The sequence below is a fragment of the Jaculus jaculus genome, chromosome 2, assembly GCF_020740685.1.
Source record: "Jaculus jaculus isolate mJacJac1 chromosome 2, mJacJac1.mat.Y.cur, whole genome shotgun sequence".
In the NCBI taxonomy this organism is placed as follows: domain Eukaryota; kingdom Metazoa; phylum Chordata; class Mammalia; order Rodentia; family Dipodidae; genus Jaculus; species Jaculus jaculus.
This window is the reverse complement of record NC_059103.1, coordinates 181,892,226-182,180,583: the sequence shown is the minus strand read 5'-3', so window position 1 is coordinate 182,180,583 and position 288,358 is coordinate 181,892,226. Positions and strand designations below refer to the sequence as shown.

General features: G+C 36.0%; 1 non-coding gene across 1 annotated transcript; it reads right to left on the bottom strand.

Annotated features, from left to right (window-relative positions):
* Positions 1 to 173,594: 173,594 nt before the first annotated feature.
* On the bottom strand, positions 173,595 to 173,701 carry LOC123458948. Its single transcript, XR_006635881.1, has one exon. It is a non-coding gene; the product is annotated as a U6 spliceosomal RNA (small nuclear RNA).
* Positions 173,702 to 288,358: the final 114,657 nt, after the last annotated feature.

The window sequence follows — 288,358 nt, the reverse complement described above, 5'->3', positions numbered from 1 at the left end:
GCCCACTAAGAGAAGGAAGAAAAAGATAACTAATATAAAACTTAGAGAAGAAAGAGAGAAAGGGGAGGGTATAGAAGATTAAGTTCAGTCTTCATCATACCAGTGTCTTGTGGCTCAGGTGTTCCCTCTAAGGGCCTGGTGAAGGCTCAGCCATTTGGTCTGCCTTTTAGGAAGTAGAATTTTATGGTACTATTGCCATTTCAGACTAGATTTGTGTCCCCCACTCCCTCCTATGCCCTTCCCTTCCTCTCTACCCACCCTATTGTCTAGTCCTCAAGATGCTTGCTAGGTATGTCAGCATCTTGGGTATTATCAGATTATGTGCTGTAGATTAGTGAGACTATATGGTGATTATCTTTCTGTGATTGGGTAAGTTCACTGAGAATGATCTGTTCCAGGTTAAACCATTTTTCTTCAAATTTCATTGTGCCAATTTTTCTTTCTGCTGTGTAGAATTCTATCATGTAGATATACCACATTTTAGTTATCCATTATTCTACTGATGGACATCTGGGTTGATTCCAGCTCTTAGCTATTATGAATTGAGCTGCTATTAACATGTGTGAGCAAATATCTCTGGACGGAGGTTTAAAGGTTTTAGGATATATACCCAGTAAGGGAATCACTAGGTCTGTTGGTAGCTCTATACTCAGCTTTTTTAGGAGTCTCCATATTGCTTTCCAAAGCGGTTGTATAATCCTACATTACCACCAACAGTAGATGACGGTTCCTATTTCTCCACATCCTTGCCAGCATTTATTTTCATTTAATTTTTTGATGTTTGCTATCCTTACAGGGAAAGGTGGAATATCACAGTTGTATTAATTTGCATTTCCCTGATGATTAGGGATGATGAACATTTTCTAAAGTGTGTGTTTGCCATTTGTATTTCTTTCTCTGTGAACTGCCTGTCCAGCTTTTTGCTACATTTTGTGAGGGTGCGTTTGACTTTTTATTAGTTAGATTTTTGAGTTCTTTGTAGATTCTAGAGATTAGTCTTCTGTCAGTTGGATATTCAACGAATGTAGTTGTTGTTGTTTTTTTTCCCCATTCTATGGGTAATCTATTGGCTTTGCTTATTGTATACTTGTCTGTAAAGAAACACTTCAGCTTCATAAAAAACCTCCCCCAGAAGAAGAATCCAGGACCAGATGGCTTCTCAGCTGAATTCTATCAAATACATTCTTTTTTGGTTTCAGCACTCAATTTTATACTCCTAGTTGGGGAAATGGAGAATTCTGTTGCAACCTTAGACATACAAATGAAGGGATTTTTAAAAGGTCAGTAACTGCCGATAATACCCAATTAATCTCTTAAAATTTAGTCAATGTTATTTAATAAGGAAAATAATCAAGAGGTATGGCTATGACAATCTGACATTTTGTTTTTATATTAATGTTATTTTGCAAATATATTAACACAAAACATTGTTTTATTTATTGAAAATTAAGCAGCCTATAAAATTGAGATTTTTATGCTTGTCTAAATCTCTGTTTTCAAAAGCCATTTTGTTTCTGTGCTTGGGTTACTTTGTTTAGCATAATTCTTTCCAATTCCATGCATTTGAGGGAAGAAGGTAGAAGAGGGAGAGAGAAGAGAGGAAAAGGAAAACAAAATCCTGCTTGGAGCTGAAGAGATTGCTTAGTGGTTAAGGCACTTGCTTGTAAATCCTAAGGACCCAGGTCTGTTCCCCCAGCATCCATGTAAAGCCAGATACACAAGGTGGCACATGTGTCTGGAATTCCTTTGCAGTGGACAGCGGCCCTAGGATGCTCATTTTTTCATATTGTCTGTCTCTCTTCTCTTGGTCTCTCTCTGCATGCAAATAAATATATATATATATATAAAACCTCCATCTGAAAAATACCATCATGAAAACTAATGCTTTGTACTCAAATAAATTTTAAAACATAAAAATAAATTCATTTTCTGTGCATCATGTATCTAGGAAGTAGCAAAGTTATAGACCCATTTTAACTTTGAAGTAGTAAAGAAAGAATGAGACATCACACTGCTCATAGCAGGAGTAAGATTTAGAAGTTATGGTAATTAAAATATATAATTGTTAAGTGCTTAATAAAAAGATATAATTCTTTAAAATTCCATCTCCACCTAAAAATACAAGCAAGATTCTATCTCATTTTAGATGATATTTCATTGGGTAACCAGCATGCATTTTACACTGACAATGCTTGGTTCATACACATTCTATTCCTCACACAACTTCAATATCACCAACCTTCCCAATTTTCTAATAAGATTAATATCTGTAGTTAGTATTACATTAAATACTCTATAAAAATCTTCCCAACTTAGAGGGCTTCATAGATATATTAAGGTTTTTCAGATTTCAGATTGATAGATTATATACAATTGTAAGCGGCCATAAATTTTCCTAGAGACGTTCTGTAGTCTAGAGAGCAGGTCGAAACTGTGGGTACTTGGTTCAAAAGCTGGAAGCCTTAGAGATAAGAGAATGTTGATGAAATGATGACCATTTTTGACGGGAGTTTTGGAAAATCCCTGAGCAGACACTAAAATGCTTTGCATTGAAAGCCTGAAAGATTCTAACATTTTTGAGTCTTGACAAAAACATAAGTAAATATTACATATTAGGTCTTATGATTTCTAATTTTAAGAATCATATGAACATCAATCAAAAAGTCAATTTACATACTTATAATGAGATACAGGATGTTGTCAGATATTTTCTTTGATTTCGTTACATGGCATCACTAATTTTTATTACAAAATTTACTGTTTCATATTAGAGTCAGATAGATAGTTTGCAGTTTTCATTAATGAAATAAGTAAGTATTCTGGTAGATTCAGTTAGCCAATGCAGAATAAATATAATAGTCACTACTCTTACTTGAATATATATAATTTGATACAGTTCTGAAGATATTACCAGCAGATTATAAATTCTTTCCCCCACATTATCTGTTCAGACTGAAGGATAACTGTGATCCAGTGACCTTCCTCCCAGGATAAGTTCAGTAAATCGATTTAAAGATCTGTTCCATAGAAGCCATAAAGCCTTCTCAAAATGTATTCATGGTTATGAATAATTTATTAATATAAAATTTTCACACAAAAGCCAAAAGCTCATATTTTCTAATTTTACCTTTGCTATAAAATAATCTTAAAAATTAGTTCCTTTTTGGATCATCTATTTCATAGCACAGATTTTACATTATTTAAAATTCTCTTAGAAATGTATATATTCTTTACAAAGTAACACAAAATTAAAACTATGAAAACAGAATTGAGATGACATAATTACACTTCAATACTTAGGTCATAAGTTTAATTAAATTGGAAGTTAGAAAATGGTTGAAAGTAAAGTAATGCCTAATGTATATTTTAAAACATGACTGATGTAGACTAAGTCTTGGGTTGTTTTATGTGATAAAGTAAAATTTTGTCTAAAATAAATAAATACACATGGACATCTATATATATTTACCTTGTGTTTCTTAGAGATTTCTACCAAACTGTAATATGAAAAATAAATTTGTAGTAAAATTGTTTGATCTTCCCTCTTTCACTGTTGTTGCCACATCTGTTATTTGTGATTTACAACATCATACCTTTTGGGTGATGGGATAAGTTATATGACTTTTTTTCTTCTTGTTCATTTGTTTTTTCTTAAAACACACAGGCAGTAAAATAATATATTTATGCTAAATTTGCTAGGTGCTTTATTTAATTAAGGGACTCATTTGGTGATAAATTATGCCAACACATTGTAAGGTATTATTGACAACTATTGCATTGTGGAAGTAATTGAAACAGCCTCATTGTGATATTATGGTACAGTGATGAACCATTATTGAATGAATAAGGAACAGAAATTCCAGAAGAGTGATATTGATACATTTATATTTTTAAGAAGTCTAGCAGAAGTCACTGGAGTTAATTTTAAATTCAAACAAAATGAAGATGGACTACATGTGCTACCAGCTTACCAACGCCTACACATTTGTGGTCATACCATGAAGAAGTAGAATTACCATAGAGGAGTAATATATTTTGTGGTTACTGAGATCTCATGAATTTAGGAACAAACCACTTCTTTGAAATAATTACCCTTTTCATAAATAATGTTGTAAAATGAAAAACACTCTGAAAAAAGCCATTGAAAGTAACACTACATTAACCTCCTTTCACTTTTGGAAGAAGTGTTCATAAATAATTTATATTCATATTAAATATAAAACTATATTAATGCATTAATGAGTGTATCTATAAAATTAACTTACTGCTGATTCATTGTGTGTTTTATTTGAACATGATTAAACTAATATTTTGAATTAAAAATGTTGCTATAAATTGTAGCACAATGTATAAAAATCGTAGGAGGGAAGTGGAAGTGTATACTTTCAGACAGACAAAACCACTTCACCTATAATCATAGTATAACGTCATATAACAAAAAATGCACAATGATTGCATTTGTTAAAGTAACTTATTTCTGTTACTACATGGAAAAATCATCTGGCATTTTTCTGTACTAATTTTCAAGGCCTTAGTAGGGAAAAATGGTAGCAGTAAATTTATGTAAGAATGTCAGTTTTCTTTTCACTGAGGTATATTTATATTTTGTCTCTCCCTCTGAGCTATTAACTATAAAGGTAAAAGTAAATGTCAGATAATTGCATAAATGATTCATGAAAGCTTGTGATATATAGTACATAGTTTAGTTCAAAATTTTCCCTATGCTAAAGATATGGCTTCGTGGTTAAGGCACTTGCCTGCAAAGCCTAAGGACCCAGGTTCCATTTCTTAGAAGCCATGTAAGCCAGATGCACAAGGTGGTATATGTTTTTAGAGTTTGTTTGCTGTGGCCAGAGACCCTAGTGTAACCATATTCTCTCTCTCTCTCTCTCTCTCTTTCTTCCTTTTTTCATAAATAAAATAAAAATGAAATATTTTTAAAATATTTTTTAAATTCATACATAATTTTAATAATGGGAAAGGTAATAGTAAAACAAAGGAGAAAAACTTGGTTTTACTGATTAAATATTGAATATCTATATTACATATATGTATATGTAAAATTTACAAGTAAAATATATGTGCATATGCAAATACATACATGTCCATTTGTGATCATGCATATTTAATTATATTTTATAATGTAATTCTCTTTACAAAAGTGAGATAACTAGAAATTACTAAAGTACAAGAATGGAACAATTTAATTTTTAGCAATATTATAACTGCTTACTGTAATTATTTTGTTGACATTAGTATCTGACTACTCATAATTTTTCCATTACTGGTTTTCATTTCATTGTTTCATTTTATTTCACTTCCACTTCTAATCATTCACCTTAGTTTCTACTCTAGAATTATTCACAGGCTTACTTTTGTAATTCATCAGCTGTAAGAAAACTACATTAAATATGTTACAGAAGCATTTACAAAAGATACATCGAATCAATTCCTAGTTATAAAATAAATGGTGTCATATAAGATGCTTCACTTTGTTTTATCATATTTATCATCATCATCGTCATCAATATTATTACTATTATTTTGAGACATATTCTTTTCTTATGGACCAAAAATCAAAGATGACCTTGAATGCACAATTCTACTACCTCAGTCTCTTGAAGACTAGAATACTAAGACACATCTGGCTAGATTTCATCGACTTTTGCATTCTCAGTGACTTAAAGACAGGGAGATATCTATGAAGCAATAATTATGACTTTTGGTTTTGAAGACTACACATTTGATTGACATTCAGAAGGGAAACACCTAGATATGATTGTGGACAGCAACATTATTAGTCTGTGTCTCTTTAGATATATATACCTCAGACGCATATAGTATGATATTGGGGTGCTGTCCTAAGAGAAGACTGGATTTGTATGAATTGGTACTTCTGTGAATGGCAGAAAGAAGGAAGACAAATTTTGACCGAATAAATAATAGATCACTACTTTAATGAAATACATTTTATCTTATAATATATTTGAGTCCCAAATTTTATTGCCTTATATTATTGCCTAGGCATGGGGTATATAGACCAACAATGATATTGTTGCAGATGTTGTGGGCTAGGGGTTCTCTCAGTTCTTTCTTCTTGAAGGAATTAATTCAGTCGGGAGACAGAGTAGAAGTTTATTCAGCAAAATGGACACACAACTAAGCAAACCCTCAAAAGACAGACTGGAGCTGGCTTCCCGAAGGCAGGAAAATGGTTGCAGCAAAAAGGGTTCTGTGTAATGGCTTTTAAAGACGTTTCTGGAGCTGAATCGATTGCTCAGTGGTTGAGGCACTTGCCTGCAAAACCCAAGTAGCTCAGTTCAGTTTCCCAGTACCCATGTAAAGCAAGATGCAAAAAGTGGTACATGCATCTGGAGTTCTCACACTTTTTAATACACTGTGATTTTTCCATCCATCCTCTGTTGTATATGTTGAGTAAAGTGACACCTATAATGTTATGATTTACCTGAAATTTTAAGTTTATATGAAAAATCTCAAGAACAAGTTCAGGTATGTGCATAGTGAACACAAAACAATCTTTGAACAAATAATCTCATTAGCACTAAATTATTAATCAACAAAGAAAGTATAATAGATATGTGGAAATCAAGTAGTTCATAATTTTTAAACATATTTCTCAAGACTGCAATGGATAGATTTCTGTTGACAAAATAAAAACAAAATTTAGGGATTACTAGTTTTAGGAAAGAGGGCCTGATTAAATGGTCTGAGCACGCAATTGCATAGCAACTGTTACGCTATGAACTATAATTTATTTTTGTGGTGGCATTTACTATATTCCCTTAAGTAGGGAGAAAAATAGCACACCAACTAAACACCGTTGATCATATTTATAATCTTCCATTAGTTTGTCTTTTTTCTTGGTAATACTGCAGTTGACAGATGCTACTATTGTCAGCTCATTTGAGCTATCTGATTCTCATGCTGGATAGGTTTAATTATATTCTAGAAGATTATGCAGCATTAGGGAAGACAAATATTAATGGTACATTAAAAACATCTTAAAGTGCTTCCTCAAGATAAAGTTATTTTCAAATGTATTCTATTGAATTATAGTCAGATAATTTAAACTCTTTTTCTCTAATTTTACAGAGTCAATTACATTTTGGATAATTTTGAGACTGTGTTTATATTTTATTTCTATTTAAAATTTTAACATAAATTTGATTTTAGCTCTTACAAAAATTAAATTTTTTAAGGGGTGGCATTGATGCTATGATACATGTTTATAATGCTTCATATTTATATGTTTAAACACATATATGTCTTTAACATTAATCATATCCCTCTACTTTTGCTAGTCTGCAATAACCACTATTATGTCCTCAATTTGGTTAAGACTAATCAACCTATTTATTTTCTATGGAGGAGGCTGATCATGTTATATGTTTTTTCTCAGTCTTGCTTTTATACATAACATAATTATTTTTTTGTTTCCTGGGTGTTATCACAAGTCCTTTGTGGAGGTTGAATAATATTCCTGTCTGCATATGTACATTTCAGTTCTCAATGCATCAATTTATGATCATTTAGGTTTTTAATTTTTTAATATCTGTATATTATAAAAATATTTCAATAATCATTAAAGTTCAGATATCTCTTTGTTACACCATTTTCATTGGTTTTGCATGTACACCTATGTTTTATTATCTTTTCCTGGAGAGATGCAAACAGATATATTTGTTCACCCCAGACAGGCACAGATGGCAGCAAATTAGAATTACCCCAACATGCAACTTGATGAAGCAACAATTTCCATGGCCATATTTATAGTGCACACACAAGTAATAACTTAAAGGAGCATGAAAAAATGCATAAGCTACTGCATTTCCATGAAGCCCAGCCCAATACAACTCAGGGGTGACTCCTCAAGGCATCTCCACTGCATGTGTAATATGTTACAGTAACTGCTTACATATCTTTGGGGTGGGGGTCTCATAAATCTTGAAAAGTTTCAATGAATTCCTGAGACTTGTGAGTTGCATCCATCTGAGCACTGACGAGACTTTAGTTCAGTTTGGAACTTCCTTCCCAGCCTCACTCCAAAGGGGAGACTTTCAACTGAGGAAAAATCTGGTAAAATACTACCTTGGAATAAGTTTTAGATATACTAGTTTTACCAAATGAAGATTCATACTACATTTTTTGTGGTGACTTACATTTATCACAGTATGTAAGGGTTCCCTTTTCTTCATATGTGCAACAGACCCAAAGTTGACTCTTCTTTTTAATATACATTTGGAATGAAGTGGTGGTTTATTTGTGGTTTTAAATTGCACTTTATTGATGATTAATGATATTGAGCAATGTTTTTTATATAGTGTGAATTTAAGTCTATGGTTGACTTTTGAATGAGGGTTTTTGATTTATTGCTATTTTTGGTTTTTATTTGTATGATTTTATTATATATTCTGATATTATCTTTTCTTCTATGATTTTCTATATAAAATTATCAAATATTTTTTCACATTCTGGAGATTGTCTCTTTACACTTTTGTCATTTCCTTTTGGGGAACAGAATTTTAATTAGACATAATCTTATTTGTCTTATTTATTTATTTATTTGAGAGAAAGAGACAGATAGAATGGACACACCAAGGCCTCCAGCCACTGCAAATAAACTCCAGATGCATGTACTACCTTGGCCATCTAGCTTACATGGGTTCTGGGGAATTGAACGTGGGTCATTTTGTTTTGCAGGCAAGTGCCTCGATTGTTAAGTCATCCCTCCCGACTATTTTTTAAAATATTTTATTTTTATTTATTTTTTTGAGAGGGAAAGAGGCAGATAGAAAGAGAGAGAATGGTCACAAAAGGGCTTGCAGCCATAGCAAACAAACTGTAGATTCATGTGCCACTTTGTGCATCTTTTTTACGTGGGTATTAGAGAATCATACCTAGGTCCTTAGGCTTCACAGGCAAGTGCCTTAACTGCTACGCCACTTCTCCAACCCTAATTTGTCTTTTTTCTGACTTCACTTTTAGAATTTTATCTAAAAAATACATATATTGATATTTTCAGTTATTTTTTTGTTTTCATCATTGGCAGTGAGTGAAGCAAGGACGAGGTGGCAAGCAGATGCAAGTGAGACTGGAGCCTGTCAGGGATGGCAGGTGGAGCCTGCAAGCCCTCTGCGTACAAACCATCTCACCACAACCAAGCATGGTTTCTTTACTATCACCATGGCCACAATGGAAATCAAACATCCTGATATTTCTTTCCCTGGCTTTCCTGGTTGGCCCTTGATTCTCACCTCATTCGCAAGCATGCAATAAATCAGATTCCAATCGGGTCCGCATATAACCCTGTGCAGGGCCTCTTCATCTCACTCCCTGGATAGAGTGATCGGTCTGGTCACTAGGTACACAGCCCTTGAGATAACTATGCTTAGGCCTCCAAATGTTCCCTGCCTCTGAGACCCGCTGGAGCCTCACTTGGCATCAGCCCTACTTTCCCCATGCACAGTCTCACTCCTGCCTTGGATAGGGACTTGCAGACTGTGTCTTCTGCTCCCATAGGGGCTTATGTCTTCCAGCTTCAGTGACCATTAGCCTTGCATTTCAGTGAACCATCTTGGATGATTTTCCCCTGCCTAAGAATTAAGAGTCACAAAGTCTGACAGCAACAGCTGGGGCGGTGTCCCTCCACTACTCAGAGTCCAGGGTTTCCAGTTTTCCCTTGTTGTGTTGCCATGTCAACAGTGTTCACGTGTCTATTAAGTGCTTGATTGACCTCATCCTTCTTCACAGTAGGGAGACAAAAACTCAGAAGAACTGGCCATCGAGTAGTTCAATGTTCTATTTAATTGTTCAATTTTAGATCTCAGTCTACTCTCGGGTAGTTTTTTGATAATTGTGAAATAAGAGGTTACATTTCATGATTGTACTGTGAATATTCAGTTTTTCTGCCATCACTTAATGAAGATACTTCCTAGTCCACATCACATGTTCTTAATATCTTTGTTGTAAACAATTAGATGTATGCATTTATTTTGGCTTTTTGTAGCTATTATGATTTTATTTGCAAACATGTTTTTATGCAAATATAATGTTTTCAAAATATTTTCAAAATTACCTTCTATGTAACTTTAACTATTTTCAATAAAATTCCATTGAATTTTCCACACTGATGCATACAGCTTCAAATAAGTGTATCATTATTGCAAGAATCAGTTGTGCATGTGATTGAAATTCAAAAGACTAATACTGGGCAGGAGAGATGGCTTAGCAGTTAAAGCACTTGTCTGTGAAACCTAAGAAGCCAGTTTCAATTCTCCAGGTCCATGTAAGTCAGATGGACAAAGTGGCACATGTACATATGGAATTTTAAATTTTATTTTATTTTATTTTTTGCAGACTAGAGGCCCTGGCATGCCTTCTCTCTCTCTCTCTCTCTCTCACTCGGTCTCAAATAAAAATAAGTTTTTAAAATATTAATATTAATATTTTAAAAAGTGAAAATTTATGTAAATATACTATTTGCCAGAAAATTTATTCTTAAAATTGTACTACCTTAACATTGTTGTTTTTAATACTAAGTAGGCACAGTACCAAAGAATCTGAGGACATCACCTCATTAATCTCAGAAATTGTCTTATGACCTTGGTGACACATGTTTTGCTTTCCATTTCACAGATGGAGAAGCTAGGCTAGAGAAAGGTTAATTCATTTGTGTAAGCTGACATATTGGTCAATTGCTAAGTTGATAGAATTTAGCAAAATATTTTTTGTTGACTACCATATCAACAGTAACATTTCTACAACACTGAGAGCCAAAGTAACTCCAAAATACATACAAGTATATATATATATATATATATATATATATATATATATATATATATATATATAATATTTCATGAAGACTTGATCTCAGACATATTTAGGCCTGGGGCTATTTCTCAGCATGCTATATCTAATATTACTGTTTTAAATATTGTCTTTTTTATTATTACTTAGTATTGGACTTAGTGAATACACTCTGTTTGGTAGCATTATTAGGCTCATCTAAGACCTACTCCCTCCCCTTGACCCCTCCTTGTTAAGGTATATGGGTCATGCATTCTGGAATTAGCCCACAGTTATGGGTAGGAGAAATGTCTCTGCGTGTCATGACCCAGCATGTGGCTCTGACATTCTTTCAGCCCCCTCTTCTGCAAAATTTCCCTGAGCCATGTTGGGTTCATTTTTGGTCTGCTTCAGTGATGAGGTGCTGGGGGCCTCTGGGTCTCTGTATCTCTGATTTGGTGGTAGTTGATTTCTCTCTGTGTTGTTCTCCTTCACCCTTGTGCTGGTACCCAGTTCACCAATAAAACAGCACACTTGCTTGTTTTGCCAATTGTTCTTGGTTTCAGCTAGGGCCCTTTTGAGGTATGGTGGGGTGGCTCTCTCCTTAGGATCTACATCTATCTGAAAAACAGAAACAGATTCTCCAATGGAGAGTAAGTTAGCAACAGAAAAACGAGATAACACTTTCTTTTTTTATAGAGAATTTAGTAGGTGTAGGCCCTCTTGTAGCCCATGATTGATGGTAGCTTCATAATGGAGAGTGGTCTTATGTTTGGATATGGTTCTGACTTGTTTCCCAGCTCCAGCTATGAGTCCAGTACCACTGAGGGGATCAGTTAGCCGAATGGAGAGCAGTTGGTTCCCCTCCATGGCTATGTGCCACTATTGCACTTGTGTGGGCATCACAACAAGTTATTTGCTGCTAAGTAGGCTAGACCATGAGTTGCTTGGACAGATATTGGTCATTTCCCCCAGTCGCCCATGTAGCATCTTCTGGCACTTGACACACTGACTGTCTGGGGACTGACTGTTTTCCAGCTTCCAGCCATGCCATTCCATTTTATGTGTCAACCACAAAAGGTGTCTTCAGCAGTAGGGTCTTATCACTAATCTTTGGTGGGTCATCAAGTACTCCGACAGAAATCTGTATTTCTTTTAGGAAATGTTGTAGGTATCTCTGATCAAAAGCTCATTGTGGATGATAGCCACATGCTGGTACTGGGAGTTACAGGTCAGTACCCACTAAGAAAAGGAATAAAAAGATAACTAATATAAAAGAGTTAGAGAGAAGAGAGAGAGGGAAGGAGGGAAGGAGGTAGGCAGAGAAGCTGTAGAAGATTAAGGTCAGTCTTAAATATTGTCTTTATATATATATATATTTTTTTATTTCAGAGAGAGAGATAGCGAGAGATAAAACGTGTATGCCAGGGTCTCTTGCCACTGTAAACAAACTCCAGACACATGTGTCACCAGGGGCATCTCGCTTACATGGGTTCTGGGGAACTGAACCTGAGTCCTTAAGCTTTACAAGCAAGTACCTTAGCTGCTAAGGCATCTTCCTACCCCTAATATTGCTGTTTTTATGTTCCCTTTTAATAACAAACACAATAACAATAGTAACAAAAGATAGCACAAGGAAGGTAGGGAGAATATGAGAGAAAGAAAGGGAAGGAGAGAGAAAAAGAGGGAGAAAAATAGTGAGTGAGGCAGCAAATATAAAGGTAACATAAGAACCATAATAAAAAAAAAATAAAGTCTGAGCTGTTGCCTTGCTTGATCTAAACTCTTTCATGAGTAGAAAGAGAATAAAGTTACCAGAGTCTCACAAATTATTACATTTTCTTAAAAAAAATAAAATTTGAATTGATTGGGGAGGTTGTGGAAATAGCTAAGAGGTTAAAGTTACTTGCAGACAAAGACAGACAGCCTGGGCTCAAAGATGATATCTGAAGTAGAACAAAGGAGTGTATAATCCATGGAAAATGAGTTTAAAAGCTAAGATGCATTTAAGAAAAAATAAATTAAAATAAATGGCAAACAATTGTAATTAGTGTATTAAAATTATCTTCATGTTGCTAGGACAAAACACACAACCAAAGAAACTAGTGGGAGGAAAAGTTTGTACTGTGGATTATAATCTTCACAGGAAGCTTTGTGATGGCAGAGGCAAGATGGTGGAACAGATGCTGGATATCACCTCCTTGCCAACAGCAGGTGGGAAACAGCAGCAGGAGAGGGAATGAGTGCTAGCAAAGAGGAGCTGCCTATGACATCCTTTTTTCAGCTCCCAAAGACACAGCTCCTCCAGAAAGCTCCACCCAAATTGGCATTAGCTGGAGACCAAACATACAAAACACATGATTTTATAAGGGGTATCTGATTCAAACAGCCACAAAAAGTAATGTCAAGAAAATAGTATTGAAATTTTATTGTCTAATAGCAATAATGTCGTTGTCTGGACTTAGTACTATTGCATTGAATATTAGAATGAATCTTTTCTATTTTTTAATATTTTTTTTTTATTTTTATTTATCTGAGAGAGAGAAATAGTCAGGAAGAAAGAGACAGACAGAATGGGTGCACCAGGTCCTTTTGATCAGTGTAAACAAACACCAGATGCATTAACCCCTTGTACATCTGGCTTAGTAGGTCCTAAAGAATTAAGAATTAAACTTGGGTCCTTTGGCTTTGCAGGTAAGCCTTAACCGCTAAGTCATTTCTCCTGCCCCTCTTTTCTATTTTTAATTTTATTTATTTTTGCTCAAAGCATCTATCATGTAGAGGAATAGCAGTTACAGTGACAAGGAGAAAAGAAGTGGGGAAATCATGCATTCTTTTGTGATGTCTTTATATTTAGTTTGCATATTAGGGTAATGCTGGAAACTGTCTCTTCTATTTAATGAAGAGTGTAAAGAAGTTCTGTTTTTTAATGTTTAATGTGATTCAAGAGTGAAATGGCCTTCATGATATGGATTCTATATATGTCATAAATTATTTTTGTTTAAGCCTGTTGTGATTTATGGGGCTGGAGATATTGCTAAGCAATGGGTTTCATGTGAAAACATGAGGGCCTGAGGGGGCTCAAGACTGCCCCAATTCAAATTTGCAGATCCCACCTAAAAATAGCTGGGTGAGCTGGGCTTGGTGGCACATGCCTTTACTCCCAGCACTTGGGAGACAAAGGTAGGAGGATTGCTGTGAGTTCGAGGCCACCCTGGGACTACATAGTGAGTTCTAGGTCAGCCTGGGCTAGAGTGAGACCCTACCTCAAAAAAACCAAACAAAACAAAAGGCTGGGTGAGAGGGCTGAAACAATGTCAGAGCCACACATTGGGTCATAATACACAAAGACATTGCCTCCTACCCATAGCTGATGGCTAACCCCACAATACAAGACCCACATTTCCCAACTAGGAGGTTACCTGTAGAGGGCAGAGGCCAGGGAGGAGGCTAACAATGGTACCAACTTGACTGTATTCACTGAGTATAAAACTAATAAATAAATGAATAAATAAAACCAGGATAAAAAAAATAGCTGGGAATGACTGTAGCCCCAGTCCAGCAGGGGAACAGTGATGCTAAAAGAGCAGTATGAAAAGCAACAGAGCAGAAGAACCAGTGCTTCACTGAAGGCCCTTCACAATAAGCCTTTCACAGGAGAGCATATGAGATGTCACAAAAGCACAGACACATGCATACACCACACATAGCAAATACACACCCCACAAACATGCCACATCACACACACATACACATGCATGCACACATACATGCATAGGTACATAAGCAACAACAAATTAAAAATAAATAAAATAATAAATAACATGATGCGTGGGTGTATTTTGAAATCAGTGTTGTCCCTTTGTTGGTGTTACTGCGTTGTGTTTAGTGAACTTCCTGACTTAATTCATTCAGTTTACATTGTTTGACTGTGTGGAAAGTCAAGTTTCCACTTGGATATCCTAGTAGTTAGCTACTGATTGAGCAGAGACATAAATCAATCAACTACAACCAATAAAGTTTTGTCTGTGCTGAAGGTTTTTATGCACAAAGGGGAACATTTCTCTTTGGTGACTTCACTTATGACTTCAGGAAAAGACATATTCCAAAAGATAACTTTATAGGGCCTGGAGACATGGCTCACTGGCATATCCTGAGTTTGGATCCTAAAGCACATGTAAAACACCAGACGAGTGTTGACAGTCATGAGCCATGAGCCATCCTGTCTCCGATAAGACAGTAGGCAGAGGGCTGGAGAGATGGCTTAGCGGTTAAGTGCTTGCCTGTGAAGCCTAAGGACCCGGTTCGAGGATCGGGTCCCCAGGTCCCACGTTAGCCAGATGCACAAGGGGGCACACGCGTCTGGAGTTTGTTTGCAGTGGTTGGAGGCCCTGGTGTGCCCATTCTCTCCCTCTCCCTCTATCTGTCTTTCTCTCTGTGTCTGTCACTCTCAAATGAATAAATAAATAAATAAATAATTTTTAAAAAAGATAGTAGGCAGAGTCTGACATTCAGCATTGTCCATCTTCTCACCTCCACAAGCTTCTTGTGGCATGTTCACACCCACACTCACACAAGTACATGCACACACCCGTGAATGCACTCACTCACGCACACACACACGGAAATAGAGAGAGTTTTATGTCAGTTATGCTATTGAACCTAGTTGTCATGTTCAGACAGATTCATGTGAATCTGCATAAGGTATGTGTGTTAGCATGAAATGTGTAAACATTCACACAGGTAATACTTAGGTACAGAGGAGAAAAGAGAGACTAATAATAAGAAAAGAGAGAGAGATGATAATATATTGACTATATTACTTTGGGATCTGAATTTTACTTTTTAAACTATAAAACATTATTAATTATAAAATCAGTAGTTACCATATACATGTTTTCATTCAAATAAAAATAAATGAAGCCCAGTATGGTGGTGCACGCTTTAATCCCAGCACTCGGGAGGCAGAGGTAGGAGGATTGCCGTGCGGTCGAGGCCACCCTGAGACTCCATAGTGAATTTCAGGTCAGCCTGGGCTAGAATTAAACCCTACCTCAAAAAAAACAAAAAAATAAATAAATAACTAAATAAATAAGAGAGAATGGAGTGTTGGTGGAGATAGCCACATAAATATGTATGTGTCAGAGAAATAAATTCTTCCTTAACATTAGTATTCTGGAGGAAAATAACAGAGTGAATGGGGAGCTGGAGAGATTGCTCAGCAGTTAAGGCTCTTGCCTTCAAAGCCAAAGGACACAGGTTCAATTCCCCAGCACCCACATAGGCCAAATTCACAGGGTGGCTCAGGCTTGTGTAGTTCTTTTGCAGTAGTTGGAGGCCCTGGTGTACCCATTCTCTCTCTCGCTTCCCCCACCCCCCCCAAATAAAAAGTTTAAAACAGAAAAAAAAAAGAATGCATGTAAATCACAGTAGATCACGTGGATCTAAGGTTTTTGAGAAACTGAAGTTTATGATAGAGATAGACAGAGGTTACACGTTAGATGATACATTGATAATAGGTGGTAAAGTGCAGAGTAATTTTAAGGAGAAATACGTCCATATAAGCAAGTGGAACATGTTGACCTCTGTACCAGGGAAATGCACTTGCAGGCAGAAATCATAAAAGGCCTTAACATTTACCACAGAACATAAGCTTATTGCTATAAATACAGCTCAAAACACTCTCAGGAAGGCAACTCAGCCCTTACAGAAGATATGGAAAGATTGAGACCATGAAATCTTTTGTTAAAGGTTCAAGTATTAGTTCTAAAAAGTTATTGCGAGAACATTTAGGAATAGTATTGATGCAGGATTTTAGGGTTTATGGGAGTATCCCAAACTTGTGATCCCCAATTTTGGGCTCAGTCTTAATTTTTAGAAAAAACCTGATAAAAATGAACTCGGGAAGGATAAATTATGAATTATTGAGTTCAGTTAGGGTGAAATCAAAAATTGTGTGGTTTATTTAGGGGAAATTGGGATCTAGGAAGAATTTGAGAGCCAAGACACAGCAAGCAAGAGGAAGACAAGAAACACACATTGGTGTGGAAAATCCAGTATAGTCCATAAAATTCACTTAAGACAAACTGAGGGTTTTTAGGGAAACACTGGAGTGGTACCAAGAGCTCTTGGAAGACAGAACCTAGAAGCTTGTATAGGAGATTTGGAAGAAACATGCAGCACTGAACCAACCCATGGAAGAAAGCTAAGAGTAAGTGGTAATGGTGTGAGAACAGAAGAGAGAGTATGCCAGGCAAAGAGAAATGGGCAGTAAAGAGAGTTATATCTATGGCTAGCCAGAATTCAGAGAAACTATATGGGCCCAGAGTTTAGAGGAAATACCCAGAAGATAAATTTACAATGTAAGAGATATACACATGTGGCAGATTCAGAGATCAGAAAAAAATCATACATGTAATTAAAGTGACAAGTAACCCCAAAGTTAAAAGCAAAGGCAAACAGAAAAACTACCCAGATCAAGAAACAGTACTCTGCTCCCAGCCACAACACACACCCAGCTTTGTTGAAAAGGGGAGGAATCTAGACTCATGTGCATGCCTACCATCCACAGAGAAGAGTAAGGAGGTACAGAGAGGGCAAAAAGAGAAAAAAAGAAAAGAGAAAAAGAAGGGGAGCTGTGCTGGAAACAACATGGACCAGCCTGTATAGTAGATTGAAAATGGATTCTTACAGTCACATTCAGGTATATAAGGGGAAGACCCAACTGGTTTGTATACTTAAAGGGTATATCTCAGAGGCCACTCACCTAAGTAGTGCAGACTATGGGCAACAGGGGTTACTGTAGTTTTTGTAGATGAATCTGAATCAGATAAAACTTGCATTCTTGCCAAGCCAAGGTGGCAACATTTGGTTTTCTTTTCCAACTTCTGTCCCTAACTGAAATGGCCTAAAAGAAGCTATCTCTTTCCCAAGTCTCCTACAATATTAGAAAAAATAAGTGCAAAATTAAGATGTGTGAGGGGTGCAGTTAGGTGAGAAGACATGGCCTAGTAATTCTGGTAGTTTTTCAGGTTTTATGAATAAAATGGAGGCCATAAATGAAAAGTAATCGTACTCATGGGATATAATGGCAGAAAACCTGAGTAGATTTCTGTGGCAAAAGGCAGAAGATGCTTGCCCTCAACGTTATGGTATTTCCATTTGATTTTCAGAGGGAAGGATGGTTTCCTTTACATAACTAATTATTTTTAATTTTTCTACTATTTTAAAATTTTGAGGATAGCTTGTGGTTAGTAGGTTGTTAGGTGCTCAATAGAGATTGGTAAACAAACCAATTGTAACCTTTTTGTATGTTATTATATATGGGAGCATGACATGTGTGAGGATTGAGATTAACAAAGTCCTTAAGAAAACTAATACTGAGGTAGAGTTTCTGATTTTTAAATTTTATTTATTAATTCAAAGTAAAGAGAGTATTGTCAGGTTCAATGATTTTGGAGGATTTAATAGTAATTCCAAAATTCCCAGTTGGGGAAATTATGTGATAGATCAGTTACTGGCAGCAGTATATAAAGTGGAAAAAGAAGAAAAAGATAGCATGGATCTTTGAGATCTTGTGCATGTAGTAAATAAAGTGTTATAATGAGAATGAAAAAAAAATTGCGCACTTGAAATATAGTGAAAAACTGACTGTGTACTATGTACACTGAGGGAAATTTCATGTGTTTATAAAACTGCAGTAACGAACCTCAAAATCTTTTGGGGTTATAGTCACTTAACCATACTGGGAAACTTACATCTATATTCATAAGGTATTGAACATTTAATGTATTTTATTTATTTATTTGCAAGCAGAGAGAGATAAAGAGAAGTGAGAGAGATAGACAGATTTCATGCCAGGGCTTCCAGTCACTGCAAATGAACTCCAGATTCATGAGCCATCTTGTGTATCTGGCTTTATATGGGCACTAGTGAATCAATCTCAGAGTATTAGGTTGTGCAAGCAAGTGTTGTAATTGCTACATCATCTCTCCAGCTCTTAAATCATGATTTTTAATAGACTAAAGATTTATCTGAATTAAAATGCTCTTTCATAACATTTATTTTACTCTAATTGCAAATTTTAGTAAGATTTGGTGATACATTGGGTGTTTTTTGTGAACTGAATTTCTACTGCGGTCATTCAGCAGACTTTCAGATGATTCTTCTCAAAATGAAAACTCAGATTTAGAATATATTACCCAGTTTTAAAAGGCATCCAGCTGTTGCAGACGAACTCCAGACACATGTGCCACTTTGTGCATCTGGCTTACATGGGTCCTGGAGAATGAAACCTAGGTCCTTTGGCTTTATTCAGGTTCCCTGAGATGAACTTCCAGACCAGGCACAGTTATGGAGGAAGGGATTTATTGAAGCCTACAGATCAAGGGGAAGTTCCAAAAATGGCAGAAGAAGCTGGCCTGCCTTCAAAGGACCAAGCAGAGAGAGAGAAGTAAAAGCCTAAAGGTCAAAAGCCACAGCACGCTTCAGGAACTCCAGCTAGGCACACTTTGCATATCTTTAGACTAAAATCTGAAACCCACCATCACACCTTAAGATCACCCAGTGACATTGCCTCCAGCTAGGTGGCTACAGATGCAAACTACAAACAAATAAACAACTGAATATATTAGGGGCCATGTATTCAAACCACCACACTGACTAAGCCATCTCTCCAGCCCCTCAAACAGAATTTTTAATGAAGTGCTTTAATTTACTTTAAATTTGTAACTATTGAAAACATCAATCTTTATAGGTGACTGGTGATAATATTAATGATTCAATAAATAGAATTTATCACATGCTTATTATTTTATAATGGAAGAAAATAAATCTATGAAAGCAGTATTATCTGGGTTTCATTACAGATTTACAGATTAAATCTTTACACATTAAAATATTGAGTCTTAAAATATGTGCAATTGATTTAAAGATATATTAAATAAAAAATAAAGAAAAAAATACAAACTCTTGCCTAAGGCTATCTGAGATTTGATAAGTTCGGATCATATCTACAAAATACATGACTCCAATCATCCATCTCTCTAAGTTTCACATTTAAATTTTTAACAAGATATGTATTCCATTCACTATAAACTGATATAAATATATTACTAACATTGCAAAGTAGTGAAAAAATTTTAATCTTATACAAATAGGGTTAGACACTAAGTGGTATGTCTTCTACCCATGAAGTTATTTATCTAATTTTTTTAATAATTATATTATAATGTATAGTTTTCAGTGTTTAAGCTCTTGTGAATCACTTTTGTTTGACTTTCAGTTCTTTTTTTTTAATTAATTTATTTCTTTGTAAGCAGAGAGAAAGAGATTGAGAGAAGAGAAGGATAGAGAGAGAGAATGGGCACTCCAGATCCTCCAGCCACTGCAGATGAACTCCAGATGCATATACCCCTAGTGCATCTGGCTTACGTGGGTCCTAGGGAATTGAACCTGGGTCCTTGGGCTTTTTAGGCAAACATCTTAACTGCTAAACCATCTCTTCAGACCAACTTTCCAGGTTTTGTAAATAAAAACCTTTATTGCTTTGTCTAAAATGCAGCTACATGCCCCCCAAAAAGTCAGTGGCAAGAGGCTTATCTTCACATTGTAGAAATAACACAACCATAATTATAATTCACTGGGAATGCATATTGCTTTATGGCTCCATGTTTACATACTACATTGCCAGTTAAGCATTCATTAAATACTTTCTGAGTGAACTGAAAAGGGATAGATTGCAAGCTTCCATTCCCGGGAGCACGACTCACAGGCTTCTGTTTTGGTGCACCCTACTGACCATTTCTTCTGTAATGTTTTCTTGATGACAGCATATTTTGCTTTTCTGGGGTGGGAATGTTTACTTATCCTTTCACTATAGAAATCAATGTGAAGTCTTCTCAAAAAACAACAAATGGAGCTGTCATTTGATCCTGCTATATTATTCTTAGATATAATTCTGAAAGAATCAAAATCAGCATATATTAATTATTATCACAACTATGTTTATCAAAATATTTTATTTCTTATTTATTATGCAGATTCATGATATAACAATATGAAAACTGTATACAGTGAGTAAAAAATTTGAAATAGGGTATTTACCATTTCCATATATTTAAATATTTTATTTATTTGATAGGGAAAGAGAGACACAGAGACAGAGAGAGAGAGAGAGAGAGACAATGGTCATGTCAGGCCACCCACAGACTACAAATGAACTCCAGATGTATTCATTACCTTTTGCATCTGGGTTTACGTAGGAACCTGGGAATCAACCTGGTTCTTTTGGCTTTTCTAGCAAGCATCCTGAATGATAAACCATCTCTATAGCTCAATTTCTATATATTTGAACATTCAATTAAAATACTTTCAATTGTGGGCTGGAGAGATGGCTTAGCGGTTAAGCACTTGCCTGTGAAGCCTAAGGACCCTGGTTCGAGGCTCGGTTCCCCAGGTCCCACGTTAGCCAGATGCACAAGGGGGCGCACGTGTCTGGAGTTTGTTTGCAGTGGCTGGAAGCCCTGACACGCCCATTCTCTCTCTCTCCCTCTATCTGTCTTTCTTTCTGTGTCTGTCGCACTCAAATAAATAAATTTTTTAAAAAATACTTTCAATTGTGTTTTTGCAGCCTATATTTTTAGGGCCTTTGTCAAATATCAAGTAGCTGTAGTTACTTGACCCAAAGCCCGGGTCCTTGATTCTGTTCCATACTACTGTTTTCATGCCAGTACCATGATGTTTTTATTATTATGCCTTTGTAATATAGCTTTAGATCAGGTATGGTGATGCCTCCAGCGGTGTTTCTTTTGCTGAGGATATGCCTGGATATCCAAAGCCTTCTGCTTTTCCATGTGTATTTTGAGAAATTTTTTTTCAAATTTTTATTACCAGCTACCATGATTATAAAAACTATCCCATGGTAATACCCAACTGCCCCCCCCCCACTTTTGTCTTTGAAACTCCATACTCCATCATATCTCCTCCCCATCTCAATCAGTTTCTCTTTTATTTTGATGTCATAATCTTTTCCTCCTCTTATGATGGTCTTGTGTAGGTAGTGTCAGGCACTGTGAGGTCATGGATATCCAGGTGATTTTGTGTCTGGGGGAGCACATTGTAAGGAGATCATTTTTTCTATCTCTGTGAAGAACAATGTTGGGATTTTGATTGGAATTGCATTAAATCTGTATATTGCCTTTGGAATGATCCCCATATTCACAGTGTTAATTCTGCCTATCCAGGATCATGAGAGATGGTTCTATTTACTCAAGTCCTCCTCAATTTGTTTTTTGAGTATTTTTATGTTTTCATTATACAGATCTTTCAATTCCTGGTATAATGTTATTCCAAGGTATTCTATTTTTGTGTTGTTGTTGTTGCTAATGAAAATGGGACAATATCACTTATTTCTTTTTCTTTATCTTTGTCTTTTGCATATAGAAAGGCTACTGATTTTTGTGCATTGATTTTGTATCCTGCTACTTTGCTGAAGGAGTTTATCACCTTTATGAATTTTGGGATAGAGGTTCTCAGCCCTCTTACATATAGAGTCATGTCATCTGTGACTAGTACTAATTTAACTTCTTCCTTTCCAAATTGTATCCATTTTATTTCTTTCTCCTGTCTTATTGCTTGACCTAGGACTTCCAGTACTATATTGAAGAGCAGAGGTAAGAGCAGACACCCCTGTCTTATTCATGATCTCTATGGGAATTCCTTTGGTCTCTCTCCTTTAAGTATTATTTGGGTTTTGTATGAAGCCTTTATTGTGTTAAGATATAAACCAAACATGCCAATTCTGTCCAATGTTTTGATCATGAAGTGATGTATTTTATCAAAGGCCTTTTTTGCATCTATTGAAAATCAAGTCAGCATCTTCAACAAATGGTGCTGGACAAACTGGATAACCACATGAAGGAAGTTGGAACTTGATCCACACATTTTACCATGCACAAAAATCAAGTCCAAATGCATCACAAAGACCTCAATATAATACCAGAAATTCAGCTACCACTGGAAGAAAATGTAGGAGAAACATTCCATGATATAGGAATGGGAAAAGACTTCCTTAACAAAACCCTGGTAGCACAGGATCTTAAACAATCATTCAACCAATGGGATCTTATGAAGCTGAAAAGTTTCTTCACAGACAAACATACAATAAGCAGAGCCTATAGAATATCCACAGAATGGGAGAAAATATTTGCTGAACATCCAACTGACAGAGGCCTAATCTCTAGAATCTACAAAAAACTCAAAAACCTAAACAATAAAAAGTCAAACAACATACTCACAAAATGGGGCAAAGAACTGGACAGGCAGTTCACAGAGAAAGAAATACCAATGGCAAACACATACTTAAGAAAATGTTCATCATCCCTAATCATCAGGGAAATGCAAATTAAAACAACTATGAGATTCCACCTTACCCCAGTAAGGATAGAAAACAGCAAAAACTCAAATAAAAATAAATGCTGGTGAGGATATGTAGTAATAGGAACCCTTATCCAATGTTGTTGGGAATGTAAGATGATACAATCATTTTGGAAAGCAATATGGAGACTCCTAAAAAAGCTGACTCTAGAGTTACCAACAAACCAAGTTATTCCCTTACTGGGAATGTATCCTAAAATCTCCACACCTCAGTTCAGAGAGATTTACTCAACCATGTTTATAACTACTCAATTCATCATAGCTAAGAACTGGAATCAACCCAGATAATGTCCATAATTAGATGAATGGATAACTAAGATCTGGTATATCTACATGATGGAGTTCTACACAGCAGTAAGGAAAAATGACACAATGAAATTTGAATAATAATGGTCTAAGCTGGAACATATCATTCTCAATGAACTCACCTAATCACAGAAAGTTAATCACCACATAGTCTCATTCATCTTCAGCTCCTAACCTGAATCTACATAAGTTGCTGACATACCTAGCAAGCATCTCAAGGACCAGACAATAGGGAAGGTGGGGAGGGAGAGGAGGGTAAGCGAGGATGTGGGGGACGCAAAATAGACCAAAATGGCAATGGTACCTCAAAACTCTACATCCTAAAGGACAGACAAAATGATTGAACCTTTACCAGGACTTAGAGGAACACCTGATTCACAAGGCCCTGGATAGGGTATGATGAAAATTGACCTTTATCTCCTCCTGCTTATGTTTCTCTCTCTCTCTCTCTCTCTCTCTCTCTCTCTCTCTATATATATATATATATATATATATATATATATATATAATCTTTTAAATTACATATCTTTTTCTTCCTTCTCTTCTTGGGCACTGACCTGTAACTACAAGTACCAGCAGGTGGATGTCATCAACAATGAACTTTTGATCAGAGAGACCTACCAGGTGCCCCCCACCCAAGGAAAAGACAGATTTCTGTCAGAGCGCTTGATGGCACACCATAGGTTAGTGCTAAGACCCCACTGCTGAAGACACCATACGCTGTTTTCATGCAACATGGAGTGACATGGCCGGAAGCTGGAAGAGAGTCAGTCTCCAGACAGTTAGTGCATCTAGTGCTGGAAAGTACTACAAGAGTGACTGGGAGAAAAATGACCAATATCTGTCCAAGCTTCATATGGTCTAACCTACTTAGCAGCAAACAACCTGATGTGATGCTAACATAAGTGCAATAGTGGCACACAGCCATGGTGGGAAACCAACTGCTCTCAATTTGGTTAACTGATCTGCTCAGTGGAACAGAACCCATAGCTGGAGCTGGGAAACAAGTCAGAACCATATCCAAAATGAGCCTGCTCCCCATTATCAATCTCCCACCAATCATGGGCTACAAGTGGGCCTACACCTATTAAACTCTCTCTAAAAAAAAATAGTTATCACATTCATTTGGTGATAACTTTACTCTCTGTTGGAGAATCTGCTTCTCTTTTTCAGATACATGCAGATCCTAAGGAAAGAACCACCCCATCATACCTCAAAAAGACCCAGTTGAAACAATGAACATTTGGGAAAGCTTGCAAGAATGTTCTTTACTTGGTGAACCAGGAACCAGCACAATGGTGAAGGAGATATACACAGAGAATAATCAACTGCTACCAAAACAGATAGCCAGAGACACAAGACTCCCAAGTTCTCAAGATTAAGCAGACCCAAAATAAACCCAACATGGCTTAGGGAAATTTGCTGAAGGGGGTGGAAAGAATGCCAGAGACACACATTGGGTCATGATATGCAGACTTTTCCTCCTACCCCAAACTGAAGGCTAGCTCCAAAATGTACAACCCATGTACCCCAACAAGGATGGTCCCTGTGGAGGGGGGAGGACAGGAAGGAGACTAACAATGGTACCAACTTGACTGTATTCATTAAGTACAAAAATTTTAAAAAAATACCATTGAAGAATTCACAAATGATGTTTAGATTTGTAATTGCAACTGAAATCCCCATAAATCTTGCTTATTCAAGTAATACTGGGATCTCTCTCATCCTAGTTAGAATGGCTATGACAGTACGCAAAAAATAAATACTGGAGAAGACTCCACAAAAATGAATCTTATACTTTACTGGTAGGAGTACAAATTACTTACTGGTGGGGGCACAAATGCACACAGCCGCTATAGAAATCAGTACAGAGGTTCCTCAGAAATAAAACTAGAACTACCATATGACCCTGCTCTCCTAAATAACTGCTGGATATATGCTCCAAAGCATTTAATTTAATGCACCTCAGAGATACTTGAACATGCATATGCACTGCAATGCTATTTTTAATTGCCAATTAATAGATTCCACTTTGGTGGCATTAACAATGGAATGTATTGAGAAAATGTGGCATATATGCACAATATAGTTTTAATCAGCAGTAAAGATAACTAAAATGGTATTGTTTGCTAGAACATGGATTCAATTGGACATCATCAAAGTAAACAAAAATAAGAGCAAGTAGAAGAGTGTATAGAGGTTGAACATTATCAATGTCCACAATTAAGTTAAAAGTAATATTTTTTTTAGTGAAACCTAGGGCTGTGAGCAATAAATATGCACAGAACAACAACCAGAATACTAAAAACAGGCTCAACCATGCTAGAGGAGATCAGATAATGATTATCCTTCTGAGAGTTAGGACTTTGTAGTCTTCAAAAAATACACTGTATCTTCTTCACTTGGCTGGTAGGTGACCAATTCTATATGTACAAAGAATTGTGAGTTGGCGACCTCAATATTTGTGAATTTTTTGGTTTGTAAATTATATAACAATAGGTGATGAATATCAAAATAAGATGTGTGGTAACAATTATTACCACATATATGTATATTCATATACATTGACCTATCTTTTCATTGTAGGCAGTCAGAGTAACAAGATGATATTATTTTACAATAGACTTGCATTAATTTTTATCAAAAATGCGAAGATTGTTGATATAAATTGACAGGAGAAAGAGACATACTCACTGGATACTGATAGGATTCTGGAGCCGCCCACAGCTACTTGAAGATTTTTGACATGGAGTTATGAGACTTGTCAGCTTGATGTCTCAAGTACAGGCCTGTTTTTATGTCTTCATCTACACAGTGCTGCATACAAGGGTTTTAACAGGATCCTTCTAAAAGGAGACAAGGGAGTTAGTTTGTAAATATCAAATTATGAATACAAACAGCTCATTTTCCTGGCATTATTTTCCTAAAAGTGGTGAAGGAATACATCTGCATAATTTTCCTTTAACTCTGAAAAGGTCATTGTATTTTTATAGTCCTCCAAAGATTTTAACTGAAATATTTAAGACTGTTCAACTGAGTAAAATGTATACTGAAAGAAAATATATTTCTGATCTAAATGACTTTGTCTTAGAAAGGTTTGATAGGGAGTTTGGGTTAAAAATGTATAACATGGAATCAAAGAAAAAAAATTATTAATGATCTTCTCACATCCTAAAGTATGCACTGTGCATTTTTTCATTCATATTACAGATTCTGTGCATAATCTCTCCTTTTCCTCACATTTTCTTTATAAACCATTTTTCTGGTATTCATTTGCCCTATGCTGATTTTATAGTTGGTGACAACAAGAAAGGACAGCTGACTAAGGCAGCAACCAATGATAATATGCATAATCAACACGGCACCATCACGGCTGACCAACTCACAGAAAATGGTGACAACAAGCTTATCTATAAGTTGGCCATAGTTTGTGTTATTACTACTACATTATTTTGCTATTTGGGTAAGTGAAACATACAAGCATAATTACAGAAACTTACTATATGAAAGTCTTATACACATGTAAAAGAATTAAAATGTCCTATAAATAAACTTAAAAAATGTTTATTTTTATTTATTTGAGAGCATCAGAAAGAGAAAGAGGCAGAGAGAGAGAGAAAGAATAGGCACTCCAGGGCCTCCAGCCACTGCAAATGAACTCCAGCTGAGTGTGCCCCTTGTGCATCTGGCTAATGTGAGTCCTGGGGAATCGAGCCTCGAACTGTGGTCCTTAGGCAAACGCTTAACCACTAAGCCATCTCACCATCCCTAAATAAACTTTTAAAGAGAAAATTAAATGAAACATAGTGGTGCAAGTATAGAATCAATTATTTTCTCAAATTTGCTTAGTGGATTTTATTTTATTGAAGATTCTAAAATGGAATTATGAATTATTAATAATATATTTGCTACTACTTATCAAGTAGGGGAACCACAACAACAAAATCTCATACAATGCTTGGCCATTAGAAAGAAAGCAATTCACAAAATGAAACTTTTAAGCAAGACCGCAGTGGAATAAAACTAGAAATTACAGCAACAAAAGCTTCAGTAACTACATACATATTCCCTTGAATGGACAATGGTTCATTGAATAAGGGAGGAAATTTAAAAAGTTCCAAGAAATTAACAAGATGATAATTTAACCTATAAGATATTCTGAGATAAAATGAAGACAGTTGTAAGAAGAAAGCTTATAGACAAAACTGTGCACTTTAAAATTTGTGAGAGATTTCAAATAAGAAACTCTAACATAAGGTACTAGAAAAAAGGCCACATTTTTATCTCAAAGGAATAAAAAGATAAATCAAGAGGATGAATATTAATTTATTATTTTATTTTACACATTAATTTACTAATGAGTTGATGTAGTGGTTTGATTCAAGTGTCCTCCATAAACATATTTGTTCTGAATGCTGGGCCCCCAGCTGATAGCAATTTGAAAAATGGAGCCCTGAAGGTGATGTAGTGTTGAGGGGGCAATTATAAGTGTTACAGCCAACTTCCCCTTGTGAGTGTTTGGCACACTCTCTTGTTGCTAATATCTATCTGATGTTGGCTAGGAAGTGGTCCCATCATTTTCCCCTTTCATCATGGAGCTTCCTCTCAAATCTGTTAGCTAAAATAAAATACTTCCAAAAGCCGGTCATGGTGGTGCATGCCTTTAATCCAGGCACTTGGGAGGTAAAGGTAGGAGGATCCCTGTGAGTTCGAGGCTACCCTAAGACTACATAGTGAATTCCAGGTCAGCCTGGACTAGAGTGAAACTCCGCCTCAAAACAAACAAACAAACAAATAAAATTAAGTCCATCCTACACAAGCTACCCCAGATTGGGTGTTTCTTGCCAGCAATGTGAAGCTAATTGAAACAGTTAATATTTACAGTAAAGCACAAATGATTTACTTTTCCACAAAGAGAGTTTAGGTAAATATATAGGTACATATTTAAGTATATAATATATACACATAATATATGTTACATATTTAATATATATATGCATATTCTAGGGCTAAGGAGCTGGTGACACTCAGTGGATATAGCGCATAGTTTCATTTTCATCAGTAAAGTTCAATAATAATTACAAATGGTAATAATGATTGCATATTTTATGATCTAAAATATTGTATGTTCTTGGCATGCATACTTTGCATCCACGTTTCTTCAGAAGGATTTTTTGAAGAGATCACAAAAGTGTTTCTGAGGAGATTGTCACATAGGAAGTGCTTCAGGATACCCTGAGAAATAAAGCAAATAGGATATGATGGAAGAAGAATGATAGAGGAGAGGTTGTAATGAAATGCTCAGCATTACCTGTGGAGAACTCTAATATGATCACTGTCTCCTTAGAAAGTATGTGGAGCTTTTATAACTCACACAGATAGGTAAATGGAGGCCTTTGATGGTTAGCGAAGTGGTTTGCTTCAGTGAATAAAATTTCAGTAAATTTGAGAATGAAACAAGATAGGTACTTGTTTCATACTGGCCATCTATCTCTGTAGATTTTCTGACAGTCATACAGGTGTGTAGAGCCCTATCTGAAGCTTTAATAAAAGAAGGAATAGCATTTAGGTGCTGAATCTGACACTTGAAGGGAACATTTTTGGGAGGAAAGAGTTGTTCCAGAAGAAACTGTGGTTCAGAGGAAACCCAGGATGAATACCAGTGTGTGTTTTTCCTACCGCTTATGTGAAGGGAAGTTGGCTTGCATATGGGCAGAGAGACTCTCTCAAATTTGTAAGACGATTAAAAAGTGGTGAAGGAGATAGACACTGAGGACACTCAACACCTACGAAACCAGAGATCCAGAGGCTCCTAAGAGCCCATCACAGAAGTAGACTTAAACTGTACTGAACATGGCTCAGGGAATTTTGCAGAAGAGTGTATGGAAAGATTGTTAGAGCCACAAGTTGTGACATTATGCTCAGAGATGTTGACTCACACCCATGACAGATTACTGGCCCCACAATGCATGAACCATAATTCCCACGAGGATGTCATACATCCCCAATGAGGAGGGTCCCTTTGGAAAAGGGGCAGGAATGAGGGAAAGGATGGTACCAATGTGTGCTGTTTACATATTAAATATATCCATACCTGATAAAAGAAACCCTAAAAAATAAAATGAAACTTTTATAAAATAAAATGTGGGGAAAGATGGTGAATATCATTGTCTCAGAATTCTAGTCTAATCAGAGTAATGATAATTTATTTTCTAAAGAAAGTAAGAGATGTCAGTAATGCAACTTTTTAGGCTAAATGCATTGTATGGCAATTTGAGAAAATTCCCAGACTAGAAGCACTGGTTTAACAATTCTCAGAAAAGTGTTCTTAGACATTTCAAGACACTGAAAGAAGAAAAATCATCTAAAAGTAAAAGCTTGCATAAAAATACCAAGAATGTAGAACAAAGAATAATGTAATTCTTTAATACCTCCTAGATGTCACAAAATGAGCCTGAGGTATGAAAAGCATGCTGGTGTAGAAAAAAATTAACGAATACAGTTTCAGTAATAATGCATCAAAATGCCAAGTATACTTGGCTCAGAACTAGTACAGAAAACAGCAGCAAAATACGTGAAAGTGCAATTGCTTAAAGATTCACATTCTTTTGAAAAATTTAATAACCAAATGCGGGATCTTACTAAATCAACTAGATCTCATATGGCAAAAGAAAGACAATTCAAAAATAGAGGAGGAGGAGGAAGAAGAAGAAAAAGAAAAGTGGATTCTACATCCACCAAAACTGAGAGTAAAATAATAGCATTTTTAGATGAATTAAACACAAACAATAATGAACATTCTTTGGCCTGGAGGAATAGAGTGAAATTTTCCCCTGTTTGCTCAAATGCATGTCTGTTAGCATGAACACTGCAATAAACACCTGAGGTAGAGAGTACAGTAAATGCTGAGGAAGATACAGAGAAAAGGTACCACTTACAAAGTGTTGGACACAATGTAAATTAGTAATGTCATTTTTATAAACAGTGTGGAGGTTATGCTGAGAAATAAAAGCATGGCTCCACATGATATACCAATCTATGGGGCATAGACCAAAAACAATGCAGCCAATGCATTAAAGTTATATCTCCATCCCCATGCTCATTACAACATTATTCATGATAGCAAAGATGTAGAGTCAAATTAATTGTGTTTCATTGGATGAATGGGGTATGCATGATAGCATATCATTCAACCTTTAAAAGGAAAGAAATTCATCCATTAACATCAACATATGAACCAACAGCCCATAATGATAAGTAAAACATACCAATATGTTTTAAAACTTGTATAAAATAAATGCATGCAATTTTCACAGGAAAATTACATGGGAATATATGAACAAGAGAAATTCAATATAAGTAACATTAATAAAAAATAAGTATGCTTATTAATTGTGAACTAGAATGAATGAAATCTGGAGTTGTGAGGCTTGTGGTAATTATGTACAATTTTAGTTGAGTTATTCACATTCCACATTATAGATAACTTATGTGAATCTATTCATATTTCCCTGTCAAAGGTGTAGTTATTATTATTTTTCATCCTAAAATTTTTATGTTCAAAATTTTTAAACAGTATCTTAAACATTATAATTTTATTTTTTTATCTTTCTTATATATTTGCAAGCAGAGAGAGAGAGAAAAGAGAAACAGAGAATAATCATGCAAGGGCCTCCAGCCACTGCATGCACCCCCTTGTGCATCTGGCTAACAAGGGCCTTGGGAAACTGAACTTGGATTCTTTGACTTTTCCTTCACAGCTAAGCCATCCCTCCAGCCCTTTTATCTGATTTTTAATAAATCCATTAAAGCACTAGATGAAAACAATAATGTTCACAGTTGCAGCTATTATCAAAGTAACAAATACGACAAGACAATGAACATGGTGTTTCTCTTTTCTGCATACAATGATTAGTTGATAATAACAAGAAGAATGAATAAGTTTTAGGTAAGATACTTACCATCAAAATAACTAGGAAATATTAATAAGATCTTGAGTTCTCCAGAAGTGTGGTTGTTTCTATGGAGAGGTTTCCTGCTGTGGCTCTTTGCCTTCAGGCTGGGCTCCAGCTACACTTACATTGCTGTTTTTCCAGTGAAAAGAGTGGGAGATGCAGCTATGGAAAAGCGATTTTCAAGTTAATCACTTTATTTTCGATAAAACACCAGTTGGGCTGTAAAATAGTGTAATGCAGTTTTAGAAAATTGAATTGCTTTAAAAATTGTTTTTAGGAATGGTGCAGCCTTCTTTTCCTTTAGCAATCCTCCACAGCTATGTTTGAGAAAATTCATGGTAGTGAGACTCAAAACCCTACAGGATGTAACCATGGGCATCATGGCATGATCTTTATGGAATTGTGCTCCGAGCAATTGTTGAGTAAACTGCATTTACTTCACTGCTTTATAAATATGCTTATCCTTTATCACTAAGACCTGATGCTGTGACATATGCACATAAAACTTTGCAGATACACTGAGAGATTTGAAATCAAAGAGATGTGTTTTAACTAAATAAGACCAAATACTATCAACTGCTTTACAGTTACTTGATAGAAGAATTATGCATATGATTAGTAAACTAGGACAACAAGGAAAACTTTGGGTAGTGAGTGAATATTAATCTTATTTTTCTAGTTTTCTATTTTTTTTTAATTTTTTTATTTATTTATTTGAGAGCGACAGACACAGAGAGAAAGACAGATAGAGGGAGAGAGAGAGAATGGGCGCGCCAGGGCCTCCAGCCTCTGCAAACGAACTCCAGACGCGTGCGCCCCCTTGTGCATCTGGCTAACGTGGGACCTGGGGAACCGAGCCTCGAACTGGGGTCCTTAGGCTTCACAGGCAAGCGCTTAACTGCTAAGCCATCTCTCCAGCCCTCTAGTTTTCTATTTTATGTCAAATATACTGAAATAAGAGAGTAATATAGTGCCTAGAGTCAAAATTTGAAAAACTGAGGACAGAGCTTAAATGTTCCTTTGTTTTTACTTTAGAGATAATAAAAAATAGAGTTCTATATAAATATTTATTGTGTAGACTAAAAATCATTTAAAACAGTATGCTCATGTGAAGGGGTGCCTCCAATGAATTCAGGACTTTATGAAAACTTGTAACTTGGATCCCCAGGTGTGGATGGAACAGGTGTCACTGTGGGCATTTCCTAAATTGTTACCCTCAGTGGATTTGAATTCCAGCTGAAAGGTGTGCCAAGTGCATGAGCTCTACCTAGGGTCCCTGGAGTGTGAGGCTTTGGGGAGGTGGTTGTTTTTTTTTTTATCTCTGTGTTGATCTGTGAAAACGTTCACTTCTTTCACCATTATAAAACTACCCCTAAATCTGCAACTTCAATCACTTCCATTCCTTCTATAAACTGTGCCTGGTTTGGAAGTTCATCTTAGCACTATGGAACTTTCTACTGAAAGCAGTTATAGTCAGAAATATTCTTTAAGATATGTTGCCATCTATGTAGGGTTTATATCTCCACAATCAACCATGAAAAGGTAATGGGGTCTCATGGGAGTTAGGGAAAAAAACCATAAATGATATACCCTGAGTTCATGTCTGCTTTCACTGAAGAAATGAGATAAAATAAGATTGAAAAATGATAGTATATTAAACTATTACATTTATTCAAGGGAAGTCAATGGAAAGTGCAGAGAGCTCCTGACATGTGGAAAGCAGGGGGGAAAGGGGTCCCACAAGGGAATAGGAGTGGAGGTACCACCCACCCATCTTTGCCAGGTAGGGATGAGGGGTGGCTTATGGGAACAGGAACCTGAAAGTTCAGGGGTGATGAAAAGCCAAGAAAGAGATTTTACCAACCTGGTAATTATCTATGGATAACCTGACTGTGTTGGGCTTTACCTCCAGGCTCAGGTTAGCCTCAAGGAGGCTCATTGGTCTGGGTTAGGAGCTGGATGGAGAAGAGACAGACATGACACCATGTTTATGGCCAAACTAACCAGCCATACTTCCAGGATTAGATTTAAACCTAAATTTTAGGAAAGAGGAGCTCCTTCCCACAGAGAGACTCATGTTGTTTGTGGAAAAACAGATTAGGCAAGAGCCAGACTGTGCTCTGAGCAGAGACTTGCAAAGGCCCAAAGACAGGCCTGCTGCTCACCTTCAGGTCTCCGTCACCCTGACTGACTCACCACTAAATGAAACTTGAGTTAATTCATTCTCAAGTAGTGGATATGAGCACATTTCAGAATTTGGATGGAATTATTAGATTTGGAGTCAAAGATTTTGGTTTTGTGCAGATTTCTACTAAACTTAGGGTGGATACATAACAACCATCAAAAAGGAAGAAAGAACAAAATCAATAATAGTAAGTAGCAATATTTTGTATATTTCAAAATTGCTAGATTTTAAATTTTCTCATTGTAACGAAATGATATATGGGTTGACATATCTTATATGGTATAATTTGGATGTAGTTTTAACAGGCTAGAAGCTTGATCTCCAGTGTGATTGTGGTAGTGTTTAAGTTATGAAGTATTTTAAAATGGGAGAAGGGTAGAAGGTGATGCAGTCACTGGGAATGCCACTCCCAGAATGATTAATGCTGTTCTTTCTATTATCTATCTATCTATCTATCTATCTATCTATCTATCTATCTATCTATCGGTGTATAAATATATCACATATATGAGGCTAAAAATAATATCAAATCCTATGGTGATATATATATATATATTATTTGTCATTTAAAAATTAACTGAATTTTTAAAGAATTACATGGGTACTGTTTTCTTGGTGAACCGGGTGCCAGCACAAGGGTGAAGGAGAACAACACAGAGAAAAATCAACTGTTACCAAATCAGAGATCCAGAGACCCAGAGGCCTCCAACACCTCATCACTGAAGCAGACCAAAAATGAACCCAACATGGCTCAGGGAAATTTTGCAGAAGAGGGGCTGGAAAGAATGTCAGATCCACATGTTGGGTCATGATACACAGAGACATTTATCTTACGCATAACTGTGGGCTAACTCCAGAATGTATGACCCATATACCTCAACAAGGAGGGGCCAAAGGAAGGAAATAGGACATGGATGAGCCTAACAATGGTATCAAATTGACTGTATTCACTGAGTACAAAACCAATTAATAAAAAATAAATAAAATTAATTAATTAAAAATTTAAAAAAATACATGACAGAATTTTATTAGCTTCTTGCCAATGTGAGAGAATCTCTCTGCTATAGATTAGGAGACTGGCCCTCAGAAACATGCATACAACCTTCCCTTCCCTGGTAGAACGAGGACTCGTATTTGATGAAGTCATAATAAAGATGGCTTTGTCACCCAATACCTCCTCAAGTTGTTGTTTCTTCCCCAGTTTCATGTACTTACCACGTGTGGGAGGGCTCTTCCAAAATCAGTGTTCCTCCTGGGAACTGCCAATCAGGTCCCTCCCTATACTCCTGAACCTGCTGATGGTGCTAGTTCTAATTGTGTATCTCCTTCCTATGAATGGGCCTGAAACACATATGTAAGCTCCTACTCTTCCCTTCCCTTCCCTCCCCTCCCCTCCCTTCCCTTCCCTTCCCTCCCCTCCCCTCCCCTCCCCTCCCTTCCCCTCCCCTCCCCTCCCCTCCCCTTCCCTTCCCTTCCCTTCCCTTCCTTTCCCTTTCCTTCCCCAGAGTTTTCCTCCCAGGATAGAGATTTTTTCTAATGTTGGGGAACTTTTTTTTTTTTTTCCAAATGTTCTTTTGGCTTTCCTGCTTGGCTTTCCCTTGTGTCTTAACTCTCTCAAAAAGAAATATTATGATTTATCTTTTTCTAAGTTTGTATTTTAAATTATTTGATAACATAGACAAGAGCTTGAGAATTGAGTTGTGGAAATTCTAATGCCATTCAGATCTCTCCTACATCAACTAAATGACAATCTGGCATAAGGTAGCTATTACAGGCATAATCATTTAAGTAGAATTAAAATTATTTTTTATAACATAATATACCTGTAAGATCCAAGGGAAATATATATAAGTTTATAAAAAGCATATAAAATTTAATTTCTGTCATAAGCATAAAGCAGAATCAGCTATATTATGTAATGTCTGATAAAGTCCTGGTATAATTTGGATGTAGCTTTAATAGGCTTGAAGCATGGCCTCTAGTATGACTGTGGTAGTGTTGAGGTTAGGAAATGTAATAAAGTGGGAAGAAAATAGAAGGTGGCTTAGTCACTGGAACTGTCATCCTCAGAAGGATTAATGGTGTTGTCTCATGACTTCAGTTTGCTCCTGTGATGTTGAGTATGCAAAGCCACACAGGAGTTTCTCAGACCGCTTGTCTCCCCCTGGAATCTCTTCTGACATTGTATTTCTGTCATTATGATATTACCTGTTCTCAAATCCTCCCCAAAGTCCAAGAATGTGGAGCTTCCTAACACTGACCATTCCGTCTCTAAAGTAGTGAGCTGAACAAGCCTCCTGTAGCAGACAGCTTCAGGTTCACTGAGATGAACTTTCAGGCCAGACACAGTTATGGAGGAAGGGATATTTATTGAACCCTACAGATACAGGGGAAGTTCCATAAATGGCAGAAGAAGCTGGCCTGTCCTCACAGGATCAGGCGGAGAGAGAGAAGTACAAGCCTAAAAATCAAAAGCCAAAAGCCACACAGCACAGCACACTTCAGGAACTCCAGCTAAGCACACTTTACATACCTTTAGATTGAAATCTGAAACCCACCACCACAACTTAAGATCCACCCAGTGATACTGCCATCCAGCCAGGTGGCTACATATGTAAACTACAAACAAACAACTGAATATATTGGGGGCAATCTATTCTATTTAAACCACCACACCTCCCTTTTGGTGAATTATTAAATTATCAATGACTTTGTTATAAAAAGAGAAAACTGAACAAAGTCAGCTGCTATTTATAGTAGCAACACAAGATAGATTATCTTGGGATAAACAAAGTGAAATTTGTAAAAAAAAAAAAAAAAGTGAGGTAAAACATTATAGGAACAAAATGTGAACTGCTCTGTAACAACATAAATGTAGTTTAAAACATTTTTGTACTTTATATGCATTATTGGTCTTAAAATTGAATAATTTTATTAATTTTGTACTATCCATATGAAATGTAATTATTAAAGTTTGTTCATATAGCATGCATATATGTGCATGTGTGTGTGTATGCAGTATATAAGTGTGTTGGTATGATGTGTGTATGGGCACATACTTGTCGGAGAATGTGCACAGAAAACAGAGGACAACCTTTGGGTGCTTGTCCTTCCTGCTGCCTTCATTTTGGAAATGATTTCTCATATCATTTGCCACTGCAGTTACCAGTCTTCTTGTGCCCTGAGGTTCATGATTCTCCTGGATACCCCTGCCATTACACAGATGCATTGTGATCATAGATATATGAGGCATTTTGCAAGCTTTATGTGGGTGCTGAACAGTATTGAAGTTGGTTGAACAGAATGGCAAAGCATGTAACTTTAATCACTGAGCCATTTCCATAGCCTATGAAATTAGACTTACACAATTCAATTATAAGTTTCATGTTTAAATATTGATCTTCAAATAGAACAAGGTGAATGCAAGAATAACAATTGAAATAATATATGTCATATGTAATTCAATATATTGCAGTAATGATAAATAATATGGCCCCAAAGTAATAACAGTGATGTTAAATAAGGTAGCATAATGATGGCTATTTTGTCAATTAAACCACAGTACTTTCTACCAAGGGTATAGAGATTGATGAATTTTTATTATCATACCTGGGCTAAAAACAATTTGAAAGAAAGTTCATGGAAGAAATTCCTCAAATTAAAGAGGAAATCCTTATTAAAAAGAAAAGATATCCAAAAAGCTAATATAAAAATCATAAAGATAGTAAAAAGGCTCAAAATAGATGATTTGGGATATTTTCTGAGCTACAGAATGATGTTTGAATAAAAAAAAGAAAAATGTGCTCTCTATAACAAATGATGAGTAATGACAGTTAACTTTAATTACATGTATGGTGATAAAATGTTAAATCTTAATTGAAAAGTCTAAACAGGAAACAACCACTGTTAGGAAAAATCAGGTTACCTTCAATCAACTTCAATTCATTAAGACTAATGTCTCTTTTATGTATTTAGTATCTAAAAGATTACCTTCTTTTGCTCAAAATTCAACCTGGATGTAATAATTAATGTGAGAATTAATGAAGTGGGAAGGACTATCCAGACAAAACCCTCTTCAAATGACAGTCTGCTGCTCTCACAACTCACAACCTACAACTCCATGGTGAATACCAGCGACCCCAATCAGGTGGGTCCTCATTGAAATAGAGGCAGCGAGGACAGAAATGGTGCTACCCGTGACGCTGGCCTGTAACTCCCAGTACCAGCATGTGGTTGTCATATACAATGCTGTTGATCAGAGAGACCTATAAGGTTTCCCAAAGGAAGACAGAGTACTTCATGACCAACCGAAGGTTAATGATAAGACTCTACTGCTGAAGACACCATACGCTATTGGTGGGGAACATGGCGTGACCTGGATGGAATCTGGAAGAGAGTCAGTCCCCAGGATGTTAGTTTATCTAGTGCCAGAAAGTGCTACATAAATAACTGGGTGAAAATGACCAAAATCGGTTCAAACAACTCATGGTCTAAACTACTCAGCAGCAAACAACCTTACACAATGCCCACCCAAGTGCAATAGTGACTCACAGCCATGGTGGGTAACCAGATGCTCTTGAATTGGCTAACAAATCTGCTCAGTGGAATGGAAGCCATAGCTGGAGCTGGGAAACAAATCAGAACCATATCCAAAACATGAGTCTCCTCTCCAAGACCAAACTTCTACCAATCTTGGGCTAATTAAAGGGCCTATTAAATTCTCTATAACATAATAATGGCTATCCCTTTTCTTTGGTGCTGACTTCACTCTCTGTTGGAGAATTTGCTTCTCTTTTTCAGATGGACATAGAACCTGAGGAGAGATTCAGCCCATCACACCTCACCAGGGCCCCAGCTGAAACCATAGAGTATTGGGGGAAATGAGCAAGAGTGCTGCTTTTTTGGTGAACCTGGTATCAGCACAAGGGTGAAGGAGATAGTCACAAGGAACACCCAACGCCTACCAAACCAGATATCCAGAGACACAGAGGCTCCCAAGACCTCATCACTAAAGTAGACCTAAAACAAACCCAACGTGGCTCAGGGAAATTCACTGAAGACAAGGCAGAAAGATTGTTAGGGCCTCAAATTGGGACATTATGCACAGAGACCATGCCTGTTCCCATAATTGATGTCTACACCTACAATTCCCAATGTATATCCTCCAATGACGATGGTCCCTTTGGAGGGAGAAGGCTAATAATGGTACCAACATGGCTGCATACACACTGTGTACATAACTAAAAAAAATATATAAATAAATATAATGACAAAGTGCAATTCCTCTGGTCACTGGAAATTCTGTGCCTTTATTTTTCGCAGGAATAGGACTATATCCTTGAGTAAGAGAATTTTCAAGAACATAATTTCCTTCACCAAAGAATAGTTTATGGAACACTATTCAGTAAGAATTTTGACTGATCTAATTAAAGCTATAATTGTCCAGTCATACTTCTTAAATGGTGTGTCTTATCAACCTTTCAGATAGATGTCTTTACAGTATGGAAAGTTATGGCCAGGTCTGGGTTAAGCACAATTGTAGTCATTATGACAGTAATGACAAATTATCTTTTGCAAGAATTATTTAATGTAACATGTGAAAAGAAAGAGAACTAAACAAAAGAATAAGATGGCCTTAATGAATAAAGGATACAATTTCACTTATAAAAATGGAAGCAATAGAGAACAAATTTTAAAATCTAAGTAGGTAGTATAAAATTGTAGGTATAATTAGCTTTTCTTGTCATTAGTGGTTATTACATTCCCATTTCTTTTATAATTGTAAGTGGTATGCCCCATTCTTTAAGAGTTCTCAACATACTTAGGAAAAGCAATATATGCAAAAATCACAGGAAATTAACTTTGAAATAATAGATTATCATAATAATGAGATACTAAGTTTCTTTGGTAAAAGTTGTTAGCATATAGTGTAGGCTTAAATATCAATATGACAGAGTTTTGATGTGCTCAAAAATGAGATTCATTATGGGCTATATAAGCACTTTGCTATCTTCCCATGATATGTTTTGCCAATATCAAAACCTGGAAAGGGATTTTAATAGTTTTTGACATTTCTGTGTTATTCACGCTCTAATGATTTTGTTAAATCCAGCTTAGGATAAAATCATCCTGGGCATACTTAATATAAAATGGATTTCAGCTGATATTTGGATTCAGTGCAAAGCAATATTACTCTGTTAGAAATACTATTGTGCTCAAATGGCCACTTAAATAGATTGTGTAATATCATTAAGATGACTTGTAAAATCATCACCTTCAATACTCTCAAATTTACTGCCAAATTTGTTGTAATTTTTTTTTAGAAAAAAAAGTTCTCTTTTTTTACTTTTGTATTTTTTAAATACTTGTATAGTACAGAAGCAATTATAGTTATGCAAGGAACAATAAAATTTTGAATAGATAAGACAAAATACTATTGTAATTATTCAATACATTTCCAAGGACTTAAAGCTACCAAATATGTGTGAAATTGTCATCTTTCTCCAAATACTATAAAATATATAATGTATTTGAATATGTATTATATATGTGTGTGTATCATATTTAATATAGGAAACAGAACATATCTAAGAAAGAAAATTCTTTTTTTCTTATATACAAAGTTGTAATGAAAATTTTAAAATTAACAGAAGATTTTCCATTGATAATTTTAAGATAGATTTCATATATGAAGATGGTTATGATGATATAGTCAGCAAGAGACACATTTTTTATTACCTGCATATTATTTAAGAAACAGCATTTGAAAAATATTCTTCTGATGTTTGACTCAGTGAATTTCAAAAAAGTTTTGTAGATAAAAATGGTGAATATGAGCGAGATTTTATAAATCAGAAATTAATTATGTAATTTTAAAACAAATTAAAGCTCTACATTATGTCTCTTATGAGAGCCTCAAGTAAAGCACCCAGTATAAACCAACACCACACAATGGAAGACTGCGTAGAACACGAAGATTTTATACATTTCTTAAATTTAAATGTTTAGAATGGCTGACAGACAAGTTTTCAACATGTGCAGATTACAAAGTCATTTGTACCTGAAAAAGTTGTGTGGACAAAAAGAAACAGGAGATAGAAAAAAGATAAGTATTCGGGGTTTATAGACTGAGGGGTCTGTATCAAAATATTTAAACATAGTATTGGAGAGGTGAAATTATGTTAATGTGTTTATTGCATTGTGTGGTGAATATGTGGACAAGCCTTTATACACTGAAGAAAAATATATCAAAGCTGCAGAATCACATTTTTTTTCTGGGCTGATGAGATGGCTCAGTGGCTAAAGGCTCTTTCTTGCAAAGCCTCCTGGCCTGGCTTATCTTGAGTTTGATTCCCCTGTACCCACATAAAGCCAGATTCACAAAGTTGTAATTGTGCCTGGAGTTCATTTGCAGTAGTAAGAGGCCCTAGTGTATCCATTAATTCATAATTTTTCTCTTTTCATAATTTTTGTCTCTTTCCCTCTCTCAGAAATAAATAAGACATTTTAAAAGCTTTTTTCTTGGGAAGGATGGTAATTTAAGCATGTAAAGACTGAAACACATTATATGTAATCAACATTGGCCTAACCTGTATTTTAGTGGAAATACAGATATAGGAACAAGTATGTTAGAATATATAGAAACTGTCAAATGATCTCAATGGTGAGAAATATTTAAGTAAATAAATCAAAGTCATACATGAGGTTATAACATAAATTTAAGTAGACTAACTTACTGGGAGAGATAGCTTTAGGGATGAGTATTAACATTTATAAAACAATTATTTTTACCTGTCATTCTATTGAAAGAATTTACTAAGTGTTGTAATAAGAGAAATCACAGATATTGTTCCAATTTGCATTAAATTTTCCATGAGGGATGATTACTAGTAAGAATATTATATAATTGACAGAATTACAGCTTCTGGTATAAGTACCATATGTACAGAAGTTCATTTACTCTTTAGAGTAAATTGGAAAAAAAAAAAAACGTAAAACTGATGCTTTTTGTTGTTATTATTGCTGTTGTTGCTGTTGTTGTTTCGAGGTAGAGTTTCATGCTAGCTCAGGCTGACCTGAAATTCACTATGTAGTCTCAGGGTGACCCTGGACTCAAGGCTATCCACCTACCTCTGCCCCCTCCCAAGTGCTGGGATTAAAGGTGTGAGCCACCACACCTTACAGTAATTGTACAGTTTTAAGCAAGATATTATATTAGAGGCTTTCTCAGCAATCAAAATTCTCTTACCAAATATTGGCATTTTATTGATTTTATTTTAAATAACTGTATTATGATGAAATAGTCTTATATTTCACATTTAAGCTAAGTATAGCAGTCTGTCTCCTTTAATCTATTGTTATATAAAGTTGTCATTAAAATATATGGCTTAGTTTTTTATTGCTTTTTATATATTTTAAACTCTATTTATTTATGTATTTTTTTAAATTTTTAATTTTTTTATTTATTTGAGAGCGACAGACATAGAGAGAAAGACAGATAGAGGAAGAGAGAGAGAATGGGCGCGCCAGGGCTTCCAGCCTCTGCAAACGAACTCCAGACGCGTGCGCCCCCTTGTGCATCTGGCTAACGTGGGACCTGGGGAACCGAGCCTCGAACCGGGGTCCTTAGGCTTCACAGGCAAGCGCTTAACTGCTAAGCCATCTCTCCAGCCCTACTTATGTATTTTTAATTTCACATAGAGTGAGAGAGTGAGAGAGACAGAAAGAGAGAATTGGCTTGCCAGGGCCTTAGCAACTGAAATGGAACTCCAGAAACTTCTGCCACCTAATGGGCCTGTACCCGCATAAAAATTCACTTTTTAAAAATATGAACTTGGGGCTGGAGAGATGGCTTAGCGGTTAAGCGCTTGCCTGTGAAGCCTAAGGACCCCGGTTCGAGGCTCGGTTCCCCAGGTCCCACGTTAGCCAGATGCACAAGGGGGCGCACGCGTCTGGAGTTCGTTTGCAGAGGCTGGAAGCCCTGGCGCGCCCATTCTCTCTTTCTCCCTCTATCTGTCTTTCTCTCTGTGTCTGTCGCTCTCAAATAAATAAATAAAAAAAAAAAAAATATGAACTTGATCCTACCCTCTCCAGTGTTTCCTGTAAGGGTCTGCTGAAAGTTCAACAAGGAGGGGCCCATGGGTAGGGGTAGGTCATGGATGAGCCTAATAATGGTACCAAACTGCCTGTATTTGCAGAATAGAAAACTAATTTTTAAAAAAGTAAACTATTGCAATGACAAAAGGTGTGTCCATACTTTCATTTTCTCTCTTAAATAAAAGTAATTACAAAACATTTTAAATAAATTTAATTACTTAATTTAAAATAAATAAATTAAACAAAAAGAGAAAACAAAACCAGTGGTAAAAGCTTATTTTTAGCTCTTATCTTCTTTCTGAATGATAAAACATGTGGTTTCTCTCATTTTATTTATTCTTGGTGATTGTAGAATGAAATTCAATTTATTATTTTATGATATAACCCCAGTAGATATTCTAACACAGCTATCCCAATGTCCTATAATTCTTTTGTAGGGAGCTACTTTTAATTCACTATGCTTTGATTTTCCCTCATTCTAAAAACTTACAAAATGAATATTTACTTTGTATACGTTTTTAAATTGCACCTATATTCTAGATAAAAAGCACATATATTATCTTTAAATTTGTAGGCTGATGTTATTCTCTCTTATCTACTTATGTTTTATGCACTTATCCTTTATTATTATTTATCAATGTGCACATTCTAGAAAAGTATAGGTATTCATGAACTTTAAGTATAAAGCTTAATAAAATGTCTCTGTGTGCACCTGCCTGCAAGTGCACATCTCAGCCATAATAATCTCTAATAATATCTTTCTTGGAAAAGGAAAGGAAAATGGTGAGTGATAATACATAGAATGTTTGATAAACATAACTGCTGTGTATTAAACATTAAACATCCTCAGGTGTCTGGCATTTCCTTCTGCACTTCTCAAGGCCCAGCATACTTCAAAAATGTCAGGGAAAGTTTTCCTGGTCCATTGCACCTAAATATTTTACTATTTGTCAATATTTCTATACTCGACACTCAAAAATATTACCTTTATTTAAACATACATAATCTATATGCTTTTATCTAAAGTGTGTATGTTCCTCCAACACTATAAATTCTATGTGAGTATCAGTCATACCTAGCACTGCTCATGACACTACATCATCAAAAATGGGTGAGATTTAAAAGCATGAATAAGTCAATTAACAACACCTTTTTAATTTTTTTGTTTATTTTTATTTATTTATTTGAGAATGACAGACTGAGTGAAAGAGAGAAAGAGAATGGGCATGCCAGGGCCACCAGCCACTACAAACGAATTCCAGGCACGTGAGCCCACTTGTGCATCTGGCTAATGTGGGTCCTGGGGAATCGAGCCTGGAACCGGAGTTCTTAGGCTTCACAGGCAAGCACTTAATCGCTAAGCCATCTCTCCAGCCCAACAACAGCTTTAAAACTCATGAACTGCAGTATCATTGACTGGGACAGTGCAGGAGCAGATACCTTCTATTATATTCTACATTGACGAAGCTTGGAAAAAACCTCTCACAGATTTTATCTTGTCATCTTTGTAATAATACAAAGTTATTATGCCTAGAATTTTCAGTATGAAAGCTCAGATTCAGTGTGTATGGATGGGCATGACCTAAGTATAATGTAAAACAAAATGTAATTGACTTCATAGAAGCTATCATTAGCAAGAGTATTCAACAAAATCAGTACAGGACAGAATTTATGGTGTCATTCAGCAAATGAGTGCTTACCATGGAGTAGGATCTGTGATAACCTAATTCTTAAAGATCTTTTAACAGGAATATCATTTTGTTGTCTCACAAATATCACAGATCTACATATAGCTTGTGGTTGACTATAAATATAGTAGGTGTGCAAATTTATAATTTCCAAAAGTCAATAGTAAGATGAATTTTATATTTCTTTCTTAAATATTAAAGTTCATAGTGTTTAAAATACCAATTTATTTTATGTTCGTCTATTATAACAGCAGTATGGATGTATGCCACATAGTATGTAATTCACTCATTAAGCACAAATTATTTAAATATTTAGAAATCTATAGGTTTATAAAACTTAACAAAGTATAATTTTAATTTATAGCCCCAAAGGAGAAATTCAAAACCCATTAGCAATAATGCTCCATCATCTCCTTATTAACTCAATAATAACCATTCAACTGCAATCTGTGGTTATATGGGATTATATATTCTGTGAATTTACACAAAATTAAGTGATACAATAAATAATATGTAGTCACAGGTACATTTAACTTAGCATATGGTTTCATATTGTCACATATATTAGGTCCTCATTGATTTTACAGTCATGTATTTTACTATATGGAAAGTGTACATTTAGTTAACCAATCTCTAGCTCATATATGTTCTGATCATTTCAATTTGGTACATATATATTCACATGAGGGTTTGTGCAAAATATGGTTTTTAATTTCTTTTCAGCTATGTGTAATCCTAAGAATAACATTAATCAGTCATGTTTATTTATTTTTAATTTTTTTTTAATTAATTAATTTATTTATTTGAGAGCAACAGACACAGAGAGAAAGACAGGTAGAGGGAGAGAGAGAGAATGGGTGCGCCAGGGCTTCCAGCCTCTGCAAATGAACTCCAGACGCATGCGCCCCCTTGTGCATCTGGCTAACGTGGGACCTGGGGAACCGAGCCTCGAACCGGGGTCCTTAGGCTTCACAGGCAAGCGCTTAACTGCTAAGCCATCTCTCCAGCCACTTTTTAAATATGTTTTGTGCTTAAAATTTATTTACTTATTTGAGAGAAAGAGAAGCAGAGAGGGAAAGAATGGCAGTGCCAGAGCCTCCAGCTGCAAACGAATGCTCCACCTTGTGCATCTGGCTTATGTAGGTCCTGGGGAATCAAACCTGGGTTGTTTGGCTTTGTAGGCAAGCTACTTAACCACTAAGACATTTTTCCAGCCTGCATTTAATATTTTTAGGAAATAAAACCTTATAAACAACTTCATCATTTCAAATTCCTAATAACTTCATAGGGTGCTATGATTTCTAATTCTCCTCAGTGTTTGGCACCACATGTTTAATTCGTCCATTTCTTTTTACTAATATTTATTTATTTATTTTTATTTATTATTGTATGTCAGGGAGCAGAAAAGGGTTTCTTGCCTTTACTAACCAATTAAGTCTGGCTTTAAGTGAATGGATGGGGAACTAAAGAAAAATATGAAAGCCTTTCCAAGAAAGTGTCATTAACCACTTGGCCATCTCTCTACCCCTGTTTCTCTCATTAAAACCATTTAATTGTTATGAAATGGTATTTAGCTGAGGGTTTTGTTTGCTTTCTAATAATATTTGTTGATGATGAGTATCTTCTACTTTCATTGAATATTTGTAAATATTCTGGATACACACATTCACCTCTCTCTTTTTCTCCACACACACACAAACACATGCAAACAGAAACACACATTTTATGTATATAAATATAATTTCCCTTTGGCACAAATTTAACTGAGTCATGGTTTTATGAGGTGTAAGAATTATTTATTCATACAGGTACTAATGATTTATGAAACATGAATTATTAATATTTACCTAACCTGTAAGATGTCTGCAATTTTTAACATATTTTATAGAAAAGTTTGTGAATTTGTATGGATATATGTGTTGTATTCGAGGAGCTGTTGGTTAAACCAAGGTCCCAAGTATGTATTATTTTTCTCTTCTAAGTCTTATTATTGTAGTTAACAAATCCATATCACTATTAGCTTTTAAGTCTAGAAATCATCATCTTCCTTAGGAGATAGAGTTGTTCAAGCATTGTTTATTGAAAAATGACTACTCAGTAAATATCTGTGAACCCTTGTGGAAGACTAGATGATAGAAAGACAAGATTTACTTTTGGGTTCTAAATTTCTATTAATTCATAAACCCAATTTGTTTTGCTTCTGAATTAAGTGATTAGATAAGGATAATAAAACATCTAATGAGGAGATTGTATAAAAGTCAGAACATATATTAATTATGTTGAGGAAAATGAAGGAAAGAAACTGATAGTTTGATTGTATAGTTTACATGGCTTCAGAAACTCAGGCATTTTTGATTAAACATCATTCTTGTCCTGTACTAGGCAGATCCCTGCTTCATGGGCATGTCACTAGGGGCATATCTTATTGTCCAGCCTTAAGGTATGTTTGGGGATAGATCTAAAATATAGCCCCAAAATGTGAAGTGAGCAGTTTAAGCTCTAATAGCTTTTACTTGCTTGTGGTGCTGGCTATTTCTCTCTGCTTGGATCTATGAAAGGGAACCAGCTTCTTCCACCACTGATATTGTTCCCATGGATTTTAAAACCTAAAATAATCCTCTTCTTTCCATAAACTGTATTTGATTGGATGTTCATCCCAACAATTAGGAAGCAACGGCAACAGAAACAAGAAAATGTAAGACACTCTTGAATAATATTTAAGAAACCAGTAGGTTTAAACAAGCCATATTAATTTTTACATAAACTATAGAGTTCAAATAGCACAATTAACAATTATACAGATCAGCATTCATTTACTCCTGTACTAAGCCCAAATGTAATTAAAAGGAACAAAGTAGGGGTTAGAGAGAAGGCTTAGCAATCAAGGCACTTGACTGGGAAGCCTAAGGACCCAAGTTCAATTCCTCAGTATCCACATAAGCCAGATGCGCAAGGTGGTACATGCATCTGGAGTTCATTTGCAGTGGCTAGAGGCCCTGGAGTGCCCATTCAGTCTCTCTCTCTCTCTCTCTCTCTCTCTCTCTCTCTCTCTCTCTCTCTCTCCCTTCCTGAATAAGGAAACACCAATAAATTACTATATAATAGAGCTGGGAAAAAAAATGGTTCCATAGTTAAGACCCTTGCTTTCAATGCCTAAGCACCTAGGTCCAATACCCAGTATGTACATAAAGCCAGATGCACAAAGTAGTGCATGCATATGGAGTTTATTTGCAGCAGCTAGAAACTCTGACATGCTCATTCTCTCTCTCTTTCTCTCTCTCTCTCTCTCTCTCTCTCCTTGTAAAGAAATAATAAAAGTATATTAAAATACATAAGTTGGCCTAGAGAGATGACTTAGCAGTGAAGGTGCTTGCGTGTGAAACATAAGGACCCATGCTTGACTCCCCAGATCCACATAAGCCAGACGCACAAAGGAGAGGCAAGCACAAGGTCTCACATGCCCTCGGGGTAGCCCAAGCATCTGGAGTTCAATTGTACGATTGCAGTGGCTAAGGCCCTGGCACGCCAATTCTCTAAAATAAAAGAAAATAATAAATAAATAAATAAATCATGATATTACACTAATAAGCAGTTAAAAATGAAGTAAAATATCCTATGATGGCTGTGCCTTGAAATTGTCCTATTACATATAGGAATATAACACCCAAAAGCATTATTAACAAAACCAATTAGACCTTCAGAGTGCCAGTGTAAAGAGCTGTATTGACAGTCCACAAGACATTGAAAGTGGTGAATTTTATTCAGAAACAAAATTTAGTTTATATAGTAAATAAAGATATACTCAAGGTAATAAATATGCCATAGAAATAAGAGAATATTTATTTATGGAAATATGCTAAGCAAGAACAAGTGAGAAATTGTGTCCTTGAAGACATGACCTACTCCAGTCAACTACCAGACTTATAGCAACCTAACAGTGGACAACACATTAAGAAAGATACAGGATCATTCTCCGACCTGGAAACAGTAGGCCAAGACAATCAGAGAAAATAATTATCATCTTATCTCTGATAGGGAATTGAGATCTAGAATATAAACAACAGGAAAAACACACACACAAAAAGGAAGAAAATTGACCAAAAAATGTATTAATGAAATGGACATGCATATCTGAAAGGAAAAGGTATAAAAGACTAAAATAGTTTAGAATGTGTTCAACAACCTTAGCTGTCAGAAAAGTGAAAACAAAACAGCTTTGAGATTCCATATCATCTGAGACAGAGTGGATAATATTTTTTTTTTAATTTTAATGTTTTAAAAAAGTTAAATTATTTTTATTTATTTCAGAGCAATAGAAAGAGAGAGAGAGAGAATGGGCATGCCAAAGCCTCCAGCCTCCAACCACAGACTCCAGACGCTTGTACTACCTTGTATATCTGGTTTACATAGATCCTGGGATCAAAACTGGGTTCTTTGACTTTGCAGGCAAGTGCCTTTACTCCTAAGCCATCTCTCCAGCCCAGGATGAATATTTTTTAATTATATTTTGTTGAAAACTTCCATAATTGTAAACAATATCTCATGGTAATTCCCTCCCTCCCCCCATTTTCCCCCTTGAAACTCCACTCTCCATCAGCACTATGGAAATCAGTGTGGAAGTTTCTTAGAAAGCTAATAATTGAATAACTACATGACCCAGGTATACTGCTCCTGAGCATATACTAGAGGACTTGATATCATGCTGCTGTATTCACAATAAATAGGGAATTAAATCAGCCTAGATCATCAATTGACAACTGGATAATGAATATGTAGCATATATACAATGGAATGTTACTCAGAAGTAAAGAAAACATGAAGTTAAGAAATTTGCAGGAAAATGGATGGGTGTGGTCAACATACTAAGGTAATTTCATCCCAGGAAGACAAAAATTGCATGTTCCCTTCCATATGAGGGTCTTACCTTTTAATGTTTGTATAAGTGTAAATAAGGGGGTGTGATTAAGATAGGAAACCACACTAGAGAAGAAAAGGAGAGATGTGGGGTGGGGGTGAAATGAAAATTGGGACTACAACAGATGCCAGGGTGGATGGAGGGGCACAGCAGGGATAAAAAGGAATCAGAGAGAAGTGTGGAGAATGGAAACAGTAAAAACAATATTTGTCCAAAAATGGCATAAAGAAACTATATTCCTTATACCCCATACAAAAAAAATCAATTAAAAAAAATCTCAACTGGTAAGTAGCACAGCAATAGAGTGATTGATCATCCAGCAGGTAAAAGGCCCTGTGTTTGTTGCTCAGTACATCAAAAAAAAAAATGATATGAGTACAAAATGCATAAGTGCAATGTAAAAAATTATATTTTTTTCCAATTTTCCAAAGGGTGTCCAATATGATGGCCACATTATGTGATGTAGAAAACAGTATTTTCTGTAAGTGCTGAAGGGGTCCATATGTATAGGAAAATAAATCACCCAACCAATAGGAGCATAAAACTGATGAAACACTACCTGACTTCCCAGAAACCCTGAGAACAGAGTGTAGTTTTGTTACATTATTGAATCATTTAAAGCTCTCAGCTCAGTCTTGACAACTTTGTCAACAGAACAAATATCCAATCTTTCTAAGCCACTGTTAAATCAACCTTATATCTAGCATCTGGGATCTCTAACTGCCAACTTATTCTCAATTTTGTATATTTATTTTACATGTGGGTACCCTTAATTTGACAAAATGACCATTTAAACTTTCTTCCAATTTGCTCATAGTCATGACACATTTGTTTTTGTATATTAGAGTGAACATACATTATTAAATTCATGTAGTGAATCCACACTCTTAAATTAATACCATCTTGGAAGTGTTTAGAACCTTTAAGAAAATTGATAACATGCTCTATAACTTTTTATGTTTAAATATTCCAATTATATGGATTAAAATTTTATACAAATAAATCTCATTCCACACAGATTTGATTTGTTACTTCAAACTGGAGATTCTTCTGCATCAGTGCAGTATGCAGCTCATTGACTTTAAAGGAAATTTTTTTCCCCACACATTTATAAATGTAAGATCTGGGCAGTATGGTTTTCTGAGAAGTGTTTGATGTCATTGACCTTACTGATTCTGCCCAAAGATATGGAATGTGAAAGAAGAACTAGTGAACAATTTAAATGTTTCTTTTTAAACGTGTTTTGGGATAACTATCTGAGTGCAGTTCCTCAATAACAACAAAAAGCCAAGTGTACAAAGTGCTATATAAGTTTGGAGTCCATTTGCAGCAGCTGGAGGCCCTGGCAGGCCCATTCTTTCTGTCTACCTCTTTTCTATCTCTCTTTACTTTCAAATAAATGAATAAATGAAATATTTTAAATAAGAATTCTATTTATTTAAATAATGTACCTGGTCATGTAAATACTGTAATGGCTTTCTGATTCTGCAAATGATAACTACTTTAGTTAACTTAGGTCTTTGAGGTACAAAATTTAACTTTTCATATATAATGTCATAAACTTGTCCATAATACATTTAAGGCTCACACATGTTATAGGATTTTTCAGAATCGTATTTCTTTTTAAACATGCATGCCATTCTGATATATGTATAGAAACGATTTTTATCAGTTTGTATATTGATTGACAATACTGCTTTTATTCCTCCTTTTCTCTGTTGTGAATGATATTTTAAAATATATTGGTGTACAAATATTTCTTTTCAATTTCTTACTCAAAAGAGTAGGGGGAATTATACCTGAAATTGGAATGATAAATTATTTGTCTATTTTGTTAATTTTTTAAAGAATGTTTTTTTCCACTGTAGCCACATCACTGTATATATCATAAGAAATTCAGAAAGGTTACCATTTATCCACACTCCCATTTAGTCTTGTTACTGTGCTTCCAACACTTCCTAACATACACAAAAATAGTATACAGTGGATTTATTTGATTAAGAATTCATAGTTTATATACATAGGAACAATCAAAATTTGCAGATAATTTCTACTATGAATTTTTCAAAATATCGCACACAGATTCGTGAGTTCAGCCTTTTAGTCCTAATTGACATTTCAGTTAAATGCCATAACATGTAAGAGCATACTACCTGAATGTATAAGCACACTGCCCATTTCAAAAACTGGCTAGAAGAGTATATAAATATGTAAGTACATAGGGGAGAACAGAAGTAGATGTACTTTTTTCACAAAGCATAATTATGCAATCTCTCAATGGAGGTATCCACCCCAACATTATATAACTCATCAAAACATAAAAAGAATATATTAAAGTTCTTATTCATATTGATTTTTCTTACTTTGTAATTCACATTTTTCTGAGGTAAATAAAAGACACAAGACACACATGTTGTGAGAAATAGCATGAGTAGATTATATAATAAAGTGGTTAAATATGCCATTAAATTTTTGCAGACAAGTAGCTTCCAATTTCTTTCAAATGTGAGACTTTACAGTGCTTTATTCTGTAGCCCAAGGCAAAGAATATATTAATAGATAGAGACTCAAAGAAGGAATAAGAAATATATTTTCACCCTACAGCCTTTTGTGACTCCTACTTCCATATGAATCCTGATCCATAAATAAGATATATAACTTTTCAAAATCCATTGGAATTTTATATACTGAGCATCTTCTTTTCTTCAGCATATAAATAATACTTAGGAAAGGTATCTCCAGTAGATATGCTTTTCCTTAAGAAGTACCAACTTGAGCCAGGTGTGGTGGCTCATGCCTTTAATCCCAGCACTCAGGAGGCAGAGGTGGGAGGATCACCGCAGTGAGTTCGAAGCCACCCTGAGACTCCATAGTGAATTCCAGTCAGCCTGGGTAGAGTGAAACCCTACCTCAAAAAACAAAAACAAAAAAGAAGGACCAACTTATATTAAAATTATTGAAATGATAAAATATTAGGATAAATAGTAAACATAGTAGTTTTCTTTGTGCTAAAATTTCTTGGAAGATTTTCAAGCATTATTTGAAAGAAGTATTGCATATTTTACCTATATGTTCATTGAATTAGTTGTATTTAAAGTAGATGACATTTAATATCTGTAAAAGTATGGTTGATGACTTTTTCTAATAGTAGAAAAACATTTCCACAAATTATAACAATACAACAATATTTTTTTTAAATTTGTGAAATATTCCAATGTTTATGTCACCTATAAAGGAAAATCTGAGATCACTTGAGCCACATCCAACTCCGCTTTACATCTTAGGGGTTAATATTCTTGGAGGAAAATAGTTCTTCCTTGAGACCTATCAAACTCAAACTTTACTTAATGAACAGTTGTTAATGTTTAGGTAATGGGTAATTAATTGTTAAGATATCTTAAGGCCACTTGCATTTAGCTAAATGTGTTTTTCCCTAAGTAATTTTTCATTATGAAAAACATCTGTAGCAGGCCATCACTCAATCTGTGCATACTTCAATGGCTAGAAATTTGGCTGTGGCATTTTGAAATCTCAAGTCACCCTTCCTCACATGTCACAGCTAAAACTCTCTTTGAATAATAAATTTCTAAATTTTAACAAAGTTTAATTCACAAAGCACTAGGTGATATTTTTATCCTACCTGGACTAGTAACAGCTTTATGCTTACACATTTATTCAATAATAAATTTACTTGACTTTTTTAAACTTACTGATATATTCTGTCCTTGTACTAAGTTTCAACAAGGCTTTCTTGAAAGGTACAGATTAGGGCTGGAGAGATGGCTTAGCGGTTAAACGCTTGCCTGTGAAGCCTAAGGACCCCGGTTCCAGGCTCGGTTCCCCAGGTCCCACGTTAGCCAGATGCACAAGGGGGCGCACGCGTCTGGAGTTCGTTTGCAGAGGCTGGAAGCCCTGGCGCGCCCATTCTCTCTCTCTCCCTCTATCTGTCTTTCTCTCTGTGTCTGTCGCTCTCAAATAAATAAATAAAAAAAATTAAAAAAAAGAAAGGTACAGATTATATTTTATAGACTAAAATGGATTTTAATAACAAGTTTTTGATTCTACTATTTAATTCTCAATGTTAGAGCTTCAGTATATAGTATTTCAAGAGTTTTCTATGGTAATTGTATTATTAAGGTAAACTTGAAATGGGCATCCTGGAGAGTAGACAAAATAGGAAATTGATTTAAAAGGTTGCATTGAAAATAAGTTATGAAAAGAAAAAAAAGGCAGCAGTTAAATTTATTTTATACTCTCCTAAAACATACTCTCCAGAATAACCTATAAATTATATGGTTAAAGATTAAGCAATATAAATAGATGCTTTTGAGTTAAAGTATGTAATTATCCCCTAGAATAGGGATTTACTTATTACTATTATATTCTATTTATGTAAGATATATAATTATTTACATAGATATGTGTATCAATAAGTGGATAATTTAGCTGGATATATGCAATTTTAGCAGTGTACTCTGTCTTATTTATATTTTTTTACTTTTTATTTATTTGAGATAGAAAGAGGCAGAGAGGGAGAGAGTGAATGAAAGAGGAAGAGAGAGAGAATGGACATGCCAGGAACGTCAGCCACTGCAGACAAACTCCAGAGGCATGTGCCACCTTGTACATCTGGCTTACATGGGTCCTGGAGAATTGAACCTTGGCCATTTGGCTTAGAAAGCAAGTGTCTTAACCACTAAGCCATTTTCCAGCCCCAGTGTACACTGCCTTTGATGGGAATTTACATTTGGCATTATTTGAGATTTTATTCTTATTGGTATTTTTTTACATTCAAGAAAAAAGCAGTAAAATTTGTTTGCTGTATAGTTGAATCAATTGTCACTGGAGTAATATTTATGGCCATATGTGTATATATATATATATATATATATATATATATATATATATATATATATATATATATATATTGCCAGTATAAATATGGATTATCATATTTTAGATTACTTTACTATTTTGCAATAAGTAATTCATAAACACAGTTTCCATGTTAAAATATATCATGTTCTATCTAATCTTTAATAATACTAGGTTATCCTGACCATTCTAATCTACAATGAAACCTTGTTAATCAAATAATTACATAATGGATGTGAATATATCTAAGTTCTTGTATATGAATTTTACTAAAATTTTAATGAGCTGCAAAGTTATATGATATTATAAAGCTTTGAAGTTATATAACAAGCTAATAAAATTTGAGTCTCCTTATAGTGAATACTTAAGCAGCAAGTTATAAATTGAGAGTTTATATTCTTATAATATATATATTAGTAGTTTAATACACCCTAGTGAGGAAATTAAGAACACAACAGAAAATAATTTAATGAATAAAATAGGGAAGAAATTTTTCTTTATCTATGTTACATTTCAAACTACCATTTTGCCTTTATAATATGTAATTTTATTAGTAACCATAGAATTTCCTATTATTTACTTTTATTTAATTGTGTTGTATTAGAAATCAAATTAAACTACTGCTTACAAATTTGTTTAATAACTATTCTAGCACTTTGCTAGTACAAAAGGAACTTAAAATGCCAAAATTACTTGGGGACACATTCTGGAGCATGCATTCTTTGAACCCAAACCAACCATAAAATTGTACTTATTATGCAGCTGAAATGCTTCAGACTAAGTATGAGCATGCAGAGGTTGCAGTCACTAATGACTTGTCTGCTTTAGTAGGGGAAATATTGCAGCATTCATTTCCTATCTTTTACTTCAGGGGTTTAATATTCTGTCTGGGACAGAATTTATTTTCAAAATATGACACCATCAAAATATTTCCCAGGCAACATCCTCCCTTCCTTTTGAACTCAGAACTTCCTGGCTCTGTAACTACTTGTGATGATGAAGTAATTGTGACGCTGGCACAGAAGGAGGCCTGCAATTTTCATCTGCTTGTCAGAACTCTAGCAGATTATTCTCTCTCATTAGATTTCCTTTAGCATAACAAATACAAACTTGTGAGAAGAGACCACCTATAAACACGTTGGCAGAGAATTCAGACCTATCTAGTCAGGCACATAGCACGGAAGAAAACATCAGGGGAGTAAGTCCTGTAGAGCTAATTGTTTCAACTCTCAAGCATGCATGTCTTCCAAGCCTGAGTATTCTTCAGCAGAGAGACGTCATAACTACCAAGGCATTCAGAGATTTGAGTCCAATCAGATTTTCAACATTACATCTTTTGTGATTTTATGCCATTATATTTTGGAGTGAGTCTTATGGTGTAATAGTTACCAAACTTACTACTCAAAGAACACACATATTGAATGAGGAATTTGGATCAACAGTATAGCAATCTATAAGACACATATTTTATATAAAATAGAAATCTAGATAACTCCTTAGTGCTATAAATAACAATGCTGCTTTTTCCACTTCTGGCAGGAACTGTTTATGTGAAAGTGAGTGTAAAATAATTTACATAAATTGTCTGGATTTTCTTCTGGATTCCATCTACAAAATCTACATCCTTAGTGGATAATATTTTTTAAGAATCTACAAGTGTAAAAAGTTAGTTAATTTTAAAGGAGTGTTTGTTGTTTCCCAAAGTTCTATCTACTTAATGCTTTATGGGAACAAAGAAGAACAATGAACAGTAAATTCAGAATTGTAGGATTTTGCTCTAGTCCACGCTGACCTGGAATTCACTGTGCAGCTGCAGTTATCAGTTATACTCCTACCTCTGCATCCCCAGTGCTGGGATTAAAAGCATGTTCCAACATGCCTGGTAAGATAATATATAATATAATATTATATATATATATATGATGTAATATAATATTTAACTTTCGCTCTCCATTTCTACATCTCTTTCCTGTCCAGTCGTTATCAGTTTCTCTATATCCCCTCTATTCTTTCCCTATATCTGCTCTATCCCTTCCCTATTTTCCTTTCTCTTTCTCTTCAACCACACTTTTTTTTTTTTCTCTCACCTGATGTGGAACTCTCTCTCAGTTTCCCATTGAGACACTATGTTTCAAAGAAGAAGTGATCTTTTTAAAGAGTTTTCAGTAATAAGTATATGTTGTAATCATATAAAAACAAGGTGGAAGAATATAATTCTTTTTGACAAAATTAGCATCACTATAGACTTAATCTATCTCATAGGAAGCCAAACTAATGTTGTATAACTGAACCCTTGTAGTTTAAGTACGACCCTGACACAAAACTCCCAACTCCCCTCAATTGTCTTTTCTTAAATCTTCTTCTCCTATTAATGCCTCTCTTCTTCATTATTAATGTCCATTCCACTTTGATAGTGCTAACATAATAACACAGATGGTAAATATGAAGACTGATTCACTTGAAATCATGGTTTTGGAGGACCAAAGTTGAAGGTCTGCATTTGATGATAGACACCTCACTAATGTGATCAGTCCCCTTACTGGGGGCCTCTACCCCAAGATGAATCATTCCTAGGTACAAAGAAGCACATTCAATGTCACTCCAGGGTGCATGAGTTTGCTCAGCATAAATGTTAGACTAACAAACACAGAAAGTCACCATTTCACACACATGAAAGCTAGGGGCCCATGGCTTCAAGTTTTAGCAGCCAGACACTTACTTATAGTTCTAGATACTCAGATTGTACACTTACTGCTCTGGAATGTAACAATGAAACCTGAAGTTTTGACATTTGTGGAAAGGATGTGGTATTCTATAAAAATAGCTATTTTTTATTTTATATATTTATTTGACACAGAGAGAAAGGGGCAAGCACAGAGAGGGAGAGCTTGGAAGTGACAGAGCCTCCAGCTATTGCAAATGAACTCAAGACATATGCTCCACTTTTTGCACCTGGCTTATGTGGGCCCAAGGAAATCAAACGTATGTCCTTTGGCTTCACAGGCAAGTACCTTAACTGCTCAGCTATTCCTCCAGCACAAAAATTTCTATATTGAAATATAGTTTTGTAAATTTCAGTGGTAAGGTTGTTTGAGATAACTATGGTACATAGCTTTTATACTGAGTAATGTAGCTCAATTAAAGTTAAAATCCTTCTTCCATCTTAGTTTAGTTTAGTGCTGAGGTAAGCAAAATTTGAAACTTAAAATGAAAATAAGAATTGGCAACTATTTTTGAAAATTTCTTTACTGAGCACGAAACTTATGGGAAGGTCAGAAATATCCTTCATAAAAGTCACTGAATGAAATATATGTTCAGGTGAAATTTCCTCTGCAAACAACAAGCAATGTATCATTAAAGTGCTCTGTAAGGACATTCTTTCACATTTGAAAGTCTATTCCAAGGCCAATGTCATACAGTAGCAGTTATGGACTCATGATTAACAGTAAAACTGAGTCCCAGTGAGTTTCCTAAATGACTATAATATTAAAACTGCTATCTTCTGGGCAGTTTGAATATGTTTTAACTAGGAACACTATTATTCCAAGAAATATGAACTAGTCCTCACTCTTTCACTGCCTTTTATTTTATTTTATTTTGAGGCAAGTCCAACACACTGGCCTTCTTTATGCAAGAGAGCATGCATGTATGAGTGTGTGTGAAAGAGAGAGAGAAAGAGAGAAAATTGGCTTTCCAGGACCACTAGCCACTGTAATTGAACTCCAGACATGTGTGCCACCTTGCACGCATTTGCAAACTTGACTGCTTGCATCACCTTGAACATCTGGCTCACATGGGATCTGAAGAATTGAACATGGGTCCTTAGGTTTCACAGGCAAATGCCTTTACCACTAAGAAATTTCTTTAGCTACTTTGTTGATAGACACAGCAAATACTAATTCATATAGTAAAACTTAACTAGACTTTACTACCTTAATGCTATTCAGTGTAGATTATAACTCTGAAGGAATCACATTTTTTAGTATTAGGATGAATAAAGGTTTTAAAAATGAATAGAATGATTTTAGAATTTTTTCACCAAGACAACTTGCCACAGTTTACACAATATAGCATTTACTTTCTTAGTGTTAGTACAAAACATCCCACCAGAAACAGTTTATAGGAAGAAAGGGTTTATTTCAAGCTCATAGCTTCAAAGGGAAGCTTCATCATGGTGGAGGAAGTTTGATTCAATTAATCATAACCATTAATCATAATCCAGAGAAGGGCAGGAGCAGCAACACTGTGCTAGCTCTGAAAAACCAGTGAGCTTGAATAATAGACCATAAGTCCCACCCTCAGTGCCACACCTCCTTCAGCAAGGCTCCACCAGATGGGGACCAAGTAGGAAGCTTAACCGCTAACACTTGAGGCTGTGGGAGAATTTTATATTCAAGGTACCACACACATTAATTACATTTGAACTTGAATATTTTATTGGCAATTACTTTCTCCCTGGCAATGCTCATGCTAATGTCAACATTTGCATTTAAGTCATCCTTGTCACAGCTGCCATTTTTTTCAGATAGATGCAGATCTTAAGGAGAGAGCTGCCCCAACATACCTCAAAAGGGGCCCGACTGAAACTAAGGACGATTGGCGAAACAAGCAAGGGTGCTGTTTTCCTGATGACCCGGATATCAGCACAAAGGGGAAGGAGACCAACACAGAGAAAAATCAACTCCTACCAAATCAGAGCCAGAGCCTCAGAGGCCCCCAACACCTCAGCACTGAAGCAGACCAAAAATGAACCCAACATGGCCCAGGGAAATTTTGCGGAAGAGGGGGCGGAAAGAATGTCAGAATCACATGTTGGATCATGATATGCAGAGACACCTATCCTACCAATAACTGTGAGCTAAGTCTACAATGCACGACCCATTTACATCAACAAGGAGGGTCCATTGGGAAGGGGTAGATCATGGATGAGCCTAAACAATGGTACCAAACTGCCTGTATTTGCTGAAAAGAAAACTAAAAATTAAATTTTAAAAAATTCATTTCATAAGTTAATCTCATTGTTTGTTATTGACTTGAATATGTCTATGAAATTGCAGATGTTATTTTACTTTGATGTCTAGATAAGTATAATAATTACTTTAGTTACATATTCAACAGCTACTTTAAAAAGTATTATTTCCCATGACATTAATATATCGTTCTCATCCACCAGCTTAGAGAGCTAAGCCCATGACTAGGAGACCTGTGGCTTCAGGAGAATGGATAGACTGAAACACGCTTAAGGAGCTTCATGCTCTCACACAGCTTAGGTAAAGCCCACCCAGCGTACACGTGTGTACTCACTGGGCTTCTGCTAAACGACATTGTTTCACAAATATCTACTTCCTTCCAAATGGGCTTTTAGCTTTTGGGAAAACACCCTTCCCAGTCCTTCTTTACAGCAGTGCTTAAGTGGCTGGTACAAAGCGGCACAGCATTAGAAATCTATACTGTGGTTTTCAAGATGTTCTTAGGCTTGACCAGGTGAATGGCCTTCAATATACAACTCTCATTCTGAGACAATTTTGGCCATCAGGTAACATTTGGAAAATGCTTAGGGGTACTTTTCTTTTCAAGAGACCTAACTTTATATGGGCTGGAGGGATGGCTTAGCAGTTAAGGCTTTTTCCTGCAAAACCAAAGGACCCAGGATAGATTCCCCAGGACCCACTTTAGCCAGATGCACAAGGAGGCACACCAATCTGGAGTTTGTCTGCAGTGGCTGGAGGCCCTGGCACACACCTCTCTCTCTCTCTCTCTCTCTCAAGTAAATAAATAAATAAAAATAAAAATATCAAAAAGAGAGAGACCTAACTTTCTTTTTTTTTTTTCATTTTTAAGAATATACTCTGTACAGATACATTATGTGTTGATACCATCATTCCCTCTTCCTTTTCCCCATTTAGCTGAGGGCCCTCCTTGGTGGGGTTTCTGATAGTCACCACGGGGTTGTGGGTTATGCATTGTGAGCAAAGCAATCAGTTGTTGGAGAAGAGGGGAATGCCTCTGGGTTTTACATACCAACCTGTGGCTCTTACAGTCTTTCCACCCCCTCTTCCACAAAATTTCCTGAGCAGGGGTGGATGTGTTTTCAGTCTACTTCAGTGATGAGCTCCTAGGAGCCTCTGGATCTCTGCTTTGGCATGTGTTGAGTGTCCTCAGTGTCTGTCTCCTTTGCCCTTGCAGTGCTTGTCAGGCTCAATATGGAGATAGCACTCATGCTTGTCTCCCCAATTCCTCTGGGGTTTCACCTGGGCCTTGGCTGAAGTGTGAGGGGTGGTTTATCCCCTCTGGTATCATGACCTTCTGAAAAGAAAATACATAAAAAGCAGATTCTCCAATAGAGAGTGATGTCAGCATACGTTAAATAGGATAAGCATTTATTAATTTAATTTTGATGGATGTAGCCCCCTTTTTAGACTAATACAAGAGGGATTTTTGTCATTGGAGACTATAATCTTGGTATCCATAAGATTCTTACCTGGTTCCCAGTTCCAACTATGTGTTCCTCTCCACTGAACTCATCTTTTTTTGTTGTTTGTTTGTTTTTGTTTCTTTTTGTTTTTCGAGGTAGGGTCTCACTCTAGCCCAGGCTGACCTGGAATTCACTATGGTGTCTCAGGGTGGCCTCGATCTCACGGCGATCCTCCTACCTCTGCCTCCCAAGTGCTGGGATTAAAGGCGTGCGCCACCACGCCCGGCATAACTCATCTTTTAAATAATCAGAAGGCCACTGATTACCCACCAAGGCTGTGTGCCACCACTGCAATGGTATATGCAGCCTGTCAGGCTGGTTGCTCTGAGTAGCTCTCTCCCTTGCTTGCTCACACTGTTGTTGGCCACCTCCCCCCGCCCCAGTAGCCCACATAGTACTCTCCAGCACTAGATGGGGTAACTATCTGGGGACTGGAAGATTTTATTGAGACATGCTGAGAACAAGCAAAAATATTGCTAAACAGTAAGGTACGCATATCCCTCCTATCCCCAGACACAGAAAAACCTGGTAACAAGCTTTAATAATGGAAATTTTCTGTATCCTTGTCTATTTTTCCAAAAGAAGGGATGGGAAGATGATGAAAGAGAAACAAATGAGGACTTAACTTCAAGGGAATTTAACAATTAATGAAATGATAGCTGGACTCTGGTGACAATGGGTTTGCCAACTCAGAGGGCACAGACAACGGCTACAGCCGACACTTGGTTGCAGCAGGTTGCAAACAAAGAGGCTGCAAGAGGACTTTAACTGTGGCAGCGAGAGTATGGCTCTGAGTTAGAATTATGAAAACAACAATGATGACGAGTGTATGATAATGTCAGACCACTTCAGCATAAGGTCTCTTCTAAATTTATGTAAGTAAAAAATCCCTACAATATACTCAGAAATTCTTCCAATTAAAAGTAGAATGAAGACTTGAATGTTTCAAGCTATGCTTGAGAATATTTCATTCTTCTTTATATGTGTATTGCTTTAATATTATCCCATTCACGTTATTTAGAACAAAGTAAAGCCAGATATTAATTTTTGAGTAAATTAGCAACTACTAAACAAATAAGTCTTATATGTTTCAAAAGGAATTTAATTTTGCTACACTCTCTTTGTTATCTAAATGCAAGTTTGTACCCTCAACATCTGTACCATGCCCCTGACAGTGTTATCTTCTTTGTCTCTGAGATTGCTGCCTTGCTGAGAAATCTTTCCCACAAAATCATAGAATGATAAATATATACTTTTTAATGCTCATTAATCTTGTATAATTATGTCCTTTTCTCCTGCATCCAATTTATCTCCATAAACATTACATGTTTGTTTAGATTCAAACATGAGACTCTATTCCAAAATAGCATCAGATATGTTGTATTTAATTGGTTATCTGAATTTTAACAGATTAAGAAAAGTTGCCATTATAAGATGTAATTAATTATTTTCTTGAAGACTGTATATATATTTTTTGTTTACTACTATTGTTTGGGTGACAATTCTGTCCAGGATTTTACTGATAAGTAGAAAAAGAAGCTTATATTAAGTAAAGTAGCCTGAAAGTAATAATATTTTAATGTTTTCTTTCAAATCCTGAATGAATTTTATAAATGTTTCAATTCTAGAGATATTTTAGATGGATTTTTTCATCAATGAGAACACATAAGCACATGTGCAATTAATACCTTTTTTGACACCCAAATAAAAGAAAGACTGGTAGAGAGGGAAAGGGGATATGATGAAGAGTGGATTTAAAAGGGGAAAATGGGGGGGATTAGCTTGGGATATTGTTTACAATCATGGAAGTTGTTAATTATAAAAAAAAATTGAAAAAAAGAAAACATTCAATGACCGAGTATTTTTCTGTTGCTTCTGTTAAGATATACATGCACCATATATTTTCATTTATGAATATGTAAGTTAGAATACATTAAAATTACAATTCAAAAGATATATAATGCTTCAATTTCATTTACAAACTTAGTTACAATATAAGGATGCGCTAGTCTGCTATAGCTGATAAATTCTCAAGAATAGAGAATGGGTCATGTAATTAACCTTAGCCCTTTCCTCAAGAATAAAGACTACTTTGTCACATATCATGGTATTAAAATAGATTGTGATGTTCATCTACTAGTTTAAATGAGGAAAAGTATTGCTCCTAATCTGATGATTCTTAGCATTAATTTTTATTTGTGCAAATGATTTCTCAGCTCCTGTCTAGGTCAGTGTTTCTATATTTTGGTGTCATAGTCAATTTCTACCTCAATTTCATAGATAGTATGTGGACCATGGTGACTGGAGGAGGATTACGACCACAAAGCATGTTCACTGGAGTGTGGGCAGTTGACTTATACTGCTGCAAGAGTAATCAACTCAGAAAAAGCTTAGTATCTGGTATCTTGGTATCATTTTCCTCTTCCTTCTCTTCCAGTTTCCTTCTACTTTTTCTATTTTTCCTCCTCTTCTTTATCTTCCTTTTCTTTATCATAGAGGTTAAACATATGTAATGAATGAGACACTGACCAGGTTTAATACTTCTTATAATTACTTTTGTCAATGAAGGAAGACTTTGAAATCCAAATTGAATTATGATATGTAACATACTTTGAGATATTCCACCTTGCTTTTGTTCATTTACCAAGGCACCCACTAAGGTAAGCACTAAGAGAAAACAGAAGGCTTGCCTCCAAAGAGTTTATAATAAAGATAAAAGTATAATGTAATCAACGAGTAACTGATGAATTAATACCTTTAAAAGGTGAGGTATTAGTGAATTCAATTATTTGGCATAATTCTATGTGAATTATTTTATTTTATTTTGATATTATACAAGTTTTAAATAACTGAATCTTAACTACCAGAGTCAACTGTAAATTTGACTAAATTTCTTCAATTATTTTCTACAGGTTTTTCTCAAAGGAGATAGTACACAGAGGAGACCTCTGGTTTACTGAACAGTCTGTCTCCATGAAAGAAGCTGCTGTACCACAGCACATGGCTTTCCCAGTGGCATGATTTGCTGCCTTAAGCCATGGAAGTACCGGGACCAGTAAACGTCTACATGGTGCTATCCCTGAGATTTATATCCCCATAAAGTAGACCTCAATTACTCTCTGAGATGTTGCCACCTTCCACAGAAACTACTTCCACGATTGTGGGGACTTTCAAGCTCTTCCAGGTTCTGAAAAGTAACTTTTCTTCCTATGGTCCTCACAACACTGCTCCCATTGTTCCTTTACCAGAATCTAAAATCAAAGTAATGTAGTTTCTGGAAAAATGAAACAAAAAATAAACAGAGAAAGTATAGTCATTCTGCTTCAACTTCAGAGACAAAAAAAAAAAAAAAAAATTCTATCCTTTTGGCAATTTCCCACAGAAATGTCCACCTGTTTCGTGATTGAGAAAGAATATGAGACCAATATTATATTCCAGTTTTTAATTTAGTGGCTAATAATTTAATTATCTAATCAAATATCACAAGATACCATGATAAAAGAAATCACCAACTGCTAGGTATACGAGAAAGACACCTGATTACCTAATGACCACAAAATCAGGGAGAGACAGGCATGAAACTTCTGCAAGAAATTACTCTGACAAGATTTTCAGGCACAGATGAGTCTTGCAAGACTTAAGTTAACCAAGTGGTTGGTAGAGAGGGAGTTATGGGGGAAAAGACAAAAGCCAGGACTGGTGGTATAAGCTGTGTTGTATTTAAAAAGCCACACATAAAGCAGCGTTTGCCAAACATGGAGTGCCCAGAAAATAGAAGCCAAATTGTAAATATCCTTGTCTACCCTACAAATTTCATTTTATCTTTAGGACAATAAGCCACTTCTGAATAATCTCTTGGTTCATTTCTACTTGTTTTACTATATGCTTGTACAAGCATTCCCATATCTTACTTGAAGCTGTGAGTTATGCAGCAACTATTTCCTGTGGATTTTAATGCAATTCCATTTAAATAGATTTTGTAATAGTTTGATAGGATTTGACTCTCATTTCTATTATGGGTTTTGGGCTACTAAAAGGTATATTTGAGGCCTGAGGGATGGCTTAGTGGTTAAGGTATTTGCCTGCAAAGCCAAAGGACCCAGTTTCAATTCCCCAGGACACACTTGCTTTGCAGTCCTGGAGAGAGCACAGTGCATATTTTTGAGCCAGATGCACAAGGGGGCACATGTGTCTAGAGATCCTTTGCTGTTGATGAAGGCCTTGGTGTGCTCATTTTCTCTCTCCCTCTCTCTCGTTGTTAAATAAATTAATTAATTAAAATAAAATATTTTTTTTAAAAAAAGGTATATTTGCTTATTTTACTTAAGCCTTGATTTCTGCTTCCAAGACATTTTATTAATTGAGTCAATTTCACTTATTAAGGTCATGTTACATCTCATTTTCATATTTTAATACTCTATGCATCCAGTTTGTTTTTGTAACCAAATTATATAACATAGTGGGATGATTTTATAAACTGACTAATACAATATCTTTGTATTTAAATAGGTAGCTGAAGGTCTGCTTATTTAGTGTGCTGAATGGAATAATGATTCAAGGTAGGCCATGAGAGAGCAGTGTGAGTTGAAAATAAATAAATTCATACTGTTATGTGATATTTTTCTATTCTTTTTTGGTTCTTTGAGGTGAGGTTTCACTTTAGGCCAGGCTTACCTGCAATATACTGTGGAGTCTCAGGGTAGCCTCAAACTATTGGCAATTGTCCTCCTAAATCTGCCTCATGAATGCTGGGATTTATATTATTCTTTTTTATTTGTACATTTAATTCATACAAAGTGCTGAGGAATACCCTTTCTGCCAATATATGAATCTATCAGGTATGTGAGGAAAATGGAGGTGTAAAGGTTGTAGCAAAGAGACTGCTCATGGCCCCACATTTTTCATCTCTCCTAATGCCTCCACATTTTAGCCTCTACTCCTCTATTAACTAGGACTCTTCCAATAATGTTCCAAGTGTTCATAGGATAAGGATGGTACCACTGGAAAGATGTATTTTCTAAGTACAGAATTCTACAGTTTCTGTCACTCCAGTTTCACAACTAGGAACCTTGGTATTTGATATTCTTCCAATAAAAAAAAAAATATGCACTGTGCTCTCTCCAGGACTGCAAAGCAAATTAAACATGTTTGAACCAATTCCACATATTTAGTTCACAAATGTCATTTCCCATCACCTCATTCACTATTTGATAGATTAAATATTACCCATTTGTTTTATCTTTTAGATGGTGTTAGCAATTGCATAAATTATGTGACAAACTCCCTGATTTACTAATTTAAAATACTAGCCTTTACCTTTGCAAAGTCTAATTCTATATTCACAGTAAAAAAGAAATATCTATTTTATATTAATTTTATATCAACGTAGGTGAAAAACTAGAAGAATGAAGAATAACAATTTCTTTTTAACATTTTTAATCTTTTTTTTTTTTCCTCAATTGACTTTAGTCACATTCAGTGTTTGGAATGGAAAAATCACAAAAATTAAAAACATGTCTATGCCTTGCCTTACACATATGAAAAACATTCGGTTATGATATAGTAAAATATTTTGTGATGACCTGAGGGTAGTTATGGTTCTCAGCAAGAAGTGATTTGCATAAATGCAGTGTTGGCCAACCACTTGACACAGAGAGAAGGCGCACTGCTTATCCTCTAACATCTTTACATAGATTTGAGTCAGAACTGAAGAAAACTCAAATGCAGAGCCTTCCCAGCAAATGTTCACCCATTCCATAGCTTCTCTTGCATCATGAGAGCTTGGCATGTACTCAGGACATCTCTGAAAGCTTTCTTTGTTGGTTTGTTTGTTTCTTTCTTCTTTTTTGTTTGTTTCTTTCTTACTTACTTTTTTCCTTCTTTCTTCCTTTCTCTCTTTCTTTCTTTCCTTCCTTCTTTTCTTTTGAGAAACTAAGTCCTCATGTTATACTCAGTCTTTCAGTTTTCTCTTCCAAAACCCTAACTTTCCCATAATCTACTACTTTTGCAAACCTATAACCTGTCTTTTTTCTCCATCCTGACTATGGGAGCTTTCGATTCTCTTTGTTTAACTTTATAGTATTTGCTCATCTAAGGCAAAGGTGGGAAGAACGGCCATTCTTCTTGGGAACACTGAGAGCACATCCACACTTTTATATGACTGCTTTGTCTAAAAAGAGTTACTTTAATAAATGTTTATCAACTTGGTTATATAGGAAATATGTTGAGCTCTAAGGGAAAAAATTAATTAGGAAATATTTTAAAGAGCAAAATTATTTCATTAACATTTACCTTAAATTTTAGGAGGAAAATTTTGAAATGATAAAATGCAAAGGCAATTATATCAACCAAATTACTATGTGTGAATTGAAAAAAATAAATATCATTGCTGTGCCTGGTTCTTGAAAGGTAACTTCTTGCCATGTTATCTTTAAGCTGTCAGATATTTCCCAGATATTAGATCAAATAATATTCTCAACACTTCTGGGCTTTTCCAAAGTGACCAAACGTTTGAGTGGTGGGATATGGACTTCTGGTAAAGCAATTCACTTCCATTTCAGTCTATCCAATAGCAGATGGCTTGAATGAGAAGACTGGAGGAGTATTTTGCTGGGCGTGGTGGCGCACGCCTTTAATTCCAGCCCTCGGGAGGCAGAGGTAGGAGGATCCCCGAGAGTTCAAGGCTACTCTGAGATTACAGAGTAAATTCCAGGTCAGCCTGGGCTGAGACCCTACCTCAAAAAAACAAAAAAAAAAAAGACTGTTGTTTCTGGAAGAAGAGGTAATTCTGTCAGGAAACTATGTCAACTGTACCCCTTCCCTGTGTCTGCTCCAGGCTGAATTTGGATTTCCTAACTCTCTCTCTCTCTCTAGCTCCCTTCCTCCCTACCTCTTTCCCTCCTTCTACCCCTAATTCTTTTTTTTTTTTTAACCTCTCTTTTACTTGCCCACAACATCTCATATTGGACCACTTGGGAAATTTCATGTCTGAGCACAAGTGTTAGAAGTAATTATCATGATTCAATTAGTACCATTACTATGCCTATTAGCTTTCAGAGTTGTGACCAAATACCTTACCTATGCACTGAGGAGGTAAACAAACAAAAATAAAATATATAGACTCAGGATTTCAGACAGTATACTTCATGGTTTTTTAGCCTCATGAATTTGGGTAGAACATCATGGTGGTGGGGGCTTGTAAGGACATTCTTCATCTAATAGCAGACTTAAAAGAGAGAATGAGACAGAAGGAGTCAAGGACAAAATATTCTGAAAGACCTGTCTCAAGCTAGGCCCTGTTTTTTATATAGAACCATAATATAAAGGCCAAACCTTCAACTATGTTAATGAGGTCAGTGAGGTTTCCATGATGGAACCAGAAACAGGTCAAACTAACAATGCGACTGATGACAGGTGCCATATTGTCCAGGAAACCAAATAGGAACAGGAAGCTCAGCCTCTGGGCCACATATCAGTTAGTTCTGGGGCTACAGGCTGAGTCATGTGGACAACTGTTCTTTAGTCATGCATACCAGATACACACTAAATGTAGCTCAGAACATGTGCTCTCTTGAGTTTCCCTATAAGTTTATACTTTGATTCTTGTCATATACTGGTTCCAGGCAGAAAATGCTTTCTTATGGAAGCAGAAATATTCATGTCTGGTATCCTCTCTGAATTTGCCTTATATTGCTTTTGTTTTGACTATTTCTACTTTTTAATTTTTTTTTTTTCTGTACTATAGCTATAGTAATGCACAGACCAAATACAGTGTGTTCTATTTGCCCTTCTAGTCAATTGTGGATTCTAAGGAAGGTTGTGGAAACCACAAGTTTTGAGTTAGTTCCCTAAAGTGAGGATTACCTGGGGACCATTGAACTTGGGGTTGGTGTTTAAAGTTGGGTAGATTATTGGCTTTGCAACCAACTTGGATTTGATCAGATTACCCACAGGAGATACATGCTATGTTTAGCTCTTGAGATGGAACATGTTCTTATTTCAGTTTCTGAATTGTACAGGCTGCATTATATTTCAAGCTGCAGGGCTTTCTGTCCATGGATATGTGCAGAATAGGGATCTTGGAAAGTCCTGATGGCAACATTCAATAAAATGGTTTTTTATTAGTTTTCACCTTAACTTAAAAATTTGTCAACCCCCCCCACCCTTGTCCTATCTAACCGCACCTAAATTGTTCATTTTATGTAATGCATATTTTCTGTCTGAAATAGATATCACCCATACTTACATGTCTATGAGAATTAAATTTGATAATGCAGATGATCAATATAATCTTCAGAACAAAGTAACTTTTTAAACTCTGAACATCCTTTAAACTATGTGGAATGATACAATTCTAATGAGCAATTGAAAACTCAAGTCATATTAATATAGTCTCTCCTAACATACAAACCGACATAAAAGTAGACAATATTTGATAATGGTTAAATAGAGTTAAATAATATGAAGCCTCAAAGACATAATGATATGATTGGTATATTTATCACAAAATAGGTGTCATCTTTGATGGGAACAGGCTCTCCTCTCGGACAGTGCACGGATAAGCACTGGGCCCACCGCCATGCTTCCCTGCCTTTGCTATGCATTCCCCATACATCCATGTTTATCCTGGAAGAAAAACTGTTTTTAGGGTTTATTATTATTATTATTATTATTATTATTATTAACAAGAGGTTTAGTATGGATACATCATGTGTTTGTACCCTCTTTCCCTCGTTCCTGACCCCATCCATTGGGGACACTCCTCAGTAGGGTTGCAGGTATTTTCCTTGGGGTTGTAGTTGATGCGTTGTGGGAGCAGTAGTCAGTTATTTTGTGGGGAAGGAATCCCTCTTGGCATGATGACTTAACCTGTCGCACTTACAATCTTTCTGCCTCCTCATTGGCAAAATTCCCTGAGCCATGGTGGGTGAGTTTTAAGTCTACATCAGTGATGAGCTCTAAGAAGCTTCTGGATCTCTGCTTTTCTAAATGTTGAGTGTACATTTAGACAATGGAATTTTACTGAGCAGTAAGCAAAAACAATGCAATGAAATTTGTAGAAAAATGGGCAGACTTGAAACAGATCATACTCAGAAAACTCACACAATCACAGAAAGACAAATGCGTCATGGTGTCACTTATCTGAGGTCCTAACCTGGACCTGCTTGAGTCACTATCATACTTGATAGGCAACTCAAATCCCAAACAATATGGATGAATGTGTTTGGGGGGGATGGGAGAGTAAGGGGAAGGGACAAACAAATATAAAATTAAACCCAAAATGAGCTGATACCATAGAAACCTTTATCCTTGGAGATAGACTAAAAGGTATAACCCTCAAAAGGACTAAGGGGGGCACCTGAAAAGTAGAAATCTGGTGATGGGGGTAAATGAAACTTAAAAGAAATCTTTTCTGTCTCCAAAAAATTATTTTTGAAATATGTCCATGCCTTCCGTGTATTCTAGGAGACAGGCAGATTGGATGGTAACAGTGGCATTTTGATTCAGGTGTCCCACATAAAAGTATGTGTTCAGAATGCTTAGGTCCCAAGTTGGTGACGATTTGGGAATTGAAGCATCCTGGTGGTAGTGTATTATTGGGGGCCTACTTAAGGGTGTTGAAGCCAGTTTCCTCCTGCCAGTGTGTGACACACTCTCCTGTTGCTATTGTCCATTGATGTTGGCCAGGAGGCGATGTCCACCCTCCGCTCACGCCATCGTTTCCCCGCCACCATAGAGCTTCCCCTCTAGTCTGTAAGCCACACTACACCCTTTCCTCCAACAGCCTACTCTTGCTCTGGTTCCTTGTGCAGCAACTAGAAACACTGAAAGTCCAATAAATTACAAAGGAAACAGGGAAATGAAGATATCTAAAATATAGAGAAAAGTAGAGAAAAATAGGTGTTTTATGGCTCATAAAAGGAGAAAAATTTTTAATTAAAATGTGAAGCTATGTTTATTTTATGTCCTAAAAATGAATTAGTTTCTTTTACTTCAATTTGTATTTATTCAACATAACATATTTACTTTAAACTTATTTGCTCATTGTTTGGGTATTTCATGAAAAAGAATATAGACTACAAAAATACAATCTATTTAATTAAATCATATTTTATTCTAAATTAAATTTCACCAAGTGCAGTTGATATCTTATACAAATTTGTCTTATAATTTGCTTATCTATTATTGCTGGAGTCTCACCAATGAAGTAACTTCTCATACACAATATTAACAACATATTAACCTGGTCATAGAAGGCTTAAAAAAACTGAGCACACACTTCCATGTGTCAAATATATTTCTTTAATTGCTGTAAACTTTTAACTTACATTTAAACCTATTACATATTAAGCATTATCATTACATAAGCATTATTACATATTAAACCTAGAACATACAAGCATTTTCAAAATTGAGTAATAATATGATCTTCAATGGAATAACAGAAACCAAAAAAAAAAGTATACAAGATGATATGGTAATTTAAAGGAAAAATAGGGTTGGAGAGATGGCTCATTGGTAAAGATGCTTGCTTGCAAAGCTGGATGACCAGTGTTCAACTCCCTACTTCCCCCATAAAGCCAGACACACAAAATGGTATATAATCTAGAATTTGGTGGTAGTGGCAAAAGGGCCTGGCATGCCCATATTCTCTCTCTCTCTCTCCTCTCGCCTCCCTTCTTCCCTTCCTCACCTCCTTGCAATTGCATGAAGCTAATTAAAAACTTCAAAAGAAAAACATATGCACTGATGCCATCCTTAAATTTACATGTTTATTTATGTTGTACAGTTGAGAAAAAAAAGTGTGACAGAAGTGATGAGTACAGTAACTTATAAGCAACATGTAAGAAATTAATAAGCATAATTTTATATAAAGTATTTTAAGGAAGATCAATCGCATAGTGCTGTGTTCATACATACAACAAATAGTAAATCATACTGATTTCTTTATGTGGTGCAATAGTGCATATTCATTTATTTTTCTCCTGTTTCATGACCTGGAATTTAGAGCCATTGAGCAGTATATCCAAGATGGTTAGTTCTATGGACAAAATCCCTAGAAGTGATGACTGCCCATCATTCTGCTGGCAATGGAGGGCCACTATTCATAACCACTATTCGTATTTAGCCCCTTATGGACATTGTCAGCTTCCTTCCCACTAATCCACCATGTTGTGATTCTGCCAATGTCCTTGCTAAGACTCTGACTCGAAACTATTTGGATATTGCATCCAGCAAAATCATAAGCCAATGAATTTCCCTTAGTCAGGTATATAACAACCGCAGTATACAAGGTGGACTGCACAATATGCTAGTCTCATACACTCATTTTTTGGTTTTGTTGATATTTTCTTTCCCTCTCCTTGGCCCTTGCCTTTCTCACTGACCCTTTCCTTCTCTTTCTTCTCTTCACTCTTACATTTGTAATGGCCTAGAACTCAGTTACATCACAGGCTGTACTCAAACTCACAATTTCTCCTGTCATGGTCTCTAGATTACTGGGATTACCATTTTACTTAAAAATTCCACTTAAAAATTCTTGGAAAACAATACCTTAGGTATAGCCAGGAAGGATGTACATTTTTATTGCAGTAAGTATAGCTTGAAGCACTACATATGACTCCAGTTTAATATCCATAAATAAAATTTATTTAACTCAACTTTTATTATATTACTTATTTTTATTATTCTTAAATCTAATTTCATGAAATAAATCAGCATTAAAACTAAACTATAATTAAGCACTTATATTTTAATATAGTAACAAAAATCTTCAGTTTTTTCATGATAATATAAAATGTGTTTAAGTCCAATATCTTTATTTGCCAACAATTCTCAAATGTCTTGAATTTATACTAACAACCTAGCTTGGCAGACTTAAAATTATCTTAAGTAATTTCAACAGATAATAAGAGGCAGTATAGAAAATTGTGTAATTAATTTTACTGACTCCAATATTAACACGAAAATGATATGAAACAAATGTATTGAACAAAGCCAAAACCCTGTACATTTACAACATGGTTCTTTAAACATTCTGCATCTGAGCTGTAGCATACATTTTGTTAGGCTTTACAGTCACTTCCATGGTAGAGTGACTAAATATAAATGCTTTCTAATGTGATATAACTTTTTTTTTCATTTTTGCTTGCAGCATCTTTATTTTATTTTATTTTTCTTTTAAAAGGCAGATTTCTACATGAAAGTTAGGTGCAGGAAATTATGAAAAGCAATCAAAAGGTGTAACATAATACTGCCATCCAGTGGCCATTATGATTAATAGCAAAGAGGTCCTCTATAGGCTGACTAGATCTTAGAAAGGTTGTAATGCTCATGTACTTTATTCATGGAAAAGGCAATTTGTTTATTAATCATAGGATAACTAAGAACTATAAAGTGAGAAATTTTAGGATTTGTGTATTTTTCTATGTTAGCTCCCCAATAATTGCACTATGCCATTTAATATTAAAACCTAAATAATATAAAACATGTTAAATTCCCAACTAGTTAGTTCATCATCTATAACCATATTATTTCTAGTATTCATTTTAATAAATGTGATGTATGAATTTGAATTTAGTTTTCTTTTACAATCTGTTTATTAGGTAGGTGTTTCAACACCACAGCATATTTCAATCAGGATAAACTAAAAAATATTGACATATACTCAGATTTCATGCAAATTACATACACATTGATGGTTAGCAGAGAAGTTGTGCTCATTGCAGTTACTACTGGGTAGAGGCAGAAAAAAAAATGTGCATCCTAAAGCTTCTATTTCTAGAGAGGGGAGAGAGAGAAGGAAAAGAAAGAGACAAACTGGCACACAGAGAGGGACCAAAGGAGGGAAGGATTCCAGAGGGAAGGATGGAGAGGCAGACTGGAGAGAAGAGACAGGACCTTGAAGAGCATGACATGCAAATTCAATGTTACAGTTTACAGGAGGTCACAAGACCACACTGTCAGACCCAGCCACCCAACAGGAGCCAGAAAGCGTTTCCTTCCCTGTGCCCAGTGCACAGGAGCCCATCAGACATCTGAACTCATGTGAATCACACTTTTCTGTCTGTTTGCCTCTTTGGCTGCTCCATCTTCAGCAATCTTTTGGTGGTTCAATTTAGTTTCTAGTATTTTAATTCCAAGTTGAAATATATGCCATGCTGGTGATTCTTGAAATTGTTTGAACATTTATTTATTATTTAATGTTGCAAACCATAATTCATTTTTTTTCAATTTTCAGATCATTTTGACTTTAATGTAATGAAGCAGTAAAGTAGTTTTCAAAGATTCTTCAATAGAGTGTTAAAATTAAGACTCGGTGAATGTTTCTGAATTTCATTTTAGAAATCAGATTTATGCAAAAGTAATCTATTTGTTTACGCTTAGAATTCTTTGAAGCTTATAGGGCTTTCTGAGCGGGCTTGTTTTGGTTACAACACACATGCTCTCATCCCTCCTGTGACTGAAGGAAGGGCTCTGGCTGCAGCCTCCTAGTGAATAGCCGATTCTGCTGCACTTAGTTGAGCCCGAACTCCTCTACAAGGATGCTGTTGAGATTTCTGAACTAAAGGCCATGATCATGTTCAGTTTTATAAATCTTTCCTTCTCACTCCCGTCATTTTATATTGTTAGTTAGAGTTATTAAACTCGAGAGAACGTTTCAAAAGGAAACACTGGACAGAGTTTAATAAGGATTTACAGAGTTCTGGTTCCAAGTGCTTATCATTTAACAGTCTGCATGAGCTACCCTGAGGTGATCTTCACTTCTCCAGGAAAGTATAAACCCACAGCTAGTACAAGGCAGCTCATTTTTTTTTTTTTTAAAGTTACCTGAGGGCCATTAATACCTGTAACCTATAACAATATCTTCTCTGTTCTTGAAAATTTTTGTTCCTCACATATTTCTCTGACTCAGATTTTCTGAATGGAGTTTAGGATCTATAGTTGAAGAAATATAGTTACACTTCCAAAAATTCAAAACCTACTACTCCAATCTAGAAACACAAACTCTGAAAATAGCAACAACAAATAATATTCTATGTGTTTGTCATATTTATTGATAAACTGCCTGGGTCCAGTCCTGGCTTGAGGGAGGGTCTCCGAAGAGAGGTGAGAAAGGGAGTGGAGCAATAATGACTCAAAGTCAAGTTCTGGTGCAAGCTGACAGGCTAATGCTGAAGGCAGCTGAGATCTTCCATCTTTCTCTCTCTGCTTCTCTGTTTCTATTTTTTTTTTATTTTTCTCTTTTTCTGTTTTTTTTTCTTGTTTTTGTTTTATTTTTCTATTTTTTTTGTCTTTTTCTCTGTTCTCTGTTTTTCTCTGCTTCTTTGCTTCTCTGCTTCTCTGCTGCCACAGCTCTTAGACTCAGTCTTTTATTTTTTGATCTTGTCATGCAAGAACAAATTTCAAGAAAGGTACAGTTTCACAGAATTAATAGAAACATTTTGTTATTCCTTTACATCAAACAATTCCATAACTATTCACCTCAAGTAAAGTCGTCAGGCCCCTATAATGATTAACTATTTTTACATTTTCCCCCATGTATGTGTGGTCAAGCACTTGTGATTTCCTGAACTTCTATTTTAATTACTATATTCAAGGTGAGAGGCAAAACAACCACAAATGGGGCTTCCCATCATTAATCACTGATCCAGTAAATCCATTTATCCTTCAATCATTTATTTTGAATTTTCCTTTTCATGTCCCTCCAATATTTAGACTTTGGTCCCCCCAAATTAACTCTTTCTGACTTCGGTTGTTTTTCTGTAAGGATTCTTGGTAAAGAGTCAATTGAAATTGCCACCATTTAGAAAAACTAGTCATAGGACAATTTTTACATTGTTCCAGGATGTTCATTGTTTCCTCCTAAATGTACTGTACTCCATACCTGACTTCTTTTAAGGCCTTTAAAGAAAGCAATTATCTCTCACCCATTTTCTTGTTTTTCCAATTCTATGCCAGAGCCTCTTTCAGATACATTGACCAACACTTCACCAACACCAATTTTTACTGGAAAAGTAAACTTAGAGATTGGGACACCAAATGAAAGACAGAGAAAGACAAACATTATACAGAAAACCATAGATTTCTGTGACGTAGAGAGCCAAAGATTTTTCTATAGATGGGCCACATTGGACTTCAAGGAAGAGACAGCTGGGCTGAAACTGTGTCATGCAGCTCTTCAGCGCTCGATTCCTCATTAATCTGAAATGGCTTGTTTGCAGTCTCCAGGAATAAACTATATTATATCCTCATATTGTCTTATTTTTACACTAATCTATTTATATTGCAAATAAAATCCTAACAAGTTATACTTATTAGTAATAACATGAAGGAAACAGAAATAAGTAAAACAGAAAATATAATTTTCTAGCTTTCATTTTTTATGATAATAGATAAAAAAGGATTACATAAATTTTAATATTTGAAAAAAATAGCTATCAAATAAAAACCATCATCAAGGTGAAAAGCTGAATCAATGATTAACTTGGGAAAATATTACCTAAGAAATATCATAATACCACTTTCTTGAGATAGTAGGAAAACAAAATGTTGTATAATTAGTTGGTACAAATGATCTAGTGACCTAATGTCATCAAACCACTTATTCAAGACTCTTATTATAAAACTGATTACCTGCAGGAACTAAGCTGGAGGCTTTGTTACCATTAGTAATTATAATTGAAACAGGATATAATTAATTATTTAATTTAAAGATGTTAACACCATATGCCATTCTAATTACATGAATCTTTATGAAAACAGTCTCTTTGGTATGAATAAAGTCTGTTAGGTATATGGGACATTTTTATTAACAACAAAAATAAAATTACTTTCACCTGTATGATGTTAGCCTGAAGGAAATTATTAATAATGAGTGAAAGCTTTACGTTTCCATATCACATACTCTTCTCCATGTCCTAATAATTATTAAATATTATTATCTGTCTGTATGAAATGAATTACTCTCTTTCCATACCTTGCTAGAGCTAATTCTTAGTGATTTAATTTTTTTATTTTTACATAGATATTTTAAATAACAACATGAACTCTAGAAACTAGGTTTTCAGATACAACCAATCCATGACCAACATGTAGAAAAACTATGCATAGCAAATGAAATTCAAAATTCAATGGGAAACTTTCACGTTGTATACAGAATTTTTGAAAAAACATGATTTTTTTTGTAGATTACCCTGGGGACCCATTGATGTTAAATGAAATTATGAGTCATATGAAGATCTATTTGCCCATTCATCATTAGTTTATAAGCAATCACTGTGAAAGAATTCTATTTTAATTATTTTATCCTCAATGCCCAACACTTTGGGTCTATACTAATTATCTCAGACAATAATATGCTGTTGGTCTGCTTCTCTGTTGTCTTTATTCTGTGTCCTCACTCCAGTACAATTTCTGGGGCTGAAGAGATGGCTCCATGATTTAGAGTGTTTCTCAGACAAGTGTGAAGGCTGAGTTTTATTCCCCAGTACCAACATACACAGTTTGGTGTGGTCACATACATACAAAACCCCACAGAGTCACAGAGGCTCATGAAAACAGCAGGCAACAGAATTCATAAGAGACTCCATCTTACACCCAGTAAAATATGGAGGAGGGATGCTGGACATTCACCTCTGGTCTCTGCTAACCTGTGTGGGACAAACACACCTATGTAAATATACTTCACATATATTATGTCATGCACCACACCACTTATACTACATACATACTCATAGAGAAAGAGAGAGAGAAGGAGAGGGAGAGAGAGGGAGAGGGAAAATATGTTTGGAAGGTAGCATTGCTGTTGGAAATTTTACTTTTCAAAATAATCCCAAAATTAACTGAAGCCACCAATTCAGGAATATATATATATGGCTTTGAAATAAAACCAAAATTAATAAAAGTAGTCAGACTTAATCTTGTGTTAGTTGAAAATAACCATGTATTAAATATGTATTATTTAAATTATAAATTGCATTAGTTATAGGCTTTATAATATTTATTTTTATAAAATTGCCTGCCCCTCTATTTTCATCCATGATGTTGCCTTTTGAACCTATATAAGCCAGATGCACAAGGTTACACACACAAGTTTGCACATGCACTCAAGATGGCACACACATCTGGAGTTCAATGGTAGTTGCTAGAGGCCCTGGCATGCCAATTTTCTCTCCCTCTCCCTCTCTCTATCACTTTCTCAAATAAAATAAATAAAAAAGAATTTAAAACTACAGAAAAGTATACTATTTTGTCTCTGCTATAGTCACTATTGCTGAACAAAATAGTTCCTGAAATACAATAGATATTAGATAAGGAGTTTCTAGAAAAATGTATATATTTAATTCTAAACATTAAACAGAAAATCCTTTTTAATTTATAACTAAATAGTTATTGCAATTTTGTTCTGTTTATGTAAGAAAGCTACTGTCATACAATTATTCTAAAAACATACACTAACAGATGATGAAATGCCAGATAGAAAATGGCATTCTGTACAATTTTTTTTTCTTTTACAAAGCTTTAGAGAAAACCTCAATGGTTTGAACTACAACTTGAGAGTTACCATGTTATTGTTGAATCGAAAATACTAGCAGAGCCCCAAACTTATCATTTCTCTATAAATATCATGAATATGCTTATTTTCCTACTGGGATGATTTGAATGTAAAATGTCCCGATAGCCTCAAGTGTTTGTGACTAAGCGTCCTACTTGGTCCTCAGCTGGTGTGAACCTTCGGGAGGGAACCTTGCTGGAGGAGGAGTGTTGCTGGGGCCCACCTTAGAGTTCACTTCCAGCCTTATGAGTGTTCTGAGACAGCTCTCTCAGGCTGCTTTCTCTCTGAAAATCATGTATGGAAATGTGACGCACATATGCCCCAGCTGTCTGCTCCTACAAGCTTTTGAGATTTCCCCTGAAAACTATAAGCTTGAAATAATCCCCTGGAGAATGTAACTCAACATCTATATTAAAGGGTTATATATATCTAAATACACACTGCATTTTGCAATAAAACTCTCTTATTCTAATAAGAAATAGAATTCCACCCCTAAAAGTGCCTTTAAAGTCTGTACTCCTGGTAGGAGGTATCCTATTTGTTAAGGGTTACAGTACTGACTCTTATGTTTTAGTATAAATTTTTGTTTTCACTGAAAAGAGCTGATATTCTGCAACTTATTCTAAAGTATATTTCATCTGGGGCTAATATTGTTTCCAAAGAGTGTGATCAAAGTGGACCTCTCTTTATCATCTTCATTGTTTTTGTTTAATAATGATTTCATTTCCCTAGTTACAAACTTCTGTGAGGAAAGCTCTAGTAATAAAAAGTTATTTTCCCTGTATTTCTTTGACTTTCCATGTTTGGAAACTCCTTTTGATTATGGGGATAGAAAATGAAGCAAAAGAAGAATGAGGTGGAGCCTATTTATGAATTCCCAGATACTGAGAGTCAGGGTAGCAGCAGTCTTAGTGCATCAAAGCAAAATCTGTCAAGGGCAGTAAGGAGGGCCACAGGAAGTTTACAAAACTTTACTGCTATATTGCTTTTTATTTCTGTACTTTAAAATGAAGAGACCTTAGCTCAGATAATGGAATTCTATCCAACTGTTTATTCACATTTCCATGCAGACTGTGCTGGGAAGACTAACTCCCCAAAGAAACGAACCTTCCAGAGAGATATAAAATGGCTAATAATTTGAACATTAAATGGAGAAAAAAGTTTGGATATTTAAGTATCTGTAGCAGTTATCTTTGTGTTACTAGCACAAGGAACCCAACCAAGAGCAGCTTGTGAGAGGAAAATTTTTAATTTGGCTTACAGACTCCAGGAGAAGTTCCATGATGGCAGGGAAATATGATGGCATGAGCAGAGGGTGAACATCATCTCCTGGCCAACATCAGATGGACAACAGAACCAGAGAGTATCCCATCACTGGTAAGTGGGAGCTGGCTATCATATCCATAAGGCAGCCCCAATAATACATTACCTCCAGGAGGATCCAGTTCCCAAATTGCCACCAGTAACCCCCCATTAAACAAATGTTTATGAGGAACACCTGAATGTTAGTCACAGTAACATGAAAGAAAAAGACTTGCCAGCTAATATCTGATAGTAAGATAAACTGGGACATGAGCTGAAGATGTGAGCTGCCTCCCAGGGCTGGGAATAGGGAGAAAAAGAAAAGTAATATCATGTGACTACTCCAAAAAGTACTGCAAAAGTGGTAACATTTCATTTTGACATCTGGCCTCCATAACTGCAAAATATTAAATTTGTGATATTTATGGTAATTATTTGCCATAATACAGGTGGCAGAACTATATTTTATCAGAGGAAACTAACTTAGATCTTTGTTGAATTATTAGGTTTTCCCGTAGCAAAGTTAATAGCAGTCAAAACACACAGAGCTAAAAGTATTTGAGATAATGAGAATCTTTCCTCAAGCAGAAAAATATAAACCAATATCTAACACATAGCAACTGGTGCTAGGGATGTGGCTAAATATGTAGAGTATCTGTGTAGCAAGCATGGGGTTATGTGGTTGATCCCCAGCACAGCATAAAACCAGTTACGGAGTCACACTCTTGTAATCCTAGTACTTAGAAGTGGACACAGGAGCAATGGGAATTCAAGGTCATCCTCAACCACTTAGGTTGTTGCAGCCCAACCTGGGACTATGTGAGACACGGTGTCAAATAAAGAAATATATTAACAAATAAAACAAATAAAATAAAATAAATGGTTGGGCTATATAAAAGAAAATATTTACTGGGTAAAAAGACAAGCTATAGAATGGTGGATATAACTTGCAAACCACATATCCAGCAAATGATTTATATTCATAATATATAATGAACTGTCCAAACTGGCTAGCAAGGACATCTAAATTGTCAATGAGCATAAGCTAAGGTTGAACATTTCACACTACTTTATGCATAGCAAATACACAATTCATGTTCTATCATCACTTCGTAGATTTGAAGATGAACACTAAATCATTACTCTTATATTGTGTATTTCTTGTGAGCAAAGTAAAATAAGACTACTGCTTGTAGAGTCTATTTAATGTGGTCATAATTTATGATTTTGTGACATAAAAATGTTTCACAGAAATGCTATATAAAGCTTCCTGAACATCACATCATTTCAAAACATAGTCTTCTGTGATCCTACAGAGTTGAAATAATTTGTCCCTTTATTCTGAAAATGATAATATTGCTACCATTTTTTTCTATCATCTTCTTTCCTGAAGTATTGTAGGCGTCTGTGTTTCTAATTGAGTCCTAATTTTTCTCTCTCTACTATGATTTCTGCTTAAAACATTTATTATGAATGAACCTCTGGTTTACAAAGGACCAGTTAACCAGGAAAGTGGCTCAGTAGTTAATGGTGCTTGCTTCCAAAGCCTGGTCACCTGGGTGTGATTCCCCAGTACCCACATAAAGCCAGATACACAAAGTGGTTCACGAATCTGGAGTTTGCAGTGACAGGAAGCCTTGAAGCAATTAAACTCTTTTTCTGTCTGCCTCTTTATCTCTGTCTCTTTCAAATAAATAAATTAATTATTTTAAAAAAAATTATTAAAAAGACTGGTTAGGAGGATAGGTAGTGGGGAGCTGTAAATAGTTGCCCTTCCCTAAATATATTCACATCATAATAACCAGAATCTATGGGTATGCCACTTTGAAGGAAAAAAAAAAAGATTTTTGTACATGTGGCTGAAGAGTCTTGAATTAAGGATAAGATATCACTACCTTCTTATAAGAAAACATGGGATTTGATTATAGAAGAAGGCCAAAACAGTATAGTATGAAGGTAAAGGGACTCCCGTAGGCCTTGCTGACATTACAGAAGAAATTGCCAGTGCACAAACCATGCAAGAAAAAGCTGAAACAAAGCAAAGACCTAGCTTGGGCTGTCTGATACTCTGGAGGGAACCATCCCTGCCAACATCTGAGCCTTTACCCATTCAAGCTCATTTGAGACCTTCTGTATTACTAATTGTATGGTCATTTATTGGTGTAGCTTTAAGGTACTTTTTTTTTTTTTACCAATTCTCAAGAAAAAAATAAAATAAAATAAAATAACTACCATGAATAAGGTGATATGGATGGCAAACTGGGTATATTAGAAGTAGACTGTAGAGAAAAATAATTAAAGCCTTATAATTACAATAAATATTCACTGTGTTGGTTTGAATGTAAAATCTCCCACATACCCTCATGAAATTGTAATTAAGCCTTATACTTCATCTCCAGCTGGTGGAGCCTTTGGGAGGTGGAATTTTGCTGGTGGAAGTGTGTAAGTGAGAGACTGCGTGGGGTTGTGGTAGTCTAGTACCACTTGTGACAAGCAGCTCGCTCAGTCTTTCCACTCCTCCCTGCTGATGTGTACAGATATGACTTCATACTGTCTGCCGTTCTCATGATTCCCCTCCTCCTCCCCCACCTTGATGAAACTTACTACCAAAACTGTATGCTAGAAATGAACCCTTTTCATCAATAAGCTTTTCCCTGTCAGGGGTTTTGTCTCAGGATTGAGAAGGTTGACTGACACATTTCACTAAAATATTATCGTTTAATGCCATTCTGTATTATCTTGATGAAGATAATTTTCAATACTTTGGCATAATTTTGAGATAGTTTTGATTTTTATATATTTTTTTCAAATTATTCATTTATAGGAATTTTGCATATTTATCAAGTTGTCACATAATTCATGTAATTCTAGCAAAATGAGAGATAGCTTATAGTCTCAACTTAGTGCAACTTTTGAAAATAACATAATTATTTTGGATATGAGGTTTGTTTACACAATTTTTATTTTGCAATGCACTTTCCAAATATAAAGACAATTGTGTTTTGATCATTTTTATTCTCAAGTTGAGATGGATTTCATATAGTTGTTTATTATTATATTTGTGTAGCTGACATAGTTGCATTTTAAAAGTGTTATACTAAAGCACCAAATTACATGAAATCCTAACAAATCTGTATTTTTATATCTTTTGAGTCATTACATCACATTTGAGATTTTGAAAGGTTTATTTATAGTCTCCACAAAGAGAACATAGGAAAATATGTTTTAATAAGAATTTTTAGCACATAATTGATTTCAATTAGAAAGTGTTGTATTTTATACAGATATAATATTTTGTATAGTAAATAGTTTAAATGGGATGCTTTTTTCATATTTAAAATAAATTATCTCCTAAAGGTAATCATATCTCATTATGTTCTGCTGAAAAAACTGTATTCTATAATAATTCTCTAAACCTCACTTTTTTACAAAATTGTATTTATAGTCACCAGTTAACACATAATCATCCAATCATAAGTGCATTTTAAGGGAATATTTTACAAATTCTATGTATCTATGAAACCCTTTGAATATCAATGTATGAAATATTATCCAAATCCCATCATCTTCATTTGTGCACCCCTTCCATTCTTAAATTCCCATTAAAGTAACTGTTAGATGACTTGTAACCATATAATTTAGCCTTCGCCTTAAAGAAAACATGTGGTATAAAATTGTGTACCCTGCACTACACCTATGCTCACTTAACAGAAGATGACCTCTGAAGATTAATAAATCTGGTTGTTCATAGTTCAGGCAGATGCCATTACCGAGAGTTCTGAGGGTCAGTTTGCAGATGTGAATAAACTTCCTCTCCTTCACCTGATTCTGCTCCTGGTCTCTTGATTTCCTTAATTTCCTGTAATATTTCAACTACAAATGAAAAAAAAAAATTACATATCTAAAAAGGCAAAAAGTAGAAAATTTTCTACTCTTAGTTTATTTTCTTTTCTCATTTTGCTTTTTATTTTCCATTTAATTCATTTTATATATCTTTTCTTCTTAAAGAGAATTCAAATGCAAAAATTGTATCAATCAATTAGACTACTGAGGGCTTTGTCTACCACTTACTGAAATTTTAATAAAAAATTTCTTGTGGGTTGGAGATATGGCTTAGTGGTTAAGGTGTTTTCCTAAAAAGCCAAAGGATCCCAGTTTAACTCTCCCGAACCCACATAAGCCAGATGCACAAAGAGGCACATGCTTCTAGAGTTCGTTTGCAGTGGCTGGAGGCTCTGGATCACCCGTTCTCTCATCTCTCTCTCTTTCTCTCAAATAAACAACTAAATATTTTTTAAAGTTCTTGTTTTCTCATGTATAATATGTATGAATAGCTCTAAAAATATATGCAAGTTTTAGATTCATTATATATTATATGAAAAGTAAGTTTCAATCAGCATACAAAGTTCTTTGAAAATGTGATTTACTAATGTTCATATGGCTTTGTTCATAAGTATTGAAATATAAAAGAAAAGATAATTTTCATTAACTACTTATATGTTCTAGCTTTGCAAAAAAAAATTTAAATGAGTATTTATGGAAAATAAAATAAAATTTGAGTCACAATCTTATCTGGAAAATTGGCCATACCTTCAAATTTAATTATTTTTAATCCAGAGAGTGGGCATGGGTGGGAAGGAAGGAGAAGAAGAGAGAGAGAGAGAGAGAGAGAGAGAGAGAGAGAGACTCATATCAACATTGCCAAGCTGGCTAATTCCTGGTATCTATCAAAACTTCTAAATATAAAAACACTACTGATGGCTGGAAGCCCTGGCGCGCCCATTCTCTCTCTCTCTCTCCCTCTATCTGTCTTTCTCTCTGTGTCTGTCGCTCTCAAATAAATAAATAAAAATTAAAAAAAAAACACTACTGATAATATACTCGACTTGTATAATTTTGATTTTATGTCATATTTTATGGTTAGCCTAGACTACCAACTTGATTTGATCTGGAATCAACTAATGCATACATCTCTCAATGAGTCTTTGAAGGCATATCCAGGAAAAATCAGCTGAGGGGGAAAATCCTCCCCATGAGTGGGCAGAAATTTCTGGAAGCAGCCAAGATGAAGTCTGGAGAGGAAAACATAGTGTTGCCTGCCTTCTGTTCTTGCTCACCAGTATTTCTGTCCCTTGGTTGCTACTGTTGTCATCTTTGCTGACCTTGGGACCCAACAACTTTGACCTTCCAGCATGTACTGAAGACCACTGGTTATCCAGATTTTCAGGGCCACATTGGTACTGCTGGCCATTCAGTACCTACAGAGTTCTTAGTCCTTCCAGTGTGTAGACAGCCATTGTTGGGCTGCTCAGCCCAAATAATGTAAGCCAATACAAGAAATCCCTATTTGTAGAAGGCATTCATTCTGTAGAAAACCTGCCTGTACAGACTTTAATCCCAGAGTGGAAGGTGTTCTGAAACCCAGTCTTCTTTTCATAGCCACAGGGCTATATTTCTTAAAGTTAGACCCAAACCCTCATGATGTCTAAGCAAAAAATAATTTAAACCATAGCCTCAGTGGGTATCATCAGGTAAAGTCAGGGCATACCTTGGAACAGTATGTGATCCTGTAACTTGGAGCGAGGGTATGTGGTAGAACCCTGCTGAGGCTGAGAGCATGAAGTCCCAGACTGTGAGGAAGTGTTCATATTGCTTGAGGAAGTACTCTGTCCATCATTAGCAGCAGGTGCCCTATCACCATCCGCTCAAGTATTGCATTATCTATGCTTGTCTGAAGGAATTGATCCAGCATGGTCCATTGAACAAGCACTGACCTTGCCTGAGGAAATGCCGAGCAAAAATGCAGAGAGCCCTCACCTCTCACCCATCTTTGCCACTAGACTTACAATCAGACTCAAGTCCAGGAAGCTTTCAGAAGTGAGATTCAGAGTGTGACCCACATGGAAGTACCCTAGACCCCTCCAGAACTTCTTGGGTTTTACAATTTATACAAGCAAAAGTCTAGGGAACATGTTTGGGAATGAATTTTTAGTGTGTGCAATAACAGCTGAAGAAACAAAGTGCTAGGGTAGAAGAGATATTTAGTGATTAAGTTTGTTTGTGCACAAGCTGAAAGACCGAGGAAACCATAGTTTGAATTTCCAGAAACCACATAAACAACTGGGTGTGACCATTTGGATTTTTAACCCAGGTCTCTCAGGGAGATCTGAGACTCATATATATATAGTCATAGACTCTGGATCAAGACATCAAGCAGAAGAGAGATGGAGCAGGATAACCAAACTTCAGATTCAGGCACTACATGTGAGTGTCCCCACAAAAGAGCCTATGGAGCACTGGATGGGTACACATATGTTTATACACCACACACACACACACACACACACACACACACACACACACTATAAACATAAACAAAATAAACATAAAAATAAATCAGATTGAACTTATTGCCACAGAACCAATGAGCAGAAATGTTAGGTTTAATATTACAGCTCAAACAGTTGAAAAGGTGCCAATAGTTTATTTGGTCGGTTGGCTGAAGTATGACTCCAAAGATGAGCTACTGTGAATGAACTGGAACTGCCTTATATCCCTTGGTTTAATGTTGATAAAGGGATTAAAAGGCTCAGGGAAGTTGGAATGATGGAGTGAGATTTTCCTTGTATAACCTAATCCTACATAATGGAACATGCTCTACACTAATACTATAAAAAAACAGGTTTGGGAGAGGGGTGTCAGCACCCTTTAAGGGTTCTGTCATATCTCTTCTGTGTATGGAAGACCTTACATTGACATTAGTGGCTGCTTGTATGGATAACTGACACGCAATAGATCTAAATGAATCCCAGAGTAAAAATAAGCCAAGTGACATATTGAATAGCCAAAAGAAATTTGAGTACATTCACTACCATGGTCAGCATATACAAAGCAATGTGAAGACCTCTGGCCATGGCTAGTTAATCATGGTGTTCCCAGAAATAAAACATAGAAGGCTACTTACTTCTTACTCAATATATATAAACAAAAAAACTTCAGAGCAAATGAATGAAAGGGTACTTTTAATTATAGTAATAGAAAATCATGGTGTCTCTAGTGATTTCCAGACTTGAACCAGTTTATTTATAGACACAGAAGAATTACTTTGAATGGTCTCCTTAAGAAGAACCTTACTATAACTATATATAGAATTATAATTATATATAATTCCTATTATATAATTATAACTAATATATTATATATTATATATATCATAAAAGATATATATTATGATTATCTAATAATCTCCCATCCTTTTACAAAGGGATATACCTTGTTAACTTTGCCTAGTGTAACTCTACATTGGGGGATGGAAAAATGGTATCTTTTGAGGCTGACTAGAAAATATCTCTGAATTGACTTTGATTCTGGGAAACTCAAACATCATTGTGCTCATCCAGCTCAAGGAGGGGCTTGTAGAGGTCAGAAGATAAATAGAGTTTTCACAAAAGTATAAGCATGGTGAGCCCAGTTGGTCCTAGAATTTATCCTGTAGAATTTTTGTAGTGCCATAGTTGATTATTGGAATGGATATGCATAGATGTGGGCATAATATCTACATTCATTTCCCGACTTGTGTAGTGCATAATACTATGGTTGGAAAGGCAAGTTGAAAGTATTAGAACTCCTTTTACAAGGAAAATGATGAACCAAATGCAAGTCACATCTATGGGGGTATTATAGAGCTTAGTGCCACTATCAAGGACCTGAAATATGCAAGCATGGTGATTCCCACTATCTCTCATTTTAACTCTATTTGCCCTGTGCAGGAGATGGATGGACCCTGAAGAGTGACAGTTTATTTTGTAAAACTTACTTAAATACTGACTTCAGTTGCAACTGCTGCACCAGATGTGGTTTACTTACTTTGGCAGATTAACATATCTTCTGCTACCTGGTATGCAACTATTAATTTTTGGTTTGTTTGGGGGGGTGTAGGTTCTCACTATAGCCACAAACTGACTTGGAATTCATTCTGTACTTCCAGCTGGCCTCAAACTCACAGTGATTCCCCCTACCTCTGCCTCCCAACTGCTGGATTAAAGACATGTGCCACCATGCCTGGCCAACAACTATTTATTTTGTAAATACCTTCTTCAACTCTATCAAAACAGGCTGATAAACATCCCAGACTCTTCAGAAATGAATGTAGGTTACCCCAAGGCTCATATACAAGGAATTTCTACAAAGATTATATTGTCCTTAAGAATTTTATTTATCAAATTCCTATGTAATTTGTGATGATAGTAAAATTTCTGAGAGCCCAGAGCTTTGGTACTTGTAGAGATATTGTTTCTCAAGTGAAGGATAAATTGCTGCAGGTGGTCCGTCTTACCACAAACACAGAAGTGTAACATATTTGGATCTTGGGGCCACACATTCTTTATTTATTTCAGAGACCCCTTAGTTTTCAGTGGGACGCAGAACAGGAAAAGCCCTTTTAACATGTCCAGGCTATTGTGTGGGCTGCTATGTCACTTTCTCATATAATCAAGGAGACCAAATGATGTATGGCTTAATTGCCAGAAAGACATGCTATTTGAAGATTTGGCAAGTCCTCCTATGTGAATTACAGAATTGTCCCTTCAGGCTTGAGAACAAGCAAGGCCCAGCCTTCTTCTGCCAACATCTATTCTCCCAATGAGAAACCACAGCAATTCATCCTGAAAGTACCAGTAGGTAATGTGAAGAAATCCCCCAAACGCATACGGCTTTCACTCCCTTTACAATGATTTCTTTCCCCAAACATGAGCCTATGTCCTCATGGATGTGTTCTATCAGGGGTTGTTTGAGAAAGGACAGGATAAGGCCTAGTTTACTGATAGTTCTGCATGCTCTGCACATATCACCACTATGTGAACAGTTGCAGCTAGACAGCCCATTTCCAGAACAATCCTAATGAACAATTGTGAAGAGGAGTCTTCACAGAGGGCAAAATTTCTGAATATACACATGTTCATGTCTTTTTCTTGGAAATAAAAAAAAAAATGAGCAAATGTTCTAATATATACTGATTCATGGAATAGAGCCAATAATCTGGCTGGATAGGTGTGGACTTAGAAGAACTACACTGGTCCATGTCAACCATGCAAAAGGACACTTTGTCTTAGCTAGAGCTACTGTGGATTTGCCTTTCCTATACATGGTGTTGCTTCCAGAAATGCCATCTGTGCGTTTATAGAATGCCATTTATAGTATCATAGTATTTCACAAAGGAAAAGACTTCACAGCCTAAGTATTGGATAAAAAGGCTCATACTCATGGGATTCACTGATTTACCATATTCCCTAGTATAATGGAAAATCTGGATGATTATACAGTAGAATGGTATTTGAAAGACATAGCTAAATTGCCAAGTATATGGCCATAGTCAAGAATTCTGGGGCAGAGTTCTTCAGAAAGCTGTATACACTTTGAACCAGTATCCAATATATGGCATTCTTTCTCCTATAAGCACACTTTATAATTTGAGGAATCATGGAGTAGAAATAGGAATAGTGCCATGCACCATATCCCCTAGTACCCGAGTGACTCATTAGCTTTTTTCCCCTTTCCTTTCCTGTCTTTTCCTTTCATTTCCGTTTCCTGTGACCTTTTCTCTCCTGTCTTATAATTCTTATTTCTGGGGGAGTGGAAAATGTTTCTTCTAGAAGATACAAAAAAAAAAAAAATCCATTGAACTGGAAACTAATACTTCCTCCTGCCCACTTTGGGCTCCTCATGCCCTTGAGTCAGTACACAGAAATATGAGTTCGCGCACCAGCACAGGTGATGATGCAGTCGGTAAGTCAGTAAGGAAGAGCATGAATATAAAACAGGCAATCCTTTTTAAGGTATTCCTTAGTGCTGCTATGGCCGGTGTGATCAAGGTCATGGAGAAACTATGATTCTATCAAAACAGGGTGATACACAGCCCATACCTTCCAGGAAAGAGTGTGCAGGTTAACCCTAAAATCTCTCAGATAAGGAATTTCTACAAAGATTATATTGTCTTTAAGAATTTTTTAAACAGTTTCCTTCACAGTTTGTATGATATAGGACTAGAAATTAAATCATCAACCCACTTTAGTTGCCTTATGCATTGGGCATGGAAGAGGTGAAACAACCATCCTTTTATTCTTTTGCTAGGGGGTAACTCATTTGGTAACTCATACTGGCCTGGTCACAGGTCACGATCACTCTCATGTCCATTTTCATTCTCATGCATGTGGATATCACATCCATCCTCATTTATTAAAGAAACTGTCCACCACTGTGTGTGTTTCTAACATCTTTTTGACAACTGATGGCCACAAATATTTCTGGACCCAGTCCTATTCTGTTTTTGATGCCAAAACTTCATTCTAACTCAAGGAAGCTACTCCGAAGACAAACAGTTTCTGGTTGACCAAATTGTTAAGAGATTCATGTAGAATAGTAGAGGTCTGTTTATAGTCTTTTTCGTCAAATGCCTATTTTATATGGCACTCATTTCTGTTATTTATCATGTAAGTTAACAATTTCCCTGTTATATTGTATGGACTGTAGACGAGTCTCAGAGTCTCATAAATATTATCTACTCAATAAATAAAATCCTAACAAAAGTACATACTTGGAATTAAATTAGAGTTCACTAACATTCACATATATAATCATGATATTTGTGTTCATGTATGTAAGGGTAATTATAATTGCTAGGAAGCTGTTTTGTCCTGATCATATTTTCCTAAAAAGTAAAATACTTATTAATTCCACTATCTTTTCTATTGATTTGCATTTGAATCTATGACAAGCTGATACTGAAAGTCTTTTTTAATATAAATAGATTACAAATGACCATAGTATGTGGAAGAAGCAAAATATATGAGAAAACCAATATCTGACACAATTACTTTCCTTAAGGCACCTTGAGAACCTCAAATGCATATCTGAACCCTGACCATGTTGCAGGAATTTGAATATGGTTCTGCTTGTATGCACTAGGACTTGTGGAGGCAGGTCAGGTCACTCAGGATGAAGACTGTGCAGAAATGGTCCAGGTAGCAGAACAAGGCACCCTCTCCTCTCTAGTAAAATAATCTGCACGTGCCAAGCCATGACTGCAATACCTGACCGAAAACAGCTCTTAGGGACCTATCATAAGAATGTGTAACCACAATATTATATAGTATGCAATAGATGAATATAGACAAATCATACAGTAATCTATAGTATAAAACTAAAATCTCTATGAAGTGATACCTGGGGTATAAAGCTCCTGAGAAAACCTAACAATTCTTTTTTATATGTTTTTTTTTTTTTTGAGTATGTGTTTTATGGTGTGGTGTGTATATATGGCATGTATTTTGTATGTATGGGTCTGTGCTGACGCTACACCCCATGTGCTCTCGAGCTCGCATCCGTGTGTAAGAAGTGCACATAACCACTGGCCCATCTCTCCAGCTCCTAACAAAGCTTTTTAAGTGCTTTGAAAGAACTACGTTGATCCCTAGATAATTTGTCTTCCAAAATGAAAATCAATGATGTTAAAAGGGAGAAGCACATGCTGATCCACGTAGAGCCCTTTCTGTTCAGAATAACAAATAATGATAAATGGTACACAGGGAAACTTAGTGCCAGGAAAATGAAACACAGGCAAAAATAATAGTCTGAGAATGTTCAGGCTTGTAGAACCCAGAGGGCTATATTTACATTCTTTTAAATTGTTCTATCACCAGAAACCAACAAAAGAGAACTACTCTTTGACACACAAAAATCATTCAAACTAACAAACCTTAAATTTATTTTTTAATAAATTTGCTTTGTCTATCTCGAGACAACTTCAATAACAGCTTCTTTTTTTTAATTTGATTTATTAGTTTTCTTTTCATCAAATATAGGCAGTTTGATACCATTGTTTAGGCTCATCTATGATCTACCCCCTCCCATTTGACCCTCCTTGTTGATGTAAATGGGTCATACATTGTGGAGTTAGTCCCCAGTTATTGGTATGCTAAATGTCTCTGCAAATCATGACCCAGCATGTGACTCTGTCATTCTTTCCGCCCCCTCTTCCGCAAAATTTCCCTGAGCCATGTTGGGTTCATTTTTGGTCTGCTTCAGTGCTGAGGTATTGGGGGCATCTGAGGATCTGGCTTTCTGATTTGGTAGGAGTTGATTTTTCTCTGCGTTGGTCTCCTTCCCCTTTGTGCTGGTATCCAGTTCACAGGAAAGCATCACCCTTGCTTGTTTCACCAATTGTCCTTAGTTTCAGTTGGGCACCTTTTGAGGTATGTTGGGGCAGCTCTCTCCATAGGATCTGTGCCAGAAGGCGCTACATGGGCGACTGGGGGAAACGACCAATATCTGTCCAAGCAACTTATTGTCTAATCTAATTAGCAACAAATAACCTGATGTGATGCCCACACAAGTGCAATAGTGGCACACAGCCATGGTGAGGAACCAACTACTCTTGATTTGGCTAACTGATCAACTCAGTGGTACTAGACCCATAGCTGGAGCTGGGAAACAAGTCAGAACCATACCCAAACACAAGCCCACTCTATAATATCAAGCTATCATCAATCATGGGGAACAAGAGGGCCTACACCTATCAATCTGTCTATCAATAACAGCTTCTTAATTTAATTTATTACTTTTTGACAGTTTATTACATGAATATAATGAATTTTCATCCTAATCCCCCCAGTTACCCTTTTGGTTGGCCCAAGATCTCTCTTCACTTTTGTTCCCTAATTAACATGTGATGCTTTACCTATGACCCTTCATGACATGTAATTTTTATATTTTTACTGACACTCTAAGTTATACTAGACCCTCCTCCACAGTGGCACAGCTCTGCCTACAGTCAACTTGGTCTCTTCTCTAAACTAAGCCTGCCACAAACTATTTCTCTTACCCACCCACTTCCTCTTCTTCTGTTCTTCCTTTCTTCCTCCTTCCCTTGCTCCCTTCCTCCCTTCCCTCCCTCACTCTCTCACTTTCCTTATTTCTTCACTTCTTGGTATAATTTTGTGAGGAAAAACAAAAAATCTTCCACAAAACTTTTCTTTGTTCCTTAGCCATTGAATTAACTTTAAAGAGTAGAGCATTTTCATTGCATACCCTTACTGATTATAAAATTAATTTATCTTAGTAGTTTATAATAATTCCAAAACAGAAGTTTTGTATTCACACACCAAAATGCAACTTAAGTATGGGCAATGGTATTACAATATTTTCAGGTTTTCATTTTGCATTATTCTGAATATATAGCTGTTTCATGATTGGACTTTAAATTCTTAAAGTTTAATCAATGTGGATTCTTAAAACACATAAGTCAATATTATATATAGATAAAATACATATTTTAACAAACATTCACATGCTTTTCATTCAGCTACAATAATTATCAACATTTTAACATAATATGTTTAAATTTTTATTATTGTTACTTTATTATTACTAAGTTCTTTTTCTGTTCATTTTCAGGGAATGTTCTGTAAGTAGCATATGTCAATATATGGCTTTTTACCTTCCCTCCATCCATCCCTCCATCCCTCTTTGTCTCTCTCACTATCTCTTTCCCTCCTTTCCTTCCTTCCTTCTTATTTCTTTCTTCTATTTTTTTAGGATGAAAGAGAGAGTCATACTCTAGAGTGAGTGCCAGTATTATAGGCAGAAGTCATAATGTCTAGATTTTTATTTTTGTACAGTAGATTTTAATGGCAAGGTAATTTCAACTTAATAAAATAAAACTTAGCAAAATTCCCTTTCATGTATGTATATATGTTTGCATGCATGCATGGATGTGTATTTATGCAGATATTTTTGGTGGGGAGGGTATGTAGGCACTCCATGATCTATTACTGCTGCAAATGAATGCAGTCCAGAATTTTGTGTGTGGCTAGGGAATTGAATCCAGCATAGCAAGCAGTATAAACATGTGCCTTAACTGCTGAAATATAACCACCATCACTCCATTTATTTTCATAGGTTATATGTCCTTCTAAAGATATTTGCTTACTTGCAAGTCCAAAATTATACTCTTGTGTTTCTTTTATGATTTTACCTTATTGTTTATGACTATAACTGATCAGTAATTAGTTTCCAATAACAGGGTTAGGGAATGTTGATACTTAGTTTTTAAATATGTTTACTTATTTATTTATTTGACAGAGAGATAGAGAGAGAAATGGGCTCGCCAATGCCTTCAACCACTGCAAACGAACTCCAAATGCATGTGCCCCCTTGTGCATCTGGAAACATAGGTCCTGGAGAATTGAACCTGGGTCATTTGGCTTTGCAGGCAAATGTCTTACCTGCTACGCCATCCCTCCAGCCCTTGATACTTATTTTTAAATGTAAGTATTCAAGTATATCAGCACAATTTCCTTTTCCTATTACTTAATTTGCCATCTATATTAACTTTACATAATGATATTAATGTGGATTAATTTCTGAGAAATCTAATATATTCTATTTATCTCAGTTAATTATATGCCCAAACAATCCTTTTTTGATAATTCTAGTTTGAACTCAGACAGTTTATAACTTCTACTTTTGTCAATTTTATTTTCAAGATTGCCTTGGACATTCTAATTTCTTAGCATAGCTGTATAAATGTTATAATTAACTTTTTCAATGTAACAAACTGCAATAAAGGAAAATGAATTGCATTCTTGTTTTGTTTTGATCTTGAAGAAATTTACACCTTAATTACTGAGCAGGAAAAGTATCTAATCATATTTCCTTATGAAACTTCATATTCTGAGTTGTTCTTTTTAGAGAAATTAATCTATTAACCATTATAATGAAATTATAATAGCACACATAAGGCATTAATAATTTCAACTAACAGATAATGAACTACTTGCATTAAGAATGCTTTTATGCTAATGGTCTTCTGGTTTTTTAATTAGTGAGTAGGTTCTGGAGATTTTTAACTACTACATTAAGAAGCTGGTTACTATGAAAATGTTAAAAAAAAGATGAACATAATTACCTCAATTCTCCAATTGTATTGCACTGTCTAATATGTCAATACAAGGTATTAAAATTACATATATTTCTAAAAAGCTGAGATTAATTTGAAAATTAGCTTAAATGCTGGACTCAATACAACACTGTATTTGTCAGCAACTTGAAAGTGATATCTATTGGTGACAACAAGGTAGTATTCTCCATCCCAAACAATATATTATTGTATGTCATCCTCAAATGATAATGCTAATATGATATTTACTGTTTCCCACAGGTAGGACCTAAAAAAAGTATTTATTGATTTGCAAGCAGAGAAAGAGACAGACCAGGAAAGAGAAACAGAGAGAAAGAATAGACACAGTGGGGCCTTTAGCCACTGAAAATAAACTTCAGATGCAAGTGCCATTTTGTGCATCTGGCTTTAGATGGCTACTGGGGAATCTAATCCTGATCATTAGGCTTTGCAGGTAAGTGTCTTAACTGCTGAACCATCTCTCCAACCCTTGAAAAAAATTTTAAAGTACACATTATATACAGTTAGACATTTCTTTCCTTTTTAACTATTTGAAAGGCAATAATTAAGATATAAAATCAGTGTCTTGGACACAAATGTTTTGTAAATAATAATTTTATTTATGAAATATAATAAGAGTTGGTAGATACTCTCAATCTCTCTCTCTCTTTCTCTATCTCTCCTTGAAAATAATTAAATAAAATATTTTAAAAAATAGAAAAGGTTGGTACCCTTGCTGCTGTTGTGGGGTTGGTTGTACCCTGAGATCTTATAATACAAGAAGGCCTAGGCTCCCAGCTCCTTGGGTCCCTGTTCCATGACTCCAGGCTCCCCTGTGCTGTGGGGTACCATGCGAGGAGTGAGTAGCCTGAGCTGTCAGTTCCCCAGCTTACAGGTCCTGAGCTTCCCACGCCCTCTGTTGCTGGTGTACTGCTGCTTGGACACTGCAAGGGTGCAGCCGGAGTAGGTGGGTAGGCCGGGGCTCTGAGTTCCCAGGTTCCTGGTACCAATTCCCATTTCCATGCAGCTGGTACGGTGCTGTTTAGACCTTGAATTGCTGAAGCACAAGCAGACCTGGGATCCCAGCTTCCTACCTCCTGGTTCCCTAACTCCCAGTTCCCCTGATGCTACTATGGGGTGGTAGGGACCCTACATGCATGTGCAGTAAATGTAGACCAAGGATTCCTATTCTCTGATGAGTGGATAGGAATCACTGGATCCCCACATGTGTTGTTGATTCAGAGTTTTGGGGTTCAGGAGGTATCCCCAGAATTTATGTACCACAAGCTTTGGGTTCTGTTCTCCTTTTAATAAAGAATTAGTAAGAGTGAGAAAGCCTGGCCACAAGGAACAAGTAGCTGCCAAGAATGTGTTTTCTGGGGTAAGGGAGCCTCAGGGAAAAGGCTGCTCACTGGGGGCTACCCAGGTGAACCCACATCTGGCCTTGGCCACTGTCTCTAATTGTGTGCCAAACCACACTCTGGCCAACTCCACATTCCTTCCTCAGTTGCCCCACAGACTGACACCCAAAAACTGGCCACCTCCTTGAATGTTGGGTAAGGCCTGTCCCCAAACTGGCAACTTCTTTAGATCCTTGGACAGGCCTATTCCATGGAATGTGTCTCCACCGTTACCCCTTCTCCACCACCCCCCATCCTCAGACAGGCACCTCAGCTGTCTCCGTGGTACTTCTGCTTCTTTTCAAGGCAGACAGGAGCACATGGCAAGCCCAAGGGAATATCAGTGGAACTCCACAGCCTGCTTAGCTGGGGTAGCATGCAGTAGTAGGAGAAAGTGCAACTGTTCTTGGGCCCCACTGGCAAGGCACAGATGTTACCATGGGCTGAAGAGATTCCACACCTCCAAACCAGCACACATATTAGCCACCAGCCCTGAGCTGCTAGTGCATTACAACCTCCACAACTTGCGCATTTGCAGTTATAATGGCATTCCATTCCAATTTGGCTCCAACCTGAAACAGAACAATCACTGAAGATAATACAAAGAGAAATATGTGTTCCTTTCTTAATAAGATTTTACCACAACACACACACACACACACACACACACTTCCACCAAGGATGCCTAGTCCCACAATTGAAATCTCTAATGAAAATATAGAGGAGACAACAGAAATTGAATCCCAAAAAGAAAGCACAGTAAATCATATTACCTTGACCAAGCAAATTGCTGAACTGGGAGCAAACCAAGAAAAACGAAACAAACACACAAACAAAAACCAAGAATCGCATGTAAGAAATGCACACAGCCTTCAGTGGTAGGTTTAATTTAATGGAAGAAAACCAGAGAGACCTCAAAAGAGAGATAAACTGGGCTGTAGAGATGGATTAGTGGTTAAAGTTATGTGTCCACAAAGCCAAAGGACCCAGGTTCAATTTTCCAGGATCCATATAAGCCAAATGTATAAGGTGTTATATGCATCTGGTATTTGTTTGTAGTAGTTAGAGGCCCTGGTATGTGCCCATCCTCCCACTCCATTACTATCTCTCTCTCTCTCTCTTACTATTTTTATGTCTCACTCTCTCAAATAAATAGATAAATAAACCCAACTTGTTGGGTTTTTGGTTTTGTTTTGTTTGTTTGAGGTAGGGTCAGTCTCACTCTAGCCCAGGTTGACCAGGAATACACTATGGAGTCTCAGGGTGGCCTCAAACTCACAGCAATCCTCCTACCTCTGCCTCCAGAGTGCTGGGATTAAAGGCATGTGCCACCACGCCCGGCTTGTTTTTTTTGTTTTGTTTTGTTTTGTTCAGTTTTTGTTTGATTTTTGTAAGAGAGAAATAGCAAATTTAAGGTGAATCAACAAATAGATGATCTTAACAACAAGCTGATTAAGCTTAATGAAGATATATTCAAATGTAAAAATGATTTCCAAGAAGTACCAAGAAAATCAAACCTCAACCTGAAGCTGGACCTCAAAAAAAGAAATGAACATATTGCGAGAAATAGCAAATTTAAGGTGAATCAACAAATAGAGGATCTTAACAACAAGCTGATTAAGCTCAATGAAGATATATTCAAATGTAAAAATGATTTCCAAGAAGTACCAAGAAAATCAAACCTCAACCTGAAGCTGGACCTCAAAAAAAGAAATGAACATATTGCAAAAGAATACCACAGAAAACAAAAATCAAATAGAGATTTTAAAAGCCTCTCTAGAAGCTTTCACTAACAGAGTCAACCACATGGAGAACAAAAACTCTGAGCTGGAAAACAAGGCAAAAAAAACTGATTGGGAATCCAACAAGTTTGATAAGTTCAAAAAATTATGCAAGCAGAAATGAGCGAACTGTGGGATAAACTAAAACAAGTAAACACCTGGATCATGGCTATAACAGGACAATAAATCCAGGCCAGAGGCACAGAAAACATACTCCACAAACACAAAATTATTGAAGAAAAAGTTTACATTCTTGCAAGAGTGAGACCCATCCGGATACAAGAAGCTCACAAAATACCAAACAGATAGGACCTAGAAAAGAAAGTGTCCACGGAACATCATAGTTAAAATTCTAAACAATGTAAACAAAGACAGAGTGTTAAGAGCAAGAGAGAAACAAGTCACTGCATACAAAGGCAATCCCATCAGATTTCTCCATGGAAACCCTGAAAGCTAGAAGAGCTTCCAATGGATCACTTCAAAGCCTAAAAAATATGGCTTCCAATCCAAACTATTGTCCCCAGATAAAGTATCCCTCACAGTAGACAAGAAAGGAAAGCTTAATATGACCAAAGAAAGTTCTATGGCTATCTGAACATAAAGCCAAATCTAGAGAGAATACTTCAGGAAATTTTCTACACAGAAGAGTCTATCAAGTAACCTCAAGAGCCTACAAAAGGGCAAACATGATAACCAAAACTAGAACAGGCATGAGAAAGTTTAAAGCACCAAGCCTCATAAACCCTCCATCATGGCAGAGATTAATTCAAGCCTCACAGTTATAACTTTAAATATAAACCTACTTAATTCACCCATAAAAGACACAATTTAAAAGGGTGGATCAGATAAATGAATCCTTCAATCTGCTGCCTTCAAGAAACCTACCTCACCATTAAAGACAGACAATGCCTCAGCGTGAAAGAATAGAAAATAATTTTCCAAGCAAATGAAAATAATAAAAAAGTGTGTGTGTGACTATCTCAATATTCAACAAAATACACTTCAAGCCAAATTTTAAAAGGACAAAAATGTTCACTTTCTAATCATCAAGGGAGCAATCCAAGAAGATATCATAATCATGAATCTATATGCACCAAACACAGGTGGCCCACATTTGAGGAAGCAAAACCTACTTGACAACAAATCATTTCAATAGATTCAAAGAATGCCTTTGACAAAATACAGCATCACTTCATGATCAAAACAGGGAAGAGACTAAGTATGGTGGGCTTATATCTCAACATAATAAAGACTATTTCAAAGCATCTAAAGAAAAAATTGTACTCAATAGAGATTCAAAGAGTTCCCATTAAGATAAGGAAAAAGACATGGGTGTCTATTCTTAACACTGTTCTTCAACATAGTACTGTATATCCTACCCAAATAATAAGGCAGAAGAAATAGCTCAAAGGAATTCAAACTGGGAAGGAAGAAGTCAAGCTAGCCCTATTTATAGATGACATGATCCTACACATAAGTGACAAGAAAGACTATCATAAACTTCTAAAGGTGAAAAATTCCTTCATCAAAGTGGCTGGATACAAAATCGGCATACAAAAATCAGTAGCCTTCCTGTATGCAAAAGGTAAACATACAGAGAAAAAAAAAATCGGTGAGGCTGTTCCATTTGCAATACAAATAAAATATCTTGGAATAAAACTAAATTAGTAGGTGAAAGACCAATATACTGAAAACACAACTATACTCAAGAAAGAAGTTATATAGGACATGAGAAGATAGAAAGACTGTCATATATCTGAATAGGTAGAACTAAAGTTGTATACATTGCAATCCTACCCAAAGCAATATACAGATTCAATACAATACCAACAAAAATACCAGCATCATACTTCACAGAGATCAAAATATATACTCAGAATTTATATGGAATGGCAGAAGACCTTATCCTCTGCCAAAAAAAAAAAAAAACCTCCATAAGTATCAAAATACCAAATCTAGAGATATACTACAAAGCTATAGTGACAAGAGCAACATGGTCCTAGCATAAAAAATGAAATAGAGACTAGTGGAGAAGAATTGAAGACCCATGTATTAGTTAAAGCAACTTCAGCTACTTGACCTTTTTTAAAGGAGCTAACAATGTTCACTGGAGAAAGAACAGCATCTTCAAGAAGTGCTGCTCATCAAATTGAATAATCACATGTAGAAAAATGAAACTAGACCTACTCTGTCACCATGGACAAAAATCAACTCCAAATGAATTAAAGACCTCAACAGAAGTTCTGAAATACTTAATTGCCTGTGGGGAAAAAAAAAATAGGTAGAACTATCCACAAAACTTCCTGAATAATACCTCAGTAGTACCAGAAATTAAACAGTCACTTTTCCAGTGTAATCCATGATGCTAAATTTCTTTTCTTTTTTTAGAGACTAACATACCATAAACAGAGATGGCAGACTACCAACAGAATGGGAGAAAATCTGCCAGCTATACCTCTGACAGGAGCCCAATATCTAGAATCTATAAAGACCTCACAAAATTAAAGAATAAAAAAAAATTCAAACAACTCAACCAAAAACATGAAGCAGCAAACTTTATGGGGATTTCTCAATGAAAGAAATATATATGGCTAATAGTCACTTAAGAAAATTTTCAACATCTTAAACCATCAGGGAAATGCAAATTAAAACAACCATGAGATTCCACCTTACATCAGTCAGGATGGAAATCATTAAAAATCAAATGACAGTAAATGTTGCCTAGGATGTGGGGAAAAAGGGATCCTCATTCACTGCTGGTGGTAGTGCAAACTTGTCCAATCACTGTGGAAATCAATATGGAGACTCCTGAAAAAGATGAAAATAAAGCTAACAACTCACTCACCTATTACTCTGTTGGGTATGTACCATAAATCCCCCACTCTTCACTTCAGAGGTATTTGTTCAAACATGTTTATAGCTGCTAAACTCACAATAGCTAAAAACTGAAATCAACTCAGATACCTAATATTTGCTAATTAGATAATGAAGGTATGGTGCATTTACACAATATAATTCTTCTCAGAAGTAAGGAAAAATGATGCAGTGAAAACTGTAGGAAAATGGACTGACTTGAAACAGATCATATAAAATAACTCACACAAGCACAGAAAGACAAACACCACATGTTCTCCCTCATCTGTGGTTCCTAACCCAGAACATCTTTAGCTGTAGGAATAAAGCAACTAGAGGGTCATATAATAGGAAAGGAAGTATCTCACAGAAGGGTAATGGGAGGGCAAGGAGAGATAAACATAAAACTAAATCCAAAATGAATTCACCCTATGGAAAACTTTCTCCTGAATAGCAGACTAAATGATAACAACCCTCAATAAAAGTATGCAGAGGTTTTCTGATTAGTAAGGCACTGAAGAGTGTGGGATGAAGCCTAACCCTTAAAACATTTGGATCTGGTTATAACTCCCAGTACCAGAAATGGGTTACAATCCACCTAGAGCTGCTGATCAGAGAGACCTATTAGGTTCCCAAAACAAGACAGCCTTTGTCAAAGCACTTGATTATCTGCCTAAGGTAAAAGGTAAGACCTTATTGCTGAAGATACCACACACTGCTGACACAGAACATTGAGACAGATATCTGGTGGGAATCTGGAAGGAAGCCAGTTCCCAGATGGTCTGCCCATATAGGGCTGGAAAGTGCTACATGAGCTGCTAGAAGAAAATTGTCAACAACCTTGTGTACTAGCATGAGACACTGCTATACAAATGCACCCAGCCTAACAAGATGGACATACCTGTGCAATAGTGGCACCAAGCTTAGGTAAGTAAGCAATGGCTCTCTGATTGGCTAAGAGGTTTGCTCAATGGGAAGGAACCCATAGCTGGAATTGGAACCATGTCAGACTCCTATGGAGACCAAGATCATGGACTCCAATGAGAAGCTTCCACTAGTCTTTAGCCCAAATAGAGACTACACCCATCAAGGTGTCTCTTAATTAACAATGTTTATCCCATTGAACCTATGCTGACCTCATTCTCTATTGGAGAATCTGTTTTTCAGGTTCAGAAGACAGCAAGAGCCAAGGAGATGAACCACCCCAACACATCAGCCAGGGCCTAGAGGAAACCGGTCAACCAGTGTCAGCGTCATGGAGACCGACACTACGGACCCTCAAAACACACCAAATCAGAAACCCAGAATCTGATAAGAGCACAATCCTAAAGTAAACTTGTAACACATCTACCACAGCCCAGGACATTTTTCAGATGTGGGGGTGGGAAATTGTAATAGCCATAGAATGGAAAAGAATATCCAGAGGCATTGCACCCCCACTTACACTGACTGACTGCAGCTTTTGTCTCATAACCCACAACCCAAGGGTAATATCAGTAATCCCACTGAGGAGGGCCCTCAGCAGAATGGGGACAGGGAAGAGGGAAATGGTAGTACTAACATATGATGTGTCCATATAAAATTTCTACTTAATAAAAAAATATTTTTTTTTAAATAGAGAAAAAGTAGCCAGGCATGGTGGCACATGCCTTTAATCCCAGAACTTGGGAGGCAGAGGTAGGAGGATTGCCATGAGTTCAAGGCCACCCTGAGATTCCATAGTGAATTCTAGGTCAGCCTGAGCTAGAGTGAGACCCTACCTTGAAAAACCAAAGAAAAGATAAATAAATAAAAAGTGGGTGGGCGTGGTGGTGCATGTCTTTAATCCCAGCACTTAGGTAACAGGAGGATCGCTGTGAGTTCAAGGCCACCCTGAGATGGCCTAGTGAATTGCAGGACAGCCTGGGATAGAGTGAGACCATACCTCGAAAAACTGAAATTAAAAATAATAATAAGAAGAAGAAGAAAGAGGAAGAGAAGGAGAAGAAGAAGGAGGAGGAGGAGAAGGAGGAGGAGAAGGAAGAGGAGGAGGAGGAGAAGAAGAAAGGGAAGGAAGGAAGGGAGAAAGAAAGAAAGAAAGAGAAAAGAAGGAAAGAAAATAAAGAAAAAGGGGCTGGAAATATGGCACAGTGGTTAAGACAGTTGCCTGCAATGCGTAATGACCTAGGTCTGATTTCCTAGTACTACACAAAGCCAGATGCAAAAAGAGGCACTTGTATATGGAGTTCATGTGAAGTGGCTGGAGACCTTGCATGCCCCCACCTCCTCTTTCTCTCTCATTCTCTCTGTTTTCAAATAAATAAATAAAATTATTTTTCAAAAGTTAGTACATAGCTATGTTTTCATAAAACACAGATTAATCAGGAGACTTTATGTCATATACTAATGGGATTTTTGTATCCACATGAACTTGGAAATTTTCTATGCATTTCTCCTTATACTTTCTATTTCCATAATTCTACCACTGATATTATTTAAGTCAAAGTTATCAAAAATCTGTAGTACATTATAAAATTCAATTCTTTATCTCATCTAGGATTGTAGAAAAGCTTCTCTCAGTAGAATATGCTTACAGATTTGATATGAAAAATTAGACATTAACTATATTATACATGTGGCTGTATTTATATATATTGTATTTTAAAAATCATTGAAGAATGATTCTCTTTACATTTGTTTGCCTATGACTGGTGGTTTGTTTTTTGTTTTTTGTTTTGTTTTTTTTTTTTTACTGAATTCCAAGGCAGATTTGAATCTGACTTGAGTAAGTATGTTCTGATTTAGTATTTCTTCCTGTGTTAGGGAGTTACTGACTGAAGGACTTCTCAGTCCTTTATGTAAGAAACATATCTAGCTTATAACCACCTCCTGATTACTTTTCTGGCAAGATTACATACTGAATTTTTGTTGAAATTTCCCATAAAGGGTGGGAGATGCAGAGTAGTAGGACACTCACCTAGCATGCAGTATGTCCCTGGATTTGGTTTTCCATATCTAAAAAAAAAAAAAAAAAATCAAAATCAAAATCAATAAACAAATAACTACCAGCATAGTACATAATATTTTAATTCTCAAATTATTTCAAAAATGTCCTTATCTTTTAATATTTAATCTTAGAACTAGTGTCATGAATCTATTGTCTTCCTTTTCTTTCTCCATGGGCTCATGTTCTAAAACTGCAATGTCCACAAGACACAGTCATGCTTAACACCAATGTATCTGATATTCGTTAGATCCAAAAATAGATGGAATTGAGTTGATACTATTTACAAAACACTTGGTGCAAAAAAATCAAAAATAATCTAATTCAATCATAATTTTATTTCATTTAAAATTAAATTGATAATGCCAGGCTACATGAGAATTAATAAACTTCTAAAAAAATAATGTACTCTATGGAGAAACATGAAAAAAAAAATACAATAACTCCTAAAGCCAGTGAATGAAGAAACATTACCTATTAGAATATGTGGGATAAAAATAAAGCAATATGGGCTGTAGAGATGGCTTAGTGGTTAAGATGTTTTCCTGCAAAGCTCTAGGACCCATGTAAACCAGATGCACAAGGGTTTATTCATTTGCAGTGGCTGGAGGCCCTTGCATGTCCATGTTCTCTCTTTCTCTTCCTCTCTCTCTGCCTCTTTCTCTCTGTCAAATAAATAAATACTTAAAATAAAAATAAAATAAATTCAAGCAATGTTTGTAATAAAATATAAAATGGAAAACTTAAATATTTTTTATTGCTATAAGTCAAGCAGAATAATTTAAAAAATTAATTTCCCTGTAAAAAATATACAAGAATACAATAAAGCACAAGATCAAAGTAGGGATAACAGTAAATTGACCAGATCTACGGGTAGATCTATAAGTAAAAGAAAGGGAGGCATAGCTTATATATTCTTATTTATTATAAGTAGTCAATTTAGGAAAAATATTAAGGAATAAAATATATGATGAAATAAGAATTTTCAAGAGGAATATAATTCTTAAAATAATAGATAATTAAATTAATAAGTGATTCATTTGGTGATCATATAGAAATAAACATAAGAAATAGCATAGAGGGTTCCTTAGTGTCCCTAAATAAAACTAAAAGAGTTGTTATTCAAAATAAATATGCCTGATGTATAATCTATAGGCTAAGGAATGATTTTAACAGAAATATTAGAAGGTTGGATTGCTCACAGAAATTCTAACAACTCTTCAAAAATAGCTTGTTGTAATGTTCCATAAACATTATAGAAATTGGTAAAGAAGAAAATTCCTGGAATCCTGGCTTCTCACCTGGAAGTCACCGCTGTGTTCTACTGATAAAAATTTTAACAAACTTAAAAATCAACAACTTGTCTTAGACACACCAGAGAGGTGAAGTCATGGAGTGAACCACTTCCACCAAATGATAGACACAAAATTGACAATGCTTTTGGCTGTACAAAGCAGAAGTGAGAAGAGTGGGGAGAGGGATTCGGGGAGCCTACAGAACAGGCCTGAAGCTAAGCTCTGTTTCTGTAACCCCAGTAACCCCAGACTGGAAGATGGAGTGCTGTATCCATTTCTTCCTCTTTTCTAGGACAAAATACCCAACCAGAAGCAGTTTATAGAAGGAAAGATTTATTTCTGAGTTACAGTTTCAAGGGAAAATTTCTTAGTGGTGGGAAAGCATGACAGAAAAAGGAGGCTGTTGTCACATTGTCAATCATTAGGTAGGAAGTAATATGAAGAAGGAGGGAAAGGCTGTAAGAGATCAAGGTTTTCCCCCAGTGGCAGGCTTATGCTAGCAGTGCTCCATTTAGTAAAGGGTCCACAACTTTCCCATATATTGCAACAAACTGAAACTTTACATTCAAGCCACTACAGAGGCAGGCATAGTATTTCCAAGATAGCTGGGCATCTTAGAGAAGCAAGGTAGTCAATTACCATGAAAAGAGACCTTGTCTTAAAGGATGAGGACTGGAAGGCCCAAAATCAGAAACTTGTTCTCTCACCTCCACATGAACCACATCTTTGTACATGAATCACAGCACACACACACACACACACACACACAGAGAGAGAGAGAGAGAGAGAGAGAGAGACAAAAGCCAGGTGTCGTGGCTCATGCCTTTAATCTCAGCACTTGGGAGGCAGAGGGGAGAGGATCGCTGTGAGTATGAAGTCAACCCTGAATTACACAGTGAATTATGATTTCTAGGTCAGCCTGGGCTACAGTAAGACATTACCTCCAAATAAATAAATAAATAAATAAATACATGGGAGAGAGAGATGCCTTACCAGTTAAGACACTTGCCTACAGAGCCAAAGGACCCAGGTTTGAATCCCCAGACTCCACATAAGCCAGATGCCCAAAGTGCCACATGCATCTGGAGATCATTTGCTGCATGTGGAGGTCATTTTGCAGCAGCCGAAAGCCATGGCATGACCATTCTCCCCCCCCCAACCATTTCCCACTCTGTCTCTTACATAAATAAATACAAAGAAAATATTTTTTTTTAATTTCTTTTAAAAGACAAGAGTAGAGAAAGAAAATGCTCCCTACCCAAGTAATAAATGGTTCATACAGCATGATGTTTAAAACCAGGCTCAATTTTTAAAGAAAGAGGGTATCCATTCTTTCTTTAAATACCAATATATTTTAAGATACTTTTCAATTTAGTATAATCTAATCAAGAATGTAATTAACAGGAAATTACAAGATATATAAAATGTAGAACATTGAGTGAAACCTCAATTTAATATCTTGTGGAAAGGAAAGTTTTCTGTGCCTTAATCATAAGTGCTATGAAAGCTTTGTAATTAAATGTCATGAAGTAAATGACAACTTTTATGTTTCCCTAATTGAGACAAGAAAATGTCATTTTTATATTAGCCAACACTTTGTATTTCAATTTCCAGAGGTATATGTCCTCCTGATATTTCCATATTTTTCTTGTGAGTTCCAAAACTTACGATTTTCCCACCAGTATTCTCGAACCATTGATGTGATTCACACTACAACACACTGTTTCACAAAGTCTCTGTTTAAGATTAAGAAGATTAAGACAGTTAAATTCTGACTAGTGGAACAATTGTATGAGCTGGAGATCCAGACTGTAAAAAGGAGAGTGTGACTAGACAACCCTCATTAGTCTCTCTCTCCTTCCTGACTGCAGATTGAATGTGACCAGCTGCTTCATGTACTTACTGCCATGCCTTCCCCACCATGATACACTCTACCCTTCATCTGTAAGTGAAAATAGATGCTTACTCCCTGAACTTAACTCTTCAATATGTATTTCAACACAGCAAAAATAATTATTCCAAGCTGGAGAGATGGCTTAGCAGTTAAGACACTTGCCTTGCAAAGCCTACAAACACTTGTTCAAATCTCCAGATCCCAGGTAGCCAGACACCAGTGAGACAAGCATGCAATGCCACACATGTGCGCCAGAGGGTGCACTTGTCTGGAGTTCATTTATAGTGGCTGAAATGCCCTGGTGCACCCTTTCTCTCTCTCTCTCTCTCTCTCTCTCTCTCTCTCTCTCTCTCTCTCTCTCTCTCCATCCCCCCCTTCTCTTTCTCTCAAAAATAAAATAAAAACCAACTGTTCCTTATACAGTGAGGGAATAAGCATTAACCAAGTCTTTCTCAAAGGAGAGGTCAATTTATACTTGGGAACTGTCCTCCCTGTTTCTATGATGCCTTGGTGTCCCAGCCAGAGGGGAGTTGAACAAGGACACAAGGGGAAATTAGCCTGAATGAGAAAAGGCAAACAGACACAAGAAGGAGACCATGCTAGACGTTTGTCAAGGCCTCGGAGTCTTTATTTTTCACACAGTGGTTATATAGGGGAAGAAAAAGTGGGGAGGGGGGGGAATAAGCTGGCTGATGTGATTTAGGGCTTTGGAATTGTCAGGAAACCTAGAGGGGATGTAATTAGGTGTTCATCTAATCTTGCCTCAATGGCTTAACATCCTGACTACACCAGGCTTCACATCCTGACCATAAACTGGCCTTTTGCAAAAGATAAGATTCTGTAAGCAGTCTGCTGACCGACATTACAGAAGTACCTAAGAGAAAGCAGGATGGACCAGCTTTCTGAGTAATGAGTCAGCTTATGAGCAGGCCCAGACAAAATGGAGAGGCTTTTGCTCTATGGCTCCTGACAATGCATGGTGCAGTTAAAAGTAGTTTTTATATTATTGTCACCACAGAAATGTTACATGATATTTGCTGTTCCTTGATTAAGTTTGCTCTGTGTTGATGCCAACCAATACTTAATAAGGTAAACATTATTTCCCATTTCATTTTGTATCTATCTAATAGACTTAAAAATTATCTGTGGTTTGGAAATGAGTTACTACTTAATAAATGCATCTCATTAGTGTAGGTAAGTAGCTTCAATGCCTTTTGATACATTCATCCAAAATGTATTGAAGAACAGAAATTCTATTCTTGATATAGATGCCTACATTGCTGGATCATGTCACAGTAAACATTCAGTTGTCTCTTTTCCACATGAATCTTAGGAATTGAGTATTTTACACAAGAGACATGCATTAAACTTCTAAATGAATGAATATACTTGCTTGTATTTAATTGGAACTTCAATGATTTTCTTAATTTTTTATTTCATATCTAAATTTCTTAATCTACTCTAATCATCATTTTCTGTATGTTTAAATATATTTAGAAACTTCACACATAAGCAGCATTATGAAATAACTTTCTAAAAAAAATACTTTACTTATTTATTTGCAATCAATGAAAGAGAGAGAGAGACAGAGAGTGAGAAGGATTGGGCACACCAGGGCCTCTTGCTACAGCAAACACATTCCAAACACATGTGCTACTTTGTGCATCTAGCTTTGCATAGTTACTGTGGAATCAAATCTGGATTGAAAAGGCTTTGCAAACAAGTGGCTTTAACCAGTTAGTCATCTCCCCAGCCCCAGACATAAGTGAGTGGCATTTTTACATTTTTTGATAATGTTTAGTTACATTAGACTAGAATGAATTTGGTCATTCTTTTTTTTTTCTTTTTAATTTTTATTAACATTTTCCATGATTATAAAATATATCCATGGTAATTCCCTCCCTCCCCACCCCCACACTTTCCCATTTGAAATTCCATTCTCCATCATATTACCTCCCCATTACAATCATTGTAATTACATATATACAATATCAACCTATTAAGTATCCTCCCCCTTCCTTTCTCTACCCTTTATGTCTCCTTTTTAACTTACTAGCCTCTGCTACTAAGTATTTTCATTCTCACGCAGAAGCCCAGTCATCTGTAGCTAGGATCCACATATGAGAGAGAACATGTGGCCCTTGGCTTTCTGGGACTGGGTTACCTCACTTAGTATAATACTTTCCAGGTCCATCCATTTCTCTGCAAATTTCATAACTTCATTTTTCTTTACCGCTGAGTAGAACTCCATTGTAAAAATGTGCCACATCTTCATTATCTACTCATCTGTTAATGGACATCTAGGCTGGTTCCATTTCCCAGCTATGATAAATTGAGCAGCAATAAACATGGTTGAGCACGTACTTCTAAGGAAATGTGATGAGTCTTTTGGATATATGCCTAGGAGTGCTATAGCGGGGTCATATGGTAGTTCAATCTCTAGCTGTTTTAGGAACCTCCACACTGTTTTCCACAATGGCTGGACCAGACTCCATTCCCACCAGCAGTGCAGAAGGGTTCCTTTTTTTCCACATCCCCACCAACATTTATGATCATTTGTTTTCATGATGGTGGCCAATCTGACAAGAGTGAGATGGAATCTCAATGGAGTTTTAATCTGCATTTCCCTAATGACTAGTGACGTAGAACATTTTTTTAGATGCTTATATGCCATTCATATTTCTTCCTTTGAGAACTCTCTATTTAGCTCCATAGTCCATTTTTTGATTGGCTTGTTTGATTCCTTATTATTTAACTTTTGAGTTCTTTGTATATCCTAGATATTAATCCTTTATCAGATATAAAGCTGGCAAAGATTTTTTCCCATTCTGTAGGTTGCCTCTTTGCTTTTTTTCACTGTGTCCTTTGCGGTGCAAAATCTTTGTAATTTCATTAGGTCCCAGTGGTTAATCTGTGGTTTTATTGCCTGAGCAATTGGGGTTGTATTCAGAAAGTCTTTGCCAAGACCAATATGTTGAAGGGTTTCCCCTACTTTTTCCTCTAGCAGTTTCAGAGTTTCCCGTCTGATGTTAAGGTCATTAATCCATTTGGACTTAATTCTTGTGCATGGTGAGAGAGAAGAATCTATTTTCATCCTTCTGCAGATATATATCCAGTTTTCAAAACACCATTTGCTGAAGAGGCTGTCTCTTCTCCAATGAGTATTTTTGGCATTTTTATCGAATATCAGGTGGCTATAGCTACTTCGGCTTACATCTGGGTCCTCTATTCTGTTCCACTGATCTACATGTCTGTTTTTGTGCCAGTACCATGCTGTTTTTGTTACTATGGCTCTGTAGTATAGGTTAAAATCAGGTATGGTGATACCACCAGCCTCTTTTTTGTTGCTCAGTATTATTTTAGATATTCGAGGTTTTTTGTGATTCCAAATGAATTTTTGGATTGTTTTTTCTATTTCCATGAAGAAAGCCTTTGGAATTTTGATAGGGATTGCATTAAATGTGTAGATTGCTTTAGGTAAGATTGCCATTTTCACAATATTGATTCTTCCAATCCAGGAACAAGGGATGTTTCTCCACTTTCTAGTGTCTTCAGCAATTTGTCTCTTGAGTGTTTTAAAGTTCTCATTGTAGAGATTCTTTACTTCCTTGGTTAGGTTTATTCCAAGGTACTTTATTTTTTTTGATGCAATTGTGAATGGGAGTGATTCTCTGATTTCATCCTCTGTGTGTTTGTTGTTAGCATATATGAAGGCTACTGATTTCTGTGTATTTATTTTTTATCCTGCTACATTCCTGTAGGTTTTGATCAGCTCTAACAGCTTGCTAGTAGAGTCTTTAGGGTCCTTTATGTATAGAATCATGTCATCTGCAAATAATGATAACTTGATTTCTTCCTTTCCAATTTGTATCCCTTTTATATGTGTCTCTTGCCTTATTGCTATGGCTAAGACTTCCAAAACTATATTAAATAAAAGTGGGGACAGTGGACACCCTTGTCTTGTTCCCGATTTTAGTGGAAAAGCTTCCAGTTTTTCCCCATTTAGTAATATGTTGGCTGTAGGCTTGTCATAAACAGCCTTTATTATATTGAGATATGTTCCTTCTATTCCCAGTCTCTGTAGGACTTTTATCATGAAGGGATGTTGGATTTTGTCAAATGCTTTCTCTGCGTCTAATGAGATGATCATGTGATTTTTGTCCTTCAACCCGTTTATGTAATGTATTACATTTATAGATATGCGTATGTTGAACCATCCCTGCATCTCTGGGATAAAGCCTACTTGGTCAGGGTGAATGATCTTTTTGATATATTCTTGTATTCTGTTTGCCAATATTTTGTTGAGAAATTTTGCATCTATGTTCATGAGGGAGATAGGTCTGTAATTTTCTTTTTTTGTTCTATCTTTGCCTGGTTTTGGTATCAGGGTGATGCTGGCCTCATAGAAGGAGTTTGGTAGAATTCCTTCTTTTTCTATTTCCTGGAAAAGCTTAAGAAGCAATGGTGTTAGCTCTTCCTTAAAAGTCTGGTAAAATTCAGCAGTGAATCCATCCGGGCCTGGGCTTTTTTTTAGTTGGGAGATTATTGATAACTGTTCGGATCTCCATATTTGTTATAGGTCTATTTAAGTGATTAATCTCATTTTGATTTAATGTAGGTAGGTCATACAGATGAAGGAAATCATCCATTTCTTTCAGATTTTCATACTTTGTGGAGTATAAGCTTTTATAGTATGTCCCTATGATTTTTTGAATTTCTCTGGAATCTGTTGTGATGTTACCTTGTTCATCTCTGATTTTATTAATTTGTGTCTCTTCTCTTTTTCTTTTGGTCAGATTTGCTAAGGGTTTATCAATCTTGTTTATCCCTTCAAAGAACCAACTCTTTGTTTCATTAATTCTTTGGATTGTTCTTTTTATTTCTATTTCATTAATTTCTGCCCTAATCTTTATTATTTCTTCCCGTCTACTGATTTTTGGTTTGCCTTGTTCTTCTTTTTCCAAGGCCTTAAGGCGAAGCATTAGGTCGTTTACTTGTGACCTTTCTAATTTCTTAATATAGGCACTCAAGGCTATAAATTTACCTCTTAGAACTGCCTTCATTGTGTCCCAGAGATTTTGGTATGTTGTGTTCTCATTATCATTTGACTCTATAAATTTTTCGATTTCCTTTTTGATTTCTTCATTGACCCATTCATCATTTAGTAGTGCATTGTTTAGTTTCCATGATTTTGTGTATGCTCTATAGCCTTTCTTGCTACTGATTTGTAGTTTAACTCCATTGTGGTCAGATAGAATGCAAGGAATTATTTCAGCTTTCCTGAATTTGTTAAGATTTTCTTTGTGTCCTAATATATGGTCTATTTTAGAGAATGTTCCATGTGCTGCTGGAAAGAATGTATATTCTGCAGCCTTTGGATGAAATGTCCTGTATATATTTGTTAAGTCCATTCCTTCTATGACCTCATTTAGTCCAGATGCCTCTCTGTTTATTCTTTCCAGGGATGACCTGTCAATTGATGAGAGTGGGGTGTTAAAGTCTCCCACCACCACTATGTTTGGTGTTATCTGTGACCTTAGTTCTAATAGTGTTCTGCATGCTTCCTTCCTCTGACAGGAGCTTCTGAGCCACTTGCTGAGACCAGGGTCTCCTGGGGGCACGGATGGCATATCCTGGACTCCGGAATGTGCTGGCACACAGCACTTGCTCAGATATCATATCTGTGGCTCTTTTTGCTTCTTAGACAGCTCCTGACAGCTCTCTAAGGTCGCTTCTCTGCAGAACCTGTGGCTCCCCCTGGGGCAGCTTAGGAGTGACCAAGCACCACTGACATTCATCCCGGGCAGTGGGGGCCTAGTCTTCTGGGGCACACGGACACCCACCAGCCTGGGCTGGGAGGCTCTGCGCAACCCACTTCCTGACATGTCTCGAATTTGGTCATTCTTAATGAAGAAAATATTTGTATCACAACATTCATGGTGAATTTGAAATGAAAATCCCAAACTCTTTGTTGCATCAATCCCACCAAGGATGATAAAGCTTTCTGAGTGTAACAAAAAATTAATAAGGCTTTAAAATTTGTACAATATCACAAGTGCACTTGACCTTAATACTGTACTATAAAGTCATTTAACATTACACACATACACTGCATATATAACTTGTAGATAAGATTGCACAAAAAACATAAAATTATAATAAAGTACCAGTGTCATTATTAACATTACTCACTCATTATTTGTTTGGAATGCATATTAAGAGAGTTCAAATACACATCTAGGCAAAAGAAAATAAGCATTGATCTGTGTAAATAGTGGAAATGTCTTATATGACATATTATTCAAACTGCATTACTTAAAAATAACTTCTCTTTTTATATATTTTCCATAACAGATAAATCATATGAATGCACAAAAGTTTAAACCCCATTCCTTATTGCCACATTTAATTTCCTCATTTTATGGTCAGTATTGCTATTTCTGGGATGGTAGATATTATTATTAACTGTTCTTTATCCCAACTTATCACAAAATGTACATTTTTGCTCATATGAAAATTGGGCAACTTTGGCCCAAGCAATGGTAGAGTGATTGATGTTTCAGATAATAATTTCCTGCCATAGGTGCTAAATACCTGTAAACTGATGCAATTACTAATATTCAGATTAGTTGTGTTACAAGAAACTGAGCTGTCCCTTAACATCCATCTGTAACATCAATAATTGCTTTAAACATAAAAGAATTCTCAGCTTCTTCAGTCTCCAGAGTGTGGTGTACAAATAACTGCCAGGTTTTGGCAATTTATTTTCACAGAAAATCTGATTCTTAAGTATTTAAAAGGATTGTAATGATATATGAATTTAGTATAAGTCACACAATGTTTGTTCATAGTGAATTCTTTTTTAAAAATTATTTTTATTTTTATTTATTTACTTGAGAGCAACACACACACAGAGAAAGAGGCAGAAAGAGAGAGAGGGGAGAGAGAGAATGGGCGTGCCAGGGCCTCCAGCCACTGCCAACGAACTCCAGACACGTGCTCCCCCTTGTGCATCTGGCTAACTTGGGTCCTGGTGAATCAAGCCTCGAACCGGGGTCCTTAGGCTCCACAGGCAAGCGCTTAACCACTAAGCCATCTCTCCAGCCCTCATAGTGAATTCTTGATACAGTCAAGATATTCGGTATCCTAAGTGTTAAGTAAGAATTTTGAGAGTGGCTCTCTCAGTTTTGATTCATTTATTGGCTCTTATGTAGATGCCAAAGAAGTCTTTTATAAATGAACTTCTTACAGTTCAGGGCCTTGAAAACAAATATTTCTACATGCATAGAGGGTGAGTTTTCAGTGTGAGACATCTGAACCCTCAAAGTACTTAAAAGGGAATGATCTGGTAACTGCCAAATTCCTTCCATCCCTTCCAGACTGGGGTAGGACAGCATGATGCAATAGATGGGTGTGGTTTCTCTACCAAATGCTGCAGGAGTCACATGCATCAGAACTATCAGAAGTTAGTTCCCCATGGGAAAATATGATGCATAGTGTACAGAAACCATAGTAAGACTGACAGATTCCCTTTTCCGTTCTTACTTCAAATATTGTTTTTGCTATTGAAAAAAGCCACATATGACTCCTATTAGCTCATTCTGGGACATTGAGACAGGGTCTTACTTATTCCAAGGTGACCTTAAAAAACTCTCTGTGTGCCCCTGCATGACTTGAATTCCAGATTCTCCTGCCAGTGTCGTTATCCTGCACGGCCGGCATTACAGATGTTTACCAATATGCTGAGTTTATACGGTGCTAGTAATGAAATTCAAGGCTTCCTGCAAGGAAGGCAAGCAGTCTAACAATGGACCTATATGACAAGGCTTGTTTTTTTTTTTTTTTTTTTTTTTTTCTTTAATCACATTCTTTTTGCTTCAGCATCTTTGGACTCATTGTAGCTGTTGTGGATTAGAACCTCTAAAGGAAATGTATATTAGCACTTCAGTTCAGTCTGTTTCCTGGTTAATTGTATGCTGATAGCAATAAATGATGTTTATTTAATCAATTACAGTTCCACTTACCATTCTATTTACAATAAACCTTAAGTTATGTATAGATGATTGATTCCCATCTGCAGATCAAAATCTATGAATAGGACTGTCTGAGGCCTTCATTTTCCACAGTGAATATCATAACACATCTGAGGAGGGCCACCAGGGTGACAAGAGCTAAGGCAAGGGGATAAAAGTGTATATAACCTGTTATTGCAGTCAACTTGGTGTTGCTGACACAAATAACTGGACCAACAGCCACTTGTATTATTTAAGAGACAAAGGTTTCTCAAAAATCCATACATTCATGATGTTTTCCTAACAATTTGAGCAATGATTTGTTGTGGAAGTCACTGATGCAAAAGGGCTGCGTGTATTCAAATTATATGGGAAAAATTGAGGCCACATTTCTTGTTTACCATTTTATATAAGCACCTGTGCACATTACTATTCATTATGAGTCCTGAATAAATTTTCCACATATGAAATAAGAGAAAATATAGAATCAAATTGTCACTAAGCTAATGTGTATTAATCTAGATCAGAGATTTTTTCATGAATAATTCCCAGTTGACAAAATGGAGTGGACTACTATAATTTAAAATTTACACTTTTTTCAAAAATATCTTATTTTTCATTACTGCATTTATATATTACTAGCCACACAAAGCCTGCATTATTCTATGCATTACCATTCAAATAATACATGATTGCCCATGAAATGTTTTGAGAAGGTGTTCATTTACATTCTCACTAGTTATTCACTTAAGAAGGCAGTGAAAATATATATATATATATATATATGCATATACATACACACACACACACACACACACACACACACACACACATGCCTTTATATACCAAACATGGCTTTGTTATTTCATGAATAATTACAATTCCACAAAAATAGTTTTTGAAATTTTATCCTTGCAACTCTAAGAATAATAAATTGTTAAGGCTTATAATGAAATTAGTTCATTTTAAACTTAGCAATATGAAACTAACTTAAAGTATACAAAGGTTTAACATTTACCCAATTATTTAATAGTTCATAGTTTCAAGAGGACATTTTAGATATGATGCCTATAATAGCTAATATTTGTATAACATTTATTGTGCCAAATTGTGATACAAAGGGTTTATATTGCTTGTCACAAGTATTTTACCAACTAGTCTATATTATCAGTTCTATAATTATAACTCTCATAGGCTTAGACTGGTGGAGCATATTTTTTATGGAAAATGGATATTAAAAATAGGTCATAGGCAAAGACATCAGAACATGTTCCTATAACTTCTATATTCATTGAGCATATCATGTAGGACTCATTATTATTATCACAGGATGATGTATTTCAATCTCCAACCTTTTCACTCAAGCTCCAGGTCTGTATTCCAAGCCAATAATGTAAATTGTAATGTTTTGTCAAGCAAGTCACAGAGTCAAGGGTGCAATTACAGATTTCAGTCTTGCTAACTAGACAGGCAGCATCATATTTCATTTTTAATGAATCATTGTTCATTCAATACAAAGATTATCTGACAGAAAATGTTCTTCATCTAAATTAACTAAAATTGAAAAAGAACGCCACTCAATTATTGGACATGTAAATCATATTCATATCTTAGCCCTTGTTTCTTTTTTCTATAGGCAAATTCAACTTAATCCATGAAAGTTAATCTAAGAGCCCTTTCATTTCATGGGAATGAGTTATTTGCTGCTGTTTAAATGTTAAATTTTTGCATAACAGTGATGAATGTATTTTTCAATATACTAATGTTTGGTTAAAATTGAAAAACAACACCACCTGAATGGATATTCATTCTACTCCAATGAATACTTTGTGACTGATTTAAAAATGCAAAACATATACCCTGATGTAAGATTTTAAATTTTTATCAAAACTCAGAATGCAAAGAAATTTTATTAGCAAATTTTAGTACAGATCATTGTAATTGCCAAGTATTTTCTGGATAAATGATTATTAGCACATACACTTATGCAAATAAAATAAAATAAAATCATCCCTAAACACTTGTAAGTAGCATCCTCACTATTTCAGTGGTTGTTAAAGAACATTTCATCTCAATTTCTATTGTAGACTGCCTCACATTGTTAGGATGAACATCTAAAACTGACACAGTTTATAGGAGGAAGGGGTTTCTTTCAAGATTCCAGATCCAGGGAAAGTTCCATCCATGGTGGAAGAAGCTGCTTCATACAGGTAAGCAGAGAAACCTTTTGACTAAAATCACATCACCTTCCACAGGCACCTTAGGGCTAGACGTCAGGTGGCACAACACTCAATTTACAACCATGTTGGATTTCCCTAACCATGAGCTCTATTGTATTCTATTTTAGTCTTAAACTGCCTTTCCCTCTTATTATCTCTCTGGGTCTCCTTAGAGAGTTTTCTTTTTGGAATTCCTTCAGCTATTTGCATAGATAAAGTCAGCTCTTTAGCAATTAACTCTTACAGTGACTTAATGCATCAGTCCAGCTTTCCATCACATTTTCCTTCTCTTCCCAGTCATAACCCTTTATTTTTTAATATGTAACTTGCTTTTACATTTTAGGATGGGGGTCTTAGATCCTCCTTGGTGATATTTCTCCTTTAATGAGACGTATCAAGGAGATTTGGAGCTAATACAAATCAATAACTATCAAGTAAACATAACCAATGAGGACAAATTCTGAATTTTTAAAATTTATTTAAAGGCAACAGTAGCTGACTAATCAGGGACAGGCAAAGGCAGAGACATGGGTTAATGTTAGAATTTAGTATTGTAAGCCAGAATTAGACAGGGGAGTCTTTTAGCCTGAATCTTTTTTTATATTGTAGTTATATTTTCTTACTAGATGATTGAGACCATGCAAGCTGCCAAAATTAACTGTGCATTATATTTTGGTGGTCAATAATGGCTCTTTAGGAGAGACTTTTAGAGACCTGTGAGGAGTTCTATGAATCTCAACATTGTCATATGCTAGGATAAGTCAAGGCCATGCTGAACAATTGGCCCTCCTTCTTTTGGGAAACCCAGAGGACTGATTTTCCTCTGATGTGACTCTCCTATTGCACCAACTAGGAATTCATTTTCTGGTCTCCTTATCCTCCCTGATCAAGAAGATAGGCAATTTACCAGAGACAAGAAGTTAGTAAGTGTCCCATTATCTCTGTGGCCTTCTGAATTGGGAGCAGGAACCAGACTATTGGTTGTCCTTTAAACTCCAATGTTTCCAATTGACTTGGGCTTCTACATATAGTTATTAATCACTCAAAGGCTGCACATATCTGACTAGCAAAACAGATTCAGTTTTAAAGAAAAGGTGCAGAATATATCTGGTTAGCAAAGCAGATCTGGTCAGAGAATGACACAATAGTTTAAAATCATTCTGATTAGCATTTAAGTTTAGTTGTCAATTGACAGTGTGAGCTATGTCTGGAACATAGAAAACATACACATTCTACTTTTTAATATCTGTCAGTTATAAGTACAGGCAGAACATTTTAGTAGCCCAGAAAACAGTATTTTACCAATTACCTTATCAATAACATTAACCTAATTGATTTAATCTAAAAATTGTATGTTGGGAAAACACACACAGTATAAAAAATTGACATCTGCGTTTGAAAACAACTTTGGCTAATCTGTATACCTATGGAGGTATCAATTACCTCCCCCACCCAAAACTGGAAGCAGAACAGCAAAGTTTAAGATTATTTTTCTAGAGTAGGAAACACATTTTAAGTATCAATATATCTATAAGCAATGAACTTGAGATATTAGAAATGAGACAATTACTTAAGCAGTATCTTAACTATAACTGAGTATACATAGCTTAAGAATGAAGTCAAATCTGGTCATTATTGAGCTGAACTAGGCTGATTTTAAACATACATTAGAGACGTTTTTACAGACACAAAGTAATTTCTTAAGCATTTACTTTAACCTTTGAGAAACTTTATAGTTTAATATAAAGAAATTTTTATGACTATTAGAATGTATAAAACTTAGACAAACTATATTAACAATGTTTGTGTTTAGTAGATTTCCTAAGACATGGATGGGGAATGTAGCATACAGATTCAGGTTCACTGAGATGAACTTCCAGACCAGGTACAGTTATGGAGGAAGGGATTTATTGAAGCTTACAGATCCAGGGGAAGTTCCATTACAGCAGAAGAAACTGTCCTGCTTTCACAGGACCAAGCAGAGAGAGAGAAGTACAAGCCTAAAGGTCAAAAGCCACACAGCACACTTCTGGAACTCCAGCTAGGCACACTTTGCTTATCTTTATATTTAAATCTGAAACCCACCATCACACTTAAGATCACCCAGTGGCATTGCCTCCAGCAGGTGGCTACAGATGCAAACTACAAACAAACAACTGAATATAGTGGGGGCCACCAATTCTAGTCAAACTACCACAGGGAGCTTCCTCAGTTTTCCTAAGAACAAAGTCACAATGACTAAGTCACTTTTCATAAGGCTTAGATTATAAACTCAGTTATAACCACACAGCAAAACCAGCATGAACAAGACAGGAGCAATCTTAAAATTATAGGGTTTTAGCCAGACGTTGTGGTACTTGCCTTTAATTCCAGCACTTGGGAGGTAGAGGTAGGATCATTGTGGGTTTGAGGCCAGTCTGAGACTACAGTGTATTCCACGTCAGCCTGGGCTACAGTGAGACACCCCAACCTCAAAAAAAAGTAAATCAATAAAAAGTACCTCAGCCTTTAACAGTTTAAGATTAAAAACACACTAAGAAAAACTTTAGATAATTTTCTAGGTTTTTTAATGATCTCACTGGAAAAAAATTAACATTAAAGAAATAAAACATACATCTAAAAGTTTTCATTTTTTTAAATATTCTATTACTACTGATTGTATCAGCTGAATAGTTTTGCTTATTGATAGCCAAACATTATGGATGTTGGATAAAGCACATTACAGTATTCTGATGTCTAGAAAAGTCTGATATTAACAAAAACTAGTGTTCACATATTTAAGGCACATGAGGCTATAGAGTGTAAACTATGAACAAAAGAACTGCTAACAGAAGAAATCTACATTATGTAGTAATATTTTTGGCTTAAATATGAAGACATGAAGAACATTACCATGTTTAAAGTTCAGCAGAATTGGAATACCTTTATACAATATTTTCTTACAGAAAAATCTTTGTGATGTAAGTTAAATAAGTAAGCTAAATAAGATGTCCACCTAATCTATAAGCCAGTCTCTGAAATTAATTCAGCTATATCTAACATAGTCTAAGAATAGAGGAACTGGACTAAGCTGCCATGGTCTAATGGAAAAAAGGAGACAAGTCTCATGGAAAGGAGAGAGAATGGGCATGCCAGGGCCACTTGGCAATGCAAACAATCTCCAAATGTTTGGGAGTACTGTGAGTATCAAGCTTTATATGGGTAATGGGAAATCGAACCCAGGCCTTCTGGCTTTGAAAGCAAGCACCTTTAACTGTTGAGCCAGAAAGAAGTATTTCCAAACTCGTCCAAATCAGTTTTATAGAACTATAGTGAATCCAAACATACACAAAATTTAATGACAAAATCTATGACACAACCTTAACCAACTCTATAATTATGCCTTTGGCACTTTGGTAAGTTTGCTCAGTAATGATGTAAGTTAAATATAAAGTATTAAGAGTGTGATTGTTGGGGGAATTACATCTTAAATCACAACTTTGTTTATAATTGTCTTTTACTGTTCACTGCAAATAGTTTCCAAGTGTATGACAAATAAATGCTGTTCAGTGTCTGTCTCCAAATGTGGTCTAGTTGCCTTAAAAATAGGAAGACAGAGTAAATAATTCCTCAGTGAAAACTTTTTTTTGAGCCAGGGTTTTAGTTATGAGAAATTTAGGAGATAATTAAATGTTAATGAACCACTTTAAATGTTACAATTTAGTTAAAAGGTTGACAAATAGAGGAACATGGCTATCTTGGTTGAGTATTCTTAAGTTGGTCTTTCACAACCATTATTATGACCATATTAACATCAATGAGTTAAAGTTTTAAATTTACAACCTGAAGACCATAGCAACCTGCTACCAGCCAGGGCCATTCTTTGTTAGCCTGATGTAAGCCCTAGGCTTATAGTCATTTTATATTTCAAGAAATCTGTAATCTGATCAAGAACCTTAAGACTTACTTAATCAACTTTGTCTTTATCCTTCTGTTTAAGCTTATTCATGCCTTTATCCACATATTTTACTCATACCTTCATCTACATATGTTTACCTTACAATCTGGGTATCCACTCTGTAACAATCTTTTTCATCAAACATTTAACATCCAGCATTTAAAGTTTCCTATCCAGTTTATATTCCTTAAGTCAGTTCATCCCATAACTACCAACAAAAATTTTCATTGTCCTTATGATAAGACTTTTATTATGACCATTTAAGTGTCTTTATTGTCCTTAAAAGACTTTTTGAAATAACCTTTTTAATTAAAAAGTAGACCAGGGCTGGAGAGATGGCTTAGTGGTTAAGTGCTTGCCTGTGAAGCCCAAGAACCCCAGTTCGAGGCTCGATTCCCCAGCACCCATGGTAGCCAGATGCACAAGGGGGTGCATGCATCTGGAATTTGTTTGTAGTGGCTAGAAGCCCTGCACGCCCATTCTTTCTCTCTCTCTCCCTCTTTTTCTCTCTGTCACTCTCAAATAAATTTTTAAAAGAATTAAACAGTAGACCAGACTTTGACTTATACTATTTATCCAGAATATATATTGTTGATTTTGGAAATTCTTTTATTATAACTTTCCTGAACCACATTTTTAAAAATATGAAAACAAAGCTAGGTGTCGTGACACATGCCTTTTATCCCAGCACTTGGGAGGCAGAGGTAGGAGGATCACCATGAGTTCAAGGCCACCCTGAGAATACACAGTGAATTTCAGGTCACCCTGAACTGGAGTGAAACCCTACCTTGAAAAACAAAGCTAAACTAAACTAATACTAAAACACACACACACACACACTCACACACACACACACACACACACATATATATTCGAACATTATCAGAAATCTTAGAAATTTTTGGACAAACTCAAGATCGAGTACCTCCAAATTTAAACCTAAATCTTGAGGCTGTTGCCTGTTAGTAGTTCCATAGAAGCATAGAAAGGTAAAGTAAACTTAAGAACAGTTACAAACTTCTTATTAGAAGTCCCCGTCTGTTCTCAGCAACTGGGGACTCAACCATCATCATGCTGGGGCCAGGATCCTGAGATTCCCTGTACCTGCATCCCCCTGGCTCTGCAAGGCAGGGAAGCTAAGCAAGAAGAGTCATCAGGAATTCTCCTGGGATCAGCATAACCTCAGAGAAGTCTGTGTCTTGTCTCTGTGGCTAACAATGAGACGTGTGTTGGGCTCCCCCATGACTCCCAGGGCCATCTGGCCATCTGCCGATCAAGCCCTTCAGATGAAAGCACTAAGTGCAGGTGCCTGCTCATTTGTAGAATGTAGGAGTCCCCCACTTTTGCTATGGAGAGCTGCCCCAGCCACAGCATGTGAGTGCATTACAGTTTTCCACAGGCTTTGGCATCGTCTTGGTCTGGCCCAAAACTTTACTATTCATCCCTGCCCCTAAAGAACACAGAGGGAGAGCACAACCTCTCCCCCTACTTTTTTTTTTTTGTTGTTGTTGTTAACTCCAGGGAGAGTTTTGGACTTCCCTCAAGGCTACAACACAGGTTTCTGATCCTGTCATTTTTCAACCTTTTAAGAATAGGAAAATTTTGCGTTCTTCCCTGCCTGTGATCTTAATTACTTTTGATGTTCCTTCTGAAGGACATTCAACAGTAAAAGTTGGCCATGCAGTCGAGGACAGTGGCATTGTTGGAGGACATACCCCACAGTGAATTCCCCACTGTGTTGGTGCTGCAGAAAGCCTTCCTGAGCTTGCACTGCTCAGGACAGAAATCGCTCTGCAGCCTTAGGGCTGTGAGCCACACACATGCTCATATACACACATTCATTTAAGGTGCACTTTTCATACAGACTTCAGATAGCCATCTCCCCCTGAAGAGCCAACCTGACTCCATTTTAACAGCAAGAGCCATTTTGATATACTGACTAAGTTAAGTTTCTGTTTCTTTAAGTTTCTATGACTGAGCTGGGGCCACAAATTGTTCCCTGGTTACTGTTGCCAGGCTTGTATAGCCATAATGTTCGGGGAAGTAGTTTAACTTTAATGGCTGTTCTGCTTCTGTCACCACCCTTGCTTGCCTCTGAAACCCCCCTACCCTGTGATGTCTATGGTCTTGCCCTATAAAAAGATCCTGAGAAGCTGACTCGACTCAGGTTGCTCTCTACACCCTGCCTTAAGGAGGCAGCTGCCCAACTCGCTCTATTGCGTAAGATTAAAAGCTCGCTTCAATTTGGCCATAATTTGTGGTTGGTGGTCCTTATTCTCACAAATTCTTGGTTTACACACCTCATTCATTCATTCAGAAGCTATGAATTCTATTTTTAATTCCTATGTTATGGGGTCCAGTGTCTCACACAAGTAAGACTATTGACTCACAGAATGTGAGGCAACGTTTTACTGGGCACAAAAAGATAGAAAAGGAAAAAACAAACAAACAAAACAAAAAAAAAAAACACACAAAACGGCATAGCCTGGCGTAACAGAGCTCCACTCCAGATTCTGAGTGAAAGCCCTTAACTGTTTGTAGGGCCAGTTTTTATTAAAAAGAAACACAATGGGAATTAAGCTATAAACCATAATTTACACATGACAGTAACAGTCATAAAATTTAAAAAAAAAAAAAAAAGTAAAAGGAAGAAAGGAACTTGCAAACAGATCTGTGGGTCAGTTACAGGAAGCACCACCTGGGGGATGCTAGGTAGGCCTGTGACCAGGATTCCTGCTTATCTTCAGGAGTTTGCTCAACAGTGCAGGCCCCAGGAAATGCTATTCATCCCAGCAGAGCCTCCTGTTTACCTACTATTAGCAGAGCCTCCCGTTTGCCACCATCAGAGCCTCCTGACTTCTATATTTACCTAGGCTAGGTATAAAGAACTATAGAGAAACATAATATTTTGCTCTCTTTACACCTACTCTATTTTCAACTGCTGAACCAAAATCAAACCTCAAAATTACTTCAAGTATAATTTCAGACCTCACATTGAGGATTTTTCCAAACCAAGACTTGATTAGTCTCAATTCCAATTAACCCAGGGTGGTCAGGTTATCCAGGACCCTCATTTGACTTGATATGCAGTTGGATGTCAACAGTTCCCTCTGGTGGCCATCCCATATCAAAGGATGGCCAATCTAAATCACAGAATTTCCTTAAGGAGAAGGCATCTGGTTTCTAAGTCAGATGCCTGTGGTTGAAAGAAGGAAAAATTAGTAAGGACACATTACAATGGGCTAGATGTGCTAGACGTGGAGCTTGTCTGTTCCATGGTGGTTTTGATTCTGCAGATGGTTTCCTAGGAGGATCCAATAATGTTAAGCACAAAAGGTCAAAGCAATCACTAGACAGAAAGACACGGACACGTGTCAAGGCAAAACTGAAACAGACAGACAAGAGGTTGGGCGATTTTTTTGCCACCACCTGGCAGTCTGGGGAAATAGTGCTGTGTACAGCCTTCCACTGTATCCCCCTTCCCCCTCCAGATGTTTCGAGACTAGATGAGTCTCTGCTTACAGTTTTGATGTTCTCTGACCCCCTTTCTCCCAGGGCCTGGAGAATATACCTGAGGCTGAGGAACATCTCTCAGCAAATGCCCCTAACAGTCAGTCTTCAACCCACAGTCAGAGTAGAGTCCCAAGAAACCAAGACTCTGTCAGATCAGATTTGGGGGTAAGTTTAGTGAGAATAATAAAATGTCTCTCAGGTGCCTCCAAATTAGCAAGTCCCAGACCATAAATGAACAGAAGACCACCTGAACAAAAATTAAAAAGAGAGTCTTTATTAAGCTAGCTGATGTCTGTCCCCTTACAGCAAGGAGGAGAGCAGCCCCATACTACTTTTACAATGAGTTTTTAAAGGCAAAAACCACATTCCTTTACAATGATCCGAAAAACCCCCAGTGACCCCTCCACACACAATTATCTTTACCAATAGCAAGCAAGCAGAATTTTGCAGTTAGTACCAGATACAAAGCAGATACCAAATATCAGGACATCTTGACCTCAGTGTGAGAGCAAATACCAGATACCTTACTGGGATCCAGCCTCATTCTTATAATTAATGCTTTGTGCTAATCTTTAGTCTCTTATGGCTCCTTGAGAAAGTCAAAATGGCTAGGTGACCTAAAATGGCTTCCCTTAGGTTTGTTCACCAAAGGTTGTTTCAAAATTTCTGCATGCAATATTTGTGTGGCTATTTGCTTGTGTATGGAATCAGGAGGTTTTATGGGAAGCTGGTGTAGTACTTTGGGTTTCTCAAGTTGTTACCATTATCATTCAACTACTGTGTGAGAATTCTAGTTGCTGTTTATTCTTGCTAACACTTGATACCATCAGTCACTTTTGGAAACAATGTAAAATGGAAATATTATTTAAATGTGCACTATTTAAAAATATATAGGTAAGTGTCCCGACCCACGGGACCTCATTATTCGTGGGGGCGAGGGGGACCCTAACCTGAAATAAGATGGGCGAGAGAGAGGAAGAGACTCAAGCAAATGTACACTTGTCAAGAGTCCAATTTTATTGGGCCACAGTGGCCTTTTTAAGGGTTAAGGTTAGGGTCTTGTGTGAGGGGGGGGCCTGGAGGAGGCAGGTGGTGGAAAGTTACAGAATCTTCTTGGCCTTTGGCCTAGGACAGTTTGCAGTTATTCCAAGAATTCACGGTATAGTTCTCACGCCTCTGCAGTCACCAGGCAGGATGTTAATTAGTTAGGTGTGGTGGGGTGAGGGGATGGAATCAGTTAGGTATGGCAGGGTGGGGGGATGAGGAAAGGTCGGAAGTTGCTCAGGGCAGAAGTTATCTCAGGGCAGAGGTTATCTCAGGGCAAAGGTCTATTCAGGGCTCATCTCCTCGTCTCCAACAGGTAAGTGCTGAAAGAACTTGCTTTTATTTACTTTAAGTGTATTTTTCTTTTTAAAATGGAACTTAATACTTATAAATAGCTTGCCCAATTTTTAATAATACTGGCTTACAAAAATTGCAGAGACTCAGAAAGAGACATTTCATTTCTGTCCTTAAGGCCTTGGCAACATGCACATTCTCTTTCTCTCAGATAGATAGATAGATAGATAGATAGATAGATAGATAGATAGATAGATAGATAGATAGATATAGATTTTTTAATTTTTTTTGAGGAAGGGTCTTGCTCTGGCCAAGGCTGACCTAGGATTCACTATGTAGTCTCAGTGTGGCCAAGGCTGACCTAGGATTCACTATGTAGTCTCAGTGTGACCTTAAAATCATGGTGATCCTCATACCTGTGCATCCTGAGTGCTGGAATTAAAGCATGCTCCACCATACTTGGCTAATATGCACATTCTAATATGAGAGTGACACATATGATCTATGTCAATTAAAGGACTGAATTTTCCACATTAAAAGAAATAAAAAGGACAAAGCAAAACTGTCAGGCTTAAGTATTTCAAAATCAGGAGATTAGCAAAAGATAAGTATTTATTTATTTTAAAAATATACAAGAATTAAATTCTGGTTAGAGATTTTGTTGCTGTTGTTGCTTTGTTTTCTTTTTGTTTTGTTTTTCAAGGTAGGATTTTGCTCTAACCCAGCTAACCTGAAAGTCACTATGTAATCTCAGGGTAACCTTGGACTTACGGTGATCCTCCTACCTCTGTCTCCTGAGTGCTGGGACTAAAGGTGTGCCCCACCATGCCTGGGAAATATATTTTGAAATAAGAGGGGGGCACATAAAAAATTTGAACAATGACAGCAACTTACAATATTAAAAAAATATTTTATTTGTATGCAATACAAATTTCATATAACTAACCAAGTATTCCAAAAGTGTTAATATTTTGCTTATCTTCATCTTCTTGAAATTTGATGTGAAAGGAGATTAAGGAGAAAGCTATCTTCTTTGAAGCAGCTTCAATCAGGGTAGGAGCCCATTGAGAGAACCAGAAGATGACACCCTGCCTTGGCAGGAATCAAACTCGTGCAAATCCAACATCATCCACAATAGCTGCAATGCCCTCTGCTTCTACCACTGTGCAGCACACTTCCTAGGTGGGCTGGGCTTTGGGGTCAGCCCCTTGACTCTGTAAACCAATCAGGTCTCGCTTCCTCTTAAATACTTGAAATAATACACTTTAATTGACTATAAAGGTTTGTCTATGCTGATCTCTGTCTGGACATATGCAAGTTTGGCTTTTCTATACCCAGCCAGGCTGGATAAGGGAGAGAACTGTTTTTTTTGTTTGTTTGTTTCTTTTTTTTTTTATTTTTTTGCCTGTTTAATTTTCTGCATGCCTTCTCTCTGCTTTGTGTTTTGAGGTAAACTCTCACTCTAATTACATGTATGATTTTTCTCTAACATTTCAGTCTACCATGTGTATATTTCCTTTACACTCTAGGTCTAAATGTGGGCATTTCCTCTAAATTCTGAGCCTGCCACCTGTGTAATCTGTGTAAATGTGGGGTAAACAAAGGTATAACTCTTTCACTATCCATTTCTCAACTGAATATCCTATCTCTGCTTTGATACTCTCTTTCTCTGCTATTCTTCCTTAAGCCATCACCAATTTCTCTCTTATTTTTCCCCCCTTTGGTTTTTCGAGGTAGGGTCTCACAACTAGCTCAGGCTGAGCTGGAATTCACTATGTAGTCTTAGGGTGGCCTTGAACTCTAGGTGATTCTCCTAACTCTGCCTCCTGAGTGCTGGGATTAAAGGTGTGTGCCACTAGGCCCAGGTTCTTATTTTTTATTTATCTTTTTTACATGAAGAGGGTAAGGGCAGATGCTGTGCCTTCCATATGAGTGTGTGTTTCTTCTAAATATCCTGGATCCTATCATCCACATTTTTGTGACTCATTAAAGCCTCTTCCTGTATCCCCATTTCTCTTAAAGGAGCCTCATGAACTATGCTGTTCCTTCCACAGGAGTATGTGTTTCATATCTTCCACATGCTTTTGACTCTGCTGCTGCCTTTTTCTAGACCCCAATTTACCTGAAATAAGCACCATAATGTATGATTTCTCCCTAAATAAAGTTGATAATTTATAAGTTATTCTTCTTTAGTCTGTTTTGATGAATTCTTTGTTTAAAAAGGTTAAGGACCCAAAATTAGGTTGTATAAGTTTGGGAGACCCCTCCTGTACCCCAAACCTTGCATCATATAAATATGAAACCATGAAAGAACTATATAGCAAGGAATAATTGTGAATTTTTTAAGTTAGATCTTTACTCCAAACCAGGAAAAGCAAACTTGAGCTAAAATGCAGCTTAAACCTGTCTTTCAAGTGCTAATTAACAGGTAAAGAGCCCCAAGCTAAAGCAACCAGTTTTGGCTGATGCCAATTCATATACTAATTTATTTGCCTTGGTTCTTATTGCTTATGGGGGGTGGCGAGGGAGAAATCACTGGGCTTTACTTCTGGATCTAAAAATGGTTTCTCTTTACTGAAAGAATGAATCTAGGATTTCTCTCCTCTAAGTATTTTATTGGCCTTTTCAATATGGCACCATTGCAAGGGAAATGTGATTCCACCAAAATCCCTGGGCATGCATGTGTGGTTCACATCTTCACTAAAAACTAAGGTTCAGGACTGACCAAGACCACAAGACCACTCTGAGGCAAAGATGGAAGTTTTTATTGGTGGGGGGGCGCGTTAGGGGGGAACACACAGGAGTGGATTTTATAGGCTTTTCAATTGGGGGAAAGTATGAAAGGGAAGGGATTTCTTTGTTGGAGCAATAAATGTCTGTTCTTTACTTTAGCCATAGGGTGAGACCAGAAGTGACCCAGTGAGAGATAAGGGGGCAGTAAATCTAGACCTGGAGGCTTGTTAGGCAGGGAGGGATAATGGCTGGACAATTTCTTGAGGAATGTGGATGATTCACTTCGCCCTCCTGCGGTAACTCCATTTTGTCCTGACCTAACAAAAACTAAGCTAAGTGTTTATCCTATAATGGAAAAATAAAATAAAATAAAATAAACTTGCTTGCCTTTGAAATTGTTTAGATGTCATCTTTCTTTGAAAAAGCTTAAAGTTTTAAATGCTCTTTTATATATTATTGGTTTTAACCTGTTTTGATGCTTTAAAAATGATTTACAACAAAATTTATCATGCTATAGTGCTACCTTAAATATAAGCCTTAGATTTTGTCCTAATATTAAGAAATAAATTATGTTTTAAAATTTTGTAATGTTTTTAAAAAATGTTTTCAAAAAACGTTTTCATAAGACTTGTTCTCAAATCAGCAGGTAATATAGCCTGAATTCACATGCTATGAAACTTTATAGATTAAGTCTGGTTGTCATCTTTCCTGGATTTTATTTTAAGTATTGAGATATTTTGTGAGATAAATAATAAAAATGAAACTTATAAACCTTAAATATTCATGCTAAAGGGTTTAATTCTCTTTTTTTTTTCTGCTAAGGAGGTTTCTCTGTCGATTTATAATGATAGGAGGGTTAAATCTTTGATGTTAGATTATACAAATGAGCTTGCTGCTCTATCAACTGATAGATTAGCAGTTAGGATGAGATTCTCTTAATAGACCTATTAGAAAAAAATATGGTTTATAAAGTTCTGTGGGTTATGGTGAGATGAGATGGTTGAAGGATAAAATGGAAATGGAATTTTCAATGCAGGCTAAAAAATATTCATTAAGGAACACATTTTGAGTAGCACATAGATTAAAAAGTGAAAGGTTATATAATACCTTATGAGTATGTTGAACAGAAGGATTATAAGAGAAATCTATATATACTAGAGCTTACATAAAATCAATTTCTTTAGAAGAAGCTAAGGCCAAACCCAGATTTTATCAGCTTAATATAACACAGATAAACCCATGCCCAATTGTTATATCTTAACTGTTCTCATATGTTTCCATGCTCTGGCAGTTACCCTATCATTTCCATGTGGTAGCATAGGCTTAATAGCAGACACTTTATTCAGCTTCTTTAAAGGCAGGTCTAACTGGGTTGTACTTGTTACCTTGGTAACTTTCACATTCAATTTTTTTCATTCCCTGGGTAAGAACACAAAGAAGATCTCAATTAGGGTAGAAGGATGGCAGATGTCACAGAAGCTGGATTCTCCGGTATGGTTTTCCTTCCCTTGGTCACTGACTGTGGCAAGAATCTGTCAGGCTATTTAAAACCTGGGCAAATGCCTGCGGTAAGACAGGGAACAAGAATGACTGAAGATGTTCATCATTGTCTCCTCCTCTCAAACAGCCATATGTGTTGGGTCTACATTCACGCCAAATGCATACTAGATGCTGTTCTATATAGATGCCACTGTGGGAAGATGCCTTTGACACTCCAGTCTACAAAAAGCTCCTAATCTTCCTTATTCCACCATTTGAATGTTTTATTTATTCATTTATTAGAAAGAGAATGGGCATGCCCATGCCTCTAGCAACTGTAAACAAATTCCAAATGTGTGTACCACCTTGTACACCTGGCTCACATGGGACCTGGATAATTGAATCTGGATCCTTAGGCTTCACTGGCAAGTGCATTAACTGCTAAGCCATCTCACCAGCCCATTATTCCATCATATAAATAACTTATTAATTTAAAAAAATTAACCATTCTTCTCTTCTAGTTAAATACCTCTATGTTTAATATGCTAGGGTTCCTAATTCTCTGTTTTGTCCTTTCTTCTTGTTGTTGATTGCAATTGGTAGATTATCATCTGCTTCTTAAAAATGTTACAAATTGGCTGTGAGCTCAGGGAAGAATGACCCAAGCAGATTTAAAATCAATTCATGTTTCTGAATGACTCCTCACAGATCACATCGGAGAACAGAACAGGGAAAGCAAATAGCATAAGGGTTATATTTTCTCTACTGCCTTTAGTCACCTAAAGTCACTTACAACACATTAAAATCACATTTTCTAGACAGAGGGATAAAATAAATGGGTAAATTGAGTCTTAAGGTACATGATCAGGACACGAACTTCTTAAAGCATTTAAGACAACCATTTGGCTTGCCATCTTTCTGAGTACTTAATGACCATATGTAGAGCCAGAGCCAACTGGAGATACTGGAGCTTAAAGGACTACCAATATTTTAAGTCCTGCTCTCAGGTCAAATAGGCCACAAGAGATGATTGTACACTCTCAGCTTGCCTGAGAATTGTACTAAATAACCTATTCTCTTGGTCAGAGAGATTATGGAGGCCTGAAACAGTATACAGCCTTCAAGAGGAGAGTCAAAACAGAGGAAAAATATCCTCAATGCTTCCAACAGAAGCCACTTTGTTTGGCCCTGACAGGTGACACAAATACTGAGTGAGCCACAGAAGTCCTTCCTAATCCCTAAGGTCTGGTAAAGAGCCACTGTTGACCTTCAAAATACATAATTAAGGTTTGGCTACCTACTTGATTTTAAACACTCACAGAAAATTATAATCAAAGGTATTACAATGTAAACAAGATTTTGTCTTATAGACATCAAAGTTTAACACTAAATACAGATATCCAGATACCTTGTTCCTATGTTTAAGACTTAACCATACAAAGCTGTTATATTGATTTATGCCTCTTTACAAAACGACCTGTTTCTCTTTTACAGTATGGAGAATAATCTTAATGGTTTTCTTAACTACTTTTTATGAATGTCATCTATGTCAATAAGGGAGAAATTCTTAAAAGAATTTCTTAAATTCTTAAAAGAAATTCTTAAAGACCTACACTCCTATCAAGAGGCTTCTTATTAGGCAAAACCAATAGGAGTCTTAAAATTCCTTCTTAAGGGAACAGAGAAGACTCCCAATAAATATTGATCACAATTTTCTTTACCAAGCTTTCACCTAAACTTTGTCTCATGACAACAGAGCAAACAATTTCCTAAGGGCTTGAACAGCTATAATGTTTCTTCATGCTTCTACATGTTTTCTCAGGACTATAAAAATAAATAAATAAATGCCTACATATGGATGATAATGAGGCATTAGACTGATTCACTAGTTACTCTCTTGGGCTTCTAGAAATCTCTCCTATGAGAAAATCTCTTGCATCCTGCAACCCCATTCAGCTTGAGGAAGGTATAGAGTGGTAATTGCCCCATTGATCTAACAGCAGGTAAGAGTTTCTTCTCAGTGGGAGGGAATGAACGAGAAATGGAGTAAAGCTAGATTCTTTCAGAAGCCCAAAGAAGGAACAAGGAGGTGCCATTCTGTTCATCTTGGCAAAACTGAAACTTGTGTCTTATCCTGTCTTTCCAAGAGGTCAGCCAGTGACATGACCATAAGGAATCTTTTGCTGCTTCTTCAGCTTAGTGTCTCTGATTCAGCCCTCTGAGTCCATGAGCCAATAAGATTGTGGCCCCTTCTGGGATCCCCTTGAGTCCGAACCAATCACCTCTCGGCTTACACACCTGAGCCTGATGACAAGGCTCACCCCGGTTGAATATCTGACCACATAAAGGTGAGTGTCCACATTGCTCAGACCCACTCTTCCTTTCCTTTTACCTTGTGGCCTCACCTGACCACCCACAGGAGTCTGTCCCTCCTTCCAGCCTGCCTGGGACCAGATGGCTGGCAAGGGGAGAACTTACCTTGACCTGAGGGTTTTTTTTTCTTGCCATCTGAATCATGCTTTGGAGGTACCTTCTCACTTGGATTATATGTAAAATTTATCTTTGAACTCTTGAGTCCACCACTATTTCCTGATCCTCTCTTGTCTGTTATTTGAAGGGACTTTTATATCAGATTGTGTGTGTGTGTGTGTGTGTGTGTGTGTGTGTGTGTGTGTGTAACTGCCCTTGCCTTTTTCTGGATATCAATTTCCCTTAAAGAAACCTCACAAATTATAATTTCCCTCAAAATAAACTCAATAATTATTCATTTATTCTTCTTGATTATGTTTTATCAATTCTTTGATAAAATAGAATAAGGACACAAAATTGAGGTTCACAAGTTTAGGAGACCCCCCAGGCCCCAATTCTGCATCAAAACTGTAGTAACTTAGTAACTTAAATGGAAGCAAAAATATTTTTTTCATTCCACTAACGTTATAGCAATACATATATTCATTATAGTGCAGTCATAATGAATTATATTTTTATGATGCTGTTAAGAAGTCCATATTAACTGGCACTTTGCAGTACAACAATGGTTAAGAAAAAATATAAGCCAGGTATGATGGCACACACCTTTAATCCCAGTATTCTGGAGGCAGAGGGAAGAGGATGGCCAGAGTTTGAAGCCACCCTGAAACAACATAGTGAATTCCAGGTCAGCCTGTGCTAGAATGAGATCCTACCTTGAAAAATAAGGGGGGAAAAAAAAAGTAAAAAACTACAGACATAAAAATGTTTTCATTACTCAAGAGCCCAGCCCTAAGGAGAGCTTTTGATAACTTCACTTAAATCTCTTGGGTAATTCCTGGGAAATCTGTGCAGTTGGCTGACAGGTCTGCACTATCCCTGTTCTGAATGAGTTGAGTCAGCTGAACAAGGAAATACTCTGTAGAGAGACACCTGTAGGATATCCAGGTTGTCTAACATTTGGGGGGCAATCTATTGGAGGGAGACATTTATAGGTATGAAATTGGCTGAGAAAAGCAATGTATCATCTTCCACACAAATATGAATTCCTCATGTCACACTCCTGCTGGTCCTACTCGATTTGTGGGGCAGAGAGGAGCATATCCCACGCAGCAGCATCCTCATTAGACCTCTGAGCTGCAAGCTCTATTATTCCTAACGATGCATGTGAAGCGATCCCGTCCATGATACAGATGTTCTGTGATCCTTGGAACACATCTGCAAGAAGCAGAGGAACCAAGACAACACTGCTAGGGAGCAATGATCCCTACTAAGTATAACACTAGTGACATGTAACTTCAGCCAAGTCTCATCTTCTTTGGGCCAGGGCCGATACCCATAAAGTATTTGAACACAAATTTTATCAGGTTCTTTGATGCTAAAATTCTGTGGTACTGCATGTATTAATTTGGTGGCAGACTTCCTTGGGAGAATATGTGCTTTCTAAACCTGTAACTGGAACCACACTTTAGGAATGAGACTAGAATAGGCATCTGTACTTTATAACATGTCATGGTCCTTAGTTTTATTTTCAACTTTTTTCTTTTCTCCAATCAATAGAGTAAGATGCCAGGACCTCTAAAAAATAAAGGTGCTATGACAGATTGGAAGAAAGTTCAAGGCCATCTTTCCATTGTATAGAAGGCACCTCAGTGTAAAGTCCAACAATGAGTGACTATGCTATATAACTTCTATCTTCTTAATGAAATAGAATTGAGGAATCATCACAAAGAGGTGGCACCTATAATTCCTTCAGGTAAGGAAATATTAACTTAAAGTAAAGGAGAGTGACCAACATATGCATGAATGCTAAATATATATCATCTGCATTCTCTCTCCCATTTAATCATCACATACATATGCAAAACTAAATTCCCTTATGTTGATGGAATCAACATTTTCAATTTCTAGCCAGAGAAAGCAAAACGTTGAGATGCTGAGGAATTTCCTCAAAGTTATACAGTTGGAAAGCAATAAAACTGTGCAGAAGCCATCGTTTGTCAGCTATTTACTGCCTTTGGTAGGGTTGACAGCTCTTTAAGGGAACAGTGGGGCTTTGAGACATGTGTAATTGATTATCATGTGTCAAATTGAAATACTTTAATGGAAGTTATCTTTGGTGCAAAGAAACAATATCCTTCACTTCATTTTTAACAAAACATGATTCTCATTTCTTGTTTGAATCAAACTACTTCTCACTGTTATACAGAGATTAGTGATGCCTGAGGTTGGGTGTAAGTAAATTTGTAAGAAATAGAAACAAGGAAAAGCTGAACTGCTGAAAAATACATCTCTAACATGATCCACACACAAATTCACACCCATTTGCATCGCATGCACACTTGCAAGTGCAGGGGTAGGTTTGAGTGGACCTGGGTACTCTGAGCATTCTTTTAATCTTATTCAGAGGATTTGTGTATAACACAAACTGGGCCACAATACTCTTCCCTACAGGAGTAAAGTCACACATCAACCACTTCCAAGTCTGGTCATGCACCCCAACTAACCTCTCCAAATGGACAAAATATGGAGCATGTTTCTAAAAATGTAATTTGTTTGTTTGTTTGTTTATTTATTTATTTATTATTTATTTATTTATTTTTATTTGAAAGTGACAGACAGAGAGAGAGAAAGAGGCATATAAAGAGAGAGAATGGGGAGAGAGAATGGGTGCGCGAGGGCCTCCAGCCACTGCAAACAAACTCCACACGTGTGTGCCCTCTTGTGCATCTGGCTAATGTGGGCCCTGGGGAAACAAGCTTCTAACCGGGGTCCTTAGGCTTCACAGTCAAACGCTTAACCGCTAACCCATCTCTCCTGCCCTAAAAATGTAATTTGGAATAAGAATGACTTGGGTCAATAAATAATAACTTGTGGGGCTGGTGAGATGGCTTAGTTGTTAAGGCTCTGGTTTGCAAAGCCAAATGACCCAGATTCAATTCCCCAGGACCCCATAATGCAGATGTGTAAGGTGGTACATGCCTCTGGAATTTTTTTGCAGCAACTGAACGCCCTGACATGCCCATTCAATCTTTCTCTCTTTCTCTCTTCACCAGCCTCTTTCTCTCTCTCAAATTAAATAATTTAAAACAAATAAATAAATAGTGACATAAATGTCATGAAGCACAGAAATTCTTTTTTTTCATTTCTTTTTTTTTTTTTTTAATTGACAGCTTCCATGGTTGTAAATAATATCCCATGGAAATTTCCTCCCTCCCCCACTTTCCCTTTTGAAACTCCACTCTCCATTACATCCCTCGCCCTCTCAATCAGTCTCTCTTTTATTTTGATGTCATGATCTTTTCCTCCTGTTATGATAGTCTTGTGTAGGTAGTGTGAAGTACTGTGAAGCTATGAATATCCAGGCCATTTTGTGTCTGGAGGACCACACTGTAAGGAGTTTTACCCTGCCTCTGGCTCTTACATCTTTCCAACACCTCTTCCACAATGGATCCTGAGCCTTGAAAGATGTGATAGAGATATTTCAGGGCTGAGCACACCTCTGTCACTTCTCAGCACCATGGTGCCTTCTGAATCATTCCAAGGTCATCGCCCTCTGAAAGTGGGCATACATTACATTCGTTGAAGAAATCAAGGAATAAATGAATGAAATACCTGTGCCCAATGGCCTACTGTATGCTTCTTATTCTGCCTCTCCTTTGCAGATTTCTGCTTTGGACAATTTGAAAGCCTTTCATAAAAACTAAGGAGTTAGCCTAGATTCCTACATGAGCATAATAATGAATAATCTCTAGGTAAGAAGTACCTAGAGATGTGCTGGAGAGATTGCTCAGTGGTTAAGTTTCTTGGCTGTAAAACCTAACAAACTAAGTTTCATTCCCCAGTACTCACATAAAGCCATACATATAAGTGGCACATGTATCTGGAGTTTGTTTGCAGTGACTGGAGGTCCTGGCATGCTCATCCTAACTCCATCTCTCTTTTTTTTTATGTCTCTTTTTGCTTGCAAATAAATAAATAAAATAAAAATATTTAAACAAAAATTATGTACCTAGAGGAAAATATCCCATTCATTCATTTGATAATACATTCATTCTTATATTCATTTATTGATCCATATAATCTTCAGAGAAACTCCCTTATTTTAGATTTTTATATGATTTATTGCATTTATTTATCAGTGATAGAGATTAAGAGAGAGAGAGAGAGAGAGAGAGAGAGAGGCAGAAAGAGAAGGAGAGAAAGAAAGAATGAGAATGGGTGTGCCAAGGCCTCTAGCCACTGCAAACAAACCCCAGATACATGAACCACCTTGTGCATCTGGCTTATGTGGGTACTGGAGAATCTAACCTGGGTACTTAGGCTTTACAGACAAGTGCCTTAACCATGAAACCATCTCTCCAGCCCAGCATAATGTTTTTATTATGTTGAGCCATTATTCATTCCTCCATCCCTAGTCTCTCCAATGTTTTAATCATGAATGAATGTTGTATTTTGCCAAAAGCAATTTCTGCTTCTCTTGAAATGATCAAATGAACAGTTTGGGCAGAGTTGCACAGAGTTATATGTACAAGTTAAATTCCTCAACAAACAGTGACAATTTGACTTTTTTTCTTTACAGTTAAGATGTCATGAATTTCCCTATATTTTATTGTAATTGTCAAGCAAATGCTTCCAGTAGCCATATTAAAGAGTCTACATTATGGCAATATTTGATGTCTTAATATGATTATTAAATATCTTAATTTTATTTTTGGTATTTCTCCAATAGATAAAAATATATTTCCCATTAGAAAAATGCATGCATTAATATTTAGACTTTTCTATCATATACAAAAATGAAAGTCTAATGTAGTGTGCTTAACTGGTTTGGAAGAATTTCTACTGAGTCACAATTTTGTTGCATAGATTTACTGTTCATTTTTTAAATGTATGACTGTTTCTGCATTATGCATTTTTATCATTATATTAACAGAGAAACTCATGTTTTTGACATTCTGTGCTACCACTAAAATTAAATAACTCTCTTAAGAAAATCAAGCGAATAAGAGAGCCACTTCAAATATGTCTTTATCAATGCAAATAAATATTTGAGTACTTCCCACTGTGAAGTATTGATAAATTAATTGTCAGAAAGCAATATATAATTACTTTTATGGAAATAATTGAAAAGAAGTCAGCTCAATTAAGGTAAACAACATGTAAGTAAAATTAATACTTGCTACAATTATGTTGTGTTTTAATATAATTCTTAAATTACTAAGCAATTAACTGTTTGGTATTCAGACTATTGTTTCTGTTTAAAACCAAAAAAAAAAAAAAAAAGAAAGTTTTGTAGTCATGCTTATTTTGTTTGAGTTCAATGTATGTTCTACAACAATGTATTTTATGGGGCAGAAGATATAACTGGGTGGATAAAATACTTGCTGAGCAAATATTAGAACCAGAGATTGGATGTTCAGCTCCCATGTAAAAAAGCCCAGTGTGGTAGCATGTGCCAGTCATCAGAGTATACCTACAGTGAGAAGGGAATCTGAGACAGAAGAATCAAAACATTGTGGTCCAGCTAGATTGGCAAATGCTAGGGCAAAATCCAAGAAAGTCTACCTCTTACAATGGAAAGGGAGAAATTACACTTGAAACTTGTCCAATTTTCTCACCATTCATATGCATGACACATATCACACACACGTACATGTCCCCTCCTCTCTCCCTTTCTTTCTAAATTATGTAAAATATTCAAATAATTTTCATATTTATGTGAGCTTTTGACTTGATCAGTTATCTTTAAACAATGAATATTTGTGGATAATTTTACAAAGTAATAAACTTAATCTCTGCTTATGTGAAAGAGCAAAATATGTCCATAACAGCATAGAAAAAATATAAGAACTAAAGGGGAAATTTATGTTGTCTAAGAAAATGAAACTAAGAATAAAGTGCATTTTCAGCAAGTACCATGGTGAATGATTACTAATGAGTAATATCTTTATTTATTTGCCTGGATATCAAATCATTTTATGTTCATACATTTTTTTTCTAATTTGGCAACCTGAACAAAAGTGAGTTAAATATTATTTTGAGCATTAGTATTTTTTGAATTGAAAATGTTTACTAATTTTTATGATCAAGCATTTAGAAATGAGAATACTACTTTATAGAAATAAAGTAACTTTATTCCAGGGTGCCATGATCTACTGATCATGGTAAAATGGTTCATCCTGACTGGCAACTTGATAGGCCCTACAGTCACTGTCAGGGATAATCACACTGTGGTTGATTGAGGTGGGAAAACCTACTTTATTTGTGTGTGGCACCATTCCAAAGACTGGGGTCCTGAACTATGTAAAAAGGAGAGAGCTTGTTATGCAGCAATATTCGTCCATCTCTGATTCCTCACTGTGCTGAATGTGATCAACTCTGCTTCAGGCTCCTGTCACTGTGTCTTCCCCAACATAATAGACTATTACCTGGAATTGTAAGCTGAAATACACCCTGCCACCCTTAAACTTAATTTTTTTTTTTGTCATATGCTTTATCCAAGCCAAAAGAAAAGAAATCAACTAATATATTTGACACATTCAAATATTGACAGAATAGGTTATAAATATATTTTTCATCTTTGCAGAAACTACAAGTTGTGTCAATAATATTGAGTACACTAATCTGAAACTATGTGGTTAGTGCATAGTCTATTAATTTTTACCTCAAAAGGGCTATCACATTAAGCTTAGTATCTATTCCTTTATTTGTCACTGATTGTCACTCTATTAGTTATTTTAAGAGAGCCAGAAATGGTGGCCTGCACCTGTCACCTCATCACTTGGGCATCTGAGACAGATGGATAGCTCTGAGTACAAGGCTAACTTGGGCTACATAGCTCAAAAACAAAATAAGTAAATAATGGTACTTGATAAGATTTTATTAATAATATTATCAATGTCCTAATAACTATTTAACATATCATTTCCTAATTTCTAATATTCATTTAATCAATCTACACTCATATAACATTAAACTACTCATTATCCCATTATAAAGCATTTTACCCTGTTACAGTATATCCTTGTATGTTGTGTGTTAGATATTCTATTTCTATTTCAATAGAAAACTACTTAATGTCTTAATAAAACATGCATTCATTTTCTCACAGTTCTATAGGTGAGAAATCAAATATGGATCACATTATTCTAAAATCTCAATGCCAATCACATAGCATTTCTTGCCAAGGATCTGTTTCCCTGCATTTCCCAGGTGTTAGACTTCAACCATTTTTCTTAATTTGTGATTCCTTTCTAAGAGAAAAGGCTCACATTTATTTCATGTTCTCACCCAAGAACCTTTATTAATGTACAGTAACTTTTGTAGAATTTCTGTGTACTCAGACATGAGCATCTCAGGGGACATTATTCTGTGGAGTACAAATAACATTAAAGGAAAAGCCACACATTTGTTCCTGTGTTGTTACTATTCTTTGAATCTTGCTGCAAAATCATAAGTTGAAGTGTCCTTGAAATTGTACTAAGAGGTAAACATTTGAGAATTACGTAGATAACAAGAATTGCATCTTCATGTATGGGTTAATTCTGTTGTCATGCTGTATGCTAGTTTGTAACAAGAAGGGCATAGTTATAAAAGTAATGTGTCTATCCCACAACATTTTGCATGATTTCCTGTTATGATGCAGCCAGCAGGCCATCACAAGATTAGTATTTCATTCGTATTCTTGCAAAGCTTGTAACTTAGGTGAGTAAATATTTATTCATTATTTACATAGCCTGTAGAATTGTGTTATTTAGGAGAAAATGTGCCAAGATAGTGACATGGGCTCACACACATGCAGTCTTTTTAATTTCTTTTAGTTTTTAGTTATATTATTTTTTTTTAATTTATTTATTTATTTGAGAGTGACAGACACAGAGAGAAGGACAGATAGAGGGAGAGAGAGAGAATGGGCGCGCCAGGGCTTCCAGCCTCTGCAAACGAACTCCAGACGCGTGCGCCCCCTTGTGCATCTGGCTAACGTGGAACCTGGGGAACCGAGCCTCGAACCGGGGTCCTTAGGCTTCACAGGCAAGCGTTTAACCGCTAAGCCATCTCTCCAGCCCTTTAGTTATATTATTAAGTGTTCCATATTTTCTGTTTTCTAAGGGGAATTCATTTTAGCAAATGATAATTGACATGAAGTAGTTAATATCTGAGCACAACTTACTGCTATTAAAAGAGAAAGGAAAAAAAATTGAATTCATGTTTCACTTGGAAAAGATAAAGCAGATATGTTTAAATGAATTTAGAGACTTAATCAGGTTCTTGTGTGAAATATCACATACTTGTCTGTATTTTTGGCAAGTAAAATAGCCAGTTTCCTTAAAACTTTACTACACATTGATTGAATCCCATTTAAATGGACATTGAAATAGAAATATCTCATGATAGATTCATCTTATTTGAATATGTAATTTTGGGCAAATATCAAATTTTAGATGCAGCATTATTCAATATGCCAAATTAAGTTGTGTTGTAGATGTAAACTTAATTATTTTTCCATTATTCAATACTATGCAGCAAAATACAGAAGATTTATTTCACTCTGTTTTATACTCACTGCTGGATAAGAGCAAGTAGTTTCAGTATTGCATTTGCTTGTGCTGATTAATACATATCTATTTAAGTTTTGAAATGAAAACTTTCTGTAGCCATTTTAATCCTAATTTTTTGACTCTCATCATCTGAAAACCAATATGATTTTCTTTAAAAATGTTAGAATATGATGAAAAGTACAAATGCATATTATTTAGAACTTTGTAGTATTATTATAGTTGATTTTTAATTTTTATTTATTTATTTTCCCTTTTATTTATTTATTTGTTTGCTTGTTTTTGAGGTAGGGTCTTGCTCTATCCCAGGCTGAGCTGGAATTCACTATGTAGTGTTAGGTTGCCCTCAAATTCATGATCCTGTTAACTGCATCTGTAGTACTGGGATTAAAGGCCTTAAAACATAACAAAAGAAATGTAGCAATGGTCATAATATGCATAAAATATTTGATGTTGCAACTCAATCCTAAATAAAGGAAACATGAAACAGCTGATCACCACTGACTTTTCTTAGATCATCAGAACACTCAGGTTAGAAAGAGCCACCTGGGAAACTGGAAAGACAAGTAAATTCTGAGTGGCAAGAAAGCTGTGCTTACCTGAGGCACAAGTTCCTCAAGTCTGAAACTGAAAAGCCTATGAGAATGGGCGTTTTCAGAAATTTCTGGAACCCCAGTGGACATAAATGGGAATAAGAAAATACAAGGCTTAGAAGAGACCCACACCCACAAGGGATTCCCCCAACAAACTCTAAGAGTGAAGTATTGGAAAAGATTCCTCATTCACTTGGCTGGAGGTCAGTGTCCCATAGCAAACACACATTGTTATCCATAGTAACAGTGGATTCCTTAGTGAAAGTGACTCTATTTTAAAGAGCCTTATCTATTTTAAAATAAAGATTTTCTTCTATGTTAACATAGATTTATACAAAGTGGGTCATTTTCCAAAGCTTACTCCCCACCACCAGATCTCCGTATGTAAACAGTGTAGTCCAAATGAGGCAATGCAAGACATGTAATCTCTTTAAGAAGGAATACCTCAAAAAACGACCCCCAGAATGGACAATAGCAAAATCTGAAGCTAGTGTTATATGCTGATAAAACAAATGTTAAAAACAAACTACTGCAAGCCAGATTCAGTGAAAGCCTCACACTGGAAGCCTGGCAATTGTTATTGTCAGATGCATCAAGTTAAACACTAAACACCAATATAAAGCATGCCAATAGTAAATAAAATTGAACAAAACACCCGTGGCTCACGATCTTAAAAAGTCACTCAACCAATGGGATCATATGAAGCTGAAAAGTTTCTTTACAGACAAGCATATAATAAATAAAGCCAATAGATTACCCACAGAATGGGAGAAAATATTTGCAAGTTATCCAACTGATAGAGGTCTAATCTCTAGAATCTACAAGGAACTCAAAAATCTAAACAATAAGAAGACAAACACCCCACTCACAAGATGGGGCAAAGAGATGAATAGACAGTTCACAGAGGAAGATATACAAATGGCAAACACACACTTAAGAAAATGTTCATCATCCCTAATCATCAGAGAAATGCAAATTAAAACAACTATGAGATTCCACCTTACCCCAATAAGGATAGCCAACATCAAAAAATCAAATGAAAATAAATGCTGGCGAGGATATGGAGAAGCAGGAACATTCATTCACTGTTGGTGGGAATGTAGGATGGTACAACCACTTTGGAAAGCAATATGGAGACTCCTGAAAAAGCTGACTATAGAGATACCAACAGACCCAGTTATACCCTTATAGGGCATCTACCCTAAAGCCTTCAAACAACAGTCCAGAGAGATTTGCTCAACCATGTTTGTAGCGGCTCAATTCGTAATAGCTAAAAGCTGGAATCAACCCAGATGTCCATCACTACAAGAATGGATAAATAAGGTGTGGTATATCTACACAATGGAATTCTATACAGCAGTAAGAAAAAATCACACAAAGAAATTTGACGAAAAATGGTTGAACCTGGAATAGATCTTTCTCAGTGAACTTACCCAATCACAGAAAAAAAAATCCGCACATAGTCTCACTCATCTACAACACCTAGCCTGAATCTACCCAAGATACCTTACATAGCCAGCAAGCACCTCATGGATTAGACACCAGGATGGATGGGGAGGAAGGGGAGGGCATCGAAGGGGTGAGAAACACCCAAATGGCAATGGTACCATAAAATTCTACTTCCTAAAAGGCAAACCAAATGGCTGAACCTTCACTAGACCCTTACAGGAAACACCTGAACCACAAGACACTGGAGAGGGTAGGATCAAGTCTAACCTAAATCTTCTACATCTTCCCTCCCTCCCTCTCACCCTCCTCCCCTCCTCTCTAACTCTTGTATATTAGTTACCTTTTTTCCTCATTTTTCTTAGTGGGCTCTGACCTGTAACCCCTACTACCAGCATGGAGCTATCATCCACAATGAGCTTTTGATCAGAGAAACCTACAAGGTTTCCTAAAAGAATGACAGACTTCTGTCAGAGTACTTGAAGACCCACCAAAGGTCACTGGTAAGAATCTATTGCTGAAGACTCCATATGCAGCTGACACGTAAAATGGAATTGAATGGCTGGAAGCCAGGAGAGAGTCAGTCCCCAGACAGTCAACGTGTCTAATGCCAGAAGGTGCTACATGGGCAACTGGGGGAAATGAACAATATCTGTGCAAGCAACTCATGGTCTAACCTACTTAGCAACAAATAACCTGGTGTGATGACCATACAAGTGCAATAGTGGCACACAGCCATGGTAGGGAACCAACTGCTCTTGATTTGGCTAACTGATCCCCTCAGTGGTATGGAACCCATAGCTGGAGCTGGGAATCAAGTCAGAACCATATCCAAACATAAGCCCACTCACCAATATCAAGCTACCATCAGTCATGGGGTACAAGAGGGCCTACACCTATTAAACTCTCTTTCAAAAAAGTAAGTGTTATCTCTATTTTCCAGGTGCTAACTTACTCTCCGTTGGAGAATCTGCTTCTCTTTTTCAGATAGATGCAGATCCTAAGGAGAGAGCTGCCCCATCATACCTCAAAAGGGGCCCAAGGAAAATTGGTGAAACAAGCAAAGGTGCAGCTTTCCTGATGAACTGGATACCAGCACAAAGGGGAAGGAGACCAACACAGAGAAAAATCAACTCCTACCAAATCAGAGAGCCAGAGCCTCAGAGGCCCCCAACACCTCAGCACTGAAGCTGACCAAAAATGAACCCAACATGGCTCAGGGAAATTTTGCAGAAGAGGGGGCGGAAAGAATGTCAGAGTCACATGTTGGGTCATGATATGCAGAGACATTTATCATACCAATAACTGTGGGCTAACTCCACAATGCACTACCTATTGACCTCAACAAGGAGGGGCCATTTGTAGGTCATGGATGAGCCTAAACAATGGTACCAAACTGCCTGCATTTGCTGAAAAGAAAACTAATAAATTAAGTTTAATATATATATATATATATATATATATATATATATATATATATATGTATGTATGTATATATGAAGAAAATATCTTACAAGCTAAAAAATAAATAAGACAGAAACAAAATATCATAACCTTCACACATGGGACATGCATGAGAACCATAATCATATATTAGAAATATGACGGGTTGCCAGGCATAGAATTTAACATGACTCTTAAGAGAAGCTGAAGACTTTTAGCAGACAAAGTAGATATGTAAGAACAGTTATATAAGGATACCTATCTGTATGTAAATTAAGAATCAAAAGTGAATGGTAAATGTCAAATACACGATAACAGAAATGAAGGGTTGGTATAGGATACCATTGGTAGTTTGGTGTGTTCAACGGAGACATCAATGAAATCAAAAGAGCAGTAAGGGAAACAGAAATTCAGAGGAACAAAAAGAAGTAAACAAAGATAAAATCAAATCTGTGGAGAAAATTCAAAAAATATATACATACTTAGAATAACAGAAGCAGTAGCAGGGCAGAAGGAATGGCTACAAAGTTTCTGATTATTTACACAGCAACCACAGAACTAAGGAAGTCACGGAATGTATAGCAAAGTAAACGTCAAGGAAAGTACATCAAAGAATAAAAGACAAGTTTAAAAATGAATGGGTTGTCTCACAAAACTTAAAAATTCTAAACCCTATTAAACATTGTCACTTATGAAAACTTTAGAATCTAGCAAAACCAGTGCTTAGAGAAAAGTTCACAACACAAATTTCAGATATTATAAAAGAATGGTGTCAAGGAGATGGCTCTGCAGGTAATATCATTGTCTGTGTACATATGAATGCTCAAGAAAGTCCCAGTTCATTCCCTCCAGTCAAACACCTGGAATCTGAGTCTTGTGATGGAACTGACATAGTAAAAACACTGGGGCTCTGACTACTCACACCAATAAGTAGATTAAAATTTAGACTTAATCTAAATTGTATCTGGGGAACTTATTGGAAAAAGGGAAATAAAAGGCTAAACCAATAAGAACAGAAGGAACACTAAAAATGAGAAAACAAGAAAGGATAGAAAAATACAAACAAATCTAAATCAAGGAAAAATACATAAGCTGAATAAATCTGTACCTGATATGTAAACTAACTAATCATTAACTTTCCATAAATAAGTTCATATATTTTGATGAATTTTACGAGTTTTTAATTAAAAATATCAATCTTTCACAATATCTTCCTAAAAAATAGTACACAAAATTCTTCCAAATGAACTTTATGAGACAAGCATTCATGGAAAGGAATTGAAGATGGGAATAGTGCACACCAATATCATCCATGAACATACCACATGTGTCCTCAAAAATATTTCAAAATAGCCGGGCATATTGGCACATGCCTTTAATCCCAGCCCTCTGGAGGCAGAGGTAGGAGGATCACCATGAGTTCAAGGCCACCCTGAGACTACACAGTGAATTCCAGGTCAGCTTGGGTTAGAGGGACACCCTATCTCAACAACAACAACAACAAAAAAAAACTTCAATAGCTGAACTATTAAGACTAGTTAACATTACTATGGGGATTTTACCCTAGACTTCACAAGTAGCTTCAACATTTAAAAATCAGTCCTTGTATTTTGACATGTTCACAGAGTACAGAGAAAGGAATATTACCATATTATTGATACAGAAATGGTTCCTTATAAAAATTCAATAGTGAATCATGAGGAAAAACATCACCCAATTAATAAAGACAAAATTAATCTTCTTAAGACTATTTCCCCTCCCTCCAAAAAATGTTTCTAGGATTGCTGGTGCTGGAGCACTGAACAATGTGTACCTTCTCCTCAAGAGAAGAGGAAGCTATTGAGTCACACCACATCTGCCTGCTAAGAACAGTGGGGTACCACCTCTGTGTAAAATGCCTAAGATAAGAACAAAACAAAAGCTTGAGGACAGAAAGTTCTGGTAAGTATGAAGAAAATAATAACTTATTTTTTTAAGTAATTAAAAATACATTTGTGTATATTCTTATTGATTTTAATGTACATCTTCATGAAATATACAGTGATCAGGTTAGCATATTCCTCACTACATCCAAAGCTGTTTCTTTGAATTATTTTGAAATTTAAAAGTAAAGTTTCTACCATAGCTAACAAAATGTGCTACAGAACTTTAGAAGATATTACCCCTAACATACTGAACCCTTTAACTATTCTCCCTCCACCCATATTCTGCACACTGTCAGTGTTCTCAGCCTCTGGAAACTTTCATGCTAGAAGCTTTTTATAGTTTTTGTATATGTGTAGTAACAAGTATGACTGTGTCTAACTTAATTCACTTTATATAACTTCTTCCAGTTCCATTTGCTTTGTCACAAATTTACAATTTTATTATTTTTATGGCTGAATAATATTTCCTTGCATATATTTACCTTATTTTCTTTATCCATTCATTTGTCAGTGGACATATTCTTTGATTCCATATATTGGATGTTGTGAATAGTGCTACAAACATCATGAAGGTACAGATTAACACACACACCACACCACAGAATGGTGATGTACCACCTTCATGAAGAAGGGTAACTCAGCAGTACACCTTGCTTCTGGCACACATATATAATGTGTAAAGTGTTAACAGGTTATAAAAAAGAAAATAGCTTCCACCTGAAAGGGAATAAAAGAGATTTTATTCTTGGGCAAAAGTGAGTGAGTATGGCCCTATGACATAGATTTAATTTAGCCCAAATTCCAGGTTCCAATGTATTAACAATGTCATGCGATTTTTGAAGTTACAGAACACAATAACCTCACAGAAAGCTTTTTTATATATACATCAGCAGAGAACTCAGTTGGAAAGGTTCCAACAAAGCCAGGAAATCTGGGCTACTGGCCTCAGATGGCATCTGGTGGAATTCAGTTTGTTGGAAGCTAGGTGAGGGGAGATGTACATTTCAAACTGATTTAATTAATATTCACATGAAGTTAGGTCAGACACAGAGGTTGACCATAAATGTCCATTAAAGAGGCTAAGAGAGCTCAAGATAATTTGGCTGAGGACCTACAAAGTTCCAACCTTTGAATAATCAGTGAAATGTTCATCAGTCAGTCAGCCTTGTAGGAAGCTTGTTCAAATATGTAACGATGCTTTCCTGGAATATGGAAGGGCAGGATTATCTATCTATCATCTATCTATCCATCCATCTATCTATCTATCTATCTATCTATCTATCTATCTATCTATCCATACATCCATAAATCCATTCATTTATTTATACATTGTCAAACACTACCTTTCCCATAAGTCATATATATATATATATATATATATATATATATATATATATATATATATATATATATATACACACACACATGTACATCCTCTTTGCACTATTGCATCTAAATAGCACATTAACTTGGTGGTTTTCTTTTGTTTCCAATACCATATAGTTCAGTTAAATCACAACAAAATATATTTTAAATATCCCAATAGAATAAAATGAGTCTATAAATACTTGAATTTTTTGTTATTGTTTATAAATGTTAAACAATCAGGGCTTGGGGCTATACCCCATTATCTCAAAATATACCAGTTTGAGGCAGGAGAACTGTGAGGTTGAGACCAGCCTAGGACATATAGTGAGAATGTGTTTCAAAGCAAAACAACAATCAAGTTGATCAAATATAAGGAAATCATGAAAAACTCACCAATACAAGAAGCTTTGAAAAGTATGGCAAATAAATATCATCCGACTTCCAAAATAAATTATTTCTTGGGGATACAACTGTCCTAAAATGGTACTTCATTTTCTAAAATGAAATAAATTAATGCACAGTTGTAACAATAATTTCGCGAGGAGTAGCAATAACATTGAGTAACCATGTCTTTGCAGATAATGTGATTGCAAAGCTGGTTCTCTCTCTTCCAAAGTTCTTATAATGAATCACCAGGTGTGACAGAAAGAATGTTGCAAACATCCTCTTTTTATTATCCAAAATGCATGGCCATAGCCTGCTCTCAAGACTGATTTACAAAGCCACATCTTCATACTTGTGTGGTCTTTATTCTTGATAACAAAATATGAAGCACAAGTATCATTTTATAAAATAAACCAATATTTTAAACTTAGAAAATATATTTTCTAGCAAAGTGTGTCAAGGTAAGAGTCATTCATTGAATTTAAAAATAAATTATTAATATGGTTAGCAGAAATTGGAGGAGTGTGAATGATGGTATTGATGATATGGAAATAAATAGTTAGACAGGATCCCAATATTAATGAGTTCTAAGAATTAGTTTACTGTAAGCTGTTCATGAAATTCTGAAACTGTCTGAGACAAACTACATTTTATGTGAAGATAAATGGTGATAGAATATTCATTCTAAATCATCAAACATGTTATTCATTGGCTATTTGTTATTTAATTTTTAATCATATTATTAAGAAGTAAGACATACTTCATCATTAGAGGAAAGATAAAGGAAGAGCACAGTGGTATACATAAGTATTTTCTCTTTTTGTGTATCTCAGCATCAGAATTGAAAATACAAAGAACATTTATTTTATTATTATGTTCTATACTAGTATTAACTTTGGAAAACACTAAAACCATCTCATGATTTATCTTACCACTGGTCACAATCAGAGAACATATTACTATATCCAAAAAGAATTGAAACTTATTTGAAATGGTTTTACTATAAATCCAAGTTATATTTATAGGGAGCTTCTTACTTCAGTTGAGCTTTATATGACTAAACGTCCCCTAGACTTCCATTTCAGAACTAACTCAAACCTGTTTTCTGCTTTTAATTTCAGCAACTCTCCATCAAATCTACACTTCACCATTTGGCTTCTTTATAGCTTATTCAATTTCTAGTACTTTTGCTTAGGGTATATGTCTTTCCATTACTAGTTGTGATTAATCATATTATTATAGCTTAAATGCTGGTCATCAGAGATGTTTATAGAGACTTAGGTGCCTTTAGGAGACCTAGCAGCTGGTCCTCAGCTCACTGATGGTATGCACTCACAGGATATTAAAAGGCTCAGACATAGTCCTCTTATTCTTTAACTTCTTGCTCATGATGTGACACTGAAATTTTTTTTCTGGAATACTGTCTCTAACATTGGTATCTAGCACCCAAATCAGAAGCTTAAAACAATGATTTTACCTGATCTTGGAATAGATACCCCAAAACTCTTTAAGCTAAGTAAACCTTTCCTTTTATTTATTGTGGTGAGTGTGTGTGTGTGTGTGTGTGTGTGTGTGTGTGTGTGTGTGTGTGTGCAAAGACACATACCTGCATGTGTGGAGGCCAGAGTGTATCTTTTGGTGCTGTCTCTCAAATTCTCTCCAACCTTTCTGAGAAAGTGCCTCTCACTAACCTCCAACTCATTAAGTAGACTATATTGGCTGGCCAGCAAACTCTAGGGATCTGTCAGTCTCCTTCTTCCCTGAGCTAAAATTATAAGCCCACTCCAACTTGCTTGGCCTTTTTAAGTAATATTTTTAAAATTTTATTTGCTTATCTGGGAGAGAGAGAGAGAATGGAAATCCCAGGGCTGTCCCTGCAAATAGACTCCAGATGTATGTAACACTTACTGTATCTGGATTTACTTGGAATTGAACTTCAGTCCTTTTTGTAGGCAAGCACCTTACCCACTGAGAAATTTCTCCAGTCCCTTGCTTGGCTTTTTTTTTTTTTTTTTTTAAACGTCTGTTCTGTGATAGAACTCAGGCAATGTCAGGCAAGCATTTTATTGAAAGAAGTATCTCCCCAGAATAATCCTTCCGGGTCAGTTTTTTCAATAGCTTGGTCTCACTGGCATGTAGCTAAGAAAATTTCCATTCTTCCAACTCAATCTCAAATTTAGGATGATCTTTCTTGAACATTGGATTCAAAAAGTTTATGATGAATTAGCTAATCATTCCTTATATGAACTATTTTAGCAACTATGCAAGTAAGTGTCATTTTCTACTCAAGCCTCCTGTGTACAAAGATTTCAGTAAATCTACGATTTGAGTAAAATCATCAATGCCTGATCATGCAAGGAGATGAAGGTCTGAGAAGTGATCATGTCATACTCAGCTGAATTTACCTAGAACATTCAAGATAATAACCAGATTTTGAGAAAGACAGGCCCTTTTGAGTGTTAAAACTGGCTAGTTCTAGGTTTCAAAGATTTTGTGTGGATATTATGACATATTGTCAGATAATGGAACACCTGTCTTCTAACACTAAAATTATATTCTAGTGCGATACGGTCACCAAATCATTTATGACATTGAGCTAATAAAGCCAGCACAACTATGGGTTAATATATTCATATTATAATCACACTAGACAAAGCCAGCAGCAAATCTTTAATGAATAGCTCATAAATCATTGGTACCTTGCAAACTGCAAACAAAACCCAATTCTGTAAGTTCATAAGAAATGATCCAATACAAACATTTTCATTCTCTCTATTTTTATAACATTATTTTAAAATTATACTCAATGAGCAGGGCATGGTGGTGAACACCTTTAATCCCAGCACTCATGAGGCAGGAGTAGGAGGATTGCCATGAGTTTGAGGCTATCCTGAGATTCCATAGTGAATTCCAAGTCAGCCTTGGCTAGGTTGAGACCCTACCTTGAAAAACAAACAAACAAAAACTTATACTCAATGATCATTCATTTTAAAATATCTGTATCACTTTATTGCTTAAGCATTATGATTTTGCTTAAAATTGTTCATGATTCATATATGCATAAGTGTTTATGTGAGTTGTATATATGACATGTTTATAAATGTGTGCATGAATCTGAGTGTTCATGCAGGGATCAGGGATTGATGTTGGATATCTTCCTTGATCTCACTATCCACTTTATTGAGTTTGTGACCTAACATAGACCTAACAATTTTGGCAAGACTATTTAGCCAGGAAGCCACAGGAATCTTCATGTCTCTATGTTCCCACTGCTGGAATAACAGGTATATGCCACCACACCTGGTTTTTGGGTGGGTGCTGAGGATCTGACCTCAGGTGCTCATGCAAGCATGAACAGTTCTGTATCCAGGACCGAGACATAGTTCCAGCTCCATGATGATAATTCTCCATAAAATTTCCATCCATTAAAATTTTAATAGAAAAATCAACTAAACAAAATATTAAGTATAAAAAATTCAATAAATTAAAAAATAAGAATATAATTCGTGAGAGATAGGCATGGTGGCACACGTCTTTAATCCTGGTACTCTAGAGGCAGAGGTAGGAGGATTGCCATGAGTTTGAGGCCATACTGCTACATAGTAAATTCTAGATCAGCCTGGGCCAGAGTGAGACCCTACCTCAAAAAATTAATTAATTAATTAATTAAAAATTTAAAAAAATATAATTTGTAGTTAGCAGCAAATTTCATACAATCATGAAATTATGCATAATCATTTAAGTCAAATGATTACTTTAGTTGATTTCATCTTAAATCCTTAATTATAAATGTTGTCAGATTTAAAGACTTAATTAACTTTTAAATACTTAGATGTTAAAGCATCATAATTTAAAAATAATTACAACTAATATTTTTAAGTCTGGTAAGGTTATGAGCAAACAATTTACTTGGTTTTAGCTGTTTCCTTATTAAGCAGGGCTCAGTAATAATACATTTTTGAGTTAATGTCTGAAGAAGTCAGATTTGCTCCATTAACTCCAATGTAGAAAAGAGCTCTGAAAATGGAAGATAAAATAATTTTAGGAATATCAATTAAAGCTTTGAATGTTTCATTGTAACTCCAACAAGGTTGATTTTAATCAAATTATTTAATAATAAACCTCAAAGATAGAACACTAATGTTAATTTTCCTCATTCATGCTAATGAAAGGTATTGTTTGTCTGGAACTCACACTATTCTCTTACTTAAATTTTACACACAATTAAATTAAATTTCAGAGATTTATATGGTTGCCTTAAATAAGAAGAAATGAATTTAATATCATCATGTGGTAGGAAGTCTTAGCAGATGATTATACAAGTGTCATGTATAATCTTTACAGAGTCAAATACTTAGCCAACAAATGGTTTATAAGATAATCATGTAAGAGCACCACTGATGGACTTTTCAGATAAAACAGTTGTAAATCTGACATTCACTCAAATCTGTTTCAGTGCATTATAGTTAATTTCTCCATTAAATTTCTCAATCTAATTAATCATGCCAGATAAAATTTCTAGCTGTAAGGATTTTCACAAAAACAATTCCTTATAATATCTTTTAAGGAAAATATTCTTATAACATGAAGAGTTCAATGATTATAGCTATAAAATGGTCAGTGTGATAGGGAAGTGTGTTAATGGCATGATTCTCCCAGGTAAGTATCCAAGAACCTTCACTAAATGGTCCATCATTGCATTGTTAAATTTTTCAAGGTTAGACTAGCTTGTTAAATCTTGAAGTTTTCATTTATTGTGTTGAGTTTAGACTTTACTGGGAAAACATACATGGAACACACAGACAAACACACACACACACACACACACATCAGTACCAACATAAGCTAGAAAATACCATGTGGCCTTAAGGTAGGTATGAAGTACAGTTGATGTTACAATTTAAAATACAATATGCAGGGTGGGGTAGGGATTAACTAGTATGTTACACAGGAAAAAAAGTACAGAAGTTGATGAGGCAACTTTGAGGAATTTCTGGAGTTAAGGTATTCCATAGGAGCATGGAGGGATTCTAATCTTTCTAGGCACAATGGTGCTTATGGCCATGGTGTTTTTGTGGGCAGAACAGAGTAAGTAAAAGCCAAAAAAATTATAGAATAAATGCCAGAGGGTTGAACTTTACAAGAAGTTGTTTGGAACAATATGGGAGCTATTGAAGAGTTTAAGCTGCACTATAGAACTTTATTTTTTTATACTAGGATAGTGAAGAGGAAAACAGAAACAAATCAGAAGGTATTTTTACAGTATGTGAGATATTAAAGTAATATAGAAATAGAGATTGTGGATATATTTTGAATATAATTTGATTAAGTTTGTTTATGGACAAGATAAAGAATTTGAGAGAAGAACTGATATAAATGGAAGCTGATAACTATTCTGATCATTTGTAGCTATTATTAACTAAGGAGACCCCAATAGAAGATTTCCTCTGTAAGTAGAAAAATGAAGAAAATTATAACTTAGGAATTTGTTATATGTGTTTCAGATATGAGTCAAAGTGAAATCCAGCCAATGCTTTGTCTAAGATTATATGAAAAATGTTTCAAAGGAGAAAGTTTAATTACCTTACTCTTACAATGCTGTCAGATGAAGAGAGAAGAAGCCCTAATGACCTTAATTGATGCCACTTTCATTAATGAGAGTCTCATGAAGTGAAATAACAGAGGCCAGTAGAAGAGAACAGACACTCACCCACTTGATCTAAGTATATGTATATGCATATATATGCACATATGCATATATATATATAATGTATGAGTGTGTGTGTGCATATTCACTGTTAGCTACAAAGCAAGTAAGGAACATTTAGGGTCAAGGTACTATATTACCAGACATTCAAAGTATCATTTCCTTTCTTTTTAGCTAAAACATTATGATAAAGAAAACTTGCATTTTAGTTTGCCAACTTTATGTGCATGACAGAGATGTTCTTACATGTTCTTTAGACATTTGAAATATGTAATTTAGAACCTTGAGCTAAACATTCCCATTTGTGTTCGTCATCTTCACTTGTAATCTTGTAACTATGGCCTTAAACTGAATATTCTCTGTAGTATATAACCTAACTGAGCATGCTTGTGCAGGCTTTGCACTCGCCAAGATGGCATATCACATTGACAGATCTCCATATGTTGAGCCACCCCTGTATTCCTGGGATGAAGCCTACTTGATCAAGGTTAATAATGCTTTTGATGTGTTGTTGAATTTGATTTGCAAGGATTTTGTTCAGGATCTTTGCATCTAAATTCATCAGGGAAATGGGTCTATAGTTTTGTTTTCTTGTGGCATCTCTGCCTGGTTTTGGTATTAGGGTGCTAATAGCTTCATGGAAGGAGTTGGTGAGTTTTCCCTATTCTTCAGTTGTGTGGCACAGTTTGAGAAAAAATGGTTTCAGTTCTTCCAAGCCAGTTTAATAGAATTCAGCTGAGGTGCCATCTGGTCCTGGACTATTCTTTTTAGGGAGGGTTTTTACTACCTTTTCAATCTCCATGGGTGCAATGGGTTTGTTTAGGAGATTCATCTGCTCTGAGTTTAGCGTTGGTAGGAGGTATGCGTCCAGGAATTCAATCATTTCCTCCATATTATCCAGTTTTGTGGAATAGGGTTTTTTTTTTTTAAATAAGTCCTGATTATTCTCCTAATTTCACGTATGTCTGTTATTAATTTTGTTAGTTTGAAGTGTCTCTTTTTTCTGCTTGATCAAATTGGCCAGGAATTTATCAATCTTGTTTATTTTTTCAAAGAACCTGGTCTTTGTTTCATTAATTTTCTTAATTGTTTTCTTAGTTTCCAATTCATTAATTTCTGCTCTGATCTTAATCATTTCTTTCCATCTGGAGCTCTTTGGGTTGGAGTCTTCTTGCTTTTCCAGTGCCTATTGGTGCATGGTTAGGTTATTGATCTGGGATCTCTCTGTCTTTGTTATGAAGGCATTTAGCACTATGAATTTTCCACTAGGACCTCCTTCATTGTGTGCCATAAGTTTTGGTATGATGTGTTCCAATTGTCATTCATTTCTAGAAATTTTGCAATTTCATTTTTTATTTTGTCCACTACCCATTTACTGTTTAAAAGTGTGTTATTCAGTTTCCAAGAGCTGATGGGACTTTTATTATTATTTATTATTAATTTCTAGCAAATACAGCATTGTTATCTGATATCATGGAGGGCATTATATCAATCTTCCTAAACATATGAAGGCAGGCTTTATGACATATAATCTATTTTAGAGAAGGTTCCATGGGCTGCTGAGAGGAATTTGTAGTCTATAGATTTGGGATATAATGTTCTGTAGATATCAGTTAGGTCTAATTGTCTATGGTTTTGTTGAGCTCTCTCACTTCCCTGTTCATTTTCTGTTTGGATGATCTATTTATTATTGATAGTGGAGTATTGAAACCCTCACCTATGATAGTGTTAGTGGTTATTTCTGTTTTGTTGTCCAGTAGGTTTTTTTTTTTTTATTATTATTGTGGTGAACCTGTGTTTGGTGTATAAAGATTGATCATTGTGATATCCTTTTTGTTGGATCATGTGCTTGATAAGTAAGTGGGCTTCTTTTCTTTGTCTCTTTTGATTACTTTTGGTAATTATGTGTGACTGTGAGAATGAGAAATATTGGCTAGAAAAACCTCAAAACAAACAAACAAACAAAAAAAGCAAGTAGTCATAGCTATACTAATATGGGAGCAAGTAATTATTTCTTTCTCTTTCTTTCTTTCTTTCTTTCTTTCTTTCTTTCTTTCTTTCTTTCTTTCTTTCTTTCTTTTCTTCTTTCTTTCTCTTGCTCATAAACAAATGAATCATAGCATATGAATAGAATTAAGGGAAATATCACATAGTCATAGCAAAGGATGTGAAAATATTCTCTCAAAATTCAACATCCATGTATGATAAAATCACCAAGTATACAAGAAGTTGAAGGATTATAATAGAAACTTTTCCCATTGCTATGGAAAATATATGAAAGAAACAACACAGAGAGGCTTTATTTTGGCTTACAGTTTCTGCTAATCAAATGGCGGAAGGCAGGGCTGAGTTCACGGCATCTGGAGAAAGTGGCACCACTTTTCACTTCTTGACAAATAAGAAAATAATTAGAAAGCTTCTTTAGAAATAAAAAGCTGGTATCACTGGTATCATGATCAACAACTGTCCATTGCAACCCAGTATTGTTCTCAGCCATAATAGCAAGGATCTATCACCTCCCCAAACAGTGAAACTTGCTAGGGGATGGGTATCCAACCACGTCCATTTATGAGAGACATTTTACATGAAAATAGGAGCAAGAAATATATATTTTCATAATTAAATCTATGTAAATAAAATCCTATATCCAGCATTATTCTGAGGGGGAAAACTGACAACATTTCATCGAAAATAGGATTGAAACAAGAGACCAATTCTCAACACTGCTATTCATTTAGATACTTTAATTCTTAGTAAAAGAAATAGCCATAGATAATAATAAAGCAAATAGTAAAGGAAGAAATAAAATTATCCTATTTCTATATGTTGTTTTAAATTAAATGATCTTAGTATGCCACCCTAAAGTTCTTAGATCTCACCAAGTCTTTCAGCAAAATACCAGGATATTAATCCAAGTACAAAACCAATCATCTTTCTGTAGAGCAATAATAGACATGCTGAGAAAGAAATAAAAACAACAGCATACAAATACAGGAGGGAAAGTAAATTTCTTGTGTATTCTTTGTTTTAGTGAAAATGCTTTCAGTTTTCTCCTATTTAGTAACATGTTACCTTTAGGTTTCTTATATGTGGTTTATGATATTAATATATATGGCTTATGTTCTGAGTTTCTTCATGACTTTTATCATACATGCTTGTTGCATATATTCTAAAGTACTTTTTTGCATACAGTGTGCTTACAGTGTGATTTCTGTCCTTGAGAACATTTTGTGATACATTACATTAATTCACTTGCAATGGCTGAACCAACCCTGCATTCTAGAATAAATCTAACTTTATTGTGGTAAATTGTCTTTTGGGTGTATTACTGAATTTGATTTGAAAGCAAGAGAAATAAATGAAGAGAAGGAAATTGAAGGGATACAAATATGAAAGGAAGAAGTCACAGTATCTTTATCTGTGAGGATAGGGTTCTGTACGTATGAGGTCCTACTGATTCCACTATAAGTCTCTTAGAACCGATAGACAGTTTCAGCAAAGTGGCAGAATACAAAATGAGCATACAATTGTCAATAGCCTTGCAATATACCAATAACAAACATGCTGAGGAAAAAAATCAGAGAAATAATCCCATTGCAGTTTTTGAACAAATAAAATGCCTTTGAATAAAACCAACCAAATAATCAAACTCTTCTATAGTTAAAGGTTAAAAATATTCACCAAATAAATTGAGGAAGGGACTAGAAAATGGAATGACCTCCCATGTTCATGAAATAGAAGAATTAATACTGTTAAAGTAGCTGTCATTAAAAAAGAAAGCTCTCTATAGCAATGTATTTGAAATCAAAATTCTAAGATTTTTAACAAAAATTTAAGAAAAAGATAAATTTTATTTGGAAGCATAAGATATTTTGGATAGCCTAATTCATATAAGAAAATGAATAATGCCAGAGGATTATCTATATCTGATTTCAAGTTATACTTCATATCCATAGTTAAAGAAAGACAACATGACACCACAAAATAGACATGTATATCAAAACAACAAAATAAAAGATCAAAGTGTAGCCCTCAAAGCAAAAATCCATCTGATCTGTTTTTCAGAGATATCAAAACTACACATTGAATATGCCTTTTTAACAATTGATGTTTGGAAAAACTGATTATTCACAGATAGAAAAATGAAATACAATTATTTACCTCTCTCCTTGCATAACAAACAACTGCAAATAGATAATAACTAATATGAGAAAACCTAAAACTCTTAGCGAATAATGTAAGGACCAAGTTCAAAATATAGCTTAAGGCAAAATATTTCTTAATAGCATCACAGTTGCTCAAGAGAAGAACTAACAATAGATAAATGGTACCTCATGAAATTCAAAAGCTTCTTCACAGCAAAGGAAATAGTTAATGGAGTAAAAATTCAGCATACAGGATGTGAGAAAATATTTTTCCAGTGTATACTTGATAGTAAGCTAATACTTGGGGTATACCAAATAAACTTCCAAAAACTAAATTATTAGAGAGCAAACAGCCCAACTAATAAATGGGTTTAAGCTAAATGTAATGGTCACAGCTTTACTGCCAGGCATAAGAAGGCTGAAGGTAGAGGACTGACTTAAATTCAAGAGCAGTTTTTGGGAACAGAATGAGTGCCAGGTCAGCTTGGACTACAATGAGACTCTGCCTCACAGAAACCAGTGGGGGCAATGAAATGAACAGACAGTTCACTCAAAAATGGAAAGTACATGAAATTTTTTTGACCTTTTTAGCTACTAAAACTACATTAAGATTTCTTTTCACTCTAATCAGAATATCATTCATTAAGACAGAAAACAACTGCAATCAATGGTGTGGAATAGACAAAAAGAAAACCATATGCACTGCAGTTGAGAATGTTTACTAGTCTAGTTTATATGAAAATCAACATGAGAGTATATAAGTCAGTGTTCTCTAGAGAAACAGAAACACTAGAATAAATTATATTAAAAAGGGAATTGATTAGATTAGCTTAGGTGGTCAAAATAGCAGTTGCAGTCTTGAGAAGCAAGGAACCCAGTAGCTGCTCAGTCCATGTGGCCAGATGCCTCAGCAGTCCCAATCAGGCATTTATGGTAGGGAGGCTTCCTGAGGAGCCACTTGTTTTCAATCCACGCAGGTGTTCACTGGATGCTGGTCTTCAGACCATGCTGATCTGCAATCCATGCTTGAAGGCAGCAAGCAGCTCTGGTATCCAGGGGGAAGGAAGGGGCCCTTTTCACACTTATATAAAGTTCTCCTTTGGGAGGAGACACCCACTCTGGGGGAAGGGCTCACTCTGGGGAAAGGATTTCTTCCTTCAGTTAATCCTTCCTGGAAGCAACCTCAGAGACCCAACAAAAAGGGATTTCTGTGGATTCCTAAACAGATCAAGTTGACAACATCTTAATCATCACAAGTCCACCCCTTGTTAAGTTGATAACAAACCACATGCTCTTACATCATACTTGTTTTCCAAATGAAAACAGTAACAGGCTCATAATTCCACCTAACATGGTATAACTATCCCACATGCAACTAGAAACACAAAATCTTCCCCTCAATACAAAGCAAGTTTCCTTGAGGAATGCTTAGTCTCTAATATAATAGGTCTAATATAAATGCAACAACAGCTAGCTAGTGATATAATCTTAATATTGATGCATATATGTACAAATACTACATGTCAATGTAGGAGAGAAACATAACAATTATACTCCTTGTTTCTGTGACTGGTCACATGACCTTAGCTAGTGTTTGTAACTACTTTCTTCTACTACCCTTTCTGTATTTCCTCCACCTTCAGCATGCACCTCAGCAGTTGGTTCTTTACCTGGAGAAGTGACCCATACCTTCATTCCTGAAGAATCTGGGCCATTTATCACACTACCTCTATTGGGTGTTGCAGATGTCCATTGACTTTGATAACAGGGCACAGTAACACTAAGAGATGCTCAAAAGGATCTCCTATACTCCAGACACACTCTTCATTATCTCCATTTTGGAGTAACAGTCCAATTTCCCCTGGTATTCTGGATCAACCATTGCAGCTAACCCTGTAACTCCTTTCTTAGCCTGTTGACTGAAGGGTGTCAGGAGTCCAAACATTACTGTTGCAGTCAGGTTCACATAGCTTTCAAATATCAACAGACCCAAGAGCAGCTTGTGGGGAAAATAAGGGTTTGTTTTACCTTACAGACTTGTGGGGAAGCTCCTTGATGGCAGATGAAAATGATGGCATGAGCTGAGGGTGGACATCATCCCCTGGTCAAAATAAGGTGGACAATAGCTACAGAAGAGTGTGCCAAACACTGGCAAGGGAAAACTGGCTATAACACCCATAAGCCTGCCCCAAACAATATACTGTTTCCAAGAGGTATTAATTCCCAAATCTCCATCAGCTGGGAACCTAGCATTCAGAGCACCTAAATTTTGGGGGAACACCTATATCAAGCCACCACAGAGGGTTTCTTAAAAAACATGAAAAAGTGAAAGACATCAAATGTTGGTGAGGATGTGGGAAAAGAAGTGCAAACTTGTACAACTACTATAGAACACAATATGGAGATTCTTGAAAAAGATGAACATATATCTATCATTTGATTCAGCTATACCACTCTTGAACATATATTCTAAAGAATCCACTCTTTACTATGGATACATTTGCTCAGCCATGTTTTTTCTGCTCTATTAACAGTAATAGCTAAGATTCAGAATCAGTCCCTTTTCCCATCAACTTATGAATCAATAATGAATAAGTGCTATATACGCAAAATGGAACTCTACACAGCCATAGGGAACAATGCAATAATATAACTTGTATGAAAATGCATGGAGTTGGAAAATATTCTAAGCAAGGCTACACAGGTACCAAAAGACAAATGCTCCATGTACACTTGCCTATGTGGTTTCTAGCTGGGATCAACTTAACATGAGTGTAAATGGCAGTAAGCATTAGTAATATGGACAGAAAACTTGAATGAGACAAGGAAAAAGGAAAATTAGGGTAGGAGTATAGGAAGAATTACTTAACAAGGTAGGCAAGGAATATAACAGAGGAGGTGGTTATTGGAAGGGTAGGAGGTAGGGAGGGTGGAAAAAAATAACTGAAGTCAACATGAATCAGATCCACAGAAACCCTCCTTCTGGATACCATCCTGCAAGATACAACCACTAATGAAGGGGTGGGGGGAACAACTCTGGACAGAATTGTCATGAAGAAGGTAGAAAAAACTTAACCTCACAACCATAGGTTTTGATTCATTAATCCCAGGCCCAGAACTGAATTAATCCCCAAAGTGTACTGTTGTCCAGGGAGACTTATGAGGCTACCAAAAATAATGGAAGACTTTGTCATAATACTTGATTAAATGACAGAGCTAAAGGTAAGACCCTGTTGCTTAAGATACCACAGGTTGAGGTCACAGGGTGCCCCAGCCAGCGGGGAATTGAATAATGGCCCAAAGGGAAGTTAACCTGAATGAGAAAAGGCAAATAGACACAAGAAGGAGACCATGCTAGATGTTCGTCAAGGCCTCACAGTCTATTTTTTACACAGCGGTTATATAGGGGAAGAAAAAGTGGGGGAATAAGCTGGCTGACGTGATTTAGGGCTTTGGAATTATCAGGAAACCTAGAGGGGATGTAATTAGGTATTCATCTAATCTTGCCTCAATGGCTTAACATTCTGACTGCACCAGGCTTCATATCATGACCATAAACTGGCCTTTTACAAAAGATAAGATTCTGTAAGCAGTCTGCTGACTGACGTTCCAGAAGTACCTTAGAGAAAGCTGGATGGACCAGCTTTCTGAGTAATGAGTCAGCTTATGAGCAGGCGCAGACAAAATGGAGAGGCTTTTGCTCTATGGCTCCCGACATCTCCTCCCTTCTTTTATACAAAAGAGGGGAAGGCCTGATATTCACCAGTGGACTGCAATGCCTTTGTTTCATCAGCTACTGGCAGCATGGGGGAGTATTCAGCCAAGCAAATGATCCCTTGGTAGTTTAATATTAGGTGAGGAAGTAGAAACTTAACTTGCTATATGGTGGTTTCTGTTAACATGGCCAAGGTTTGATTCATAGCTCCCAACATCTCTTCCATTCTTTTATACAAAAAGAGGGGGAGGCCCACTTTGCAGCAGTGGGCATTAACCAACTGGGGGAGTAGGGACCCAACTCCTCCCATGGGATGTCTTTTTCCCACAATCTTTGGCCCTTGGTTACTTTTGGGGAGGGGAGACAGGGCCTATATGGCTGGAGAGTGACGCACGGCCTTAGTTATAACAGTTATGGTACCAATCTCCACGTAAGTCAGGTTTTTCTCTCAGGGAATTCAGAAGCAGTCAGAAAGGGACCTTCCCTTGCAGTATTTTGCCTCGCACCCATGTGGATGCCCATATCGCACTCACTTTATTGCGAGTTGATATGCATAGGTCTGGATTCTCATATAGCTCCTGTAGGAGGGGTAGCAATTTGGCCATGATAGGTAGACTCCAGGGATAGCAGAGGTGTAGAGGACAGTGGTATAGTAAATGAGTACAGAATGTGAGATCAAGGGAGAGTGACAACTGCAAGTGGTAGGTCTTCAGTGGCAACGCCTTGATCCGTCAGCTCCAGTCTGTGATAATGGACCTGTAAAGGCTGCATCTTAATGGCTTCAATCTGTTGACATACAAAAGACATGATTTTATTTATAATAATGGGTCTGACTGTGGGTAAGAGGATTAAGATAAGAAGAGGTCCTTCCAGCTTTGTCCTGTTAGGGAACAAAGGAGGTTCTCTAAGGGAAGTGTTTCTTCCCTGGATATGTGAGATGTCACTGGAGGATCATCAGCTTGTTTTACAAGTCTCTCTGGCAGCCATCTCAAAGCATTTTCTTTGGTGTCAGACAAGCATACTGATCCTTGGCTCCAAATGAGTACTGAGTCTGGGCCATTCCATTTTAAAGTTAAAGGATCTTTCCACATGGCTTTGGCAAAGGTATTTTTTGTATTTGTGTGCCAAAAGTGATCAGCAGCTGAATTTCCCTGAGTATCAAAGGTTAAAAAGTTTAGGACAAGCCAGGCGTGGTGGCTCACGCCTTTAATCTCAGCACTCAGGAGGCAGAGGTAGGAGGATCGCCGTGAGTTCAATGCCACCCTGAGACTCCATAGTGAATTCCAGGTCAGTCTGGGCCAGAGTGAGACCCTACCTTGAAAAACAAAAACAACAACCAAAAACAAAACCAAAAAAAAAAAAAAAAAAAGTTTAGGACAAACAAGGCATGATGAAGGATATTTCTTGGAAAGCCTTTTATGGGATATAAATCCCCCATTTTTAACTTTTGGAGGGTATGTTTAATAGTTTGATGGGCTCGCTCAATAATTCCTTGACCCTGGGAATTGTATGGTATGCCTGTAATATGTTTAATTTGTAGTTGATGACAGCAATTTTGGAATTTTTTTTCCAGTATATCCAGGACCATTGTCAGTTTTAATAATCTGGGGCTTTCCCATGACACCAAGGCAATTGAGTGCATGAGCAATGATGTTTTTTGAAGCTGGCAAAAATGAATCCACTAAATGTATCCACAGTAACATGAGGCACTTAAGTTTACCAAATGAGGGAACATGTGTTACATCCATTTGCCAGATCTCATCAGGAATTAAACCTCTAGGATTTACGCCTAAGTGGGGAATGGGTAGGAGGGTGACACAGTTTATGTATTGTTTGACTATCTAGGGAGCTTGTTCCCTAGTGGTTTTAAAAAGAAGACAAAAGGTTTGAGCATTAAGGTCAGTGAGCTGCTTTGGCCTGGGCCACAGGTTCGAGCTCAACAAGGAAGGCAAGCTGGGTGGTTTTATCAGTCATGGCATTGCCTGTGGTTAGAAGCCCAGGGAGTCTGGAATGAGCACAGATATGACCTATATAAAAGGGATGTTGTCTAGAATGTATGTACTGCTGAATGGAGAAAAACTGAGGGGTAGCATTTGTGGTGGGTTTTATGTATGGCACAGTTTCTAACAGGGAGATGGATTGAGCAATATAAGCACTATCAGTATTCAGATTCATGGAGGTATTTGGAAGTTTTTGAAAAACCTGTAAAGCAGCAAAAAGCTCCACTAGTTGAGCAGAGTGGATTGGGGATTGTAGGGAAGTGGTTTGATTGTCTACAATGAAGGCTGCCACTCCATTAGAGGAGCCATCAGTAAAAACTAGGGGGACATAGGGAAGTGGTTGGGGAGAGGTTAATGTAGGAAAAAGAAGTGGCTGAATTCTCAGAAAGTGGAGAAGCTTGTTAGCAGAGTTGTGGTTATCAAGGGATCCCTGAAAAGAGATGCAAGATACTGCCCACTCGTCATCATTTTTTTATTAACCATTGTATTTGAGAAGTGGAGTAATATAGAATGATTTTATCATGATCCTTACCAAATATTTTTCTACTTTGATCACGTCCAATTTTTATTAACTCTGCCACCCATGAGGTGTACGGGGTAAGGACTCTGGGTGGTGAAGCGGGTAAATGGACCCAGAAGAGGGGCCCCTCCTGCCAGAACACCCCAGTGGGTGTAAAGTCAGTGGCACAAATGACTAGGAGAAGAAGCTTCTCATAAGAGATAAAAGTGACCCTTTGGCTCAGAATTGTGGCCTCTACTATATTCAGAGCCTCTAGGGTAGGAGCTGTTAATGAGCGGCCTGAAGCAGGATCTGGGTCTCCCTTTAGGATGTCAAACAAGGGTTTAAGCTCTCCTATAGTTAGCTTAAGGTAAGGCCTGAGCCAATTGATATCTCCTGAGTTTTTGAAAATCATTTAAAATTTTTAGATGATTAGTTATAAGTTGAATCTTTTGTGAAAGAATTTTGTTATGAAAAAGTTCAAAGCCTAAGAATAAGTAAGGAGGTTTTAATTGAATTTTATCAGGAGCTATCGGAAGACCATCCCTAGTAAGGGACCTAGAAAGCTCTTGAGAGCAAGTAAGGAGTTCAGTGGAGTCAGGATTGGCCAAGAGAATGTCATCCATATAATGAATGATATACAAGTTGTTTTTGTTTTTGTTTTTGTTTTTGTTTTTTGAGGTAGGGTTTCACTCTAGCTCAGGCTCTCCTGGAATTCACTATGTAGTTTCAGGGTGGCCTCGAACTCATGGCAATCCTCCTACCTCTGCCTCCCGAGTGCTGGGATTAAAGGAGTGCGCCACCACACCTGGCAGTATTTTTGTTTTTTTTTTAAGTTTGTAAACAGTTTAAAAATCTTTAACTTTAGGCATGGTGTTTAGGTTTAGCCTGAAAATTTCTTTGTTTTTACATCCACACACCTTTATTTATATACTTTAACATTCTTATCTAAGTACCACTCAAAAGGCATTTTTAACAAGCAATCATTGAAAAATTCCTTCCCAGTTCCTTTAATCAATTTATTTTACCCCATCATTAATTATCTCCCCCCCCCCCGAGGGGGTGCACCATTCCTAGAGGTACTGCAATACCAGGTCAGTGTGTGGAGTGGACGGAGCAAGTTCCTGTTCCAACTTGTGTTGTTATCTTGAGGCAGGCTGGCTTGGAAGTCAGATCAGTTGCCTCCTCCTTTTAAGTAACAGGACATTACGATCTTTTTTTTTTTTTTTAAATATCTGACAAATTATAAGTTACCTCTTTGGAGGAAGTTTTGTTGTTTTTAATAATACTCTGTGTAAGGTGAAGTTGACCTAGAACAAATATCAGGCAAATTCACTACTGCAAAAGACATTTAACTTTTCCTTTTTATATTTCTATGCTTAAGTCTTTGATTTCCTTGAAATGGTTCTCTAGAAGAGAAAGGGGTGTCACCTGTGTCCCTCTCATCTCTTTAGTCACAAACAGTCATAAACACGACACTACTAGCAAGCACAATGAACACACATAAACACACACACACACACACACATATATAAAAAGAATATATCCTCCTGATAAAATTAAAAAAATTGCTTAAAGAACTTGAAGCCATCTCAATTCCTTGTGCTTTTAAAATATCTTTTACTATGGCAAATAGCTCCTTTTTTACTCTTTGCTAAATCTTTTTTTCTTCTTTTTTCTTAACCCGTATTCCTTATGTACTGTGAGAAGTTTAAAGCCCTTCAACAATTTATGCTTATTTAGGGTCTGTCCCATGATAGAAAAGGAAAAAGGAGAAATGGCAAGACCAGAGGGCAATGTTCCCAGTCAGAGAACCGGCACAGGGGATTCCCTGGTCGGCCTGACACAAGCCTCTCCACAATTTTAAGAACTGGCAGCTGTCCTAAGGACATTTACTGGCTGTTTGCATAACCAGATTCGTTGATGGAAGAGAGGCTAGATAGGAAGTCTTTGCCAATGCCCGAACAGGCTGTCAGGATTCACACAGGGAGCTAGGGACCTTCAGCCGAAGCAAGAGGGTAGCTCTGGCCAAGAGGCTTCAGTTGCCCTGTTGCTATGTTGCAATTACACATGATGGTGCCAGCTGAAAGTAAAAGGAGGAAAAGAAGTTCAAAAAGAAATCCCACAGTTCTCGTGTCTTGCAAATCTGACTAAATAGTCTTTACTTAAATAGTTTGCCTAAAATTTGTCACTTACCTTAACAGATCAGTATCACAGGTGGGCTTTCTGTGTCGGTCATGGTGCATGTCTGTATTAAGGCACGGACTGCCTGCAGTGACCTCTATTCAGACCTTCACTCACCCACCGGTGGGGTGGTGGTCCAATGGCTGGGATGGCCGTCCACTCGAGTGATGTCCAGGTCACACTTCATACCGCGAGCCCCACGTTGGGTGCCACTTGGCCCAGCCAGCAGGGAGTTGAACAAGGACCCAAGGGGAAATTAACCTGAAGGAGAAAAGGCAAACAGACACAAGAAGGAGACCATGCTAGATGTGTTTATAGGCCTCAGGGTCTTTATTTTTTACACAGTGATTATACAGGGGAATAAAAAGTGGGGGGAATAAGCTGGCTGACGTGATTTAGGGCTTTGGAGTTGTCAGGAAACCTAGAGGGGATGTAATTAGGCATTCATCTAATCTTGCCTCAATGGCTTAACATCCTGACTGCACCAGGCTTCACATCCTGACCATAAACTGGCCTTTTGCAAAAGATAAGATTCTGTAAGCAGTCTGCTGAATGATGTTCCAGAAGTCCCTAAGAGAAAGCAGGATGGACCAGCTTACTGAGTAATTGGTCAGTTTATGAGCAAGCCCAGCCAAAATGGAGAGGCTTTTGCTCTATGGCTCCCAACACAGGGTATCACTATATCATGCAGGAACTGAGAGAGAAACAAGTTGCTTCCTGGATAGCCCTCATAGTGTTGGAAAAGCTATAGGAGTTGCTGGGGTCACCAATAGCATGAAAAAGCAGAGGACCTTGCAAGCCGTGAAATCAACCAACTGGGCAAGAAATATACATGCCCTTAATAGTGGCTCACAGCCTTTGTAGGTAGCCAACTGTTTTCTAATTTGACATGAGGCCAGCTCAGTGGGTAAAAACTCTCATTCACTATGAGAAACCAAGTCTGAATTCAATTGTCAGAAAACTTGTAGACTCCAGAGAGAAAATTGAAACTTCTCTCTAAATAAGAAGATTGGGCTTATATACCACAAACTCTCAAATAACTATGCTAATCCCCTTTAATCTATGCTGCTCTCACTCTTGGTTGGAGTATCTGTTTTATTTACAGATAATAGATGACAGAGAAATCTCAGAAGACCCAGGATATGTCAATACAAAAAGAAAAGGTAGCTGACTGTCTACCATAAGATATTCCACCTCTACCACATCTGATGGAGTGCACAAGAAATCGCAAAGGGAGCCCAGACATGAGTACTGCTCCCTCTGATAACCTGACAACCAGCTCTAAGGGATGAGGAACAGACACTGTGGTCAATCAAAACACATCAAATCAGAAACCCAGTGGCTGCAGAGAGCGCAACACTAAGCCAGACTGCTAACAGGCCCCCTAAAGCTCACAGACCATTGCAGTAAAGGAAGACAAGAGATTATAGTAGCCACAGGGTTGTTAGAAATATCCTGAGGCAAGACCCCTCCCAGACACTGGCTGGGGCTTTCATTACCCAACAGTGAACAACAACAACCCCGCGAAACAGAGCCCTCAGAGAAAGTGGGACTGGGAGAGAGAGAAAATAAGACTATAAAATTTCTAAAAATCAATAAAGAAAATTATAAAGACAGACACATCAGGACAAAAGCATGTCTTCAAATGATTTTAACATCATCACCTTACTAGCTCTTAAACAATATAGGATATGTGATAAACTAAACACATCTAAACTCCAAAAATTTATGGACAGGTCAAATGTGTTGGGGTGCTAACAATGGTATCATCCAGGAAATTTTGGCCTGAAATAAATAATTTTGAATCAGAGAAAAAAAAAATCACTCCTGGATATTTACCCAAAGGACTTCATTACACCATATCACAGTTGTTTTTTTTTTTTTTTTTTTTTTTTTTAATGTCAGCATTTATTGCAGCACCATTCACAATACAAAAATATCAAACTCCAAATGACTGGATAAAAAAAAAAATGTGTTACAGACACAATGACTTTTTCTACCATAAAGAAGAATGAAGCAATTTAATTTGTAGGTTAAAAAAAAAAGTGCATAAGGGCTGGAGAGATGGCTTAGTGGTGAAGGCACTTGCATGCAAAGCCTAAGGACCCAGGTTTGATTATCCAGTACCCACGTAAGCCAGATGCACAAAGTAGAGCTTGTGCCTGGAGTCTGCAGTGGCTGGAGGCTCTGGCAAGCCCATTCTTTCTATCTTCCTGTCTTTCTTTCTCAATCTTTCTCTCCCTCTCCCTCTCTCTTTCAAATAAATAAATAAAATATATTAAGTGAACAAAACTTGAGATAATATTATACAAGTTTCAAAATGATAATTCTATTTATTTTCATTTGTGAGTCCTAATTTTATGTAGTCACATTGATTTATTATTTATTTATTTTAATATGAAATGAAAGCAGGAGTGAAACTTTCTAAAAACAGGAAGGAAGGAACAAGGAAAGGAAAGGCAAGTATGAATTGGAAGAGGGCAATGTACACAACATACAGTATAGATGTGTATACACAATGTATTTAAATATTTTTTATTTATTTATTTGATAGAGAGAGAGAGAGAATAGATGCACTATGGTCTCTTGCTACTTCAAATGAACTCCAGATGCATGTGCCACTTTGTGCATGTGAGTTTACATGGGTACTAGGGACATAGATTTGGGATAAAAGTCCTTGCAAGGGGCTGGAGAGTTGGCTTAGTGGTTAAGCGCTTGCCTGTGAAGCCTAAGGACCCCGGTTCGAGGCTCAGTTCCCCAGGTCCCACGTTAGCCAGATGCACAAGGGGGCGCACGCGTCTGGAGTTCGTTTGCAGAGGCTGGAAGCCCTGGCGCACCCATTCTCTCTCTCTCCCTCTATCTGTCTTTCTCTCTGTGTCTGTTGCTCTCAAATAAATAAATAAAATATTTTAAAAAAAAGTCCTTGCAAGTAAGCACTTTTACTTTTATTAATTTTTATAATTAACAACTTCCATGATAGTAAACAATATCCCATGGTAATTCCCTCTCTCCCCCTACTTTCCCCTTTGAAACTCCACTCTCCATCATATCCTCTCCCCCTCTCAATCAGTCTCTCTTTTATATTGATGTCATCATCTTTTCCTCTTATTATAATGGTCTTGTGTAGGTAGTGTCAGGCACTGGGAGGTCATGGATATCCAAGCCATTTTGTCTCTGGAGGAGACCAGTGGACAGAAAGCTCTAAAAAGCCATGCTGCATGCAGCAAGCAAGCACTTTAACTGCTGAGCCATATGTCCAGTTTCTACACATGAAGTTTGTTTTCAAGGTAGTATCAGACCATAGTCCAGGCTGACCTGAAACTCCCTTTGCAGTACCAGAATGGCCTCAAATGCATAACGGCCCACCTACCTCTCCCTCGCAAGTGCTGAGATTAAAGGTGTGTGCCACTATGTCTGACATATATGAAGTTTTAAAGGTAAAATAAAAAAGAAATAAAGGGGCTGTAGAGACCACTTAGCAGTTAAAGTGTTTGCCTGTGAAGCCAAAAGACTCAAGTTCAATTTCCCAGAACCCATGTAAGACAGATGTGCATGGTGGCACATGCATGCATCTGGAGTTTGTTTGCAATGGCTGGAATCCTTAGGGCACCCATTCTTTCTCTCTATTTTTCCTCTCTGCCTCAGTCTTTCTCTCAAATAAATAAATACGTAAATATTAAAAAAAAAGAAAAATTTTCATTCACAATATAGTGATGCTTTTCTAACCAAAGGCATGAAGGACACCTATAATAAAATTTTAAAGCACTGAAGATTATTGAGAAGATAGAATGACCATCTATATTCATGACCAAAAAATTTAATTTTGTTAGCATGATTGCTTTCTAAAACTGACCACAGATTCAGCAAAATCACCATAAAATGTTTATAGTATTTGCTGCAAATATAATTTTTTAAATCCTAAAATTCAAGCGGTATCATAATACCTACCTCCAATTGCATCTGCGTAATGTAGTGATGGTGGTGGTGGTAGTGTGTGTGTATGTCTGTGATGCTTGCATACGTGTGTGTCCATGTGGTGCCTCATGCGTTCACCTGACGTATTATGCTCACCTGTGGGTGGCCAGAAGTACCCTTCCACTGCTCTTCCACCAAATCTTATCTGAAATATTTTTTTGAACCAGAATCTGTTGATCCAGGAGCCTGGATTGGGCTACAGATGTGCTTGCCACACCCATCTGTTTATATGGGTCAGGGGAATGGAATTCCAGTGGGATCTTATACCTCCTCCCACATGCCCCAGCCCTCATCTTTGCTCAGGATTTGTTCTTAAATGCTGAGCCATTTTTTCCAGCCTGGCATTGAAACCTTTTCACACAAGCCTGGTCACAGTCCCCTGTCTGTTTTCATACTATTCATAAACCCTGTCAAATCTCTACTGAGATTTGCAGAAACATCTTTCATCCTTAGCAAAATCATAACTATAATGAAGGACAAACTATATAATATTTAGTCATGATATAAAGTTACTATCTTTCTAGGATTTTAGTGTCTTAGATTTAAGGGCCAGATGGGACTTACTTGTCGTAAAGCAAACTAAAATAATGTGCAGGGACAGATCATCTGCTAGTTCATATTCTTTTACTTTTCTGTGTCTCAGCTCTAAATCCTCATACTTGCTGCAACCCTATTACCCTTGCTTACTTTGATCTCTAGACACACATGCACATTTGTGGATTATTTGAACTTTTTTTTTTTTTGGAACAGATGTGCGGGTAAAAGTGAAGCAGTTAAAAAGGGATTTTTGTTGCTAGAAAAAAGCAATAGCTCTACTAAATCTGAAATGATTAATTTAGAAGTATATATTCTGTCCCAGAGAACTATATAGTGTCCGGAATTAATATGTACAAATCAGCTGATGAATTCTTTGGAAAAGATTTTGGAGAGACATACAATGTAAGAAGCTGTAAGTTTTTTTTTTTTAAGATTTTTTTATCTTTATTTATTTGAGAGTGAGAACGAGAGAGAGGGATAGAGAGAGAGAGAGAGAGGAAGACAGAGAGAATGGGCGTGCCAGGGCTTCCAGCCACTGCAAACAAACTCCAGAAGTATGCTCCCCCTTGTACATCTTACTAACATGGGTCCTGGGGAATTGAGCCTCGTACAGGGGTTCTTAGGCTTCACAGGCAAGCGCTTAATCACTAAGCCCAGAGCTGTAAGTTTTTTTTTTTTTTTTTTTTTTTTTTTAATGTAGGGTCTCACTCTAGCCCAGGCTGACCTGGAATTCACTATGGAGTTTCAGGGTGGCCTCAAACTCACGGCAGTCCTCCTACCTCTGCCTCCCGAGTGCTGGGATTAAAGGTGTGTGCCACCACGCCCGGCCCAGTTTTAACTTCTTAAGAATCACATACAGGGCTAGAGAGATGGCTTAGTAGTTAAGACACTTGCCTGCAAAGCCTAAGAACCCAGGTTCAATTTCCCAGTACCCACATAAGCCATATGCACCAGGTGGCACATGCATCTTAAGAGCTCATTTGCAGTGGCTGGAAGCCTTAGTGTGCCCTTCTCTCTCTCTCTCATTTATATACCTATATATATAATTAATTTCTATAAAAGAATCACAAACAACGAAATGTACAGATAAATGTATTTTAAAAGGACATGTCTGCGTTTGTGTCTTGTATGTACTCAAGACAAGACCAAATTTCAGAACTTCATCAACATTGAAGCATGCCTTTTCTCCATGAGCAATTATTACATCTAACATATTTTTTCAACATTTTAAAAATATATGGCACTTTTAAAATACAATATGTTTTTTGTTGATTCTCATCCCTAATCCTCTCACCCTCTCCTTTTCCTCTCTTTCCTGTCCACTATATTTTTCTCTGTTTATCTGTCACATTTTTTTTCTTTTTTCTTTATTAATTTTTACTCTATTATTACCACTAGCAAAATATTTTGCATGTATCCATCATGTGTTGGTTTCCTCTTTTCCCTCATCTCTGTCCCCATTCTGCTGGGGACCCTCCTCAGTTGCAAGCAGTCTCTGAGTGGTTTTGATTTAGTTGTGGGAGCTATAGTGAATTATTTTTGGAGGGAGAGAAATGTCTCTGGGCATGATATCTTAGCCTGTGACTCTTACAGTCTTTCCTCCCCCACTTCTGCAAAATTCCCTGAGCCTAGTCAGTGAGTTTTACGTCTACCTCAGTGAATCCTCTTAGGAATCTCCGGATCTCTGCTTTGGTAATTGTCGAATATCCTCAGGGTCTGTGTCCTTCATTCTGTCACTGATTATCAGGTTCAACATGGAAGCAGCATTCTTGCTGGTATACCCAATTCCTTTATAATTTCAGCTATGGCATAGACTGACTTTGCTTTATTGAGACTATACATTAACTTAAAAGCAAACATTATAATTTAATTATTTTATTCCCTTGGCAAGGCTTATAGGATTCACAGCCTTATTGTGTGCAGATCAGGTTAAACATATTTTCTTCTGGACTAGGCAGTCAGGGAGGGACTGTAATGGAGGGATCTTTGGATGATGTTTGCCACCCTCACCAAGCCTATACCCCACCTATCTCACTTGCAGGAGTCAAAGTCTTTCTGGTTCACCCAATCAGACATCTTGAGCAAGTACCCTGCCCAGGTGTGGGTAGATTCCTCCTCTGAGCTCAGTCCTGTTGGTTGGGATACACGGCACATGTTTGCTCAACTCTTCTAGAGGGCATACTGAAAAAGAAAATCTTGTGTTGGAGAATTGGCTCTGCAATGAAGTTATTCATATATATTTTTATATACATTTGCAAGCAGAGAGAGATAGAAAATACAGACACATTATAATATATATATATATATATATATATATATAAAATGTATATAATATATAATATATATATATATACACATATATATACATACATATATATATAAAATACTTTTGGACACACTGGAGAAGGCTCTTCTAGTCATCTCTGGCCCTTGAGTGACACACAACACACCTGGTGATTCAAGCTGGTGAGATTATCCCTCTTCCCTCCATCCCGGTTGCCAGGTGGAAGGCAAACCCAATAGACTGGCTTTTTTTTTTAATGGGGAGGGAGATCTATATCTGTATCTATATCTATTCTCAGGCCCATGCTTGTTTACATGGGCTCCTGGACCATGTTTTATATTTCCTTCTCTCCCCCAACACTTTTTTTTTTTTTTTTAAATATGGAACGCTTCACGAATTTGCGTGTCATCCTTGCACAGGGGCCATGCTAATCTTCTCTGTATCGTTCCAATTTTAGTATATGTGCTGCCGAAGCGAGCACCCCCCACCCCTTTTTATCCTTTCTCTTTCTCAGCTCTTTCCTTCCCTTGTCGTGTCCGCCTCGACCAGCAAGGAAGACACAACCACCAGTTCTTCTTACAGCAGTTTATTCGGGCAACTTCAAGCTTCATCTCCCCCGAGCCTCGGGCGGGGATTCCTTATAAGTGCACTCACTCGTGCACTCACTCCGCCCAATCACTCCAGGCCACGCAACCCCTCCAGATGAGCATCAGAAACCAATGAGCGGCAGAGATGGCAAACTCCTCCAAATATGGACTTGTTTGTCCCAAGCACTGAACTTCCGTCAGGCGCCATCTTTAGGGCTTGGCCAGGGGTACTCTCCTCATAGGCCTTGGCCATGCGGGCCGAGGGGCTCCCCACATTCCCTTACATCCATGGGACATTTGAATAAAATGTGTTCATTTAAAAATCATTTTCTTTAGTCTGGTTTGCTTTTTTTTTGTTTTTTGTTTTTGGTTAATTAACACATAAACTCAGGGCTTGGAGTTACAGGGAGCACCCCAGCACCCCATTTTAGGCCAGCTTCCCATTTCACTTTGTTTTGTGCTTTATATATTTTTCTCTGTTCATAACTGCACAATGTGAAAACCCACAATACATAAATTTACAAATGCATGCAGTTTTTATAGAACAATTTGTATATTTCAGGACTGAGATATTATGAATAATTTGCTTCAAGATTGGACATTTTTGCTTTGAGTGTGATATAGAATGCCCTGCTGTTAGAAATCATCTCAGAAGCAAAATTATTGGCTAATAGGTTGCACATAATTCTAACTATAATACTTATAGAAACATGTTCCAAAGATATTCCATAACTTAAGATCTGACCAACAACTTGTAAGTTTTTCAGTTGCCCTAGGTGTTGAAGTCTTTCAAATTAAGTTCCTCTCCTTGGCCTGGCAGTGGTATTCTGTGTTTTTGATTTGCATTATTCTGGTGTCAAACTTAATTGAAGATACAGTAATATATGTATTGGCCATTTTGACATTCTATTTTTCTATTGCTTTATAAATTGTTGGGTGCTCATGATGTGAAATAATTATCTTCTATCTAATATGTCTCTGCATCTAGTTAACATGTGATTTTTATGTTATATGAAAGTCACTGAAGTTTGGGTTACATTAATTCACATACCGTTTTAACAGCTGACTATAGAGTCATGTCTTATAATACCAGCATTTGGAAAACCAAAGCAGAAAGTCCTGAGGTAAAAGCCAGCATGGGCTCAAAAAACTAGTTATAATAATAACTTCTGCAGTCTCTCTCTCTCTCGTGCTCCTTAAGTTTTGTTTTTAAATTTTATTTTATTTTTATGGTAGGGTTTCACTCTGGTCCAGGCTGACTTGGAATATACTATATAGTTTCAGGCTGGCCTCGAACTCATGGTGATCCTCCTTCCTTTACCCTCAAATGCTGGGATTAAAGGTGTGTGCCACCACACCCTGCTGTAGTCATTTTTTTAAAGGATTCTAATTATGTATATAAGTAGCATCATAGTTTTTAACTTTTCACAAATTTAAAACTTTTTATTCTTTATAGTATCTTTGACTCTTTGTCCTTCTTCCTAGAATTTCTCTTCAATTTGTTGCCAATTGACTAGATCTACTTTCTATTGTATCTAAATTATTATTTTTAAATATTTATTGAAGTATATTTTATATATAATAAGATATATAAAACTTAGGTTTCTTGTTCTGTGAGTTAAACTGATTTTAAACTGAGTTAAAAGGTGCATAATTCTTAATTCCTTATCTATTTTTATATTATAATGAAGGGATGAATATGATAAAATATTGTATATACAAATATGATAGTGTCATAATTAAATCAGCTTTAGGGTTGATAAATATATTAATAAAATAAAAAATCTATCTTCAAATACAATAAGGGGTTCTGAAAAATCTCTGATCTGAAAGTCTATATGTACTATTTTTGTACATATATCACATTATTTATCTAGCTATGAAATGGAACTATGGGTTATTTCTACCTTTTGGCTATAATTAACAATGCTACAACAATTTACTATAGAGAAGAAACTGATTACATCCCTGCTTTATTTATTTTAAATGTGCATAGGAATAGAATTGAGGCTTATGAGTTTTTTGTTAGATTTATTTTTATTTGCTTTACATTATTTATTTTTTGAGAGTATCTCACTATAACCCAGGTAACCCCCAAACTAATGACACATATAGAAACATATCATGTGTTCATAGGTTGGTCATGTTCCCATCAGGTTATATTGTTATGTCTTATATCAATTATCTCTCCTACCCCCATTCCACAAGGTGCCTTCCTTAGTGAGGTCATTGGCATTCACTGTGGAGTCATGAATGCATCAATAAGTTTGTGTTTGGAGATAGGAGGAACTCCAAAAGATAACCCTTTTCCAACCTTGTGGATCTTACAATCTTTCTGCCTTCTCTTTCACTATGTACCTTGGTGAGTTTGTTTTGCTTATTTTAGTGTGAAGATTTCTGCACTTTTGGAAATTTTGCTTTGATGAGTTTTGAGTATTCTGTTGGTTGCCATTTCCATATAGAGCTGGTTGTCAGGATAGCAGTGAGAACAGCACAGACGTTTACAAGGCTACTACCTCTGCAATGTCCCATGAGCTCTAGCAGATGTGATACTGATGGCTTGTCTAGTTCTAGGAAGTTGGCTATCTTTTTTTTTTTTTTTTGTAACGTTTATGAACAGTTTTTGCTGCCATCTATAAAAATAGCAGATTCTCCAACCAAGAAAGAGAGCATGGAGCAAACTGTGCAAGCATACTTATTTAAGAGAATATTTTTGATAGGCATACTACTCTTCTTAGCCAACAACCAGTGGAAACTCCTGTCTGTAGTTCACGGCCTTCCTATCCATAAGATGCTGACTTGGTTCTCAGTATGAGAAAAAGAGTTATCTCCCATCGGGCAGACCTAAAATCCAATCAGAAAGGCTATATGCCTTTGTCATTAATATTTTTAGTTTTCTGATACATTATTCTCAGCTATTGATTATTTTTAATGGTCTTTAACTATTTAGACATGCTACAGTTATTTTAATGCCCTTGTACACTTAGTCTAATGCTCATGTTTCTTATTGGTATATTCTTAAATTAATAATGAATAATAGATTGGGCAGGTCTTTCTGTATATTCGTATGTTTTTTTTTTCTTTCTGTTATAACTTTTGAAAATGGAATATTTAAACATTATGTTGTTCTAACTAGGTAATCAAATTCTACCCTACCCTAGTGTTTATCATCCTTGGTCTTTAAAGGCCATAATACTCCTCTGTATTTGATATTTGATGCATTTTCTTAAGTTTATTTTGATGTATTCTTTATCATGTCTTATCAATGATATCTTTGATACATCTTATTTTATTCAGGTAATATATTAAGGGCATATTTAAATGCCAGTAACATTTTTCAAAGACTTTTTTTTCTTAATTTTTTTCTCTGCTATTTCTTGTGAACTTTGAGCTAATATACAGTAACTGGTTTTGAATGTTTGTGTTAAAGTTCACTATTTCTTGGGGAAGGTAGTTTTGACATGCTCCTATGCCATGTTGCTGATATGCTGCTCTTTATTTTTGTTTGGATGTATGGTGTTTTATATTGTCATTTAAAATATTGGTAAATATTTCTGTATAAAGTTTTAAATTTTTTGCATTCACTGAAGAACCTAGTTAATAGTATTAGTTTGTACTTTACTTTGTGTTACTGTATCTTCAAGTAGTCTACACTAAATTATCATGGTACAAACTAGTCTTTAAAGGGTAGGAATTTTGTGTTATTTTTATTCCCTAACATCATGTCCCTCAGGTTCCTGTGAAGTTTCTAAGCAAAGTTCTAATTCTGCCTCCTACTAGGACAGTAGTTCCTGCTTGAGCTGTAGATGGTACGTTATTCAATGCCTTCAGAGAAAAACTTGGTTTTACTGTGGAATTTCCCTTATTTTTGCATCCTTTCATTGTAGAAGGCCCAGCCCCTCATATTAATGTAATTCATTTGAACCCTAATGTTTATGAAGTTCTATTTGTCTGTTTGTTACACTTTACAAGATTTTAATTATATTTGCAGTAAAAAAATAATTTCACTCCCCTTTGGTGTTGAGCTATGTATCTATCTTGCAGAGATCCTGCATTCAAAAATGTCTTGAGGCCAATTCAGCTATTTCATCAGAGGCTGTAACTTCTAAGCTGATATCTCTTTCATTGAGATGGAATCTTACATTGGTATGATATATACACATTCTCAGCCTTCTGGTTAGTTCCAAAATAAACAAACATCAATTGGGGGAAATGTGTACAAATATCAATTCTCTCAATTACTCCCATCTCAAGTGAAAAGTGATGAATTTCCTAAGGCTTGGCAACTTTCTCTGAATTCAGCTATGATAATGTATTCTTTCTAAGAAAGGGTCAGGTCTAAAGCTAGACTACCAACTGCAGGAGAGTGAGAAACAAATTTATTTTAATTGAAAATCAAGCAACTTTTATCATCACTACTAATGAAGGCCTTAGAGATTGATAGCTTAACTTATGGAATAAAAAGAAAGTTATGTCACAATTTAGTCACTAGGTAAATTTTAAATATATCAAAAGTATAAAGTATAAGAGTGTATTGTACAATTATGTGAAAAAAAGAATCTAAGCCCATTTATAAATTTTTCATTGCTACTGGACATGTGCTTGGTCCAAAGCACAATGTTTCCTGACAACCATCCTTTCATAATTTGTTCTCTAATTCATTTGTTATAGGCTAGTAAATATTTCCCACTTTTCAAGGCCACTCTTTCTCTGCTCATCAATGTAGCCACCAGCATTAATTTTTACTTAATTTATCTCCTCATATCACCATTTCTTGTTAATGGAGCCAACCAAAAATAATTTTTCCAACACTTTTCTTATTCTGTATAAATTTCAGCACTCTAACTGGGAATATAACTCAGAAATAGAGTGATTGCATAGCAAATATGATACCTTAACTTTCATTGCAAAAAAGAAAAAAAACAAAGCAGAACAATCTGAAACTACATTAAAAAACCAATCAAAAAAGATTTCAGGGCTGGAAAGATGGCTTAGTGGTTAATTGCTTGCCTGTGAAGCCTAAGGACCCCGGTTCAAGGCTCAATTCCCCAGGACCCACATTAGCCAGATGCACAAGGGGGCACACACATCTGGAGTTTATTAGCGATGGCTGGAAGCCCTGACACGCCCATTTTCTGTCTGTCTCTATGTACCTCTTTCTCTCTCTGTCTGTTGCTCTTAAATAAATAAATAAATAGATAAATAGATAAAAAATAAATAAAAAGATTTCAGTTCCTTTCTGTCACTTCTCCAATTATACTCCCAAACCATCCCCTCAATTTTTAAGATATATGTGTACTTTTTAAAAACATATGCTAATCTTATTGTTTTTTCGTTAAAAAAAGATTCTTTGTTTTCCATAATTTTGTGAGCCAGTTTCTGATTTAAAACATCCCTCAATTCTATACACTGGATTTGCCATCTAAAATCTTTCAAATACATATTCTCCACTTTCAGATCAAGTTACTCTACTTCGATCTGGCTGCACTTTCTAGTGCTCACAGAAATAGTTTTCTTCTCTGTAGATACTATAATGTATTCATGCTTTCTACTCTATCTACTTATTTTACTGTTATCATTCATCTGAGTACCCAAAATATCCTATCTTTATATTTGAATCCTTGTCAATATAGATTTTTAACTGTAATTTTCCTTGTTCAATTTATTTTCCCTTATTGAGAGAAGGAATATAATCCAGGAATATCATTGTTTCAATAGTAGTGGGCATGTGATTTGGGTGAAAGTGAAAGAATCATTGAAATAAAAATTAATAATTTATTTGAATAAGAAGTGGGTGGAAGACACAACATTTGCAGGAAAAGCAATATATATATATATATTGTGCCTTCAGGAAAAATTTCTGGAATAGTAGTATATTTACATGAAGCTATCACAAGGTATTTCAAAATATGTCAGAAATACAGGGTCCAGTTGGGAGAGTGTGTTAGAAAACAACACAGTTATCTGTAATTTGCTAGGATTTACTATTGAGTACATTACTAAGCAACTGCAAAATTTGAAGTGATTTAGATATTTAGTAGATCCTTGGCAACAAACTGTAAAATAAATGGATATAATTTATATGAAAAAAATAAGAAAATAAACTCCTAAAATATTGACACAAAATACACTTGTTTTATTCAGTTTTCATAACTGCATGCTTATGTATCTGCTGCAGATGTCTAGCATATACAATCATGGATAACTGCATTTCAGTTTTGCTATTTATTTGGAAAGAATATATTCATTAATTGATGTGTATCTATAGTATGATGCATTCATAGAGACATGAATATGTCCAGTTATGTGTGTGTGTTTGTATATAATAAGAATATAATGTAATTAATAACACTCCTTAGCTGATCCTACTTTCATTTAGGAAAGTGGTTCAAAGAACATTGGAAAGTGTCAAGAATAAATATGATTCTGTTGTTGCAGATACATTCTAATATTATGGCCAGAAGTGATATATGAATCACATGTGGAGTGCAAGAAATATTCACACATCTGTGTTTCACCCCAGAGTCATTACTCTATGGAATAAAGGTGTACACCTTGAATATCTATAAAGTTTGTTGGTTTATTTCTCTTTTCTCTTCTATACTTCCTCCTTTCCTTTCTCTTCTTTCTTTACATCCTGCTAGTTCTTCTCCTTCATTTCTTCCTTCACATGTTTTCTGTCTTTCTGTTTTCCTGTTCTCCCATCTCTAATTGGTAGATTTTAATGTGCCATGGTTGGAAAGAACTTATGAAGGGCTGAAGAGTTGGCATAGTAGTTAACATGCCTTCCTGCAAAGCCAAAGGAGCCAGGTTTGATTCCCTGTCAACCATGTAAGCCAGATGCACAAGGTGACACATGGGTCTGGAGTTCGTTTGCAGTGGCTGGTGGCCCTGGAATGCCCATTTTCTGTCTATCTGCCTCTCTTTCTCTCCCTGTGTCTCTCACTGCCTCTCCCTGTGTCTCAAATACATAAATTAAAATACAAAAAAAAAATTCAGAAAGAACTAGTGAGGAATGCTTCTTCTGAAAGAGGTCAAAAAGAACTAAAGGTCTTGACATAGTGATTTATTGTCTATTACCTGATTTTGTGTGGAAATTTTGCCTGAGGAGAAATGACTGCATGTCTGTTCACCCTAGAACACTTGACAGACCAAAACACAATTGCACAGAAATCCACTTTTGGTGAAACAATAAGATTATTGGGTTACTTAAGAGCAGGTTGAGGGGTTATTTCCATGAATGAATCCATAGATCCATAGATACATGGATGTATCCAAGGTAGCTGCTTCACCAAAACCTGGAGCTCACTACATGACTTCAGCAGTTTGAGGGTGATGTGGTATCAAAGTGAATAGCTTTCTCTTAGCTAAATGTGGGAATTTTCCTTGGGCCTGTAGGGAACACTTTATTGTAAGTCAGAAACATCAGAAGGATCTGGCCTTTCCTTATGAGTGCCCCTTTAAGGAGTCCTTCCACTCCCTTCCAAGAAGGCCTTTCCCAGAGAATTAAGATTTCTAAGAAGATTGCACTTTTCCAGAAATCCTGAACCCAGGTACCTGATATGAAGGACTAGACTAGCTAAACCAGAAAGCTATCCATCCATGGGCTTCATAAAAAACCCACACCTGAAACTTGAGGTGGGATTCTTAAATCCCCTTTTGCCTCCTTGGGCAAGACTTCTGCCTTCCTGCCTTCTTTTAAGTTCTGGGCTTCACAGTGTCTGTCTACCTTCCCCTAAGTCCCTCTCCAAAAGCTGTAGGGTATAGTAAAATCTTCCTGAACCTTATTCTCTGGCTTGTAGGTTTCACTCATCAAATTCATAAGAATCTGAGGACACCCCAAAATTATTGGTGAGCTGTCATATCTTATTGCTACATTAGTGAGGGATTTCTAAATACCTGTATCATTATTGATGTGTTTGGCCAGAAATACCAGAGTGAGTGCTGGAGCTATCATCTGTTCAATCTCCTAATTCTTCTCTGCAACTTTCTTTTGCTTGGGAATTGGTTTCATTTTGGTAGATTGGAAAATTTTCCTTTAATACTTCCTTTAAATTTCCTTTCGAACTTTATTTTCTCTTTCTACCTGCTTAGAAAATTAAAAACAATGTAAATGCTATGTGAAAAATGTTGACTGAGATGTGTCAGGCTAATGACCAATGTTAGTTTGCAGGGTAAATGCAGATTCTGGCTGGGATTGCTGCGCTGGATTTCTTGTGAGAGGCAGGTCCCAGCAAACATATCTGAGCAGTATGTGCAGACATGGCCTCATATTGGCTGGACTCTATGTAGGACCCTGTGAGTCTGGGTACCTGAAGGGGTGCTCAGTCCCACAGGCTCTAACCCACACTAGGTGGTGAAGGGCAGAAGGGTGGCAGGAAAGTGATCCCAAGCCACAGCTAGAACTGAATGGCAGAGACCACACTGACTGTGGCTTACTTTGATCATAGTTGGGCAGGAGCTCAGGGAACATGCTGGGTCCTAAATAGTTAGAGACACTGACTAGAAATGACATTTGTCTGATATTTTCTAATTTGCCTTTTGCTTAGAAAAAAAAAAATATTTTACCTGTAGAAAGTTTTGTTCTTTATGTTAGATAAATTACAGGGTGTCCTTAATGGAGGGTTCTGAGTTTTCATGGAGGACCCCTTTTCCTTGTGCTTTCATATATATTTCACCACAAGGAAACCAAAATATAGAAATGGCTTTTTATCTACTTATAGCTAAAATTCCTTAGGTTATTTATGCTACCCACTTATGTATCTGCTATACGTTTATGGAATGGCATGCTGAATATTATAACCAAGACTATTTAAATTTCACTGTCAACGCATTTTGCTTCTATGCTTGTTCTTTGTACCATTTTTAAAGTATATTTTATAACAGTTGTTTTGAGAGTAGTGAAGATAAATAGCACTGAAGCTATAGGTATCGTGGAAAACAACCAGGGGTTAAGAATAACCCTGGTGCTCTCCAGCAATGTAAAAAGTGCTCCCTAACTGTCATGCAGGAGAAAATGTAAACATAATTCAACATTTAGTTGCAATATTCCTGTCCTTTAAATTCATGATTCTCTTTGCATGCTGCTTTCTGCTAGATACACTAAAATACATGTGCAGCTGTTATAGTGACAGCTGAATTTGAGCAGATTGACATAAAAGCCAAATAAATAGTGCTATGCAGACCTCTGAAGGGCATAGGGAAGTAACTTGGCTTTGAAAGTCATTTTATCTGCACTGGATCACATTTTCAATTACAAAAATCATTTTTACATTTATAAATAATCTAAGGTATAATTTGTTAAAATAATTTCTAGAATAACAAATATAAGATGCATAATATCTCCCCTAACTAAGGCACAAGTATAAGGCTTAATCAGAAGCACACAGGGCCGTGGGGGACATTTTACATTCAAAAAGTCACAAAGTTTATCTCATTACTCCTGAGGTAGAAATATGATTTCCTCACTGTCTGACCAAAAAATGGTGATAACTTACCATCATGCATGGGTAAACTTTCAGGACCCCTAGTCACCATCATCTGAGGTAGCACACACAGCTGGGCTGCACATCCCTGTCTCTCAGAGTGAAAGTCTAGGCCACTCACTCAGTGTTTGTTTAGATGAGTTTAATTTCTTTTGAGACTGTTGCCAAAAGTAGCTACTTAAAAAAATAATACCAACTTCCTGAGTTACTTGCCAAGAACAGGTTCTGAGGATACTGTTTGCTCTGGGCCTGTTGGGATTTCTGATTATCAGTGATCTAGGATATTCTTGAAAAGAAACAAAAATCCAGGGAACTCATCACTGTGTACTATTTATTATTTATCAAGATCTACAGAGATTTTGTTTGGTTTTATTTTTCCACCTTGCAGCATTATCTTTTGCATGCTCTCTGTAATACTCAGGAATTTTGATTTTACTTGCAATAGGGAAAAATGTATATGCTATACTTTCCCAGAAGTAGTAACTCATTTTTAAAGCAATTTGGAATGCATTTGTTCTTTTGTTTGATGCTACGGTCAGTTTGAACACCCACAAAAAGAGAAACAGAAGAGAATCAGTTAAACAAAGTTTTTATAGACACAACTCCTTAAAAGAGAACACACAGTACCTAGGATGAGATCACATGTACAAACATAAGTGTAGCACTCAGAGGGATAGGAGCAAGGAAAAACAGTTTATACAGGAAAGGCAGAACAGGGCAATATGGGTAAAATGTGATCAGCTAGTATGGACAATTTCACTGGACTCTAAATTATTATAGTTGTCCCTAATTGCCTGCCATCTGCACTTTGGATAACTATTAAAAAACATTATCTATTGAAATTTATATATGAAATTGAAGAGTTCTCAATTGGATGGTTGGAATATATTAAAGGCATGTTCAAAATGAAGAACTTAAAATCTATAAGAATTTTCTAGACTCTGATGTGACCTCCTCCATCCTAGGCAGTAGAACTATTAGAATGTCAATTTTTTAATAAACTCACATTATGTATGTATGTGTATGATATTATACAAAATTACTATCTTCACTTTAAGTTTATTATCTAATAAAGATTAATAATGTTTTAAGTAAATGTGAAGGGTAAAAAACTATTTCATCATTTTCTTATTTTGAAGAAATATATAAGAAATAAGATGATATAATAACATGGAATAAGCATATGAAATTATATATGAGTATACATATGTATAGGGAGAGAGAACAGTATAAGATAAAGAGGTCTATAGTTATAATCAGGTTTTCATGTCTGTTTCAGTGCAGTCACTCTCACAAGCTGAGATATATATTATCTCAATGGCCTTACTCACATGCACAGATGCCAAGTGACTGTGTGGCCACATGCCTGCGCACAAGTGCAGAGTGCCTCTCTGTCATTACTTCCCTGAGCTCAGATGCTGATCCTATCTCTCTACCACCTTATATTTTGGTGTCTGGCTATTTGAGTTGTATCTTCTGATGAGAACAGTGCACTTATGGTATGAAGCTTCTTGTGTGGATATTTGCATTATTTGGCTCACAGCCAGAGGCTATGGCTCAAGGGCCACACACTGGGGTTATTACACTATTATCCACTTTCCTACAAGGGGCTACTGAGTCTTTCTACATCTTATTTGCTCAGATCAGATTTCCACCAAGTGGAACAGTGCATGGTTCTGATTTGTTTTTGTTGCCCCTTACCTTGATTCTGCATGTTAGGACTGGGTTTCAGAATGGAGATCCCTCCCTGAATAGGATAGTGGCAAGTTTAAGTAATGAGGGCCCAGGGAAGTAGAAAGCTTCTCAATAGCTGTTTCTAGTACTTAAAGACTAAAACCCCTTTGATAATATCCCCACTGTGTTCTAATCAGAAGACACAACTCAAGTAGCCAGAGACTGAAATATAAGTGGAGAGATAGGATCAGCATCTGAGCTCAGGCAAGTGATAACAGAGACACACTCTGCACTTGTGCTCAGGCATGTGACTACACAGAGCCACTCGGCATCTGTGCATGTGAGTAATGCCATTGAGATAATATATATCTGAGCTTGTGTGAGTGACTACACTGAAGCAGACACAAAAACCTGATTATAATTATAGACCTCTTTATCTTAAACTGTTCTCTCTCTCCCTCTCTCTCTATTTATATACATATACATATTCATACCCATATCTACATATCAATATCTATCTATCTATCTATCTATCTATCTATCTATCTATCATCTATCTATCTACCTAGTTAGCTAGCTAGGTAGATGATGCATAGATAAATGGTAGAGAGATCCTTTCTCTATATTTGTCTCTGTGTGTCTCTCATCTCCCCCTTTTCACCTATTTCCATAGGCTGTCCCAAAGAGTACAAGTTAGTGTGGGGGAAATAACTTCATGGTTCAAAGTTCTGAGTGCTAATATTATTTTATATTCCCTTATAAAATTTCCTTATGCCTCTCACTTTCAATTCTACCACTGACTGGAGGTTCCTTAAATAATTCTTTATCTTTAATGTTATCTCTTCTATTTAAGTGTTTCTCTAGTACTAATTATTATACTGAGTCATCCTTTTTACTTTTAAAAAAAAAATATTTTTATTTTTTTTTTATTTGAGAGTGACAGACACAGAGATAAAGACAGATAGAGGGGGAGAGAGAGAATGGGCGCAGGGCTTCCAGCCTCTGCAAATGAACTCCAGACCAATGCGCCCCCCTGTGTATCTGGCTAACGTGGGACCTGGGGAACCAAGCCTCGAACCAGGGTCCTTCGGCTTCAGAGGCAAGCGCTTAACTGCTAAGCCATCTCTTCAGCCCCATTTTTACTTTTTATACTTATAATTAGTAACCAATATCAGAGTTTACTCCATTATATTTTTGTTCTTTTATTCCACAACACTTATTGAAGTTCAAGGTGTATTTTAATCTCCTTATTACAGTATGTTCAGATTGGACATCTTCACTTATTGTATTATTCTCAGAGTGATATTTGTGATCATACCCAATGGCCTGAGCACATGGTCAGAGGGTTAAGAGAAAAACAAAACTTTAACCATTCCAGAACCTATTCCTACATGAGTATTGAATATATTCAGTTGAAAAGAACATGAATGATCAAAATCTAATCAAAAATTTAATTCCAGAGGTGCAAGAACAATCACAGTAGCACATGAACTTTGAAGAATCAGAGCAACACAATTCCTACAAAAGTAGCAACTCCAGGGCTGGAGAGATGGCTTAGCGGTTAAGCGCTTGCCTGTGAAGCCTAAGGACCCCGGTTCGAGGCTTGATTCCCCAGGTCCCACGTTAGCCAGATGCACAAGGGGGCGCACGCGTCTGAAGTTCATTTGCAGAAGCTGGAAGCCCTGGCGTGCCCATTCTCTCTCTCTCCCTCTATCTGTCTTTTTCTCTGTGTCTATCTCTCTCAAATAAATAAATAAAATTTAAAATGTAGCAACTCCAGAGTAATGCATAGTTTTGAAACTGAATCATATGGAATCAAACAAAGATTTCAAAAGACTAATAATAATAATGTTCAGTGGTATTAAAAAAAAACAATAATAAGCTAAATTCTTTTAAATTGGACACAAATAAATAAATAAATGAAATAAAGGAAGTCAATATACCATATGAAAGATGAATTCAATACAAATATGGAACAAATAAAACTAAATTTTTGGAAATGAAAAAACACAATAACTCAGACTAAAACCCAGTAGAAAGCTTCATTTATGAGTAGGATCAAGTGGAAGGCAGATTTTCAGACATTGACAAAGAGCAGATGAATTACAACATTCATATATTCATGCATAAGAAAATGGTTAGTGGAGTCAAAGAATTAACATGTTTTTCATCTCAGAATGTTAACCTTTGTTTTCACTTTAAAACCACATAATATCTATTCTCTTAACATCTTTCTACTACACAATATTGGCTACATTCCTCACACTGTAACTTAGAAAATATTTATTAATTCTACATGATAGCAACATTTGATCTTTTGACCTCTACCTCCTCACTTGCCTTTCTTTCCCCTACCACAACTCTTTCCTAGTAAGCAAAATTATGCTGTACTTATCTATGTTATTTGCTTGTATGCTATCTTCTCTATATATTCAGCTACAAAATATTTAAATTTGATTTAATAAAATGCAAATTGATGCTCACCTGTGTCTCCATGTCAGAACATGCTATGTTTTTGATTGAGGTATAAAAATAAAAATTTAGATCCATAGATTTATATTTTTACAATGGTAGCACATAACTTTCCATTTCAAACTTGCATAATTGGGATGGGAAATGGCTTAATGCATAATGCCCTCAGTGCGTCACTGTGAATACCTAGGTTTAGAACCTCAGAACCCAAAAAAACCTGGATGTTATAGGACACACCTCTCTAATCTCAGCACACTCAGAGTAAGAAAGGAAGAGAGCCTGAAGAATCTTCTAGAAGCTTTCATTTAAGTAAGCTTGGTGAACACCTTAGTGTTGTTGCACTACAGACCTTGCCTCAAGCAAGGGGGTACGTATAGACTTAAGCACATAGATGTCCTCTGATCTGTACATGGGTGCCATGGAAAGTATGCATCCACATACAAACACCAAAGCTTGCTTATCATTCTGCCATTTTGATACCACATCAAGATTCAGGAAACCACATGTAATGGAGAGCTTCAGGTTCATTGAGTTGAACTTCCAGACTAGGCACAGTTATGGAGGAAGGGATTTATTGAAGCTTACAGATCCTAGGGAAGTTCCATAATGGCAGAAGAACCTGGCCTGCCTTTTACAGGTCCAAGCAGAGAGAGAGAGAGAACCACAAGCCATAAAGGTACACAGCACAACACCCTTCAGTAACTCCAGCTACATTGTAAATATGTAGATTGGAATCTTAAACTATAACCACACATGAAGACTGTATCCTAACACCCACCAGTGACACTGCCTCGAGTCAGGTAACTGCAGATCCATATTACAAGATAATAAAACACTGAATATACTGAGGGCCATGTATTGAAACTACCACATTCTGCCCCTGGCCTTTAAAACCATCACACAATGTAAATTGTATTTAGTATAATTTCAAAGCTCCCCAGAGTCTTAATCAACTTAAGAGAGTGAGTCCTGTACAAAACAAACAAGTTAAATACTTTTAACATATAAAGGCACAGAGTAAACATTTTTAAGTGGTATTAGGCATAGTAAAGAGAGACTAAAACAATGCAAATTTAACCACCATCAAACTTCTGCAGTTCAGGTCCAGTATAACCAGAGACTGACAGTCTCCAGATTTTCAAATTCTACCCCTCCAGCAGAGTACCCAAGGAAAATTTACATCCCAAGCTAACAGTGTACTACATGGTAGCCCTTGCACAGTCCTGGTATATCCATAAAATCTTCGGTTCTCCATGTAAACCATGGTCCATCTTCCAAAGGTTCTTTCAGTCTATCAGGGTCATCATGCCCTGCCTCATGTCACATCAGTAGCTCCTGGAATTGTGTGCACATCGTGACCACTCTATGCATTTTTTGTCCTTCCAAAACTAATGCCTGGTGTGCAGGACACAGCCATATTCTTAATTCAATGAGGAAATAAATCATAGCCTTAAAAAGCTGGTTCCTTGGGCTGGAGAGATGGCTTAGCGGTTAAGCGCTTGCCTGTGAAGCCTAAGGACCCTGGTTCGAGGCTCTGTTCCCCAGGTCCCACGTTAGCCAGATGCACAAGGGGGTGCACGCGTCTGGAGTTCGTTTGCAGAGGCTGGAAGCCCTGGCGGGCCCATTCTCTCTCTCTCCCTCTATCTGTCTTTCTCTCTGTGTCTGTCACTCTCAAATAAATAAATAAATAAAAATGTTAAAAAAAAAAAAGCTGGTTCCTTCTCCAGTCAGTTAACTTTTTCCAAAAGAGTTTGCAGTTCTATGAGAGTCTTTCCTTTCATCCTCTCTATTGTCTTAATGTAAAGCAGTTAGTCATCTTCCTTAAGATTGCTAATGTGTTGAAAATAATGGCACCAGTAACCTAAAACCAGTCTCAGTACCTGTAATTTTAACTTGCTTGAGGTTTTCCAACTTAAAATCTTAAAACTCTCAATATAATATCTTTAGCCAAGTACATCAGTCCATTACAAATTTAATGTTGATCAAACTCTCTGGGCCTGGGCAGCAGGATGCAAACAGCCCTTATGCCAGTAGCCAAGTTCCAACAAAGTCCTCTGCAGTCTTTCCTTCTCCTTAGAAAGCTCATGAGCTGAGCCTTGAAGTTCAATACTGTCTGAACTTAGCATTCTGAAACTCTCATAAGAATACTCCATAAAACATGGCTTACCACTACATAAGCCATCTTTAATTGTAAGCACCACGTCCATGTGCATTCCTCCAAACCAAAGGTCCCAAAAGACCATAATCCACGTGGTCAGGTTCATCTCACCCTGCAATCTGGTACCAACTTCTGTAGCAAAAAACTTAGGTCTCCTGATAGGAACTTCCAGACCAGGCACAGTTATGGAGGAAGGGATTTACTGGAGGTTGCAGATCCAAGGGAAGTTTCATAATGACAAAAGAAGCCAGCCTGCCTTCACAGTTCCAAGCAGAGAGAGAGAGAAGCATGCACCAAAAAACAACAAAACAAAACAAAACAAACACACACACACACACACACACACACACACACACACACACATACGCACACGCACACACAGCATAGCACACTTCAAGAACTCCAACTAGGCACACTTTGTATATCTTTGTATCTTTAGATTGAAATTTCAAACCATCACCACATCTGAGGGCTGGACTCTAAGATCCACACAATGACACTGCCTCTAGCTAGGTGGCTACAGATCCAAAGTACAAGTTAACAAAACACAGAATATATTGACTCAAAGTACCACACCGCATCTCTCCCAATGATAGTTTCAATTTCAAATCTGACATGTATATGTAGTTATATTAAAACTCCTTGCTCCAGTTTGTTATTCACATAATTATTTTATTTTCAAAAAACATTATATATTATCACATAGTGTTATAAGGTTCAGTTTCATACAAGTAAGATCATTGACTCACGGAACTTGAGGCAAAGTTTTATTGGGCAAAAAAAAAAAAAAAAAAGAAAAAGAAGAAATCTCGTGTAGTGGGTCTGCATCTCAGAAGTTTGGATCTCAGGATGCAGCCCCAAAATGTTCAGAGTGTCAGCTTTTATTGGACATAACCACATGATGTTTATAGAGAAAAGAAGGAAGGGAGTTTGTAGCTGATGGCTTCAGGTTCACAAAGATGAATTTCCAGGCCAGGCACAGTTATGGAGGAAGGGATTTGTTGAAGCTTACAGATCCACGGGAAGTTCCATAACGGCAGAAGAAGCTGGCCTGCTTTCAGAGGATCAAACAGTAAAGCACAAGCCTAAAAGTCAAGAGCCACACAGAACAGCATGCTTCAGGAACTCCAGCTAGGCACACTTTGCATATCTTTATATTGAAATTTCAAACCCACCACCACACCTTAAGATCCACCCAGTAACATGGTCTCCAGCCAAGTGCCTGAAGATGCAAACTACAAACTAATAAAATAGTGAATATATTGGGGGCCATCTGTTCAAGCTACCATGTAGTTAAACCATAAAGTTACTGTTGGGGAGGGAGAGATTATTACAAGAAGTCACAAAGTATTCATTGCATAGATCACATAGGTGGAACTGAGGCAAGAAACATTCTATGTTATGTAGTCACAAAAATCATGAGAAACAAAGAAGTATAGAAGTACATGGCACAGAGAGGGTCATCCCATTTCTTAGATAGCAGAAAACAGCTGCATTTTGCAATAAGGCCTATGATGTGATAATGATTCCTGAAATTCTCCTTTTTCTATCAGGAAGATCAACTTGGGTGGTGGCCTCCATTAGGTGTACCTAAAGGCAAGGGTTGCACAGGAGGATATTTAACCAAAACTTTTGTGTTCCTTTACCTTTCATTTTACAATAGCTTCTAAATATTGATATATTCTTTATACAATATGAAGAACAATAATAGTTATTCATACCACCACTCATTTCACCAGAAAAAGAAATCAAAATTAAATATCTATTCAAGTTTTCATTCTTGATACATTCTCTAAAATGGTTATTTTATGTAAAATTTCAATTTATTTTATTGACACTGAAACACGTCTTCCTTTAAACATATAAACTCTTACCAAGTTTTTTGAGACTCTATCAAATGTAAAAATAGGAATTTCATAATTCATCTGAGTACTTTCTTTAAGTAGTACTGCTATTCCATTAACTAAATTAGCAAATTCAACTCATAAATCAACCCATTGTTAGTTGTCCCTAAGGGAATCATTTTTATATAAAACAAAAGAAGTTTATCTAGCATTACCAAAGTGTCACAGAGAATATTTTTTGAAAGTGTCTACCTAATTGGTCAGAGAGAAACCCAGTAAAATGCTTGGCGCACCAGAATGAGGAAGTGAATTTGGATAGCCAGAACCCATGTAAGACATGGATACATTGGTACACTTCTGTAATTTCAGCACTGGGCAGGTGAAGACAGAGAATAATGGGGACTTTCTGGCATTAAAAAATCTCCAAGTCATCAAAGTCATTGACAGACCCTGTCTAAAAGCACAGAATGGAGGTCATAGTGATTGAAGCTACTTGACATTCACAGCTGAATCCACATGCACACACCCTACACACATGTATGCCAACACACATAAATGTATATACACCATAAAATATGCATGAAAAATAACAAAGATGTTCAATTAAAGCATTTAAAAAGTTTCATAGATCATTTTGGAGAGAATTTCTTGTTTCTGTGAATATGTATCATTTGAAAATATAATAATTACCAAAAAGCATTGATGGCAGTGTTTTGATTTGTGCTAAGTAGCTGAAAAAACTAATCACCCTTGTTTTTGCAACTTGAGTACAAAAATTTTCAAAATAAAAAAGGAAAAGCAAACCTTATTACTATTACATTAAAAGCTAATAAAAGTTAGTTTGGACCTTGAAGAACCTTAAATGCATCTGTCATACTAAAAATGGTTCAATAACTCATTTTTAGAGCAATTGTGAAATTATTTAATGTCTCTTGATATATACTCTGAGCCCAATATGACAATGACTATAGCCCTAAACAAATAACAATAGCAAAAAAAACAAAATAAAACAAAACAAAATAACAACAAAAAACCCCAGCTGTTATGGATGTTACCCAAATCAGATTTATCTACCTTCACAATCCCACTAAACTCAACTTCTGCTATCAAACTAACAAACTCAATAATGAACGTTTTATAAACAGAATGTAGTTGAGGCTTATATATCCAAAATCAAAATAAGGAAATAAAGGGAATAAAATAGAGGATTGAACCTACCATATATGTACTCTAGGAATGACAAATATTCATTTCATCTTTAAAAAAAATGTCCAAATTGAGAGAAAAGAAGAGACAGAGACAGAAGGAAATGCATGTAGTGTATGGACAATGGCATCCATCTCTAGTGTTGCTCAGTCTCGGTATCACAGATAATTCTTAGTATTCTATGGGATGCTGAAATATTTATTCAAAAACATTTATCTTTCAATATATACATGGAAGAGTGAAATGTGAAGATTCAGTCTGTTTATAATTAGATATCTAAGAAAAGCAGCAGAGTGGACATTGTCATATCTTCAGTTAAACTCAGTAATTTGACTTGCTGTATATTGTCAAATTTGGGGAAATATTTGGCCGTTTGCCACTTAGAGTCTCATTTACTCTTGTCACTTATTAGTTGCTGAATCCTGGAAATGCTTCTCACTCATGTTGTTTAATTGCCTAGGAATATATATATGTATATATTTTGAGCGAACTGTATTCAGTTACCAATTAAGATAATCTATTTCTTTCCAATTTCTTTACTGCTTTAAAATTTTCATTAAAAGTCTCAGGAATTAGGTTTGATTGTAAGATCAATGTCTTCTTAATCCATTTTCTAGTCAGTAATTCCCAGGCCTGGAATATCATTTTCCCACTACCCCTTCAGGAGGTTTACATTTCTTCCAATAGTTTGTGATAAAATTCAATCAAGAAGTGTTAACCAACCTGGCAAATACCATTCCAATCCATACCTGCTAGTTTGCACACAGTGTCTCTCAATTTCACATGTTTATTTTGTTAAAGAGATTTCTAGTGGGGCAAAGGATGATAATGAGTAAAAGGAAAGTCTGGTCATTTACTGTAACAAACCATATGACATCACTTTAGTGGTAGAAAGCATGTATCAGTGGAGGAAAAGGGTCCAGTTTCATTTTTCAAGATCGGCTGTCCTAGACTGGCTCAGTGTTTTAGGCTTATAATGACAAGTAGAAGAATTGTGTGCTCAAGTTCAACCTGTAGTCATAGCAAAGCTTTGTCAATACAAAATAATGATAGTGATGGTTATAAATCAAAAAATTCAACTTAAATTGTAGCAATGAGATTTTTAAAACACTAAACAATATATAAATGATGTGTCTTCTCAACCTGGGGAGGATTGGAATTGAGTGACAGAAGTTAGGAACTTGATTCGTTCTTAAACATGGGCCTTTCTGGAATATGATGAGGGTTCCATGTATATTTAGTTAATCAATAAAAAGGATACAACATTTGTGGATTTATTATGGACTTGCAAAATAAGGCTGCTCCCCTTAAATGTTACAAAGGTGGCTCGGCATGATGGCATATGCTTACAATCTCAGCACTCTGGAGGCAGAGGTAGGAGGGTCACTGTAAGTTCAAGGCCAACATGAAACTACAGAGTGTGTTCTGGGTCAGCCTGAGCTACAGTGAGATCCTACCTCAAAAGAAAAATAAATCACAAAGGATCAATGTCATATGGCATCATCAATTTATATAATATAAAATATTGTAACGTTTCATTTGACTGTGCTGTTAGATTTTATCTAATTATTTATTTAGTTAGTTTTTTGTTGTTGTTGTTTTTCGAGGTAGGGTTTCACTCCATCCCAGGCTGACCTGGAATTCACTATGTAGTCTCAGGGTGGTCTTGAACTCATGGCGATCCTCCTACCTCTGCCTCCCAAGTGCTGGGATTAAAGGTGTGTGCCATTTAGTTTGTTTTTTCAAAGTAGGGTCTCACTGTAGTCCGGGCTGATCTGGAAGTCACTATATATTCTCAGGGTTACCTCAAACTCATGGTGATCCACCTACCTCTACCTCCCTAGTGCTAGCATTAAAGGTGTATGTCACCATGCCAGCTAGACTTTATTTCTAAAAATGAATAATTAATAGCCTACAAAGAATTAGGTTTCTTTATTGTGTTCTCAATATATTGTTTCTTTGCTTCCTTACTTTCTCTCTTTTTCCCCTTTCGGCTTTCATAATACATTTTCTTACAGCATTTCCTCCTGAAAATGGATACAACCAAAAAAAAAAAAATATATAACTAAAACAAAACCAGAAAGACAAAAATAACATGTTCTCTCATATGTGGATATTAACTTCTAATGTTTGTATGTCTGGGAATGTGAGAATGTGTACGGGTTGTAAGACAAAACAGAACAACGTAAAGAGAACAGAGGTGCTATGACAACATTCTCTTTTTTCCTGTGTTATAATAGGTATATAGTTATCATTTAGTTTGCAGTACATATAAGAAGAGCACATGGTATAGTCTTATTTTTCCACAACGAATTTTATCTTGTTGCTGTAGATGTTAATCTTAATAATATTTTGAAGAATGCATCATATGTTATAGGTGCTTTGTTTTAGGTCATTCTCTTTTAAGGAGAATGTTAATGAATAGTGCATTCATTTATACAATTATCATTTTGTTCTTTTGTGAGGAAAATAATGCTCTATCTACTATTTTTGTTCCTTTTGAAAGCTTCCTTGAGTTTATTTTATAACTCATTTCTTGGTGATGAATACTGTCAGGTGAAAATATCTGTATGTCTGAAAAAGTTTTCTCTTTAATTGTGGGTGGCAAGATTTTACAAGCATACATTATATTTGATGAGGTATTTGATGAGGTGTTGACTATTATCTATGACCTATAATTTATCATCTTTTTAAATGCTTTTATCTCTGTGAGATTTGCTTCCGTAAAAGTATTTAAATATGAAAGAATTGATCTGATGCATTTTATGTTGAGTGCAGAATTTTTTGGTTATTAGGGAATTAGATTTCCACCAAGTTTACAAAGTTATTATTACTATTATTGTTTAAAATTTATATTAAATAATTAACTTTTCTTCTCTCTTACTTTTATATTTATATAGACCCTTTGTCATGTTTGAACATTAACAATTGCACACCTCCATATTTCATTTTAATAAGGAGCTATAAATTTTAAGTGACTGCCTTCATTTTGAAAAATCTGTATAATGAATGTATAGAATAATTTATTGACTTTAACCATAAAGAATCACCAATCCATACATACTTAATTTGGATTAAATGTTATGTCTGTTAGGTGTATATGTGGACATGCTAAATGCAATGTATCATAAAGTGATTTAGAATTACCTGTTTTAGTGGGGAAGTAGTATATAGTCTAGTCTAGTCTAGACTAGAATAGAATAGAAGTATAGTATAGTATAGAAATAGTATAGAAGTTTACCTCTCTGAAAAGCAGACATAAAAGTCCTAGAGAAAACAATTCCTAGCTTTATTTAAACCTGCTCTTTTAATTGATTTCAAAAAGTAAAAATAGGGCTTGAGAGATGGCTTAACAGTTATAGCACTTGCCTATGAAGCCAAGGATCTATGTTTGACTCTCCAGAGCCCATGTAAGCCAAATTCATATGCTCACTGGCACAAGCATCTGGAGTTAAATTTCAGTGGCTGAAGCCCTGGGATGCCAATTATTTCTCCTTCTCTTTCTGTGTCTCTTGCTCTCGCCCTAGAATTAAAAGAAAAAGTAAAAATAAGTACCTAGTTATTATTAGAATAATTTCAGTTAACAACATAGGTTAAATAAAGGAATAAAATAAGTATTTAATCATATTAATCCCATAACATCAGGAAATACTATTAAGATATAATCCATGACATCAAATTTATAATTACTCTTAGAAGGCTCTAAAAATTCATTCAAATTTAAATACTTATTTTTCAATAAGCAAAATACATTTTATTTGACATTCCATGTAACATTATGTTGTTTTATACTGTAAAGTAAATAAGTTTACTAAACACATGAAATATATTTAATTAAATATTCATATTATGCATTCTACCAGAATTCTTTTTCTTCCTTAATGAAGATGCAGTAAAGGTACTGGGGCTCATGAAAATCAGACCCTTTATTTGGTAAATTATCATGAGTCTCAACATCAAAAATAAGATTAGGGAAAAGAAGAGTGCTTTAAAGACACCACAATTTCATTGCAACTCATCTCTGTTTCTGAAGATGGTTTGGATTCTTAACATGTAATCAGAATAGTAAGTATCTGAGAAGAGAGACTATAGAACAAAGTTCTCAGTCATATCAGATGATTAAAAGAGAACTACATCCAGCAATCACACATTCTCCTATGACACTACTTATATCGTCTTGTAAAGAACAGCTTACAAGTGCTGAATGCTAGCAGTATTGAGGCCAAAGGCTTGAGGTACTGAAAAACACAAACTTAAGACCTGGTTTGGAGACACTATGTCCAGACTTGGGCATTGAGGATACTTTTTTTTTTTTTTCTTAATAGAGATACTGTAGACCTTCCCTGCCTTCTGTAGATCCTTCTGATACATTTTGTTTGCTTAATTTCAATACACTCCATTGTGTTGAACATTATCTGATCCATTTTGGCATCAGGCACATTCAGGAGGCAGCATACATAATGGACAAAGCTTGAGCTCGTTGGTGTCAAGGGGCTAGGGAAATAGTTCACTGGTTGTAGACAAGCAAGTGTGAGGCTCTGGAGCCATCACCAGCATCACAAAGTTAGGTGGAAATCCCTACGCTCTTATCCATTGTGAAAGTTATGTTACTTTTAACTGTAAATGCAGAAAAGAATGAAATGCCTGTATGTATATAAATGATCAACAATTGCTTCACACATTCTGTACATGATGATGTAATTTCCATGCTAGATGTGACAAATGGTCAATTTTCCCTTTTTGTTTTTACTCTCCCATATTAATATTGTTTTCATCTCAAACGTGATTGCTAGATTGTATAAGTAATCAGAATGTTTTCATGTATCAATGATAGATGTAAGTGTAAAGATACTGCTCTCTTAGCACATCCTCCTAAATAGGAAGCAATACCACCTCTGAAATCCCTTAAGAGGTATCTCCCTTGTTTTCATTGAATATAAGTGTTTCAGACTGCCTGCAGTGGAAAGGGGAAGGAGATCATGGGACTGACTCAGACTTTTAAATGTTAGTTTTAGGGAAGAATGAGGCTAAGGGCAAAACAAAACGCTATGTCATCACTTCTCCCAAGGATGGTATATGAATAGCACAATTCTAAATACATGGACATTAGAGATTACCTGTAAAAAGTGAAGGTTCTAGTTTAGTCAGATTAAGTTTTTCTAAGAAAGGGTAGTAACCACAACTCTTTCCTTGGACTTGAAATCTGAGTAGACATGATGCTCCTTGAATTATAAAAACTGCTAGGATAATTGTAAGTAAATTGAATTTCTACTAGCGAAGAAATAGCTAGAAAATGTTCAGTAACAAGCTAACAAAATTCTGTCTTTTCTCTGTTTGTATGTTTGTGATGGTATGTGTGATGGTGTGTGTGTGTGTGTGTGTGTGTGTGTGTGTGTACAGACTAGTGTGCCACAGCTTGCACGTGGGGGTCAGAAGACAACTTTTGGGTGTCAGTCCTCAACCTCCATCTTCTTTTATATAGGTTCTCCTTTGCAAATCACAGACTTGATTCTCGGTGAACTTTGGGATTTTTTTCTGACTCTTCTTCCCATTTCCTTAGGTGCAGAAATTAGGGATTCCAAAAATATGTGCTTTATGTGGACTGGTTTTCTGTGGGTTCTGGAGATAGAAATTCAGTTGTCAGACTTTCAACTACTGAGCCAATTTGCCAGCCCTTCTTGGAAATGCCAGAATGAATGGTACCTGAATCTCTATGTGCCAACTGAAATAATATTTACTTGCACAATTAAAGTAATAAAAATGTATGCATAGGAAAATAATCAAAATTGATAGTTTTGCTTGAAATAATAAATTTTTCAAGATCAGATTTTGACAAAACAAAATTCACATGGGAGTAAGAACTTACATTTCAAATTTGAAATTTTCTCTAATACTTATCTTCCCTTGCTTCAATCTAAATGTATGCAATAACATCACTCCAAAAACATGCACATCAGAGGAAACTAATGTCTGAAGCATAAACACCATTCCTATATCACATGGACACATGGTACTGTCATAGCCTAGCATTGGATCCATGCTAGCAGCTGCATATTTTCAACCCTACTAACCAATACATGAAGCATCTAGAATAGCACTACTAACTCTGCCTTAATGAACCGTGATATCCAAAAAACATTTTTCTTATGTGCCCATAAGTGTTTACACTGCTTTAAATTGCTTTTCAGTTATATTTTCTGGTTGTGTTTAGGATGTCATCTTCATTTTTTAACTTAATGACTTATTCTGAAAACCTCTTTCTATCATAATGTTTTCTTTTGTATTTAAAGTTCAATTCATGACTGGATGTATGTGATTCATTCTCCTCAATATAAATTTCAAAAGGAACTTTAAATGATAACAAAATCATTATATCCTTTAGAACTAGGAAACATCAATCTCAAATGTGAAACATTTTTTATAACATAATAATTTTAATAGTTCTCACATACTGTATGCTTACTGTTTACAAATGCAATTTGTACTCATTTTCCCCTCAAATAATTAACTTTACAGATTTCATTATACATCTTGGATATTTTTCATTAAATACAATGAGTAGAATAATCTCTGATTTTTAATTCTCTAGATTCATATATAAAAAACATTATTATTATTTCAGGTGCAACTGTGGAAAGTAGGTACTGATAACTTGATTATTCCTTTAGTATTGTCACCATCTATCTACCTTAATTGTACACTAGTAAATTTCAGAGTTATTATAGTGATCATTTTCCAATCCCCATAAAATTTTCTAAGGTGTGACCATGAAAAATAATACTCCCTTTATTATTAACCTAATGTTAAAGAACATGAAAAATGGCAAAAACTGTGCATTTCAATGTATAAAGACAAACACACACATATATGCACACATAAACAAATACATACATATGCACACAAATTCACACATGCACACAGAGCTACACAAACAACACCCCCACTCACAAACACAAATATACTATAAGGTAACAACTTTAGCCTCTCGATTATGCAGAAGAGTACTGTTTAAAAAAACATCCAGTCATAAGATGCATCATATTTTATTCTGGTACAAATTATTCAGTTATTGTCCTTCAATATCGTATTTAACTTCAATGTCAAGTAAGTTCTCCATTTTCTGGTTTGAATTTCAAAACTCTTTAAACTACCATAAAGCACTTCTAAAGATCTTTTTAAATGTTGACAAAACTGGGCTGGAAAGATGGCTTAGCTTTTAAGCGCTTGCCTGTGAAGCCTAAGGACCCCGGTTCTAGGCTCCCCAGGACCCACATTAGCCAGATGCACAAGGGGGTGCACGCATCTGGAGTTGATTTGCAGTAGCTGGAGGCCCTGGCACACCCCATTCTCTCTCTCCCTCTCTCTCTCTCTGCCATTCTCTTTGTGTTTGTCACTCTTAAATAAAAAATGAACAAAATTTTTTTAAAATTTTGACAAAACAGAAACTTAATTAAAAAGTCTATAGCCTTATGATCTTTCTTACTGTTGGGTATATGGTCCCATTCTATTAATCATGCCTCCTTGAAAATCTTTATTATCACAAATATATACATGTCAGTGCATGCACATGCAGACATGCATGTGTGGGTGCACTCACTCTCTCTCTCTCTCTCTCTCACACACACACACACACACACACACACACACACATATTCAAATAGAAATAAAGATATTCTGAAAAAAACTGCATAGGTATTATTGTGTTTATTGTATTTGAGTGACTCTTGCAAACTAGGCATTGGCGAGAATGGAAATCACATCACTCAACTCTCATTATTAGGTTTCCTTATGCTCCCTAAATGCCTTATATTGTGCTCTTTTTGCACACAATCCTGTTGTCTTTCAGTCAAGAAAATAATTCATTTCCAGGAAGAGCACTTCAAGCATAGTTGTAAACATAATGGAAACACACACACACATACACACACACATATGCGTATAAATATATATATACATACAATACACATATATTTATATGTATATATACTGTTAGCCAATTTAGTCACCTTTTAGTCAATTATTGATTAACAAAATATGGTTAAATCATCCTTAAGTAGAAATGAGCCCATTGCATAAAATGATGAAAATAATCACTAGAGAATACAGTTCTAATTATCTTTTTCAAGATATTGTTTTTTTAGGAAATAACCATACAAGGAAATGTAATTAACATATCTTGTCAACTATTACTGGAGTTGAAAAATGAAGCCATTTTCAATGATTACATTTGCTCTAACCTAGATTGAAGTTAATGGAATTTCCAGGAGTTGTCAGTTGCCCATTATATATAGTATTTGATGTAGTCATTAGTATATGCACCAAAATTTTTAAAAATATGTCTTTTTCTTTCTTCCAAACAGATATATAAAATACATTTTTTAAAAAGTGTAATATTGTCAAAAATATAATCTAGTTTCTCATGTTTAATAATTTTAAAACAAAACAATTCCTTTGAATATAGACTACATTTCCATCCTGCTCTTGACTTTCAGTAATATAGATGAGTTGACAGTAAAATACCAAGTTTCTTTTTTAACATTGGAAGTGTGGTTTGCCTCATAAAAGCAAGGTTCTAATGCATGCATGCTTCCCATTTCTTATCCTAAATGAAAATTGTTGGCATGTGTATTTGCACAGTGTTTTGTGTTTTATAGGACTCTTGAAGTTCTGAGCTTTAAAGGCCTCTTAAGTATTTGAATGAATATGACTGTGTTTAAATCTTAACTGGTTTTACTCCGTGTATGATCCATGTATTCACTAAGAATACCATATGAGGCTTTTTTCTGGAGTGACCAGAAGGTTCCTGAGCTGAATCATCAGCATCCCCACCATGCTCTTTCTAAAGCTTTTCATCATCTCATCCCTCTTGGCAAAATAAGTTGTGGGTTTCTGTTTGATGGTGGTGTTGTGTCTGCTTGTTTCAAGACAAACTAAGAAGTCCTTATGTTTCACACATGGAAAGCTAGAATATGACATAGGTAAGGATAGAATGAGAGAATTTTAATTGAGGAACTCATTATTTTTCTTTCCCTACCTTCTGTTCCTTTTTTTTTCTTCTTCCTTTCTTTAAAAAGTAACAGACCCTGGGCTGGAAAGAGAGCTTCCTGGAGAAAGTGCATGGCTTGTGAGCATGACCCTGAGGTAGACCCCAGCACACATGTAGGAATGTTGCATGTGGTGGCATGAGTTTATAATCCAGCCCTGGCCATGCTGGTTCATTGGGGCTCAGTGATGAACAAATCTAGTCTACATGGTCAGCACCAGTGAAAGATCCTATAAAAAACACTGGATGATGCCTGAAAAACAACTTCTTGGTTGGTTTCTGACCTCCTCAGACACATGCATTCATACTCAAAGATTAAAAAAAAAAATGAACAGGCATGCACATCTGTCTAGATAATTGCCCACATTATTCATGGGTGTAAAGTGTAGAATCTCTCACTTTAACTCAGAGCTCCCATGTTTGGGTAGCTTACCTAGCCAGATTTTGTTGGGGATTCCCTGTCTGTGTATTGCAAGTGCAGGCAAGGTAGCACTTCCATCCAGCATTGACAAGATTGCTGGAGATAGAACTTTGTTGCCCATGCTCACTGCTAAGTGCTTTATTCACTAAGCCATCCCATCACCCTTTGACATTTCACTTATAATGCCACTAACATAATAATATACCAGACTCCAATGAATAACTAGCAAAGGCATACACATAAACTGCATTTTTATTACATTAACTGGTTTGATAAAGATTTTCTGCCACTCCACACATAATATTCTAAGTGATACCAAAAGTGTTTGCCTTAGGACATCCTCATTGAAGTTATGTACTTTCCTTGATAAATCACTTCTCTTTAACTGCTCATTGCAATTTTTTAATTTAAAAACATTTTATCTTATTGTCAACTTTATACCTGCATTTAATGTATTTTGATTATACTCACCTTCATTATCAGTGGTGATTCCCCATTCTTCTTTCCCTTCCCACTTACACCCTTTCTCCAACTAGTCTTCATCTACATTCATGTATCTACTTTTTAAAATAAATTATTTTCTTGTAAGGAGAGAGATGGGGGGGGGGAGTAGAAGAATGGGCACACCAGGGCTCTGGGCTATTATGCTTTGAGAACTTTAATCACTGAACCTTCTCTCCAGCCCTCATTTCTTTACTTCTTGGGTACCATCCCCTTTTAATGAAGCCAGTCTCTTAATATTGGTGGGAACTCTTAACCACATAAGTGGCATGATTCAGTTGGATCATTTTCAATCTCCCAAACTCCACATTAGGTCTTACCATTTTTTCAACCTGGGTGATAATTCAGTGATAATGGAAACCTACACTCATCTCTGAGTGGTAAGTTCAACAAATTAATGTTTGGAATCTTCAGTGACTTCTACTGTAAAAATGAACATACCCATATTGCCAAGTGTACCCAAGTGTGGTCATGACTCACTAATAGACAAGGGAGGTTACATAGAACATTCTCAAGGATATGTCTCAGTTATCTATTAGCATTATCACAATTGTTCTTCTCATTGTTACTTCTAGGAATAAATTTAAATTGTATCCATTAAAATATGCACAGCTTAGTTCATGAAAAATAAGATTAAATTAAGATATATACTATCTGGTATTAAAAATAATAAAAATATGTTATAATTTTATATTTAGCAACATAGTACAGAATAAGTTATAGTGTATTTCAGTACATGATACCTACATATGATGTAATAAATAGCTATTAAAGTAGCATTAAATCCTATGAATTTATTTATGTTCATCTTTCATTAGGAAAATATTCTCAATGCATGCTGCTAAAATTTTTTAAAATAATTCTCACAAATTTTTCACTGATTAGATATGCCAAGAATGTGTTGTTTAATTTCAACCTTAGCTTTCTGTGTTGTAAAATAGGCTGTCATCCAATACTCAAATATACCTTATCTTCTATTAAAATTGGAGACCCAATCTCATAATTATTAAATAGAGGAGTAATGCTACACTCATTTTGGCCTGTCAGCTTTGTCATTTCCCTTTGTTTTTTGACAAGAGAACATAGTCACTATTGGATTATTCTTTACTAATTGCATAGCCTTGTTCCTAGAAATAATTTTAAAAGATTAAGAGTAGAGCCTACTTCATTACCATCAGCCTGTCACTCCTTATCCCACTTGCTTTTTCTCGAATGCATCTACTTAACATGCAGAACAACTTTGCATATGACATTTGATTTGTATGCCTACTAAGGAATTTGCTTATTTACGCTTTGAATTTCAAAACTTTTGGCTGTAAAATATTGGCTATACATTTTACAACCCACACCTCTAAACATAACCCTGGTATTAAGATCCTGAAAGAATGAACAATTTTATCTTGTAAGGCAAAAATTGTAGAACCAACAATAAGAGGGATCCCAGGTTGGAGTCTGGGCCTAGATTTCATTGGGAAAAGAACATAAAAGCTAAACAGTAGGGAAACTGAATGATGTTGTGTTAGTCAGAAAGAGAATATACTCCCTAAGCAAGGCTGGCATGAATGCATCAAGTGCAGCCTGTCTAGGAGAAAGTCAGGAGAAAAGAGTGCCAGAGAGAAGATGCCTCCAGGATGTGTCCTTTGCGGTTTATAGATACATGGCTCATTAAAGAAGAAGATATCTGTGACCATCCCTGAGATGTGTCATTTTCCCCCTACCTTTTGGCATAACCAGTGTTATTTAGTCTTTAAAACTGAGGCCATCTTCATTGCAGGGGGTGTATTGCTACTTACAACAAAAAATGTTAGGACATTACCTGGACATGCAAGGTGCTTGCTATTTACATCAAACATTGACTGCATTAACAACAGAAAGTGTGTTCTGAAGCAGCTCAGATATGGCCTGTTATAGGATATAGAGAATCATATGGCACTAGTGTTACCCAGGAAGAAGGTGCCTGTGGCATATCCATAGATTCTTACTAAAAGCAAAATAAATCAACTGTTACAAGCAATGCTTGGATAAATTATAAGCTACATTATAATACAATATAAATGTGATATAAAATTCTAAGATTTTCTTCTTGTACAAATTTGAATTCTTCAGCTAAGTGAACAGAATTGTCATTTTTCAACATATAGAAATATGCAACATTTTTATTTTCATAGGAAGAGTTTATTTTTAAATTTCCCAAAGAAATATGAAATACTCATCTTCATATTCAAGAAATCTAAGGTTCCCAGCTACTTTTTAACCCATTAAACACACTTATTAATATATAGATTATTAAATTTTGGGACTTAGAAAAAATCTCAAAGTCCTAAATAGCTTTGGGACTTCTTTATAGCATAATATCAAAAAATTTTGGAAAAAGACAAAAAGAATTAATAGAAATGAATAGTAGCAGAAATTTTTTTCTAGAAAAAATGGAAATGTAAATGCAATAGACTTCTAATAGCAATTTTTAATATGAAAATATTAACTAGCTCAGATGGTAATTTTTTTTAAATGAAAATTACTACAAGGCTTAAGTGGAAAGAGATGAAAACCAAGTAGGGTGGGGGGAAGGAGACAAAGGAGGGCAGTGGAGATGAAGGTGAGGAAGAAGAGACAAAAGGGAAATAGAGAAATGAATGTAGGAAGTCAGGAATGAATAACTATATATACAGGGAGATAAACAAATGGAATTTGAGCAATATTTTTAGAGAAATTTGGTGAAACAGAATAGAAAGTGATATAGACAAAGATATAACACAATAATATAGGTTTATAAGATTTGTTACAAAGAAATGAAACTAATTATAATAAATAGTTTTACTGTGATAAAACTGAAAGTACAAGGTTTACAAATAATTAAATATTGATATTAGGTAAGCATCATGGATAAATAGCATGCATGTGCTGATTTTGGAAGGAAGTACAAAATGTCTACCTGTTCAACCCTGCTGGTCATTGTTTGATTCCCAAGTACCCTTATTCTTTGGGAATTGCATAAAGAGGTATATACATCTGAAGTCTGTAGTCGCAAAAGGACCTTGTGTGACCCTTTTCATTCTCATTCTCTTTCTCTTATTCCCCTCCTTTACCTCTGCTTGATAAAAAATATTACATATACAAATGTTTTAAAATGTCTATTAATAGCATTTGTGTTTTAATTTAATTTTAAGAAATATGTACCATAATGATTTTACAAATGAGAAAGTAACTTCAGAGAACCTAAGTAACATTTTTTAGTATTTTTGCTCTTTCCTTATGTTGAATGTTCAGAGAAATCCCAAAATATATCAATCAATTAAATTTATAAAATATCCTTATTTTCTGCTAAGATTCAATATGGATAATATCCAAATTAGAAATTGCAGTCAACTAGTGCTGTGAATTTTCCCCTGAGGACCACCTTCATTGTATCCCATAAATTTTGGTATGTTGTATTCTCATTGTCATTCATTTCTAGAAATTTTACAATTTCATTTTTTGTTTTATCCACTATCCATTTATTGTTTAAAAGTGTGCAGTTCAGTTTCCAGGAACAAATGAGATTCTTGGTGGGCCTGTTATTGTTCATTTCTAGAAATATAGCACTGTGAACTGATATCATGCATAGGATTATGTCAATCTTCCTAAATATATGGAGGCAGGCTTTGTGTGCCAGTATATGATATATTTTAAAGAAGTTTCCATGGGCTGCTGAGAAGAATGTGTAGTTCACAGATTTGGGGTGGAATGTTCTATAGATGTCTATTAGGTCTAAGTGATCTATGGTTTTATTGACCTCTCTCACTTCCCTGTTGAGTTTCTGTTTGGATGATCTATCCATTTCTGATAATGATGTATTGAAGTCCGAAACTATGATGGTGTTGGTGGTTATTTCTGTTTTACTGTCAAGTAACTTTTGTTTTATGAATTGTGGTGTCCCTGTGTTTGGTGCATAGAGATTGATGATTGTGATATCCTCTTGGTGAATTGTTCCATTGATCAGTAGGAAGTGGCCTGCTATGTCTTTTCTTATTCCCATTTGCTTAGATTATCATTTTCCACTCTTTTACCATGAGGAGGTGTCTGTCTTTAGTGGGTGAGGTGGGTTTCTTGAAGACAACAGACTGAGGGATCTAATTTTCTGATCCACCCTGTTAGCTTGTGTCTCTTGATGGGTGAATTAAGGCCATTGATATTTAGGGTAATGACTGTGATGTTTGATTTGATCCCTGACATACTATGTTGGTTTATGTGGTTTGGTGCTTTCATGGGCTTTGGATATTTTTGTGTCTTCTCTGAATTTGGTTATTGTGATCTGCTTCTTGAGGTTAATTATGTGATTCTTCTGTGTGGAGAATTTCCTGAAATACTCTCTGTAGGTTTGGCTTTGTGTTCATATAATTGTAAAGCTGAGTTTTGTCACGGAAAGCCATGATATGCAGAGATGTTTCCTCCTACCCAAAATGGAAGGCTAACCCCAAATTGCAGGACCAATATATCCCAACAAGGAGGGTCCCTGTGGAGAGGGGAGGACAGGGAGAAGGCTAACGATGGTAAAAACTTGGCTGCATTCACTGAATGCAAAAACAAAACAAAACAAAAAAATGTGTTGTTTACTGGAAACTTCTATAAATAAGTCAGGTCACAATACAAAAAAAATCCAAAAAACAGAAATTGCAGTTAAATGGAATATGAACAATCAAAATATATCTAGTCCTAAAGTTTTCTCACAAGGATGTTTTTAATCATTACCCATTTTATAATGTAACAACTGATGCTTTTCAACAGTTATTTGTAATCAGAGGGAGATAGAGAGACAGACAGAGAGAAAAGGAACTCCAGGGGCTCTAGCCACAGCAAACAATCTGTAGATGTATGCACCAGTCTTTGTATATGCCTTTCCACAGGTACTGGGGAATAGAACCTGGGTTGTTAATGCTTTTCAGGTAAGCCCCTTAACCACTATGCCATCTCTCCAGCCAAAGAAATCTTTTTAAGAAGTTAGAAGTTATGTTTCCAAATGCAGAAAAACTTGAAAGTTGGCATTATCTCAACTTATTTGTCATCCAAAAAGCCACTATAGAACTCTTCTGTCATAAAAGTCATAAAAGTGTGAGAAATAGAGTTCAATGGTAGAACATTTTCTTAGTATGTCTGTTGTAGTCAGCTAATCTTTGCGGGGATAAACTTCCAAGCCAGACACTGTTTATTGGAGGAAGGGATTTATTTGAAGCTCACTGATACAGGGGGCAGTTCCATTGGTAACAGAAGAATCTGGGCCCCTTTCACAGATCCAAGCAAGAGAGACACAACCACACACCAGCACCACAAGTGAGAACAAAACCAGTAGCAACAGCAGAGACCCATAAAGAGCTCAAGGGCTCTGAATGTCTTTGGGCTAGAAATCAGATCCTCCCAGTGACACCTCCTCTAGCCAGGCAGCTGGAGACAAGCTTTTAATAAAAACACCTGAGACTATCAGGGTGCATTCAAACTACCACACTGTGCTAGGAGGCCTTGCTTCTATTCCCAGTACCACTCATACACAATTTGTCATCAGAAAGAATGTATTTTAAGTAAGAAGACATCAGGAAAATATATAACTACCACTACCTAAAATTGAGCTGAATTCATATTCTTACATGAAAGAATGTCTTTTCACCTTATTGAAGAACTTTGTGTAATCCCATTTTTTAATTCTGAGAAATTGGATATAAGCTTAAACAGTACATCTTTTTATAACTTATACAGTGAACTTTGAATATGCTTGAATCATTATGTTATCATAAAGAACAACTTGCTTTGCTCAGAAATGTTTGTAAAACTTGTAAAATCAAAACTGAACAACAAAACCACATAGGTATAAATCCCCTGACCCCAAACATTTCTAAATACTTAGCCCACTTATTCAGAACTCTAAAATGGCATCATCTATAGTTTTACAAAGTTATTTTTAAAACACCATAAAATTAAGACATAAAATTTTATGTAATGAAACTTTCCTGTTTTCCTAAATGTGATTTCATGATTTGTAATAAGCTGACAATTTTCTATCAGTTGATAATATCATAATATTTCAACATCATTCTTAATACTATTTATATTAATTCAAGATCTTAAAATTAATTTTATTCATTGAAAATACAAACATGATGATACAAAAATGATGTCAATTATGGGATTATGTATGTTTACAACTGGTTCTTTAGTTTTTAACTTTTTTGCATGCACGTGTGTGTGTGTGTGCGTGTGTGTGGTATGTGACTGCATTTGTATATAGTTATTTCCATGTGTATGGGGATCTTTGTGTGTAAGTGTGAGTGTATGTGTGTATGCCTATGCATGTAGAGAAGCGAAGTTGCTTACAGGCATGGCCCTTAGATCATACTATCCTTTACTTAATAGTTGTAGTACATAGATTCAGGTCAATAAGATGAACTTCTAGATGAAGCAGTTATGGAGGAAGGGATTTATTGAAGTTTACAGATCCAGGGGAAGTTCTATAATGGCAAAAAAAAAGGAGGTGGCCTTTTTTTACACAAGTACAAGAGAAAAAGTAGCCCAAAGCAAAAAGCCACACCACACACAATACACTTAGGAATTCCAGGCAGAAGTCAGCAGTTTGCATATCTTTAGACTGGAATTTTAATTTTAATTAATCAACTAATTTATTAATTTATTTATGAGAGAGAAAGAGAGAGGGAGAGAGAACAAGAAATAATGGGCTCACCAGGGCCTCCAAACACTGCAATTAAATTCCAGACTCATGCACCACCTTGTGCATGTGGCTTGTGTGGGTCTTGGGAATTTGAACCTGGTTCCTTTGGCTTTGAAAGCAAACACCTTAACTGCTAAATCATCCCTATAGCCTAGGCTGGAATTTTTAATCTCCACCAGACTTTAGGGATGGACCCTAAGATCTTCTCAGTGACATCTCCTCCATCCAGGTTGCTAGAAATCCAAGAAATTTTAGTAAGCTCCTGAATCTATGGGAGGGGGGTGGAATTTATTCAAACTGTCACAATGAGGCAAGGTGTATCTCAACTCAGCAGGCCCAGATTTTATTAGTCTTGCTTACCAGCTTGAAAGTCAGGCATCCCCAGCTTCTGTTTCGTGAGTGGAAGTATTATCGGTGGGCCTCTGTGCGTGCTTGGCTTTTATATGGGAGTTAAGAGCCACGTGCTAATTCTCAGGCTTCTGCAGCAGTTTCTTTAAACTGAGCCATCTCCTTAGCCCCTGGCTCTTCTTGATTCCTTTACCAGCTCTTATAATTTCCCTCAAGTAATCTCATCGATTCTTGAGTGCTTTTTCTGATTTTAAATTCTATGTTATATTTTATGATACTTGAATGTCTTGTTGATAGTATAGCAGAGAGGACACTTTAGTTAACATAAAGATCTTGAAGATCTTGGGCTATGGTAATTTCTCCCTATATGACCTAGGAAACAAAAACAATGAAACATAGATCAATTAAAAAATCTACATCTTAGCTGGGCGTGGTGGTGCACGCCTTTAATCCCAGCACTCGGAAGGCAGAGGTAGGAAGATTGCCATGAGTTCAAGGCCACCCTGAGATGACAGAGTTAATTCCAGGACAGCCTGGACTAGAGTGAGACCCTACCTCAAAAAACAAAAAAAAAAAAAAAAAGAAAGAAAGAAAGAAAGAAAAAATCTACATCTTCCCTCCCTCCCTCTCCCCCTCCCCCCTCCTCTCTAACTCTTGTATATTAGTTAATATTTTCCTCATTTTCTTAGTGGGCACTGACCTGTAACCCCCACTATCAGCATGGGGCTATCATCCACAATGAGCTTTTGATCAGAGAAACTTACAAGGTTTCCTAAAAGAATGACAGACTTCTGTCAGAGTACTTGATGACCCACCAAAGGTCAGTGGTAAGTCCCTATTGCTGAAGACACCATATGCACTGACACATAAAATGGAACAGCATGGCTGGAAGCCAGGAGAGAGTCAGTCCCCAGACAGTCAACGTGTCTAGTGCCAGAAGGTGCTACATGGGTGACTGGAGGAAATGACCAATATCTCTCCAAGCAACTCATGGTCTAACCTAATTAGCAACAAATAACCTGGTGTGATGCCCACACAAGTGCAATAGTGGCACACAGCCATGGTGGGGAACCAACTGCTCTTGATTTGGCTAACTGATCCCCTCAGTGGCAGGAGACCCATAGCTGGAGCTGGGAAACAAGTCAGAACCATACCCAAACATAAGCCCACTCTCCAATATCAAGCTACCATCAGTCATGGGGTACAAGAGGGCCTACACCTATTAAACTCTCTATCAAAAAAAGTAAGTGTTATCTCAGTTATACAGGTGCTAACTTACTCTCCGTTGGAGAATCTGTTTCTCTTTTTCAGATAGATGCAGATCCTCAGGAGAGAGCTGCCCCATCATACCTCAAAAGGGGCCTGACTGAACCTAAGGAAAATTGGTGAAACAAGCAAGGGTGCTGTTTTCCTGATGAACCGGATACCAGCACAAAGGGGAAGGAGACCAACACAGAGAAAAATCAACGCCTACCAAATCAGGGAGCCAGAGCCTCAGAGGGCCCCAACACCTCAGCACTAAAGCTGACCAAAAATGAACCCAACATGGCTCAGGGAAATTTTGCAGAAGAGGGGGCGGAAAGAATGTCAGAGTCACATGTTGGGTCATGATTTGCAGAGACATTTATCATACCAATAACTGTGGGCTAACTCCACAATGCACGACCCATTTACATCAACAAGGAGGGCCCATTGGGAGGGGGTAGATCATGGATGAACCTAAACAATGGTACCAAACTGCCTGTATTTGCTGAAAAGAAAACTAATAAATTCAATTAAAAAATCATCATTTCAATGAATGTTTTCAGTGAGATCTACAAAACAAGGAGTGTGCTCATCTTCATCATGGCCCTGGACATGCTACTAAGTAAAGCAAAAATGATAAATGTAGAAAATGATGTTTATGTTGAACACAAAAACACAATTACAGTCTTTTGTACACAATATGATGTTACCCACTGAAATTTCCAAGAAACATACAAACATTAATTGTGTACTCATAAGTTAATTCAGTAACAAATCCAGATATAGTGTCAGGACATATTTTCATAGAGTTCTGCATGAAAATTCAAAATGATAAAATAGGCCTAGCGTGATGATGACACCTCTCGTTCTGTCACTTCGGAGGTTAAGAGGATTAGTATGAGTTTGAGGCCAGCCTGAGGCTACATAGTGAATTCTAAGTCAGTCTTGGCTATAGCAAAACCCTACCTCAAAAAAGGTGTACATTTAATCAGTAAAGCAATTTTTAATGTGGTTAGAGACATGGCTCAGAGTTAAGGCAATTGCCTGAAAAGCCTAATGACTTGGGTTTGATGCCCAAGTACTTACATAAAGCGAGAAGCATAAAGTGGAGTCTGCAGTGGCTAGAGGCCCTGGTGTGCCCATACTTCTCTCTATCTTTGTATGTTTCTGCTAGCAAATAAGTAAATAAATGACAAATGAAAAATAACAACAGTATTAGCAATTCAAACAAAGGAAATGAAATAATTTGACCTAAAATTAACAAAGAAAAAATTTTAAAAATAGGAAACAATTCCTACGTTTTAAATTTGATGAAAATGAGAGCAATTAACAGACACACATTGTTCATCAAATGAAACAGAAATGCAATTAAGAAATTAAAGACATCAATTGTTTTCCTGTTGGAAAGACCAATACTATGGTTTCTCTCATATTCAAAATGTGTGTATGTGTGTGTGTATGTACAGATTTACATACATTTGAAAAGAAAATAGGGTCTATGAGGAGGGGCATGGAGAAGTATTAAGTTTGGAAAGAGAGGAAAACAAGAACAAGGTAGCTGAAGGTAGAATCTACAAATCATCACTCCAGTGTTTCTCTAATATCCAGAATCTAGATTTAATTATCTATAAGAATATATTTGAATATACACATACATAGGGCATTAAAACAGAAGAGCTAGTATGTGGGTGGGGAGAAAGGGAGTCAGTAACAGTGGCAAAAGTAGATGTGCAAGAGCTAGGGACTTGGGCATGGGCAAGGTACAAGATGTACATATATGGAAATCATTAACAAAACAGTTTAAGTGTGCTAATGAAAAAATTTTAAATACATAAGAAACAATAGACCCCATAAGTATAGCAGACCCAAAGCTATTGCTGTAGCATTCAGGACACGTGCAGATTCTCTTGAATTCTGCTACTCCTTGGGCATTACCAGGTCCTGGACCTTGACCCATTTCATGGTATTTACCCATACTGTGGTCTTGTGAATGGCCTGCTGAGGATGGCTTACTTCTTCATGCCACCCATATACAAGTGGCTACAAAGAAAGCTTGCTGTTTAATATTGTATTCATGGGGTCATTTTTAAAATATTTTTCCAGTCTTCCAATCCTGCTTTTTAAAACAGTAGACTACTCTGTCTTCCATCATAATTGCCATTGTAAAAGCACCTTAAACAATGTGAATCTCAATAAGGATAATGCCTATCATATTCTTCCCTAAGACTGCAGAGCTATCAAAGAATCAAATAGCACTATCAGAATAAAACCTTATACTCACATTGAACATATCAGAAGATCACTGTTTCATAGAAGCTTTGTTAAGTTGATAACATCTGTGCTTACCAGGAGCATCAGCTATCAGATGTACTGTATGACAAAGAAAGCTACAGTTACCTTGGCTTTGGGAGGGAGTGATCTTTAAAAGTGCAGTTTTTGCCTTGGCTACATGTTTCTGTTAGTTGTTAATTAAACACTGGGAAAAATATTTTAATATTTCCATGTGTTTAATAGCTAGGTTACAAAATGCAAGACTCTATAAAATGTCTGGATAAACATATCATCATTTTAAGTGCTTAATAACTATAGGAAAGTTAGAGAAAATATATCTGAAAGTTGATTTTTAACTATTTTAAACTTTAACAAAGGAAGTTTTTCTGCCACTTTTGGAGTTGGCGTCTGTGTCTTCAACACAGATAATTAGACAATATGACAGTGTTTATTTAAGAAAACCATATATAATCTCATGCCTAAATCTATAATGAATGAAAGAATATTTCCTAGTTTATATGAATTACTCATGGTTTTATTCTGTAGCATCTTCTGTCAAAACTTATAGTTGAAGGAAAAAAAGTTCAATATGAACTTCTTCACTTGTTTTGATCATGGCCATAAGGTTAGTGTGAGACAATTCATATAAATATTATGTCCTTTACAATCTTGACTATTAATAATATTTGAACCTGGGGATTTTAACTACTAGTTGCATAACATATCTGTGTTTTCCTTGAATGATAGAATAATGGCAACACTTATATCCTGTTAGTATTGACCATTAAGGCATCTTGCACAGTTTATAGTTGCCTCTTTACTTGAGGGCTTTCTCTAGGAAATGATACTGGATGTTATCAGAGCTGTGTATAAATAACTAGGGGGTTAGTTAGCTCATCAATAGCATAGGTGTCTTCTAGGTTATTTCTCAAGATCATGTCTGTCTTGGTAATATGAATTTGTTGATTGTTGTTTTGTTATTGTTTAATTTTTCTCACTGTGTTACTAATGTTTCTGCCCTGCAAACATCAGCTATGTGTGTCTGAATTCTCAACTCAGCTTCACCCATTATAGAAACCCAAACTAAAATTGTACTTGTAACACTTGCCATTGAGGACAATCTTCTAATATCTTGGCTACTCTACAAGAAACTTCAATCCAGCAACAGGCTTTAACCTCTACACACACACAGATTTTTTTCAAAATCACTTTATTTTTAAATCCAAGAAACATAGCTGACTTCCTCAATCTCAGCAACAGAGTGGAATTTGAGAATATTTCACTAAACACATGTATGTGAAGCTTGACCTCTGCATTTCTTTGTCTTTGAAACACATAGTTGCTTTCCCATTTTTTCTATGATGGTTCATAATGCTATATAGTTTAAGGATCTTTGTGTGTTCACCTGGGACCTAGCTGCTGTTCTAAGGGTGGTTCATCTGCTGACATTCAATCAGCTAACCTACTCCTGGCAATAGAGTTTTATTGTCCTCAGTTCTCACTGCTTTCTGAAAAAGAAAAAAAAAAAAAAAAGATTTTCCAATGTAGAGTGAGATCAGGATAGGTTAAAGGGTATAATCAGAAGATAATTTAGACAGACTTTTAGGGATATAGTCCCACTTTTGTCCAAACACTGGTGGAAGTTTCTCAATGGAGTCCATAACCTTGGTCTCCATAGGATTCTGACTTGGTTCGCAGTTCCAGCTATGATTTCCATTCTACTGAGCAGATCTCTTAGCCAAACAGAATGCTAGTGTTTACCTACTGTGGTAGTTATAATAGATGTCTTCTAATACATTCAGGACTTTATTAAAGCTTGGCATTGAGATCTCCAGCTGCCTAGTTGGAAGAGCTACCATTGCCAGTAGATCTCAGGGAACCTAAGGTATGCTTGGGGATTCCAGTCAAAGTTATGCAATATTCTGGAGCTTTGCTTGACTTCCTGGAGTGTGTTTATGGTGCTGGTGGTGGCTGCTGCTGCTTCTTCTCCTCCTCTTCCTCCTCCTTCCTCCTCCTCCTCCTCCTCCTCCTCCTCCTCCTCCTCCTCCTCCTCCTCCTCCTCCTCCTCCTCCTCCTCCTCCTCCTCCTCCTCCTCCTCCTCCTCTTCTTCTTCTTCTTCTTCTTCTTCTTCTTCTTCTTCTTTCAATCTGCTTGGATCTCTGAAAGAAGGGTCAACTTCTTCCACCATCATGAAACTTCCCCTGGATTTGTAAACTTCAAATAAATTCCATTCCTCTTATGACTTTGTCTGGGTTGGAAGTCCACCTCAGCCACATGAGCTGTCCTCTACAGAAGTGGTAGCAGAACATGGACTGTTGCTATGTGATTAATATGACCATTTGGATTTTGATCTTTTACAACATGTATGATAGAGGAATGGAAAAAGTTGGTGCTTGCAATTGAAGATGCTTTCTGGAGTTGTAAGCCAAGTATTATGGACTATTCTAATAAGAGTTTGAAAATTCTAAATATGTAGAAAATTTTATTTGGAGTCTTGGATTATGAACTTTCTAAGGTAAAGGAAAGATTACATAAAACTTTGTTTGAACTAGGATACTGGCATAAGGGCTGGCTGTGTTCTGCTGCCCAGACTGAGAGAGTTTGATCAAGGTTAAATTTGTAATGGACTAATGTGACTGGCTAAAGACACAGAACTAAGAAATTTAAGATTTTAAGTTGGAAAAACTCAAACAAGTTTAAAATTTACTGTCAGAGAGATTGTGGATTTTTTTTGGTTACTGACACTGCTATTGTCAAAAACATTACAACTCTTAGTGAGGATGGCCCAATTGCTTTACATTAAAATGGCGGAGAGAATGCCAGAGGTGATTTCACCAAAGAAAGACTGGATGGTAGAAATGCAAACTCTTTTGGCAAAAGCAGATTGGAGAAGAAACATGCTTTCAAAGTTATGACTTATTTTGTCCCAGAAATTAGATATAGCTGTGCTCTGCCCACCTGCTTTTGGTCTTGGAAGCATGAAAGATTCATGGAGTGTGTCACACATTGGCAAGGTGTGATGACTCTCATGAAGAGGCTAGTGAACCCATTAGGAGATGGACTGTGACCCAAAGACATTTTTGATATACCAGGACTGTGCAAGGGTAACTGTGGAGCACTGTTGGCTAGGGACAGAAGTTTTCCCTGTATACTCAGCCTAGCTGCAGGGACAAAACTTAAAAATCCAGTGACTGTCAGTCACTGATTATAATATCAGACTTGAATTGCAGAAGTTTGATGCTTTCTTGATAGTTATTGGCTTTGCATTTTCCCAGTCTATCTTTGCTATGCCTTATTGTAGTGGAAAATGTTTAGTCTTTGCCTTTCCATGTTGAAAATGTAGAATTTACTTTGATTTTACAGGACACACAGCTAAGAGACCACCAAAAATCTCAGAGGAGATTTGGGACTATCTTAAGTTGATAAGGACTATGGGGCCTTTGAAATTGGACTGAAAATAATTTACATTGTAGGATGGTTATGAATCTACTGGGGACAAGGGAGGAATGGGATAGATTTAATGGATATCCCCCAATATATTCTGGAGTTTATTATTAAAGCTTGTAATTTAGATCAACAGCTACCTGGATGGAGGAGTTGTCATTGTGGGAATATTCTAGGGTCCAGCCCTAAGGTGTGTTTAGGGAATTCTAGTCAAAAGATAGGCAAAGTGCTAGAGCTTTGACTGAGTTCCTGGAATGGGCTTCTGGTGCTGGTGGTGAAGAATTTTTTTCTGTCTGCTAAACTCTGTGAATGGAGGAGCAACTTCTGTCAGTATGGAATTTACCCTATATCTGTAAGTTTCAAAGAAATTCCATTCCTCCCATAATTGTGTCTGGTTTGGGAATTCATCTCAGTAACTATTACAGCCACTATTACACAGGAGTATACTCTTGTCAGGATGGTTGCTTACATATAACACATTCCCGTGCTTGTTCACAGCATTGTTTTCATTTTTGCCCAGCATCTCACATCACAGTTTTCAGCGCTATATGGGCTAACCACCTGGGAGCTGACTTCCAGATGCAGCCAGATCTCTCAATGTTCTCCAATGTTCTTTATTGGCAGCATGTGTTGTCATCAGCAATATGGCTTTTCCTTTATCCTAGGGCAGGTAATAAAGTGCTTTAGTAGAAGACTATCTTGATTTGGAGACTTCATATGTCTCTCCAATCAACAGCTCAATGTGGGTTTTAACCCATTACTGGTACTGGGATTTACTAGCCAGGGCCACATATTTAAGAGATAGGTTTCATCCCACCATCTCCAGAGCCCATCTTACCAGACAATCCCTCCTTGCTCCTATTTAGAGGGCTTCCAGGAGGAAGACTTCTATGGTGTCAATTTATTTTGGATTTGATCTTGTGTATGTTGCCCTTGCCCTCCTGTTCACCCTTTCTGGAGTAAGGTGGAATCTCATAGTTGTTTGAATTTACAGTCCCTGATGGCTAAGGATGTCATCTATTTTCTTAGGTGAGTATTAGCCATTTGTTTTTCTTCCTGGGAGAATTCCCTGTTGAGTTCTCTGCCCCAATTTTGGAGTACATTGTTTTTTTTTTTGTTGTTGTTGTTTGTTTGTTTGTTTTTTTTTTTTTTTTTTGTTTTTGGTTTGTCAAGGTGGAGTCTTACTGTAGCCAAGGTTGACCTAGAATTCATTCACTGTGTAGTCAAAGGGTGGCCTCAAGCTCATGGTGATACTCCTCTCTCTGCCTACCAAGTACTGGGATTAAAGGCATGTACCACTGTGTCTGGCTGTTTGATTTTATTTTTATTCCCTAATTTGTTGAGTTCTTGGTAGAGTCAGGATATTAGGCCTCTGTCATTGGTGTAACTGGTGAAGATTTTCTCCCATTCTGTAGACAGACTGTTGACTCTGGTGTACTTGTATGTAGGAAACCTTTTTAGCTTCATGAGATCCCAATGGTTGACTGATTATTTAATTTTCTAGGATATGTGGGTATTGTTGAGGAATTCCTTTCAAACTCTTTTATTGTGGGGGAGTTATTCCTATTTTTTTTTTATCCAGTACTTTGAGAGTTTCAGGTCTTATATTGAGGTTTCTAATCCATTTGGAGTTGATTTTTGTGCATTGTGAGGAGTGGGTCTAGTTTCATTTTTCTATATGTCATTATCGAATTTGTCCAGCACTAGTGTTGAACGATGTTTGCTCCAGTGTGCATTGTGTTCCCCTTTGTCAAAAATCAAGTAGGTGTGGTTACTTGAACTAAAGACTAGGTGTTCAATTCTGTTCCATTGGACCATATGTCTGTTTTTGATGCCAGTATCATGATGTTTTTGTTACTATGGCTTTGTAGTATAGCCTTAGGTCAGATAACATGATACTTCCTGAGGTGCTTCTTTTGCTGAGGATCTTTTTGAACAACCAAGTCCTCCTGCCATTATATATGAATATTGAGTCAATCTCTGTGAATAATTAACTTGGGATTTTTACTATCACTGTATTGAATCTGTATAGCTTTTGGTAGAATTGCTATTTTCACAATATTAAATATAACTATCTTGGAGAATGGGAGGTCTTTCCATCTTCTCAAGTCGTCCTCAATTTCTTTATCCTTGGTTAGAGTTGTTCCAAGGTATTTATTTATTTATTTATTTTTGGCTAGTAAAATGGGACAGCCTTGCTGATTTTATTCTCTATATATTTGTCCTTTGCATATAGAAAGGCTACAGATTGGGCTGGAGAGATGGCTTAGCGGTTAAGTGCTTGCCTGTGATGCTGGTTGGAGGCTCCATTCCCCAGGACCCATGTTAGCCAGATGCACAAGGGGGCGCATGCATCTGGAGTTCATTTGCAGTGATGGAAGCCCTGGGGCGCCCATTCTCTCTCTCTCTCTCTCTCTCTCTCTCCCTCTTTCTCTCTCTGTCACTTTCAAATAAATAAATAAAAATAAACCAAAAAAAAAGAAAGGCCACAGATTGTTTTGTTGATTTTTTATCCTGCCACTTTGTTGAAAGTATTAGTCACCTTTAGGGGTTTTGAGATGGAAACTTTTAGATCACATATGTTTAGTAGCATGTAATTTGCAAATAGGGCTAGTTTAACTTCTTTCTTTCCATTTTGTATTCTTTTTTACATCTTTCTCATGTCTTATTGCTAGTGCTTGGATTTCTAGTACTATATTGAAGAGCAACGGTGAGAATGGGTGCCCTGTCTTGTTCCTGATTTCAGTGGGTACTCCTTGGGTCTCTCCCCATTAAGTATGATTTGGGCTTTAGGTGTGTTATATATTGCATTTATTGTGTTCAGATATAAACCCACCATGCCTATTATCTCCAGTATTTTAATCATGAAGTCAGGTTTTATATTATCTAAGGCCTCTCTACATCTATTGAAATGATCGTGCTGTTCTTGTGTTTAAATTATTTATGTGGTATATTACATTGACTGATTTCTGTATGTCAAACCATCCCTGAATCCCTGGAATGAATCCTGCTTGGTCCAAGTGGATAATGTTTTTGATGCGTTGTTGAATTTGGTTTGTGAGGATTTTGTTCAGGACTTTTGCATTCAGGTTCATCAAGGATATAGGTCTATAGTTTTCTTTTCTTTTTGTATATCTGTCTGATTTTGTTATTATGGTTATAGAAGCTTGAGAAAAAGAAGTTTCAGTTTGTCAATGAAGGTTTGGTAGAATTCTACTGAGAATCCATCATATCCTGGACTTTTCTTTTGAGAAGGTTTTTTTTTTGTTTTTTTGTTTTTTTTTTTATTGTTAGTCTCAATGGAAGTAATGGATTTGTTTAGGAGATTTATCTGCTTGGTATTTAGTTCTGGCACTTGTTATATGTACACATTTTGTCCATTTCCTCCACATTGTCCAGTTTTGTGTAGTAGAGGTTTTGGAAATATGTCCTGATGATTCTTCTAATTTAATAGATAATTTCTGGGCCCTCTCCCTTTTAATTTTTTAGTTTTTACTTTTGTTGATTTGAGACTTCTCTCATTTCTTTTTGGATAAAATTGTCTATGGTTTATAAAATTTGTTTATTTTTTCAAAGTATGAACTCTTTATTTCACCAATTTTCTTAGTTTCCAATTCATTATATTCTAGACTGACATTAATTATTTTTTTCCATGTGGAACTTTAGGGTTGTATTATTCTTGCTTTTTCAGTGCCTTTATGTGGATGGCTAGGTTATTAATTTAAGATCTCTCTGTCTTTGTTACAAAGGCATTTAATGCTATGAATTTTCCCCTTAGAATTGCCTTCTGTGTGTCCCATAAGTTTTGGAATATTGTGGTTTTATTATCACTTAGTCCTAAAAATCTACAATTTCCTTTTTGATTTCTTCCACTATTCATTCATTATTTAAAAGTTTTGTGTTCAGTCACAAAGGCATGGTGTAATTTCTGTTGTGTCACTTGTTAGTTTTTAGCTTTAACTCACTGTCATCTTATGAAGTGACAGAAATCATGTCCCTTTGTCTGAATTTATTAATGCATGCTTTATGCCCTAATATATGATCTATTTTGGAGAACATCTTATGGGCTGCTGAAAAGAATGTGTATTCTATTGGATTGGGGTAGAATTTCTGTAGATGTCTGTTGAGTCTAATTGATCTATGGTGGTATTAATCACTATTATTCCCCTCTTGAGTTTCTTCTTGGATAATATGTATATTTATGATACTATGGTATTAAAGTTTCCTACAATGATGATATTGGGGTTAATTTCTGGGTTGTTGTCAAGTAAATTTTGTTGTATAAACTGTGGTGCACCTATGTTTGGTATATTTAGTTTTATGATTGTGATTTTCTCTTGTTGGATCATTCCCATGATGAGTAAAAAGTGGCCTTCTTTGTCTTTTGTGATTACTTTTGGTTTGCAGTCTACTTTACCAGAAATTAATATAGCAACTCCTGTTTCCTCTTTTCTATTTCATTGTAACATATGTATCTTTTCATCATGACAAGGTTTCTGTCCTCAGTGGTCAGTTGGGTTTCTTGAAAACAGCAGATAGGGAAGTTAAAAACAGTAATATTTAATGATATAACTGTGATGTATAATGTAATCTCTGTCATTTTGGAGACTTTCTGGGGCTTAGTATATAACAAGATTGATAAAACCCTGGACAATGTGAAGAAAAAGAGATGCTTCAAACTAACAAAATTAGAAATGAAAAAGGAAACATCACAACAGACATAAATGAAATTGGGAGAATCTTCACAACTTATTTCAAAAACCTCTGCTCTACAAAGTTGGATGATATGACGGAAGTGGATGAATTTCTGAGCACATACAACCTCCCAAAACTGAACTCATAGCAGATTAATCTCTTAAACAAACCTATCACATTCATTGAGTTTGAAAAGATAATCCAAAACCTCCCCAGAAAGAAAAGTCTAGGACTAGATGGCTTCTAAGTTGAATTCTATAAAATCTTCATGGAAAAATGAAGGCAAGTTTTCTAAAACTATGCCACATAATAGGGTAACAGAGAAAGCTCCCTAGCTCTTTTTTTGAAGTCAGTGTCACCCTAATACCAAACCAGATAGAGATGCCACCATATATATATATATCATTTTAGTACAGCACATAAATAAGCTAAAACACAAAAACCACATGATCATTTCCATAGGTGCAATAAAGGCCTTTGACAAAATACAGCATCACTTTGTGATCAAAACATTGGACAAAATAAGTATGGACAGTTTATATCTCAGCATAACAAAAGCTATATATAAAGTTCCTAAAGGCCAAATAATACTCATGGGGAAAGACTGAAGGTATTCCCATTGAGATCAGGAACAACACCATTGATATCAGGAAAAAGACAGGCATGTCCACTTTCACCTCTGCTCTTCAACATAGTACTAGAAGTCCTAGCTCAAGCAATAAGACAAGAGAAAGAAATAAAAGGGATACAAACTGGAAAGGAAGAGGTTAATTTAGCCCTATTGGCAAATAATGTCATTCTATACATAAGTGACCTGAGAACCTCCATCTCAAAACTCTTAAAGGTGATTCATTCCTTCAACAAATATCAGGATATAAAATCAATGCACAAAAAGTCAGTATACTTTCTATATGCAAATGACAAAGATACAAACAAAGAAATTAGCCACAGTGTCCCATTTTCAATAGCAGCAGCAACAACAACAATACATTGGAAGAACATTAACCAAGGATTTGAAAGACATATATACTAAAAACATAAAAACACTCAAGAAAAAATTTGAGGAGGACTTGAGAAAATGGAAGGACCTCTTATCCTTCTGGATAAGCAGAATTAACATTGTGGAAATGGAAATCTTACTAAAAGCAATATACAGATTTAGTGCAATACCAATAAAAATCCCAACATTTTTTTCTTCACAGACATAAGAAAAATGATCTCAAATTCATATGGAATGGCAGAAGGCCTTGGGTATCCAAGAACATCCTTAGCAAAAGTAACACCTTTGGAGGCATCACCATACCTGATTTAAAGCTATATTACAAATCCATAGTAACTAAAACAGCATGGTACTGGCATAAAAATAGGGTTATGGAACAGAATAGAGAAAGTGGAATTTGGATTGAGTAACTACAGCTACTTGATATTCAACAAAGACCGTCACAATGCAGACTGGAAACAAGACAGCATCTTTTAAAAATGGTGCTATACATCTGGATAAATATATGCAGGAAAATGAAACTAGATTCACACATCTTGCCATGCACAAAAATCACATCTGAATGTATCAAAGACCTTAATATAAGACCAAAACTTCTGATAGTACTAGAAGAAAAAATAAGAGGAACTTTCCACTATATAGGAGTGGGAAAAGCATTCCTGTACAAAACCCCAGCAGCTCATGAACTTACATAATTACTCAACCATTGGGATCTCATGAAGCTGATTTTTTTGTCTTTTTTCTTTTCTTTTTTTTTTATGGACAAATGGACAATAAGCAGAGCCAATAGAATACTCACAGAATGGGAGAAAATTTTTGCTGGCTATATAACTGACTGATTTCTAGAATCTACAAAGAACTCAAAAACTTAAATAATAATAATAAAAAAAAATCAATCTGGGTATCTAGGATTTACAGGCAAGTGTCTTAACCAGTAAGCAATCTTTCCAGCCCTATGATGTACTCTTTCATGAGAAATGTGAGAATTTACCAAAAATAGAAAATAGTTTTGGAGTCTTAGTACCCACAGACTCTTTTAAAAATATATTTTAAGGAGAGAGAAAGTAAGAGGAAGAAAAGGTAATGAGTTTGCCAGGGCCTCTAGCCACTTCAAATGAACTCCAGATGCATGTGTCAACATCTCTTATATGGTATGGGGGAATTGATCCTTAGTCTTTAGGTTTCACACGTGAGACAGCTCTAAGACAGCTCTCCAGTCATTTTTTTCTCAGATTCTTAATATTTGAATTTCAGTTTTGACTTTCAAAGTAGAAAAAGTAATTAAATTCTCTTTACCTAATTCTATATGCTGCAGTATGAATCGCTGATGGGTGAGCACTTCCAGTTTAATTAGGTATTGATGAGAGTTTAATCTGCACCTATAATTTTATATTTCTTATAATTAAGGAGAAAACACATTCTGCCAATTTCTTCATGCTTGGAAGCATTATCACATTTGATTATTTCTTCTTTTTAAAATTTATTTTTCTTATATATGGGCATACATAGTATGTAAACAACACATGTAGATACTATCCTTTCCATCATCACTGCATGCCTTTTCTGAATAGGCCCTCCTTGTTGGTGGTGCAGGTCAACCACATGGAAATTGTGAGTCATGCATGGTGGGGGCAGTAAGTTTTAGGGGAGAAGCAATGGCTCTGTGAATAATTCTCCAACTTGTTAGTCAAGAAAGATAAGGAAGGTCACTTTATATTGATTAAGGGCACACTCCAACAGGAGGACATTCCAACCTAAACATATATGCACCTAACATGGGGGCTCCCAAATTCGTCAAACAAACACTATTAGAACTAAGGGCGCAGATAACACCAAACACAGTGGTGATGGGTGACTTTAACACCCCACTCTCATCAAGGACAGGTCATCCCGGGAAAAAAATAAACAGGCATCTGGACTAAATGAGGTCATAGAAGGAATGAACATAACAGATATATACAGGACATTTCGTCCAAAGGCCGCAGAATATACATTCTTTTCAGCAGCACATGGAACATTCTCTAAAATAGACCATATATTAGGACACAAAGCAAATCTTAACAAATTCAGGAAAATTGAAATAATTCCTTGCATTCTATCTGACCACAATGGAATTAAACTACAAATCAGTAGCAAGAAAGGCTATAGAGCATACACAAAATCATGGAAACTAAACAATACACTACTAAATGATGAATGGGTCAATGAAGAAATCAAAAAGGAAACCAAAAAATTTATAGAGTCAAATGATAATGGGAACACAACATACCAAAATCTCTGGGACACAATGAAGGCAGTTCTAAGAGGTAAATTTATAGCCTTAAGTGCCTATATTAAGAAATTAGAAAGGATGCAAGTAAACGACCTAATGCTTCACCTTAAAGCCTTGGAAAAAGAAGAACAAGGCAAACCAAAAATCAGTAGATGGGAAGAAATAATAAAGATTAAGGCAGAAATTAATGAAATAGAAACAAAAAGAACAATCCAAAGAATTAATGAAACAAAGAGTTGGTTCTTTGAAAGGATAAACAAGATTGATAAACCCTTAGCAAATCTGACCAAAAGAAAGAGAGAAGAGACACAAATTAATAAAATCAGGGATGAACAAGGTAACATCACAACAGATTCCAGAGAAATTCAAAAAAATCATAGGGACATACTATAAAAGCATATACTCCAGACAGTATGAAAATCTGAAAGAAATGGATGATTTCCTTGATCTGTATGACCTACCTAAATTAAATCAAAATGAGATTAATCACTTAAATAGACCTATAACAAACATGGAGATCCGAACAGTTATCAATTATCTCCCAACTAAAAAAAGCCCAGGCCCAGATGGATTCACTGCTGAATTTTACCAGACTTTTAAGGAAGAGCTAACACCATTGTTTCTTAAGCTTTTCCAGGAAATAGAAAAAGAAGGTATTCTACCGAACTCCTTCTATGAGGCCAGCATGACCCTGGTACCAAAACTAGGCAAAGATAGAACAAAAAAAGAAAATTATAGACCAATCTCCCTCATGAACACAGATGCAAAAATTCTCAACAAAATATTGGCAAACAGAATACAAGAATATATCAAAAAAAAAAAAAAAAAAAAAAAAAAGATCATTCACCCTGACCAAGTAGGCTTTATCCCAGAGATGCAGGGATGGTTCAACATATGCAAATCTATAAATGTAATAAATTACATAAATGGGTTGAAGGACAAAAATCACATGATCATCTCATTAGTCGCAGAGAAAGCATTTGACAAAATCCAACATCCCTTCATGATAAAAGTCCTACAGAGACTGGGAATAGAAGGAACATATCTCAATATAATAAAGGCTATTTATGACAAGCCTACAGCCAACATATTACTAAATGGGGAAAAACTGGAAGCTTTTCCACTAAAATCAGGAACAAGACAAGGGTGTCCACTGTCCCCACTTCTATTTAATATAGTTTTGGAAGTCTTAGCCATAGCAATAAGGCAAGAGACACACATAAAAGGGATACAATTGGAAAGGAAGAGATCAAGTTATCATTATTTGCAGATGACATGATTCTATACAGAAAGAACCCTAAAGACTCTACTAGCAAACTGTTAGAGCTGATCAAAACCTACAGCAATGTAGCAGGATACAAAACAAATACACAGAAATCAGTAGCCTTCATATATGCTAACAACAAAAACACAGAGGATAAAATCAGAGAATCACTCCCGTTCACAATTACAAAAAAAAAAAAATAAAGTACTTTGGAATAAACCTAACCAAGGAAGTAAATAATCTCTACAATGAGAACTTTAAAACACTCAAGAGAGAAATTACAGAAGACACTAGAAAGTGGAGAAACATCCCTTGTTCCTGGATTGGAAGAATCAATATTGTGAAAATGGCAATCTTACCTAAAGCAATCTACACATTTAATGCAATCCCTATCAAAATTCCAAAGGCTTTCTTCATGGAAATAGAAAAAATTATCCAAAAATTCATTTGGAATCACAAAAAACCTTGAATATCTAAAATAATACTGAGCAACAAAAATGAGGCTGGCGGTATCACCATACCTGATTTTAACCTATACTAAAGAGCCATGGTAACAAAAACAGCATGGTACTGGCACAAAAATAGACATATAGATCACTGGAACAGAATAGAGGACCCAGATGTAAGCCGAAGTAGCTATAGCCACCTGATATTCGATAAAAATGCCAAAAATACTCAGTGGAGAAGAGACAGCCTCTTCAGCAAATGGTGTTGGGAAAACTGGATATGTATCTGCAGAAGGATGAAAATAGATTCTTCTCTCGCCATGCACAAGAATTAAGTCCAAATGGATTAAAGACTTTAACATCAGACTTGAAACTCTGAAACTCCTAGAGGAAAAAGTAGGGGAAACCCTTCAACATATTGGTCTTGGCAAAGACTTTCTGAATACAACTAAAATTGCTCAGGCAATAAAAGCACAGATTAATCACTGGGACCTCATGAAATTACAAAGATTTTGCACTGTAAAGGACACAGTGAAAAAAGCAAAGAGGCAACCTACAGAATGGGAAAAAATCTTCGCCAGCTATATATCTGATAGAGGATTAATATCTAGGATATACAAAGAACTCAAAAAGTTAAATAATAAGGAATCAAAGAAGCCAATCAAAAAATGGGCTATGGAGCTAAATAGAGAGTTCTCAAAGGAAGAAATACGAATGGCATATAAGCATCTAAAAAAATGTTCTACGTCACTAGTCATCAGGGAAATGCAGAATCAAACTACATTGAGATTCCATCTCACTCCTGTCGGAGTGGCCACCATCATGAAAACAAATGATCATAAATGTTGGCGGGGATGTGGAAAAAAAGGAACCCTTCTGCACTGCTGGTGGGAATGGAATCTGGTCCAGCCATTGTGGAAAACAGTGTGGAGGTTCCTAAAACAGCTAAAGATTGATCTACCATATGACCCAGCCATAGCACTCCTGGGCATATATCCAAAGGACTCATCTCATTTCCTTAGAAGTACATGCTCAACCATGTTTATTGCTGCTCAATTTATAATAGCTGGGAAATGGAACCAGCCTAGATGTCCCTCAACAGATGAGTGGATAATGAAGATGTGGCACATTTATACAATGGAGTTCTACTGAGTGGTAAAGAAAAATGGATGGACCTGGAAAGTATTATACTAAGTGAGGTAACCCAGGCCCAGAAAGCCAAGCGCCACATGTTCTCTCTCATATGTGGATCCTAGCTACAGATGATTGGGCTTCTGCATGAGAATGAAAGTACTTAGTAGCAGAGGCCAATATGGTAAAAAGGAGACATAAAGGGTAGAGAAAGGAAGGGAGGAGGATACTTAATAGGTTGATATTGTAAATATGTAATTACTATGATTGTAATGGGGAGGTAATATGATGGAGAATGGAATTTCAAATGGAAAAGTGTGGGGGTGGGGAGGGAGGGAATTACCATGGGATATATTTTATAATCATGGAAAATCTTAATAAAAATTAAAAAATATATTTTTTTTCTTATATATGGGCATACATAGTATGTAAACAACACATGTAGGTACTATCCTTTCCATCATCACTGCATGCCTTTTCTGAATAGGTCCTCCTTGTTGGTGGTGCAGGTCAACCACATGGAAATTCTGGGTCATGCATTGTGGGGGCAGTAATCAGTTTTAGGGGAGAGGCAATGGCTCTGTGAATAATGCTCCAACTTGTGGCTCTAAAAATCTTTTTAGCCACTCTTCTGCAAAATTTTCTGAGCCAATTTGGTTAGATTTTATGTCTACTTCTGTGATGGGCTGCTAGGATCCTTTGGATCTCTGCTTTGGTGTTGAGTGTCCTTAGTGTCCTTCAACCTTGTGCTAATGTCAGTTTCACTGAGAAAACAGCACTCTTACTCATTTCCTAAACTCCTCTGTGTTTTCAGCTGGAGCCATGGTGAAGTATGCTGGTTCATTCACCTCCTTGTTCTTGCTACTATGTGTAATAGCGAAGCAGATACTCTAACAAAGACTTAAGTTAGTACTGGTTAAATAGGATAACCATTATTAATTTACAGATAATTTAAAGGGTGTAGATCCTCCTATAGTGTAAGATTAATGGGAGCTTGACATTGGAAAGCAAAATTGTTATCTGAATATGATTATGACTTGTTTCCCAGTTCCAAATATGGTTTCCTTTCCACTGAGCAGATCTGTTAGCCAGCCCAAGAGCTGTTGGTTACCCACCATGGCTGTGTGACACTGTTGCACTTGTGTGAGCATCACATCAGGTTGTTTGCTTCTGAGTAGGTTAGACTTTGAGCTGCTTGGACAGATATTGTCTGTTTTCCCCTAGTAGCTCATGCAGTGCCTTCTAGCACTAGATGGGCTAACTCTCTGGGGATTGCCTCTCATCTGGATTCCAACCAGGTCTCTCTGGGGTCCTAGTCAACAGCATATGGAGTCTTCAGCAGTAGGGTCTTACCATTAACCCCTGATGGGTAATCAAGTGCTCTGACAGAAGTCTGTCTTATTTGTTTTGGGAAACCTTGTAGATCTGCCAATCAACAGCTTTTTGTGGGTGTTAACTGAATCTTGGTACAAGGAATTACATGCCAGCACTAAGGGAAAAGAAAAAAAAAAGAAGTAAAAGACAGGAAAAAAAAGAGAAGCGGGAGAAATTTAAGGTTATGCTTCATCTCACCTTCTCCAGGGACCTTCTATTCAGGTGCTCCCCCTAAGGTCCTATTGAGGGTTCAAACTTTTAGCCTACCAGGATATAGGATTCTATGGTACCAGTTCAATTTGGGCTCAGTTTTTTGTCCCCCTTTTACCCTTCTCCTCCCCCAAGCCCTACTGTCCCTACTGTCCAAGTCTCGAGATGATGTTCAGGTATGAGTGAGACCATGAGACAATTGTCTTTCTGTGATTGTGTGAGTTTGCTTAATATGGTCTGTTCCAAGTTTGACAATTTTACTACAAATTTCATTGTGTCATTTTCTTTTTCTTATTGCTGAGTAGAATTCCACTGTGTAGATATATACTACATCTTGGTTATCTATTAGTCCAATGATGGGCACATGTGTTGATTCCAGTTCTTAGCTATTATGAATTGGGAATGCATAAACATGGTTTAGCAATTGTCTCTGAACTGAGCTGTGGAGCTTTTGGGATAAATGCCCAGTAAGGAAATAAATAGCTCTGTTGGTAATTCTTCATTCATTCATCTTTTTCAGGAGTCTCCATATTTATTTCCATAGTGGTTGTACCAGCTTGCATTAACAACAACAGGGAATCCCAGTGGAAACCCCTTGAGTGTTTCTCCATTATTATTTGGGCTTTCCGTGCTTTATACATATAGCCTTTATTGTGTTGAAATGTTAACCCTTCATGCCTATTCTTTCCAGCATTTTGCTCGTGTGGTGGTGTATTTTGTCAAGGGCCTTCTATGCTTCAATTGAGGTGGTCATGTGGTTCTTATGTTTAAGTTTTACTTATGTGATGTATTATGTTGGCTGATTTCCCTATGCTGATCAAGGTGGATAATGCTTTTGATGTGTTGTTGAAATAGGTTTGTGAGGATTTTGTTCAGGGATCTTTGCACCTAACGTCATCAGGAATATAGGCCTGTAGATTTCTTTTCTTGTTGCATCTCTGTCTGTTTTTTTTTTTTTTAATTTTTTTTTAAATTTATGTATTAGGTTGATGCCAGCTTCATAAAAGGAGTTAGAGAGGATTCCCTGGTCTCCAGTTATGTGAAACAGTTTGAGGAAATTTGGTCTCAGTTCTTCAATGAAGTTTTGATAGAACTCAGCAGAGAAACCATCCAGCCCTGGACTTTTCTTTTGGAGAAGTGTTTGAGTAAATTTTCAATCTCCATGGATGTGATAGCATTGTTTAGGGGATTGATCTGCTCTGACTTTAATTTTGGTAGGTGGTATGTGTCTAGAATTTTTTCCATTTCTTCCAGATTGGTTAATTTTGTGGAGTAGAGGTATTGGAAGTATGCCCTGATGATTCTTCCAATTTCATTGATCTCTACGGTGATCTCTTGGTTTTTTTAAAATACTTTTTTGTTCATTTTTATTTATTTATTTGAGAGAGAGAGAGGGAGAGGGAGAGAGGGAAGCAGATAGAGAAAGAGAGAATGGTCACACCAGGGCTTCCAGCCACTGCAAATGTTCTCCACAACTGTGTGCCCCCTTGTGCATCCGACTAACATGGGACCTGGGGAATTGAGCCTCAAACTGGGGCTTAGGCTTCACAGACAAGTGCTTAACCACTATTCCATCTCTCCAGCAAGTGGTATCTCCTTTTTCATTACTGGTTTTGTTAATTTGAGACTTCTCTTTTTATTGCTTGATCAAATTGTACAGGTGTTTGTCAATCCTATTTATTTTTTCAAAGAACTAGTTTTTAATTTCATCAACTTAAAAAAAAAACATTTTATCTGTACTTATTTATTTGAGAGAGGGAAAGAGTGAGAGAGGTAAAGAAATAGACAGGTAGAGAGAGAGAAAGAATGGGCACACCAGGGCCTATAGCCACTGCAACCAAACTCCAGGTGTGTGCACCCCCTTGCGCATCTGGCTTAGATGGGTTCTGGGGAATTGAACTTGGGTCCTTTGGCTTTTCAATCAAGCACCTTAACCACTAAGCCATCTCTCCAGCCCCTTCATCAACTTCAAAAATTGCTTTCTTAGTTTCCAGTTCATCAATTTCTGTTTTAATCTAAATTATTTCTTTTCATCTTCAGGTTGGATTCTTCTTGTTTTTCCAGAGCCTTTAAGTGGATAGTTAGGTTATTAATTTGAGATCTTTCTGTTTTTGTAATGAAGGTGTTAAGTGCTGTGAATTGTTATCTTAGGAACATCTTCATTGTGTCCCATAAGTTTTGGTAGGTTTTGTTTTCATTATCATTCAATTCTAAGAATTTTAAAATTTCTTTTTTGTTTTTTCCATGACACATTCATTGTTTAATGTGGGTTGTTTAGTCTCCATGAGATTGTGGAGTTCTTGATGTGTCTCTTGTTGTTAATTTCTAGCTTTTAAACCATTGTGATCTGACATGATGCAGGAAGTTACCTTAATTTTCTTTATGTACTTTATGGAGGCATGATTTATGGACTAATATATGGTTAATTTTGGAGAAAGTTCTGTAAGTTGATGAAAAGAATGTGTGTTCTGTCGAGTTGGGGTGGAAAGTTCTGTAGATGTCTATTAGGTCTAGTTGATCTTGATGTTGTTGAGCTCTATTATTTTCCTGTTGATTTTCTGCTTGGCTGATCTGTCTGTTGACGATAGTGGAGTATTGAAGTCTCTGACTATGATGGTGTTTTATTGTCAATTAGGTTTTGTTTTATAAACTGTAGTGTTACCTATATTTGGAGCAAATATATTTATGATTGTGATGTGCTCATGTTGATCATTCCCTTGATGAGTAATAATTGGCTTTTTTGTTCTTCTTTTAGTTACTTTTGGTTTGAAGTCTATTTCATTAGATATGAATATAGCAACACCTGCTTTTTTTAAATTTCCATTTGCTTGGAATATCATTTTCTATTATTTTACCCTGAAGGGAGTAGCTAATTTTAGTGGTGAGGTGGGTTTCGTGAAGACAGCAGATAGAAGGGTACATTTTATTGACCCACCCAGATAACCTGTGTCTTTTGATGGGTAAGATCATTAGTATTTAAGGTTATTGTTGGGAGGTTTCAATTAATCTCTGCCACGATGAGGTGTTTTATGGGGCTTGGTGCTTTCTTGTATTTTGTACTATTTTGAGCATGGTCTATTTTGGTTATTGTGATCTTCTTCTTGTTGGCTCCTGAGATTGGTTGTTTGACTCTTATGTGTGGAATATTCCCTGAAGTATTCTTTGTAGGTTTGGCTTTGTGTTCATATAATCATACAGTTGATTTTGTTTTTCATGTACAGTTGTCCTTTTAACATCTATTATGAAGGATACGTTTCCTTGTAAGAGTAGCTTGGGTGGGAAGCCTGTGTTTTTGGTCTTTTTAGTGACCATGCCAGGCTTTTCAGGCTTTTAGGGTTTCCCTTGAGAAAACTAACATAATTCTAATGGGATTGCCTTTGTTTGTTGTGAGTTATTTCTCTCTTGCTGCTTTTCTCTCTTTTTCTTTGTTTTCATTGTTGAAAGTTTTAACTATAATGTGCCTTGGAGAGTTTCTTCTTTGGTCCTTCTGTTTGGTATTCTGTGGGCTTCTTGTATCTGTATGAACCTCTCTTTTGACAGATTTGTGAAATGTTCTTCAATAATTTTGTTGAATATGTTCTCTATGCCTCTGACCTGGATTTTCTCTCCTTCTGTTATACTTAAAATTCAGATGTTTGATAGTTTTAGGGTATTCCACAACTCCCTTGTTTTCTGTTTGCTTGATTTTTTTGAACTTAGTGAAGTTTTTGGCCTCCCGATCTATTTTTTCTGTCTTGTCTTCCAGGTCAGAGGTACTGTCTTCCACATGAGTAACTCTGTTAGTGAGCAGTTTTAGGGAGGGTTTTATAAGTTCTATTTGATTTTTGTTTTCTGTTGTATTATTTTGTATTGTGTCATTCTCTTTTTTGAGGTATGACTTCAGTTCCAATTCTGATTTCCTTGATGCTTCTTGGAATTCATTCTTACATTTGATCAAGTCTTCATTAAGTTTAATTAATCCCTTGTTGAGATTTTCCATTTCTTGAATCACCTTCAATTCATTCATATCTCTTTTGAGGGTTCTAAGGTTTTCCTCAATGAACTCAAGCCTATTGTCAAAATCAGGATTCTATAAGAGATGATTCTTTTCTACTTCATTGATATGATTTTTGGTTCTTTGATGGTTTGTATTGCAGTAGGTTTGCATTGCTGGTAAGTCACCCAACCAAGAGCACCTTGTAGGAAAATAGAGTTTTATTTTGGTTTACAGGCTTGAGGGGAAGGCTCCAAGATGGCAGGGAAAGTGATGGCATGCAAATGATGACATGAGCAGAGGGTGGACATTGCACCCATGCCAACATGGTGAACAATAGCAATAGGAGAATGCCAAACAATGGGAAGGGGTAACTGGGTATAATACCCATAAGTCCATTCCCAACAATACACTCCCTCCAGGAGGCATTAATTACAAAATCTCCATTAGGTAGGAACCTAGCTTTCATAATACATATGTTTATTGGGGACACCTTAATCAAACCACCACAGTTTGCTTCTAGTTCAGTGATTCTTTTGATCAGGGTCTCATTGTTTGTTGCATTTTCATTTTGGGATTGAATTTCTGGTGACTTCTCTATAATTTCACTGGGGGCTTCCATTGTAGAGCTAGGCATCCTTGGTGAGGCTTTTTCATGTTGTGGTCTACCCATCTTAGGGATACTCTTTATGTTATTGAGGAGGAAGCAAATTTTTGTTCTTTGACCCATGTGCTCTCTGACTCAGGTGAACAGGGATATTGGGTACCCAGTGTCCATTCAGGATATCAGAGCAATGGGCCTAATTCCACAGCCCACACAGGGGCTAGGCCTCCCCAAGCAGGGCACAATGAGTCCTACTGGGCCCAGGAACTGGAAGGAGCTGGGAAATAGGAATCTGTCATACTCTCTCCATGCCACACATATCCACACACCCTCTGGTGCTGCATACCTGGACCAGGGACCTAGCAGAAGCAGGGAAACATGGATCTTGCCTACTCACTCCATGCCACACCCCTCAATATTTTTTTCAAAAATTGATAATATTTTTATTTTAAAATTGTCAATTCAGTGAATATTGCTTTGCATAATTCCATCCTATAAGAAATGTGTCTGGGACCATTTCATAAATTGAAATATATTCTGCTATAACCCCAAATCATAATTTATTCAATGATATATTATGTGCATGTCATGAGTTTTGAATGAGGGATGCAGTGAAGTCATCCAATACAACACAGGCGAATACAATTAGGAATGTCTCAGATTTATTGTATGTCTGAGTTCAATTACATTTTGGTTGTTATACATTCAGAAACATTCAGTGCTTTAAAATGATTGGCTGGCACACATTCAGTTTACCACACAGGAAGTTATAGCCTACAGTTTAAAAAGTTAGGGTACTAATTTAAAACTTTTTGATTAAGAAGGATCAAGGTGACAAAAATGTTCTAAAATACTTGATTATTTTTGACTTTATCAATGCTATCCATTGGATATAGTCACCTTCACAGGCAAACATAATGCATGAGAAGCAGTAAATATTTATAGAATGAATTAATAGGTGCATGAATAATACATAAGTCCTTCATTGTTCTATGCATTTATGTCACAAATAATCAAAATGTGGACTTCAGAATAGTCAACATAAATTTGAATATTTTCCTGCTTATTAAGCTCTCATCATGACCTGTTGATTTAAGTACTGAGGCAAAAGATTTACCTAATATTTTAATAAGCACATTAAATGTTAATGTCCTATCTCTAATTAAAATTTAGTTATTTTCAAAATTTGATAAACTAGGGAAGTCAGTGAGTAGCAAATTCAATTTAACATGCAGAATACAGTAAAAAGATTAAAAGGCATACAAATGGTCAGCAGTTTAGTATTCTTTTAATAACTTTTTGGAACAATAAAAATAAATACACATTTAAAGTAATTAAATATTATCATATCACTTGTCTAGTTGACATATACAGGACATTCCACCCAATAGAAGGTAAATTATTTTTCTTCAAGTAAATAAACTTTAATTATCTCACTAAGCATACTATCATGTACAGGTGCTTGGCCAAATACAGGATTTATTATGGCTTAAATTCATTTCTAAATGCTAAAAAAATAAGATACAAGGTACCATTTACCCAGGTGGTCAGGCTGGGGAAACTCCAAAAGAAAACTGGTGAATAGAAAGAAATTACTCTGTCTTATAAACTCCCAGAAAGACAGATGTGGGTTCTTCTATAACCCACCAGGGAGTTTCCCCCTCCTTATTTTTTAAATGTATTAGTATTTAACAAAACATATCAAATTTTGAGTTATGAAATAACTTTGAGAGCCGGGCGTGGTGGCGCACGCCTTTAATCCCAGCACTCAGGAAGCAGAGGTAGGAGGATTGCTGCGAGTTCGAGGCCACCCTGAGACTCCATAGCGAATTCCAGGTCAGCCTGGGCCACAGTGAGACCCTACCTCGAAAAAACAAAAAAAAAAAAAAAAAAGAAAAAGAAAAGAAATAACTTTGAATAAATTTAAAAGAACATGAACATAAAAAGTATACTGACCATAGAACAGATATATTTGTAATTTCTAAGAGATATATGGAAATATCTCCAAATAGTTGGTAATTCATTATCAATTGAAATAATAAATTAACTAATTCCTCAGCATTGTACATTAAAAATATTAAGTATTTTCTATGTAAAATATTGCTATAAGAACTTATAGTACTTAACTAATTTCATTTCATAATATAGAATTGAGGAAGTAACTGTTGTTATCTGTTCCACATAGTAAGGGAACTAGATATAGAAAAAAATATTCTATACTTCCAAGGCAAAGGTGGCAAAGTTATGCTTGTTTCAAAGTCAGTAAGACAAAAGATCTTATAATTAATTAATTTTAACCATGAGAACTCAAATAAATTTAATTTGCTTGAAATGCAATTCTAGTTGATCTGGTTTCACAAAATTATTTCTGTAATGAGAATATTTTTAATCTGAAAGTGATGCTGAATTTCTGGATGATAGTTACTCAATGCTCTAACTCTCACAGCTGTCCTAAAGCATTTCATTCCTAAAGCACTACAGTGATTGTCACAAATCCATATAATTACCTGCTCTGGAAATGAAAAGAGATGGAGAAAAAACATCCATCAAATGTCTTCTATTTTTATGAGCTCAGGGCCTTCTGACAGAGTAGTACATTTCAAGCCTATGGCTCAAAATCCCATGATACTGAAGAATTATATGAAAAAAATGACATTATGCATTTTGCCCTAAGCACCATACCTTATTATATAGATGACTTCATCTATTTTAAATGCTCTTCTGTTGAAGAAATTTCCCCAATTGGCTTCATATTTAGCCTTTTTATTTTCTTACTGTGCAGTTTGAATACAAGTTTGTGTTGTTAGTCCTCTGATATATAGCTTTGCAACATAAGATAAAGATAAATTAAAAGCTCCTTAACATTTTCTAATTATTTAAAACATTTTATCATATAGATATGATACACACATGCATGTGTCACACACACACACACACACACACACATTTACTTAGGAAACATATAAACTAACATGAATGAGTGACACATTTCTAAAACTTATAAAACAATGAATCTAATGTCTTATATATTAGAGACCTCCATCCATAAAGATATCAGAACCTAAAGTAGAGCTTAGTACAAACTTTTACAAATCTAATATAGATACAAAACAGGATGCTGTTTCAAAACACTCAAAAATGTAGCCAGTTAAAATAAAATAGATGCACTATAAAAAAGCATTCCATTCTGAAGACAAGGGAAAAATAACCAAATATCACACAGCTATTACTTATTTTACCGATAGCACTTGCTTCAGATTTTCATTATTCAATGAAAATGCCCAATGTTCATAGAATAATTGAGTGAAAAACAAATTTCCCCTGTAACATTTTTTGCCAACATCACAGGCACTCCTATGATCAATACACGTATCTGAACAGTACATTTGTTAAATTTATCATCGTCTATATTCCAGAAAAATGTGTACTGACACATATCACCATCACAGTGCTGGGTAGAATAGCTTCATACTCTAAAATGTCTGTATCGATTCAACCCTCTATTCATAAAGATCCTGCAAATTACTGAATGCTAGGTACCCAGCTGATGGAGAATTGGGAATTAATGCCTCCTGGAGGCTGAGTTTCAAGTGGAATGATTTAAAACCCTGGCTTAAGCAATGCCTTGCAGTGATGTAAACACAGTTTGATGGACTATACTAGTCAGAGTTGAAAGATCTGAATGCAGTAAGAACTATGGACTGTGAGGTTTAGCTTTTGAAGGTGAGAAAGAGCTTTGCTTGGACTGGTTTAGTAACAGTTTGTGTGCAAGGCTTACTGTTATGGCTGTGTCCTGAGAAGTTTTCCAGGGTTGCTTTGCATAGAAATGGACTTGTGTGTGCAGAGGGATATGGCACAGAAAGAAATCTTTAGGCCAAAACTGCTTCCTGTTCAGCTGCAATTGAGAGATTACAACCTTTGAGATTGAGCCAGATGACCTGCAGTGGGGCAATCAGAAGAATGTAGAATCTTTCAAAGGGGTGTGAGTGCCAAGGAGTGTCCTATTCTTCAAAGTAGGTGTTACTGCCTTCTAGATTAATAAATTGGCACCCTACCTGGTATAGTGGAGTGTAAGAAATGCAGGAAAGAGAGGTTCATTGAATCTGCCACAAGGTTTTATGATTGAGAGGATGAACTGTGGGCTGCAGTGGAGATGTGGGGACCACGAGATGGCTGCCAAGGAAAGCTGCTGGACCCAGATGCAGTTTTCCAGGATTGTGAGTAATCTAGCTGAACGGGTGGAATTGAAAATCCAGAAACTTCTTGTTGGTTAGGATTATCAGACTTTGGAGACTTGTCACTGCCTAGAGTTGTTGGTCTTGGAAGTAGAGTTTGATGTTTGCCCTGCTTAATTCTTGTATTGGTTGAATATTTGCTACTCCCAGTGCCATCTTTTGCGGTATGAGTGTCATTCTGTGCCATTATGGGCTTTGGGAGGGTTCTTTTTTTGGTATTATGGCTCAGTTAAAAGACCTTGGATTATGGGGATCTTTGAACATCATTAGAATTGGTCATTCTTTGAAAGTTGGACTGAATGTGTTGTATTTTACATCATGGATGATTAACAGTTTATGGAGAGTGGGGCAGAATGTAGTTGTTTAATACAGGTTTTCCCCATAAACATAGGTGTTCTGAATGCTAGGTTACCAGTTGATGGAAATTTGGTAATTAAAGCCTCCTGGAGTCAGTGTATTGTTGGGGGCAGGCATTTGGGTATTATAGCCAGTTTCCCTTTGCCAGTGTTTGGTACAATCTCCTATTCCTGTTGTCCACCTGATGCTGGCCAGCGGGTTATGTCCACCCTCTGCTCATGCTGTTGTTTTCCCCTGCCATTGTGGAGCTTCTTCTCTAGTCTGTAAACCAAAGTAAGCCTTCCCTCCTTCCCCCTGCCCCCCCCCCCAAAAAAGAACTGCTTTTGGTCAGGTGATTTCTGCCAGTAATGCTAACGTGACTGTAATACTCAGCTAATGAAAATAATGCAGAAAATTGATATCCATGTATTTCTGTTGTGTGTTGACTTAAAATCCTGAGTAGGGCTTGGGAGGTGACTCAGCTGTTAAAGGCACTTACTTGGGAACGCTGGTGGCCTGGTTGTCATTCCCCACTACCAAATAAAGCCAGATTGGCATAAATATTTGAAGTTCATTTGAAGCAACAAGAAGCACTGCTATCACCCATTCTCTTTCTTCTCTCTTTTTTCTTTCTTTCCCTCCTTGTAAATAAATAAATAAATAAAAATCAAAAATGAAATTACTTGAAAAAATGTCCAGGAGTGACAAATATGGTCACAAGTTGATCATATATTTGCATTTTGAGGAACATTCTGACTGACTTTTTATATAGTGGCTTTGTTGATTTGCATTACCTCCATGAGTGTGTATGGGCTCCTTTTCTTCTTCACTTCCTTCCCAGCATTACTTGTTCCTGTTGTTGCTGTTGTTGCTATTTTGTTTGTTTGTTTGTTTGCTTGCTTTTTTGAGGTAAGGTCTCAGGCTGACCTGGAATTCACTATGTAGTCTCAGGGTGGCCTTGAACTCATGATGATCCTCCTACCTCGGCCTCCTGAATGCTGGGATTAAAGGCCTGCGCCACCACGCCTGGATGTTGTTATTTTTGACTGATATTATTAGTGTGGTGATAGTAAATTCCCATGTATAGTTAATTTGCATTTTGCTTATGTCTATTGATAGTTTCATGTTTATTATTTGTACTTCATCTTTTGAAGACCAGTTGTGCAATTCATTAGCTTATTTGTGGTCATTGGTTGACTTTTTCTCTTTTTCAGTCTTATGTGTATCTTTGCATTTCTGTAAATAAATTCCCACTCAAATATGTAGTTAGTCAAAACTTTATTCATTAATTTAAGCTGTCCCTTTACTCAATTAATTGATTTCTTGGTGTTTAGAGGCTTTTAAATGTCAAGAAAGCTCCTTTCACCATAGTTGGCATTGGCTCATGAATGGTTTGGTTCCTTTTCTGCTAGTCATTGCCCATTTCTATATTCTGTCAATATAGGAATTGAATTACGGGTCTTGTTTTAATTTCTTCTATCTATTATAATTTGAATTTGGACAAGGTCAGAGATTAGTATCTAGTCTGATTCTCCTGAATAAAGAGGTCATCTTTGTCATTCTTCACAAGATTCCAGTGGCACTTTCTGTGTGCATTAATATATGGTATTTTATTCCATTCCATTTGTATGTAGGGCTCTTCTTACACCACTATTACATTGCTTTTGTTACTATAGGTCTGCAGTATAACGAAATTAGATGTGGTGATACCTTCAGAATTGTCATTTTTGATCGGTAGTTTTATTACGTAGTCTTTTGTGCTTCTGTATGAAATTCTGGATTGTTAAGTGTTTTCTTGTAGAATTTTTTTTTTCTGGATTCTTCTACATAGATTCTCAGAATTTCTAAGTAGAGATGCTTTTCCTTTCTTCTTTCATATTTGTTTCTTATTTATTAACTTCTCCTGCCTTATTGTTCTAGCTAAGATGTTCAATGGTTTAATGAATAGAATGGAGAGAGTTATCAATCATCAGTATCTTGATGTTTAGTAGAAACGATTTGAGATTTGGGTCATTTATTCTAATAATGGCAATGTATTTTTCATATCTAGTTTTTATTACCATGAAATATAATATTTCTTTTCCTACTTTCTTCAGTTTTTTTTTACCAGTTTTGATTTTGTTAAAAGCCTTTTCTGCATCTATTGAAATATCCTTGTGATTTCTGCCTTTCTGTCCATTTATCTAATGCATTGCACTTATTGATTTGAATGTGTTGAACATTCTATATATCTCTGAAATGAAGTCAGGTTGATGATCAAGGCAAATAAACTTTTTAATTTGTTCTTGAATTAGTTTTACCAGCATTTTATTGCTATTTTTTGTATGTGTTCATCAGGAAAATTTTCTTATAATTTACTTTTGTTGTATTTTGATAGTTTTGCTTTTAAACACACAAACACACACACACACATATAAAATAGCTGTAGAGCTGTGTTTCATTGTTTCATTTCTAAATGAGGCACAGACTGAAAGAAATGGAGCCCATAATTTTATATTTCCATACTGATGTCAAAGAATTTCCCTCTGTTGGTTTTGCTTATAATATTATTTTTTTATTCAAATACTCACTAATATACTCATTTATACAGCCCCTCTTATTATTCATAATTTAGCATAGTATCTGTTAAATTATGTAAATAAACTTCTTCTTGTAGAGATTTTCACATTTGAGAGACATCTTTTTCAAAACTAAGTATATTGTAAAAATGTACACTCAGTGTAAGGAAATGAATACAATAACACTTCCTCTGATTCTCTTTGTTGGGCTCATATTGTTGCCTTAGGAATTATAAACTGTGATCATAAATTATTTTAGGAGATATTTAATTTTAATTGATATTTTTTCTAAAATTATTGATAAATTGTTGAGATATGAGACTTAAACTTTTTTGACTGTTTAAAGCCTGGGATTTTCTCAAATTTTCTTTTTAATCACATCTTGTTTACTTAGGAGTAATTATGGGAAGATTGAAAATCACAGTAAAGACTATATGTTTCTAATAATAAAAGGTCACAAATGGCAACATAGTAAGTCATCTGCTAATAGTGTGAGAAGATGTCCTATGCCATCATCACGAGTTGTTATATGAAAGCTTGTATACTATGTGATTGAAATTGGTGAAAGTTACCATACTTTATATGTTAGCATTTTATTAAATGATAGAAAATCCTCTTGATTGGCAATGTAGAAAATAGCCCTCTATCTGCATGAATTGCCCTGGAAATTGCAGCAGGATAGATACTTACTCAGGAGTAGATTCCATCCAAGACTTTCCAGTTCACTCCACTTCACTTGTATTCAGAAGTTACAATACTGTGAGAACATATTCTATGATTTTTAAAATAGAACTGTTCAAACAACTGTCTGAATCTGGAAAATGATTTCACTTACGCTTAAATTGTCCACATACTTTTAGAAATGGAGAATACATTTTCTTTAAAAATTAATATTTGAATTTGTGCCAAATTTATTTTGGTTCATAGTGTTTTGTGGCTTACATTAAATTACTAAAATTTATGTTGGGCAAATAATTTCTAAAAGTAGATTTTATGAAATTAATTATGTATATAAAACTTTATTTTAATACATGTTCGTTATGTTGCTATCTATATGATAGAACATGAACATGTATATATTCATATTCTATCAATATAAATATATATAGTTATATATATGTATATGTTTACCAAAAAACTAAGCAATTATTCAAAAGATGAATAATATACACAATTATTTCCTCCTAAACTATATGCCAAAGATTTTTTTCATGATATATATTGCTAATAAATAGAAGAGTAGAGACATAAACATTTATAAGAATCTAAATTTAGGGACTGAAGAGATGGTTCAGTGTTTAAAGGTATTGTTTGCAAAACCAGGCATCCTATCCTGGGTTCAATTCCCTAGTAGTCAAATAAAGTCTGATGCAAAAAGTGGCATATGTGTCTTGATGTTTCTTTTGTTGTTGTTGTTGTTTTTTTTCTTTTGGTCTTTTTTATGAATCTGAATTTGTTTGCATGTCTGAAGAAAAGTATTTAACATTCATGGTATGCTGATCAAATTTACTATCCATTACTTCTGTAAGGTGAAATTGTGAATAGCTTACTGATTTTTTTCTTATGTAACACTTAGGCTATTCTTTCAATCAGAAACTAACCAACAAGATAGTATAGTAATTTGTACTTTTATATACCAAAACACATGATGTAGTAACCCTGATTGACATAAACACAAGAAATGTGTAATTATAGATGTTTGATTAATATTATTTATGAAAAGACAATTATAACAGTGGGGTGAGGTAAAAATTTAACTTCCATTTCCTTTGTTAAGAATATATTATGAATCATAACTGCTTCAATGTGAGTATACTTTGAGACAGAAAATAATAAAAATCATCCAAAGTATGTCTAGTTGTAATTCTCAGCAGTTACTACTCATTGAAATTTAAAAGGCATACATTCTAACCTCACTCCACTGTCACAGGAAAACCTGTGCCTACTCCCCCAGATACAACACAGAAGACAGAACAAAGATGATTACACCAAAACCTGTCTTGCTGAACCAATGATTTTATTGTGGTTACATAGAGCAGGCTGAAGTGTTGCTCACAGGAGTAATAAATGACTCAAACACAGCTGTACCACAAGAAGTCTCGTCCCATCCTATATGATGGACCTCCCCATAGCTGTTTCAAGTCAATGGCAGCTGAATCACAGAAAACCCACCTCTGAATAGCTGAACACTCATTTTAGCTGCAACTTTGGAGCACACTGTAGCACTGGTAGGCAGCTCCATTGAAGAGTCTCTCTCCTCCAGGCAGTTATTTCCAATTTATCTAGCCTTAGGGTGGCACTTTGCAATCCTTTCCCAGATTTATTGATTTTCTGAGTCTCTGGAACTCCCTCCCAGAAAGTAATGTTTCACTTTCTCATTAACAACCTTAGGGAGAGGTTGAATGAACTCTTAAGTTTTAGGTCTGTAAGACTTGACTTCCTTGGTCCCCAGCCAGTGGTACTTTGGGAAGTGGAGCCTTACTGAAAGAGGTATGTTTCTTCAAGAGGGATGTTGGGTATTCCAGCCCAGCTACCACCCCCCACCCCCTTACCAGATCTCAATCTACTCTCTTTTCTTTCTGTCACTTGCTATCCTAAAAAGTGATGTGCATCTTCTGCTTGACTGTCTTTTCTCTACCAAGCTGAAAATTTCCCTTGTGATTGCAATATAAAATAAACCTTTAACTACAATCAGATGCTATTAGTTGGGCATTTTCTTAAGCAGTGGAAAAAAATATATCACAAGGGATTTCATTAGATGGGTCCTATTCCCAACAGGGGTGTATTAAAATGTCTAAAGTTATCTCCAGACCACATATACAAGGTGTGTATGATACATAAATGAATTGACTCTATATTCTTTGTGTTCATCCCCAAGATATCTCATTAGGTATAAGGACACTTAAATATGTAAAAATATCAGAATTATGTTACATATATTGCCCTAATAATTTGTATAAAGAGACACTAACTCTACAATACAAATCTCACATATTACTCAAAGACCACCTGAAAGATGATCTCCATTTTATACATCCTTCTGCATCTCTCCTTTACTGGTACTTGAATTTACTAAATGCTTAGCCTCACAAGTTTCAACTACAAGACACATATGTGGGTCAGGGATGTCATACACTGTCCCTATTTTATTCACACTGACATTGTAGCCTCTCAGAAACCATGATTTAGTTGCACCTTCAGGATCCTGGCACTATTCTCAGGCTGACCTAGAAAATCATGGCGATCCGATCCTCCTACTCCAGCCACTCCAGTGCTGAGATTACAGACCTGCACCATCACATCTGGCCAACATGTATGTGGGGGCCAGCAGTTCATCTTCTGTGTCTTTCTCAATCACTCTCCACCTTAGTGTTTGAGACAAGGTCTCTTACTCAACCTGGAGCTCATTAATGTATTACAGTAGTTGCCTTCTCATTGATGGAACAAAACGTTACTGGGCAAGCTGGGCTGATCTATAATACCACCTGCCTGAGCCTGCCCGCTACAATGGTTCAAGCCTGATGGGGAGTGAGGATTAAAGAAAGACAGGAGACAAGAGTGCAAGCAAAGACTCCAGACAAAGGCTGAAGCCCCCTTTATTTCTCAGCAATCCCTTTTATAAGCTCTTGCAAACAATAAGCCAATGTACAAAAATATTCCATGACCTTTACATAAGTTTCTATCAAAACAACTTCTTCCTGTTACAGAGTTATGTGCCTTGACCACTTCTAGGTGCGAAAGTTATTCAAAGATTGGGAGACAGACAAACCCTCTGTTCCCAGCAATAACTTCGTCATACAAGCACAAGAGTTAAAGGATTGGTCTTGCCAGAAATACGGAATTTGCACAATCTTCCTTGCTTGCAGTGCAAAAAGTCTTGTTGCCACACAGACCAATGCTACAGATTCAAGGCCAGCCCAATGGCTCCTGACAACCACCACCTTCCCCCCTTAACATGTTTTCTTTGTTAAGACTAGTGATGAAGGCTGTGTGCATTTCATTCATGTGATCATTAGCTTTTGCTCCAAGTTCTGCCATTCTCTTGGTCAGAGTATCATTGAATTTACATAATAAGTTCATCGCGCTTTCATTTTGGGATTCAAGTTCTGTTGTCACCTTTATATTTTCACTGGAGGGTTCCATTGTGGAGCTAGGCAATGCCTTTATTTATTTATTGTTTTGAGTTAGAGTCTACCCATCTTGAGGTAACGCCTCATTTTATTAAGGAAGAAAGAAGCATCAGCCATTGTAGGATCTTCAGTGCGTGGTCTGTTCTAGGTTTGAACCGAATTGGAGTGGGATGGGGTTATGAGTGCAGATGTGCAGGTTGTTGAGGTTGCAAGTGAGCCAGGAGCTCTGGACCAGTGGCTGATAGGAGAGCTGGTCTGGAGCTCTGGAATCTCTTCATATCAGGTCACAGCGGTGCCTTTCAGGAAAGGAGCAGGCGTACTTGCCCCTGCTCCCGCAAAGCCTGGGCCCAGCTGGGCAGGTTGTGGAAGGTGCACTAAGATCGTCTGGCAGAGAGTCTGCAGATATTTCTGGCATCTTGGGGATATGCAGGGGTCAGTGTCTCCAGAAGGGACAAAAGTGGAGCGGGGTAGGGCTGAGGCACGGGTCCTAGCTCTGGCACCTACAGTGGGGACCCACAGGCACCAGCAGCACCCATAGTGGGGCCGATGTGTGACCTCCGACTCTGGCACCATGGCGATGTGCAGGGGCTGCAGGTGCAAGGTGTGAAGGAAGCATGAGTCCTAACTAGCACCCAGGAACTCGCAGGGGCCTGAGGCATAGGTGCTGATGGCATGGAGTGTGACAGAATCGTGGATCCTAGTTCTGGCCCCTTGGAGATGCACGGGTGCTAGAGGCCATGGTGCGGTGGAAGTGTGGGCCCTCGCTCTGGCCCTGTGAGGAATGAAACATGAGAATTAGGCACTCGGCAGACGGAGATGGGAAGCCCTGGAGCACAGTGTGGGAAGCCAAAGGCACAGAAGCACATGGTGCCGGGATCCTTGAGGTGGCCAGGGCGAGGCCTGTCCTACCTCACCGTGGGTACTTGGCTCACTGGCTTGGCTGTGGCTCTGAGAGCTTGGGGCGTGGCGGAAGTCCAGTTGCCGGATGGCTGAGTCAGGCGTTCGTCCACCCTTGCCTGCAGCCGTGCCCTAACTGAGCCAAAGAGCAAATGGGAATTGGCAGGTTCCGGAATGTGCACCCCTGCACCCACCCAGTGGTGGTCCTTTAAGACCTCCTAGTCCTGGAGGCGCCCCACCCAACCCATCAATTCTTGTCTGGCCTCACCCCTTGTGTGCCAACATGGTTGAGTCTGCCATCTCTACTGAACTTATGATCTGAACGTTATTTTTTAGCAGGCTTTTTGCTATAATGTTCTTTCTAGTTACTCTGTAGCTTAAGAAATATGCACACATCATAGCAATTTGGATGAATGTTTTCAACATCTTTAATCAATATTTAATAAATAAATATTTTGTTACTGAAACAAAAACTCATCTGACACTGTACTAAAAAATGGCAACAGAATGAGCAAAGAGAAAGAAGCACTCTCTTCTGCAAAGTTCTGATAAGAATTTGTTTCTACAAAGAATTTTTTTGTCCTTTTATAATTGGAAAATTCTAATCCTCACATATTAAAGGCCAAATGTAATTATACATAATTCTTTTTTATATTTCTTTGGGAATACCAAGAAACCTGACATTATTTCTATGTATTATAAGCTTTCCATTTTTTTTTCTTTTGCATATATAAAATAAAATTGTTTTAGTTCATGTTATACTACTTTAGACTGTCTACCAAATTTGTGATGCTTTATATATTGTTATTCCATAAACTATGAATGTTTCTTATAGTTTTACTTTTAAAAATATTTTAAAAATTTAATATCAGAATAAAGTCAATTCACATTAGATAATTTTTATGTTCTATAACATTACATTGCAAATTGAATTGCTATTGACTATATGTATAAATGTATATGGTGTATTTTTCATCTATTGTATCAGTTTGAGATTTTAGTGTTAATTTTTGTTTTCTTTTTTTTTTAAATTTAATTTATTAGTTTTCATTTCAGTGAATACAGGCAGTTTGGTACCATTATTTAGGCTCATCTGTGATCTACCCCCTCCCAATAGACCCTCCTTGTTAATGAAAATGGGTCGTGCATTGTGGAGTTAGCCCCCAGTTATTAGTATGATAAATGTCTCTGAAAATCATGACCCAACATGGGGCTAGATTTCACTGTAGCACAGGCTCACTGGGAATTCATCCTGTCTCTAATATGCTGGGATTATAGGTGTGAGCCACCATGCACTGGACGGTGGATATTGGGAGGTCATATTTCAGTCCAAATAAGCACAGATTTGTGCAACAGGCTTCATTTTATTGTGCATAATGCCAGTTTTAGTTGTATTTTCTGTCAATACATAAATACTAATCTTATTCATTTTATTTCAGTTAATTGCTCAATTATATTAACTTAAGAAATTTAGAGCTTCATTTGTTATAAATGAGAAGCTATGAATAATGACTATATATGTGCATAACAACAGTTAAACAAACTGCGACTACCTCGCCCCTTTCAAACAGGGCATTGCCTTAAGATATATACATACATACATTCATACATACATTGTATGGTGATGAAGATGTAGCTTATATAATATATACATATGTATGGTAGAAATAATATGTATTCATTTACTCAAAATGGCCATAATATCACAGAGCAGTAAGGATAGCAAAATCAAAATTTTTAGGAAAGAAAATGAGAGAGGGGGTAAAGGGAAAAAAGCAGAGACATAAAAGTAAAACAAACAAAAACATATCTAAGGGGACATCTCAAGCAAACTCAAAAGTGAAGGGACAGGGAAATGACTTAGTGCTACAGATGCATAAGCAATTGCCACCAAAGAATTCAGGGGAAAGCAAATGTGACAGAGCTTGTGGAGAAGGAGCAGCAACAGACTGTTCACTGTATCCAGTTTGAAAACAGAAACTGAAAGTGATGAGTGTATAATCTCACTTGGTGAGCTGAAATAGGCAGAGCAGGAGCCATGCATGTACCAGCATTATTTCAAAGTTACCTGAAAAAAAAAAAAAAAAAAAAAGCATAGTGCAGCCATGTGCATAAAGACTTGGACAGCTTTTATATAGTTAAAGTAGTATTTGGTACATATCCAGCACCTCTCTTCCTAGATATTTATAAATTAGAAATTAAAATTATGGCCAGACAAAAAATAAATTTTAGTAAAAACTTATCCATAATCATCTAAAAATTAAACTCATCTAAACATCTGTCAATGTATAAGCTAATGCCTGTACAGAGAAATTCTATTAAACAATGAAAATGAATGAACAACAACAAATGAAAAACTTTGGAAGTGTCCCAGGATATACTGAAGAATAAATAAATTTAAGACAAAAAAATACTCTCAATGAAAGAAGAATATTGTCTTAAAAAGCAGAACACAAAACCCCATGTCCAGCCATGAGCTTGACTGAAACACTGTATACTTAGAGCCAACCTTGAGCAGCATTCTGGAGCACATAGTTGTAGAATCCTCCCTACTACCACAGCAACACAAAGGACTGGTGCCCACATAGCATGCAATTTCTTATGAAATCACTATGGACTGATTATGAGGGTTACTGCTCTGGCCTGTACGAGACGTCTTATTTTAGGTAAGGGTGACTATGATTTGAAGCTGACCATCTTCCTATGAGAAGTAGAAATGACAAATCTTTACTTCCACAAAATGCAATCTATCCAATTTGAAGCACTGAGGATGTCAAAGACAAAAGTAAGGAAAATCATAAATAAGTAAAAATATAGAACTGAAATACCAATATTTGATGATTACCTAATTTATACTATGAATTCCCAGCTCTTGCTAAGTAAGGTTTTCATATTTGCAGGTCTGTGGTCAAAGGAACATGATACACAAAGACATAAGTCAATGGATAGATATTAAGTGTGATAGATTATAACTGTTATATATAAATTCAGTTCCATTCAGGCTCTTGTATTTTTTTCCTTAATTCTAATGCTCTAAGTGGCTGTAATATTTTCATCTACAGTAATGGAAAGTGCATATTCACCTATTCAGACATTATTCAGAAGGAGAAAAATGTTATCTCTTATGCCCCCAAGGAAATCTCATTAAAAGCTCATAGACCAAAGGGGAGAAGAATCTATTGAGTATTTCTTTTCATAATTGTTCTTATTTTAGATTATCTGGCCATTTAAACACAAATCTCTGTCATCAATTTAATGGGAGCAGTGGTTTCTCACAACCAGAGCAGTGGTGATGCTAAGTAAAACAGAGCTCAATTTTAGACATGTATAGACAATCTATTCTTCTCTGAAATTCACAGCTACCAGAGGATATTTTGTTATATTAGCATGGAAGCTAAATTCTCTGCTTTATCTCTTTGCTCATTATCTCTTAATAACTAAGAGGACATTTAAGTAAATAACACATCTATTCACTGTGTTTCATGGTCCTTAATGTATTCCATTAAAATGCTCAGTGCATTTTCTTGGAAATGTAGTTATTTTTCTACTACAAGTTGCTTTATTATTTTTAATAATATCATTTATCACCTTTAAGTGGTCATTTATTTGGTTCAGGGACTGAACACAGTGTTACAATATTTGTTCTTCATGTATGAATCCCTGAGTCACATCTCCAGCACATTAAACACAAACACACACACACACACATCACGCACACGTGCATGTGCACACTCACATACAGATTAGCTCCCTGTATGTTCCAAGAAATGTAGATTGCTCACTCACTTATATCATACACAAATCTTCTTTTTAAAAAATTGTGTTGGATTTAAATAAATATTTCAATACTAGCAAAACTATAGCTGAATATCAAAGTTATAACTTCTTTTTTATTTAACAAATTATTATTTATTTACAAGCAAAGAGAGATAGAGAGGTTAGGGGAAAGAGAGAGAGAGAGAGAGACAGAGAGACAGAGAGACAGAGAGGGAGAGAGAAAATGGGCATGTCATGAGCTCCAGCTGCTATAAACGAACTCCAGAACTCCAGGTGCATGCACCACTGCATCAAGCTTTATATGAGGAATTGAACTCAGGTTGCTAGACTTTACAGGCAAGCACTAAGCTGTCTCTCCATCCCCAGAGCTACAAGTTCTTGAGACAAGTTCACTATTTTCCTCACGACATAATCCATTTATTTGTATTGTTTTAAGTTCAATTTGTGTCATATTGAAGGACCTTGACATGTACTGATGAAACAAGTGAAGCATTCCCACATTTGCACAAGAATTTTGATATAGTTTACTGTTGCTCCCTTTCTGTCATCCTGGATGCCTTACTCTTTCTTCTGCTGCTATACTAAGAAATAGAAGAAAAATCATGAAGGACATTGTATTTTATCAAAGGCCCTTTCCCGCATCTATTGAAATAAACATGTGATTTTGTGCAAACAGGCAGCAACTAAACTAATTAGGATTAGATTGATATCAAGATGATTAGGCATTATATATAAAGATCAGAGATATTGAAAATATCTGTGGTTCAATGGAGTAAATACATTTTACCCAGATGACTCTCAGGTAACATGTTTTGAATGTTGGATCTTCTAACTATGGTTACAATCATAGTCATAAATTATTCACTTCTGTGAGGTTTCTGGAATAATATTCACTGTAATCACAATTTTTTAACTGGAGCTAAAATTAGTCTCGGCTTCCTTTGGTATTTTGTTAGGAAGAAGAAACCAGGGAACATTTACAAGGTGAAGTTTGAAAACTGCTTAGGAAATTAAGAGAATACATCACTCAATAATATTGTCATATATATTCTTAATGGAAAAATGAATGGAGTTTTATGTTAGTTAATGATGAATGTGGGTTGATTAAAAACTTTAATCAGGCATTAGGATGTGGCTTAGTGGAAACTGTGTTTACCTAGGAGGCAAAAAGCACTGGGCTCCATCACCAACATCTTTTTTAAGAAGCATATTTTATTTATTTATTTATTTGAGAGAGAGAAAGAGGCAGAGAGAATGGACACTCCAGGGCCTCCAACCACTGCAAGCAAACTCCAGATGCATGTGCCCCCTTGTGCATCTGGCTTACATGGGTCCTGGAAAGTCGAACTGGGATCCTTTGGCTTTGAAGGCTAAGCCATCTCTCCAGCCCCATCACCAACATTTTATAAACCATGCGTCACAAGTGGTATATGACTTTAATCTTAGCATTTGGAAAAAAACAGAAGAATCAGAAATTCATGGTTATCTTCTTTCATGCTACAACATCTTGGGCTACCCTGTCCAAATTAAAGTAGGTAACTAAGTAACTTACTGAATACAAGAAAACCTGTAGCTAGGCATAGTGGCTTACAGGTAAAACAGAAAATTCAAAATTTACAAGGTATTACTTATTATAGCAAAAAGCCTCACGTTGCTGGGATGAACTTCCAAAGAGGCACAGTATATGGGAGGAAGAAGGGATTCATTGAAGCTTAAACATAGAAGGGAGGTTCCATAATGGCAGAAGAAGCTCACCCAGTTTCATAGGTCCAGTTAAAGAGAAAAACTCTAAGAACTCCAGAAAAGTACAGCACATTGCATACCTTTAGACTGCAATTTCCAGATTCTACCCTTCCTCCACTCCATACACACACCTTACAGCTGGACCCTAGGATCTGCGCACAGTGACACCTCCTCTAGCCAGGCAGCTAGAGGTCAAAATTACAAGGTTTAATAAATTCCTAAATCAACTGGGGGCCATATACTGAAACCACCACATATATTAAGATACATTATAGATGATGGATATCTTCATCAAACTAATTGTGTTTTAAATTTCTTTTAGTGTACACCCATATGTCTAAACATGTATGTGAAGATACTCATCCTAAGTGCATGTGTCGGAGGACAATCTCAAGTGTAGTTCAGCAGCTGCCATCTACATTTGGTCTCTTATTGGTGTGGAACTCACTTAGTAGGGATAGACTGGCTGACCAGTGAGTCCCAGTAATCCATTTATCTCTGTGTAGTAGTAGGCTTCATGTGGCTGGGGGATGGGATATATTGAAGCTTACAGATCCAGGGAAAACTCCATAATGGTAGAAGAAGCTGGCTCCCTTTCTCAGTTCCATACAGAAAAAAATACCATCTCCAGCACTTAAATAGGCACACTTCAGGAACCCCAGAGAGAGCTCAAGAACTCTGCATATTATTGGCTGGGATTCAGATGCACACCCACATCCACCTTAGGGCTGGACTCTAGGGTCCACCCACAGTAACATCAAGTTACAATCTTTTTTTTTTTTTTTTTTTTTTTTGAGGTAGGGTCTCCCTCTATCCCAGGCTCACCTGGAATTCACTATGGAGTCACAGAATGGCCTTGAACTCACAGCGATCCTCCTACCTCTGACTTCCAAGTGCTGGGATTAAAGGCATGCACCACTACGCCCAGTTTAAATTACAATCTTGAATAAAACTCTTGAATCTACTGGGGGACATCCATTCAAACTACCACACTCTGTATTCCCAGAACTGAAATTAAAGCTTTTGACCCCACACCAGACTATTTTTATATGGGTTCTAGGAATAAAGCTCAAGTGCTTATGCTTGAGAAGCAAGCATTTACCAACTAAACTATCAGATCCTCAGATCATATCTTAAATATATTTTATTTTCAAGGTAGGCTCTCTCTGTAGCCCAGGCTGGCCTAGAATTCACTATGTGGTCTCAGTCTGGCTTCAAACTCATAATGATCCTCCCACCTGCCTCTTGGGTACAGGGATTAAAGGTGTGAGCCACCCCACTCAGAGAAAGATTATTTTATCATACTTCAATTTTTTTTTTTTTTTTTGTGAATACAAAGATTTCCTTGGTACTCCATGGGAAGTAAAATTATTTGAGTGGCATAAAATGTCAGGCATTTTATTTCAGTTTATATTCTTTTAGCTAGGTGGGAAATTTATTTTGTATTTTTGGGTCACTTTATAACATGGGTTAGGAAAAGAAGTAAAAATTAGCCTCAGAACTCAATGTGTCCTCCTGACCCAGCAGAACTAGTCACAGGACAAAATGCCCAAAATATTCCTGATGGTTGAGAGAAACGGAAGTAATAAAAATTCATAGTGGGACAAGGACAGGTTAGTGAAGGTTAGCCAGGTTAATTCTAGGGCAAATACTGTAAAGTCTTTATGAAACAAATATTTTAGTAATGACCAGTTTTTTTCTGATTATTTCATTGCACTTATTACATAGGTATTTTTAAATATTTCTCTTTTTAGTCAAATAATTCTCTTTTCAGCACATTAGTGATGTATATGCCTATGTGTTGCATGTGTGTGTTTGTGTGGGTGTCAGGACTTGTCTGGAGGCCAGCAGGTCATGTGAGCTTTTTTCTGCTCCATTGTTTTCCAACTTGTTTAGATGAGGCAGTGTTTCTTACTTGAGCCAAGGCTTATCCATTCAGCCAGCCTAGGTAAGCATCTTTGTCCATGGGTTGCCTTGTCTCCTCCTCCTCATTGCTGGGATTACAAGCTTTCCCCACTCTGCTCACCAGGCATTTGGTTAGGTGCTAGAATCCTAACCCAGGCAAAGATTTTAACCAATGATCTTTCTCTCCATCCCCTAAATCACATAATTATTGCTCTCAAGTTAGAATCAGGAAATAATTTTAAAAAAAGATGTCAGAGAAGTCTATTGAATAAGTATTGTTGTTTTACATATATGTGACTACTAAGACTTTGATGCTTTAAAGATGTGATCCTTCTAGATGCACATATCTACTCATTTTCACCAGTGGCAAGAGGTGAGAAATACCTGGACCAAGTGGTAAAAATCCCTTGGAAATGTAATGTTAAGTGGTCAGAAGTAAAAACTAATTCAATCCCAATTGTGCGTTCAAAGCTTATTTATACATGAAAGTGGATTAGAGATTTATTGATTCATTGGACCCAGGGTAAAGGAATCATGAAATATACTGTCTCAGGGGCAACTAAAACAGTTGAATTTTACAACATCATAAAATAACAGAAATTACCTAGTGCTTTGGGAGAAACAAATGGTGGTGATATCAGCTGGTTACTTCAGAGGTGTGAAATGGTAGAGGCATCTTGGTGTGTAAGCTATAATCAATAACGAGAAAATGCTCAGTGGAGACATTAAAGAGTAAAAATGATGCTCAGGGACCCCACAGTGACTCAGAAGACATTCTAAATAGTGAGCTCAGGAGGGTCTTTGGTTTTGAATTATGTTTCTCACAGTGGTGAAGGAAAAATAAAACAGTTATTTGGAAAACTAACTGTAAACATATCTGTTACACTTCATAAAAAGGGTCTCACTACTAAGAAGTTTCCTTCAAGATTGACTTTATAATAAAAATATTTTAAAATTTTAAAATTTTATTACATGTAATGTAATATAAATTTCATTTTAATCCAGTTTGTAGTGAATTAAAATTGTTTTATTCCATTTTTAAGTATATTAATTTTAACCCTTAAAAGTGATTCCTCATTACATAGTTGCACATGAATTTTCATGTATAAAGGAACCAAGTGCATACTACATGGGAGTAATGGATACCTGAGATTGGCACGTATGGAATCCCATATTATGTTTGAATTGTCCTTAATTTTAAGCTTATGTTAATCATGATCCACTAAATTTTGTTTGCAGTTAAAAATATGTACTTGCTAGCTAACAGATATAGATTTAAATCCATAATGGTAATTATGGTTAAAGGTAAATTTAGTTCATAAATGTCAACCATTCAGATTTAATCAAAGTATTACAAAAGTAAGAGTTAAATATTTATACATTATAATTTTCTTACATTTTCCTAATCATCACATGTGTGATTGTTTCTTTGTTTCTTTGTCTAATAGCATAACAATCACTGCATGTGTTCTTCAATTAAATAAACAAATCAGCTAATAAAAATGCCTCTTTATTGTCTTGTTTATCCATTTGCACTGGTGAAATGTCATTACCCAAATACTATTATTCAGATCCACTGCTGAGCTGCATTTCTGAGAAAAAGAAAAGCTATCATGAAATTATACAATGCAAATATTATTTTTAAAACATATATATGTTATATATAAATTATATGATCATATAATAAATTAATATTATATTAGTCATAATTACAATAGCATTAATATATATATGATATATTATATATATGATATTTAATATATCATATCTCTATCTATATGTTTATATAATAGCAAAAAAGAAAGAAATGTATTCAAATGTATGGTGGTGTCATATTCACAAATTGGAAGCAAATCTGTCTCCTTTTTCAGCTTACCTGGCCGTTGGGACAGGATATTCCATGAAGACTCATACTCCAGAATAGAGCAGCAGTTGATAAATCAGGGACTAAGCAGGCAAGAGAAATGTTCTAAATGAAAATACCAACTTAGGGCTGGAGAGAGATGGCTTAGTGGTTAAGCGCTTGCCTGTGAAGCCTAAGTACCCTGGTTCGAGACTCGACTCCCCAGGACCTACGTTAGTCAGATGCACAAGGGGGCACATGCATCTGGAGTTTGTTTGCAGTGGTTAGAGGCCCTGGCGTGCCCATTCTCTCTCTGTCTCTGTCTCTGTCTCTCTCTCTCTCTCTGCCTCTTTCTCTGTCACTTTCAAATAAATAAATAAACATTAAAAAAATTTTAAAAATTTAAAAAAAAAAATACCAACTTAACAAACTTTGACAATGCTAACAAACCTTCACCAGCTAGTTCTTATTTTAAATGGTATAAGAGACTTCCCATATCTGAGGGTATGTGTACACTTGTTCTTCCGTAAATAAGTAGAATCAGGACACAGAATAAGGGAGCACATAGATTCCCTAGTATAAATTCAATCATTTTTCTCTCTTCATTAGCCTACCTTCATCAGATTAGCTACATTTTATAAGGTATGATAAAATCTCCAGAAAAAATAAGTTAAACTTTATTTCTCTTTGTCATTATCATTCATGGCTTTGGCCATATGAGAGAGTAAACAGAGTGCTTCTAAGAACCAAAGTTAGACTTCATGAAGCATATTCTGGTAATGTATTTTTAATGAATGAATTGCAGATTATAATGCTCTACAAACTAAATTAATAATAATTGTTTTCATATGCTTTAACAGGACTTGGGATGTAGCCTAGTGGTAGAGTACTTGTATAACATGAGCTCCCTGAATTCGATATCCAGTAACCTCCACAAAAAAAAAAAAAAAAAAAAAAATAGAAAACCGCATGCTGACCTTGAAGCAAAGTCTGTATTAGTTACTTTCTACTTTCTATGAAAAAATGCTTGCCAAAAAGTACTTAAGGAGGAAGTGTTTATTTCAGCTCACATGGGGGTATACTCCATCATGAAGGGGAAGGCCTGGCAGTAGGAGAATGGAACAGTTTGTCTCATTCTGTCCACATTTATGAAACAGAAAGATGAATAATGGCTCCCAGCTGATTTTTGTCTTTTTACACAGTACAGGAACCCAGCCCATTGAACATTACTAGCCACATGTCAGGTGGACCTTTCCACCTCAATTAACTAAATTTAGAAAATCCCTCACAGATGTGCCCAGAGATTTGTTTCCATGGTGATTCTAAATCCTCTCAAGGTGACAACAGAGGTTAACTGTGCAGAATGTGCTGTTCCAAGGTTTCTCTGGGTACTCTTACTCAGTGCACTTCCTCTGCACGCTTGTTAGTTGCCAGAACTGCGTGTGTGTGCTCAGATCCTCCTAGTTCTAAAGGTGAATAAACCCAGGTGTACAAAGTGGTACATGAGTTTGGACTTTGTTTGTATTGGTTTGAGACCTGAGCATCCTCTCTCTCTCTCTCTCTCTCTCTCTCTCTCTCTCTCTCTCTCTCTCTCCTTGCAAATAAATAATTTTTAACTGCTGTATTTGTTACCTTTTATCACTTCTGTGATAAAATACCTGAAAGAAGCAATTTAAGAGACTATTTTGGCTCACATTTCAACCCATTGCAACCCATTATGATGGGGCAGGCATGGTGGAGTGGGATCAGTCTGAGGAAGCAGGGGTATGATATGGTGACTTTATGACTTTCTGGCATACAGGAAACAGCAATCTTCAGGGTAGGACAAGGTGTGGTTACAACCTGCCCAAGGGCTGGATAGATTGCATAGTGGTTATGTCATTTGCCTGCAAAGCCTAAAGACCAAGGTTTGATACCCCAGTACCCTTGTAAGCCAGATGCACGAGGTGGCACATACATCTGGAGTTTGTTTGCAGTGGCTAAAGGCCCTGGTGCACCCATTCTTTCTCTCTCTCAAAATAAATAAATGAATAAAATTTTAAAAATAACCAATTAAAAAACATGACCTAGTCACATACATGTAACAGCCATGCCAAATGCCCTAAACAAATTGATGCCTCCAACTGAACACTGAGCATTCAGTACTAGAGTTTGTAGGGAACATTGAAGATGCAAACTATAGCAACAACATTCTTAACACTTTTCTAAATGAATCACATGTGCACTAATATTTATTGCTGACTACTCTAGGGTAAAATGCTCTAATGGTATTCTCATATTGCCTGAAGTAAGCTCATTTATTTATAAATTACCTATCTAGGGAAATAGGACACAAATAGGAAATTCCTTTAAGCAGTTAATAATTTGAAAGAATAACCATGAGTATTTTATTTGTCATCAATTTGTAATCGACCATAATTAATTACATTAAAACTTGTTGATTAGAGAAATTTTACCCTTAATAAATATAGTTGCCTCTCTATTAAGGTTAATACTGACCAGTAAATGATTTCTGACGCTCTCTTCCTTACTTAGATTCTTGTCACATTCTGGCTGGTCTGTCCACCTTGAATTGCAGTAAGAGATGATAGCAACTACATTCCTCATGCCTCAAGAGTTGAGACATAAACTTTTATCACAAAGATAATCAATTTCTAGCAGTGTTTCAAAGCACTGAGTTTTACAAACAATCCATCCTAAAGAGACAAATGGCAGATCAGGCAATCTTTAGTATAAAGTTCACTAGGAAGGACTTTCCTCCACTTGTAAGTTAGTACTTTAAAGCGGACATGAAATTACTGTTCTTGTTTCAAATTCAGAATGCCTCAGTGGAATTGGGAAGGTTTTGCTATGGAACAGATTTCAAAGAAAAAAAACAAAACAACAACAACAAAAAAAAACAAATAGGCTTAACTCTGAGCTACTACAGTGTGAGTGTGTATGGTTTTTAAAAGTCAATATACCACCTGGGACTTGCCACCTCCATGTCTCCTCTTTGGAATGATAGTATTCCCCACATGGTCTGACTATGAAGACAAATATGTATATATTTCCCATAGAAATCATATATGCCCTTAAAATTAGAATAGCTTCCCATTCATTTTTCTTTAATGACAGGATCTTTTACAAACACAGACTATTTATTTTGTAAAACCACCACTATCTGAGTGTGTCTGGTACCTCTGTGCCATCTGTGACTTGTTATAATATTTGTGTTTGTCATTCACTTACCATATAATAACAGTATATTCTTATTTTCTATATGCCTGGTACTATGATCTTGTACACTCATAGTCTTGGGAATAGTTCCCCTCTCAAGGCTCCTCAGTTCTGAGCATTATCAAAGAAATCCTCTGACCACATCACTTTTTATGCATACAAACCAATCTAGAGATCCCTTAACTTTATCCTTATCCTTTCACACATTTTTATCCTATGTGACCCCATATAGAAGGGAACTACAAAACATATACACAGGCTAAGTTCACTGGCATGATTGAAAGTAACCAGTCCCAAACTGTTTCTCCTTCCTTCTTTTTTTTTCCTGTGACCATGACCATGTAAATAAAGACTTCCTCCTGATAAAAAGTTTGTTTCTTCCCTCCTCTTCTTGGAATATATGAGAATTTGTTTTCTGTTCTTTCAGTCCAGTGGTTTTAGCATTTCAGCATTGAGTTATCCCATGGATTAAAAGAGACAGCTTCATCTTAAACAGATTTTGACTTTTGTACTTTGGATAAGAATTGCACAGAAGTGACACTGTGTTTTTCTAAACATATTTCACTGAATGGAACTGAAATACTCACAAACTGAGCCCTCAGTTGAGAAGAGTTATGCCATATTTCTCAAATGTAAAGCTCTGTCATCTTTATACTTAGTTATTAGCTATCTTCTATGGAGTAAATATGAGATGTACTGCTTATTCACAGGTACTATTATTTATCAGTGGTTCTTGTCACAACTATCTATTGCTATGGTAGTCATTAATGATGAAAAATGCCTTTCCTCTAAATTTCAGATCAGATTATTTTACTTGCTGTCTAGCAACATATGGCTTCGTATATCACTCCTTCTTCTGCCCCATATGACCAACATTATGTCTTATTTACTGAACATCTGTAGATTCTGATCTACAACTTTAGCATGTGTCATGATGGCTTGATTTGATTGTGAGTACATTCAAATTTCCACATTTAGGGTTATGGTCTTACAATGCATGGGCATTTAAAAAAAATATTTAGAAACAAGAAAATATAACATGCAGAAGGTAGTTTAATGATTAAAAAATGCATTCCCTTTCTTTGTTACTACTCATTTTGTGAGTCATAGCTGACCCATAAATGTATGCTGTGTGAAAAGAAATAATATTGGCCAAGGACACTTAGAAAACACAAAGCCTCATGCTGTACCTCCCTTTCACTGTGTCATTATACATAATCACAGTGGTGATGAGACAGATTGGAAGATGGAAAAGCTGTGTATTTGTCTAATTCCCTACCACTGAATCTGCCCTGATAGAAGCTATCCATCAGACAAGTGTCCCCTTGGAGCAGATGAGGATTTATTACATAAGTAACTTCAAATACACAGCATATTAAAGCCCAAATGTTAATTCTTCCAATACATGAACATGGATGTGTCTGTACATTCTGTTTTCTCCTTCCATTTTATTCTCTCAGTATTTTAAAGTTTTCATTGCAGAAATCTTTCACTTATTTTGTTAGGTTTATTCAGAGCTATTTCAGAAGCAATTGTGAATGGGTTTGTTTCACCTGACAATGTTTGTTATATCCATATAAGTATATACATATACAAGAATGTGCTCATGAAGCCCAGCACTATATTCAGTGAACAATACCATGAAAGCTAAAAAAGAAAGATCAAATAAAAATCAAATATTGTAGTTTCAATAATTGTTTATGTTTTTGCTATAGCAAGTAAAAATAAGGTTAATATAACTCAATCAGGTGATGTAGTTAAATTCACTTTTGATTTGGGAATTTAACATTTGAATAAATAAGTGACAACCTAATAAAGGCCTATATTGGCCAGCATAAGGGACTGAAACTGGAAAATATTTAATATTTTATAAGCTGTGAATTTTTATCATCCTTTATATATGGATTATAATTGATCTGGTATTTATTCCAAAAGAATTTAACTGCTAGAAAATATCCATGGGGGAATAAAGTTTCAAACTGTATGTGATTGGTGACAGATGAGAGACATATTGTTTTGTGAAGGGAGCAGATTCTACATTTGAGATTAATAACTAATAAGCTAGTTACACAGTATGGGCTTGAAGAAAATTCCAAATAATAATGCAATATTGTGTAGCTGAGAAGATAGTTTGGTCAATAAAGTGCTTACCATAAAACGAGTTCCAGGGAAATAGCAGCAGACATTGTGGTTATTCAAACCACATCAACACAGAGACCCATAGAAAGAAAGCAACAGTGAATCAGATATCTATCTTCCCTGTCATGGCTTGGGGAAATTTTTGTAAGAAAGGGTAGAAAGATTGTAAGTGCCCCAGGGTGGGTGGGAATAGCCTAAGGCACCATGTTTTCTTCACCCCACCTTTGTCCCCACAATCAATACTAATAACCCCACCAAAGAAGATCATCAGCATAATAAGGGTGGGAAAGAGGAGCTCTAAAGGGTATAGCTGTTTCACAAAAAAGCCAGAGTGGGGCTGGAGAGATGGCTTAGCGGTTAAGCGCTTCCTGTGAAGCCTAAGGACCCCAGTTCGAGGCTCGGTTCCCCAGGTCCCACGTTAGCCAGATGCACAAGGGGGCACACGCGTCTGGAGTTCGTTTGCAGAGGCTGGAGGCCCTGGTGCACCCATTCTCTCTCTCTCCCTCTATCTGTCTTTCTCTCTGTGTCTGTCGTTCTCAAATAAATAAATAAATAATTTTTAAAAAAAAAAGCCAGAGGGCCCAAATTTGCTCTCCAGAACCCACAAAAAAATGCTGCTCAAGGGCTGGAGAGATGGCCTAGCGGTTAAGCGCTTGCCTGTGAAGCCTAAGGACCCAGGTTCGAGGCCCAGTTCCCCAGGTCCCACGTTAGCCAGATGCACAAGGGGGCACACGCATCTGGAGTTTGTTTGCAGAGGCTGGAAGCCCTGGCGGGCCCATTCTCTCTCTCCCTCTATCTGTCTTTCTCTCTGTGTCTGTCGTTCTCAAATAAATAAATAAATAAAAGTAAAAAAAAAAATGCTGCTCAAGTCTAGCATAACACAGTCTAGCATAATGAATGAGCTCTAAGACACTGGGAACCCCCAGCACGTGCGCGCATGGGCGCACGCACGCGCGCGCGCACACACACACACATATATATATGTATATGTATATGAAGGAAGTAGATGGAATTCCTAAGCATAATAAGCATAGTTGTCTTATAGCTGCCACATGCACAGGTAAACATACGCGCACACACACACACACACATTAAGCAGAATTTCTATCACTATTTCTCTTTTTATGTATAGTCATTATCAAAGTGAGCCTGAGCTCTCTGCTATTATCATTGCTATTAACATTGAAATTTCTACCATGCTTATTTTAGAGGAAAATACTGGGAAATGCAACAGTCACTGATTCCATTATTTTGGCTTCTGGAAAACAGGTCCAAAATGATCAGTTATCAAGTATGTGCTTGACAAAATGATAAGTAGGAAATCACCTTATGGACAATTTTGTGGACAGATCTAGGAATCAAGTATGCTATACAGTTTCAAGGTGAGACCTACAGGGTCCCCAAATCAAGACAGGTTTCTATCAACGCACTTGATTACCCACCTGAGGCAAAAGGTAAGACCTTATTGATGAAGACACCATATGCTGCCAACCAAAGCATGGAAAGATCTGACTGGAATCCAGAAGAAAACCAGTCCCCAGAGAACCCACCTAGTGATGAAAAGTGCTACATGAGTTACCAGGGAAAATGGCCAACAATGGTCTGAGCAACCAGAGGTCTAAGCTACTCAGAAGCAAACACCCTGGCGGGATGTACACAACCATGCAATAGTGACACACAGACTTGGTGGATAACCGATAGCTTTTTGATTGGCTAATAAATCTATTCAGAGTAAAAGAACCTATATCTGGAATTGGGAATCAGATCAGAATCCTATGAATAGAAAGCTTATGCTCTTCAGTGTTTAGCTCTCACTAGTCTTTGGCTAAAAAGAAGGGTCACATACATAAAATTCTCCCTAAATTAATAATGCTTATCCCAATTAAACTATGCTGACTTCACTCTCTGTTTGAGAATATGTTCTTTTTCAGAAGGCAACAAGACCAGAGATCAACTACCCACTGCACTTCAGCCAAACCATAGCTGAAATCTCAATGGAATTGGGAAGATGAACAAGAGTGCTGCTTCCATGGTGAACCTGATAATCAACACTAGGGTGTAGAAGACAGACCCTGAAGATACTCAACGCCTACCCTAGCAGAGATCCAGAGGTTCCTAAGAGCACATCACTGAAGTAATTTCAAAACTCACCCACCATGGCTCAAAGAATTTTGTGGAAGAGGGGGTGGAAAGAATGTAAGAGCCACAGGTGGAGACATCATACCCAGAGACATTCCCCCCCTCCACCGCCAACACACACAGAAATAACTGACTTCTGCTCCCACAGTGCATAACCCACAACTGCAGCCCCACAGAGGAGGGTCCCCAGTGGAATAGGGACAAGGTTGAGGGAAAAGAGGACACTAATACATGCTGTATCAATATGAAATATGTTGTCAATTATTATTATTATTATTATTAAAAAGGAAAAAATAAAAAAGAATGGTGTTCCTTATTGTAATGGCAATAATCTGGTCCATAAAAAAGCCATTGGGCACAAGGAATAGTGATATGAACGGGGATAGGATGGAAGAGATTTATGGTGATCAGTAGTGTCTGAAATAGCCACTAGTGAACCCAAATTTGTAATATTCATATCCTTTTCACCTTCTCCTCTTTAACATGAACTGGAATTTCCCACTCTCCTCTAATTAAATTATGTAATATTGCTTTGAGACTAGCCTGCTGACATGGGTGTATCTGTCTCTCTCTTTCTCTCTCTCTCTTTCTCTCTCTGTGTGACTATGTGTGTGTATGTGTACACACATATGTGTGCTGCTTGTTATGGAGAAAGCCAGCTGACATTTTGTAACATGAATTTTTGGAAGGCAGCAGTGGACAAAGAACTGACATCTCCAAGCATCAGTCAGTAGGAATCTGACACTTGGCAACTGTTATAGGAACAAGTTGAAAGCAGACTATCCTCATGTTGAAGTTTTATAGACAGAAAGCCTGGATTAAGACCTTGATCAAAGACTTTTTAGAAAGATTGAGTCAATAACATAATGATTAGCTGCACTCAGATTCTTCATTCTCAGAAAATATGAGATAACAAAGGCTCAATTTTACCTCTATGCATTAGGATATTTTTTATATCTCTTATTATTACTGCAAAAGCCTTTCTCTGGTTGACCCAGAGATAGCATCTGGTTTTTAAGACAATAGTCAGACAATGAGAAATAGTCCTTGATGATTTAAGGTTGTGTCGGTCATTATAAATATTATAAAGTTGTAATTACTTTATACTTGTTTTAATTATACAAATATGCTAAGAGGGCATCTATCAAATTATAGTGTGGAATTTTTCTTTACTAGATAACTGACATCACTTCAAAACTCAGTTTATGATCATTTAAAATTATATATACTAGATTTTCATTTTTACTGAAACAAGTTCTCACTATATAGCTTAGTCTCTGGAGTGTTGGAATTTCTGGAATAAGCTACCACATTTGCTAGAAAATTTTGTTTATTCCATATAGATTCTAGTACACTTGCAGGTTTGAAATTCAATGCTAAAGTATTATGTTATCAATACTTGTATGTAATTCATAAAATCATTGCAATGTATGCTTCCTAGAACATAACTTATAAAATAAAATTCAGTATTTGGTGATTTCAAAATACGATGGTATTTCATAGAAAGCAAATTCAGTGAAATGTGTCTTCAGTTAGCTTCAATATAGTAGCTAACTTTTTAGTAAATAATGCTAGTCCACCAATCAATAAAGTAATATAAATGCAACACCTGTCAGGTTCTACATTGGATCCCATAAAATTCTTTCTTCTCTCCCCAAAGTCCTGTGTTAGATATTTTATATTAAATTGGGACTTGGAGAAATAAGTTTTACCCCAGGTCCTATAGACAGAAAATGACAGCAGAAAGATTTCTGTCTGAACACGTATAGCCCTTGATGTACAACATCTTGTGAACTATTGAGCTCTGTGTTTAATAGTATTAGAATCATAGTAACTCCATGTAAGTATCACAGAATGAAGCTGTTCAGATGACCATTGTATTGATTCTATTTGGGGATGGAACTTCTGAAATGAATTCATTATGAATCATGAATATAATTTACTAGGAAGCTACTAGGTATCCTCTTCCCAGGAAATCAAATCACCTCTTTGCTTATTCTTACCTGTAATGATAAATAAGTTCAAATAAATAACAAACACAACATATAATGTTTCTCCTAGATCCTCCCATATTTCAAGCAATTTCCATCTGCTCACTTACCCTTCTACTTACAGAGCATATAAACTATGGTGACAGTGAGATCATATGATAACAATCAAAATGTCTAGGTTAGGTCTCTTGCTCTTGGGAATGAAATAGAACGAAGTTCCTGATTATAGTTGTCTGATTGACCATCATGTTAGTGCTGAGCCACACTTTACAAGGCTGCTTGAAGCTTATAACTTAAGGCAGAAAGATCACTAATATGAACACATATATAGAAAATGTTTTATTGGTTAAGGTTAAGGTGCTTTCCTGCAAAGCCTAAGAACCCAGGTTTGGTTCACCAATGCCCACATTATGGCAGATGCGCAGGATATTGAATGCATCTGGAGTTCATTTGCAGTGGCCAGAGGCTCTGACATCCCCATTCCCTCTCTCTCTCTGTATATATATATATAAATTTCTCTCTCTATTTTTTCTCTCCCTCCCTCTTTCTCTCATAAATAAATACATAAATAAATATTTTAAAAAACTTAAAAAAAATAGAAAACACCTTGCATGGGTGACATGAGTGCAGGATTTTTCATCTGAGTCCTAACTTTTCCCATTATCTAAAATCCTTTCTGGGCAATCTTCCTTTTGTCATTGTTCCTCCATAGTGTTAAAATAGTCACCATAATTTGAAAGTTCTCCTAAATGCTGAGACTATCTCTTTTTCTAATAAGAATGATTTTTCTCAATAAATCTTTTGGTTTGATCTTATCTGGCTTGGGAATCTGTGTTTCAAAAATCAGTGAAAGTAAGTGTAGGGAAGAGCGACTAAAATTCAATGAGTCAGCATTTATCAGAAAGCCTATGCCACTGGAGAAACACACAGTAAAGTTAATATTAGATCATTTTCTGTGGAGGTACAATAGGAAGCCTACAGTCAATGCACAAAGTTAAAGAATTGATGTGAGATACCTTACCTTGTGGTATTAAGTTTTTCAGAGATGACATTTTTCTTCTGTAGCCCAAAAAATAAAAGTAACTAAGTAAATACCTGAACGTTGTATCACATAGATTAAGAGAAGTTGGTCAAGACAAATTTCTTTTTGTAAAATAATAATTTGAGTTTCCACAACCCAGATTCTCTGAGCATGACATGGTAACTGCTGGTGTGTAACCTGAGGAATAGGGGCCGCAGAGATCACACACCCTGGCTTCTTATGACATGACAGCGCGTCATACAGCACACTGAATTGTAAAGGCACTGATTCAGGATTGTCCTGAACCTTTCCAAAATATTTTATTTATTTTTAAGGGGAAAGGGGGAAGGAAGAGAGAGAGAGAGAGAGAGAGAGAGAGAGAGAGAGACAGAGAGACAGAGACAGAGAGACAGAGAGAGAGCGCGCAAAGGAGAAAGAATGGCCAGGCCAGGGGCTGAAGCTACTACAAATGAACTCCAGATGCATGTTCCACGCTGTGCATCTGGCTCTATGTGGATACTGGGGTATTGAACCTAAGGCCTTAGGTTTTGCATGCAAGTATCTTAGCCATAGAGCCATTGCTCTAGCCCTTGTCCTCAATGTTTCCAAACATGCCAAAAATAAAAGAGTTTTGTGGACATTCAGAATACATGGCAAAGAATCAAGAAATTACTTAAGGTATTACTAGAACTAGCAAATATTGAAAGGAACAGAGGAATACTCTTCAAATTATAATTAGAGGTATATAAAATAAGCCATGTTTCTCCTAGAATACCAAAGGAAATATAATTAATAAGCAGGTTGAAGATTTTTAAGGGATGGATTTGTTGAGCATGACCAAGATGTTCAGAATAAAACTATATAAGGAAATCATGTATTAGGTTACATTTCCTGAGATTTATCTTTTAACCTTTGTAGAAGATTCCAGACAATGGACAGATCACTATGGTTTAATTAAGATTTTGGAAAAAAATTACCTACTGAGCAAGCAAGTTTACCTAATAGTTAATAAGGAATAAGGAAGGGAAGGAGAACGGTCACTTAGTGATAGAAATGTGTACAGAAGAAAGCAGATACTTGTTGAAGTGCATGTTCTGAAGAAATTCCAGAGATTCCACTGGTGTGGATGAGAACAATGCAACATCACTGGGCATGAAAAGGGCTGCTACTGAGATGATCTGATTATGATCCAAGAAACTAACACACTATTCTTAGTTCTGACTGATAGTTCACTTAGGATGCTGAAGAAATTACATTGGAATCTGTTGGCTGTAGCTCATCTTCCATAAGTAACTGGCTTCATAGCTTTTCTAAGGGCAGGCACAAACTTACCTCTGACATACATTAATTATATTTACCATGTACATGTTAGAATAAATAATCACATTTATCCATAGGTTTGTAGAGGTTTTATTCTCTTGATCTAGATGCTCTGGATTTGGAAGTCTTTGCATCCAAAGGGAATGCAACTGGCACAAGACTAATGAGGCCCCCTTTGAACTTCCCATCGAGGTGCCACTGGCACAATTTGGCACATAAGTACATATGTACTCATACTAAGTGAGAAGAGCATGCTGACATATGTTAATGACCATGATGACCAGAAGCAATATTTGCCTTTAAAAGTTGCAACAAGGACAGATAGGAAACAGGAGTGATCTGTACAGACTTCTTGTATATGTGTGTGTGTGTGTGTACATATATTTATAAAATTTAATATGTATCAGATTAAAAAGTGTTATAATAATAGAGGAATTACACTTTGAATAACACTATTAGTGAGGCCAACAAGATTTGCATATAACACAAACTTGAACATGGGAAAGGGAGAGAGTGAGGACTGCATGAATGACGAAGGTCTTTCTACATATAATCCATCTCAGGGTTTTCTTCTACATTTTCCATAAAGAACAACAGGTGAAGGGGGGATCATGGAAGAAATGCTTCAAACTTGTGTGCAGGTTAATTCACAGTAAATCTATGTTATAGTTTGTAATAAAAGAGATAAAAAGCTTTATCATTCAGGCTGTATTAGCATACAATTTGAAGATAGAGCTAAAAATCTATCATAATATTTCAGGTTCTTAAAACAAAAAATTATGCATGGGAATGAGAAGGACATGCATACTAAGATTTTTTTTAATGAGAGAAAATTCAAATCTACTTAATATTGTGATATTAAACAAGTGACTGTACTTAAGGTCAAGAGTAATTCAGTGTCTGAAGTCTAAATTATAGTCTAAACGGTTAGTATTTAATCAGGTGAGATTGAAGAAGATGCAGCAACCACACTGATAAAAGGTCAGATTAGACATCAACTGTTCTCTTTATATGGCCATTCTATCCTCTGTACTATAAGAAAACTAACTTGTATGTTGTATAAATTTTAAAAAATGGTGTTCCATAAATTCCATAAATTGTTTGGAATAAGCTATTTCAATTGCAAATATATTTAAAATATGAAATATGAAAAGTATGAAACACAATATAATTGAAACAATTCACATTTCATTAAACCTCTGAGTTAAAAATACATATGATGAAAGGTAAGAATGAATTTGATATTTAGATTCATTCTTATTTTTATTGTATTTGATGCTAGTAGAAATGTCTGGAAGAAGAAACTATATTTAACAATTGAAATTGAAGCTTAACTGTCAAAAAACAACTGAGGTCCAAAGCAATGCAAATAATAGATATAAGTATTACATAAAATTTAAAAATAAATATAAAAAGATATAATGGGAGCAATGAATCTTAGTGTGAAACTATAAGTCCCAGTTTTACAATACCAGCCCTAATTCTATGATAAACGGTAATGAGAAAAAAAAAAAAAAAACCTGGATAAAGTGTTTATTCTTACAAAATATAAAAGTTTTAAGACACCAGGTACCATTCAGTAAATTACATCTTTGTAGGCTCTAAATGTCAGCCTATTGCTCAGGAAGAATTAATTCCTCACATTATATCTTTAGAATACACAAGTTAATGTCAAATCATGAAATAATTATCACATAATTAGTTTTATTAATAATAGTAATGTATTTGTGCTCTACTCCATAATCAGCAAGATTCTTCCAGTAAGTTATTCAGCAAGAATTAGTTAAATGCTTTGCAAGCTAATTAACTATGTCAGAGTACTAAGCACAATTTAATATACTAAAACTGCAATTTACTAGATGGCAGAAGTTCAAAGGAAGGAGAAAATGCAGGTTTGCCTGTCAAGTTTAGTTTCCTTTCTTTATTTTTCTCTTATAATTTTTGGCTCCCTAATTTCTACTCTAGAGTAGTTCTAGCTTGAGTAATACTCTTATGAATTTTTATCCCTTACAATACTCCTTGAAATATTATCTCTTATATCAACCACTGTGATAAATACTTTGAAACTCCGAGAACTGGGTATCTCTATTTGACATGCTTAAAGATAGCAGTAAAACTATGTACACGGGAAACAATGGGTACTGCATATCTCACTGCCAGCGTATGTTTCTGTGGCTGCTAAATCTCCACTGTTAACTTCATCTAATCAGGGTGGGACAGTGAAGGCAATTCCCATTAGGACTAATGGTTGGGGGGAGGAAACTTTCTCTGGGAGTGGGTAGCCCTTCAGTGGCATACTATTTATTTATTTATTTATTTATTTATTTATCTGTCTTATTTTTTTTTCCTTTCTCTTTTTTTAGATTAAGAACTTCCATGATTGTAAACAATATCCCATGGTAATTCCCTCCCTCCCCCCAGTTTCCCCTTTGAAACTCCATTCTCCATCATATCCCCTCCCCCTCTCAATCACTCTCTCTTTTATTCTGATGTCATGATCTTTTCCTCCTATTATGATGGTCTTGTGTAGATAGTGTCAGACAATGTGAGGTCATGGATATCCAGGCCATTTTGTGTCTGGGGGGAGCACATTGTAAGGAGTCCTACCCTTCCTTTGGCTCTTACATTCTTTCCGCCACCTCTTCTGCATTAGATCCTGAGCCTTAGAAGATGTGATAGAGATATTGCAGTACTGATCACCCCTGTTACTTCTTTCCAGAACCATGATGCCTTCTGAGTCATCCCAAGTTCACTGCCATCTGAAAAGAGAAGCTTCTCTACTAAAGATGAGAGTAGCATTAATATAAGTGTATGAATATTAAGAGAAGTGCTTACTGGGCAGTTTGATATGCATAGTATATATATATTTAGCCAGACAGCAGCAGACATTACACTCCTAGGGCTCATGACTACCCCTGTTTTAAGTTTTCAGTATCAGGGATGTATTTCTTCCCATGGATTGGACCTCCAGTCCAATTAGAGGGCAGTTAGTTCCCACCATGACAGATATGCCACTATTGCACTCGTTGGCTCATTTGGCCTGGCTGGCAAAATATAAGTCTTGCAGTGTCCACTGTTGAGTATCTCACTGGTGATTTCTCTCTCTCTCTCTGGTTGAACTGCATGCAGAATGGCTTCTTCCAGCTTTCTGTCAGTTGATCTACATGGAGGAGGTTATCAGCTAGAAGAATAGATTAACCAGGGTGAAAAGGCTGAAGTGAGGTTTTTTATCGTTATTATTTTCTTTGAGAGAGAAAGAAAGAGGGAGGGAGTGGGGAGAATGGGTACACCAGGGTCTCTAGCCCACTGCAAACAATCTCCAGACATGTTTCACCTTGTGCATATGGCTTACTTGAGTACTGGGGAATTGTATTTGGGTCCTTAGGCTTTGAAGGCATGCACCTTAAAAGTGCTAAGCCATCTCTTTAGCCTATTAACCACATTTTTCATGTGACAGTTATAAAACTTGAAATCAGATTTACCACAATTGAAAATTAATTAATTTCATTTTTATTCATTTCATTTTTTTGTATTTCAAGGTTAGGGGTTATTAAAAATAAAATATTATTCCCTAAGAGTTGAAAGTCAACTAAAAATAAAAATTGTATATACTTCACCTCTTATTAAAATATATATTTTCTTTACTTAGCAGATTTTTTTTAGCTATTTACTTATAAGAAGATAAGTAACATATGACAGAGCCACTTAAAATCTGTCAAGTTAATTTTTTTTTCTTTTTATTTAGAGCGACAGACACAGAGAGAAAGACAGATAGAGGGAGAGAGAGAGAATGGGCGTGCCAAGGCTTCCAGCCTCTGCAAACTAACTCCAGACGCATGCGCCCCCTTGTGCATCTGGCTAACGTGGGACCTGGGGAACGGATCCTCGAACTGGGATCCTTAGGCTTCACAGGCAAGTGCTTAACCGCTAAGCCATCTCTCCAGCCCTCAAGTTAATTTTTTTTTTCTGTCAAGTCTATTTTATACCTCATGTCTTTGATATTGAGATAGACCTATTATTCAGTATTTCTGGATGTTGAAATGAATGATCATAGCTCTTAAAATAAGACTTGCAGTATATATTTTGATTGACAATAATTATGATATCATATAGTGAATAGTGACACTGTAAACTGTCATATTTATATAACAAATTAATTTGTAATATGTAAATTATTTATATTGTAATAAATATTTTTTGATACCAAAACAATGAATTAACAGAAACTACACTGGTTAGAAAATAAATAACATCAATATTTTCAAATAAAAACATAAACAAATGAATAGTTTATTCTATCTGATGAATCTTTAATGTTTAAAGAATGTTTTTGAAATCTTAGCATGATTTTTTCATCTAAATTTTTAAAACTGATAATAATACTCCAAAATGAAATTAACCTCATTACTCAAATGCTGTGGCTATAATTTCTACTAGCTGCATAAAATGATTAGTCACTGTACTAGAAATCATGTTTCCTGTGGAGAAATAATCTGGTCAAAACTATTTCTACATTTTCTAAATAAATTCCTTGATGGAATTGCTAGTATAATTGTTTCTTCTAAGAAGTGTTTTTGGCAGGGAACAGCTTATCTGACTAGGTAACTTACATTCTTTGGAATTAAGGAAGTGTGCTCTGTGGGTCTTTGCAAAAATATGAAATTTAGATAAGTCCTATTATTATAGAATTGCCAATGAATGATTTTCTTTTGTTTCCCCCCAAATCAATGTGTTAAAATCCCTCCACTTCAAGGTGAATGGAACTATGAAAAAGTTTGATGTTATTTTTGATGTTTTGACCATGGGGACAAAGCGCTCATGAATAGAATCCATGGCCTTCTAAATTGTCACACCATTGAGCTAACTGGTATTTCTATCATGTGATGTCATAGCACACACCATGTTGTTTTTAAAAATTAGATGCCCACCAGACACCAAATCTTCTGCCATCTTGAGTATAGATTTTTTTAAACTGTCTGAAGAGTGAGAAAAAATACGGTTGATATAAGCCATTCAGGCAATTACACACACACACACATACACACACACACACACACACACACACACACACACACACACACACATAATTTATTGATGAGAGACAGAGAAAGAGATAGAAAGAGAGAATGGGCACACTAGGGCCTCTAGCCACTACAAATGAACTTCAGACACATTTGCCACCTTGTGCATCTGGCTTTACATGGGTTCTGGGGAATCTGACCTGGGTCCTCTGGTTTTGCATACAAGAGCCTTAAACACAAAGCCATCTCTACAGCCCCAGGCAATTATACTTTTGTTAAATATTGAAAAGTTAAAAAAAATTCTATGGTCATTAGCTAAGGCTTACCTGGAACTCACTCTGTAGCCTCAGGCTAGCCTCAAACTCACAATTATCCCACTAACCTCAACATCTAAATGCAGAAGTTGAAGGAATATGCCACTATGCAAGGTGAAAAATTTTACTGATAATCCTTGTAAAGATATAGCCCAAAGAAACAGACTAATGTAACTGTTCTAGATTAAATTGCACTGGGAAGTTACACAGAAAGTTCTCCACTGTGGATGGAATATGTTCCTTCACGAGGTAAGGTTTTCCTCCCAAAGGGTTTGTTTCTGGAGAAGCAGATATTCATCTATGGATCACCTGCTTAGAGGCAGATGTTCTCACTCTGAATTTCAATGTATCTTTTCCATTATTTATTCTTACTTAGCTGAAATTTGAGTTGGTACTCATTGAAGCAGCTCTTTTTTATTAGTAAATATAAGGATAATTTGAACTTGGCATGGTAATATAATCACAGCAGTAAGCTGAGGCAGAAGAATTGCATAGTTGAGAATTCCCCAGTTACATAAACACTGTATCAAAATAAAAACGATAATCTTTTGAAATTGCGTGCATTTGAATGAATGCAAGATTAATAGTGGATGTCATAACCATATGAGAACACATGAGGCATAAGTACACATATCCGCATGTGTTCATTCGAATAAATAGTATGATTCTAAATTTCTATTTTATCTTTTTTTATGAAAATACAAAACATTATTAGTCTTATCCAATTTACTGCTAATCTTTCAATTTGAACTCATACCTTATTTAAAATTCAAATACCTTTCCTTTTGATTTTATTTATTTATAATTTTGTTTGGTTTTTCAAGGTAGAGTCTCACTCTAACCCAGACTGACCTGAATTTACTATGTAGTCTCAGGGTGGCCTTGAACTCATGGCAATCCTCCTACATCCCCTTCCTGAGTGCTAAGATTAAAGGCGTGCACCGCCATGCCTGACTACCTTTCTTAAGACTAGACAATTTAGAGACAAGTGCTTCTTTCTATACTATTTTAATGAAAGAAAAAATGTAAATAAATTTCTTCAGTAGATGGGAGTAAATTAAGAATAATCAGTTCAATAGATCTCTCCATGTAAAAGATTTGTATTTGTTTTTGCTAAAACATGTCATAGTCCATATACATTGATGTGATTTGTAGTATACACAGATGATAAAAAGACACACTATGAAAACAATTTATTTTACCTAAGACTTATAATGCTTTGCTTGGGTTTTATACATGGTGAGGATGAAATAGCCAAAATGCAAATGATAATAGTAGTAATAATAACAACAACAACATTAAAACTAGAGTTAGCATTAGTACTAGTAAAGAGAAATGATTGTGTTGCATAATTTAAGATTGCATTGAAAGTTTTCTTTATGAAAATATGTACTTTATATGTTTTCTAATATTACTATGAAAAAATTTCATTGCTTGGGAAGCTTCTATTGAGTTAAAGTCATAAAAAATTCAAGCTCTTTTCAGTGTATATTTCATGCTATCATCATTGTTTATGACACATGAAAACACAGTATGACCCAAATAAAATTTGTTTTACTATTCTCCATTATCTGTTCTCAGTCAAATAATTATACAGTATAGTCTCTATATATGAATAGCACCAACATTAACCTAATGGAAGTTGGAACAAACGTTTATTTCTCACATTAAGGATGTTAGGAATAAAAAGAACAGATCTCAGATTCAGAAATGTTATAGCAGATGTGGTGAATGCTTTTTCTACTCTTTATAGTCCATGGGGATTCTTGTTAGATATTAGAAGGGTTAAAATTAAAAGTCCTGTTAGATTGCTCCCTTATTTATTATTATATATAGTTTGGAAACCAGAAGAAAAAAAAAGTCGAGATATTCTCCAGAAATCTCAGCTCTTTATTAAATTGTGTTATAGCCATGCTTTCCTGACTAAGACTAGGTGTATTCAATGCATCTTTGCTGGTGAAGAAAAGAGTGAGCCACCTACTGCTAAAGCAGCAAAAAAAAAAGAGAAGATGATGAAAAGGAAACATAACAGAAAGAAGCCAAAGAGAGGAAGAGAGACAGAGTGGGGGTGGGTTGGGGGGAGAAAGGGAAGGAGAAATAGCAGATGAGCAACAGTATATTTTGTAGATACATAGAATTCTGTTCATAACAGTAATTGTGAATGAGTGAATGTATGAATGAATAATAAATTAGTTACAAATAAAAGAAATGATCATCATCAGCCTCAGTTGGAAAAAAAAAAAAAGGCAGAGCACAATACAACTCTTTCTCCAGGCTTTTGAAAGGATTTAGCAGAATATGAGAGCTGTTACCTAAGGGAGTTAGAGTAGTCAACTACAAGGTCAATGAACTGTGTACTTCTTTTGAACCATCACTGTATAAACATCCATTTGAACAGCTTCAGGAGTATTAAACTAGCTTGGCTAATTACACATTGCTGTCAAATACACTGACTTTATGTGAATTTTGCACTTGGAAAGAATTGGAGATAATATCACAAAACTGCTGTCCTGATTCTATTCCAGATTTAAACCCAGAATATTTCCAACAGAGCTATAGCTCAATTCCTTCTTCTCTAATGGCTTAACAACTATTGTATTAAATATTAAGTGATTGAAAATTTACATTAGATATAAATCAAATGAATTACTTTATTTGTACATGTGTTTTACATAGAAGATTTTTTAAGTTTAATTTTATTTATTTATTTGAGAGTGACAGAGAGAAAGAGGCAGAGAAAGAGTGAGAGAGAGAGGGAGAGGGAGAGAGAGAGAATGGGCACTCCAGGGCTTCCAGCCACTGCAAACGAATTCCAGACCCCCTTGTGCATCTGGCTAATGTGGGTCCTGGGGAATTGAGCCTTGAACCAGGGTCCTTAGGCTTCACAGGCAAGCGCTTAAATTCCAAGCCATTTCTCCAGCCCTCATAGAAGATTTTTAAAAGTTAATTTTTATCATGATATAAACTTGCTTAGCAAATAAATCTACAAATAAATTCCCAGATCATAAATCATATACAGAGATACTACATTTTCAGAAACAAATTTCAAAAGCTATCCTTCATATTAAATGTTGCTTAACAGACATTTATTAACAGATGAGAAAAGTATATTAAATTATATATTTTTTGAATTTGAAAATTTCATAAGTATGAATGTATATTTCATATTAAATAATTTTCATTAAGATTCTATATTTTATTTTGAAATAGGTTGCATTATAGAACAGGATTATTTTCAAATAAAAATTGGTCAGAAGTTGACTTCTATTTGATCCTGTTCCCATATATAAATAATATATGACATTGTAAGTACCCAGCAAGGTGTTATATTGGCTATAATCAAGTACATATTGACCTGACATCATTACCCAAAGTCCACAGTGTACACTGATTTTCTTTCATGGTGATGTACATCCTTGTATAGTTATAAAATGATGTATAGAAGTCACAACTTTTTCATTAAAAAGTAGTGTCACAACAATAATGTCTAAACACTGGGCCACAATTTAGAGAAAGAGACTATGTGCATGTTGAGGTGTTTAACCACTACAAATGAACTCCAGACCCATCTGTCACCTTGTACATCTAGCTTATCTGGATACTGGGGAATTGAACCTGGGACTTTAGGCTTCTCAATTTTCTCAATTTTCCTGTTTCCACCATATTGCTCTTTCAAGGATATCAGACAGGCAGAACACTTTTTTTTTAGGTTGGTTTCCTTCATTTAACAATTTGTATTTGTATTTTTCATGTCTTTTCATGGCCTGATGGGACATTAGTTTTAGCATTAAATTGTATTACAATCCTTGTATACACTAGTTTATTCTATCAATATATATACTGAGTGACATATTGATTGGTTACAATTTTGGTGCTAGTCTGCTGTGGACATTTATATGCAATTTTTTGCAGAAAAGTTTTCAACTCATCTGTGTAAATGAAAAAATAGAGAACTACTGTAGTGACTTATAAATGCATGTTTAGTTTGGCTAGAACTAGCAAAACTCAATAAATTTGTATCATCACGGCCAATGAACGAGAGTCATTTTTTTATCTTTTTCCCTTCAGCTATGCATCTGGAAAGCAGTTCAGTGATAAAATTATCCTGAAATTAGCTTAAGATATATTAACACATGACCAGAAAAATCCTTTCTTCTCTTCTTTTTCCCTTCTCATTTTGTTTCTTCTATAAAAATGGACATGGGGTGGTAATTTGGAGATAGAACTAATATTTCCCATGCCAAGTCATAATATATTTAGTTATAATTCTGTAAAGAAGATAGAGGACTAATGTCTATGGCCAATAATAAGATATTTAATGAGAAATGTGTAAAGGAGAATACTGTACTGTAACCAACTACTTAAATCATCCTGGGATTGGCATTCTGGACTGCTTGAGCAATTTGTTCTTCTCTTGTGAAAGATTGATATCTTAAATCTGTTTCAAGAAATCCATATTCTCCATCAAAACAGACTTCAACACAGAGTTAATATGGGAGAAATTTCTAGAGGAATGAGTAATGAGGAAAATGGTGAGGAGCCAATTTCTTGTTCTCTTTATGATGCATTGGCACGTCTGGATAGAGACAAATTGCATGTTCAGAATATTTTTCGTTAGGAAACCAGTTGTTTGGATCCATCGAAACCCTAGTAGAGATTAATAAAATCTAAGAAGCAATTGACTGAGAAGCAGAAAGAGTTAAATTGTGAGAATTCACTCAATCCAGGTCAAATACCCTGACAGACTATCAATTTGGACAGTAAAAAGTTCCGGGAAATGAGCCAAGAGAGATCACACCAAGATAAAAAGCTGTAAATCTTTAGAATGATTTTTTTTTTTTTTGAGCTTTGTCAGGACCACCTTACTTATCTTCCCTTATTTTAAAATTAAGGATATTTCCTTATACACTTAAAGGCAGATGGTATAGAGCCAGCAAGAGTAAAGGCAGCATGTGTCTTTGACATCATGTTCCTTAGAATATCAGAAAAACTGGGCATGCTGGCATATGCCTTTAATCCCAGTACTCAGGAGGCAGATATAGGAAGATCGCTGTGAGTTCCAGGCCACAAAAAGTTGCTTGTCATCATGCATGTTGATGTATGTAAGAGTGATTTAAATTCCAATTCATAAAAACAATGAAAAAAATATTCAATTTTTTACTTTATGTCTAGGTGATATCTTGAAACTGTCTAGATTTCATCAGTGTGTTATCTATTTGTAGCATGACATTTGAGATGAAATGTATCTTTAAATATCTCTGTGTCTCTTCATTTTTCTGGTTGAAAACCATCCATATGAGTGATTATTTTCATAATAAAATAATTTTGGGTATCAATAATAGGGCCAAATTAGTTTGACAAAGAAAAAAATAGCATTTCCTATTTGGATTATTATTATTATTATGGCTATATCACAATTTCAAAATCTGGGGCTGGAGAGATTGCTTAGTGGTTAAGGCACTTGCCTGAAAAGCCAAAGGACCCAGGTTCAACTCCTCAGGACCCACTTAAGGCAGATGCACAAGGGGGCACACACATCTGGAATTCATTTGCAGTGGCTAGAGGCCTTGACATGCCCATTCTCTCTCTCTCTCCCCACCTATTTCTATATCTCTTTCTCTCTCAAATAAATAAATGAATAAAAATATTAAAAAAATCAAAATCTAAAAAATCAAACTATAAGCCTAAGGTGAATCATATGTGGAACAGAATCCAAAAGAGAGGTTTAGATTGATTGTGAACATTGGGAAATGAAATGCTGTGTGTGTGTGTGTGTGTGTGTATGTTTGGGTAATTCATGTTCAACATTACTTTGTAGCAGATATTTCCTAGAGCAATTAATTATAAGTTGAGGTTTACTGTAATAGTCCCTAGTGCTACCCCTTGATTGTATGATATTATGTCAACTAAGTATTAATTGCTATGTGATCTACTTTACTCCCAAATGTATTCCATTCTTGCTTGCTTTGTACTTCTACTGGTTTCAGATAACAGCATGGCTTGACTAATCTCAATATGGTCTTAGTTCAATATAACCCAGCTCATTTCAGATAATAGATAGTAAACTAACCCTCTCATAGTTACAGCAGAGCAAATGAGAGAGGCACAGTAGGTCAACGTTTTAGTTTATGTATCTACAGACTTTGGCAGTGGCAAAAAGAGCAGGAAAAAACATGCATACAAATTTGTGGGCATCAATCAAGTCCAAAATGATTATTTGTTAAGTCAGCTCTGATGAAAAGCCAAGATGAAAACATGAATATAGAAAAGGGTTACTTAGTGGCCAGGAGAAAGTAGGCATAGTCTTATGACAATTGTGCATCTTTTGTAACTGAAACAAAAAGAGAAAGCAAAGAGGCTCGGTTGGGTGAATCTCAGCTGGCAGGTGAGGTCTCAGAGATTCTTGAACAAGGAGATCTAAAGCCCCAGAAGAAAGAGCTTGAGTGAGGTTCCACACTGGGTTACAATGGTCAAACCCCATTTCTTAGCCATGTTCAGTCCATATCCAGGAGTAATAGACAGAATTCCACCTATCTAGAGAGCTCATGGACATGTTGATGTGAGCAACCGTGCTATTAACAATATGCAGTCTCTGAGGAGGTTTGCCAAGCTTGAAGCCAGACTGAGACTACATGATTAATTCTGGATCAGCTTTGGGCTAGAGTGAAACTGTTCCTTGAAAGAACAAAAACAAGCAAACACAATATGCTGCCTTTAAAGAACATTTGAATGTATAACTGTATGATGGCTCTAGATAAACTGTTTTTACATACTTTCATTGATTTGCTTCTGAAATGAAACATGGACATTCAGGACCAGATATCAGGATAGTAGCAAGAGCCACATCATCTCCCTTAGTACAATATCCTCAGGGCAGTACTCCTAGTATAGTTTTCTGCTGCAATAAATGGTCAAAAAAAAAAAAAAACAGCACTAATCTGAGTGATGAATGATTAATCTAGGAGCTCATAAAGAAGCAACTGCTTCTAAATGTTGGGTTCCATTTATTAAAGAATTTTACACACACACACACACACACACACACACACACACACACACACACACAACACCTGAAGCCATCATCCAGAGGAGAATAAAACTTCAGTATTTACATTTCCATCTTTTCATTCATTGAGGACCAGGGCATTTTTCTCTCCCCTCTTCTTTTTTTCTCCCCCCTTTCTTCTTTGCTCCCCACCTCCTAATTTGATGATGGTAAAGTAGTTCAGATGTAAGTCCATCTGCTGTTATTCAGATTGCTAAATCCAACCATTTCCCACATTAAAGTACATTTTCACTCTCCAAATTATTCTCAAATATCATGAAAATACACATTTTTCTCATCCTTTTCAAACTTTTTCATAAAATTTCCTCACATTTAATTTAAATCTACACCGATAATTTGAACTAATTTTGGGCTCTGGTGATAGGCATCCAAATTACCTTTTCTACATATGGTTATGGGATAAAATTATAGTGTTGTAAAATAACACACTTGTCATATGTCTTTGAATCACTTGATTTGTAATGAATCACATGTACATATATGCTTCTGCACTCTATGTTCTGTTGGCCATGGTCTAACATTACACAAAGCCATGATGGCCTATTTATCCCAGCTTTACAATTGCTTCTAATATCTGACAAAGCACAATGACCTAAATTTAGTGTACAGCAAGTCAGCTGAAGGACTTGATAAAATAAAGATTGTGAACAAATTTATTGAGGGTGATGGAGTCTGAAATTTTACATTTCAAACAAATTATTATTATTACTATTATTGTTATTGTTATTATTGGTTTTTTGAGGTAGAGTGTCACTGTAGCCCAGGATGACTTGGAATTCACTCTGTATTCTTAGGGTGGCCTTGAACTCATGGCAATCCTAACTCTGCTTCCCGAGTTCTGGGAATAAAGGCGTGTGCCACCACGCCCGGCTCAAACAAATTTTTAAGTGGTGCTAAAAGTATAGGACTATAGACCACACTTAGTGATGAGGAAAAGAGAGTACTATGAAAACTGTTATAGAACTGCGTTAGCTTGCTTGCAATTTGTGTTTTTACTTGCATATTAGTACCAACTCATTAAGTTATGCTATCAAAAAAAAAAAAAAAAAAGAAAGAAGAGGAAGAACAAAACAAAATCAAAATCCTTTTGGAAATGTTACTTAGCTATAAAGCTCACAGATAGATGTTATGAGAAATTCACAGGTATAAAATAATAACCTAAATATTGGACATAGTCACATCATGAATAGTGTGTGCCACAGTCAGCTCCACACAGCTGGGATAAACTTTCAAACCAGAATGTTTATGGGTGAGATTTATTTGAAGCTTACAGACCCGGAGAAAGTTCCACTGATGGAAAAAGAGGCTAGCTCCTTTTCACAGATCCAAGCAGAGAGAAAAGCCACCAGCAGTACCTTAAAAAAGCAAAACATCAGGATACCAGCAGCAAGTAGCCAGAGCTCCGACCTTCCTCCCCACACCTGCGGTATGGACATCAGATCCATGCCAGTGACACTTCCTCCAGATAGGAGACTAGAGACAAGTTTTTTTTTTTTTTTTTTTTTTTTGTTTGGTTTTTTTTTTTACACTTGAGTCTATTGGGAACATTCAAACTATCAAAATGTGGTTCATTCATTGAGTTAGATGTTTAATTATTTTCCATGGAACCTTCTTTCTCAGGTATTTCTATTTAATAGCTTCTAAAGTGGCATCATTCTTTAATTTTCTTTTTAATTGTGATGTACTTAAAGCACATAATTTTAATGATTTAATTTTAATTCCTCTAATACAGCATCCAAATTATTATTTAATATATTAAATAAGACTTCATTTATTCAAAAAATTATCAGGCTGGGTGTGGTGGCACATGCCTTTAATCCCAGCACTTGGGAGGCAGAAGTAGGAGGATCACAGTAAGTTTGAGGCCACCCTGAGAATACATAGTTAATTCCAGGAGAACCTGAGCTATAGTGAAACCCTACCTTCAAAATCCAAATATATATATAATTGATTTATTTCTTATTTGTTAATAAATCAGAAGGAATTGACTCAATAATAAGACCTTTATAGATTATATGTTATAACCATTAGGTAATACACTTCCCATTTCAACTTTGATTGTGGAGATTCAATTTTCTCTTAACTTCTCTGATAAGATTATGATCTAGATGAATTTGAGTTGCTTTAATTTTTTTAAAGAAAAAAGTATTTTCTTTCTGTTCTTGAATATTTTACAGTAATGAGGTAATATTGCTGACAATAGCAATTTAATATTAGACACTTTATCATAATATTATTTTGATTAATATAAAGTCAAAGCAATTTAAATGCTATCATCTGTGATGCTTAGTCTATCTTCAATAATGCATAATTTATTTTTGACATATTTTTAGTATAACTGAACAATTGTTGAAATAATAAAAATTGCCATCAGAAACAATATTTCATTGTTGTTTATTAGAAGCCCTTGGATATTATGTGAAATTTGGGCAATATATTTCTTTATGTCAGAGATTATTAAGGCCATTGTCACTCAGATATTATATATAGCAAGTAATGTGAAAGTACTGCAAATACATGTAAAGTTTTATTGACCCTCAAGCTATTCTATAAATATAGCTTGCAATTGTTTCTTAGTTGTCTGTGATCAAAGAAAATGACTATGGAATAAAAGTTGCTTTATAATATGTACTTTTGATGCTATACTAAAAATAGAGTTAAGTTAACTTGGAATAAATTGTATTAGTACAAAGAATGGGATTCTTCATTCTTTGCACTTTATTTTAAAAATTAAAAATCTCAGCTTTAAGGTTTCTGTTCTCAAATGTACTAAATACACTGTGTATCAAATTCTTAGGCTCATTTCTATGATCTCACTTGGATATAGCTCAATTAATATTATCAACAATATCTAATAAAACACATTTTATTAAGGAGTCTGGGCACAATTTTATATTTGTAATCAATATAGATTAATAATTTCCTATTTAATCATTTTATTGAAACCTTCAACAGTAGCCATACTTTATTTTGTAGTTGCTATAACAATGTTTACTGTCTTTAAATGAGTAGATTTTTTTTCTTTCCTCCTTCCTTTCTCCTTTCTTCTTTCATTCCTTCCTTCTTCCCTCTTTTCCTCCTTCTTCCTTTCCTTTCTGACTTTTTAATGCAAAAAACAAGATTTTTATTATCACTTTGAGGATCACTGCAAAATTAAATATGGAGTTAATATGTAGCAAGTACAATGCAGAAGTTAATTTATTTTAGGACATCAAGTGCTCATTTAGTGCATTATAATTTACCACAAAACTTAGTTTATTCTCTCATTTTTGAAATACTAATTTTTTATTTTATTTTAAATATAACAAGTTATTCTCTTTTATTCCCTTGCCCCAGCTCCTATTACTCAGGAGGCCCACCTCAGTGGGGTTATAGTATTCACGGTGGGGTAGCTGGGACCATGCCTTGGGTTATCCCTGTTCACTCTGTGGCTCTTACAATCTTTCCACCTTAATTTTGGCAATGTTCCCTGAGCTATGGCTGGCCTGGGGGCAGTCTGGTTTAGTGCTGAGTTTTCTACAGCCTCTAGATTTCTGTTTTAATAGGTTTTATTGATCATCCTGTTTGTCACCATTGATTGGGCTGGTTGTCAGGCTAGCAGTAAGAACAGTGTCATGTTATCACTACCCCTGCAATTTCTCTTGGACCCTGGCAGATGTGGTAGAAGTGGCATATCTCATGGTAGGTAGTCAGCTAACTTCTTGTCTTATCCATGGATCTTGATTCTCCTCCATTTTATCTGCCATATTTAAAATTAAGCAGAGCAGCATTACTTAAAGTTGAATACGTAGATTTTAGAGGTTTTGTTTTTGTTTTTTTCCTTTATTCCATTGCAGGGACTGCCATCATATGCCACAACACTAGACATTAGAAGTGTCAAGTTTGGATGAAATCATATTCACTCTTTTAAAAGTTCATAACAAAGTGCTAGAGAGCTCACTGAGAGGTTAAGGCACTTGTCTGCAAAGCCAAAGGGTCCTGGTTTCACTATACAGGACCCACGTAAGCCAAATGCACAAGGAGTAATATGCATCTGGAGTTTGTTTGCAGTGGTTGGAGGTCCTGGTGTGCCCATTCTCTCTCTCTCTCTCTCTCTCTCTCTCTCTCTCTCTCTCTCTCTCTAGTAAACAAATAAAATCTATTTTTATTGTATTTTTTTAAATTATTTATTTATTTATTTGAGAGCGACAGACACAGAGAGAAAGACAGATAGAGGGAGAGAGAGAATGGGCGCGCCAGGGCTTCCAGCCTCTGCAAACGAACTCCAGAGGCGTGCGCCCCCTTGTGCATCTGGCTAACGTGGGACCTGGGAACCGAGCCTCGGACTGGATCCTTAGGCTTCACAGGCAAGCGCTTAACCGCTAAGCCATCTCTCCAGCCCTTTATTGTATTTTTAAAAGTGTATTATTACTTTTTAATAACTAGTTTTGTACTCAGTGAATACAGTCAAATTGGTACCATTGTTAATATTTTTTTTTTAGTTCATAACAAATGTTAACAAAGATTTTGTTGCAGTTTCAATGTGCAATACCACCCACACCCATATATTCCAGTTGTCACTCAACTGGTACTGCCTTTTGGGGAGGGTTATGACTCCTTAGTCTCTGGGACCTCTCTAATGGAAGTTTGTCACTAGCCAGATCCTACTTCCTGTTCACATGTTCTCTGCTACCTGACTATGGATGCAATGGGATGCCTTGCCTCATCATCCTGATACTATGCAAACCCTTCTGCCTTTAAATGTCTTCTTGTCATATATTTAGTTAGAGCAATTAAAAAAATTCCACAAATCATTCCTTCATTTGTTTTAGTCTTTAAAAATTACACAGTTGGTTATTTCTTTGTAACTTGATTGGTTGTTTAATATTCCTATATTATATATCATATTATTTGTTTGTAAATTTTTCTCCATAATAAATAAGATTTTTGCATAGAATGGAATATCAAACAACCATTGTAGACATAAATAAGATCACAGTGATATTGAATTTTCTAATCCATAGATATTAGATTACTATAATTTTTAACAATTCATTGGAAATTATCAGTGTAGTGGCTATGATATGATGAACAATTTTATGATTCCTGTATTCTTTATCCTTTTTTTCATTAGGAACATATTTTGTATGGATATATCATGTGTTGGTACTATCTTTTCCCTCCTCCCTATCTCCATTCCACTGGGGTCCCTCCTCAGTGGGGCTGCTGGCATAATCCATGGAGTTGTGGATTATGTGTTATAGGAGAAATCCTTTATTGGGAAAAGCAATGCTTCTGGGCATGATGTTCCAACTTGTAGCTCTTGCACTCTTTCTGTTCTCTATTCCTCAAAATTCCCTAAGCAGTAGTGGGTACATCTTAGGTCTACTCCAGTAATGAGCTTTTAGGATCCTCTGGATTTCTGCTTTGGTGTGTTTTGAGTATCCTGTGGATTTATCTCCCTCACCCTGACACTGATTGTCAGGTTCACCATGGAAGCAGCACCCTTGCTCATCTCCCCACTTCTTCTCTGGTTTTACCTAGACTTTGACTAAGATGTGAGCAGGTTTGCTTATCTACTTGGTCTAGATATGTTCTGAAAAACAGTTTCTCCAATAGTGAGTGAAGTCAGCATAGGTTAAATGGGATAAGCATTGTTAATTTAGGGAGATTTTGTTGAATGTAGTCCCTCTTTTCAATAAAGACTAGTGGAAGCTTGACATTGGAGAGCATTCTTTGTCTCCATAGAATTCAAACCTTGTTCTCAATCCAAATGTGTTCCTTTCCACTCAGCAGATCTCTTAGCCAATCAGAAAGCTGTTGATTACCCCGCAAGACTGTGTACCACCATTGCAATGGTATGTACTTCTTGTCAGGCTGCTTGTTTCTGAGAAGGGTAGAACCCTGCTTTCTTACACTATTGTTGGCCACTTTCCCCCAGTATCTTCATGTAGTGCTTTTTCAGAACTAGATGGGCTGTCTGAAGACTGGCTCTTTTCTGGATTCCAGCTAGGTCTCTTGATTTTTTGTGTTGGAAGCTTTACTTTTTGAATTATTAAATAACTTTTTGCAATTAGAATAGAACCACTCCAAGGTCAGTAAGATTTTTAAGATGTTTCATAAATGGATTTCCTTCTGATTGCTTCAGAACTTTTATTTTATGTTAATGGTTTATTTAATTTCAGTATCAATATTATTTTAGAAATATTTTACTAACTTGTATATTCCATCTTTATTTTACATTTGTATATACTATTACTATGAATGAATTGATATATATATATATATATATATATATATATATATATATATAAAATTCCTTCAATATTATGGTTTTAGTTATTGAATTTTTATTTTTAATTATTTGTCTTATGTATTGTTATAAACCAGTATGATAATCATTTTCTCTATCTTATATTCTAAAAAGTAGTTGCTCCAAAGCCCTTGTCAATTAATTCTGACATCTGAGTTAATTTTTGGTGTGTACCAATATATTGCAATCATTCCTCTCAGTGTATATAATGAATGGATTCAAGAATATCCAGTACCACACCATTCAGTTATACATAGGTATTCACAAATATGGTGGGAAGGGATTAACATAGTTCATGCACCTTCCTAGACACTTGACCAATCTCCAGTCAAGGCCTCTGTGTGGATAAACTGAATGATTTAAGTTCTCAGTAAATTTCTCATGGGGGCTAATCTTTAGTTTTAGTGTTTCCAAATGGGAACAAGTTATCTACTGAATCCATTTCATTTCTGTACATCACAGAGGTCTCCATGAACATGCAGAAAAGCCTTGGCCAAGAACATCTGGAGTGCCCTGTGATAGATTTCAATATGGCATTATCTGGGTAACTTTATCTTTTCCAAAAGCCTACTCCAATAATTCCAGGCACTTTACTAAGTCTAGCATAATATTTTTACACCTCGGTTCATTTTAGAATCTGTTTTCTTGTTTAATAATATGCCTCTAGAATGATATCTGGGGAAATGTGGAGCTCTCACAATAGATACAACATTTCTCATCATATATATATATATATATATATACACATACATATATAATTTATTGGTTGTTGTTGTTTCTGGCTACACAAAACTGTTCTTTGTATATGAACACATGTTTGCTTCTATAAAGGTGGAAGTTCAAGACCAAAATCAACTAAATAGTTGTACATAAAATAGACCTTTTCACACTACAAGAAAATAATACAAAAGGAAAGTTTTAATTTAGAAAGAAGGTGAATGAGATTTCCCCCAAAATTGCAAAAATTAAGTATATACACTTTAAATACACATACACACACACACACACACACACACACACACACACATATACACACACTTACTTCATAGAAAATTATAAAGTTATTACCTTAATCTGCCTAATATTTCCTTCAGAACTAAGACATCAGAAGCATATTTGAAAGACAGTATAATCCAATGAAAGCCATATAACAATATTAAACAATAAGCATAACATTTTAAAATGGCTGAGAAATTAAAATGTTTATGGAAGAAATGAAATATGGCTTAGCTTTCTTTGTCTGAAAGACCTGGAATTGAATGGTTTTAGACATTGTATTTTTTCAGACTTTAGAATATTTACGTATACTCAATGAAATACATTTGTGATAATTCCAGAGAATGTCATTTCACAAAAAATGTGATAAAAGATTTTTATTTCTAGAACCTGAAGATAATGTTGCATAGCATTTTACCACACTAAAGTTTTGTTTGCCAATAAGGTCACATTTGGAATTTTCCATTTGAAGGATCAGATTATTATTAAAGATAATTGAATTTTGAAGTATACCAGATTTGACAATTTCAGATTAAGTATGTTTGACCTTTATATAAAAAATGAGAAGAAATCTAAAATGAGTTGGCAGAACTAAAGAAGTAATTAATAAAAAAAAAAACCTTTTAACATAAAAATCAAGTAAGTATGAACCTTGGAAGTGAGTTCAATCAATTATCACATTTTCAGAAACATAAACGGTGAAGAAGAAAAATTTTAAATCAAACATAAAAAAGTAATGAAAATTATTCAAGAGAAGAAAATGAATATTAACTACAGATGATGAAACCCTCTGACTTAACAGAAAGGAATGAAGCAAGGATGTGGAATATATGATAAGATTTGTTATAAAGAAATTATATTTAATTATATATGAACAATATATAGTGGTTCAGAGAGATTAATTTATATTTCAGTAAAATTGTACATTAAGTAGAAAATACATTCTGTGTAAGTTATGGGGATAATCAGCTACTCTCTGATCGGATATAAGGACCACTTAGTGGGAGGGAATTCAGGCCTGGTGCTGTGAACCAAGTCAGGCATGTGGCTTAGAATGCCATATGTCTTCCACTTGTACTTATGCAGATAGCCACACTTTGAAGGTCAATGCTACTGTGAAGAATAGGCTTGGTTCTGAACAAGTTACCACAAAAATCTGTGTCAAGAGGACTACCATTTGCTCATGATTAATTTCTAAAAGCTGGAATTTTTTGTGCATGGATGTGTAAGCATCATACACACGACTAGTCTGTACATAATCATGTGGAACAATTCCTAGCAATGGAGATAACACTGCTGTAGACTACTGATGATGTTATTTCTGTTATGTTCTTTTGCCTGAGTTTGCTGCTCACCAGCATGGCAAGTGCAGGGAGATTGGAGAATCATGCATAAGTACTCTACTAGAAGAAAATAAATGGCTAGAAATTAATTAAGTCACATTATCTGCCAGAACAGGTCATTTTGGTTAGAATTTTCCTCCAGCAGACTGGGAAATAAATAAGTAGATAAAATGCATACTGAGTACCATGATAATCATGTGTTTACTTATTATTATTTTTGCTACACAGAAAAATGACATTATAGCTCAATATAATGGAAACTTTGTCAGTATAATTTATTGATTGAGACAGAATTCATCTGTAATAGTCTGACTTTAGAACTCATATACCAGAACCCTATACTGTGTAGTATCCCTCTACTTTCCAAGAGATTGTACTGCTGAAATCATCATGTTGTGTTTGTAACTTCTATTGTGGTGGCATCATTTTGCATTCTACTTGGACCATTTGTTTCAGAAGTCCTCATATTTCACAATACACACACACACACA